Source organism: Thunnus albacares, chromosome 13 (assembly GCF_914725855.1).
Source record: "Thunnus albacares chromosome 13, fThuAlb1.1, whole genome shotgun sequence".
Taxonomy (NCBI): Eukaryota; Metazoa; Chordata; class Actinopteri; order Scombriformes; family Scombridae; genus Thunnus; species Thunnus albacares.
Genome location: NC_058118.1, coordinates 14,240,894 through 14,502,126, shown reverse-complemented (window position 1 = coordinate 14,502,126; position 261,233 = coordinate 14,240,894). Strand labels below are relative to the sequence as shown.

General features: G+C 39.4%; 14 protein-coding genes across 24 annotated transcripts; 8 read left to right on the top strand and 6 right to left on the bottom strand.

The window, feature by feature from the left end:
* The first annotated feature begins 41,112 nt into the window (after window positions 1-41,112).
* Window positions 41,113-46,241, top strand: si:ch1073-15f19.2. Its single transcript, XM_044371759.1, has 7 exons — window positions 41,113-41,288; window positions 41,522-41,872; window positions 42,315-42,424; window positions 42,580-42,736; window positions 44,422-44,772; window positions 45,479-45,581; window positions 45,789-46,241. Exons 1-7 carry the CDS (start codon window positions 41,207-41,209, stop codon window positions 45,925-45,927), a joined length of 1,293 nt encoding a protein of 430 aa, XP_044227694.1. The 5' UTR covers window positions 41,113-41,206; the 3' UTR covers window positions 45,928-46,241.
* A 1,349-nt stretch (window positions 46,242-47,590) lies between these two features.
* LOC122995423 lies at window positions 47,591-53,048 on the top strand. Its single transcript, XM_044370649.1, has 6 exons — window positions 47,591-47,681; window positions 48,648-48,755; window positions 48,893-48,929; window positions 49,092-49,216; window positions 49,958-50,022; window positions 50,748-53,048. Exons 1-6 carry the CDS (start codon window positions 47,669-47,671, stop codon window positions 51,237-51,239), a joined length of 840 nt encoding a protein of 279 aa, XP_044226584.1. The 5' UTR covers window positions 47,591-47,668; the 3' UTR covers window positions 51,240-53,048.
* Window positions 53,049-53,372: 324 nt separating this feature from the next.
* On the top strand, window positions 53,373-56,274 carry timm10b (translocase of inner mitochondrial membrane 10 homolog B (yeast)). The gene is made up of 3 exons (XM_044371638.1): window positions 53,373-53,692; window positions 53,786-53,881; window positions 55,450-56,274. The coding sequence occupies exons 1-3, from the start codon at window positions 53,666-53,668 to the stop codon at window positions 56,077-56,079; spliced, it is 753 nt and encodes a 250-aa protein (XP_044227573.1). The 5' UTR covers window positions 53,373-53,665; the 3' UTR covers window positions 56,080-56,274.
* A 2,800-nt stretch (window positions 56,275-59,074) lies between these two features.
* ilk (integrin-linked kinase) lies at window positions 59,075-65,975 on the top strand. The gene is made up of 13 exons (XM_044369825.1): window positions 59,075-59,227; window positions 59,750-59,908; window positions 62,024-62,189; window positions 62,305-62,400; window positions 62,592-62,688; window positions 62,804-62,887; window positions 62,975-63,060; window positions 63,138-63,247; window positions 64,185-64,312; window positions 64,477-64,598; window positions 64,787-64,886; window positions 65,116-65,246; window positions 65,419-65,975. The coding sequence occupies exons 2-13, from the start codon at window positions 59,820-59,822 to the stop codon at window positions 65,566-65,568; spliced, it is 1,359 nt and encodes a 452-aa protein (XP_044225760.1). The 5' UTR covers window positions 59,075-59,227; window positions 59,750-59,819; the 3' UTR covers window positions 65,569-65,975.
* Window positions 65,976-66,715: 740 nt separating this feature from the next.
* Window positions 66,716-72,947, top strand: smpd1 (sphingomyelin phosphodiesterase 1). The gene is made up of 9 exons (XM_044369819.1): window positions 66,716-66,886; window positions 67,111-67,380; window positions 68,296-68,616; window positions 68,955-69,235; window positions 69,587-69,760; window positions 70,118-70,289; window positions 70,614-70,690; window positions 71,310-71,455; window positions 71,563-72,947. Exons 2-9 carry the CDS (start codon window positions 67,162-67,164, stop codon window positions 71,979-71,981), a joined length of 1,809 nt encoding a protein of 602 aa, XP_044225754.1. The 5' UTR covers window positions 66,716-66,886; window positions 67,111-67,161; the 3' UTR covers window positions 71,982-72,947.
* Window positions 72,948-74,301: 1,354 nt separating this feature from the next.
* tpte (transmembrane phosphatase with tensin homology) lies at window positions 74,302-81,003 on the bottom strand. Of its 5 annotated transcripts, none has more exons than XM_044369823.1 (19): window positions 80,689-81,003; window positions 80,107-80,199; window positions 79,840-79,920; window positions 79,707-79,754; window positions 79,460-79,621; window positions 78,758-78,877; window positions 77,970-78,069; window positions 77,814-77,877; window positions 77,612-77,676; window positions 77,460-77,520; window positions 77,281-77,362; window positions 76,936-77,024; window positions 76,697-76,758; window positions 76,017-76,097; window positions 75,140-75,245; window positions 74,937-75,034; window positions 74,740-74,835; window positions 74,556-74,626; window positions 74,302-74,423 (listed from the first exon to the last, which is right to left on the bottom strand). In XM_044369823.1, exons 2-19 carry the CDS (start codon window positions 80,151-80,153, stop codon window positions 74,321-74,323), a joined length of 1,536 nt encoding a protein of 511 aa, XP_044225758.1. In that variant the 5' UTR covers window positions 80,154-80,199; window positions 80,689-81,003; the 3' UTR covers window positions 74,302-74,320. The 5 variants fall into 5 exon arrangements, with proteins under 5 accessions (XP_044225758.1, XP_044225756.1, XP_044225759.1 ...); XM_044369821.1 differs by having other exon boundaries at window positions 80,551-81,002; XM_044369824.1 differs by lacking the exon at window positions 80,689-81,003 and adding an exon at window positions 80,551-80,682 and having other exon boundaries at window positions 80,172-80,199.
* Window positions 81,004-81,419: 416 nt separating this feature from the next.
* On the top strand, window positions 81,420-85,285 carry fgl1b (fibrinogen like 1B). The gene is made up of 9 exons (XM_044369875.1): window positions 81,420-82,264; window positions 82,360-82,458; window positions 82,698-82,944; window positions 83,169-83,328; window positions 83,480-83,577; window positions 83,720-83,808; window positions 83,907-84,032; window positions 84,137-84,201; window positions 84,539-85,285. Exons 1-9 carry the CDS (start codon window positions 82,073-82,075, stop codon window positions 84,717-84,719), a joined length of 1,257 nt encoding a protein of 418 aa, XP_044225810.1. The 5' UTR covers window positions 81,420-82,072; the 3' UTR covers window positions 84,720-85,285.
* Window positions 85,286-85,456: 171 nt separating this feature from the next.
* LOC122994991 (thrombospondin type-1 domain-containing protein 1) lies at window positions 85,457-92,838 on the bottom strand. Its single transcript, XM_044369870.1, has 8 exons — window positions 92,470-92,838; window positions 91,459-91,577; window positions 89,927-90,321; window positions 89,183-89,843; window positions 87,613-87,774; window positions 87,019-87,439; window positions 86,407-86,917; window positions 85,457-86,287 (listed from the first exon to the last, which is right to left on the bottom strand). The coding sequence occupies exons 2-8, from the start codon at window positions 91,508-91,510 to the stop codon at window positions 85,649-85,651; spliced, it is 2,841 nt and encodes a 946-aa protein (XP_044225805.1). The 5' UTR covers window positions 91,511-91,577; window positions 92,470-92,838; the 3' UTR covers window positions 85,457-85,648.
* Window positions 92,839-95,211: 2,373 nt separating this feature from the next.
* vps36 (vacuolar protein sorting 36 homolog) lies at window positions 95,212-100,152 on the bottom strand. The gene is made up of 14 exons (XM_044369876.1): window positions 99,965-100,152; window positions 99,703-99,771; window positions 99,517-99,587; window positions 98,620-98,734; window positions 98,385-98,474; window positions 97,782-97,868; window positions 97,270-97,302; window positions 96,985-97,062; window positions 96,740-96,874; window positions 96,507-96,572; window positions 96,270-96,334; window positions 95,768-95,852; window positions 95,502-95,578; window positions 95,212-95,338 (listed from the first exon to the last, which is right to left on the bottom strand). The coding sequence occupies exons 1-14, from the start codon at window positions 100,058-100,060 to the stop codon at window positions 95,257-95,259; spliced, it is 1,149 nt and encodes a 382-aa protein (XP_044225811.1). The 5' UTR covers window positions 100,061-100,152; the 3' UTR covers window positions 95,212-95,256.
* A 164-nt stretch (window positions 100,153-100,316) lies between these two features.
* Window positions 100,317-111,640, top strand: proser1 (proline and serine rich 1). 3 transcript variants are annotated; one of them, XM_044369873.1, is made up of 13 exons: window positions 100,317-100,704; window positions 100,903-100,970; window positions 101,061-101,126; window positions 101,884-101,952; window positions 102,202-102,296; window positions 102,470-102,563; window positions 102,878-102,988; window positions 106,873-106,974; window positions 107,307-107,385; window positions 107,669-107,761; window positions 108,841-110,230; window positions 111,005-111,149; window positions 111,243-111,640. In XM_044369873.1, exons 2-13 carry the CDS (start codon window positions 100,926-100,928, stop codon window positions 111,366-111,368), a joined length of 2,415 nt encoding a protein of 804 aa, XP_044225808.1. In that variant the 5' UTR covers window positions 100,317-100,704; window positions 100,903-100,925; the 3' UTR covers window positions 111,369-111,640. The 3 variants fall into 3 exon arrangements, with proteins under 3 accessions (XP_044225808.1, XP_044225807.1, XP_044225809.1); XM_044369872.1 differs by having other exon boundaries at window positions 100,317-100,970; XM_044369874.1 differs by lacking the exon at window positions 107,669-107,761 and having other exon boundaries at window positions 100,319-100,970.
* Window positions 111,641-116,204: 4,564 nt separating this feature from the next.
* On the top strand, window positions 116,205-120,557 carry stoml3b (stomatin (EPB72)-like 3b). Its single transcript, XM_044371629.1, has 7 exons — window positions 116,205-116,329; window positions 118,143-118,246; window positions 118,362-118,434; window positions 118,617-118,699; window positions 118,842-119,045; window positions 119,724-119,858; window positions 120,016-120,557. Exons 1-7 carry the CDS (start codon window positions 116,266-116,268, stop codon window positions 120,202-120,204), a joined length of 852 nt encoding a protein of 283 aa, XP_044227564.1. The 5' UTR covers window positions 116,205-116,265; the 3' UTR covers window positions 120,205-120,557.
* Window positions 120,558-122,365: 1,808 nt separating this feature from the next.
* Window positions 122,366-160,979, bottom strand: mtus2a (microtubule associated tumor suppressor candidate 2a). Of its 3 annotated transcripts, none has more exons than XM_044371625.1 (16): window positions 160,822-160,979; window positions 148,178-150,503; window positions 146,856-147,114; window positions 143,173-143,430; window positions 133,534-133,698; window positions 130,883-130,981; window positions 128,469-128,656; window positions 128,253-128,378; window positions 127,387-127,453; window positions 126,731-126,945; window positions 126,513-126,618; window positions 126,346-126,419; window positions 125,615-125,713; window positions 125,284-125,403; window positions 125,044-125,144; window positions 122,366-124,925 (listed from the first exon to the last, which is right to left on the bottom strand). In XM_044371625.1, the coding sequence occupies exons 2-16, from the start codon at window positions 150,257-150,259 to the stop codon at window positions 124,496-124,498; spliced, it is 4,389 nt and encodes a 1,462-aa protein (XP_044227560.1). In that variant the 5' UTR covers window positions 150,260-150,503; window positions 160,822-160,979; the 3' UTR covers window positions 122,366-124,495. The 3 variants fall into 3 exon arrangements, with proteins under 3 accessions (XP_044227560.1, XP_044227563.1, XP_044227561.1); XM_044371628.1 differs by having other exon boundaries at window positions 125,044-125,141; XM_044371626.1 differs by lacking the exon at window positions 160,822-160,979 and adding an exon at window positions 155,598-155,681.
* Window positions 160,980-161,194: 215 nt separating this feature from the next.
* slc7a1a (solute carrier family 7 member 1a) lies at window positions 161,195-181,734 on the bottom strand. 3 transcript variants are annotated; one of them, XM_044370044.1, is made up of 13 exons: window positions 181,534-181,734; window positions 173,276-173,547; window positions 172,995-173,177; window positions 172,693-172,851; window positions 172,259-172,436; window positions 171,855-171,988; window positions 169,791-170,013; window positions 168,697-168,836; window positions 166,778-166,880; window positions 166,023-166,228; window positions 165,697-165,848; window positions 165,483-165,591; window positions 161,195-165,201 (listed from the first exon to the last, which is right to left on the bottom strand). In XM_044370044.1, the coding sequence occupies exons 2-13, from the start codon at window positions 173,454-173,456 to the stop codon at window positions 165,020-165,022; spliced, it is 1,950 nt and encodes a 649-aa protein (XP_044225979.1). In that variant the 5' UTR covers window positions 173,457-173,547; window positions 181,534-181,734; the 3' UTR covers window positions 161,195-165,019. The 3 variants fall into 3 exon arrangements, with proteins under 3 accessions (XP_044225979.1, XP_044225978.1, XP_044225980.1); XM_044370043.1 differs by lacking the exon at window positions 181,534-181,734 and adding an exon at window positions 177,559-177,756; XM_044370045.1 differs by lacking the exons at window positions 168,697-168,836; window positions 181,534-181,734 and adding exons at window positions 167,847-167,983; window positions 177,559-177,746.
* Window positions 181,735-182,037: 303 nt separating this feature from the next.
* paxbp1 (PAX3 and PAX7 binding protein 1) lies at window positions 182,038-192,721 on the bottom strand. Its single transcript, XM_044370263.1, has 18 exons — window positions 192,278-192,721; window positions 191,895-192,017; window positions 190,664-190,870; window positions 190,154-190,375; window positions 189,959-190,059; window positions 188,795-189,018; window positions 188,256-188,445; window positions 187,056-187,179; window positions 186,279-186,381; window positions 185,855-185,970; window positions 185,554-185,753; window positions 185,324-185,471; window positions 185,086-185,207; window positions 184,873-184,949; window positions 184,703-184,769; window positions 184,252-184,398; window positions 183,104-183,258; window positions 182,038-182,854 (listed from the first exon to the last, which is right to left on the bottom strand). The coding sequence occupies exons 1-18, from the start codon at window positions 192,591-192,593 to the stop codon at window positions 182,734-182,736; spliced, it is 2,763 nt and encodes a 920-aa protein (XP_044226198.1). The 5' UTR covers window positions 192,594-192,721; the 3' UTR covers window positions 182,038-182,733.
* Window positions 192,722-261,233: the final 68,512 nt, after the last annotated feature.

Sequence of the window (261,233 nt, the reverse complement as noted above, 5' to 3'; positions counted from 1 at the left end):
TCGCCAACAGATGCAGACCACAATGCCCAGAGGACAGTCTGAGTAACATGAACCAAAAGGAAATCTGTGGAATGTAATGGAATTTGAAATTTCAACACTCAAAAAGGCTTGGTTGTGACACTGAGTCTCATCAAAATGAACTGTGTGTAAAAAAAATAATAAAAAAATAAAAATAAAAAAAAAAGATATGCATTATGTGTACAGTTCTCCTGAAACATGATGTTATGGAAAATAAAATGAATATATCATTTATGCTTTGTGATATTTGCTCATTCATGCATCTGGGAAACCATCAGAAATACAGTCTGAGATAAGCATGTTAAAGGACAGCATGAATCAGCAGACTTTTACCAACTTTACTGCTCTCTTTTTCTACATTGTGTTTCATATTTCATACCTTAGTAAGTGGTTAAAAGGTTTCCTAAAACCACAGATTCACTAAATCCAACAAATTTCCTGTAGATGAATGAGGCACTCTCGTAAGGCTCAGAATTCAGTTGAGTTGAAGCTAGAGAGCCTTTGCAAGCTAGTGGTGCATACTTTGAACTCCCTTATGCCACTAGGCCCTGCTGCCTTGCCCTTGTAAAGCCTTCCCAACTCTTCGTTTATACGGGTGGGAGAGATGGATAGATAGTTTTCAAGGGAAGGCATACTAAAGGATAGGTTCACAATTTTTCAAGTCAGTCTTAAAACAACAGTCAGGTGCCCATATGAATGTTGAAACAGGTTGTTCTTGCTGTAATCATTCTTCCTGTTCATACTGACCATTAGAAGATCCACTCCAAATGTGCTTACAATGCGAGTGAGGGGGACAAAATCTACTGTCCTTGTTTTAAGAAAAGATGTATTCAAAAAGTTTTTTGTTTTTGTTTTTCTGAATATGAGGATTCAGTCATGTGAGTTAATCAAATCAAGTGGATATCTTCCACAGTTAATTTGTCACAGTGTTTTCCTGTTAAGCTGCAGTGGAAGGATTGTAACAAAAAGAGCGAATTTGGCACTAAAAAGACTAACTTTGAAAGATATTGACTTGATTTAATTAATTTAGGTGACTGAAGCTTCATATTATCTCCAAATACATGTTTTCATGGAATGAGGGCTGTGGATTTTGTCCCCCATCACTTACATTGAAAGTGCATTTTGAAGGGATCTCTTAATGGCCAGTACGAACAGGAGGAATGATTACAGCAAAAAAAAAAAAAAAAAAAGTGTCAGCGTACATTTAGGCATCTGACTTGAAAAATTGTGAACCTATCCTTTAAGATGAGGATGTGAATGGGGATGTGAATGAGGTGGAGTTAAAGGTTATGTAAAGGTAAGTTGGATCGACTTAGGCAATGGTGGAAATATAAATCCTTTAATTTGAAATTTTTTACAGTTTTTTATCTGTAAAACTTGAATTGAATTTACTTTGAACCACCTCTGCCAACTAGTCTGCCCTCACAAATTACAAGTCTCAGCACTTTGAATTTTAAAAATAATTGTCCAATTATCAGTGCATGACACAGACGTGTTTTTAGCCATTCCTCGCTTGCTTACAATGTTATGAATTCATTTATAGTTGTGTAGTGTTGTTGCCCGACAGTTGCCTGACAGAATAAGGCATTCGGAAAAGTAAATGCAGATTAGATTTTAGCAGACGGCAGGACACGGACAAGTGGCTGGAGGTGATCCAGCACCGGAGGCAAGGATTATGATTAAGAAAGGGGGATGTGGTTGAAAGAAATTACTGCTAGCTCAAGATGAATAATTGCAGTGGACGATATCCAGATGGTGGTCTTGACTCATCCCCATAATCAAACTCAATGCACACACTACTGCTATGATGGGATGTCAGAGGAACAACAATATTTGCTGTTGATACACAGGATAAAATATTTTTCATGTGGAGAAAATAACACTTTCTTTACTAAAAAGAATAAAATGGTAATTTCTTGGAAATTGTGCGATAAGACATTTTAAAAAAAATCTAAGTAGGGGTTTTGCAAGTGTTAACCTTCAAATCTGTGTACTTTTCATTAGAGGACAGCCTCTCCAACCACTATGAGAAAGGGGGCCGCACAGATGAAAACTCACAGCACCCAACCTGCTGCCACAGTTGAGCAAGTCAGCTGATATTAAAGTGATTAATAAGCTTCTCAAGTATGATAATTTTGTTAATTATTCATCCACTCTTCACTTACATATCAAACTGTAACTTTACCCCACTTAAAAAAAACTCCACTGCATGGAAGTTCACAAGATCAGAAATTCAACATTACTTACATGTGAGTTTACTCTCACATTTCCATTTGACATCTCTGTCTCCCAATAGCTGGGTAATTTTCATATTAAGGCTCAGCTGACTGGTTGTGTTTGCCTTTAATAATTCTGATTAACATTTAGTGTGTAAAAGAGGACTTTAATTGCATCTAATGCGTGGATTAACGAACTAAGCCATGCGTTAGATTAACTTTGTTCGTCCCTGTATTAATTTCACCGAGAAACAATATTGCACAATTTCATTTCCCTTTAAAGCAGAGATTAGAGGGCACTCTTTTATGAAATGTACTTAATGTAATAACCATAGATTTTATGAGGTAAATACTGTGTGGATCTTTATTTAGAAAGCTTTTAATTGAGGAAGCCCTCTTAGCAATTCATTAATGTCAGAGACACCAGCTGTAAGTATAGTAAGATGGAGAGAAAATGCTCCAATACTAATTTAATTTTTGATTTAGAAAACATGTGCTCTAAACTTGAGTGTCCTTTTGACACATAGTCCCTTTCACATTTAAGACAGAGAGATAACATGGCAGATACTTCACTGTATGGACTACGCAAATAAAGGAATGGGATCAAATGACTCATGGTATTTTGTCTTGAGTGTATTTTGTAATAATACATCTATGTATAAACTGATTCTGTATGTCTAAAAAATGTACTCTGTCTTGAATTTGTATTTTCTGCAATTAAGTAAAAAACACAAGTGTTTGGATTTCTGTCAACATAAATCAGTATTGTCTGTTTGATTAATTCTTAATATCCAGTTTACCCCTTTTATTACTTTAAGGTGTCTGACAGAGTCATATATATTCTATATTAGCTTCTTCCAACTCATTATTGAAGCTATATGATGTTTACACTGTGTGAAATATTAAAAAAAAAAAAAATTTATGGCTGCATCATAAAATATATGTTATCATATATTTCATCAAATGGAAATATATACACATTACCCCAAAATTCAGCCTGACATCTCTCAAAGTTGGCATTTTGGAAACTTCGGGATCTCTACTACAACTTTAAATGAGACGTTGTGGGTTTAATCAATGTTTGGCTTCACAGCAGGAGTCTGTACCCACATAGGAGGGGACATTCTGGGCACTTTGCGTAATGTTTCCTAAAAGTTCTCTGAAGGCCATGAAGGTCCCAAACCTTTACAGAACATTGGGAACGTTCCTAAAACATCCTCTTTTGGTCATGAAAGTGTTGCATTTCAAAGTTCCCTATATGACATTAGGGGAATATTAAACTCACATGGTCGCATAGCAATGTAACAAAGAGAACATTTGGGGTGTAAACAGAACGTTCCCACATGGTCCCCTGTTGCTCATATGAGAACGTTTCGTTGAGGAATGTTTGCATGTGGGTTGGTCATATAATAATGTTACCTATATGACTTTAGGGAGACATTTCATTCTGGTTATTTTATGGTCACATTGCAACATTACAAAGAGGACATTTGGGACTTTAAGAGAAAGTTCCCATATGGTTCCCTGTTAGTCACACGGTTATGTTTCATTCTGAACTGCATCCAAGTTGTCATGCAGTACGTTCCCTACACAACTTAAGATGACTGACTGCCGCCACTTGTTAAAGGTTTAATAGGTTTGAGCTGTAACAATGACAAGTGGACGGCAGTTCAAATACAGTTTAAGAGATTACCTTTTATTTACATCTGCCAAATATTATTGCAATTACTGTAAACTCTTTTTCTGTAGAGAATTGACTTGGCATAGTACTTCCCCATTGACCTTGTAAGTCTTAACAGACTTGGTTCACAAACATGGCCAACAGAAAAACACTTCAAAAACTATTTATTCTGACCTGCCTCATCCTGGTTACATTTGTTTCGCTGCCATCAAGCTCCTCGTGTGCTGCTCAAGAGCAACAATCAAACACCTTCAATTACTGTACTTTGCAGCTGGCAGAAGTGCACTGACTTACTCCTGCAGAAGTCAGCTGTCTATTCTTTGCTGATGACCAAATGAGTCTGAAGACTGTTGATAGCTGCTGAGACAACCAGTGTTGCCCCATTGGTTGTCATGACAACAGATGCTACAACCACTTGCCCTCTCTGTTATAAAAACAACAGGCCTAAACAAACCGAAACTGTAAAGCAACAAAGCCTCCATGCTCCTCGGCATCTCGCTAGTGTTCAGAGATGAAGATTAGATTTTTTTTTTTTTTTTTCATTTTCTTTTCAGTCTATTTTATCATAGCATAATACCAAAAGTCAGTGAGCTCAGCTTCCATCCCGGGCCATATTTAAATTAATGTTACTGCTGGTGCAATGCAGTGTCTGTAAAAATACTTTTTCCATTTCATCAACAACTGCACTTATTGATGTGTGCTGTCACATTTTCCATCATCGTTCAGCTTGATTTGACTGGTTTGATTAGTACTTTGTCAGTTATTATTACACTACCTCATTGATAATGTAATGACTCTTGTCTGTTTGGGACTCAAAATGAGAGGATTCATTTACAGAGAGGGTGGTACATCTGTCCAGAGAATGATCTCAGTTGTTTTTAATATTACACCCATAAACCCCATTCTAAATATATTCTCTATCAATGTTAGATTAGAGAATACAGGATCTTGTATCCATCATTAAGCTTCCTCATTCTTATGTTGCGGTTTGTATGGTGGCAGAGTGGTTAGTACTCATGGTGTTGGCACATTCTCCTCTTGTCTGTGTGGGTTTCTGCCAGGTGCACCATATCCCTCCCATTGTCCACTGACATGCAGCTCGGGTGATGTGGGAGCCCTAAATTGGAGATGTGATGCTGAGTTTGAATGTGTTTGTGTGCGATAGACTGTAAACCAGAAAACAATGAGCAAGCTGTGGGGTACAGTTGTTCAGAAAATGGATGAATGGATGAAAGGAAAACACGTGTCTTGAAATAATTAAGCGCCATAAATGTGCTCTAGTGTAAACATCTGGGTTTAAATTTTGCTTAAACTCCATATGATTAGACTCTAAAGTAATATAAGTAACTCACTCCAGCACCAGGGCTTCTACTTCACACTTTCTATCCATTGTAAGAATAAATTTAGTCTCAACAAGAATCACCTCAGACCCCCTCTCCACCTCCTGCCTTCCTCTGCTACTGTATAGTCTCCTCTACTCCCACTGCTTTTTTTCCTGAAGTAAAGACAGTCTTCCCTGCCTGTCTCCTTTGTTTTGATTTTACAATTCTTTCATTTTTGTACAGGACATGAATCTTTCTAAAGTAATAGAAATATTTTGTTATGAGCTAGAACTATGGCTCTGATACAGGCACATTTTATTATTGAATTTGGACGTAAATTAATTTAATGGGTAAAAGCCAAGACTGACTTGGTGTATGTCTAAAAAGAGTGATTGTGAAGCTGCAACACAGACATAATGGTGCTTGAATAAAATCACTATCTATGAAGGTGTAGCCTGCATATAATCATTAACATCTGAAATGGAATTATGGATTACTCAATAATTCATGTTCTCACAGATTTTAAGTGGAAATATAAGTATTATCTTAATTCATGAAGATAAGATGTTGAATGTTGAATCCCCCAACAGCAGCCTTCATTAGCAAGCTACACTTATATATTATAACAAGTATGGCAGTATAAGTGAGCTATGATGTATTTGCCTATGCGTGAAATGCATATTAATGTATCAGTCTATCTAAGAAGTTATTAGTGTGAAGTATGGAATGGTGTCTTGTTACCAGTGAAGTCAATAAGGAGAGCATGTATTTTAAGCTCAGATGATCAACTTTATCTTAAACAGAAATAGGCAGGAAGCACGTAATTGGTTGGGCAGGATTTAATGTATACCCTGCTCTACTGTCCTCTGTACCCTTTTAGATTGAACACCAAGATGAAATTATTAAAGCAGTAAGTCTGAAGGGCTGAGTGAATTTTGTCTGAGTCATTTTTACATTTATTATCATGTCAAAGTATCAATAAAGAGTCATATTACTTCATTTTACTAGTCCTTTGTTCCTGGGATGCTTTTGAAATTACCCCAGGAAAAAAAAGGTTCTGAATCTGAATTTCTTTTCCCCGCTCTCACATCTCTCACTCTCATTCTTCCCCTTTCACTCTTTCTATAACAGTATATTTTTACAAAGGGCATAAAGAAAAGGATTAATGTGTGAGATCTGATGTTCAATAAATTAACCAGCTGCAGCGTAGCCACTATACAGTGTGCATAAGCAGTAAGAGCCATAGAATGTGAAGCATATACACTAACTGGCCACTTCATTAGGCACACCTGTGCCATCTAATGCAATCCAATACATCAGCTCTGCCATAAATTCTACTTTTACGAAGCTTATACATTTTCGGTTATTGTTGACATTGTGAGAAAGGTGATAATTCTCTTTTATGTTTATTATTGAGGTCGTAGTGGGTGGTGCTGGTGGTGTACTGGAGTGCATTATATTGAATGGTGTTTCTAATATTTTGTCCACTCCATTAGCATACATGAGGGGGGCAAAATATGAGGAACACCATTCAATATAATGCACTCCAGTACACCACCACCACACAATACGACCTCACTAATAAACATAAAGTAGAATTATCACCTTTCCGACAATATCAACAAAAACTGAAAATGTATAAGCTTCATAAAAGTAGAATTTATGGCAGAGATGTTGTATTGGATTGCATTAGATTGCACAGGTGTACCTCATAAAGTGGCCAGTGAGTGTATATCATATAGGCTGTAGATAGTAAAAAAGAGACATTTATGAAGTGTCTTCCTAGACTGACAAAGTTTCATGGTGTTAAAAAAAATGCCTCAGAAATTTGCATTGCAAATTCTAGTTTATTATATTTTTATACATAACTAATAGATAAGAACTGTTATTCTTAAATATATATATATATTAAATATAAAATGTATGTTTATTTGTGAACATTATTTAGAATTAAACAGTTACATTTGGGATAACAACAGTGTCTTATTTTCAGAGTAAATTATTACATTTACTAAATCATTGCTGCTGCCTCTCACCATTTATTTGTGCCAGTTATTCAGTAAGCATGAATAAAGTGAATAGTAATTATACTATGATTACTTTTCTATTCACTGTGCAAGCATGCTGTGTGCCAGTGGGATGAATGTAGATCTATGAGACAGTCTACTGCATAGCCAGCAATGGATTTTTCTTCATTCTGTTTGAATCACAGCTGAACTGTGAGACTCTTTTTTGTGTTTCAGTTTCAAACATGACTGCGGTTCCCAAACAGTTTGCAAACGGCATACGGTCTCAGAGTAACAAAACTGCATTTTCATGGCATCTTAGTTTAGTTAATAGCCTATTTCCTGAATGCCTCTGAGTCAGTGTTCGCATGCTGAACACTCACTGTGCTGATTGGCAGGCAGTCCCAGTTCTCCTGATCTAGATCTGCTCAGCAGAGGCAGTCCAGAAGGTGTCTCAGTTGCCTGACTGGAAGGATTAAAGACGACATCAAACAGTAATCTGAGATCTGTTCATTACAGCTCCTCTGATAAAATGGAAATATGGATGTGAGTTATGCAAGTTGAACAGAAGCAGTGGCAGCTCAAAAACTGTAGAAAGTAGTTAGATGGCGTAGGCACATAATGAGAATCGGTCAGTTGCATTAAATCACCTGAATTGTAAAGTGTTCACATCATCAGGTAAATAAACAACCATCATATTTCCTCACACAGTATAATTAAATTCTTGATTACATGACAGTCCAAACAGTTTGTGATAGTATGAACATCACAACAATTACATTCCACAGTTTTTACAGTCAGTTCAGTGCATACAGTGAAAAATCAATTCTGGCACTGGTGGAAGCTGTCAATTACTCACTGCTCATTGCACTCCACAAATCATTAGTTGGCTTTCAGTCTACTTACAGAATATGTTTCATGATACTTCTAGTGCAATACATCACACTACTTAGGTATTAATCAGAAGTTTAGTTTAGTTTAATGACACATGTCTTCATATAACATATTCTCTCATTTTTTTGCATAAATTTAAGTTTTAATCATCTAAATAACTTTGCGGGTCTGGTGCATTTGTGACACTGGAAATGTTGTAAGTTTGTGCATTAGCTCTGTCAGTCATTTAGTTCTTATTGTAAATATACTGTATATATCAGTCAGTCTTTGTATTGTAAATGCATTGTAAACTGTAGCTAAAGGACACAGATTTGTTCATATAAAAGTAGTAGCATTTGCTACTCAGGGGTTTCCAGTAAGTTCTAACAGTCGTGACAACATTAAATTTCATTTTCCCATTTTCCTCTGGCTCAGTCTGCTTAATACACCTCATTAGTTTGGTTTATGTATTTGAGGAAATTACTTTGTGTGTAAATCCCAGTATGTAAGGATGTTTGTATTGAACATTTTCTTGGTTTACCTATTTATTTGACAATACACATGATAATATGAAAGGAAGCCTATATTATAGTGTATAATATGTACCACCACAGGTATAATATATTAGATTATATTGATATGCCAGAAAAATAAAGACTTGTCCTTTATATAGAAATTAATATTGATGATGGACAGGATTTATTAATGCAGTACAATACCAATATCATACTTCATGTTGTCCACCTTCTTCAGGTGGTTCATCAGCGGTGAATTCAAATTCACTGGCTGACTGTCATCCCTGTAATGTGGAATTTCTATTAGTTCTCAGTCATCCATATTCTACATTTCTCAGACTCTCTTTGATGGTTGACCTTTGGTGAGTTCACCTCCACTGGTTCATAATGTTTGCTTGTGCACAAAAAAGACGTGTGATTGACTATCTGCTTGTGAGGGGATGATAGCCAAACAGGTCCAGCATAAATGGGCTTGCTGGACAATGTTGCACCTAGTTTCTTGTCGATTATGTGGAAACTGCAGTTTCCCTGATGGTGGGCTAATTGCAATGTGCTGATTTCTAATATTTCTTGGCCATGTATTAATACCATATGTTGACTGGTTCTTGGGTAATCTGAGCCTTGCTTTCATGCTTGCCATATGAGAGGCAGTAATTTCACCAAGTAGCTGTTGGCCATGAGATGGTCTTCCAGCTCAGTAATCACATTGACTCAGTTATCTCACTGGTTAGCTCCTGCAGAAAGGAGATGGGTCCAGCTGTAAGCGGTTGGCAAGTTCAGAATGAGGTGTGCCCCATTGCCTAATTGGCTTTTCTATCAGAGAAGACTTTGAGCTTCAAGTTTGGTTGACTGGCTCAAACAGGAGGAGGGACAAGCTACTTAAATGGTTGGCCAGAAAAGAAAGTCGTCCGACTGGTTAACTGATTCAGAAAGGAGGTCAGGCGAATTGTCTGATTAGACACTCTTATAGGGCCTTCCACAGGCAGTAATGTGCCGCCTAGACAGATTACAGAGCCGGCCGCACTGAATCACAAGCAAACACTGGCCAATAACCAAAATAGATAGTCGCATAACAGACACAATCAATCTGATGAGAACACACTCTGCAGTCCAACAGCCAAACAGGTCAAAAGAATAATACAGAACATACAGATCCTTCCCTTAGTTGTTCAATCTTCTCTCCTGAAGAGGTTTTCATAAAGCTGCACATGTTCAATAGATACACAGATCACCTCTCAACTGGTGTGCAAGAAATCCCTGTTCACAAGTGTCGTCATAATTTATATGTCTGGACTGCCAGCCAGGATTGTATCATCAGTTGGCTTTTCCCTATATGGCCATGTTTACCCTGCAAACAGTCATTTTTTTATTGTTTTGGACTCTTCTGAAAGGACTCCTTGTACCTTATGTTAAGATTAGATTACCACTTCCTATAAAAGTTAATTGTTACTGCACATATGCTGTGTTTTGTACTGTATGGTACTTTATGGCAATCGGGGAAAATAACATTTATATGAGGTAAAGATCTACCAGACAAAACACAAGTGAATTCATGTAATTCTCTCAGGGTAAGCCATGGCCCACAGCCCACACACATTGTATTATATTCATTTGGAAAACACTTTTGTCCAAAGCAACTTACATCAAATTCAACCTAAAAGTAATATGCCTCTTAGTTTTACAACCATTTGTTTTGTGTATTGCAAAGGCATTTTCAGCAGGGTGATACATGACCCGCAGCTCTGACAACACAAACAGCACAAGGCTATTTCAGGGGGCTTGTTTGTAGTAATACATCATTACTTCAGGATTACCTTACTGTTAGGGACCAAGCAGCGAGGCAATGAGGAAACAGGAGTAGTTTGGTGAAAAACAAGGATTTGTTTACTCCAAAAATGCAAAAACTTTATGAACCAAGAATTTAATAATAGGCCTATAAAAGAGGTCAACAAAATATAAGTATACTCAATATAACGACAAAAAAACAGGATGTTAACTGAACAAACTGACCTAACACAATGACACATGAGGGAACATATATAGTGGAAATCTGAAAAGTGGGAAGCAGAGGCAGGAAAAAGGGAAGCATAGGCAGGCCAACACAGATAATGTCAGAAGGCCTAGGGCCGTTGTAACAGGGTAGACCTGTATCGGCCTGATTTTGAGTGCAGTGATCAGTGTGGTGTGGGGTGTATTGTATGGTGATGGGCTAATGGTATACAGGTGTGTTTGGGTGTGACTTCCAATCTGCAGTAACTTAACCAGCCACACACACACTAGAGTCAGTCAGTTTGCTTGTCTCCTCTTGTGTGTAGATACAGACTTTAATGTTTATTTGATGTAGTTTTGAAGTGTTTTGCCCTGTGCAAGTATAGAATCTGAGTGTTTATGTTAGTTGGTCTTTGTATTCTGTTGTGTGCAGAGTTTTGGTAGAAATGATGATGTTTGTAAATTACTGAGTCAGTTTGCTTGTCTCCTCTTGTGTTCAGTGTGGGGGTGTGCTGAATCTGCTGCTGGTTTCCACTACATGAATGACTGGGTTGCTGTCTGGAGACCCGCATGGTGCAGAGCAGCAGCTGGTTAGCAGAGCCACCAGCGCAACATTGATGCAGCAACCGACCAGCCACAAATCAGTGACCAGCAACAGCACGACAGTGCTTGGTGTGATAGTTTTGTCTTTGCCGCACGCAGGGAAGAGAAGTGGAGCACACCCAGCCACAGCAATCCTATTCCACCCTATCCAACTGACTCTTAGTTCCTCCAGTTTTGGCCTTGTTTTATTTATTCATTTATTTATTAGGAGCCATCCAAGTATTGATATTTTTTAAACTACACGGTCTGTTGTCTTTTGCCCATTTTTTTTCTACACTGGTTGGTCAGTTCTGAACTGGGTATTTTATACCATCACACCCCGCCCCCATAAAACGAAGCCCCCCACTACCAGAGCCTTCATGACATCAAAATGGAGCTCGAGAAAGTGCGTTGGCCATTACATTATCTCAACCTTTAATTTGACGTAGATCCAGTGTATAGGGTTGGTGAAACAGTAACCAACGCATAAGCCTCTGGTATCTATTCTGCATATTGGACAAGAAAGTCGGGTTGTGATCTGTGTAAATGATAACTGGCAATGATGGTCCAACATACACTTCAAAAAACTTCAAATTAATGCCAGTGTCTCCTTCTCAACAACTGAATAATTTAACTGGTGATGATTGAACTTATGTGAGAAGAAGCAGACAGGATGTTCAATTCTCCCTTACCCTTCCTGCAGGAGAACAGCCCCGGCACCAATTTCACTTGCATCCAACTGTATTTTAAAAGGTTTGTCAAAATCAGGAGCTGCAAGAACAGGAACAGAACAGATCTATTTTTTTTCACAAGTGAAAGCAGCTTGACAGTGGGGAGACCAGACTAAAGGAGCATTTTTACCCAAGTGGTTAGTCAACGGAGCCACCACAGTGGAAAAATTGTGGCAAAAACTGCAGTAATACCCTGCTAGCCTTAGAAACCGCATCAATTCTTTTATGGATGTTGGCACAGGATATTTATCAATGGCCTCCAACTTAGCCTGCACAGGATGAACTTCACCCTGGCCTACAACCATACCCAAATGGGTCACTGTCACTTTTGCAAACTAACACTTTGCTAGATTGACAGTTAAATTTGCTTCTGCCAACTGGTCAAACGCTGCCTGCAAACGTTGAAAATGAGAGTCCCATGTGTCACTGAATACCACAACATCGTCCAAATAAGCTGCACACTCTGACAGACCAGCTAACACCCTGTTCATAAGGCGCTGAAATGTTGCTGGAGTATTTCTCAGCCCAAAAGGTATTACAGAATAGGAAAACAATCCCCACGGTGTGATGAAAGATGGAATTTCCTTGGCTCTTGCTGTTAATGGCACCTAACAGTAACCTTCCAAAAGGTCTAGCTTAGTCACAAATTTTGCAGTTCCCACCTGATCAATGCAGTCCTCCATACGAGGTATTGGATAACAGTCAGGTTTGGTGACAGCATTAACCTTACTGAAATCTGTGCAAAATCTATCTGACCCATCAGCCTTATCTGCCAACAGACATGGAGAAGCCCAGTTAGAGCACATTGGTTCTGCTATTCCATGTTCTAACATGTACTCCAACTCCTTTTCCATCTGCTTATGCTTTCCCATGGGCAGCAGGTAGGGACGTTGTTTAACAGGTCGAGCACCCCCCACATTTATGTCATGCTCAATCAGGTTGGTATGTGATGGTGTATCTGAGAGGAGAGACAAATGAGAATTCAGCAACTTCACCAGACCCACCCGCTGAGTCTGACAGATAACCCAACTGACTGTCTCGGTGGTTCAGGTACTCAGAATTGGTGAGTATCCCTGCTCAGATGGAACATCAAAATCTTCTGAGGGCACAACTCCCAATGTGACAACCAACCTTTCAGACTCCTATGTGAGATGTCTGTAGAAAGTGAGTCACCTTTTACCTCAGAGACAGTGAACAGAATGATAGGGCTTCAATAAGTTTACATGACACCACTGCACTTTCTTCCTTCTCTCTGGTGTGTATACTAAGTAGTCTCTGTCTGACACATGGCTTTTTACTGTGTAAGGCCCACTAAACCTTGCCTGGAATGGTGAATCTGCAATAGGCAACAAAGCCAAAACATGATCCCCTGGCTCAAATAGACATGTGTCTCAGTTTTGCGATTAAAATACTCCTTCATGTCTTCTTGTGTACCACTAAGGTTTTTGTGAGCAGTGGCACAGGCAATATGCAGCCGGCAGTGAAAGTCATTTACATAGTCCAAGACATTTTCAGGCAGCTCAGCACTTTTCAGCCCATCACCCAACACAGCTAGTGGACAATGAACTGTCTGTCCAAACACCAGTTCATTAGGACTGAAACCTGTGCTCTCTTGTGACACCTCCTGTATTGCAAGCAACAACTAGGGCAGGCCTTCCTCCCAATCCTGGGAAAGTTCAGTACAATAAGAACACAACATAGACTTCAATGTCTGATGAAAATACCCAAGGGCTTCTGGAGACTCAGTGTTGCAAGTTTTACAAGACATTGCTACATACCTTTTCAGACAAGGCCAGAAGAAATGGCAGAGCACTCTGTCGCAAAATCTTAACAGGTATCTTGTCCTTTCCATCCAAAGACACAAAACCATCTGAAACAAATGGTGCATACATCTCATCAATACCTTTATACAGAGCAGTCTTCGAGGGAAGAACATCAGACTCAGGCATATCAATGGTTAGTGGAGAGGACACTAGGCCAGCTGATTTTTTTGCCAGCGTTACTAATTGGACATTCCCGTTTCCAGTGTCCCTTGTTCTTACATGAATGACATATCCTGGCTTGAATAAACCTCCCATTTGTCCCTGGAATGTGCCCCACTAAAAGATGAGCAGGCTCATGGGCGACCCCTAGAGACTTACTAGGCCTAAACCTGAAATCCTCCTTCTGCTGCCCTTCTCTGTGGACTTGACCAAATACTGAGCCACTAGTATGTATTAAAACATATTCATCAGTGAAAACTGCAGCCGCAGATGCTGTCTTTACCTTTCTCTAATTGATAAAAGTAGCAAGATGGGCAGGCACTGAACACTTAAACTGTTCTAACACAGTTAAATCACATAAATCCTCATAACTGCCTACCTCAGAGACAGAGCACCAGCGAGTGAAATGAGCCAAAACATCTTCCACATATTCCACATGGGTTTGCTTGTCTCCTTTCTTCCAGGTCCAAAATCTCTGCTTATATGCTTCAGGAACTAGTTCATATGCTTTTAGAACTGTACCTTTAACCTTAGCATAATCACCACTTTCAGCAGAACTAAGAGTAGAAAAAACTCTCTGGGATTTGCCTGTGAAAACACACTGCAACATCAAAGTTTTATGACCATCCAGCCATCTTCTAACCTCCGCCACATGCTCAAACAATGCAAAAAATGTGCCCGGGTTTTTATCATCAAATTTAGGCAGAAGACGTAAGCTTTCATCAACATCAAAACCAATAGACACACCTGTAGTTTCACTACTGCCAATAGCCATCAATGACTCATGTGCTTTCCCCTTTTTTATCAGTTCCAATTTCAATTGCTCTACTTTTACTCTCTCCCTTTCCAATCCTACCCCAACCCTCATTCTCTCATGCTCCAACTCAAAAAGTAATCTCTCCTTCTCTATTTCAGCCTTTTCCTTCTCTAGCTGCATATACTGTTCAAATGACAAGTCCCACCAATAAGCTCTGAAACGTATGGAGCCACTGGAGCCTGAGCTACCTCCAAAAGCTTGGCAGATACAGCTAGTCCCTCCACAATGCCCCATAGCTCAGCCTTTCTTGGCACCTTTTCATTTTTTGACCAGCCCGAACATGTTGCCAAATCAACTAAATCTGCCTTTGTAAATTGAGTTAAAGTACTATGAGACTATCTTTTTAAAAACTCAGAGACCAAAGAATTACTATGGTCAGTATCCATGTTTAACACTGTGAGATTGACTACACAGCCAAGAGTTAAATACAGTAAGCACATCCAAAAGAAAAAGAATAAGGCAGTCTGTGTTACACGATACACAGCCACAGGGAGATTGAGTGATTATGGAGCACCCCTTCCTAACTGCCTAGCCCAAATTGACTTACTGTGCCCTAGTCTTCATGTGCATACTGGAGGTTGGTACTTAAAGCAAACAGATTCTAAATCAAACAAACTGTGTGATGTTAATTGTTTGGGTGTGGTTGAATGCAAGTGAAATGAACCTGTGTAGATAGCAAACTAATGAGGTGGGAGACTGAATCGGGTAAATATTACCATACGTGGCTGTGGCCAACACACTTACCCTTGCTTACCATTTTTGTGTCCATCAAGTAAAGTAGTCCATCGCCTTACCTTATGAAGCACTGAATTTGTACAGTTGGTTACATTAAAATTCTTAACAAAAAAGAAAATCATACTAATATAAGCACATGTCAGCATGCTGCATGGTCCAGGGTTGAGCAGGCAAAGTTGAGCCGTTCATGGGCTCCTTCAATCCTACTATTTACAAATCAGAAATACACCAAAGTCAAACCAGTGCTCCCCCAAAACATAGTTGAACAACTTATCCACACCCTCATTTCCTCCCGCCTAGACTACTGCAGTTCATCATTTACTTGTCTAAACGATACAGAAGTTGCCCATCTACAGTTGGTGCAGAATGCAGCAGCAAGACTTCTCACAACCACTCGACGTAGGGAACACATCACTCCAGTCCTGGCAGAATTGCACTGGCTCCCCATCCGTTACAGAATTCAATTTAAAATTCTATTGATTACTTTTAAATCCCTACATGGTCTGGCTCCGCTTCACATTCTCAGAACTCTTAACCCCTTATTTTGCACCGAGACCCCTCAGATCAGACAATCAAATATTTTTAACCATTTGCCACAGTCCAGGCTGAAAACAAAGGGGGATTATGCTTTTACTGTTTTAGTTCCAACACTACGGAACAAACTCCCCCTCAGCATCAGATCATCTGAGTCAGTTCCTCAGTTTAAAAAGCTTTAAAAAGACCCACCTGTACAGATTGGCATTTGTATAATATTTCTATAATGTCTATTCAAATGTTTTAATGTTCTTTTCTTTTTTTGTTTTATCTCTATATGTTTGACCACTTCTTGAAATCCTTATTTTTATTGCATTTTCTGTGTATGAGGTTCTTTTTTGTTTAATTTCTTTATATTTGCTATCTTTGCACCTATATTGTATGGTATTGTATTTTGTGAAGCACCTTGTAACTCTGGTTTTGAAATCACTGTAGAAATAAAGTTCATTGCTATTATTATTTTTATTATTATGTGCTCAAAGATCCAGTGTTGTGATATGTAACAGCCTAAGCACAACACAGCCTCCATCTCATCAAGCAGTGGAGCCTTTTTAACACTGCTGATAAAATAAAGGTTAGACTTAATTGCCCAAAACAGTGGCAAATACTCAGAGGTGTTAGATAACAGGAGACCCAGGTTTGAAGTGTGCTTTTCTATCAATTCATATGCTTACAAAAGGTTTGTTATGGGGGGGGGGGGGGGCAAGACAGCATTTGTTAAAAGGAAATGAAATGGAAGAATAATTTGAGCTGGATGGAACCTTTCAGCAGGCCTGCTTATTCTGTAAAGTTAGCAAGAGTAACTTTTTGTCATTTCTTCTGTTTGTGTCTGGAAAATTATGTCACCTTTGATCAGGTTGTACGTGCCTTAGTGTTAGTGAGTGTGTATGTCTGTAACCAAGATGTACACTTTTCATATATTCCGTTCCCCTGGTGCAATTAAACAACTCGTCAGAAACTAAACATGCATCAACTGACATCTGACGTCAGACTTGCTGTAAGCATGCTATCGGCTGTAGACAGCTAAGGGCATTTGATAAATTATTAAGGCTTTTTTTAGCCTTGCTGGTTTTATGTGTACTTTTTTATGTAGTAATATGATTAAGCTACCTTGATCTTGGGTCTATGTTCATGTCCAATAGTAATTAACTGCAGCTTCAACTGAAAGAAATACTTAAATCTTTAAGCATTTTGTCATACACAGACACACACACACACACACACACACACACACACATATATATATGTATATATAAAACCTGTGTCACAATACAAATTAAGAATTAACTTCCAACAATTGAAGATCATCGCATATATGTAAATATCTAGCTTACCTCAGCAGTTGAACAAAGTTGACACTCTCTAGAGAGTCCAGGACTACATACAGAAACAGCAGCCCTTCCATCAGACATTCAAAAGCATTGAAGCAATATCCAAAATAAGTATAAAAATGGTAATACATTCATTTATGTCAAAGAAGGATGTGATTGTATAGGAAAGAAAAATGCCTCCAGCGTGTGATAGCAGGGGGTCCATGATGGGTGGATTCAGTGTGGAGATGGTGAAAAGCATGTCAAATAGACATTAAAAGCACCAAGACTGGAACTTGCACCAGGGGGCACAGAAACGCTGTGTATGAAAAGGAAAAAAAAAAAATTATAATTGATGCCAATGCTTTCCTGTTCAAACAAACAGGAGTTTCATTTCAGCCCACTCATCATCAAATAATAAAAAAAAAGCAATTTGATCTTTCTTCAGTAGTAGAATAGCTCTGATTACTTCTGTGCTTCTATGCTTTCAACACACTACAGGGAGTGTGAGAGTTGTCCAAAATAAAAACTGAGTGATGAAAACAGCTTATCATTTCATTAAATAGTACAAACGTGTTATCTGTATACATATTGTATTATTCACAGTACATTAGTTGCACTAAGACAGTTGACAGACTTACGATATTGACTACGATATAACACCTAATAGGCATTATAATTGATGTTGCTTATAGTACAGTCAGACTGAAAAACAACTTTCCCATGCAGGATATTTTAGGAATTCAAAACAAGCCCAGGAGATGATATGGTGCGCACTTTGTTCTGCAGTGACACTGAACGTTAGAATTGGATGTAAAATCATAACATGAGGAATCGTCCAATCTGGATGTAATTCTAAGGGATACTGGGCTGCTGTGTCTTGCCCTCCTCTCTTTCATCCTCCGCCTCCAGCAACAGGTTATCCACATGCATACTAAAGCTTTCACTCTCCAGCTGCGCTTTCTCTCTCCAGCTGCACTTTGTCCAGCAGGCATTAAACTCACCCTTTCCCTTTACCATTCAGGTGTCAAGCCCACATGTTCCAAGATAGTGTGACAACACAGCATGTGCCCAGCTGAGGTTTGAGTGTCACACTGGCCACTACTTCTAGCATTTGCGTGAATGCAATCAAAATTTGTGCAAAAACTGCTTAATGTCTGGCTATTCCAAGATTTGGCGTGCGAGTGGGTGGTGCTGCTTGCTGTTTGTTTCTATAATGATCTACCATGTCAAAAAAAGTGAAGGAAAAAAAAGTGAAGATTATTGAATCAAAGCAATGCAGATAGGTATTTTACCAAAACAAATTTTCTACTACAGGTAACTTACTAAATATAAAAAGGGCAATAAACATTCATATTTTCTTGCCCCAACCAATATAGAGATCATGCATCCTTCGTTATGACCACAAAAGAAAACAACAGCATGTTTGTGTGTTAGATTGAGGTAAATTCTTTCATCACATGTGATTGATAAGAACACACAAACAAAAAATATTAGGAACAAAATACTGTATCTAATAAAATGTCATGAACCCTGCATTGTGTACAAAATTGGCAAAAATTGACACACACACACACACAAAATACAGTTCAATTTTATCTCCGATATCTACATTAATATCATTGTCTCCCTGTTTTTCAAGCACATGTGAACTAGGTCAGTGTTGAAGCCCATTGTGCACAGTGAGCATAAAATCAGACACTGTCTGACACACTTTGGACAAAATGGTTGTCACATAATCAGACTGAACTGAAAATGGTTGGTTGGAGATGACACAACCGCCATTTGCTACAATGAGTCAACCTGATGTGATTATTATTATGAATAGTGCTGTGTTATGGACCACTTCTTTGTAGTTTTTTGTTTTGTTTTGTTTTGTTTTTAAATGTCAGCATGTCCAGATAATAGTTTCTGATGAACTGAAATGATATAATCCCAAAATATATCTAGGATCAATGCCAGGGGGTTAGGGCATTAAAAGCTCAAAAATTAATTTTAGCAAGTTAATTTTTTAACTCCATCCAATAATAATTCTTAAATAATTCTAAACTAATTCTGTGGAAGACCTGGTCTGATTAGGAGAGATGGCATACATACCACTTTGGATGGAGCTGCTCTCATATCTAGAAATATCGCTGAGTTTATTAGTAGACCAAAACCATGACAACCCAGAGTGTAGACTAGGAGGCAGAGCTGCAGTCCTACACGCTTCTCTGTGCTTCAATTAGAGCAGTTACCCACCCAAAACCACATAGAGACTGTGTCTGTCCCCCGACCACTTAAATCAATTAAATCTAAAGTAAACAAAAGAGGAGTTAGTCGTAAAAATCTAATAAAAGTTAACAATACGTCTGCAATAGTACAACAAAATAGGAGAATTAAATGTGGACTCTTAAACATTAGATCTCTGTCATCTAAAGCCGTGTTAGTAAACAATCTAATTTCAGATTATCATTGATTTATTTTGTCTTACTGAAACCTGGCTGTGTCATGAAGAATGTGTTGCGAAATTAATCCACTCCCCCCAGTCATATTTATTCTCACATTCCAAGGATGTGGAGTTGCAGCCATTTTGAACTCAAGCCTAATAGTCAACCCTAGACCTAAATTTAATTATAACTCATTCGAAAGCCTTATTCTTAGTCTTTAACAACCAACCTTGAAAACTTTACAGTCAATTCTATTTTTCATAGTGTGCTGCCCTCATGGCCCGTACTTATAGTAGGTGACTTTAATATTCATGTGGATATTGATAATGATAGTCTTAGCACTGTGTTTATCTCATTATTAGACTCAATTGGCTTCTCTCAGAGTGTAAATAAACCCACTCACTGTCTTAACCACACCTTCAACCTTGTTCTGTATTATGGCATTGAAATTGAACATTTAATAGTTTTTCCATAAAATCCTATATTATCAGGCCATTACTTAATAACATTTGAATTCCTATTACTGCACTACACACCATTAGACGCAAATGTCTTCACTCGATGTGTATCTGATAGTACTGTAGCTCAAATTAAGGAAGCAATTCCATCAGCACTGAATTCAATGCCACGTCTCAATACAACAGAGGAATCTTATGCTAATTTTAGTCCCTCCCAAATTGATCATTTTGTTGATAGTGCTGCAGGCTCACTGTGAATGACACTGGACTATATCACCCCTTTAAAAAAGAAGATAATAAAACAAAAGAGGTTAGCTCCATGGTATAACTCCCAAACCTGCAAATTAAAGCAAACATCATAAAAACTTGACAGGGTATGGTGTTCCACCACACTGGAAGAATCTTGCTTAGTCTGGCAAGATAGTCTTAAAATATATAGGAAGGTTCTCTGTAATGCCAGAGCTGCCTATTACTCATCATTAATAGAGGGAAATAAAAACAGAACTAGGTTCCTTTTTAGCTCTTTGGCCAGGCTAACAAAGAGTCATAACTCTATTGATCCATGTATACATATAGCTCTCAGTAGTAACAACTTCATGAGCTTCTTTAATGATAAAAGTTCTAACTATTAGAGACAGAATTCATCACCTCCTGCCCTCAATAAGCACTGATTTATTCCCAAACACAGGAACCTTAGAAACAGCTGTAAAACCTGATATATATTTAGACTATTTTTCTCCAATCGACCTTCCTGAACAAAGGTTACAATAACCCTAGTTCTACGACTATAGGCAGAGCATTCTACTGGACTCTATAGATGATACTCTCGTCCAATCACATGCATGCAATTCCCCACTGAAATTTGCATATACGTAGCCTGCCAATCAGAACGTGCCTACCGATTGCTTTTGTCTCACACAGTGCATAAGGTCAGTGCTTGCAGTTGCGACTCAGGACTTGTGAAAAGGTGTGAATGTCAGAGAGTCCACTAGAGGGCTCCACCTGCGCTTATAGAAGTAGAGTTAAAATATCGTAACCTTCGTTTCTGTCATACTGTATCTTGGTTAAATCTTCCACTGGTCTAGGCCTTTTTCAAGGCATACATTTTAACCACAGGTGTGATCAATAATATTAGTAAGTGCTGCACTCCATTTAGCTTTACTATCAGGCTGACACACTTATGCCTTTTTCAAGGAATACATTTGACCAAAGGTGTGATTAATAATAGTAAGTGCTGCACTCCATTTAGCTTTACTGTCAGGCTGACACACTTAAAATGGAACAGAGCCATCATTAACATTATCAATCAGTCTGTGCTTTTCCTATTCTGACAAGTCAAAATGTCTGCGGTGAAAAAGGCCCATTAGAGAAATGCATCTCAGGTTGCAAGTCTTTTTACTACCTATATGGAACCTTAACATTCAGTAGGTGTTTTGAAATAATATGTTATCACAGCCAGTTTAGCATTTAAAGTTTGATGGTACACGTCTGCAGAGCTGCCTGTCATATCTTTGACAAATGTTCTGACATAAGCCTGAATTCCAAAAAAAAAAAAAAACTTTATACCTACTGAGAATCTTGACTTTTCATAGTTACCTTACCTTCCACTTAAAATTGTTATCATGGTTACACCTCTCACAAGGGCACTTTAGACAGAAAGTACATATTTAAATTCCAAATCAAATTTAATCAAAATCTGAAATAATGGGGTCCATAAAATGTGTGTGTGTGTGTGTGTGTGTGTGTGTGTGTGTGTGTGTGTGTGTGTGTGTGTGTGTGTGTGTGTGTGTGTGTTTGTAACTGTGCATAACAATGTGATTATTATTATTACTGTGTGTGTGTGTGTGTGTGTGGTGGTGGATGGGGGGGGACAGTCCTCCAGTTTTTTTTTTTTTCATTTTCTTTTTTGAAGTAATTCAAATCCCATAAGCACCAGAACTTCCCCAGGTCATACTTTATCAACAGCTCTACCACCTCAAGCTAATATTAACATGTGGCCATGTGAGATTTTTCAAATTTCCCTCAAGCCAACTAAGTTCAATCCTAAAGAAATGCCTCACACACATTGCACAGTTTCCGTGTAGCTATTTGCAAAACGTTTCTTAAGCAATATAGAAAGGCCCTGATGAAAACCTACCGGTACTGTATATTGATATACTTTGATATAAAAGTATATGTTGGGAGAATCTACTCTGGTGGCATGAAAATGCTGTTTAACCCCCTTTTTCCTGACAAACACAATTTGCCTCTAAAATTTGCCTCCTAAGATTGTCTTTTCAATATAATAATTCACTCAGCGCTCAAACCTCAAACAACATACTGAATACACCAATATCAACATGCAACAATATCGCTTGCTGCTACATCTGTCAAAGTTTCATTGAGTCATTTTGTTTGGATTAGAGGGAACTCTCTTAAAATGATACACACCAAAATCAACAACCAATGCTGGAGCGACATGCAACATGCTTTCTCAGTAATAGCATCGCAATTCATGGTACAGCTTTAACAAATATCACCAATGGGAACAGAACGCAATCCTATTTTTACCTCAAGTTCTCAAAATGGTATCCTTAAAGCTGTTATCACATTTTTTTATCCATTGTTTAAAACACATATATATGTTTTTAGTCCTGAGATAGACTGCCTGTTCGAGATGTACCAAGCCTCTAACCAAATGCACAGTGGAATAGACTCAAGCCCCCTATAACCCTGAACAGGATAAGAGAGAATGGATAGAAAGTAGAGAGTATATATGTTGGCCAAATTGTAGTTCTTGCCAAAAATTGGATCTGCTAGACAAAGAAATGAAAAATATCCTGTTCTGTTTTTGTATTTTTTTCTGTTTCACACTAACTATACAACCGTTCACACTTTTCCATCAACCAGGTTTGTACTTTCCTGGAAGACTGAATAGGGTGACGTGAAACATGAGGCACAATGTAACATCAGAGGTGGGTTAAAAATCTATAAACATACAAGCAAAAAAAAAAACATATTTCATACAATAAACTCACATTTGTAGAACCAGTCCTGCGTGCCACATATTCTTAACACTTTTACTGTTTTACTTTGAGCTTTTATTGGTTATTTTTTACCATTTCATTTTTATATAAACAAGTTTGCATGTAGATTTCAGAAAAGAGTTTTGCCATTATTCAACCAAAGTTAAAACATCAACAGGTACATTATGGAGATTTATTCCACCCATAAATTAGAGGTGAAGGATAAGAAGAAAGGACAGCATTATTCATTTAGGTGTGAATCTGTGGCTGCCTGACTGTTTTACATTGCAAAATTCATTGCTTAGCCAGAGTGCATATATTAAAAAAAAAAAAAGATTAATCAGAGTTCTAAGTGTCTTCTAATATCCCCCATGGAGTCTTACATTGTGTTTTTGCTTTTTAATTCACTGAAGCCTCACTTCTTGCCCTTAAGAACAAACAGCAATTTGTCAGGTGCTTTCAGGACAGTAACAAGTTTATGTTAACAAACTGATTTCATTCAGCTGTAAAAAAAGCTTTGATCTGTGAAAATGTCCTTCCTTTGTGATTTTGTCCTATAATAACACACCACTATGCACGTATCTTAAAAAAACAAGAAAGTAATTGATGTTCTATTGGAGGAGATTCATTTTAAGCACTTTGTGTCTTGAAACTAAGAACATAAGTATAATAATATTGAGAACACTACATGGAGTATTGAATATAAATTTAACGCCAACCACAACCACTGTGGTGTTTTTTTCCAATTATTCTAGTGTTTTTTCTTCCATTATTCTGATTGATTAGACCTCTTCTAAGGTTGACATTGGGCAGTCACCAAACTGCATACATAGAAAATAAATAAAGTGCAAGTTGTTTTATCAGGGGGTCATCAATCAAGTGTAGTCTGTACAGACCCTCAACCCTTGAAGATATCTAAACAGCCCAAATAAAAGTGAAAACACCTGTGGGTGAAACATGGTTTTATAAGGATTTAAGGAATGTGACCTCTATATGATACTGGAATATCCATTGTTTTTCCACAATCCTAAAATATAAAATATGTTAAAGCTACATCAGACAAAGCAAGTCTATTTGTATTACTACGTTGAACCACAGAGTAATTATGTGCTTTACATAAGACAAATGCGATTAAAACGTTTAAAACAATGAGGAAAATAAATTAAATTATGTCCCTTATCCAGGATAAACTGATACTTCATTTTAAATATGCATTATAGTTATTAGGTCCACAAATTCCCCTATACAAGCTTCTATTGAGTAGTATTTCTCCTTGCAGTGGTTGTGAAATGTCTCGGGACCTCAAATTGCCTCAGAAACTCATGCATAGCAGTCACGTACTGGCAGCAGGCATCATACCTTAATCCCAGATTAAGCTTTGAAGCAAGGTTAGTCAGTGATTAATCTTAGAAGCTGTACATCATTTGGTATGTATCCATCTGTATTTAACTGTGACTTTCAGTTCTCTGACTGCAGAATGTGTCCCATGAAAAGAAAGGATGGATTACATCACACAAAAATCTGACTCATTAATGATATGTCATTATACATTCACTGCAATGTATTACTTCTTCACGTTTTGTTCTTGTCTGGATTTATATTCTTGAAACAACCATTGCACTGAATACTATACTCAGATGAAAGAGCTGGTCTACTAAATAAGCAAGTACTTAAACTGCTCATAGTTTCACTGATAGTTCACTACTTTCCTTCACTTGTAGTTGACCTTGTGCAAAAAAAAATGTTTATTCACAATAGCTGTCACTGGTCCAACTATCAAGCTTCTGTATTTATTCGAGGGATGATTTTTTTTTTACCTTGAATTTTAAGATTGAACAACCAGTCTGTTGTTTATTTGAGACCATCTGCTGCTACCACTGCTAAGGATGTAAAATGCATTACTTCCTTGAGCTCTGGAGAATATTTCTCAGAAAATATGAGACTACAGCTTTTGCAATTAGGTTATGATTTTTTAATTTTGTTTTGTACAAGTGAAAAATGTGTTTTAGCCCGTTAGCATTTGCTATTTAGTACCAAGAGAATACAGTTGAAGCTGATGGGAATGCCATCAGATTGCAGGTATTTGGTCATAAACAAAATGAAATCTTGACCTAGCGGTGCTACATGAAAAATCAGATAAGAAAGATAAGTACAATCCATCCTGAGGGGAGCATGACTGTGCGTACCAAATGTCATGGCAATTCATCCAACAGTTGCTGAGACACTTCACTAAAAAAACACAAATGTTAACCACATGGTGGCACTAGAGGAAAAGTCAGGGGTTCCCCAAAGTCACTAGGATTCATCCTCTGGGCACCAGGGATATAAGTACCAAATTCAATCCAATAGTTGTCAAGATATCTCACTAAAAGCCAAAAATGTCAACCTGCTAGTGGCACCAGAGGAAGAGTCAGATGATCAACAAAGCTAGCAGGATTCATCCTCTGGGGACCTCAAGTGTCTGTTTAACATTTCATGGCAATCAATCCAGTGATTGTTGAGATATTTCAATCTGCACTGAAAATGCTTCACTTTATAACTCATAGTTAAAGAATGAATAGGCTTTATATAATGCAGAATACATTTTACTCCAATCTGTTTCCAACTTCACCCTTTTTTATTCAAGAATAGGTTCCACTATAGTTCTATAGTCTACAGTACAATGGCTGGAAAGACAACTGTGATACATATGTATAAATAACAACAGAGATATTATAGGAATATTATGCAGAGCTTGATATGATAAGGTATGAAGTGAAGAAGTGCTTTGGATTTTTTAATCATTCAGTACTTGTTAAAATCATTTCCCATACTCCTTTCATGCATGCAATTATAAACCAGATTTACACCACTTTCATGAATCAGAAATAAGAAACAAGTAATAAATGAGTAATCAATAACCTATTAAGCCACGGAAGAAAATAAATACTCATTTAATTTGTAAGATAATGAACTGGGTCAGAGAAGAAAAAATACAGTATGAAGATGTACGGTGGAATTCTTGGATTACAACAGTACATATGGCAAAAGAAACGGGCAGACACAATAACACACATGTACATCATGTACAATCATTTTCAAGTTAAGGTGGTGATGAAAGAGCTGGCAACATTAAAAGGCGGAGTTCACACTCAGCATGAGAACTCCTGCTCACGCTGCCTGTAAACGACAGATGTTTATGACTCACACCTCCTACTTCCATTCTCTTCCCTGTGCATCATGTGTCCTACATATAATGAGTAAAATGTAAAGAACGCCTCTTCTAGCGTGAATCAGAATTAGTTCTGGAGCTGTCTATGACCGACATATAACAGCCACAGGGAGAATTCATGCATGTACCACTGCGTGACATAATCATGCTTACATAAACATACAGTCAGACAAAGAAGCATCTTGTAATGGTGTGATTCTCAATGTGGTGTTGATCAAATTCATTCTTTACCAATACCTTCAAAGAGAAAATACATTTCCCTTTTCTCAATTAAAAGATAACTATTCTCTTGGAACCCTTTCTTTTTCTTGGAGTATTCTTTTTTTTTCCAGTGTTCAACCTTTTATGTGTAAGTGAAAACTGACTGAAAATCAGAGTCAATTACCATCTGCAGATTATTGCTGACCTAAATTCTAACAAATGCAAGGACTTTTTGTACATCCAATGCCTTGCTGCAGAAAAGGACACCAACATTAGTAGCCAGATTCCAGACTGATTATGAGTACCCCAGAGATGAGTCTGAATGATATTGGCTGACACTGTGACCCTCTCTTGTCACACCATCTGGCCAAATTTTCCACATGTACAGAAGAAATATAAAAATTCAATGGGCATAAAATTTGAATGAAGGCATTTTGGAAACTCAGTATCAAATAGTCAACTTTGTACCTGTGATATTGATGCAAAGAACTTCCTTTATTGCTATACCATCATCCCAAATTGTGTGCAAGAAAGTGATTACTTACTGATATACAGTCAGATATAAAAGGTATTTTTTCTTTGTAGAATAGCATTATCTGAAATAACAAATATTTAATACTAAAATTAGATGTAACACTTGAGCAAAAATAACCTCTTATTCTTCACTCCTGGCTTCCTCTAAGCTTCTGTTTTTCACACCGTACATTAAGTTCTCAGTTTCTCTACAGATAATAATCGCTGAAGGACGGCAGATAACGTGTTCATGTCAAAATTTAAGGTGCAAACTTTGAGTAATTGAAAATAAATAAAATATTATAAGAACATTTCAATTACGGAAAAAAAGATTAGAAAATCGAAGAACATTTTATACATGCATTGCTACTACAGTAGCTACATGAACTCTATAGCATGATAAATGACGATCTGTTCTGATTTGCCCATTAACATTCAGGTGCCATACCTGATCAGGGACACACACACGCACACACATAAAAGGGTGTGAACATATATAACTTAATTAAAAGTGATAAGTCATGACAATGTCACTCTGTGTGTCTCTAAAAAAAACCCGTCTATAATTAAGAACCCTGATTAAATTCTGGCCATCTCCTAAAGACCGCACACTGCATTTAAAGCATTTGCCAGTTTAACTGCGGCATCTAATTAGAATGAATGACTTGTGGATCAAGTCCAACTCAGTCCGCCAAGCTGCATTCACAATAATGGAAATAGAGGATGAGGAGATTGGGCGGATCAAATGAAGTGGGAGAGAGAAGGGTCTTTGAGCAAGTGAAAAAGATGTGTGTGTTGGACCATATCAAAGCTCTTAGTTTATGTGTCTGTCTGGCTCGCTTGTATTTCACTCACTAGACTTTGGTATAATATGCTGTTACAATCACCTCACCTCCGACAGTCAGACAGTTATGCAAATCAGTATAATTAACTGCAAAAATCTTAGAGAATACATGTTTGGGACAAAATGCTGTTTACCTGAAAAGCAAAAGGAAAGAGAGAAAAACTGCAGACATGTTGTGTGAGTGTGAGAGAAACTGTGTCTCCACATAGAAGCAGACTGAAAGGAAAAGCCATTACAGCTCACCTTCTGATCTAAGTGAGGGTCACTGTCACTCACTGTGACACTAACCATCAACTAACGTCTGCTAATGCACTCCTGGTGGATTTACAACAACATAAACAAGGGCAACACTGAGCTGGTTGAAACTTTTAAGGGACGATTGGCCCGTCCCCAAACTGCTGATCATTCTGTGCACTGTGCAATCGATGAGGACATTCACATTTTTTACAGCCAGAATAAAGCCCCCTCCCCACTGGATTCAGAGTGTCGCTTTGTTTTCCTAAAATGTTAACTCTCTATTGTTGACATGAACCTGTAGCTGAATCTATGTTGCCTTAGTGACTCATGGCAGAAGCGTTTACCTGTTATTTAAGTACATTAGATACATGCATCTATATTAATCAGAAAGTGCAGACATTTATAACTTGTGCTTTCTATATTCAAGCCATAAATCAGTGATTGTGATGTGTTTTCACACCTTACAGTTTATGATACCATACACCACATCTTGTTATTTTATGGAGAGCAGCAAAGCAGGAAGTGGGCTAGTTTGAAGGCACACAATCAGCCTTTCTTTGATGCTGTCTCACACCTTGTTATGAGTGCAGACTAATTGTGTTTATTTTTGCAGCCTCAGTAATGTCCATAGATTGGTAGTTAAGGGCTTGCACGTGTCAGAAATGCCTAGGAAAAAGTTTACCATATCTGGAAACTGAGTCTACAGTGTCTGGCAGCTGCCATATTTTAGAAGGTTTGATGTGTCTTATTGGAGATATGACCTCTTCAAGTTACAGACAGTTTGTGTCTTTCAGTATTTATGCTCCAAATAAGGTTGTGAAGATAAATAAAAAGTAATAAAATGTGTGCGCTTTCACATAAAACTGACAGAAAAAGAGGTTTCCTGTGGAAAGCAGAAGCAGACGAGGTAAGGGTATAACCACATCTTGAATTGAAGTACACTGAGCTGAAAAGGCTTTTCTGTTCAAGAACTAACTTGAGCAGCAACAGTTACAGAGAAACTGCACAGTGAAACTAATCAACAATCATCCCAGCTGCACTGTTCATTAAGACTTATTCTGTTACACGCAATTAGTCCTGCGCTTCATTGAGAAGGACAGCTAGATCATGCCCTTGTGGAATAGCAGCACTGAGTGCATTTGGGACTGCAGTGCAACAGCAAGCTCCTGTCACACTAAGACTTGTCACATGATGCTTCCAGGGATGACAAAACCAAAACACAACTGCACATTACAGAGTCTCAGCAGAGGCTTAAAATTAGTAATGTAAAGGAAGCTTCTCCATGGATGAGGCTACACAGTCAACTGAATCAAAATGAAAGCACTTCAGTTCTCAGAAAGTCAGACTGGATATAAATATATTCAGGAATCAACACTGTCTCAGAGGAATTAAGTTTATGTGCAACTCATTTGTTTTGCCAAGTATGATACATCTATGTTCCGTAGCAATGCTTTTACAAGTAAAGGAAGTTTTTGTATAGTGCACCAAGTTTTAGGAAAGTGCTCGGAGTGATTTTTTCAATACTTAACCAAAAGACGGTGATCTTTTCTCTAATCTTAACCAAGCGCTTTGAGTGCCTAAACAGGCTCATAAAAATCATCAATCATGCTTTAGCTCTTACAAGCGGATATTATAGTGCAAGAGCGGATATTGTAGAAAAACAGCTTTATTTGCTGGTACATTCTGGAAGACCATTTTGATACTTAGATACGTTAATTAAAAATGTTTCCTCATCATGTTCACTTTCACTCAATTCAGGTGAGATCACATTTTTGCTGTTGCAACCTATCAATCATAAACTATTAATTCATAAACCTTATTTATAGGAGACAGGGTTGGTAGGATATATATTTAGGATTTGTCATTTTTTCCAATCTTGTGCTGTTGAGTCCGTTTCAGTCATTTCTCACTTTTTTTTCTGTAAAGACTTGAGACTTTGAGAGTATAAAGATTTGTTTATGACCTTGTTTGCCACTGTGAGATCCTTTCAGTGCTTATATGACAAAATTTTTAATCATAACCACAAGATGGAAAAATCAACAAGTGCTCATATGTCAAAGTCATATGCTTTGTATCCCCAAGCATCCACCCCAGCCTGGTACCTTGCAGGAGGTTTACAACATCAGTATTGTCTCGCCAAAAGAAAAGTCATTTGTCATTATATACTTAATTCTACATAAAGAAATGACCACTCTTGGGCAGTATTTTAGCTTGACTGCAAGAGGCCACTTGGAATATATACACTTAGATTGTTTTAAGTAATGAATGTGGAATTTTTCTGGTGAGGGCAGTCTCAGGAAATTGCATTGCTTACCCTCATCATCGGAAGGTTTCATGTACACCCCAAACATCCCTTTGCTTGGATCATCATCTTGTTCTGTGACTGGTAGCAGACAAGAGGGCAGGTGATCAAGGAGTGAAAGCAACCCTAAAACATTCTTTCATATCTTTTTAATCAAGTCAAGAACACAAGTATTCTTTCTTATTTTCGGTGTAAGCACACTCTCCTATTGTCAATAAGCTGTATTGGCATAGAGCCCACCGTTCAAGTGGGGCAGCCAGCCAATCAGCTGGAAGTCAGGATGCACATACCATGACCATGCTATTTCTCAGTATGTGGATACTGGAACTGCTGTTGCTGCTGTGCTTTACAAGCTAACAAACTGGCTGTTTGCCTGAGCAAGAACAGTGGAGGTTGCATAGCTTGATGTGGGAAGAGGAGTCAGACACAGATCCTGCTTTGTAATACTGCGATGTCTAATGTGTAATCGTATTTGACGGACCATTTGCTGTCTCTGGCAGCTTTTTAAAGATGAATAGAGCACTCCTATAGAACATTGGGCTTTTTGTCATATTGTTTAGGTCTGTATCCACAAGGTTATATAAGAGTCAATACATGAGATACATTCTGTTCTGTTTATGTTTTATGATGTGCATCATTCCAGATATCATAAGTGGCAAGGAAGAGAAGCAAATAATATTGATAAAGAATGTGCTTCATTACTGACTTTGTGTGGGAGGTATGTGGCAGTTTCAAACTTATCAGACACAACTGAACAAGAACCTCATAAAAAAAAGGGTCAGGGTCACATCAAAGTTACCTCACCAGTGGTTTTAGCCCATTAAAACTGTGCATGCTCCACATTACTGGAGGGTGTTTTCCAAGTTCACCTTAACATTTTTAGATTGATTTATCCTTCCCAAGGGGAAAAATCAGGCCAGTGACCCTTCCATCATGTAAACTGTCTTCTGAGAGAGCGGTTAGCAGCCTGAGAGTACACAAACTATGAAAAGAAGCTATCATCAAAGTTGAGGAAGATGATGCTGTCAAATTTCTGTTAAAGGCTTAAATCCACACTGCCTTGCCTGCGTTCTTTCTGGTTCAAGCACAGTGACGTGTAATTGTGTAATGCATAGGGAAATTTGAAGACTTCTGCCTGAAGCTCATCAATGATGTGGCAGCGTACAGTGAGAGGAATATCCTCTTTGGTAAAGAGAGCAACATGACAGGGTTCTTGGTGCAGTGCCTAACAAGGGCTCTGGGATGGAGATGAAATATAGCAACCATGCCACCAAACTTTTTTATGTCTGTTCAGCCACTAATGGAAAGACCTTTATGGATCTGTGGGCCTTTTATCAACCACCTACGAGCGAAAATGGCCACTTTCTGAGAACATTTACACAAAGGTGGCAGCAGGCAGAGCAATACCGGGACAGAAATATTGGTAGTAATCCAGGATGCTTTGACCGCAAGCTCTTGGATCATAACATAAAAGCCTTCCTCAACAAGGCTGGATAACACTGAAGATCAAGAAATGAATGCTGCAGAGTTCCACAGAGAGGACATTGAGGAAGAAGAATAAATTCTAATCTAGAAATACTATGTTTTACTATTTGACAAATTTATTTTAAAATGTATTTTTAGAGGGTGATCACTGGGTGCACATTATTCAACATTCAAGCAGTTCTGCATTTTTTATACATGCAAGTGGCATGGCTCAAAGAAATGTTGGTTGGTTTTCTAGTTTTGGTGTGACAAGGACATTTTAAAGATGTATCTGAGTTGGGTTTTTTTATACAAGTTATAAGTTTGCAGGGTTGTGATGACATGATGTTTCTCACATTTTAGGATTTAGTGGTTTTCAAGAACCATAATTTCTACTCTCAGGACACAAGGATACAAGGAATATGCAGATAGATTCAATCATGCAAAATGAATCTTAAATTATGCAATAAGAAGTGATAAAAATCTATATTTCGCCACCATCATTGCAAAGCATTTTCTCATCCTAACTCCTTTTACTATGACAAGGGTGATATTTTTTATTTTAGCATATATTCATCTGTTCCTCACATATTGGTGAGGCAGTGTAATACTGCTGCAACTTACCATTAAAATCATCTTTACTTTTTGCTTTTTATGAACAACATTAAAAGAGACATCTTGGTATTTAACATCAAACTTAATGGAATCTGTGAGCAGGAGGGGATGATAATCGTTGCACTTAAAACCGCTTATATTAAGAGTGGTTGTGAGGAATGATATTACAAGTGCAGATCTGTCGGTCAGGGAGAACTGAAGTGGAGATAATCATGACGACTAATAGGAGAGGATGGCTGAAGAAATGAAAGTGAAATTAGCCACAAGGATAATGAGTCATGTCTCAATGTGACTCTGTAATTCCATGCCAGCACAACACCACCTTATGTCACTCCAAACACTGCTGCCTAGCCGGCAACTCTCTGCTCACAGCCATAAATCTGAGTGGACCGTAGAAACCTCAGTGCTTAGTCTGCTGTTTTACATATAACAAGGAAGATAAGATTTGTCTTTGTGTTCATAATAACCGACCTTCATTACTGTCACTGAGTGAAACACTAATTCTGCTAAGCGTTATTAACTCTGAATACATTACACACCCTGCAATCTGTTTTGTATCTTTGGTGGGTATAAAAAGCAGCAAAATAAATTGAGCGGCAATGGAGTAGAGCAGAATATGCTTGATGCATAGCTACCAACCTTTGTTTCATTTATTTAAACACTTTGGTTTTGGTTAAGTGGAAAGAAGCAAATGCTACACAAATTTTGAGCAAAATAATGTAATTTTAAGCCATGAGCTCTATTCTTTTATAGGTAAACTGCATTGCAGAATGTCTCACTTTGGAAAAAATGTTGCATAGCATCTTTACAGGGGCCTTACATGGAGTCAGTATGATGGAACAAAATGATGACCAACAACACTGTTTTCTGTGTGACAAGATTGCATGCTTGTCTACGTGCTAATTTACATGTGAAACAGCACAGCGATGGCTTAAGAGGAGAATATTCCATCGGTTTGTTGTTGTTATTTTCCTGTTTTGTTCTGCCACTTCACACTGAATACCAACTGGAGCACATCAAGAGACAATCAAGTATAACTAGCGCACAGTGAGAGCCAACGCGGTCGCACAAATACTGCCTCTATGATTAGATTGGATTGGACTGGATTGGGAGGAAAAAGCTGGAGGAGAGTTGTTTACTTGTCCCCTGCCCCAAAAAACACATAGAAGCACACACACAAAAGCACACAATAATGTACACACAGATTTCCAAATTTGATGAGATATCTTCCTTTGTCGCCGCAGCAGTCAAATGATGGGCATAAATGCACCCTCCTCTGCTAATCTTGACCCACAGTACACTCTATCAGGGTCCCCCGACAAGTTGTCAAAATCTTAAACCCTCTCAAATGTCAGTATAGATAATAACAGACTAAATGCCCCAGTGAAAACTGGCAGACATGAGCAGCCTGTGTGTGTGTGTGTGTGTGTGTGCTTTTGCATCAGGAAGTGTTATTAGCTTGAGAGACAGAGCTGCAGGCTTTTTCCAAGAAGTTATCTTTAAGTTTGCAGAGGAAAAGATCTTTTTACATCAGTTCACGTGTTCCAGATTTAAGGAGACTGAGTTTCACTGACATGTTTTCTTACAGAAACCAAGAAGACATGTGCTGATGTGGGGCAAAAACATGTATTATGTGATGTTAGCTTACCCAGTATAGGGACATTTTCAAAACATTTGGAGAAGTGAAACATGAAAAGTGTTTTTAAGTGAGTAAATTTGATTGGGAATGCATACTGTCTCCCAAATACATTTACAGCATGCCACACACACACACTGGCTAATATGACAAATGGAATTCAAGTGAAAAATTGCAGCTTAAGTTGTAGCTAATGGTAGCTACAAGAAGTAAGAAACAACCCTGACAGAGAGACCTACTGTTATTTAAAGCCTTTTATTCGGATAGGTGTCTACTATGAGATCATTTTCTTAAAACAAATTCATTCTACGGTACTTGAAGTTCTTTTTGATAGCTTTTTTACACTTGACTGAATGAGAAACCGCACCAAACAGAATGAAATGCCTCACTTTAAAGCTTCATTGATTTTTATTTTTTTATTTTTTTTATTTTTTGGCCACACAAAGAACTCCACAGTAAGTTAAAGGTATTTGTGTGCGATGGGTGGAACAGAGATTTTTTTTTTGAATAGCCACCCTGTGACCCTGAAAACAAGGTTGATGAGATTGATGCAATTGAACCAAAGTAAATTTGCTAGCTGTAACAATGAGCTCAAAGAGGCTATACAACTGTGTTAGAATTGAGTAATAATTTGTGGGTTTGTCACCATGAGCAATTATTTCAGTGCTAATGCTTAAAAAATATATATATTAGCAGAGCTTTAAAGGACGGCTTTTTCAAAAGACAATTTTTTGTCTTAAAACAATAGTCCCAAATAAGTGCCCAAATTAACACTGAAATAGGTTTTTCTTGCTACAATCATTCTTCCTGTTCATACGGGCCATTAAAGAATCCTGTCATAACCCCCCATCGCTTACATTGTAAATTTACAATGTAAGCAATGGGGTCCAAAATCCACAAACCTCTGTCTGAGCAAAAATGTATTTAAAAGTTTATCTGAAGTTAATATGAAGCTTCAGTCATCCAAATTAGTCAAATCAAGTAGATATCTTTCAAAGTTACAGTCTTTTCAGTGCCAAAGTCCCTCTTTTTGTTACTATACTTCCACTGCAGCTCAACAGGGAAACACAAAGAGGAAAAGACTGTAAATGTGGCAGATATCCACTTGATATGACTAACTCATATAAGCTTCAGAAAAACTTTTAAATGCATTTTTTTGCATTTAAAAAATCACACACACACACACACATTTTTGCCCCCATCACTTACACTGAACACACATTTAAAGGGGATCTTTTAATAGCCAGTATGATCAGGAGGAATGATTATAGTGAGGAAAACCTCATATGGGCACCTGATTGTTGTTTTAAGGCAGACTTGAAAAACTGTGAACTCATCCTTTAAAGCCATTTGGTAGATATTCCCCACCTGACAGCATGACCTACCTTACTGAGAGGCAGTTGTACTCCACTGGCAGTTCCTCTTGAAGGAGCAGCTCAATCTATCAGAACACAGGCCCAGGTTTAATGATAATAAATTATGGCTACTAAGAAATTCCACATGCGGTATGATTGTCTCTAGAGAGTTGAGGCACATTCAGCCTTAATCAATGGATGACATTAAAGAGAGAGACAGCTGGTGGAGGGAAAGACATGGATAAGTACAAGTTGGAGTAAAGGGTCAAACACAGGATGGAGCAGCGTATAAGAATAAGCTAACAGTTGGAGCCTGAGGTTCTCGTCTGTTAGGTTAGTTCTTCTTCAATGCATTCAATTCCCAGGGGACTCGCATTCAAGTAAGAAGCCCCGAGACATCAGAGTAAAGATTCTATACTACAGCAAAAATTAAAAACTCCAGCACTTCGGGTTTCTTCAAGGCATTTTCACATTACACCAACAGTCTGGCTCATTACGTGCCAGAGCTCTGTGAAGATACTTTGTACTAATTAAACAAATATACAACCCAGCAAATGAGTGGAACCAATTTTTGCTGTCAGGGAGATCAGTATAAATGCATGAGACACTAAAAAGAGAAGCATGTTTCACCCACCGGATGGAGTAAATGACAGAAAGTGTACTAAATAGAGAGAATTAAGATAAACAAGAGAATTAAATGCCTTTCACATAGAGGAAATCTGACTTGAAGCTGTTGTTTTAGTGGCTTCTTAAACTCAAAGAAAAAAAAGACAATTTTAGATTTACCACAAATACACTCCTCTTCACCAATGGAGGAAAGTGGCTGGATGCCATTGCTATTGTTGTGCAGGGAAAAAAAAAACATTTCTGCATACAAATTGCCATCACATTCAATTTTATTCACCCTCCATGCTTTGTTTGATAGAGATATTTTACTCTCATCTGGGGGATAATTGGGGATTATGGGCTGTAAACTGGCATTTTGATGGCTTTTAAAGAACACTGATTTTTTTCTGAGACAACTAATAGTGCAATTCTAAATTAATTTTTTTATGAGCGTTTCTTTTGTGAGAACATGAGAGTATGTAGTGAGAAAGTTAGGGAAATAGTTTGTCATGTAAACTATTTTAGCGGTCATTGTCTTGCTAGAGATTTTGCTACATTTTGTTTCAGTCTTTGGTAGAATACTGTGATGGTTGCTGTTATTTTGTCAGTTTTTGGTTGTATATTCAAATTTTGTTGATTTTCTGGTACTTTGTAGTTTTTGATTGTACAGAATATTGTAATTTTGTTTCTGTATATTGTCATTTTAGTATTGTTACTTTTGTCTACTCTCTCTGTACAACACCTATTAGCATCATAGCTTGTAATATACAGCTTATTAGCATTTTAAAGAGGACAGATGAGTCGATATGATTGGCCATAACTGATATCAGCCTCTAACAAACCCACTGATGATGTATGATAATGTATAATAATGTATTACCTCTAATTCCATCTTGTTTTCAAGTGGGCTGCAGGTGAGCTGCACGCTGTGCGCCGCCCACCAACAAAATATCAAATATTCACTGCCACATCTTGTGCGCACTCCATACTGCACACTTGAATACTATTTGCACTCTGTTTCTTGATTAACAAAAGTAGGAAATGTCAACCAAAAAATAACCAAATATTTTAGGTGCCATTGAATAACTAGAGGCTGACTAAATTCCATGGTTCAGTTGCTAAAGTGGTATTTTATAGTTCAGTTCATTACAGTTTATGGTCTTGCTTCTGGTTGTCATTTTTTAAAGTTGGGTGAGTGAATGAGTAATGAATACATTCTTACATTTCTGTTTTTGCTATCCCACCTCACAGCCTCCATGCACTATTCACAATCTTAAACCATTCATTCTGTGGCCCATTGTGTATAATCCTGACAAGTTCTAAAACCCATTTTTACTCACCACAATAGCCCTCTCACTTTGTCTCTCCCTCGCTCTCCAAAATGTCATATTTTTAGAGAGTTCAATGTTGTTCAGAGTCTGAAGTTTCTTAGTCATTGCTGCACTTGTTATTTGTACCCGTCTGTTTTTCTTCAAAAGAAACATTTGAGGAAAGGTGAAGGAGGTGAAAACAATCATTGTAAATGTGTGATTTTCTGGTTTGGTCAATGCCTTCCCCCATAGGGCAGTGATGAAAGACCCCCAAATTTTGTGTCTTAAGGAAGCAGTTTGCCTTCAGTCACACATGGACCATCCGTGCCTTCTTTTTTTATCACTTGCAGGGCAGCATAGGGACAATGATGTTGGTCTGATGGTCATCTGGTTTTTCTTTCAGTTTCTCCTTCACATTGGTCCAAGATACTAGTTCAACATGTACTGACTCCAGGACATTATTTTTTTCATGACATCATCAAATTTTGTGTTGCATTAGTGGTTAGAAGGTAACGCTCATAGCCTGACTCTACGGTCAGTCCAACACTTTGGTCCAGACTGAAATATCTCACACAATTACCGGATGGATTGCCATGAAAATTTGAGACATTTATGGTCTCCACAGGATGAAGCATGACGACTGACTTTTCATCTGGTGTCACCAGAATTTTAATTTGTTCGATACTTTGGTTTATGACCAAATACTTGCAAAACTAATGACATCCCCAACAGCCTCAGCTGCACTTTGTGTTAACTGTGTTAATGATCAAATGTTAGCATGTTAACAGGCTAAGCTAAGATAATGAAAATGGTCAGTTTTACCCTGCCCATTAACATTGCCATTGTAAGCATGTTAGCATGCTGAGCATGTTAGCTTTTAACTCTAACAAGTCTGTTAGTCTTGTTTATTAACGAGCTATAAAATGACATGATAACAAAGTCTACCATTCCATTATCCAAGGCAAACCTAAAATTGGTAATGTCACAATGTGGGATGACCTGTCCCTTATTGCAGCCTCTAGGGTTGTAGTTGGTTGTGGTGTTAAAGAAAGTGTGCCCACTCCTCATGTTGTTCTTCAGTAAAAAATGCTTATAGGGACAAGATCAGACAAGGCAGAAGGTTGAAATGTGATTGGATTTCACCGTGCTGGGGTTTTCAGAAGTGGGGCTTTCAGCCTCGACGCCCACATGTTTACTGTTGTGAATAAGTCCAAAGGGGTTATCCACCCAGAGACCTTCTCCTAACCAGACTTTTACACAGATCTGTCACTGCTCAGCTTTGGCATGAAAAGTGAACATGGGCTCTTATAATACTACAGTGAGGATACTGTTGTCAGGTTTAGACATGAACCGTCTCTCTCAGCTATAAATTTCACACTTCCTCCTCGCAGAGATGTTTGAATATGCATGTCAGGTGACCAAATAGAAATCCTTTAAAGTTACATGAGACTATTCTCACAGTTTCAGATCCATGCATGTCCCATGACCAATACTATTATTGTGATGTTTAAAAACAGAAGTAAGGCATGGTCATTATCTTTTGTCAAAGGGATAGAATGTGGAAGTAGTGCAAGTTACAGCCTTTGTTATATTCAACAGCAGTACAATAAAATAGTCTCTCACTGGTTTGAAGTCAGACAATCTGCACAACATGCCCAGATTTTAATAATACATTGCTGAGATAACACTGTGCTCACAGCGAAACTGAGCAGTGAATGTGACTAAATGAGCAGTAGAGAACGTGTGAATGTGTGTTAACACTGGTCCCACACCCCCCTGAGGTCAGCAAACACACAAGCATACACCTCACACATACACACACACACACGTAGATACAAATATCTACACACAGAGTTGACAATTAATGTCCTGGTGCAATATGCTGCAAAATGTTCAATTTGCTGCAGGTCACAGGGGTATCTAGGAGCCCAATATACTTTCAGAGCAGGCGTGACTTCAGTGTGGAACCATTAGTGGGTGCAGGAGGGGCATGGTGCACCAGCAGGTCACAGCACAGCACTTTCTTTCCCTCTCATCACACCAAATAAAGCAAAAAGAGCCTATAAGACCAGTAATTCATTGTTTTAATTTTTATTTTGTTGGAATGAACAGTCCCTATTGAACTTTTCTGTCAGGGACATTGGGATTAAAAGCAGCCACATGCTTTACATTTTGTTCACTTCTTGGACCACTGAATGAAGCAATCAAAGTGATGATACATTTTGTCAGAAATCCTTGAGATTTCCATGTCTACCTTGGAAAGTGAGTCCTTATCAAACAAAGCAATGCAGGCAAGGTCCCCTTATACTTTGATAAAACACTGATAGAATACTGATAGAAATCTCCCACTGGATAGCAGTCACTCCACTAAACCCTAATTTGAGTTATAAAGGTCACACACAGAATATGACTGTAAAATCATCAATCATCTAAATGCGTTGCTGGGTGTACAGGGAGTATTCGTAATAAATGAAGGGAGAGCTCATAATATGGAAAGGAGAGATGAAAAGAGCGAAAGGCGGACAGGCTGTTGGGATGACAGCCTGTTGTGATATACTAATAACAGTTAATATAGCTCTCTGTCTGATTAGCTGATGAAATTAGATATTGAAAATTGCTGCCCTTACCTTTGAAAACAGTGTCACCCATTCATCAAACACCTATATCATCAGGTTTGTTCTTAAATCCCTAAAGAACATTTGTACACAAAAAAAGTGCCTAATTATCAGCATTTTCTCAGCCTGAGCTCGCTATTAGATATGCATAAAGTTGTGGCCTTTGGTTAGAAGATTCAAACAGATTTCACAGTTTATTCTTATGATCTGTACTAATTGGACATAGTTGTATGAAGCCATCTCCCGCAAAGTTGCAGACAAATGATTCAATTCTTTGAAGAATTCATTTATGTATTGGAAATCCAGTGTTGTGACCTAATGTGTTGAAAGAATAATATTGCTCATCTCTGATGAATAGGGTAAACAAATTATTGAATTATTGGAGTAATAAAATCCTGCTTCTCAAAAACAAGCCCGTTTTTTTCTGCAATATTTGATTTTATCTTTTTATCCCAGTGCAAGTTTGAAAAGCTTTTATAGTTAAGTTCAGCTCTGAGACTTTAACCACTAATAAATATAGAGGACAAAATAGACAAGTAATACTAAGCAATCAATTTATCTCATTTTCAGTAGTAGAGATTGTACTAAATCAAACATATGAAGTTTAAAGGGTTTATTACAAAATTACAGTTCACATATTTCCATAAATAAGGTAATCTAATCTCCAGTGACTTGTAATTGTTAAAACTGTGCATATCTGTAATTAGTTTAAATAACTAACAGTTTAATTAAAAAGAACTAATTAATCTTTCAATCGTGTTGGTGTCTGTGTGCTCCCTTGGTATCTTTCTTCTATTGTCATAATCTGAGCTCAAATTAGTCAAATTTCTGCATCTTGTTAGTTAGTCCTGAACAAAAGGATAAATAATGGTAAGCACTGCAAAGATTTATGCTTCTTGTAAATATCTGCTTTGCACCAGAGGTTTCACCACAAAGGTACAGCACTATGTCTATGACTCACTCTGTCTCTCTGTGTGGCTTCCTGTTGTCTGTCTCTCAGTCTTCTACCCTCTCTCCACTCTTTAACCTCAGTCGACAGTTTACTGTTTCTCTCTTTGCCGAATCCCTGGATGGATTCAGCTTGATTGATTGTAATGAGTTCGGGGAGCTCAAACATGGCTGGAGGTGCACTGGGGACGGCCTTCTCTTTCCTGCTCCTCGCCTCTATTATACAAGGTAATCCTGGACCACATGTGCTGTTGCTCATATAATATACAAAGAAAGAGGGGATATTTATGTGGGTTTGAAATCTGTATTGGGTTCTGGTGTGACAAGCTGCATCGGTATAATACTATGATTGTATCTGCCTGCATCCCAGTGGACTTGAGTCTGTAATAGCAACTTCAAAGTGCAAGTGATTTTGTCTCCTCACTTTCCTTGCCTCCAACGCTATCTGATGTGCTTGACAGGGCACCAGGATGTTGAGCTGTTCCATGATGAAACGGTGGAAGCAGTAGTGGGCCAGAACATTAGCCTACACTGTATTGTAAAAAACATCACCAATCTCCAGATTGTCAATATTGAATGGAGTAAGAGAGGAAATGAAATAGAAAAGCTGGCTCTGTACACACCACGTCATGGAGTCCATCGATTTAGGTCTGATGTTAACATCCAGATTGTGAACAATGATACAAAGAACTTCATGGGCTCCTATCTACAGCTTCATAGCTTGGAGAGTTGGAACAGTGGCATCTATATTTGTGATGTTACAACTTTTCCTTTTGGCTCCACCAGGGTTGAAACAGAGCTAAAGATCAAAGGTAAGGCAGACATGCACACACTACTGTATATGCTTCAACCAAGACTCTGCATTCCTCACAGGATTTAATATCTGGGTAGAGATGTAACTTTCTGTTTAGAACATACAGGATGACAACAACTTCTATCTTATTGTCCACTGCATGTTTTTAATGTTACTCCTGATTGCATCACAGCACTCCTTCTCCACCAGTCTCAGCAGTTATTTACCTCTGAGCAAATGTATGTAATAATTGCAAAATCACATCCAAGAGCTGTGTTTGACATGAGATGTGTATTTTCATTCCTTTATTTGGCCCATCTGAAAATAAAGTAGTCAGTATTCTTATGCTAATATCATCCGCTGCTCTGTAATCATTGATTCTTTTCATTTTACAGCAAATGTTTTACATAAGCATTCTTGTGTTGTCAGTTCAAGTTAATCTCACTTTTTCTCTCTAATAGATGTTTTCAGAATAACGTGTGATGTGAATAGCACTGTTGAAGTCCAGTCTGGAGAAAATGTGACCATTCAATGCACAGCGCTCCGTAATGTACAGTACAGGTGGACCAAGGTACGGAAAACAGGAAACATGCCATTTCTTCATTCCTCTGTATTTCAGTTCATTCACTGAATGTCAGGATTATTTAGTTACTTCAAAACCTACATTACAAAAACACCTTGATATGAAAAGGTATGTATGTGCTACATAATCTCGTTTTACTCTAGAACGAGGAGCTGGTGTCGCAGAATGAATCTTTGCAGCTCTGGTGGGTGACAGATGCTCACGCAGGGGTTTACACACTGACTGCCAGCAGAGGAAACGAAACTCTGCATTTAGAGTTTATCATCACAATCCAAGCAACAACCACAAGCTCGAAGAGAGGTGAGCCTCTCCATTTCCTTCCCACTATTTCTCTTTGTGTAGTACTTAATTTCAGCATTTCCTCATGACTTAATAAACTGCACTGGACCAGAGAGCTGATACTTGACTTTTGTTATTATACTGTTGCATTAAAAATGTTAATTAGCTGGAAGGAAAGAGACAGATTCAAAGGATTCTGAAGCTGTCAGCCATGTTACAAGAAAGTACCAATGTGAATAAATTAGGAGCTACAAAACTTGAAAAAATTCTCTCTCAATTATTTGCTGCAAATCATTTGCGCCATGGGATTAAGGTGAATGCTGAATCAAGTAGAACTAAAGCAGTTTTTTCACAGGTTTTTAAATTGTAAAACAACCAAACTACATGTCGTCTGCCCCACTGGTTCTATAGTAGCTTATAGTGCTGTGAGTGGGTTGTGCTTAAGTAGGAAAATAATCCCCGGCTGTCTGCTTCCCCATGCATGGCCTACATGTTTTTCATGAGAATCTGAATAAGTACTCGCATGAAAAAGAAAGCAAAGAAAAAAAGTACAAGCCACACAGACGTCAGAAGTCACTTCCTGCTCTTCATCTCTATGTACTTTCAAACCACAGGAAGACACACACACACACACTGAGCAGAGCTTCAACAGCATCTCTGAATCATGTCATGGGGTGAGAGCACAATCTGTTGGACAGATAAGAGTAGTACAGCCCGAATGTCGGTTTGAAAAATGATATGAGCTACTTGAAACAGACACAGCGCTGCATTAGATCACATCCTATCGTGGCGTTGGATTGCATTTAATATGCTTGTAAATGAGCAAAAGTTTGCAGAATTTCAATCTCCCAGTTGTGTCTCAAAGGGGATGCAAGCTAACATGGATCATATCCCTGAATATAAGAACAGTAGAGAAAACAATCGATGCATAACAGATTAATTATACTCATTAATTAGAAATACACATTCGCCATACCATTGAATTTGAAATTCATGCCTACAGATTTGCCTTGGATCAGCACTCTATGCCCATGGATTCACTGCACAGGTTCTTGAATGAGCTCTTTGTCTTATTTTACTAATTGATTATTCACAGGGTGCTAATAAATGCCTGCTTGTTGCATGTTTTAATGATGTATCACTGTGTAGTGGATATTTTAAAGTTTTGTGCATTACTTTCAGCTTTTCAGTGTGAAGCTCATTAAAGGAACAGCTTGACGTTTGTTGGAAAACACTTATTTGCTTCCTTCTCAAGAGTTAGTTGAGAAGATCGATACCACTCTCACATCTGGTATGGTAAATATGTAGCTAGAGCCAGAAGCCTGTTAGCTTAATCTAGCATAAAGCTGTTTACCCCTATTTCCAGTCTTTATGTTAAGCTAAGCTAAGCTAACCGGCTGCAGGCTCCAGCTACTTTTCGTACATGTGGCATCGATGTTCTCATTTAACTCCTGGCAACAAAGCGATTAAGTGTATTTCCCAAAATGTTGAACTATGCCTTTAACTGGGATGCCGCTAACACGAACAAAGAGATTTCTATTTCATATTGGCTACAGTTTGTTTTTTCATGTCATTTATGACATGGCAATGGAGAAATGGCAATGGCAAGAATATATGTTTCTGATAATGCACTGACAACATTGAAAAAGCACAGTTCATTGCTGACAGCATGTTTAGTATAGTCCCCCCTGTTTTGCTTCTTTCAGATCTTGTGACAGTGTCACCACAGTTTAATGTATCTGAAAGTTTGAACAAATCAGCAGACAGCGGCCTTACCACATCACAGAGTGCTGAGATTTCAACCACTTGGACCATGGGTGCAGGTACTGGTGTAACAGATAATAATCCCGAACCCAGCAATGTTACTATCACAGCGAATGTCACATCATCCTCTGCTACACAAACTGACCCCTATAACTTCTACAACTCGACAACGAGGAATGACATAAGGACAGAGGAGTCCAGCACCACGGGAAACAGTACAGCAAACTCTACATCATCTGGTGCAACCTCAACTCTGAGCGCTGGAAAAACAACAGACTCCATTGGGGATAATGGTAATAATTACTTGATATTTCACAATTAATTGATGCTGGAAAAATCGTGATTCTCTTCCTTTCTCCCTCACTAATGCAACATTTCTAGGATAGGATCTGTGACCATAATCTGCCATGAGACTCAAAAACAAAGGTGGAAGTTTTATATTCTGTCTGTCTGAATCTACATCTCTTAGTTTGCCTGAAATTGGCTTTTCATTAATGCTCTCATATATTGTTTGAGGGATCATATCATTTGCTCTGGGGACTGCCAACAGTGCGGGTTGCTTTGTGACGGCAAGGGGAGCCATGGTGCCGGAAAGTAAAAACAGTTTGAAAGCATCAAACAACTAAGTAACAGCATGGCTTAATTCTCAACAGACAAGACCCCTTAAAAACCACAGGTGAACATAAGCCACAGATTCTTCATCATCTGCCTCTTCATCAAATGCGGTGGCTTTATCTCAGCCTCAGGCTAAATAGGTAAAGGTAGAAAACTAATTAAAATAAGCATCAACTCCTGGAGTTGGAGCATGACCAGCTGTAGGGGAAGATTGCAATGGACACCTTGCTGCCGAAAGGCAAAAAGTTTCACATTGTAGCTTAACATTTATTATCAATATTTGTTGCAGACTGAACAAACTGATGTGCTAGTGTCCTAGAAACAGATCTCTTGCTGCTGTCCTCCAAAATTACACTTTTTCCCTTCTCTGAATTTACTCCTTAGATACTGCACGAAGTCATCTGGTGTGTGTGTTCATCATCGTTCCAGTTCTGGTATTGATCGCTGTGGCTGGCATTCACTGGAGGAGACAAATTATAAAGCAGAGGTGAAACTCTCGCCATATACTATATATCCATTTTACACTTGCTTGCACTTGTTCAGGATCACCCAGTGCATGTCTGTCCTAGCATGACCCTGAACAACAGGGAAAATATTGATATTTCTTTTATTTTACTACAATATCTGCATATTTCCTGGATACAGCTAACTCTCTAGCAATGCCACTAGTCTATACTATACTCTCTTTCTGTAGGATGGATGAACCGCCTTCATTTAAACCCCCTCCTCCGCCAGTCAAGTATACAGCTGCAAAACAACGGGACAATTACCCCATCTCAAGGTGTAACTCAGGAACAGAACTTGAAATGAAGCATCAGTTAAATGATGTATAATGTAAGCTGTGTCCTGTCTTGGTTACATGCACATGCATCTACTTTCAGTTGTGGTCGTTTTCAAACTGTGGTGACAGCATTCTCAAGCAATTCTGCAAATGCAGGCTGTGTGTTTATCTGGCTTGGGTTGGGTAGATTCTTTGCTATTGTGTATAAAATTTTTCAGGGTTTGGTTTTACTCTTACAGAAGCTAAGTATTTTGAGATGTTTTTGTTTTTGTTTTTTTGGTTTTTCTAGGGATTTCTTGTATATTGAATGTATGACAATTCACAACAAAGTTTCTAATATTTTAAAATAAAAACTGGTTTAATTTGCCTCTGATTTTTTTTTTACTATTATATTGTAGGTACTTTCTCTTTATGCTATTTTCACAATATCATATATCCAGATTGTCTTTTTTAATGCATTCATTTGCATTTTAAATCATAGCTATTGTATCTCATGCAGCAGTCAACAGGCACTTTTTTTTTTGTATAGAGACAAAACTTAACGTCAGCTGTTAACGCATCTGTGAAGTTGTAATTCTGGCTTTTATCTGTAGAATCTGTGATTTAGGACTTCCTGTCTGAAATGAAAGCCCAATGGCTTCCTCTAATCTAGCTGTTAAATGCCGATGTCGCAAGCTCTCAAAGACCACTGGTGTCCACAGGTACCACAGAGTGACACTTGAGTGTACAAAGCGGGCCTTAAACCACAAACCACAAGGGCTTAATGGCTAAAAAAAAAAAAAGAAAACATAACAACCACTGGATGCCATCTTACACACACAAAGGAAATGGATGTTTTTGAAATGTAAATGTCAATACAGCTTTTCATACTTTTAAGTATTCACTGGTTCTATTTTTTTATTCCTCTGTGGTGATAATTTATTTTGAGGCCAGATTAAGTGGACTCTGCTTTTCCGATAACATGCTCTATGTATACACACACGCACACACTTCTGCGTATTGCTGTTTTGAGAAGCCTGTCACGACTGCCTTTTTTTTCTTCTGATTTTCCGACCACAGTAGCAAAACCACAATGTATTGTGTGTATGCAATGAATAAATTCTTGTTTATATAAAGCTCTGAAGCCACATGTACAAAGATAATACATATAATATATACTGTACAGGCCTAGTGTACTGTACACAAACTAAGTATACGTGTTTGTGTGAGTGTTATTCACAACACTGTGGGAATTGACCTCTGCCATCTGGGGACTGAAAAGGCGGGTCCTACAAATTGAACTATTTATTTTAGGGTTAAGCCTTTTTTTAGGATCAGAGTCAGGTTTATTAAATTGAAAATAGGATTAGGGGTTAACTGAATTGAATTGAATTGAATTTACAAAATATCTTTTGCTGGTGAATAAACTTAATGAAACTTTTCTGGCCTTTAAGGATGGAATGTTTTTTTCTGTGCTCACATTTTTAAACTTACTTATTTTTGGATTAATAGAAAATTGTATTCATCGAAAATTGCTGCTGTTTGTTGTCATCTTAGTAATATGGTGACCTATTTGGAATTGCATTGTATCTCGCAATATTCAGACTGCACCTTAGAATGAGGTTACATAGTTTCCTGTTTGTAACTGTAGAGCAGCCAGTTTTCAAAGCACTGTGATAAGAGAGAGGTAACTAAGGCAAGGTAAAAATAGACTACAGTGTAGCACACCTCTCTGACTAAAGACGGTGATGCCCTGTAGCCTGACAGCAATCGTGTCAGACAGACAACCCATTTTGTTGTAAGTCGGCTGGATTATGGGCGAAAACGGTAAGATCAGAATAACTTCTGGAACTTCTAAACTTATATTTAGATTTACAAATTTGAATATAATATTGCTACATAGTAGATATCATTGTAAATACTGTATGTTTCCCAAAGGATCATTTTGCAAAATGTTGATTTTACCACAAAAACAGAAATCAGCAGAAAATCAAAAGCACATGTCACAGAATGGCAGAACAAAAGGTGAATGTAAAAATCGGAGGATTACAACAAACAAAACAATGAGTTAATAATCCTAACTTGTTTGAATGTGATGGTATCTTGCTCCGTTTAGGATCCACACACGTTGGTGTCACAGGACAAAAGTTAATTATACCATGTGCAGCACACTTAACCTCAGAAACACTTGTAAAACCTTTTAATCTAATAATTTATCTTGCAAACTGTGGTTACAGTAGGATGAATGAATATCCTGTGAAATTTGTCAGTATTGTGCAGTTGATATTGGTACAATATTTACTTCCGTTGAAGAAAATAATAGTTCTTTGGAGGCAACATTGTGACTTCTAGATCATTATTTGAGAAACCGTCCTTACATGTTCCATGTGTAGTAACACATGGTAGATACATGCACAGATAGATACAGGTAGATACAAAGGTATATGTATTTACAGTATACATTAATAGTTTTATAATGGCTTTAATATTCTTCAATGTCTGCAACTTGCTCTGTTTTTCTTCCAATTGGAATTCCAATTGTTCAGTATTGTTTAAGCATTTGATTGCACGTTTGTCACCAGTGCAAAGTGATGACGCATTTTAAAAATGTTTCATCTTTTCTGTGTGTTTTTGAGAAGTACATGGGGAAATTCCAAGCGATATTAGTGATAGCTGATAAAAATGTAAGTCCGTAATTCCACACTGGCTTAGGAAACTTTACATTTTTTGATTCCCACAGACAGAAATTTAACAGTTTGAGGCGTTAATAATCGGCCTGTGTTCATCTTTTAGTGTGCCACACTGAATTGGTTGGTCTGGTGGTGTTATCTCTGGCCTTGTTGATCTCTTTGTGTCTCAATGTCATCTTCTATATCAGACGGACAGCCTCTTTGTGCAGAGGTATGGATATTTTAATTGTTCTTGTCTTATTGGCATGTTGTTTTGCTTTTTTTTAAATGTGGTTACGTTGATTTGAAACCTTTTACCAGTACAGGGCATTTTATAAATTGCTAAATATTTTGTTTATACAAACACAGATGGCTGCTGGCACCCACACATTAATGACGGAGAAAGGTATGCTTTTTATTTATTTATTTCTGATGAGGCTCTCTGCATGTTAACACGTTATATAGTCCAGTACTTGTAAATGTGTATTAAGTAATCCAATATTCCTATTTCTTTCTTATCTACAAATGAAATCTTGTTGTGGAAATAAACCTCCATATCTTGTTGAAGCCCGTCACAGAATGAAGGGCATTATTTTCATGACCTCAATCATCACGAGCAGCAGGAAAATCCCAACGATCATCATGAGCAACAGGAAAATCCAATCTATGGCAACATCAACACAGATAGAAGAGGTGAGCGCAGGCCTGCATTCTGTCGCCTTTTTAGAAAAATAAGAGGAAATCACTGAATTTTCTTAGAATGCAGTGAATCAATCAGTCTGTCACAAAAGGTATAATTTTGTATAAGCCTTGTTTTATCTATCGAATTCGATTTTCTTCATAAGTATAACATGATTGTTTTCTTTTTCTGTATACAGTAGATTACTGAAAATATAACGTGGCCAAGTGTGTTTTAACAAAAACTGAAAGTATATTTGGATCATTCCCCATTCCACTTTAAATAACTACATTTACAGTATAGATTTCATTTTCATCCATTGTGATATAACTCTCAGTTCTTTTAAATCACAGCTGAAGACTTTTCTGTTTGCCTTTTATTAAACCAAATTTGAGGGTTAAGATTTTACACTGCACTGTAACTTTTATTCTCCTGTTTTATCTGTCTTATTCCTTTTTTATCTTCTTTTTATTTCCAAATTTAACACTTTTAAATTGTATTTAAATGTCTTTTTACTTGTGCTGCTTTTATATTCTGTCTTGATGCCTTTTATGCTCTACGTAAAGCACTTTGAATTGCTTTGTTGTTGAAATGTGCTATACATATAAACTTGCCTTGCCTTGCCTATAAATTGCTTTAGATTTGTCTGTAGTAATTCAGTCTATAGATTCTTTTAAAAATCTGAATTCTTCTCCTTGTTTGTACAGTGTTAGTTTAATGTTAAACAAATGAACAATTCTTGTGTTTCACTTCAGATTCAGGTCTTGTAGAGGTTTGCTATGAGATGATGACCATGAAACACACAAGAGATCATATGAAGGTAACTGCTGTCACTGCATGTTCAGACTAGCAGGTATCACTGGTACAATATATCTCTGCGAGTTCATTAATGTAGTTTGTTGTGTAGAAAAGAACAACATTATTGCACACACACACAAAAAAAAAAAACAAACTTCATCATCATTTTTCTGTTCACTGCGGCGCAAGATTAATTTTGTGCCTGTTTGACAGTGCTCATTAATTTCCCTGATTATGCCTGTTTGCACGTGTTTTTTTTTTTCTTGAATGCATGCTAGAATGAATAAATTGTTAAACCTCTCTAGTACGTAAGATGAAATGTAGTGACTGTAAGATGCACTAGGTAACAAGCAAAAAAACTGACTTGTTTACAAAATGTAATCATGTTCTAAACCAATTGCCTGAGTGTATTTTGGTAAATGCTTTTATTTTAGTATATTTGCTATTCACACTGATACTAAATATATGATGTAAAAATATCCATGCAGATCACTTTAAACCATGCTGACAAATTTGCTTTCAAAACGGAAAGCATCTGATACCAGAGACACATTGTGGTCAATGAAACTGTTACAATACAATTAAGCACAAAATGTTCTAAAAATAGACTTCTTGAAATGCATGAGAACCTGCAGCCATAACTCTTATCTCAGACAGAGGATGTGTCCTTTTAACTGCAGGATTTTTGCTTACAAATACAAAAACCATATTTTAACAACCCACTTTGTTTCCATTGTCTGATACCAGCCACCACAGTCTGACCTGAATTATGCCTCGCTGGATCTGAAGCTGGCCAAGAAACGCAAGAAGAAGTATCGCTATCAGCAGGGCCAGAACCAGGGACGAAACAAACTTCAAGATCAGCCGCCAGGCCACCTCACACACCCCGTCAACGCTTTCTCGGAGGTGGAAGCAGACATGGATGCTCACCTTCCTCCCAGAGACACCAGCACAATGGTTTCGCACAGTAGCATCTACCTGAACAGTCAACAGATAGCCCAAGAGACAGAGGATATGGAAAGAGAAAGGAGTATAAATATAGAAAAGGAGAGTATGGGTTGGGAGGGAATGAGAAGGCGGGAAGATGGGGGAAGTAGAAAATGGATAGGAGAAGAAGAGAGTGAGGAAAGACAAAATAATGGGAGTGTATGCACACAGCTTCCAGAGATAGAAGCTATTCAGAGTGACGCAAATCACTTCATCAGCAATTTTAGCCCTGATAGTGACCAACAAGATTAGGCAGACATCATGTCACGACTCTTTTCTTGTTTCAAACTAGGCCACCTGAAAAAGTCAATAAAAACTACTGTCCATTACTGTGTCTGCAAGAATGAAAACTACATCATCTTCAACATTCAATGAGCTTTGCACAGTTGAGCAATTTCCTGATGCAAAGAACCTATCTCTTGAACTCTCCACATTGAGCAACTGAGGGAAAAAGTGTACCTTTCTATGCAGAGGATGTAATAAAAAAAGGAAACTGTGTGTGACATTTAGAGGTCAAGGGCCACATGGAAATTTTAAAAATTTGTTGCGAAAGACAAGGAAAACATCAGCTCATCAGAGGATTATTCATTGTTTTGATGTCTTGTCTCACAGAAGGGTGTGAGGGGAAAAATCTTTTACATTTGTTTTCCATGCTGTAGACCAGACCTCAAGAGGCAACACTTTCTAGGGCAAATGTGCTTTCCTTCACAAGTGAATCTGTTTTTCGGTCGTGTTATGACTGGAGATAAAACGAATGTGAAGATAAAATTAAAAGGCAAGGCACTAGAGAGAGGAAAGCTATAAGTACGATATACTGTGAGTAATGCAATTTTATTTTCCCTGTGGGCATATTGTTATGTAAATGTAACCCACGGAGGATTTTCCACGTCAACATTGTGATAATGGTCATTACCCTTATAATCTATTGCACTTATGAGCTAATGTGCCATCTGCTTAAATGATTATTTCTCTCTCTGTAATCCCCACTTGGAAAGGATAATTTCCTGCCCTACTATCTGCTGAAGGAACTGAGCTCTGAAGTTAACACAGCAGTGAGAAGCCTGCAGCACACTTACTGTTTGTTGACAGCTTATCAATACGTGACCATGGCCTACTTCCCCTCTGTGGATACATTTTTGGCCTCAGGCTTTTTGAATCTGTTGCGGCCATGCAGGGAAGCCAAAACAAAAATAAACAAACAAATAAACAAGCACATAATTTGATGTCGCAATAACTTGCATGTGAATGAATTGAAATTACAAAGCAGATCAAACAGGGTACAATTAATAACTGTCAAATACTGGTATGAGAAAACCTGAAAATGTGTTTCTTATAATAGTGCTTTCATACAGACCTGCACCTCAGCTTTGTCACATTTAAGTTGTAATTAGAAGCATTTTAAGATTATTAGATTAATATCAGCCATGCACTAAAATATATATAGGTGCTATGAATGATTGCCAAGAATCCTTACAGAAAATATCAGTCTCTACATTACAATTTACACTGTATGCACTCTGCTGGACTGCTCAGGAAATTCCCTTGATTGCATTGGGTGACGTAATAAAAAGGGCACTTTTCTTCCTGTTCAAACAGAGCTAAAGCTTTTAGCTGATGAAAGACAAAGGAGAATTTTTTTTAAGCATTTTTATGGTCTTTGGTACAGTAAACAAAAAAAAAAAAACAATCTAAGGCACACTAAATGTTACCATGGTATCATGTTTAAATTGACTTGGTTGAAGAATATTTTAAGGTCCTGAACTGCAGTAGACCATCAAGAGCTCAGGCTGCAACATTATGCCTTTTATATTGTGGCAATGAAATGCTTGTTGACATAAAAGTTTTGATAAATGAATATTTTTATCTTTATTTTAATAGATGTTTCTGAAAATGATGTATTAAAAAAACTGTGTGATTTTTTATCAAATGTCTATGTGAAATGATTTGAATAGCTACACAAAACCAAATTTTGGCTGCATTTCTTTTCCCCTGAGACTGCTGTGGACTCCATACAGAAGACTTTGTTTAAAGGTGTACTCCAGCAATTTAGTATGGAACTCCCATAATGTTAGTGGACATGTGACAGACATATTAAATATTATTAGTATTATGAAAATAAGATGATGAATAAAATGAAGTACTGGCTTCTGGTTTGGCTGAAAGGAAGAGTTTGGGGAACAGGTTAAACAGGCATTTTTTTAGTGTGCAGAAGACATTCTTCTTCTTCTTCTTCTTCTTCTTCGTCTTCTTCTTCTTATTATTATTACTAATACTATCATTGATAAAATATTATCACAGGAAAAAGATATATAAAAGATATAGCATCGATGATAGTCAGCAGTCACACTAAACGCCCAGTTTTGTAAACCGGAAAAGGATTGGGAACCGAGTGAAGCATCTCACAAGCAATAGACGATCTTCGTTGGAAACATGGCAGCGCTCATGTGAATGTCATGCCACTCTAACCACACACATTACCTGGACCAGTTCATGTTTGGTTGCGATTAGAGACACATTGAAGGTGGCATGTAAATGACATCTTGCAGGAATGTGCTTTAATTAATGTCAGACAGCTTCAGACGACTCAGTAAGATCCACATTTTACTTCATTCATTAGCGGAGCAGCTCTCGGTGTTAGCATCTTAGCTAATCGGTGGGCAACTTCAGACGTGATCACGATGGATCCTGACCAACAACTGAGAAATGTGAGTCACAAATGTGTTCAGTGACAACTACAGTAGGCATAAGATAGATGCACAATTATGGTGAGTTTATGGTGATGTTTCTCTCTGTCGCAGCTGCGGGATTTCCTGATGGTTTACAACCGCATGACTGAAATCTGCTTCCAGCGATGCAGCAGCAACTTCAACTACAGAAACCTTACCATGGACGAGGTGAGACAGGAGACTGGAGCTCATAAATACCCTGACAACTACATATGTACACACATCTACATACAGCTGCACAGTGGTGAAAAGTACATTTATTCAAGTAGTGTACTTAAGTATAATTTTGAGGTACTTGTAGTTTACTTGAATATTTCCATGGTATGCTACTTTATACTTCCACTCTACTACATTTATTTGACAGCTTTAGATACTTTTCAGATGAAGATTTGACACAATGGATAATATAACAAGCTTTTAAAATACAACACATTGTTAAGGAGGAAACAAGTTGTTTCCAACCTTTTTGCTTTTTGACGTCTTATAAAAAGCAGTGTGTAGTCGGGGTCACATTTCAGATGTGTATGAGTTGTGAACAGCTCTCTCACATGGTTTCATTTCAATAAATATTCCATTGATCCAATATTTCACTAAAAATCAAAGATTACAGAAAAAGTCCAAAAACTGAAAACAGATTTGTGTATCAGAACTTTGTTTTCGTCTTTCCTTTGCCATTAATCATCTCACGACCCCTCAGATTTATATGGTGACCCTTTGGAGGAGCCAGATCCTTAGGTTGTGAACCACTGGACTAAACTAGCTAACTGTATATAAAGTAGTTCAAACTAGCTCCACCTCCAGCAGCTACATGCTGCTTACACACTATATATATATACTATAACAGTATATTGCAAGGTGATTGTTGATCATCTCATTCCAAATCTATGGTCATATGTATGCAGTGGTGGAAGAAGTATCAATACCACAATGTAAAAACACTTCATTACATGTAAAAGTCCTCCATTTAAAATCCTACTCGAGTAAAAGTATAGATGTATTACTAGCTACATTATTCATACTGATGAGTCGCTGCATTAGCAGCATTTTATTGGTGTAGTTGCTCAAGGTGGAGCTAGTTTGAACTGCTTTGTGAGGGTCACAAGATAAATCTGAGGGGTCTTTAGATGATATATTGGGTAGGAGAGAAGAAAAAAACAGTTCTGCTACATACATTTGGATTAGTTTTTCAGAACCTTTCTTTAATCTTTGCATTTTTGTGAAATGTCAGAGTTTTCACTCTTTGTGCCTCAAGCAGTTATTTATTGAAACCATGCGAGGGGACATTTAGAGAGGAAATGTGTCTTTGGTGGAATGAATAACTTACAGATATCTAAAATTTGACAAGGAGACACGCGTACACGCTGATTTCTTTGTAATGAAAAGGTCTGGGAACAAGCTTATCATGTTATTTTATGTAAAATTGTAATCTGAATAGTACCTAAAGCTGTCAAATAAATGTAATGGAGTAAAAACTGCAATATTTCTCTCTGAAAGGGAGTATGAAGTAGCACAAAATGGAAATACTCAAGTGTACAAGTACCTTAAAATTGTACTTAAGTACAGTACTTGAGTAAATGCACTTAGTTACATCCCACCACTGTATGTATGTTGCTCTAACAGCCTCCACTGCTCTGATTTTCTGTTCCGGGCCGTCCACATTCTTTTGGCCACATAGTGAATCATGAACATTACTGTAGTTTTCCACTCATCACCTCTGATTGCTGTTGTGTTTCCAGGAGCGCTGTGTGGACAGCTGTGCGGGGAAGCTGATCCGCTCTAACCACCGCTTGATGGGCACCTATGTGCAGCTGATGCCTCGGATGGTGCAGCGGCGGATGGAGGAGATGGAGAGCAAGGCAGCAGAATTAGCCGCGGCTGGGGCTGCGGGGCCCGCCGTCACAGAAGCTTCACCAGCATCTGAAACCCCCATCACCACATCTCCACCCCCACTGTTGCCTCCATCAGTGACTGATGTTAGTCCAGAAGCCCATGACTCAGTCTTAAAGCCAGCAGCAATAGATATTCCACTTGAGCTGGATGCTGCTGTACACAAATCCGCAACAGCTGCAGAAGTCAAATTATCAGCCGCCACACCGTTCACACCTGCTACTGAAACAGTAAATCTCTTAGCGCTTGAGAAAGCTGGCAGCGGACCGTCTTATACAGCAGGCTCTCCACAGCCGCCCGTAGCTGGTGCCCACATAGAGTCTGGCAGTTCAGTGCCAGTGTTAATGCCAGCGAAACCAACTTCCTTCACAGAGGACCTGCCTGTGTCAACAGTAGCTGCTCCTACAGTGTCTAAATCCACAGTGAGCCTGTCAGGCCAAGAGAGAGCCCCAGAGATTCCCCCGCAGTCGGGCCAGTAATGAGGCTCAGTCTGGATCTGTCTCGCCCACACACACACACACACACACTGCCCTAATCTAACAAATAACTCATCACTGGCAGTCCTAATTGTGATGTTAATCTCTGTATTGCTGAAAAGAAGAGTTGAATATCATCATATTATATAATTTTTGCTGGTTACAGTTTCCTGAATGGAAGGGTGCTCTGGTTTTCTGTGTGTAATGAAAAAAAAATCTTTTAGATTTTTCACTGTTTGTTTTGTTTAAGCTCTGGTAACATGAAACAGGCAAAAATATTTTTTTTGACTAAATAGTGAACTATTCAATATGAAAATAATCTCAAATTGCAACTTTAGTGCACTGTGATCTAGCAGCAAAATAAGATGACCTGCAGAGAGTTTATTATAAAGTAACTTCTGCTACAGTATTGCAAAGTATGTGAGAAATGTTAATAACAAAAAAACAAATATGCTATAAGTGCTATAAGTCCCAGGTGTAAAATGTTATATTCTTTGATATGAGGCAAAAACAAGAATGAAGATGTTATAAGTGTGTCTGTGCAATGGCTGTTGAATAGTGATTTTTAGTGATGGTGGCAGTGTTGTTGCCAGGGGTCAATCACCAGCCTGCAGCCTGGATTATCTCCACCTGCTCACATTTGGACTTTCTGATGATCCCATAAACACTGTAACTCTCTCAGTCCTCATAATTGTTTAGAAAAGTGTCACAGTACATGCCAAAAATAAGATAAATCTCATTAATAAAAATAATTTAAAAAGTATGAATTGCTTTTTTTCCCCCCTTGTTTTCTTCATTTGAAATGCTCCGTCGACAACACATTGTATGTGTTGTTTGAAAAAATAAAAGACCTTCCTGCCGCAGGATGTCCTGATGCGAACGTGTGTTTGGGCGTGAGCCACACACTCTTTACTGTCATGGGTGTGAATCCAGTTCATGACCTTGGTTACATATCATCACCACTCTCTCCTCTAATCATTTCCTGCCTTGGCACTATACATACTATGTACTCTCTAATCCAACAGCAATGACATGAATCTTTACAACGGTATTCCCACCGGCTTTATTCCTCAACCACAATATTTGGGACTAAATATGAACATGGTTAGTTCAAACCATTGACACTGTTTGGATCACATGGTTGTGCAATCGCGAGGCATGTTCAGACTGTTGCTGTAGAGTCAGCTGAGCTTTTATAGTCCCTGCTTGTAGCAGCTAGAACACAAATTAGTTCATTTTCAGGCTGTCTATAAAACATTGTTATATTATTTCATATCGCCACATTGGATAAGTACAATTTTCCAAAAACACATTTAATAATATTTCAACAAAGTGTCTCTGTTGGTGGTCAGTCTTGCTGTTTGGTAGTTTAAAGTTAAAAGTTGGCTAAAAATAAGCCAACTGTGTAAATTATGACCTCTTAGTTTACTGTAAGGACGACCAACTGTAACACAAATCTAAATCCAGCAGGTCTTTTTAACAGCAGACATTTTCCATCATCGTAATAGAAGAAGCACAGGTGTCGCTAATACCATTAACAATGTCTATTGAAGTGTCCCAGTGAGCCAGCGTGCACAATACCAGGACCCTGAAACTGCAGCAGCTAAATGGAATGCAGTTATCATTACTTTTATTATTTACACCTGTGCTTTTTCTTCATGTCAAAATGTCCTCTGTGGAAAAAGGCTTACCATGTTTTAATAAGCATTTATAACTGATAAAACAGGCCGTCCAATAAATTAGCTTAGGCCCATGTTAGCTCACTACATATCAGTATGTGTGTCAGCCAATAAGTAGCAAGAAAATACAACACAGAAATGCCAAATATATGTTTGCAATAATTTACACACAGTGTCATCATTAGTTTGACTATCAAAGAGTACTGACAAGCAGTAGGAAATGCACAGGTGTAAATAATAAAAAATGATGATGGCTGAACACTTGAACAGAACAGGGACATCCTTATTAGAAATTACTGTGCTTTTCCTGTGATTTTCTTACTTTCAAACTTAGATATCAGTATCAGCTTCAAAAATCCAATATCCAAAATGACTTTGTTACAGATCTGTAAATGTCAATAAATATCAAACAAACTAAAATAAACTGGATGAAATAAACACCTTTGGATTTTTCTTCCACTACATTATCTTCATTAGTTTTTCATCTGCATGCATTTGAAACACTGTAAATGTCATTCAGTTAGGAAAATTTGCCTTTTGACGATCATCTCACATTATGTTTGAAGCATGACATGAATGCAACCTCAGTCATGGCAGTCAAAGATGAATGAATGAGTTAATTAATCAAAAAAAAAAATACTGTTTTGTTTTTGTTTTTGCTTGTGTGCTTATTTCAACCATGTAACAAATAAGAAAACAAAACAAGAACAAATGAAATGAACAGTAAACATACAGCAAACTCTCAACAAACAAATTCTCAAAATAAACTACATAAATAAATATTACATTTGGGAAAAGGAGTAGGAGGAAGTATACACTTATATGGTCTCCATAACTCAAACAATTAACGCAATATTTATCATATATACAACTCACAAACAACCCCAATGCTAGTATGTACAACCCAAATATCCAACCACCTGTGTCAATCAGATATAACTATACATCTTAAAAAACAATTTTTTGTACATATTCTTGAATTGATTGATATTTGGACTCGAGTTCTGCATCCAAACCATCCCATACATTTACCCCGCAAATTGAAATAGGCTACACATCCTCTTCAGAGTGGTAAGAACACAATGTTTGTTTGTTTTTTTTAAACTAAACTTTCCTCTTAAATCATAACCCCCCTCTCTGTCTAAAAACATTCGGGTATGTTACCCGGTATATGCCTTTGCCCCCTCACCTGACCTCGGTATTTTCGGCGCCGTGTGTAGTTATTATGCCGCTGGATGCAGCATCGTTGCATTACATCCAGCAGGCGGCGCTGCTGCTGTGTCAGTGTCCCGGGACAGAACCGCCAGTAGCGGAGCTCCCAACTTCCCACCAGCAGTAGCCTTCATCAACCCTGAGGAGCGGGGCGTGGACAGACACAGCCCGACCATTCTCTGCTTTTAAAATTTGAGAAGACGGCCGACTTTCAGGAAAAAAAAAAAGAAACTGACAAGAAATCGATCGTTTCGCACCTGGTAAGACCTTTGAGAACCTTTATTTGTATGTTAAATAGTTCGTTCCCAACCCGATTGTGAAGTTTTGCTGTGAACGTCCTACTTCACTTTGACTTTTTTAACAATAGATTTCAAAGTGATCCAATACAGGCCAGCCCGTCCGAGTCTACGGAGGAAGACACAGCGAGGAGGAAATGTGGGAACTAGGCTATTGAAGTAGACTTCATTACTGCATTTAGCTGTCCTCGATCAGCTACAATGTTTATGTTTATTTGTACAACATATAGTGTAAATGTTGCATTTAACAATCAGATGTGTCGTCTGTATATATATGATGAAACAACACAAAACTTTTTTTTAAACCACACATTAATTTCACATGATGGATTTAAACGTAATGCAACTGAACCTATGCTCGAAGTACAGTCTGTTTACCTACTAGTCCCCTGGATGATGTACAATGACTGTATAATTTGTACAAACCTATTATATATTTATTTCATTTGTTTTAGAGGAAAAACTGTTTGCTTTTGTATTTTGCAGGCTACATGTTCCTGATCTCAAAAGGGATTGAAAGAGCAAACACTCAAGGGAGTCAACCTACAGTATAACCATGGATGACATCTTCACACAGTGTCGGGAAGGGAACTCTGTGGCTGTTCGTCTGTGGTTGGACAACACAGAGAATGACCTCAACTTGGGGTAAGCAGATACATCTGCACATCATACGTCATTCAGTCTTTGAAGATGACAGCAGTAGAACTGAAAGCTTAGCTGTGGTGGGTAAAGTCTGTGCAGCAATCGGATTCAGCAATCAGAGTAAAATGATTGGAGTTATAGCAAAATAACCACATTTGGTATGGTTGTGCCTCTGTGCGCGCGTGCGTGCGTGTGTGTGTGTGCGCGTATGTGTGTGCATACAAACTGATCCACATCAGAGTTGGTCAAATACTTTCCATATTGTGCACTCTCTGCAACTCCACATACTGCTGAACATCACCCAGCTTTGTTAATTCCAGTCCTACTTCTACTTTCTTTTTTTTTTTCCACTTTTCTTCTTGGGCTTCTCTCCTTATGATGTCATCCCCAAAAACTGTGTGTGTGTGTGTGTGTGTAGAAGCAGTGGGTGATTTAGGGAGATTGTGTGATGACGTAAATGATTTAAACAACAGAGTGTGACTTAAAACTCATCCGACGCTAGACTTATTCATGGATTGACAGAAAACAAATGAATAATGAATACAAATTTTGATAATCAGATCATCCATTTAAGTGGAATATTATGGGATTATAGACTGTTGGTCAGACAAATCAATCACTTTGAAGTTGTCATCTTGCTCTCTGGGAACAACTGACAGGCTTTTTCACAACTTGTGCCACTTTACATATTAGAAAAAAAACAAACGATTAAAATTTAATCAACAGACGAACTGATAACGGTCATTGAGAGTTGCAGCCCTATGAGATTAATCTATACCCAGCACTTCTGTCTGTTTACATAATTTCCCTGCTGGAGAGAAGCTAGAAGACCTCACTGCTAAAGACCTTGGTTATCTCATTCTTGGGCCAGGCCATATATGTGCAGTTTGTTGACGCTGACTTTGAGGGCTGCTGAGCTGCTGGCCAACCACGCAACAGCCAAGGCCATTTCCTCTGTTCAACTCCATACAGGGCCAGGCCCTCGCTGACAGAGCTTCTCCGGCAGCTCACTGCAAGTCCCACATAAACATCTGAGAGACCAGTCATTATGCTGGTGGCCTGCTATGGCTATTACTCTAAAGAGGCTCATACATGTGGACCTGCCCTTTTTTTCCTTACTGGAAATGTCCAATAATATGTCACAAACTGTTTATGGGAATATATTAGTTGGAACTTAAGTGCTTCCTCTTTTGTTTGGATGCAAAACAAAAGAGCGAGAGAGCGAGTCCACTGGGATAAACATTAAATGCCATTTCAGATCTCCTCTAGGAGCTGTGTGCGTACTTGCACGAGCGACACAGGAGGAAGCGGGGAAAAAGAGAGACAGACAGACAGACAGACAGACAGAAAGAGAATGTGTAGCTGAGGATTCCACTCTGTATTTTCCGCTCTGTCATTCCTGAGTTGCTTTTTTTCCCCTCAGTTACTTTTTATAGCACACAGGCTTGGTCAGACTATGAACTGTCTGTGCACAGCGCAGGATCAGAATTGACAGAGAATGTGACTAACTGCTACTTCACTTTGGTGTGAGCTAGTACTGCAGCTATTTCCTACAGCCTATACAAAAGCCCTCTCGAGGTTTATTGCTAAATAGAGTGTAGAGTTTGTGGCTTTGCAGGGAGTTGCGAGAAAGCCTCAGCTGCTGCCCTCGGGGTCAGCTAATGAAAGGACTCACTCGGGTGAAGGGGCCAGTCACACGCAGGTGATAGTTTGGCTCCTTGTACACCGCAACAGTGCTATGTCCGCTGTTTGTGTTTGCGTGTTTATATGTTAGCAGGCATTCCGGCTTGCACAGACATATTTATCACTAGGTCAGTTGCAGATGGGTATAGGCTGCAGGCAGGGAAGCATGTGCTTAAGTCTAAATAAAGATTGGTAGACAGCGGTTGTGAAAACCTGTGTGTACGTGTTTCGGAGAGAGAACCACACAGATAGTATTTTGTCAGCTGATATATGCTCGGAGTTGTTAAATGAGCCCACCAGCACCAAGTATGTCTTCACCTGCAAATGTTGTCATCCAAGAAGACACTCCTACGAGACTTCTAAGCTTTATAAAATAGGTTTATGAGTGCGTTAAAATCGATGAGCTTGTTGGTAAAGGTTCGTCTTGTGTTTCAGTGATGACCATGGCTTCAGCCCCCTCCACTGGGCATGCAGGGAAGGGAGGAGCGGTGTTGTTGACATGCTCATCATGAGAGGTGCTCGCATTAACGTGATGAACCGTGGAGATGATACTCCGTTACATCTTGCAGCCAGTCATGGACACAGAGACATCGTGGCTAAGGTACAGTACCCACACTCAGATGTAGTATGGTCATAACGGGACTTGGCATGAAAAATTTGGGACAGAGTCTGCTTTGTTTTTATATAATCTTAACTGTATGACCTGTGAATGCCAGCTGATTCAGTGCAAAGCAGACCCCAATACAGTCAACGAGCATGGAAACACACCACTCCACTACGCCTGCTTCTGGGGCCAAGACGCAGTGGCTGAGGTACGGTACCATACACCCACAGACAGTCCACCTCCTTAAACATGATCTTTTAGCTGAAAAAGTCCCTCTTCTGGGAATAAATGGATACTACATTGTTGTTGTTTTTTTGCCCCCAGTGTCTTAGCTTTTAATTCACAACCTATGCTTAAAATCTCATCTGTGCATAACATCGTGTGTCCCCTTTTCTTTAGGACTTGGTGGCCAGTGGTGCCCAGGTGTGTATATGTAACAGGTATGGACAGACACCTCTGGACAAGGCCAAGCCTCACCTAAGTCAGCTGCTTCAAGGTCAGAGGTCATTCATGGGCATTTTAACACACAAAAAAGTTATTTTGTCTATAAGAAAATCATGTTGTCAGAATGAAAAGTAGTACCACCTCATGTATTTTCACCATTTTTTTAGAAAAGGCAGAGAAAATGGGTCAGAGCCTGACCAAAGTGCCCTACAAGGAAACTTTCTGGAAAGGCACCATGCGAACACGACCTCGTGAGTAACCCTCACTTCATAAAAAGGAGCAAATCTTCACATCAAATCAGGATTTGTGTTTGATTATTTGTGTTTTTGCTCTTTCAGGTAACGGTACACTCAACAAGCAGGCTGGAATTGATTATAAGCAACTTTCACTCCTGGCAAAGATCAACGAAAACCAGTCAGGAGAGGTCAGTTGCGTCTCTCAGTCCTCTTCAATTTTTTTCAGCTCCGCTGTTGATAATTCAACTATGTGCTCTGTCTGCAGTTATGGCAAGGTCGGTGGCAGGGGGATGAGATCGTAGTGAAGGTGTTACAGGTGAGAGACTGGACCACCAGGAAGAGCAGAGACTTCAATGAGGAGCATCCCAAACTACGGTAATTTACACATCAGCATTCTAAACATGAAAAAAATAATACTGATGGTTTTGGTGGGAACCTAAACAGCATTTCTCATGCTGTCTGCACACAACATAGTTATATACATGATATCAGGGTTCATTTATGGGCATTATGGGCTCACATGCTGTCTGTCTGCTTGTTTGAATAAACTGAGACTAATACATTGAAGTCAGGATCCGGTGCAGAAATAAAAAAAACAAACAAAAAAATTCCACAAACCTCTTTCTATCACAGTACATCACATCAAATCCAAACTACAGAATAAAATTAACAGTATATAATACAAGCAAGCAAAACACAACAACAACAACATAAAGTAAACAGCATTAGACAGATGTAACTGTAACAAGCTTTTGAAACTTACCAATATGAAACCTCAGACCCTTATGAGTAACAAGAAAAAAATTGACAAAAACAAAACCTTAATAGGAAAATATTGAGAGAAAGCTTTTGAGCAGGCCAAGTCAAAGAATGACCCCCTACCAGGAAGCAGCTTGGCACTGTGCTTTCATGTTGGCCTTGGTTCTTGCATCCTTTTAAGAATTGAAGCCAAAGTGAAAGTTCTTAGGGTGAGTATGACGAAAAACTCTCATGCAACATAAAATCTGACGTTTTGCTTTTCACATCATGAAAGAGTAAAACTACTGCTCAGCTTTAACTTTAAAGGGCCACAGATGATACGAATGTGCTGTGTTATTCCATTGATCCTCAAAGGGGTTTTTCAGACAGAAAACGAGCTTGTAGGACATGTTTTATCTTAAATTGTGCTTTTTCATGTTTTTTATAGGTTTTCCTCCCAACCTCGGATTTTTTTAATTAATATCATCTGATAAACACATAGCTCACTTACTGATAACATTTGTAAAATTACACTTTCATGCATTTTCTATCTCTTCCTGTCATATCTTTGTAGGATCTTTTCTCATCCAAACATCCTGCCTGTTCTTGGAGCCTGTCAGTCACCTCCATCCCCTCACCCCATCATCATTACCCACTACATGCCATACGGATCCCTATTCAACATACTCCACCAGGGCACTAGTAAGTAATTAGTGTATTTGTATGAACAATATAAAATGGCTCAAATGTGCCCAATGGGCCCAAAAGCAGTATGGCTGATGATTTCCACTGTAGTTGGAAGACATCTCATCTCACATTCATATTCACCCAACCTTACTTTTTATTTTCTCTCCTGTCCTCCTCAGCTCTGGTGGTGGACCAAAGCCAAGCAGTGAAGTTTGCGTTGGACATCGCCAGTGGCATGGCTTTCCTCCACACCTTGGAACCAATGGTTTCACGACTTTACCTCAACAGCAAGCACATCATGGTAAGACGCTGTTCTGCTGTCTGTGTAATCGAAAGTGTATCAAGACCACTGGCCTGTAAGCAATAATAAAATAAAAGATTCTAGTTTATCACTGCCACTACGCTCACACACAATCAAGGAATTGCAGTGCGAGCTCATTGACCATCCTGATATTGAATGAGTAACAAGCTGATGTGATTAATTGGCAGATTGATGAGGACATGACAGCCAGAATAAGCATGGCAGATGCAAAGTTCTCCTTCCAATGTCCTGGTCGTATGTACTCTCCAGCATGGATGGCCCCTGAAGGTATTTATCCTTTTTTTTTTTTTTTTTCCGTCCCGCCTACTTCCTGCTCCCATAATGCCTCCTTAAAATTCATGACTCATTCAGTATGGAACACACTGTACTGTATAATTTAGTCCCAATCTTCAGAGGTAATTATGCTGTTCATCTGGTGTGTTTTGCCAACAGAATAAAAACAAATCCCTTGAATAATCCGGTTATTATGCTTTTACTTGTGCCTCTTGTTTTTTAGCCCTGCAGAAGAGGCCTGAGGACATCAACAGGAGATCTGCTGATATGTGGAGCTTTGCCGTGTTACTGTGGGAGCTGGTTACCAGAGAGGTCCCCTTTGCTGACCTCTCACATATGGAGATAGGCATGAAGGTAAGTGGGCGCATTATTTATCTACCCACAGGCTTGTACTGCATGTTCACACCCGCATTTACATCTACTTATCCCTCGGAAATGCTAAGCCAAATACACAAACACTTGTCTTGTCTTAAGGATATTTACATCAGCTTTGTATCCCACTTCCCACCCCCTTCCCATTCCTCAGGTGTCTCTCGAGGGTCTCCGGCCAACCATTCCCCCGGGGATTTCACCTCATATCTGTAAGCTGATGAGGCTCTGCATGAACGAAGACCCGGCCAAGAGACCCAAGTTTGACATGATTGTTCCCATCCTGGAGAAGATGCAAGACAAGTGAATGCCTCCACTGCAGCCATTTGTTCCACTCCTGTTACTATGTTTTTATCCTCAAACCACTCTTTATCTTCACTTCAGACATGTATCTGCTAAGCCACTGTAAATAATGTCAGAGACCACTTAAGCCACCCAGTTCAAACAACAAACAAGTATTATATTGCTTTTCTTGTATAATTTAAATTTGAGGTATAAATGTTCTTTAGCCTAATTGCAGTATTTTGCTCTTTTATTATTGCTAAAACGTGTTCACTGAAATATTGGCAAACTTTTTAATCCAGTGTGGATTATATTCAGTAATGAGTCAGACACAACTGCTCAGAAACAGAACCAAAGAAATGTGTATAGAGACAATGCTTTTATACACACAAACAAATGCCAATGCAATAAATGTTTTATATTTATGACAAATCCTTCATTCTTTCATTTGGACACATTGTCTTCCCTTTTGTGGGATGCTTCATGCATAAGTTTTAGTACAACGTTTACTGCGAGTTTTTCGAAGCTTTCATCTCATGGCCTTTATCAGCGGGAGTTTGCTATGGAGATGGTTCAGCTGGAAATTCAGTTGTTGTCAATTTAGCAAACTGTCATCTGATAAAGGCCACAAGGTGGGGCTGAAAGCACTGGAAATTCTCCGGTAAGTGCACTTTGTGCTAAGATTTGGGTTGGTTTTTTTTTGTTTTTTTTTGTCATACTGTTTTCACAATCAATAATGAACCTTCAAGTTCATTTCACAAATGATGTTGCAGGTTTCTATTAGGATTAATTCATATTTTGATGTTGGGTAAGACTCAGCTCTGTATTACGGCAAATTACTTTTTTGATTGAATTTTTTAAACTTATAAATACATGAATAAATATAAGACACTCTATGGGTTATCTTATATATGAGGGGCAACTTGGGGTTGTGCTGGGAATTGAATTTATGGCTTGATAAATTGTTTTTGGACTAGTTATAGTCTTTCTGGGGGGCAGTTCCCACTGAAAGTACGGATTGAAAAAAGAAATACAGAAAAGATTTTTTTTAAATACACATATACAGGTCAAAATGAGGTTAATAAGTTTAAACGTGCATTCAATAAGTGATCAATCAGGCGCAAGCTCTACTACTGGGGGGGGAGGGGGGGGGGCACGTGATAAGTCAGCTGACTTTCTGTGCCTTTCACAAGTAGGAGCAGCGAGACTCCCATCATAACAAGCAGAGCTCAGCTGACTGACGGGCACACCAGTAGAAGTGCTTGTGCCAGCTTGTTTCGCTACGCTGTGTGAAAGTGGAACCGGGACTTTGAGCCTCTTGCTGAGCTGCCTGTCCTCACCTGGTAAGAAGACGACTTGACTTCCTCTCGGCACTTTTTTTTTGGGTGGTGGTAAGGTTGCAAAAGAGTGGCGAGCTAGCTAGTTTGTTAGCAGACTTTCGCATGTACGTTTTGTGTCTGCATGTGTGAATGAGTCATGTATTCTCAAGTGTTATGTTAACCGCCGAGTCTAACCTTTCTTCCTTCCTTTACACACCTCGTTTTTCTGGTTTTGTGCATGTTCGCAGACGTAGAGGCTGCAGACAAACAGCTCTCGGAGGTCACCAGCTGTCAGAGCAATGAGGCTCCCCGCGCTGCTGCCCTCTTTCGGGCTGACAGCCTGTGCTCTGCTGTTATTGTTGCCCCTGTTTGGGTCCTGTCATCCAGCACAGACCTCAGGGAAACCCAAGCTGGTGTTCCTGGAGGAAATTAGCTCCACAAGGACCGGATTTAACTGGAAAAATGTCACCTGCCCCCTGTGCAAAACCGTCTTCACCATCCTTGATATCGCCCTTTTGGTAATTGTTTTTAAGTGTCTCTCTTAAGAGAATTACCTAAATGTGCATTATCTACATATCTAGATTGTATATTACCTTGAATCTCATGTAATTATAGAGAAAGTAAATAACATACAGCATCGAAATAGTAGTTTGACTAACCAAGAAGTGGGAAGTCTTTAACTGTTCACAAGCAGAACAAAAATATCAGAAGTGAGCAAACTAAAAGCCCAGTAACCACTACACTTACCGTCACCAAAATCATTCTGACCGTATACTTTGTTCTAGACTCATTTGCCGGTTTATTACATACACCTAGTTGAAATGAATGCTAGTTAATACAACAGCCCTGCAATAAATTCTGCATTCATGAAAGGATATATTGTTCAACTGTTGTTGCAGCTGTTCAGAGAGTTGTTGATTCAACTTTACGGTCACTCTGGAGGCTGTATTTTTGGTGCTGTTGGATTGTATTATATTATATTATATTGAGATGTGATTCTGCACACTAATGCCTAGTTCTTGTTCTGCCACTTGAAAATGTCTTTTTATATCTCCTTGTGTCACGCCATGTGTAAGGCATGTTTTTGTGCCAAATCAGCTATAAACACATCATATGGTTTCTTTGTTGACCTCAAGTGCTCCTGTTGCCCGATAGTTCAAGATGTGGCCTTAAAAAACATGCCTCATTCATTTTTATTGTTTAAATTCATAGTGCAAGTATGACACTTACAGGCTGCACCCATTTCAAGTGTGACTTGTGTATAATGCCAAGTTTCATAATGTGGTCTGGTAAATTGGAATTTTCAAATGATTCAGACCAATTTCAGCTCGACTGCATCTCAGGAAGTTAGAGGTTTTGACATCAGTCACTGAAGTGTAACTTTCAAACCTCCTCTCTGATCATGTTCTGCCTTTTTGTCACTTCTCCTCTAGAGTGACGCAAATGAAGAGCGAGTGGCACGAGCAGTAGGCGAAGCATGCATCCGTCTCCATTTGGCTGACGAGCAGGTGTGTCGTGAAATCACGGAGTTGTTCAGGGATGACTTCATCCGGGCCCTGCAGCAGTCTTTGCTGTGGCCTACTGAAGCATGTGCCATACTGGTGGGCCCTTCCTGTGGCAAATTTGATATCTACGCATCGTGGAACATCACCTTGCCTAAAGTTCCTAAGCCCCCTGTTACACCACCCTCTCCTCCCAAACCTGGTTCTCCACAGAGCAGGGTCCTATTTCTAACTGATATCCACTGGGACCAGGTGAGTGTGTGTCATTTGGGGAAATTATCTAAAGAAATGTTTTAGTGAAATAACCACTCCGTAGCTGGTGCTCGTACACAGTTTGATACTATCCCTCTTTTTATGGATGGGATACCATGCTAGAGTAGACCTCAGAGTTTCAGAAAAGTTTTCAGAAATAGGAAGTGGACTGTAAACATTTAAGTGAATTCATATCTCCTGAAAAAGCTTGAAATGACTCATTTTTCCTTCTGAAGAAATGTTGCAAATTTCCTAGGAAATTGGGGAAATGACTACCCAGAAAATGATCAGGTCATTTAGGTCAGCCAACCATTAAATATTACTCTCCCCACTGACAGGAGTATGAAACTGGCAGCTCAGCAGACTGTAAAGACCCTCTGTGTTGCCGTAAAGACTCTGGCTCTCCCAGCTGGCGGCGGAGGGAGGCTGGGTATTGGGGAACCTACAGTAAGTGTGACCTGCCGTTACGGACGGTGGAGAACCTCCTGGAAAATGTTGCCAAAGCCGGACCCTGGGATTGGGTCTACTGGACCGGAGACATACCAGCGCACAATGTTTGGTCACAGACCAGGAAACAACAGCTGTCTGAGCTTACAGTCATCTCCAGGCTCATCCACAAGTAATCCTCCTTTTTAGAATTCACTTTAAGTTTTATAGCATTAGATAAACATAATTTTACTCATAACACATAGGGTGTGTTTTCTAGCTATTACTGCAGATAACTTTACCAGTATCACCTTTACCACATGGACAGTTTTTAATAAAACAACTGAAAGATAGCATTGAAATGTCAGACCTGGAACCTGCAGCTAATATTTTCAGTGTTTTAGTGCTGGTGTTGGAATTTCAAGATAATGCAGTTGCTCGAAAGGCCTTTGAACTCAGTCAGATGTTTGTCATGTGTAACTTGGAATCGTTTCAGATGGCTGTTGACTCTTTTTTTTTTTCTCTCTTCTGATCTTCTGTCTAGACACCTGGGACCTAATGTGACAGTTTACCCTGCTGTAGGGAACCATGAGAGTACGCCAGTGAACAGCTTCCCACCGCCTTTTATTCATGGCAACAGATCCTCCGCCTGGCTCTATGACAGCATGGCAGAGGAGTGGGCACCATGGTTGCCAGAGCAGGCTTTGAAGACTCTGAGGTTGATCAAATTTACCTTTTTGTATTATATCTTTAATCTAAATTGTAAAATGTATTTTATTGTATTGCATGTTGACCTATTTTGTGCAGGTCAAGAGCCATTACAGATAGACATGTTTGCTGTTGCTATATAAAAGTGAACGTCATGAAAGTAGGAACTGTATCTCTGACGCTAGTTCATGCAGTTTCACTTTCATTGTAGTTCACATTCTACTGTTTGTAAACGGATTATTGTTCCCTGGATGGAGAGTTTGGAATTTTGGTGGGGGGCCCCCTGGAGCTGGTTCTGAGTCAGTGATCAGGAAATTTCCTTTCCAATTATTAAGTCCTTTTACTGTGTCTCTGTGTGTAATTTCAGATATGGAGGATTTTACACAGTGGAGATTCAGCCTGGTCTGAGGGTTGTCTCACTCAACATGAACTTTTGTGCTCGAGAAAACTTTTGGCTGATGGTGAACTCTACTGATCCTGCTAACCAGCTACAGTGGCTAGTCCATATTCTCCAGGCCAGTGAGGACAAGGGAGAGAAGGTGAGCAGAGCAGCACAGACAAAAGATGACATGAACAGAGCAGCATGTGAGAGGGTTCAACATCAGTAATTAAAAAGAGACCACAGTTTGGTTTCTTAAATTGAAAAGTTGATTCACACTCAGTGTGGTTTTTATGAGGGTAAGGTTCATGTTGTCCTACCTCAGTCATGTGCTTCATGCTACAGGTGGATAATGACTTAATCTTATTTGACCTCCTTTTAGTCACTGGTACTGAGTATGAGAATGCTGATTTTTTTCTTTTTTTTTTTTTTAAAAAATGTCTATTCGTGTAATAGTCTTCCTCTATGTCTCTTCCTCTTTTAGGTACATATTATTGGTCACATTCCACCCGGCCTATGTCTTGACAGCTGGAGCTGGAACTACTATCACATTGTCAACAGGTACACTGATGATTTATGTTAAGATTTAGAAAGTCAGCAGCTGTTACAGTGAAGTGAAGACAATTGCAGTAGCACTTCATCATTTGGTGTCACTTTTTTGGAAGGACATGAAGTTCTCTAAACTCTGCTGTGGTTATATTGTGGTTATTGTATGCAGTGTGAATGTTTGTGGTAATTGCAGACCATTGGAGGTAATGTGGAACATGCATTTTCCCACAGTAAATGTATAAATTTTACATATCTATTGTAGTTGTATAAATGTCACATATCTATTGTAGCTGCCATCTACTTTAAGTTAAATGCTAGTAATTGGTATCAGTTCAGATTACTGGTAGTCAGGTACTGCTGATATCTGCAGATGACCTTTGGTTGTCTTATTGGCAGCAACACTTGTTTCACTTCCACTTTATGGCTGGATCGGATGTCTCCTGTTTGCTTTTGTGCATCTGCTTTACTTAATGAATATGCAAGGTGTTTTTTTTGTTGTTTTTTTTTTTTTTTTTTTGCAACCTACCAATTAGAAGAGAGATGAGACGAGACAAGTTGTAAAGTTGTTCTTTCTTTCTTGTTTTACATTTATTTGTTTTTATTTATTTTATTTTATTTTTTTTTTTTTCAGATATGAAAGTACAATTACAGGGCAGTTTTTTGGCCATACACATCTGGATGAGTTCCAAATGTTCTATGATGAGGCAACCATGACCCGCCCATTGGGAGTAGCATTCATCGCTCCCAGTGTCACCACCTTTGTTAATCTCAACCCAGGTGAGGACAGGAGCTACCTTGGCCATCAGTCCTGATCCTAAGGGAGAAGGACAGTATTGCTTGGAGGTGAAAATTTTAAAAAACTATAACATCTATCCTTTTTCCAGGTTACCGTGTCTACTATGTTGATGGGAATTACAAAGGCAGCTCTCGGCTGGTGCTTGAACATGAAACTTACATCCTCAACCTCACAGAGGTAAACCACAGTACAGGAAGGCCAGGTAACCCTGACCCGAACCCCAAATGGACATTGCTGTACCGTGCCACTGAAGCTTATGGTCTTTCCAGTCTATTCCCTTCTGACTGGGACGGGCTGATGCGGACCTTTATCAGCGATGACCGGCTCTTCCAGAAGTTCTGGTACTTCAGACATAAAGGACATGTCTCAGAGCCCTGCAAGGAGACCTGCAAAACCACAGTGCTCTGCTTTCTGCGAAGTGGGCGATATGATGAGCTAGAGCAGTGTGACCTCCTCAATGGTTTTGGGGGAAACTTGGCCCGGGCTGCTAGAACAACCCTTTGTTGAGTTGAGGAAGTCTGGACTGAATGGTTGGTTGGGTTGGGAAAGCAGTATGACCAAATGAAATTGAGCCTAAGAGTTCTTTTTTGTTTCTTGTTGCTAGTTAGTCATGTAGGATTGTTGTATTTGTTTGATTACAAAGTAAAGTAATTTGACAGCAATTACCATGACAGTTTATGTGAATTTCATACATCTGACAGAGTTTAAATAATTCTCAGATATGCCTTGTATTGACTGATTGTATTTGGCAACAGCCTTGGGTTTGTTAACTGCTGTTTTGCAATGCCAACTGCTAGAAATGTTTCTGAAATGTGTTCTGTTTACTTGAAATGCAAATAATGGCAGGGATATTTGATAGTTTGTTCAAAGTCAGTAATCTGGGCAGCAGATAGTGCAGTCTGCAGGCAGTTCTACTGTACTGTGTGCCTTGTATTGGAAAAAATGTAAAATTGTAAACCTCTCTATCCTTACACAATTCTGCAATTATAAAAGCTGGCTACATGCTGTGCTACTACAGAGAATGGACCTCCATTAAATCCCAGTTTTCATCAAAGGTCAAAGGCTTTGATTCTGGAGTAATGGATCTCAGCTATCATTTCTCAGGTTTGAGCTTAGCTGAGTTGTTATGCAGCATGCAAGACAATTTTAAATAGCACAGTTATGGTCAGTTAGGTCAGTTTGTCAAATATCTAATTTTAATGCGGAGCTGCCTCAGTCTTTCAAACCTAAAAGAACAGCATTTCCCTTTGAGGTTTACTTCCGTCTGCACTTTAATTCTTTGTTGGGTAGTTCACTTGTAGGTTGAATCGAGAACAGTCTTGATAGACCCGAAGTGTGACAAGCATGGAAAGGTTTTCAGATCTTGGTCTATGTTATTTGTGTTGTTCAAAGAGTGTGACAAGTAATGCAGCTTGTAAAATAAGCAATAATTTGAAGAGATTGTATGAATTGTGAATAAAAGATGAAATCTGATACTTATGTCCTTGTTTTTGTGTTCACTGTGCGGGAAAAATATTTCATACAAATTTTAAAAAGTAATTTATTTTGTGGCAACATATTGGTGACATTTCTCAAAACAAAAGTAAAAGTGATGTGTACTTTTAACTGCTTTTCATATGGTTTATCCATGGTCTAGTCTTCTGCAGAGGTTTCTCTGGTAAATATCAAAATTCACATTAACAGATGACCAATGATCCCTTTTAGTGTCAATGTCAAAGTGACCCCTTTCTCAAAGAACTTACAAAAATGGTTACAACTGATGCATGGTACCTCTAAAACTCAAGCTGGAGCTCTTTGATCTCTATTTTTTTGTACTCACATGAGCACTGAGCAAATAGTTTCTTTCTCACATGGCATCCTGTGTTCTGTTAAACTGTGGTTTCTACTTTTTGCCTCACCATTGCCTCATTTTTGTTCCATTCACTAATGACACATGCAATACAGACATCGCAGTAGTTAGACATGGTACATTAAGAGTTTCAAATTGACTTGAGTACTTCAGAGGGGATGACTTCACAATAGCACTGAGGAAAAGTTAAAACACTTCAAATATGGAGTTGTGTCATTAGTGTCAGCCCAACCTTCCTGTGTAATAATTTCATCAGGTGCATTTGTTTTTCAGGTTTTTTTCATTTTATTTTAGGACACCAAAAGGACTCAACTGATTCATTGGAAGAGATTACTTGTTATGAAAATGACTTTTAACACAATGTATCCTCTTTATCAACTCAAGTTATGTTGTTCTTTGTAAACAAGGTTTACAAAGCAATCTTTTTTTTTAATTAGACTATTCACGTTATCCAAAGAGGATTAATGCCTGTCTACTTTTCTTCTTGGTTGATTTGGGATTTGTTCACATATGAAAAGCTAAATCTACACTGTTATTAAGTGCTGATAAAAAAAATCCCTTTTTACATTTTTATAAACAAAAGTTCTAGTTCTTTAAAAATACAAAACCTTGATCATCCATGGTCAAAGTAAACCATATCTGTCCTGACCAAAACTTTGTTATGCCTGAGCTGGCTCAATGGGAACTTTTAAAGTCATTACTGGCATTGTTACTACAATATACAAAAAAAGGAAAAGACTTTTTTGCCACAACTCAACAGAGCAGCACTGCAGTCTGCGTGATTTGACTCAGTGGTGGTCCCCCCTGCACCCAAGACCATAACATTTGAACAAAAGTAAATTAATGCCTCTATTAGAAATTTTAACATTGTGCTTCCATTCTTTTCTTGAGTTAGTGTTCAATCTACCAATATCTGCCCACAATCCATCATTCACTTAATGTCACATTTTTTATTTGATACGAAAAACGTCCTCCTCATCCTTCTGAAGGGCTTTTATTAAGGTTCTGAGAAGAACATAGAGACACCAAAGTCCTCCTTGTACAGGTCCCAGGTCTTGGGTTTGTGTGGGTTGTCCAGCTCCTCTCTGGGTAGAAACAGTCTGTGGAAAGTTTGGTAGGAATGCAGAGACACCAATAAGTTCATCATTAGCACTAATTGAAAAGCAGAATATGAACAATTTTGAGTCGAAAAGAGTTACAGAAATAATTGCATCAGAGCAACAGAAACATACTTGTTCTCGGATATGAAGGAGGTATTGAACCAGAAGTAGAACGGAACATCTTCATATCCTTTTGGAAGACCCTAAGGGGGATGTGTAAAAGCAAAAAGGATAAATTGAATCACAGGAGAGCTGCAATCAGGTTAAACACAAGTTTTCCTCACACATGTAGTTTAAAAGTGTTAAAAAAACTCACAGCACTTGATTCAAACATGACCTTCACATCCCCATCAACCACAGGCCCATTCTGAAGGCTGATGACTGCTGCATTACTGCCTACATCAGGAAATACCTAAAAAAAAAAAAATCCCACCAGAAATGTGTTAATCAACAAATGAATCAGTGTGACTTGATGAGTATATGTGCTAAGTGTGTGTGACTTGTGAGACTTACTGTGCAGTTCTCCTGTTTGGCGCACACACACTGAAACACCAGTTCTTTCCTCACAATTATCTTCACCTTGAGATCGCTGCCGTCACCTTTACCCACACCTGGATGAGAGCAAAAAAAAAACAACAAAAAAACAAGCAAACATTACCATGCGCACAAATTTATATGTAGAGGATGAATTTATGTATTGTTTTGCTGAGTTTTACCTGCTATAGAGTGAATGCGGATGCTCTTGATTCTGAGGCTTTGAGGTGGAGGAAGCTGTCTGTTGAATTTAGTCTTCATGACCTCATAGTAGCCCACGTACCTGCTCTATAGTTCACACAGACAACAGAGCTTAGACATCCTCACTCATTATTTCAAGTTTTATGAAGAAAACTCATTCATTTTTCTCTACTGACAATTTATTTAAATCTGAAACTGTCAAGATAACAGACAGTGAAATACTAGAGCCAAAGCTTAAGTATTTCAGTGTATTTTTAATACACATGACAATAAAGCTGAATTTGAATATTATTAAGAGTTCATAGCAAAGGATGCAGGGGGAAAAAAACCCTCTATAATCTAACTATACATAAAGTATACACAAATAAATACTATATAAAGTTTATATAGTATATTATGATACTGCTGGGTGATAAAAAATATAGTAATTGTAACTATTGACTTGAAATAATGTTATTATTCTTAAAGAGAAGGATACACAGAGATATAAAGATATTGACACACAATAACTGTAACTTATTGAACACTCCAACTTGTGTCGTTCGTATGTTAAAGCCACCATGTGTATAATCTATGTGATTTCAGCATTTTTCAAATTAGTTTTTCTTTAGAGGAAAAAGGGAAGCCATTCTGGTGGAAACTGTTCTTGTCTACACTACAGTATGTGTTGCTTTCACCCCTTTTATTTCCAGTGTCTTTTTTTTTAATACTACTGTACCACAGGGAGGCACCGGAAAGAAAATTTCAAATTCTACAGAAAGTGGTTTCAAATATAGTCCTAAAATGGCAACATTTCTAAATAAATACTTCTGTTAAAATATGGTCTTTCTAAGTGTGGCTCAAGTGGCTTGTTCTTACCTGAGAGGGAGTCTCCACTCCCTGAAATTTGGAGCTCCGACTCTTGTCTGTCCTCCTCTCACCAAAATACTCCAGACTGTCCTGGTGTTGAAAAAGAAATTAATGTAAGGAAGTCTTGTTTAAAAAACGTTTTACTGATGCTTGAAAATTAGGACTTAACCCTTACATACTGTTCAAGTCAAATTAGACCCATTTTTACATTTGAGAGCAGTAAAAACACCCTAAACACCATTCCTTTAGTCGGAAATGGAATGATTTTTTCGAAAGTGACCTGGAATATACAAAAATTTAAATATTTCAACTTTTTTTTCCCTGTTTTAAGTAACATAGGACCGTATTAGTGTGATTATGAATGTTTTTTTCTGAACAAACAAATATAAAACCCAAAGAATACACTCTTTGCTCTCTGAAAGTTTCATTAAGGATTCATCACGAATTTATTAATGACCAATAAGATATTTAAGAATAAAAATAGATTTATGGTTCACAAATTTGGTATTGAGTCTAATTATGAGGGGATACTGTGAATAAGAACAGTATTTAAAGGACCAGTGTGTAGGATTTAGTGGCATCTAGCATTGAGGTTGTGGATTGCAACAAACTGAACACCCTTTACAGTCCATTCCACTAGACGCCACTAAATTCTACATACTGCACCTTTAAGGGTTAAAGCGCCTTACCTGCGCACTCTCAAACTGGTCACTGTCAATAAGCCAGGTGCACACCATAGTACCTGTGCGTCCTGTGAGACAGAGCAGCAGCATTATCAAACTACATATGACTTTTGTTTCAACAGTGGAGGGTAAACTAAGAGTGAAAGTTACACATTCTCAACAACTGTACACAAAAAATAGTGTCTTTGTTCAACTCAAATAATTCACAAAATGATAATGAATCATGTAGAGATGTTTGGCATCACCTTTCCCTCCTTTACAGTGAATAGCAATGATGTTTTTGGGATCAGCAGACATCCACTCCCTCACATTTGCTGTGTATTTCAGCATGTCCCTGAGACAGACAGTTAAACACACCATCATAAAGACGTCGAGATGAGCTGACAAAATGCTGTGCAACCAGTGATTGTGAGTTAGTGATGACTTATTACTTTATCCTGATTCTGTATAATACCTTACAGAAATCTCTGCGGTCACATGCTGTGGTAACAACTTTTAAGGATACTGTTCACAGGTCAATAATGCCAAACTAATGCATCATTATCATAACTATACTTCAGTATAATATAGCAACAGGAAATGTTACTCACTCCAAGGAAGGAACATTGTGGTCATCGATGAACACCCGTTCAACCTTGTAGTGGAAGAACTGGGGATCGTAGCCTTTCTCACCTGGAAACCGAGAGAGGATATTGACATAGTTTGTGATATTTCTACAGAAAGGAAACAAAGTACATGAAGTACGTGATGATATGAGGTGCCAACTTACTGCACAGGTTGTAAACTTTATAGTGGCCTTCATGTTTAGTGTCTAGGAACCTTGCAACCTCCTGCACAGAAAGAGAATGTGTTATGTTGGAAGACTCATGCATACTGAGATGGATTTTAATGCGTGTAAGCCCAATTCCTGTCAAGACTTACCTTGATTGGATTCCTGTAGAAGGACTGCTTCCCAGAGGAGGGGAAAGACATGGCGATGACACGGTCTAGAGAAGCAGGTAAAGATTAAATCATACTGTAGTGTTCCACTTTAAGGGTTTAGTACTCCACTCAATCTACTTTCTAGCGTGCATGTAGTGTTTTTTTGCATTGTGCAGTGTGTTATACAGTATGTTACAGCTACCTGTGACATAGGTAAGGTCAAGGTCAAATCCATCCTTCTGATATCGCCGCTTGTTCTCAGAAACCTGTGAAAAATAACATCAGGAAGTAGTAGACATTAGTAGACAACTACATTAGGTATTCACAGTTTTCTATGCCTTAATGACAATGACCCTACCATCCTCCTGGTGACCTTCTCCAGCTCCTTCTTCTGAGCCGCAAGTCTGAAAACTCTCACCAGGATTATTATTCTCAAGAAACGCAGGAATGTCACCACCCTGGTGAAAAAAAAATATATACACATGAATCAATAAACAAATAGGAAATAATGTTTTTGAGAATTATGTACTCAATATCATTATCATATTATATGGTCGATGGCATTCTATGTGCTGCAGGATGACGCTAGAGTTTTAGGCGATATGGCTGAAAGCAATATTACATCACTGATTAGTATTTTAAATATCACTTAATTCTTAATATGTCTTAAGAACACAAAATGATATGTAATGTTTTGGATGTTCAGTGCACTGATTGTTCAGTCTGAGGTTCTGCATCATTACTAGATGAAGAAATCCACTGCAGCTGTAGCATTATTATTTTCTAGACTGTTGCAACACATTTACTATTATTAACATTATTATTTCGCCCATGTATATTATAGCTTTTAAATCTTTTTGATTTTAATACATTTTCATGATTTTTATTTCTTGCGTGCAGTAGTCTCAAATTGTTTTACTGTCTACATTTGTTCTGTCTCCTTACTGGCTTGTCATTCATCTGTGAAGCACTTTGAATTGCACTAACCTGTATGAAAGGTGCCATACAAATAAAGTTTGATTTAGGTTTGATTAATTTATGGTAAACAAAGCTCCCAAAGAAAAGAATGTTTATTCCAAAATTCAAATCCATCTCTAGACTAACATTAGGTGACCTTTAGCAGGGATTGCAGAGGAAAGCACGTACCTGGGGATGAGGCTGGCTCCTGACAGGTCAGTGAAGGCGTAGATCATGTTGATCACCAGTGTGATTACCACAACACAGGCATCTACGATGTTCAGCTTGGATCTGAAGTACACTTTGAACCTAAAGAAGAAAAGAAGTTAATCATAGCATGAAATGAGCAACATGCTGCTGAGAAAACTGGCCAGATTATGCAACTAATAGTAGTCAGCCTGAAGCTTACTGACTATGGAAAACATTTCTGCAGCAGAGAGTGAAACATAAATGACAGTATCAACTGGTTGGCGTTTATTTAGTGACCATTCACTAGTATTCTGAGTCATTACATTTCCCATGGACTAGCCTGATACATGCCATACATTTCCTGTCCAGCTTCCTCTTCATAACTTCCTGTTTAACAGCTAATCTAAATTTCACACTTTTTCTGCTGACACAAGATACTGGGAATGTTTGCATCACTCTTTTAAACTTTTCTCCTTCTCACTTTAACAAAGAAGCACAATGATAACTGGAGACATAAGTAAACCACATACAAATAGTGTCAACACAGTGTTAACCAAGAAGCTCTTTAGATTGTGTTGATACTAGTGCACCCCCCCCCCCAATGTATAAAACAACAAACACAAAAAGTGTATAAAAGACTGTTTAAGCGCATGACTTTTTAATTATGACAGGGTGTTGCCTGTGTATCGTAAAGGCACTCACCCTTCAACATAGACCCGCAGGAGAACATCAGTGAGAAAGAAGAAGGAGATGGTGAGGGACAGGGCCTCTAACACATCTCCAACGTCCCTGTTCTTGGCTGGCAGGGCAATGTCCACAATCACCAGTATGAAGTCCACGAGGATCAGTATCACTCCAAATATACTGGAGAAAAAAAAGACAGATCAGCATCATCAAACACTACTACCAGGAAAGGGCAGAACCATCATTCATCAATTGCTCCACTCACCGAAATGCAAAGGACATAACATAAGGTGTTATCTTCTTCCGGATATTGCTGCAAATGAGGAAAGAAAGTTATGCTTCTGAATGAAGTGTTGTAAGCAAATCTGAACTCTGCAGTCCAAGCTGTGTGAACTTACTGGTACATTGTGTCTGGTTCCACACTCTCTTCTTTTCCATCATCAATCTCCACTTTGGCATCCTCCATCTTTGCAATGTTTCTAACAGATAGATAGATAACATGAAGATATAAACACATCAACATCTCCGACAAAATCAGACTACAAAACAACACCAAATGCACATATAAAGCAATTACCGGTAAATCATTAAATGCTGCAGTAAACATTCACATAAAAAATACACACACACACACACACACACACACAGAAAATATATTTCCTCACCCATTTACACCTGAATCCGACCCTGGACTGAAATAGACAGAGGACATGATGTGTGTGTTTCGCACCTCTTGCTTTGTTCAGAACGTGAAGTCTCTAGATTTGAAAGCAACAGAGTGTAAAAAATGTTTAAACTCCTGTTCAGCATGCTGCTCCATGGTTACAATGTTAAAAAAAAACAGAGGCAAGAGGACAAGAACTTTGTGTCTTGTCCTGAAATAGTGGATCAGTCTCACACACACACCCTCTCGCTCTTTAAAAGAAACACACACACACACACTTCTAATCAACGGCGCTAATTAACACAGCGCAGCAATCAGTGCTCTTGGTCAGCGGTAAACCGACAAGCAAGAAATGAGCAAACTGTTCGATAAAGTGAAGTATCCAGGATTCATTATCAACTCTAGGAAAAACGAAAAACGACCAGCAAGATTTAATAACACAAACCATCCGATCTTCAGCTCCTCTGGGCCAAAACTATACAGTCCAACCGCAGTCTTCTCCTCTGCTTGTGGTATTTGTTTACTCGTTGAAACCAGATTATCCCCCCCAAAAAAACTAGTTTAACCCGCGCCGCCAGCTCACCGTTAGGACTGTCATTCGTGAAATTATACGACAGTTTGTCTTGTGACTTATTATGAAGACAAAGGAAGGCGGTTCAAAGGTTAACCGGGTGATTTTTTTTCTATCCATCCACACATCGTTTCTGCAAACGTAGCGGTTTCGGACTTCCTGGACTTGAGATAAAAAAAAAAACACGCTCTAGTTTTTCGTCGTCAGTCTTCACCCATCTTTCCTCTTCAGCCCCCTCTCTGTCTCAGTCTCTCTTTCTCACTATAACTGTGTCTGACCCTCCTGTGCAGAGACGTTCAAACCGCAGTATTCGTTGGTAAAAAGTAGGCCAACAGGCTGCTGCTGCTGCTGCTCTCTCACATCTCCCTCCTCTTTGAAACATCTGGTTTTAATTGAATGCACATTCTCAAACACCAAATGTTCCTATATGGTTTATAAAATCTATTCTGCAAAGAGGGCGACAAACACAGTGTGTTGGAGGTTTGATTTTTATTTCTCAATTTGGTACATTTAGAAATTGTATTTTTTCAGGTTTTGCCAACATTGGACTTTTTCCTATAAGGAAAGGATGAATTAAAGTTGAAAGAGTTGAGCTCAGGAGGGCAAAACACTGCAAACAACCTATGACTATAACCTATATAACATTATAAACTTCTTACAGTTTGTTTATTTGCATAAATCCAACCTGTTAGTACATGTTGTTACTTCTACTATATATTATTGTACACCTGTATGTAGGTACATGTTCACAAGTAAAGTTTATTATTTGTAGCTCTTCTAATAAACAGGTTTTCAAAGTGGCTAAAAACAGTCATATGTTGGGTAGAAATTTTAAAATACATCAATGTAAAATTGATATAAAATTTAAATATGGAAAATATAGCACAATAAAAAATAGTCAGTACACCAATAAATAATATCAACTGTTTTAGTGCACTTTTTGAATGAGTAACAGTGCAATAACCAACAGCCAACACTGGTGGGAGCCCTTCTACACTGCATATTGACTTCTAAAAGAAGCATCTGTTAAAATGAATCTGCTGTTCTTGGTGTTGATATCTCTTGTTTCATGTTTCTTGAGTTTGCTGTTATTTTAAATACTCAAAGGCAAAATACTGATATAGTTTTGTATAGTGTTCAGTGTAGTCTAACTTAATGCTGTCCCCTTAAGGATCAAAATTATCTAATTTTAATGAAGGCATTACTAACAAATTATAATGTAACACAAATCAATACTTGAAATGAAAAATGAACCTAAAATTATTTACCCAAACATGATGTACAAAAAAAAAGAAAATCCTATCAACAGCACCTCTGGTATGTAAGCAATGGAGTCCACTTCATACTTTCTGTCCATGAAGAAATTGGCAGCTCTGGGATCAGCTACTCTTTCACAATGATAGAATTCTTGATAAAGGAAAAAAATGACAAACTGGCTGGTGTTCAGCGTTTGGCAAGGGTGGTCGACTCTGGATCCTCTAATGTGGACCATGCAGAACCGGCCCCACCTATAAATAATGCTGACAAATTTTTAGAGGAACAGAACACTGAACCTGGAGAAAACAAGGGGAGGCATCGTGAAATGAAGGTAGAGGTTTTTAAACTATGAAGAATTGTACATTCTCTTGTCCAACTGCCTGTATATTCTTCTAAATACATATTTTGTGTGTTTTATCATTTCAGACTGATATTGCAACAAGGGACTTCTTCCTGAAAGGCATGCTAGCATTCATGTTATTGACTCTGGTGTTCCCAACCATGGATTCGTCTACACAGTTCTCAGTAGGTAATCCTACTCTCTAAGAACTTGAGGATATGTTTCTCTCTTTGTATATTCACATTGAAAAGAGGCACATACCTGTGCAAAAGCCATAAATTACAGGTGGTGCTGTTTTAGAACTGTTATTCCTAGAAAGGCCAATAAGTCATCATAAATAAAAATTTGTTTCATAGATGCCTGCAGAGACAACCCTTGCTCGCCGGATGCTGGTATAATATTAATTTTATTTTCCTCATTTAAGGCGACGGACTCATGTGGGCCAGAGGTTACAGCTCTCAAGCGCAGCATAAGGAAACTGGAAAACAAACTCTTGATCGGGGCTTGGCAAGTTGAGCACTTGCGGACGCACAAATACTTCCGTCCACTACAATCTACCTGGTCTAATACGGATCTTGCTCCAGACACAGATGCTGATGTAAAAAACAACAGCAGTGGGACACTGATTACCCCACTCCCACCAGCAGGCAATTTAATTGTATATGACAAAGGTAAGAAAAGCTCTCATTTTCTCTCACTCTCTCAGTGTCGGGGTGTAAAATTTAAGTTTGGGATGTGCAATCTAAAGAGCCTACAGTACATGAAAGAATTCAGAAAATTATTTAATCTTCAGATTCAGTGAGTTTATAGGTCTTTAATATGCAATGTGAAGTACGCTGTATAACAGTAAAGATGACAATTAGCAATCTTTAAAGCTTCAATGTTGTCTTCCTAGACTGTTCTGAGCTGTTTGACAGACTGAGGCCACCCAGCGGTTTCTACCGTATCAGACCCAAATCACACCAGGAACCATTTTTGGCATATTGTGACATGGGGGATGGAGGAGGATGGACAGTATTTCAGAGACGTCGGCATGGAAAAGTTGACTTCAACAGGTTTGAGAAAGTAGCCCGTGTACAGTACACTACTTGGGGAAAGTATAAGTCCTTGCAAAGTCCAGCATCAGATTACAATGTAGATGTTGATACACACCTGTTACACAGCTGTTTCATGTGAGGTAAAAGGTCTGCCCAATTCTCTTTTTAGAGACTGGGTGGACTACAGAGACGGCTTTGGTGACTTCAAACTGTGGAATGATGAGTTTTGGCTGGGAAATGAGAATATGTATTCTCTACTCTCAGAAGGTCAGCAATTAACAGAATCCCCAAATACATAAAACCAGAAATTATAGTATTTTTACATACTGTGTGTTTTGGAACAGTCTTGTTTTATCTAAATGTTCTGCCTGGTTTAATTTCTTATTGTCTGTATGTCTTTGTCCTAAAGGTCAGAACCTGGTGAAAATAGACCTAATGGACTGGGATGGACAGAGAAGCTATGCATTTTATGAAAACTTCAGGATCACCGATGAAGCCGTATGATTCATTCAGCAATTTTACAGGACTGTCTTGGTCTATGAAATAACTGTAATCCTCTCAAAACAAACAATAACTTTCTCCAATGCCCACTACAGGATAAGTACCGTCTCCAATATGAGCTGTACAGTGGGAAAGCTGGAGATGCTCTGACAGGTGGTGGAGGGATGGTGGAGCAGTGGTCTGCCTGCCTCAGCGGCATGCAGTTTAGCACCAAGGATCAGGTTAGTCATCTGTCCTTTTTTTTTTTTTTTTTTACCATTCTAAGATGGTGCTTTTATGATATTACTGATGTTATTATACTGATGATGTTGATGATCACTGACAGGACAATGACCGCTACCTTCAGGGCAACTGTGCCGAGGAGAATGAGGCAGGTTGGTGGTTCAACAGGTGAGATCTTTCAAATCAAGCCAAATGTATATTACCATTGCTCTATCTGTGATCTTCCTTTTGTTTGATTACTCCGCAAACATTTCCACTTGACTGTCTTTTCTTAATAAAGTCTGAGTTTGTGTTCTGGGTTGTTGTTTTTTTTGCCTGTTGAACCATGGAAAAAATCAGAATACTGGTCAAGCTAACAACCCAGTTTTTCCGATTTATTACACAAAAATTACAATTAGAAAATGTAAAAGCTAGATTCGGGTCACTTCAGTTGGTAAAACAAATATTTATATTTTGGAAAATGTTACACATTTCACATTGTGAACTGTAAATTTTCTATCTACAGGTGTCATGCAGCCAACCTAAATGGAAAGTTCTACCGTGGAGGGAAGTACGAGGGCCGACTTGACAATGGTGTGGTGTGGGGGACCTGGAAGGGTCTTTGGTATTCCCTTCGACACACCACCATGAAGGTGCGACCTCTGGTTTTCTTGGATACCGCGGGCAGTGGTGCAGGGGAAATTTAAAAACACCACATTGAATGTAAAGAATAATTGCAAAGACTGATGGCATGTTTATATTCTTTATATTTTAATGTCTCCCTTTGCTTCATTATTTGAAAAAGTTATAAAAATACATAGTACAGTAACTCTTGTTTTCCAGTAGGCACTTCATAGCAAAAAAGTGTATGATATTACTCAAACAATAAAACAAATTGCATCTCAGCCACAATGTCTCGCTGAAGTTCATATTTGACTGCTCTCAAACATCGCAACAAGACACAACACAAAACACATGAAAAATGTTTGACATCGCTTGGATCACATGTTCTCAAAGGAGGGACTTTTGTCTAAATGACACATTCAAACTGTCCCTTAACAGTAAACTACATCATAGTGAGACTGGTTCTCACTACAGCACAGTGCAACTTCACAGCACGGTAAGAACAGCACATTCAGCAGTGTACAATAGTAAGACTAACCTGTTTTTGTAGTGTTTTGAATACTGTCCTTGATAGGTACTGTATTTAACAATGCATACAGATGTAGGTACAAGGCCATATTAAATATGACTTATAGCATATACAGTAGTCTGTATACAGCAAAACCTGTTCCAAAAGTGAAATTCTGACAAACTAGACAAAAATATGTTCAATTATAATGCATATATTGAAATATTAAAATAATTAGAATGAAAGAATGCAAGAGAAAAACTTTTCTTTTTTTTTAAATTGAATTAACTTGAATATTGTATTTTTTTGCTCTCCTTCCCATAGATAAGCAAACTCTCTAAATCTCTAACATACATACAATCTTCACAGATATGTATGTTCAGGTTGGGGTATTGTTTAATGTCACAGATAGTGGTTAATGTTAGGAATATACTGTATGTATATGGCAAAAGCAATTCCTCCCTAGTGTAGTATTACAAACCCGTGTCATCTAATCCTCCTCTCCTATGCTGAGGGCAGATCTAGGTCCAACATCCTCTGCTCTGCCTCACTCAGCCTGTAGGGAGAGCTGTCATTGCTGATGTAGTCTCCAGACATTGGCAGAGAGTGGCAGCGACCTTTCCTCTGCTCTGAGGACGAGATACTGAAGGTGGAGCTGCGCTGGCGACCTCTGACCCCAGAGAAAGACTGAGCCTCCTTTAATTTCCGGGCCAGGATGTTCCTCTGGATAGGCGACGGGCCACGGCGGTTCCAGTTCTGCTCAGCCCGCTCCGCCCAATCCACACTCAGCTGGTTCATTCCACGAGAACTGGCAGGCACCATGGTTGGACCCCCGATCCCTGAGATTCCCTGTCCACCTCTACCTCCTGTCTCACCACTCCTTTGCCTTTCTCCAGTGCCATTGAGGTCTGCTTTGGCGTGTTTTTCAGAGGTGATGTTTGTGTTGGTTCCTATGTGTTTGAGTTCAGTGTTGTGAGAAGGAACAGCTGTCTCTATCCAGGGCTTCCTCTGGTCGATTCTCTGAGGTCTGGATTTGGCCCACTCTGAGGCCCCATGCTCTGGAATGGGGTAAGAGCAGTACGGCTGCCTCTCCCACCCTCCTTTGGTCCAACAGCTTCCTTCAGGAAGGGTCCGAGACCCCACCTGAAAAGGACAAGGTATGATCTTTGTTAATCTTGACAAAAGGCTTAAACAGACCTACACATATATATGACATTATATATATTATATAGGAAATGCATAATTATAGCTGGATAGATAACCTGAGTCATGCTCCTTTCTCTGAAGTGTCTGGAGTGTGCAGAGGATGAAATATGGGGTTTAGTGTCGTTAAAACTGGAGGTCCGGCGGAAATTTGGATTCTTATTATATGAGTTATGAGCTAATCCGCTCCTCTCTACCATCTCCACCCAGTCAGCGGTGCGGTCACGCCATTTTGAGCTGCCCCCACTTGCATGACCAGGAATGGGAGGACCTAAGACCAGCTCCACTCTTGGACTCAATCTGTCTGGCGTGATCCTAGAAGTCTGCGGTGGCAGCTCAGAAAAGGGAGCTGCAACGCGTAAATGGCTATGATTGGCATCATCCTGGAGGCCCAAGGGGAGCGTTGAATGAGCAAATCCAGTTGGTGTGGGAATGGGGGAGTTGGTGGGTGAAGCGGATGTCTCTACCAAGGTGTCATGGACTGGGCTTGAAGAGACATGGTACAGCTGTGTGGCCTCCTTTAACCCCTTCTTCTTCATTTCTTTCAACTGCTGCTGAGCTAACCGGTACCTGGGGAGACACATTTCATTTTCCATGACTGGAAACTGATAGAATAAGTTTGACAATAATGGTCTATGTTTGATTAAAGTAAAAGAATATTACATACGTACCCAAATATGGGTGGCAACATCTTCTGACCTGTGGGAGACAGCCTTTCTGGGTCCTGTGAGAGAGGTATCACCAGGGTCTGTGAGAGAGGCTGATTGCCCAGAGAAGGCCTATCAGTCTGGGCCACACCTACACTCATGCCCCCCGGTGGGCTATGGCTGTCAGACAGGCTAGGTCTCTGGAGGCTGTGCCCACAAATGGAGGCCTCATCGGAGAGTTTGCGTCCACCAGGCGAATGCATGGAGCCTCTGCGAACAGAGCTGCACTGAGGGGTCTGGCAAAGCTTTCTCCACACAGTTACCACAACAGTGGCCAGAATCACAGCCAGACAAAGTGAGATACCAACCACCACAACCATGTTACCACCTAGCGGTGCAACTCCAACAAGTACAGGAGGGAGGGATGGAGAAGGAGCAGGCAACACTGGGGAAGAAAGGGAGACAATAATGTTTATATATGTTGTGCTGCACAGTGCATCTTGGACATTTTTTTTTTATTTCTAGTCTAGAAAACGTTAGGAAATAAGAAAAAGTGACATTCTGCAAAAGAAAAAAAAATCCAGGGATAGAGAGAGTGAAAAAGAAGAAGAGACTGACCGATACAGTTCTCCAGTGAGCAGAGGGACTGTTCCTTCACCATGCCAGTGCACTGCATCCCTCCCACACCTGAGGGCAGCAAACACTCCCGCACTCGTTCCCTCACCCCCTCTCCACAGCTCACACTGCACACACTCCATGGCTGCCAGGGGCCCCATGAGTCTGCAGAGTAACAGATTACCAAAAAGCATGTTGAATAGCAAATGAATGAGTAAGCTTGCAAATATTAATTCTGTGTTGCCATTTTCTTAATTCATCCACATGTTCACATGCTAACAAGCCCTCTATGCTGTCCTCATCCATATTATCAGGAAACAGTAAGATTTACACTATGAATTTTATGCAATGTTTGGAGTATTTTAAGAAAATAAAAAGCCATTGGAAGTATAACAAATCAGACTCTTCTAGATGCAGCTGAAAAATACACTACTATCACGTTGTATGACATGAACCAGTTAATGCTTTATCCCCAAAATAGACAAAGCAAGGACAGAGCTGCAAGAATCTTTCTATAATGAGAAAGCAACAGTCGTGGCTGATTTACCCCCATGTGTGAATAATTATAACTATGTTAAATGTGTCGTGATGACCATGAAACAACTTTTTTAATGGATTTCCATTTAATTTGGTAAGTGGGCTTAATTGCAGTACATCTATTTCTAATGGTGTTGAACATTATATTTTCTTATGAATGACACAATTGTGTATCTCTATACAGAATGATTGGTTATGTGTTGAGGTTGATACTTCACAATGATGTGACACTGTGTACTGTACAATTTGCGACACTGGAATGTACAACATGAGAGTTAACTTAGCTGCAGGTTGCCTATTTTCTATAGTATGGTAATATGCTGTGTTGGCACTGGTTTCATGGTTTTGTTTCATGGTGCATTTTCATAACATACTATATATAACATTTTCAGCATAGCAGGTCTATAACTGACCACACAGATAAAGTCATGTAGTAAAGACATACTAGGTCACCCTCCACCTCACTATCTACAAAAAAAGGATGACTCCTTCAGTCTTTCACCACCTTAAATAGGGATTTGCGATGTGTTGTTTATTTTCTCTTCTTAAAGTTTGATTTTATAATGCCACCATCAAGCTGCCTATCATTTGGACATATTCCTGTGAACCTTATGAAGTTACCAATTCTTTTTTATGGTGCAATGCTCGTTCTCAACAGCATATTGTTATTTATGAATGACAACAAATCACAGTCAGTAACATACTAGGATAATAACAGTTAAATACTGTCACTAATGTGACTAAAATGTATTGGTTTAACATACTAATTTGTTGATTCTATAAGTTAAATATCTAATAAGGTAAGAAATACAATTTCAAAAACCATAAAATCAGTAATCAAAAGCCAGTAATAACTGCAGCCAAACAAATTACTGAAGGTAAAAACACTTACTAAACTTAACTGTTTTGAATATTGAACATTGCCTATGTGGTAATGACACCATTTGATTTCATCAATGTGACAATATTTGGATGAATTAAGTGAAGCAGCCCTCCTTCCCTCAAAATGGGAACGTGTCTACATATTAAATCTCACCTGCACTCCTGTGAACTACCAAACAGGTCTGTGCTGGACTAGGGGAACGACTGAAGTTGAAAACAAAACGGAAGCAGTACTTATTCCTCCCTGGGTCAAACACAGAACAATTGAATTCTGTCTCATTCTCCCCCTGAGTCAGCCAGTTAAAGGCCAATGGAGAAGATGATGGCTCCTCTGCTCCTAACCCCATCAGCGCTGTTCCTCCTGCTCCTGTCCCAGTGGAAACAGCAACCCCTCTTCCAGCACTCACATCCTTATACAGCAATACTTTCCCATTGATGTGTGCACAAGGTGGGGTTACAAGCTTCACAGTCATAGTCCCTTCACAACCACTCCTGTATGCGTTGGCATTTTCCACCAGCAGCTTATAGGAGAAGATACGGGACAGGTAGAGAGGCCCAGAGCTCTTCACTTCCTGTGCTGTATGAGGAGACCGTAAAGCCACTTGTATGAAGTCTCTTTCTGTGAAGGGGAAGGCGCATGACAGCTCGATGCTCTGGGAACGGAGGGGTTTAATTTGATGTCGTGTGCGGGCTCGGACCTTGTCGATGCTGTTTCGCCCAATCTGGTTGTACTCCATGTAGTTGACTTCAAGGAAGACAGCAGATTCGAAGCCGCTGGAACAAGCTTGAAAGTACTCATTGGTGGATATCCCGACCTGGACAGAGACAGAAGAGGAGATGTTAGGGAATCATTCTGTTCACACTTAGTTTGTGAAGTGTGAGATCTTGTTTGTCTTGCCTGAAAAGATCCTGAGTGGTTTCCAGCCCTCTCTACAGCGATGTGAAAGGTGGGCCACTGCACCTGCAGTTCTGAACTCCACCACCAGGTAGTGCTCTCCATGTTACCACCCTGTGACCCATTTCTATGAGGAACAGCAGTGATGCTGGTCTGCCTCAGCAGGAACCGGAAAGTTCCTGCATACAGGAAGCATGAACAGTTGAACTCCACCCGACCCGCAGATTGGCTGTTAGTGAGAGTCCTGGTGAGGAGGGTGGTGTTGGTTTCCGTGTTGATCAGAGAGAGGCTTGTGTTGAGGATGGCACCGCTGTTGGATTTTGTACTGAAGTCCACAAACACACTGGCGTTGCTAAGGGCAACGTGGAAGGAGGGCCAGATATTGAGCCCTGCCAAAGCTGCAGAAGAGGATGCACATAAAGTGAGAAGTCATGCACCTTGCACAACAAGTTCTGAACATGGATGAAATGTTATCTCACAGATTTTTTCCTTGATTGTTCATTCCTTTTTTTTTCTTTTGAAATATCTGCTTTTTGTATGTGATTTTTTCAATTTTCTTCTTGTGTGACTTGGCAAGCTATCTTTTACCGAGCTCACTGAGGGTTTCTGGTTCTATTTACTGCAGTGATTCCATGAGACAGACAAAGAATTTATGTATTTATATTTTCAGTGTGTTCACCTTCACTATTACATGTATTGGAAATATGGTTTTTACACTAAAAGAGGGGAAGCTTTCCAGAATTGATTCTATCCTAACAACTGTGTAGGTGTGGAAAATAGTATGTTAAGTCATTTAGTTGACGTTTATCACTTTGGACTGTGTGGGAGGAGAAAGTCAAATGGGAATTGTCATTCTCAACTGATACTCTCACATATTTTAGAAATAACTCTGAGAGAAATGTGACTTACTTGCTATATAACTTTTGACCACATAATTATGCATCATGATTCATGATACAAAAAAGTGAAATCAAGTTCAGTTTTAATGACCATGCAGCCACAAACAGTGGAATTTGCTCCCAGTGCAATTAAATGAACAACTCAGTTCTCAAGACAGACACTGTGGATCCACAAAAACAATGACTGTGTATCAGTAGTAGTAAGCTACATATTTCATGCACACAATAAGTTAAACCATTAGTAATTACCTGCTTAACAAAACCTCTGAATATTTTAGTGCAGTATCAGTGAAAAATTTAAAATGTGTCAGCACAGCAGCACATTATTTTAATAGCTATTGTGCTGTATAGTGTGTAATTCTGTTGTGCCAACCTCACATCCTCAAGGAGGGTGTGGGGAGAGGAAGAGGCTGACCCTCCATTACCCCCCCTCCCCCCACTCCTCCGTCTTTTCCTTCAGCTCAGCTTCCCTCTCCCGTTTAAATGAGAGCACACCCTAGAATACAGGATGGAATGCTACACGACAAATGAACATGTGTTTGCTTCATCAGTTGCATTAAAATCAATGGTCCTGCCAACCTTTTCAAACCCAGAGTTAGGCTATGTTATGAAGGTGATAAGTTTAGTGACACTTACTGTATCCCATGCACACCAGCAGGAAAGTCAGCAGTGAGACAGCTTGTGGCATTCCGATGTCTGTGCCTCTGTTTTCTCCTACACCACATGACCGTCTCCTTCCACCATCACTGGCCTCTCTACAAATAAGGGGCAAATTACAAAATAAACAAAAAATAAATAATCCAAAAAAAAAAAAAAGGCAGCACACAACAACCAACAGTGCTTGTATCTGTCATCAGACAAAAGGAGGCATCGAAGAAGTAGTGCACTCATCTAAGGTATGAAAGACAGGAAAGCCGGAGCATGAAGCTATGACCGTGAGTATTCTGGATTTACAGTGACGTCTTCCTCTTCCTTCCATCTTCACAATGGGTATGGAGAGCTGCCGTCATTGCACAGTATGTAGGAACAGGAGGGCTTTGTCCAGTCCATAACAAATATTTATGAGGTAGAGCAAAATCCTTCTTGTTTGATTGCCTGCATTGGTTTTCACTGATTGCTTTTCTCTATTGAGTGTTCCTATTTCCTCAGCTTCATATTGTTTCCTTACAAACACAATACTGTAGGTTACTGACTTTCTGTCCCAGAAACAAATAAAAACGAATCACACATGCATAAAACTTTGGATTTTGTGCACCAGACTGCTGATACTCACAGTTTTTAATGGATTAATCTAATAAAGTGGCCTGACATCAATGCACAGTTGTCCTTATTCTCATGAGAAAATCATATTGTACATATGAGTTTAATACAGCCAGCTTCCAACCAAATAGTTAGTGTTGCCTAAATATTTTTGTCAACTGAAGTGTATTTGTGCTTACTCATTAATTAGCACGTCATTGAAATTCGGTTATATCATTGTAAACTCCATCTCTCTTGTGCGTGAATATGAAACGTATTGAATGACTGTAAACCTTGACCTTCGCCACAATTATAGGCTACTTAAACCAAAACAACCTCTGGTTCGTAATGGTCATAACCTTCGTATTCTTTCCTGGGCTACATGTAAAATTAAGCTGTTGTACTCACATCTCAGCACATCGTTATTCTTCTCCACTGTTCCAGCAAACCGCAGCAACAGCCCCTCCATGTGCTGGTATAATTGTGCTTCTGACCGATAAACTGTTAATACATATCAGTGACTGTCACGAGCGTAACAGACCCAGTGAAGTTTACCAGGGGCGCGCGCCGGTGTTGTTTTGAGCGCGTGAGAGATCCGCTCACCTCACGGTCAACAGCATGCAGGCTCGCTGAGCCAATCAGCCGTATTTCTGTGCAACTCGCTATTTTTTCTCACATTACAGTAAAGAACGTGCGGTGAGGTGGGACTTGGCTGTTTCTTTCAGGAAAAAAGCCGGAAAGGAAAAGACTACTTAAAAATCCATTAGATGCTGTATCTGTAAAAATAATTATAATAATTGAAAACTCTCCTTTAGATATATCCTTTATTAATATCCCGTATGTAGAAAAGTTGTGGCAAACTCCCACATTTAATGAAGGGATCATTAAATTTAATGAAGGGATCATTAAATGTGGGGCCTATATAAGCAAAGCATGAACACATATCGTTTGCAAATGTAATTCACAAAGAAATGTGTATGTCATTCCATATAATGAAGTTTGCATTTTAAACTGAGTTTTGATGGGTTTACCTCCCTGTGAGGTTTAACTTTAAAATAAAGCAAATCTATTAATAGGAAGTAACCCATACAACTGTATTACAATTCTAATAAAACTGAGTTCCCATTCATATAAATGTCAAAAATATTGAATAAATACAGGAATTCCCCTTACAGAGTCTTCACAAGCAAGTTAATTTGTTTAAGATATAGCCTAATTTTATAAAGAGCATTATAGAAAGTTATAGCACAAATTTAAGATTTATTCATCTCCTCCTGGCACTTGAAGTATAGCATTATAGTGAATCACTCCACAGATTGTTATCAGTTTGACCAACAGGCACCTGAGTCATCACAAGTCTTCAGCACAGGTGCCTGGGGAAAATGACTACATGGAGAAATATGTGAGATGCAGACGGATCTATAATTCACCACTTCAAGGTCCAGTCACACATAAATCATTTTATGTAGCTGTTAAAATATTACATTTAAACAGAAAATCAGGATATATTTGTTAGAAAGACTAGAAATAATAGCATTTTGTATCCTAATTGGCCCACAAAAGGAGGCAGGGTAACAAAATAAAAAAATTCATACTATGCAGTCAGCTATTCATCCCACACATCAGATTACCTTTCCCCTACATAAGATGACTGACAACTCATTCTTCTATAATCCATTGATGAAAACAAACATTACCGTTATTTGAACAGATGACACTCAGCCATTCAGGATATGGATTAACTTAAAATGCACCCTTGCGTAAATCGATCCATCTCAGCACGCAAGAACAGGACCCATTTTGTTTAGAAAAACGTTCACCAAAAGTTCAATGTCGTGCATGAATCCCTAATTATTATGATCAGAACTGCCTTAGTTCAGTTCTCAAGGTTTCCTGAACCAATTGAGTTAATCTACTATCAATAAGTCAACCACATGGCAGGGTAATCTAATCAGCTGTACAGCTCTGCAGACCTTCATTTTTCCTCCAGAGAGAACCAGCAGAAAACAGGAAGCTTCTCTGGAGATGAAACACCGTTTACTGCTGAGCTCACTTCACAATGGGAACAAAGGATTTGCTATTCTGTGTGTGTGTGAAAGGGCCTATGGGGACGCACAGAGATTAAAAAAAGAAAAGTCCAAGGGAAAAACTCCCAGCAGCAAGTATAAAATTTAGAAAGAAAGCTGCTTAGACCAGGTGGCATTTTATTACACCCTCTGTTACTTTCTATACTGTGAGTAGACATGGTAAACTGATAGCACTTATCTGATTTAAGCATCTGTTTTAAAAGCTTCACTGTGCCAATTAATAAAGATGCTTATCTTTCAAATTGGCTTCAAAACAGTCAAAACTGGAATTTCCACAACAAAACCTCTGCACTGAGGGGATTCATTGCTTTAAGAATGACATCTGGCGATTTGCTCCATATTTTATATGCTGTGTCTTGTCTTGCATGTATCCTAGACAAGTCTAATACGTTCAAAGACAGTTGGATTGTAGGAGAAGGGAAAGTTGGACAAGATTGAGACCAAATGTAGACGACTGGTGAAGTAGGGTGTTTAGATCAATTGAAACGTGGACATCTGGAGATTTTCTCTCCCTGCTCAGAAGATAAGTATAAGCTTTATGCCTTAATCATTTATTACAAAAACTTGATAGTCATGTGATCTGGCTATGGCTCAGTGGCTATGAGATTTTCATAACAGAACACACATACTTGTAAAAAATGTATAAGCTGTGCAACACAAGAATGTGTTATCAATGAAATTCAAAATCAGAGCAGTGGAGAAAAAAAAGCTGCTGTATATCATTAAGTATTAATTATTTAAGTAAAGTTATTTAAGTAAACTTCCCCAAACCCATTTATTACTAAACACACATGACTCTACCAAGCAATAAAGTAGAGTAAATCTGGGAACATTTGCTTCATGTACAGTGTTTACAGTTTGTTGAACAGTTTCCCGGAAATTATCTGCTTGATAACATTTTAAAAACAGAGTCTTGTTTTTGACCTAAATAGAAAATAGCCGGTAGTACCTACAGTGGATTCACAGAGGTCTACCACCAATAGAACACCAACCGTTCAATAAGCATTACCATACTGAATATGATAGTGGATAAATACATTACAGCAGGCACTCTGACTGTACGTAGAGGTCAGAAGATTGCTTTAATGCATTTTTTAATGTCAACAGGTCAAAAGAGGTTTGGGTAGAATCTCAAACCCTCAACAGAGTCGTCTCTACAAAGGTGGCCCATCTTCTCAGCCAGCAACAACCTAGAGCGAGGAGAGAGGAGCGAAGAGACATGAAGGACACAAAATCAGAAACTACAAAACTACAACAACAACTGAAACATTTTTGCTGAAAGCACAGTGACGTCCTGGTGAATTCTCATCTACAGTATTGGGGTGTTTTACCGTTCCTCCTGTGAGAACTTACCGCTCTTTAGACAGAAGAACAGAGAGACCCAAGAGCTTTGCAAACTCCTCTGCTGTTAAAGAGCCTTTCTCTGACACCTGTAGAAGAGGAAGATTAGAGAGCTACAAAGTTAAGATAGGGAACATGATAAAAACGTACAACCTATGAGTTTTGATCTGTAGATATTTTTCAAACATATATATCCAGTATAGAAGAATATTCTATTTCATCAGTGTAAAGCCCGGACATGTCAGTGCCAGTATAATGTTTGTAATGGTAAAGCTTACATTGTCCAGTGCGGAGGCTATCATTTCCTCTTCGCTGTGAGACTGCAGCTGGACCACCATCACACCGCTGTCAAACACTCGCAGCCTACAAAGAGGACAAGACAAATGAAGGAAAGAGTGTGTGTGTGTATGTGTGTGTGTGAGAGTTTATTGTTAAACTAAATTTAACTCATTTATTAGGCTAAAGAGGAGGGCTAAGTAAAGGACAGTAACCAATATGGGCCTACAAGGACCAGCATGGTCAGCTAACAAGGGAAACAGGTCAGTGTTTTTTTTTAAATCCTGGGAAGTGGCAGGAAATGACAGCCGCAGAGGGCTGGACACAACTTCCAACAACAGGAAGCCAGGCAGGAAGAGCCTGGCCGATTCCTCTGTGAAGCAGGCGCCAACCCTGCCCTATATTCCTTTAATAAACACATAGCCCGGTCTGTACACAAATGAACGTATGCAAGTGTGAACGGATAAATTAAACAACACAATGACAAACACAACTCAAACTCACCTCAACGGGAGCTTCAACGACTCAAACATCCTGCATGCATTTACCAAATCTTCTGGAGATAAAAGCTGTGGAGGAAAAAGGAAAAAAAATAACGATATCTGACAGGCCACTAGAGACATTCGTGTGGAGCTTGAATGTATAGATAGCAAAGTTGCGACATACTTCAGCTAGAATGAACATGCCCGCTCAAGTACAATCTATTCAATTTTTCTGTTGTTGTTTTCTGTGTGCATTTACCTCCATCCCTCTGGCTCGGTTGACGAGACAGTACACCTCAGTGAGAGCCATCATACCCCCACGCTCCTGAGAAAGTAGCAGGTGGCAGAAAGGGAGTGTAAGATATGGAGTTGATTGAAATAATTGTGTATATCATAGACCAAATAGATGGAACATTTGTCTAGATCAACACAATAGTCATAGTACACATAGATTTGCTCTCCTACACACATTAACGCAGACAAAATGCCTACCTCTAGAGGGGCCTGTAGCATATCTCCCAGTTGTTTAGCCAGTTGCAAATGGTAATGTGTACCTGACCCGTGCGTTTCCCGGGTGACAGGGTTAGCTATACCCATGCTCAGAAGGTAGGACTTAAAGCGGATTGTCTATAAAGAGGAATAAAACTGTTAATAAACAGCAAACTACTGGAAAACCAAATTTTGGGCATTTAAGAGTATCATTGTTCTCCTGTTTCTGTGTTTGGTCAAGTTCTTACCTCATCCTCTGTTATGTCCCCTTGCTTGTCTTTGATCTTGTTAGCTATAGATCTGGACACCTCAACCATCTCTTTGGCCTGTTGAGTTAGAGTGAACAATCACTTACAGCAGCAGATTCCATGGCACAGCAGTATATGGGCTTAATATGAGTTGGTTATGATGTGTAAACAATCATATAGTCATAAATAGATCAAATATAAGAAGACCTCAAGAGAGAAAATAATTCTTACATAAAATCATCAACAACAGGAAAATGTCAAAAGACAAAGGAAAGCATTCTTTACCTTCACCATCAGCTTACTGAGGTCCTCAAAGGCCTGGGAAAAAGGGACTAAATGGGTAATAGGGCTAAAACATGTTCACAATTCAATAAACCACAAAACCTCATGGCTACAGATACAATTCAAATGTCATTCCACAACACCCTGACCCCTCTGGCTGATGTCAATTTAACTTATTTCATTTAGTATGTGCAACCGCAGTTGTATAAACAAATCATAGTTCAGTCCATAGTTATCTAATCAGTGTCACAGCAGCTGTGGTCAGCTTAAATTCATATCAGTTATTATAAATTCCGATGGTGACAAGTTTTTATGACAGAAAAAAAAAACAGACCAAACCTTTCCTAGAAACATCTCAAACCACTCTGTATTCTCAATGTGTTCATGGTCATTTTTGTCATAATACAGCTAAAAACACAAGTATAATGCAAAATTTAATAAAATATTACAGTGACAGCACCCACAATTCCCATTCTGACACATTTAAGTATTTCAGTATTTTTGCTTTATAATACCTCTGAAATGTTTTTGTCTGTTTCTTTCCTTTTCTCCTCTATCTTCCTTTCAATGCCGACAATCCCCACTGCTCGTGTCCTTCCTGCCTACATGACCACAAAGGAAAGAAAAACACACCTAGTGAAAAGTACAAGGAATTTAAAGTTGGCAACAAGCCTTGAAGGAAAAGCAAAGAAAAACTGAGGAGGGAACAAACTGCAGTTGTCACAAAACATGAACAAATTTTAGTGAGTATTATTTCAAAAAACTAGTATTAAATTATAGTAATTAGTATTCAGGGTTAGTTTTACTCTACTACTTAGCTGTGTAAAGCAGAGTCCAACTGCTGTGGGATACTATACCTAATTTGAAGTTAATGCTAATTTCTACCAATTGAGTAATACATGTTAGAACCATATATCAGTAACTGGGGAGAGAAGTGACAAATTAACAACATGCATACTGATACTGCATCTCTTTGAAAAGCCCTAAAAACAGAAAAAAAAGTTGTGTTTCAACTGGCCCAGGAATATAGTGACAACACTGCCATCTTGTGGAAGATACTTTGAATTGACAGTTCCCATGTACATGATATGAGGAGGAATGTCTGTTCAGCTTCTAACCTGAGGGCCGGTCCCTGTGGGGATAGGTTGTGAAACTGGTGTATTCTCCCATCTCTTCTGGGTCATCTCTTCTGTTAGCCTCCTGTAAAACTGCAAGCAAATGACACCATGTCGATTCCAGGTGAGAAAGCATTGAACTAAGAGTCCATCTAAAGAAATCTTAGTATAGGGTGAGCAATGAGTACAAAAAGTTAAAACAAAAAGCTCTTTCAGCTGCTTGTGTGAGTGAGATTACCTCAATCTGCCCATGTTCTTTGAAGGAGAGCTTGATGTAGGAGAACTTGCTGTGTTGGTAGGGACCTGGCTCCTTGTTGGCAGGTATTGGATGCAGGTGGATAACTATTTTTGCACTACAGAATAAGAGATACTGAAAGTGAATTTACCATTTTGTTCTTGTAAAATGAAATTATTGCTGTCATAGGTGTTATAGGAGTGAAATTTCATTCTTGACCTTGGAAACTGTGGCTTAACAAAACAAATCTTAACTCAAGGGCCACCTACTGGCTTTTTCAGGAGCTTTCGACCGCATGCCACAATCTGTCCTCCCCAAATACAACAACCGTTGTATTTATCATGTGGCCAAAGTTCCATATTTAATTCATATGATGAAAACGTATCCATGACGGTCAAGGAAAAGTCTAGAGATTAGTCAATCATCAGAAAATTAATCATCAACTATTTTGATGATTGATTAATCATTTTGGGTCATTCTTTAAGAAAAAAAATGCCAAAATTCTCGGGTTCCAGCTTTTTAAATTTAGATACATTTATAATAAATGTAGGCTTCTATGATAGTAAACTCACTATATTTGGGTTATGGACTGTTGATTGGCACAAAAGAAGACATTTGAGGACATCACCTCAGGCCTTTGGAAACCGTAATCGACATTTTTCACCATTTTTTGACATTTTGAAATGACTAATTCATGAATCCAGAAGGTAACCAACAGATTAATTGATAGTGAAAATAACTGTTAGTTGCAGCCCTAGAAAATGAAATTACATGTTTTGGTAACACAAAAACACAAAACATTGCTGCTGATGAATTTTTACTGTGCTGGTTCTCATTTGTGTTATTAATAAGTTCCTTGTCAGTGTCCACTCCACAATATCTATTTACTGACTCTCTCACCTCTTTCCTATTCCTGCAGCCTGCTCCTCAAAGAAGATGATCTGTGACAGGGGCATGGCTATGCAGCATTCCTACAGATGACGAAATATACAAAAGAAGTCATCATGAGACTCAGCACATAACATGTTGAAAGTCAGTGCAAGTCAAGCATAAACAGAAGTATATGATGACTAACTGTTCTCTTACATGATTTTTAGCATCCCTCCAGATCAACTGATGGGTGCTCAACAAGGCAACTCCAACGTCCAGCTTAGCCTGGTACAATGACAGAAAAAGATATATTACTCATATTAAGTTCATATCTCACTTTTCGTGCACAGTAATTGCACATTTCACCACATATAACGTTGCTACACAATTAAACTTATGAACACTGTTGCTTGTAAGTTTTATCTGCTGTTTTGTTGTGTCAGGCCACAAACTTAGCTATCAGCGAACAAAACTATACCTTTTCATCGCCGTCATACAATTTGACACCTCGTTGTTGGATCACTAAAGTTTCGTTTATTTCTAGCAGCCCATTAGACCACGAAAAGCGATCCATGTTCGCTGTTACGGAAACAATTTATTCTGCTATTCTACTACGCCGCAGGCAGAGGCTCATTTTATGTTTACTTCCTGTGCACTGTCTAAAATTGATGGCCTGGTGCTGCCTGTCGAGAAACACAAAGATGGAACATGTACACATATATAAGTTCAAATGAATTTAATTAATACCTACGTTGACTATGAATCGATTATTAATGCTGATGATATTACCAAAAGCAACCGTTATTTTCTTACATGTGGTCTTTTCTGACAAGCTGCCTCAGAGGGGTCCTTCCGGTTTTGACGTGACTAGCGCCAGCTGTCAATGGACGCTAGCATCACTGCTATATTTCCCAGCGCGTCATTTTTAGATTTTTCTGCTTTTTTGATGTTTTTCTGACTCTATCATAATTATCGCAAATGTTGGACTTAAACTGAGTTTGAGTGAACTGATATGCAAATATTTATTTTGCATATTTGAGTTGAACTGCGCTCGGAATTGAGGTAGCTGTAGCCGGCTAGCTTGTTGTTAGCTGCGTACAGAAATCTGGTGCAGGCAGGTTTTTGCACCGCAGACACATAATAGCTTCTCCTGTTTGGAAGTCATTGTTCACGGGCGGAAAAGTTCTGTCGTAAAGAACGACTGGAAAGACCATGCAGGTTTATCACGGAGCTAACAAATTACTGCGAATATTTATTGCTTTAAACGATGCTTTCGTTGCATTATGAATTTAATTCACTAACGTTGGAACTTCATGAATTAAAGTCATTTGAAAGCTTTTAATCCTAAATTACCTTAGGTGTTGTATTGTAAAAAGTGTATTTAACAATTGCGTGATATAGTAACTGTCTTTATAGTCACGTTTGTTTAAGTCATCAACATGGATAAGAAATCATTTGACATTGTTTTGGATGAGATAAGGAAGGTAAGGAGTGTCTAATAAATTATTTGTCAAATTTAAGATTGGAAATCCTTTCAGCTTCAGTGTTTGGTAATTCCTCATCCTGTGTTTCAGTGTGTTCTGACCGATCAGCGGATCAAAGCCATCGAGCAAGTGCATGGATATTTCTCCAGTGAGCAGGTAACTGTCCAATCAGTAACACTTAGTGTGTTTACATGCGCACTAATGTCCTGGTGATGATCGGGGTTTTTGAAGTATCCCAGTTATCCTGATTTCAGAAACCTGACTAAGGCTTTATCCAGGTTTTGAGAAATCTGGATATGCTACCAGGGGTGCTAGAAACCAGGATATTATGGCATGTAAACACCTGATCCAGGTCCCTCAACATTGTTGATACAGAACATAGTGGCTGAGACTAATCAAGACACAACAGGATAACAGGATGATCAGAAACCTGGATACTGTTACAATCATGATATGAATAACCAGGTTTCTCATGTTCCATGTAAATGCCATATCCCGAATATGATCAAAACCAAGATAAGAATCAAAACCAGAATACTAGTGTGCATGTAAACATTCTCACTGTCGTGTCATGACTGCTTGTCAGTGTCACCTTCTGCAAGCAACAACACTGGACCATCATAGCAGAACCTATCCAATCTATCACTGGATAAATTCCCATTTTCCACCGATTTGTAAAGTCCTTTAGTCCCAGAATTCACTCATATGTATCTTATTAGGACCTGATAATATTACTAGTTATTACTTACCTTATAACCAATGCAGCATATGGGTAGAATATTTTTTATTCATATATATAACTAATAAAGATGAAAGTCAAAGTTGACATGGTCTTCCATTCTACTTCCATAATACTAAAGCAGCACGGCTCTAGTGTTATGTTGAGGTGTAACACTGTCTTGAATGTCTGCAGGTGACGGAGATACTGAAATACTTCTCATGGGCAGAGCCTCAGATCAAAGCAGTAAAAGCTCTGCAGCATGTAAGTATTGTGTTTTAAGTGATCAGGTCACCACAGTTTATGATTTGTCTTGATAAATATTTACATTCATTATATACTATTCAATATAATTGTGCCTCAGATATGAAAGTGAATGTGAATATGAAACAATAAAATGTATAAAATAGAATGTATAAAAGTGCATTTGTTTGTGTGGAATTGTCACCTCTCACTGTTATATGTATATTTGAAATTGTTAGTTGAACTTGTTTCTCCTTCTTTTGCTGTTAGAAAATGGTTGCAATCCCTACAACCAAAGTTGCAAATATCCTGAATTGCTTCACCTTTTCAAAAGACAGACTGGTTGTCCTGGAACTGATAGCTTTGTGAGTGCATTTCAAAAAAATGTATTTAAATCCTGTGAACTGTTTTTTGTTTTTGTTTTTTTTTAATTTAAGTAATGTTGTATTGTAATATTTACCTGTTTGGTTCATTCAGTCATCACATTGATAAGACTAATTGGTTACATGATAAATGTTGGATCTCTCTTCTTATACAGGAACATTTCAGATGCTCAAAATTACCGTCCTGTGGAGGATCTGTTTCGCATACACTTGTCTGAGAAAAAGCGAGCTCGCAGGATACTGGAGCAGGTAAGTTCAGCTTTCCAAATTCATCTTCATGGTATGAAGTGTGTGTTCACTAATCCACTTGGTCTTGGAAGACCTTCTGGAGTCCCTGTGGGAGCCATTATGTCCCATAAGACACTATTGTTGCCAGGTGAGATGTACTGGCACAAGCGATTGTTGCAATTGAAAAATAATAATAAAACAGTCAACAAGTCTGCATGTGTAAATGCATGATCTTTGACATCCCTAATAATTATGATATTTTTTAAGCTGTAAACACACACACACACACAAACGTGCACACCATTTCTAAATTATTATTGCCTCTGTCTTCCCAGGTGTGTAAGGTTGGCTGCAAGGCTCCTGTAGCCATGATCTCCTCCTGTGGTATGATACCAGGAAATCCGTACCCTAAAGGCAGACCCAGTCTAGTCACTGGCACATTCCCGGTAAGTATGTGCAGGCCTCTACGCTGAGCTTTTCTGTAGGAATCCCAGTCCTGAGCTCAATGCAAGGGTGTCGCCTGGTCTGGGCATTCGGGGTTATGGTTAGGAGAGGAGCAGATCATGGCACGTTGGGGAAAAAAGTGAGTGCATGTGCAGCAGAAATAACGTTACCTAGAAAATTAATGAGAGGTGTGTGTGTGTGTGTGTGTGTGTGTGTGTGTGTGTGTGTGTGTGTGTGTGTGTGTGTGTGTGTGTGTGTGTGTGTGTGTTGGCACTTTAGTCTATAACTTTGCCTACTCTAGGAAAATTTAAAGGAAAGGAAACTAAGTACAATATGTAAGGAGGGATGTGATAACCTCTACAGTTTCAACAGCCATGTTTATATTCTGCCTGTATTGTTGTAAGCTCATCATACCATTAGTCCATCATACCGTTAAGTACGGTAATAGCCTTTCTATAATGAGAACAGTTGTATTAACCAGCTCTAAAATATTTATTTCACCGTAGCCACAGAATAGTCTGTATAGGCTGGTTAGGGTTTACAGCTACATTGTCATCATCTAGTGTGAAGCCTGAATTAAATTGTGTTCCTTGGTGAGCTGTGTTTAGGCAAGTGAAAGACAAATGGACAAACATTTGCAGATATTTTTGTAAACAGTCTGTTAATAGAATTTTCATATTTTCATATCCCTTACTTCTTTGTCTATTTGGCTGCATGTATGCAAATGATATACTGTTTTGCGTATGTATGCAAATTCATATATCTAGGTCACCGAGGTGTTCATTTATTTGTCATAGAGCTGGAGAATTGACCTTTATTTTTTGTGTCTACTGATACAATTATTACAGATGAGCCAGTCATGATAGAGGAGGAAGAGAGAACAGGAGATACAGAAGGAAAGGAGACAGAAGAGGGAGATAAAATAGACAGTAAAGATGAGGGAGACCAGAACAGAGGGCAGCGAATATCCCAAGAGGCAACAGGAAACATCCCAACTGAACTCAATGATTTTGGGGACTGCAGGTACAGGGCCAGGGCGAGTAAAACATTACTGCTTTCAATCCAGCATGTTTGGCCTGCAAAAAAGATCATTTCAACCAAGTTGGTTTGATAAAGTTGAGTTGCTGGAATACTCTATAACTGCCAACGCAGCATTCTGCTTCATGTGCAGATTATATGGTAAACTAAAACAGGCAAGGGATCAAAAGGATATACTCACCACTGCAGGTTACACAAACTAGAAGAGAGCATTAGATTCTTTTAATGAGCATGAAAAATCCAACATGCACAAGACCTCAGTGATATGTTGGAAGTGGACCCATGTGGCTTTAAAGCCGGGACATCACAGAGCAGCTAAAATCTGCAAACATCAGTGAGATTGTGGATCGTAGGGAGATGTATAGCAGCAGTGGCTGCGTTCCTTGGAAAGCAGGGGATTGCTTTTCGAGGTCCCAATGAAGCACCAGGCAGAGACAATAAAGGGAACTTTATGGATTTCATGTTAGAACTTCAAGGATCATCTCTGAGATTAAAGAGACAAAAATGTACTCGATAATGGTGGATGAAGCAAGGAATCATCGTTCACAGCAGCCTGCATTTGTATGCGCGATACGTTAGTCCACAGGGCTTGCTGAAAGAGATGTTCCTTGGATTTTCCCAGCTTGAGGCATTTGATGCTGGCTCCATCACTGACACCATAGAGAAGAAGCTCAAGAAACATAGAATAAGACACCTTACATGTGTTGCTCAATCCTACGATGGTGCTTCTGTTATGAGTGGAGAACTGAGAGGTGTACAAACTCGATTCAGACAAAAGCATCCAAAAGCACTATATATCCATTTCTATGCCCACAAACTCAGTCTTGTCCTTTGCTCCACTTGCAAAGCCATCCCAGAGGCATGTGACTTATTTGATCTCCTGGAGTGTCTCTACTCTTTCTTTTCCACAAGCCTTTAAGAGGCAAGTAGGGGTAGAGGACAGAGAACTTGTCCAACTGTCCAAGACTCGCTGGGCATGCCAGATTGAGTCTGTGAATGCCACTCTACAAAACCTCCCTGCTTTGATCCAGACCTTAGGGAGCATCCAGCACCTCTAGCTAAGGGACTGGAAAGATTCAGTACCATCTACATGCTTGTCATGATTCAGACGCTGCTCTCAGTAACTCAGGGCCTGTACAAATACCTAAAGAAAGAAATAATTTATTTGGTGCAGGCATTAGAATACAAAACGGAGTTCAGAGTACACTCAAAAGTTACCAGAACAATGAGAAAGCACATTAGGTGTATGAGAAGACCAAGACCCTGTGTGAAGATCTTCATGCTACTGGGACACAGAGGAAGAAGCGAAAAAAACATGGAGGACTATACCTCACCCTGCCTCAGAGCAGTTCCTGAATGAAGAGGCACTCAAACATCTTGCTGAACATTACAGCATCCACCCACAGCCTGCAGAGATTACTGTTGCAAAATATTCCCTTGACAGAAAAATTAAAGACATAGTACCCAACATCCAAAGTGTCTTTTCCCTTTTGGAAAAGACAATGCCATTTTTCAAGCTTCTTTAACCATCCCAGTCACCAGTTGCAGGTGTGAAATTGCCCTGTGCCGACTGCACACATGGCTGAGGAATACAGTGGCTCAGGACAGGCTAAGTAATTTGGCTATAATGTCAATTGATAGGGAGATGTTGGCTGATGTGGACCATGGGGAGGTCATAGACAGATTTTCAATGCTAAGACGCTTCAGCCTAGCACTTCCACTCTCAAAGCACCAAGAAGAGAAGTGCGGACAGTAAACAGATTCAGAGATTCAGTTTCATAATGTCACAACCCCTTTCTTCCCTTCTCCCTCTCTAACTCATGCCCTCACGCATACAATTAGAACAAGAACAAGACAGAAGCCAAACTACTTTTGGGATTGTTACAAGCATCAGTATTCAAAACTATTTATTTTGCTTCCGATCATTTATTTGCACACATCTGATTTATATCAGTGGTCTGCATGAGATATTATATGGCTTGGTGGGTACAAATACGACCTTTGAACTAGTCTATGTTTACATTGAGGGATAACCAACCTATGTCAGGGTGACTCAGATAATATTTTTGTAAATTGCTTTTTTTAGTGTCATGGAGAGCACTTTTATCATTCTAAAGTGTTACCTGTTAGTTTTTAATCTTGATTGAAACCAGTTTGCAAGTTTCTTGTGTTATTCATGTTATAGTCTATTGTGTAAATGTAGATTGATAATGCTAGGGAGCTTTTTGTGAGAACTGATTGTCGACATGAATGGAATGTAAAGGCAAGGACCTATAGGCTTCGTTGAACCAAAGCTTGACGGAAAAGAAATCGTTGGCAGTAACTTGGATAATGGGCATTTAAAAGGTCTTTGACTTGATTGTAAAAAAAACATTCTGTGATGATAGTGAAGACAATTCTAAAAATTTGTTTTACGGGGAAACTTACTAATATTAATCATTCATAGATTTCAAGACTGTTCTTTTCACTTTCTTGCCAGCAGTGTTTATTGGCTTCAGAGAAAACAGTTTTCTTTCTTTCTAATTGCAAATAATTTCAGTCATTGTTTGATTTAATCTTAACCTTATGTCTATTTCCCTTATTATATTATAGCCTGGACAAGTTGGGTCGTAACAATACTGAAGTAGGCAAAATTTAACCAGATAATATCATTTGTTGATCCATGTAGTTTAACCTGATCTACCTCCATGTCTCAGGACATTAGTGAACAGAACAAAGTTAAAAATGTATGTTACAGTGTGTAGATAACTAGTGATTTCTGGTGATTACTTTCTGGTAATCTCACATATGTGGCTAAAAAAAAGCAAAAAAAAACAAAGAAATAACAAAGTTTTGTTCATGATCACAGGGAATCCCTCCGGTAAAGAAAGAAGGAGAGAAGAAAGAGGACACTTCTAACAGTATGGAGGGGAAAGGAATAGCTGCTCGGATTATCGGACCATTCAAACCTGTAAGCACAAGAAATGGAATCACTGGCTTCATGATGTGTTAATGGCAGGATGCCCCAGAGAAATCTCATGACTGAATGAGGAGGTCTCACATGACTGATTACGTTACTTAGACATGATAAAACCCTCAACCTTTGTTATGGTATGTTATATAAGCGTACAATTGACTGCAGTAAAAGAGCTAAATAAAGGAAACGTATAGAAACATATACACAGTATGAGTAAGAGGAACTAACGGATTAACGGCCACCCTCGATGTTAAATATTCTAATTAGACAGAATTGGCTGATGAGTGAATGAAGTGTTTTATATCTTTTGCCATTTCCTTCTCTAGTTTCCTTCCAGCTACAACCCTCATCGGCCTGTGCCCTACCCTATACCACCGTGCCGACCCCATGCTACCATCGCACCAAGTAAGAAACAACACACTTACACACACTCATCCCTTCCTTTCCTTGCCCTGTAGAGTAACTTAACACTGTATACAACCTGTCACTCAGAGGAAAATCATATATGAAAGATGCAAAGCTCTAAGACAGTTGAGGAATTAATAATGCTGCTGCTGCTGCACAGTTAGATATGTTTCATCAGTTTGTTTTACTGCTATGTGGGATTGGTTGATGCATAACTGTAGTTAATGGTGTGGTGTGTATGACTACGTGGTGGACACTGTTAATATTTGCAACTGCTACTCAGGTGCATACAACAACGCAGGCCTTGTTTCTGTGGGAGGGGTTATAACAGCCAGCGTGCCCCCTCCCCCCTACAACTCCGCCCACAAAGTAGCAGGTATGATTCAATGGAAGCGAGTGTATGCCTGCGTGTGTGTGTGCGTGACAGCAAATAGACACTCCTCGAAGCTTGCCGCCTAACTACCTGGCATGCCGCTTACTTGCGCTTCTCCAATTTAATGCCTTTCATCAGGGGAAGAATGTGCTTCCTTATTTCTGTTGACGTGCGCTGAATGACCAGAAAAATACAACCGCCCCTGTACATTTTAATGCAGTCCATTCATGTGTCCTGGGTTCAAGGGATTTTAATATAGAGCTGTTGGAGAGATGTTGATAAGTTAATATAGTATTTGTTATCCTCTATATATGTAGATGAGATAGAAAAAATATTAGAAATACCTCTCAATAAATTGTAATTCAGTCCAATACAGCACCACCACCAAGTACAGCCTCAAAACGTACCATAGAATGGAATTCATTGCATTGCATTACACTGTGCAGGTGTTTTTTGGTCAGTCAGTGTAGATCTATGTTTTGGTGAATTGTGAGGACGGGTCTTTGGTTGGAAATAGCTTAAAACTAATGTCATTAATCTTTTTTTTCTTTCTGATTCAAGCTAAATATGCTCTGCGCAGGCATTTAACATGCATCGCTTGGAATAACTGATTTTCTTTTTTTTTTTTTTTTTGAACGCACTGTCTCATCAGTTTTCACATTTGAAATACATCTTTTAGGGCCTTTGGGGAGATATGTGGTCACAAGCACAAAACTGTCTCTAATTTTGTTGAACCAAAAACGATGAGAGATGTGATGAAAGTTAATTTGAGGTCACCAAACCAAATAAGATATTTAAACATTTCCCCAAAGGTAAGAAGAAGACATATTCCAATCTTGAAAATATTAATAAGTTGCACGCAGGGAAGCTCTCTGGCAATTCCTCCTTGCTCTGTCTCGTTTTCCTTTTTAGATGTGAGTGGATTGCTTCCTCTCATGTGTTCTGGGACGAAATTTATTTTTTTAACAATAACCAAATCCAAGTTGATGTGTTTGACTTCTTTTCCTTTTTGATTCTCACCATGTCAGATAATATTAGTCATCATTTTAGATTCATTAACTCTGATTTCTTTCTACCACTAGGTTATGCCAAACCAGGCAATCCACAGAACACCACACCCGGAGTCAACAGCGGACCCCTGCTCATTCCTCATGGGTCCACGCCCTCTACCCCTGTCCCACCCCAGGCTTCTCCCGCTCAGCCGCCTCCCACAACCCCCATCACACCAGTTTTCCCCGGCATGGTGCCCTCTCACAACCCTAATGCCCCCTCTCCTTCCCCTGCTCCATCCCCGTCTGTCATCAAAGCAGGTCCGCAGACCCCCACTGGCCATGCTACACCTACACCCTCATCTGTCATTAAAGCCCACACCCCCTCAGGAACCCCTTGTGGAACTCCTGTCCCCAACACTGGGGGCTTCTCCTCTTCCCCCTTCCATGCCATTTCCCGACCAGGCACCCCTGCCACCTCACGCAGCGGCCCAGACCCCCTATCTCAGACGAACTCCATGGGCTCAACTCAGCAGAAGATTTTTTCCCAGTCTGCAGACCACCAGTCAGGACACACCTTCCATGGCATACCCCCACAAGCAGGTAATCTTTCTGGGTCTGTGATAAGAAGTTATACCCCCTCCGGACCACCACTTCTTACTCCTGGATCTTCCACTCCGAGCTGTTCCACCCCAGGCCCCAGTCCCAAACCCTCCCCAGCCCTCTCTGCACAGGTTCAGGCTTCCATGGGGCCGGCTGGAGTCCTTCAGATTGAAGAGCATCGTGCAGTCTTGAATAGACATGCTGGGGGTAGCGGCAGTGGCAGCAACAGCCCTGTGCACTCCGCTTTCAAGGGCACCTCTCGCTCTGGCACACCCTCTGTTAGCTCTTTGGTGGTACCAGGTTCTGCACAGGCTGCTCTGGCACGTTCCTTGGGTCTGTCACACCCCTCAGTTTCTCCTCAAGTCTCTCTCCCCAGTCCTGTTGCTATCACTGGCCTCCAAGCTCTGTCCTCCAGCCCAGCACCCTCTCATTATCCTGGCCTGTCCCCATTTTCCTCCCTTTCTTCCTCTCTCCCTCCTTCCTCCATGCCTTCATCAATAACAGCAATGCCTCCCGCTACCAACATCTCCAACCACCCACCAACCTCCATCTACCCAGGCCTTGCTCCCAACGCCGCCCCCAATGCCGCCTCACCTTTTGGTCTAGGCCTCACCTCTGCCGCCTCTATATTCCCAGGCCTTCCGCCTGGCCCTAGCCCCGCTGGATTCCCAGGGTTGGGGGTTTCAGGAGGGCACAGTGCTGGGAGCCCTGTGTTGTCTTCATTCATGGGACTGCCTGGTGCCACTCCATCTTCAGTAGCATCGGCGGCACCACTGCAGGCAGTGGCGGCGGCGGCGGCAGCAGCAGCAGCTGGGGTACCATCATCATCGCCAGTTTTACCTGGCTTTGCATCCGCCTTCAGTTCCAGCTTCCAGCCTGGGTATGTCAGATAAATATGATGGACAATTACAGAGAACTTAGCACATTTTTACTGACAAATATACAGAAGCCATGTCATATGGATAATCTAAAATAGTCCTACTCATTCCATATTGATTTCCTAATATTATTTCATTTAGTCCACATGAAAACAAGCAACTGAATTTGCCAATTGTGGTAGCTATTACAGGCCCATATGTTAGAGCACAGTAGTCAGTGGTCAGAATTACATGTAGGCATGTGACTGATTTCCACATACGTGTACAATAGCATCATAAATCATGTCAGTCGATTTTCCACCTTGGGTTTTAATGTGGTAAGTGGAAACACCGCAAAGTGCAAAGTCCACTCATACTCCACCTCCTGGAGTGTCAAGTTTGGACTTTGGTTTGTGTTGTCTCAAAGAGATCTTTGAGATTATTGTCAGCCATATATTTAGCATGTTATCTTGTCAGTGAGCAAGTGTTGCAAGCACAAGCCGTACCTATTTGTTGACAAGTCATACACTCAAGAGGCAGGCAGTGCCTTTCTTTTAAGAGCTATTAAATGAGCCTGTAAGTTATACTTTTTTCATGTTTATACATGGCAAAATAGTATAGTATATACAAGAAATATAAGAAAAAATATTCATCAAGGATCCTGTAGTCATCTAAAACATGGCCCTGGTTTTTGATTTACAGGGATGTGTAGATACAGAATGATGTGGAATAGTAAAATATAAAATAATGTGTGTGTGTGTGACTGCAGTCAGCAGTAATTACTGTACATGTTCTAGGTTGACCAGCGGTCTCCAGCCTCCAGGAAGCAGCGGGTTTCCCAGCTTGCTGCCCTTCCCCGGAGTGCCAAGCTTCTCTCCTTCCGCCTCTCCTGCTGCCCTTGGGGGCCTCCACAACCCAACTATGCAGTCTGCTCTGCTGCAGGTAGACACACACACACACACACACACACTACTCTGGCAGAGGAAAAGTATTTGAATGTTAGTTTGATAAAGCCTTGTCTTTGTCTTGTTCCAGGCTCATCCCACATCTGCTTTGGAGAGCTTTCCTTCTCAGCCCAACAGTTTCACCAACTACCCTCCAGGTCCAGGGAACCCCTTCCCCCTACAACCAGGCCTGCACCCTCAGTTGGGCTGGCAGTGAAACCCACCGTACATTTTGAAACATTGAGTATATTTACATGCTGACCTCTATTGTCACACCCAGCCCTACCCTTTCGCATTCGACAAGCGTCATTTGACAGGACAACAGGCTGAAGAATTTCATAACCGTGTATGTTACAGCCAGAGTGATTCACCACTACGAGGAACACTACAATGTAAACAGTTAAGATAGAGTGCAGGGGAGATGTCTTATATTATTCATAGTGAACAGTTGTAAATATCAGTTGTCAAAGTTGTTTTGTTTTACAAGTAGACTGTGATTGGTTTTAATGTTAGCTGGATTTGGCAGTTGATCAACATTAATACGAGAATAATGAAGTGTAGAAATGTAAAATATACATGATATCATGTAATGAATTGACAGTATCCTCATGTAGTATTTCATGTCCAAACTCAGTGTGAAGGACATTCTTATGATACTGATTGATTGCCTTGAATCAAATATTGTATTATGTCATGAAATCTTTAGCTGACTGGCATATCGAGTTGTATGGTGCAGTCACACTTTGAAGGGCGCACGACATACATCTTTTGGTGTGTGAAGAGTGGGACTATTGTACACAAAAACCCACATTTGGCAGTTTCACACATTATTTGTATTATTTTCAATGAACACTCACTCGGGGCTGTCAACAGTTTACTGTGATTTACATTTTGTATGTTTACAAAATTCTTTTGCCAGATGTGACACTGCTAGTACTGCTATTACAGTATGTGACCAGACATAAGGAGCTTTCGGACCGGAGGAACTTTTTTATAGTTCTCAGAAGTATTAGAGGAACTACCCCCTTTTTATTGTGTCCGCGCTGCAGGGAATGGGAATGATCGTAGTTCTTAGAACACTGTTTTGAGGGACTTTTTTTAGGTCCTACGTCAGGGTAGTTACTCTTCCAGCACAAGAGGAACCTTGAGTGACTTAAGTGTACAGTGATTGGTCCAACTCTGTTATTATCATGAAACCCACGACACACAACAAACACATAGCTCCGATCACGACATCCTCCATCTTCTTCTTGTATCTCACACAGAAGTGACGATAAGTGATTGCTATACTTACCACCAGCCAGCTTACGTCACTTCAGCGTTCCTATTGGCAGTGTGAATGAATAGAAAAAAAGCCCTTGAAGGTTTGCAGTTCTCGAGGGGGTCCCCAGAACTGTTTGGTCCGAAAGCGCCTATACTGTATACAGATGTTTTTTTGGCAACAACTGAAAACATTTGTTGAGTTATGTGACTGTATTCTTCAGTAATGCTTTGCAACATAGTGAAAACTGTAATTTTACTTGATTTACTGTACGTACATCTCAGTAGTACTTCTTACTTACAGGGGTCACTCAAGGACAGTTACTGTATTGTTTGAAAGTAATGGACACTTTGTTTGTTACACTGTTTTCTTTTTCTTCTGTTTTGCCCTTTTTTTGTATTTGCACCTGTTTTATAATTTTAGTCAGTAAACTGCTGGTTGCTGTAGCTGTTTCTGTACTGTATCTCTATTTTATGTCATGCTATGGCTGTCAGGCAAGCCCCTTAAATAAAATTTCTGGAGGTTGACGAAATAATACAAAACACCTCATGGAAAAACTAGAAATACTGCCAAGACGTTGTACGCCTCCGCCAACCAGTCAAGTCGCAGTTTACATCCATGTCTGTCTGTCCAGACTCATATAATATTTGTAGTGAGGACTTTGAAGGAATTAAATAAAAGGTATTAAGTGTATTTTCCTTGTATGTGTTCACATGCTTGGCCAATAAAGCTGATTTTGATAGAACACAAAGTTGTAGCCAGGACAGTAGACAAAGCTTCAGATATGGATGTTGCTGCAAAGAAGCTACAAATTCTACAACGTGGATGCTTCACACACATCTTCAACCCAGCAGCACAGAAGATCTATACAATCACCACAGTTTCAAAGTGGGCATCCGAGATTAGTGTCACCAATTCAGTATCTGACCAAATGTGAAATGTGGTCACAATCTCCCCTTCTGATCCAGAGTTAGGGCGTTGAATAATGGCCACAGTGAAGTTGACCTTCGACTTTTTGGATATTTACTTCGTCATTTTATCCTATCAGACATTTGTGTGACACTTTCTCATAATTAGTGTATGAATTCTTGAGTTATGGCCAAGTCTGTGTTTTTTCAGGTCACAGTGACCTTTGACCACCAAATTCTAATCAGAGTGCAAGTAAACGTTTGTGCCAAATTTGAAGAAATTCCTTCAAGGCGTCCCTGAGATGTCATGTTCACAAAAGAATGGGACAGATGTCGGGTCACAGTGACCTTGACCTTTGACCTTCGGCTACCAAATTGTTATGAGTTCATCACTGAGTCCAAGTGGACATTTGTACCAGATTTGAAGAAATTGAAATTGCAGGATTGACTATTGTAACACTCTGCTTTCTGGTCTCCCTAAGAGGAATATATCGTAACTACAATTGCTTCAGAGTTCAGCTGCATGTGTGCTGACAAAGACCAGAAAGAGAGCCCTCTAGAACCCTAAGTGACATTTTAATTATACCAAAAGTCAGAACAAAAATCCACAGTGAGGCATTCTTTTATTACTATGGTCCTCGTCTCTAGAACAGCCTTCCTGAAGACCTGAGGGCAGCAGAACATGTTGATATTTTCAAAAGCAAACTCAAGACCTACCTTTTTAGCCTGGCTTTTCATTGAATTTAATTTATTTTATTTATATATCTGTCTTTTATCTATTTGTTTTATCCTGTTCTACCACTTGGTATATCTTTTTTATTCTTATTTTTTTGATTGTTTTCCTTTTAATACCCTACCTTACATTTCTGGTTTTATTTACTTCAATACATCTCCTCTTTTTTCAGTATTTTGTTATATTTTTCACGCTTCAATTTTGTGTTATTATTTTATTTCACTATTCTGAATTTTTACATTATACTACCTCTGGTGTTTCCTCCTTGCAAATTAATGAGAGTTATGATAGTGTTTCCTCAGTTCCTGTTTTTATTGAGTCCTTTATTTATGACATAATCACTTATTGTTTTGTGCATGAATGGGGGTGGGGAGGTGTAATTGTATTGTGTAAAGCACTTTGTATTACATTGTATTTGTATTAAAAGTGCTATACAAATAAGTCTGATTGATTGATTGATTGATTGATTGATTGATTGACTGACTGAAATTCCATTAAGGCGTTCCTGAAATATTGCATTCACAAGAATGGCACGGACAGACAACCTGAAAATATAATGCCTCGGGCCATGGCTGCCATCGGCTGCCATCGTCATGGAGGCATAAAAACTTTGTTCTCTTTCTATTACAAAGACAGCTAGACATGCAGATCCTATCACTGGAGGAAAGCTAATGTGTTTAAAGAATGTAACAACCATCATCTATCTAGATCAAAAGATCAAAAGAGGCCAAACAGTCTGATATGTTGTGTATTCAGGTTTAAAAAAAATAAAAAAAGCAAATTAAAGGGACATCCTCCTGAACAGTATGAACAAAGAAAAGGTTAAAAGTCAAGGTTCATAATTAGACTCTATTAACGGGATAGTTGTTAAATTTGATTAATTGCAGCCTCAGAAATGACAGGAATTGAATCTATTCTGTTGGCTGTGGTCATCATACACCATAATATACTGTATATGCATATATGATTCAATTCTTCCAACCCACTTACAGTCCTCTTTGCACTACATGGTGCTTATCAATGGCATCAGTGATATTGCTCAATACATGTGGTAGGTCATGAGACAATTAGTCATGAGATTACAATACCTAGTCATGAGATCTTCTTGGAAAAATTTCACTTTGCATTTTTTCCATTCATACTTTTATTACTCTATTAGCTGCTAAACCAAACCTATTAATTGAACATGTGCAGAGATGCAGAGAGCTTTTTTTTTTATTATTATACACATGAAAAACGTGTCTTAAAATGTGATACATTTCATTTCAAGGCACATCTTTGATTTTTGTTTAGCATTTTGTAACAGTTGGTCAGTTTCTTCAGCAGAAGAATTAAACATTTTGATCCCAAAGCCGGCTGACTGCTTAAACCTTTAATTTGATTGAAACTTAAATTCTATAATTACCTTTACAGTAAGTAATGTTAAGAATGATTTCTCTGTTGAATATTTCACCTTGCTAATCATTCTAAAGGAAACTATATACTACAGGTGTATATTTTGTTTATTGAAATCAACAAATTATAGAAGCCTACCAATTCAAAAAATGCTGGATACACATAACATAGTTAACATAGTTTTATTTCTTTTCTTCCTTTGGTTTTTCTCTCCTTTTGGTCTTTCTATGTTCTTTTAAAAGGTCTTGTAAAGTACTAAGTTAAACCAATTTCTGCAGACACCACGGAGCATAGTTTTAGGTTTTCTACAACAAGAAGAATTGTATTAAAATTTAAACGTTAATCCAGTTTAACAAAGTCAAGAGCTAATTTTAAAATTTCCACATCAGGCTTTTAAATAGTTCCTCATTCTCTGAAGTGAAATGAAGGGAAGTACAGCATTACATTAAACATTTCAAAATAAGGTTTCATAATATATGCATTTAACAATATCCTGTATTAATCTATGTATTACCACTATTTCAGATTACTTTTATGTGCAACTATGCAGGATATGTTTTTATTTTTATTTTTTATTGCAACAGACTGAACATGAAACATGATTTTTTTTCATATCAACACTGAGATTATCCAGTGACCTGTTGATTACATGCTGATTTTACTTTGTTGATGATCAACTTAACCACACCTACACACCTTCTCTGAGCTGCCTTTTGCTCTGGTGTTACAGCTTTAAAAGGCTGGTGACTCCCTCCTCATTAGGCACACTTCAACAAACTCTCTATATCACACTTCCCCTCTCAGTTTCAACCAGCACATGGAAATGGAGGACCAAATAGAGAGCCAGAAGAGAAGAGGAATAAGCAGAGAAGACCTAATATGTAAGCTAAACAACATTTTCTACTGAGCTTTTTAAAATGTTAGTTAACTGGCTGTGTTAAATATATAAAATATTAAAATATTGGTTAATATTTAAAATACAGCCCAGTCTGGTGTTGACACCAGACTGGCTTAAAGATCAACAAATGAGTTCTTTACTCTTCCCTGAACCATGGCTTCCATGTTGACATTGTCAACAAGCTATCAGACATGGGAGCAGGAGTGTATTATGTATGCCATATATAAAGGAGCTTCACCTGTGCAGGTGGAAAGCAGCCACAGAGGCTAGGGCATAGTTTAAGTCCATCACCATAGAGACAGAACTCACATGTCACTGAGATAAAGAGTCCCAAAAGCATGTGACTATGAGTGTTTGTGTGTGTCTCCTTTTGTGTGTCTGTGTGTGTGTGTGTGTGTGTGTGTGTGTGTGTGTGTATTCGCGCTCTGTGAAGTCAGGAGGCCAAGGAGAACTGTCATGTTACACGGTTTGGCTTGTGCGAATGTTCCTTAATTTGGTTGTAGATAAGGGCTTGTTTTCATATCAGAGTTTTTGCAGCATAATTGTTTCCCAGGTCATTGTTATCAGCAACCTGTTGGACAGGATCATGTGATATACAGCAGATAGCTGTGTACACATATCATTTACATGCATCCACTTTCAAATAGGTCTTTGTTTGCGAGGAAGTTCAAATCAACAAAACGTGAATTGGGTGAACAGATTATGAAGGAATAATTTGTTTATTGTCCCAATTAGGATTTATTCAAATGGTAGAGTGAAGTTATTCCAGCCCAATAAACAGATTGATCCTTGTGTGAATATGTTACTCACCAGTCAGCATACATTTACATACCTCGGCATTGTTATATGCCGTTATAACATATCTATGATTATATTTAAACAATCCTAATAAACTCTTAACCAACATACACATGTCCTTGCCCAATAACTGTCATAGATCATGTGAAGCGGTGGAAGTGTTATGCAAGGTTTTGTAATTTGCAATCATGCACCTTTACAGCCTTGCAAACACTGAAATTTCCTTTAGTTCAAAAACAGGAAATGGCATTTTGTGGTTTGACCTAGAAAAAGAGAACAGTGTCGCTTGTTATAATATGAGAACAAAGGAAATGATAACTTAAAAAAGAGGCCATGAGGCTTTTTGTAATTAGCTTCCTCTGACAGTGTAAGACTGGAGCTCAGGTAAATGCACCTTTGATATGTAAGAATATGTCTCATGGAAAGCTTGTCTGTCTATAAACATGAGGTTAATACTGTGACCATGAGGGATTTAATGTGAAATTGAACTGCTTTGAAATAAAGACTGAAATACATTCATCTGAGCTGGAAACTATGACACAGCAGATGACACAAAGACCCTTCCATCACTTAATGACTTCTTTTATTACCACAGCGCATGAGTAAATATTTTACTGTTTGCACTGGGTGTATGACAGTAACTCTGTATGTAAACTCTGAGTTTCCCTGTGTGTGAACTATCAGTGTTGGATCTAAGATGAAAAACTGAGGTACAATCCATTGATATATTATAGTTATAAATTATGTTTTTGAGGACAGTGCTAATTACTAAATAAAGATTTCCCGAAGGACTTGTTTGTTTGTGTTGTAGTTACAATGAGTCAGAGGAAATCGCTTCCATTTTCAGCCACATTTTCCTCACCTTCCTTCAAATGACGCAAACCTGCTCACACCTCATACTTTGTAATGACAAGGAGTGTTTGCTCTCTGTTTCATGTTTGTTTTAAGAGCTTCACAGTATTTTAAACTCTGTTGTCTCTCTGTGTCTCTCTCTGTAGCTGAACGGACAGGGTCTTTGGGATGTTGTGGCTGGTTCATATTCATACTGTCTGGCCTCTTGACAATTTGCCTCTTCCCCATCACCATCTGGTTTTGTCTGAAGGTGAGTGAACTTAACAGATGAGCTCAGTGTTTTGTGAGGCAGTAACTTATATGTCCTCTATTGAAAATTTGAATGTGAATTTTGACTGATTCACACTTGCTGTCTGGTCTTGCAGATTGTTCAGGAATATGAACGTGCAGTCATCTTCAGACTAGGCCGCATCACAGATAGGAAGGCTAAAGGACCAGGTAGAAACATGAACAATCTATATATTTAAATATTTTTGTACCCACTTAAAAAAAATGAATTACTATCAAATCCTGATTTGGGGATGTAATTTTGTAACTGTAAAAAAAAAAAGAAAAAGTAAAAAACTAAATTTTTCTTTTTCCTTCCAATAAAAAATGATCTTTCTTCTGTTCATCCAAAGGAATTTTCTTTATTTTGCCGTGCACTGATACCTTTGTGAAAGTGGATCTGCGAACAGTTTCCTTTGACATCCCACCCCAAGAGGTACGCCTGGCACAAACAACAATGCAAAGCTGTTGGGCGAAATGCTCTTTTACAGCATTATGAAATGATTTCATTTCAAATATGTGGACACACGCACACACACACACACACTTATCATATGTCACATGTATTTCTAATCTAGATCCTGACCAAGGACTCAGTTACAGTTTGTGTGGATGGAGTGGTGTACTTCCGGGTCAATGACCCCATCGCCTCAGTGGCCAACGTGTCTAATGCTGACTTTGCCACCCGTCTGCTGGCTCAAACCACCCTCAGAAACGTCCTGGGGACCAAGAACCTGGCTGAGCTCTTGTCTGACCGTGAGGGCATCGCCCATAGCATGCAGGTACAGCATATTCAACCTTAAAGTACCTAATTTTTCACTATGGTCAATTTGACATTTGATTGTGATGTGGTTGCCTTTTAGATAATTACTATTGACTGAATCGTCTGATCCATTGTATTTTGGTCATATAGGCCTCTTTTACATCACTGGGATTTCTTTTGACACTTTTTGAGACTTCACAAAGTGTAAACACACATCTACCTTGAATATAGGAGTAATTTGTTCATAGGTGTTGCTGTGCTGTTTGTGAAGAACAATAATAGCAAAAGTTGTGAAAGACATTTTGTGGTACAGTTTTTCCACATGTACAGCACTAAATAGACACTATTCAGCAGTTACTTGACTTGGGATTTATCTACAAAAAGAAAAGAAACAATTACATGTCTAATTTTTGTTAATCAGAAGTTGATTACCTACCACTAAAAGTTAGGCAGACTTCCTTATGAAATGATATATATTTGTATTCTTACAAAAATTTCCAGCCAAGATGAGCTACATGGATGTATGTCTTGGTGTCCTTGATGTTTCTAGCTTTATTTAGTGTGTGGATACCCTATGTCTTTTGTATAATGATAATGATATAATATTTGTCTCCAAATGCACCACATGGACCGATATAATGAATAATATATTGCATGGTTAGCTACAGGTGTAAACTCTTCTTCTCATCTTTTCCAGACAAACCTGGATGAAGCCACAGACGCCTGGGGTATCAAGGTTGAGCGTGTGGAAATTAAAGATGTGAAGCTGCCAGTTCAGCTGCAGAGAGCCATGGCTGCTGAAGCAGAGGCTACACGAGAGGCCAGAGCCAAGGTCAGGATACATATAGTGTTATAAGAAGATTTACTGTAAAACATAATACGCACACACAGAAAGAAAAATGCATCATTTTGGGACAAATTTCCAGGTGTTTACTTTTAGGCTGGTTATTGTGTGCTGGGCTAATCTCCCTTTATTTATCTGCCAATAGGTGATTGCAGCAGAAGGTGAGATGAACGCATCTCGTGCCCTGAAGGAGGCATCCCTCGTGATAGCAGAGTCTCCGTCAGCCCTGCAGCTTCGCTACCTGCAGACTCTCAACACCATCGCAGCAGAGAAGAACTCCACAATCATCTTCCCCCTGCCCATGGATGTCATGTCTCACTTCATGCGGAAGTGATACCTCAGTTCAGTTTGCTGGGTTTAAAGAAAATTAAAAAAAAATTTGATGTGGTTGAGGATTATCAGGATGCAAGATAATGCTATTGCTGTATGGTCGATATTTTTATAGATCGATCATAGTCTATGGTCTATATAGTCAAGCTGTGATTGGGCCAGAACTGCTAACCAATGTGATCTGGATAAAATTCACAGTAGTCAGAATAGTTTACATGTCTTTGAAAGATTTAGGAGACTGCTATCATATATATATTTTTAAATGACATAATGAATAGAGTTTTATTGTTGATATTTTATTATGTAATGTTGATCAGTTGCATGTTTTGATATATTAAATGTAAAATGTGTGAAGCTGAACTGTGTTGAAGTTTTATTCTCAGTCATATGGTTTCCATATTGTCTGCTCCCAGCTGTCTTGACTCATAATCTAATAGTGTAGCCAGTTTTATGTTTTCACCTTACAGCATTCTTAAAAACCCTCAGGGCTTCAAGTTATTTATCTATTTCATCACATTTTTGAGATGTGTGTGCCAAGTCGCAGACGAAAGATCTTTGGTCTAATGAGATTTATAAAGGTTTTAAAAATATAAGAATGAAAATGAAAGCATTTGAAAAAATAACAAAAAGTAAAAGGTTATATAAATGATATTTTATGTTTTCAGTCTTGAAGGTCAAAGTGTCCTTAGAGGAGAAAGATGGAAAGTTTGAGCATAGGATATCTGATGTCAAGAAGATCAATATCACCAAACTTGTGATCAGCTGTTAAGTAAGACAACACTGTATCTTGAATACATGTGGCTTCTATACGTGAATGTAGGGCAGGACATATCCTGAAATGAAACGTGTGCATCACATAACTTCTCTTGAATATTTTTAATAGGTACTGTGTTCTCCTCAAAAAGTACAAATGAGAGCATCAACATACTGTGTGTACATTACATGTTGAACTATCTCATTCCTCAACTTCTAGGCCTCCTATACGCTACACTTACATTTTGACCATCACAATGCAGAAGAGGAGAGAAAGAAGAGAGAGGGAGAGCGAGAAACAGCAAAGACAGAGAAAACATGCTTCTATTACTTTGTTGGTGCACTAAGACACAACTCATGTTGTAAATGTATTTACATTCAAACATACAATCAGTGCCAGAACGAACAAATTCAGTAAACATTGTCTCTGGACCAAATCCACAAGGGGTAATTGTATAGCTTACCTCCACAAATTCAAATTCTAGTGCTGAAAGCCATGGAAACATTTGCTATGACAGCGTTTTAATATCAACATGGATGTTTCAATTGCTAATGAATTAATGAATTAGTTAAATCACTCATATCTCTTGTGGGGAGGCTCAACCAAGTGCTACATATTAAATGGCTGCTACATACTGTTCAGACAAGAGGTCCGTCTATATTTAACAAAATCACATGATTGACTTGTATAAAATCATTACATTTTTGACATTCAGCGCATAGTGAGACACAGATGTCCACAGGACACATTGAAGGGTCATTGCAATACCAGTTTGTAGTTTAGAAATCATAGTCCATTCAAAGGTGAAATATTAATTTAGCTGTCATTTGTAAACAATAGTTTTTGTTGCATTCTTGTAGACTTTTTTTTTTTTTTGCACCTGAAGTGACCTTTAGAAGGAACCTGCAGAATCATTCAATGACATATAGGTGAACTGTCATCCTAAACACTTGTGAAAACACAGTAACTTTCTGACTGGTATGTTCTTACAATTGATCGTTACCCACAGACATTCTCAAAATCATCAGTGTGGTATAAAATTGTTGAGAACTGAGATACATTTCTCAAATCATATGCTGTACTTGACATTCTTTTGTTTAAGCGCATTTAACCCTGTGTTCGCATCATACAAAAAAATCTTGAGGATCCGTGAAAAGATTCTTTTTTTTCTTCTTTTTTTTTTTTTTTTTTTAAACTTTTCACAACCATCAAAAGTGCTGGTATAGCAATTTTAACATCTACTTAAAAGTTTATTACTGGAAAAACTGGCAACCCGGAAATGTCATCCTTTACATGCTGGTAAAAGTTTACATTTACTCAACCTGCAACTTAACAGAACAAGTGACCTGGGCACCTGCGAGGAACTGACACTCCCAACCCCCCCACCCCCCCACCCCCACCCCCATGCATCTACTTAACAATATTACATTAGTCACTAATCCTATCTCATGCCTCCAACAGCAATGTTGCTGTAACCGACAACAGCCAACACAGCCTTCATTACCCTCCTCCGTTCTCTCTATTTATTTACAGCGTCTCGTTTTCATGTGTACACTGAACAACTTTAACTTTGTTTTTGTAAAGGACGCCACACGTGTGCGAGTAAATCACTGACTGTATAGTAGTCGACTTGGTCAAAGCAGCTCCAGATGAACGATTAGGACCCTGAGGGTAAGTTTGTCAGTAGAGTACAGTACAGGAGGCAGCTATGACACACTGTTATAAAATAATTCTTCTTTTTATATACCAAAAGTTGGTTTCTCTATAGTGGAAAAATTATCTTGGGAAATATCTTGAAAGTGTATTATGTCCTGTAGAGAACCTATACAAAAGAAAATTCTAATCTAAATTTAAAAAATAATTCCCTGAATGATTCATTTTTACACACCGAGAATTCAGTGTAATTTGCAAAAGTTTAGAACATAAAAATCAATAAAAAGTGTTGTTCAGATAAACAAACCAGAAGCATCAGAAGGAAGCCTCTGTGTATGCTATATTTTTGTTCTATGAAGAGGTTAATATGGGTTCAGAAAGGGCTACACTAATCTAGTACATCACAAAGAGGTAAACAAAGGGTTAACCTGTGTTTTTTTTAACCTACATAGCTTATAGACCCAAATCATGTGATAAGACAGTCACGCTGAACACCACCTATGTATCAGGACAAGTCAAAAACATCCACAGTCCTTTCTCCTGGGGTACATCACATATTCCACTTGTGTCCCATAGGTGATATTTTCAAAGTTCATCATTCATTTCCTTCATACCTCAAGCATAATAAAGAGACAAATCACAGCAATAATAACTTTCACATTAAGACTGGAAGACTTTCACGGCACATGCTTGCTTACGTAGCAAAATACATGTAATAAATAAATTAAATAACATCACATTTAAAAGAATCCACAACAACGTTTAAAAAACAGCAAGTCCTGTGCTAGGTTTCCCCCTTAAGCTTTGAGCTCCCTGGTAGCTGTGTTTTGTTGTTGTTGTTGTTGTTGTTGTTGTTGTTGCTGCTGTTGAGCCACAGACACAATAGACTGCACATTCCCGCTGAGGTAAAAATACAAAATGGCAGACGTTGTTTTTGCAAGTTGACCTGAGGGATCCCGCAAGTGAAGAGTAGCTTGTGTGGCGAGACGCTGTACTGTAGGAAGACCTGGCAAGGTTTTCAAAAGACTTTCAACATGAAGTCCTCTGTGTTTTGCAGATAAAATGGCTGGGGTTCCCGGTAGGCTTGTCCCACACAAGAAAAAACTTTCAGCATTGAACTGATTACAAAATGTTAAATATACCTTGAAGATGCTAAGAAACATGAATCCCTCTGATTTACAAACCAATTATTAATGCAAAGTCTAATATGAAAAAAAAAGTTGGTCGTTCTCTGCTGGTGAGACGGTGGGACTAAGTATAAGGCGCTTTGTTTGGGATTTTTTTTTTTTGTCCAAATGAAAAACAAAACCATTGAAAGACGATTCAGGTCACGACTCAGAATTATAACTCATCTTTTAAAAGAAACTACTCCCAGTGGGAGAGAAAGTATAGCTTATTTTATCGAGGACATGACCGTGTTTTTAACTCACCAGAGAATTGTGTTCTGGTGACGAGCGAGTGCTGCCGTACTTTCTGTGTGTTTGTTTCTATCTGTGCGGGACTCATGGCTGTCCATGCAGGGGAGGTTTAACTACAATTTGACACTATCTGTGCCATTATCATACAATATATACATTTCAAGACTGTATTAATACAAAAAACTGAGCTGCAGTCATCTACCTTCATTTTCCCATCATGTATCTGTGTGTACAACGTTGTGTTTCACATGATGAACACCACCTGCTGTAGAGGCTTGAGAAATAAGTTCAAGCGTCTTTGATGCTTTGACTTCACTGTCTGTCAGTTTGTCCTGCAATGACTGGAGACCACAGTCCTTCTCCAACATGTACAATAATGCCATTTACATTCAAAAAGGGAAGAGGGAATGAAGGAAATTAGAGAGAATGAACCAGAAAATGAAAAGAAAAAGAAAGAAAGAGATGTGAGTTTATCTCTGTAAAGAGCTGAAACAAGCGGGTGAGTTACAGCGATTGGGGGACGCTCTGTGTGTGGGTGTGGCTGGGCCGGGGGAGTAATTGTGATTGCTTGCTGCCCTGTGAGTGGGCGTGGCTGGCCCCGGGGAGAGATTTTGATTGGTGGCGGCTCTGTGGGAGGGGGAGGAGTATTGCGCCTGCTGGGGACAGCCGTAGCAGTGAGTGGGGGAGTCGCAGCCTGCCACAGGTGAGGAGGAGAAGAGTGGGGATGAGGGGACGGGGGAGGCAGAGAAGGAGCGGTGCAGTGGGGAGGAGGAGGGAGACATGAGGGGGCTGGTCTGGAGGCGCCACAGCAGCTCCTCGTTGTTGCGACTCAGCCGCTTCTTCTCAGTGCTCTCCTTCTCGACAGACTCCTGGAGGTTGGCGTTCTCCTCTGACAGTTGCCTGCAGGGGACACCAGTGCAGAGACAGCTAATGTTAGCATAAAGCAGGGAATAAAATGATCAAGATAACAGCATTAATGATAATGATGATGCCTTATAATGATGACAACATGTCTCACCTAGATAGGACTAGGTTCATATCAATACGAGCCTTCAGATCTTCATTCTGCTGCTGCAGAACCTGGACCTTCTCTTCGAGGAACACATTCTTTTGGGCCTGCTCAAAAGTAGAACATGACCACAGCGCAATCTTTCATTCACCAGACATACTGACAGTGTGTATCTAGACCAGTGTGCGTGTGTGTGTGTGTGTGCTTGTGTAATAGTGGTGGTGCTGGAGACGGACTATTTGAGCCTACCACTTTCTCCAGGTCAGAGATCTTCTTCTCTTGCTGGTGTATCTGCTGGTTCTTCATTTCCACGACCTCCTTCAAGCTCTTCAGATCCTGCTCAATGTGCTGGTATGGCGCTAAAGCGTCCTATTACAGACGTGTGTGAACAAGACAAAAGAAAGGTAGACAGAAATAGATGGGGTGTAGCACTTTAGATAGGACAATTCCCATTTGGAACATATATTATAAATACTGTATATTCAGATATCTACATTATTTACAGTGCTACTTGGGAGATACATGCATTTATGTAGGTCTACTGTGCGGTTTCTTTGTATTAGGTTATAGGTAAACTCACAACTATCTGTTCGTCCGTGCTCCTCCTCAAAGCCTCTTCAAAGCGTTTGGCTTTATCCCTCAGACTCTGGTTTTGAAATGTGAGAGTATCCACTTGATCCTGAACAAGTATCCACACACAGAAACACAATATCATACATCACCTCAGTACAGATTAGTGTGTGTGGACTAAAAAACTAAAAAATGTTAAATTCCTTCTCCCCTCAAAAATGTGTTTTTCTTCTTGCTACTTGAATTGGCTGTTAGAGCTTCACTGGGCAGAATGATGTATGTGCAGAGTTTGACACTTAAATGCTCTTTTCACATTCATCTGATGAAAGGGGAAAGCTTATTTGTGCTCACTCAAAATCTAAGTTAAAGGGGTATAACCTACAAGCATGATTTGTGACATCACAACTAGTTTGGAGCCAATTCTGGTCCAGTATGCAACTTACACAAGTGTGATGTGGAAACTTGAAGCCTCCAGTGCACAAACACTGACAATGAACTTTACAGTGAAGAAAGAGAGATTATGTGTTCAGCAGTTAAACTGTTGAAATTGAAAATATTTGCATATTCAAAGATTCTGGATTTTTAATGAAGGAGAAAGAGTAGATGCAATTTTAAGAATTTCAAACCAGGTGATTGAACTTGTTTGTGGAAAAACCATATCAGACACAACTTATTATTTATTTTTATGTCTTAAAATATGTCTGGATGAGATCTTTAAGTATTTTCTTAATGGAATCATACCTGTAGAGAAAGCCTGAGTTTCTCAAAATCCTCCTCTAGAAGCATCTTCTGTTGCTCATGAGCTTTCCTTAAGTCTACAGACAGATTCAGACACACAATAAGAAAGAGAGTCGATGTTGTGTCTAGCAGTGCTGGGTGTCATATTGTGTTGAGATATACAATCATACCTCTCATGGTACGGGCGTGCTCCTCATGCAGTGTTGCCATGGTGATGTTATGCATGTCTCTGAGCTCCTGAATGGCTGCCTGGTGGTGGACTGTCATCTCCTCCACCTAACACACCAACACACACACACAAACACACACAGAGAGCAAGGTTATCTAATGACTGATCAGATTCAATGTGAAAGATTAAATCTCATCGAAGCTAACATGAAACAGTCACCTGTTCCTGTTGCTGAGTCCTCAGCTCCTCCATCTCTGACCGATGCTCCGCCTTCAGGTGTTCCGCTTCTGCTGAGTGACACTTCCTAAGCCCCTCCTCCACAGCGGCCAGCTCCGCCTCCTGCTGAAGCTGCAGTTCTTGCAGCTCTCGCTCAAATGCCACCTCCAGCGCCGTCTTTTCGCGATGGAGTCTCTCCCATCGCATTGAGTTGGAAGCTATAAGTTTGCGAGTGCAGAATATTTGAAGTTTTACTGTATATTCATGACTATCCATACTGGGGTCAGGTTTAATTCACTTTCATTCTAGCTAGATAAAAAAAAATCTAAAAACAAAACTTCCATTTGGGAGGCAATGACATGTCATTCATCACTTTTTCATTCAGAGTATGATGTATTAATCTCTTAAAAATAAAGCTGAATGATCAGTCTTGTGGACCTTTTCAAAACAAATCAGTGTTTTTCACAGAGGACGTTTTGACTTGTCATAGACAAGCATACCATATATAATAAATGAATGATGGCTGAACAAACAACAATTGAACAAAATGATTTGGGTTTCAATTTATTTTTACTTACTTTCTTTTTTCTGTCTGATTCTTGAAAGATTTTGTTCAATTATTGTCACACAAATAGAATCCTATAAAATCTCTCACTCACCCGTTTCCTCTCTGATCTTTTGCAATTCCAAGGACAATTTCCTTTCATTCTCTTCTGTAGTTTTATTCTGTAAATTGGGAACAAACAACATTTTGATGTAGCTAGCACAGGTTCAAAGTAACACTTTTACAATTAATACTAAGGGTATGGATGGTCAAACAGCAACTGGACTGCTGGATTATGTAAGGAGTCAACAGTCATACCAGTAGCTCTCCAGAGGATTATGATATCTGGAGACATACTGTACAGACAGATGCTGATATGCTGGTTAAACTGAATTAACCTGCATGAGCTACTTAAGCAAAACACTAGATGTTACTTACTGATAAAAATAAATGTGGACAACTCAAAGCACATACTTGCATGCTGTGGTACACTGGTTATATTGTTGCTGTTGCGTCTGACTGATGACAGCAGAGGGAGCTCAAACCTACTCAAATAAGCCTGCACTCAGACAGTGACCATAAAATAGTCAGACAGTCCCTTGGCGGTCTGGCAGTTACAGTTATAGCACCTCAGAGGCTCATTCCATCAACGTGCATGAAACCAGCTCACTGACACACTGAACTCAAAAGGACACTTCCCACAGTCGCGACCGCTCTTGCTCAACATGCTGCTCATTGACCATGCTGTGAATCTCACCTCACGGCGTTAAATACTGTATGTGCTCCTGGGTTCATGTGTGTGTGTGAAATTCAGTAAATGGAAATGTTGAGGCACTGTTGTCTATCTAGAAAATCCTCAGTTAATTAATGAAAAGATAGACTTTGCACAAAATAACACTTCACCTCTGCAGAGCAGGTGCATTATTATTTTAGTGTAAGACAATTTTATTGAGTATGCACTGCTTTATTCCAGCTGGCTACCTTGAGGCAGTAATGCTGTGTGGTGATTATGAAGGCTTCCAGACCCAAGGATGTCTTCCTCAGCTCTTCTCTTAGAGCTCTCAGCTGCCTTTCCTGCTGCTCACAGCGTCCCTGCAGCCTCTCAACCTAAGTGACAAAGAGCAGAGCAGAATAGCATAAAATCGAAAACAGCGGCACAGACTCCAAGCAGTGCCACGGATTTTCTTAACAGCTCACCTCTTCCCTTTGCTCCTCTTTTTTTCTCTCCTCCGCTTGCCTCTCTCTCTCTTTCTGTTGAGCCTCCTCTTTCTCTCTCTGCAGGCTCTCCTGCTGTTCCTGCTGCAGCCTCTGGGGGGCCGCACGATGAGGGGACCCCGGGGGAGCTGACCCTCGCACGGCTGCTGCAGGCCGCTGCCCAGACTGGACTGTGGGGAGAGGAAAAACAAACATAGGATATTAAATTAACAGATAGAAATGAGTCTGCATGAGGATGTGTTTGCTCTAAGAAAAACATTAAATTGCAAATGTAAATACGTATAATAAGTTAAAAATATCATACAATACATCATACAATATAGTGCAATATATCTTCAGTATATCATTAATTAGTCATATACTAATTCTTAAATCTAACTGGGACACATATATCCATAATAATGAAATTGATGAGTATTAAATCAGAGGAGATTTGACCTGACCTATTGCTAATGACTGTGTTCACATGATAAATGATAGTAAGTTAATTGAATCTTTTCTACAGAGGAAGCCTTGGGGTAATACCCAGTCTGGTGTTCCTTATGTTTGACCATCTAATCTCATAATGAATGTGACCAGTACCAAGAAATGATTGAGCTGCAGCATGCAATAATATGTGGACACTGTTATAATATATTGTGTTTGTGTAAAAACATTAGGGCACATTTAAGTAAAGGATCGATCCATTAATGATGGAGCTAATTTAAAGGCCAGACAAACACAAACATGTGAAAGCATTTTTTTCCCTTGGCAGGAGCAACCATTAAAGCTGCAGTTGACATACAAGCAGGGCGATTAACCTCTGTGTGAGTCACCTTCACGCAGTGTGAACACATACTAACCTGTGGAGATACACAGGATCTCTCAAATAGACGGAATTCTTTTAAGATTTACCGTCTGTACATTCACACAGCTTGAAAAACCAGCCTGAATGTCTACATACACATAGTAAATCACCGCAGCTCCACATCACCTGCCTAAACCATATCATTCAGGCCTACTGAAGCATGGGGAGTGGTCTCCATGACAACACGAGGCCGGGCTTGGGGTGCAGGGTCCCAGGTAATGAGTGAAAGATGGGTTAGAGGGAGGTGGTGTGAGTGGAGTTCTCTCCTCATTTTCAGAAAGGAGGAGGGGGAAGGTACCTGAAGGCGCTGAATGATTGTAATGGTGATAGACATGTATGACCAATTTAGAGAAAAGAGAGGCGCTAAAGGTCTAAATTGAAATTTGCACACATACACTTGCAAGTGCATGTGTGCAAATAAAACCTGAAATGGGGGAATTCCTCTCTGCACAGAGAGAAAGAGAACAGAAAAAATGTAAGAACTTAACATAAAAAGGCAGAAATGTTTTTTTCATGGCATTTAATAACCCATGCTGTGCTGCTTCTACAAAATGTTTCAATATTACCCGTATATCTTCATCAGTGTCTTTGCCTTAAAGGCACATTAGAATTCACTGTCTTTGAAAACGACTTCTAGAAGTATTAGTATGTAAATTACGTCTTTTTCGGGCACACACACACACACACACAGACACACACTGAGACAACTCTAGGTTCTACCTGAAAGGTTAGAGAGAAAATAGTGAATACCAAATGAGTTTATATGGCTGAGTGTGATGGCAGCATGCAGATGGTGGTAGAGGGGGTGATGGTGGTAGAATAATGATGCAAGAAACAATGAGAAAAGGTGATGGCAGACCTTGTGGGGTGCAAAGACTAGAGTGTTATTAAAGGTGGTGAAGTCCGGGTGCTTGTGAGGTAAAAATTACAGCTCCATTTCAACACGCTGATATTTTGCCAGCACACTGACCAGAGCAACTTCGAGTAGGAGCAACACTAGATACTGTCAATATCTGTAAATCCCAGTAAAGAAGGAGAAAATGCTTGAGTGCTGACTAGAAACTAGAAAGAGGAAAAAATGTTCGTGTTTTGCGACCGTGTGGGAGGAAACAAGGTCCAGAAAAGAGCAAGCAAGATACAGTAAAGAGAAGGGTGATCAGTAACAGCAACACTCGAAATAGTGAGCAAAGACACAGGTGTAGCCTGAGGAGACGTGTGTCAACTCAGTGTGGAAAGATGGGGAGGCCCTCTGCTATCTTGTATGAGCTGAGAAGATTGTTTCACCACTGCATGGTACTGTATGTGGAATAAAACTCCAAACTGTATGCATCAAAGCACAACATGGAAGAGAGTACTACAGTAAGCATTATGAATTTAAAGGGTACAAGGCTACAGTAGGTCATAAATTACCACACAGCCAGCACCAGAGAATGGATGCAAGCTACTACTTGTGTTATAAGTAACACCTGTGCCATCACAAGTCAAAATGTCTGATGTGAAAAAGCCCTTTTGTTGTGACCACTACTAAGTAACGAGGGAAAAGACTCACCTGGGGACTGAGGTTTGGGAGGAACCACCGCCAGCCTCTTTGGGGAGGATGGGAGGGAACGTGTGACCTCTGAACTCCTCTGAAACTCCTTCCTGCCAACTGTCAATTGACAAGGATACAACCAATCAATTGTAAAGTAAATGTTGCAGTAATGTGTTAAAATCCATCTGAGCCCTTTATTATATATCATTATGTCAATCCTCACACACACAAGCATCAATCCAACCATCCCTCCGTGTTGACGCCACAGTCTCTCCCCTTTTTTCTCTTTTCCGTTTCTTTGTTGATTTTTCTCCTCTCCTGTGTTTTTTTTCAGTTTCTCTGTTACCCTCCTCCTCTGCTTTCATCTCCAGCTGTCTCCCTCCTGCTGTGTACTGTAGTATAACTACGTCTCATGGGACTCTGGGTCAAAGAGAAGCAGAGAATACTTTGAGAGATCACCTCCCTGCTCTCTGTGACATTACACACTTTGCAGCCAAACTCAGAACTCCCGAATCATTTTTTAATGTTTCTGTGCTCACGCGTCTTCTCGTGTGTCACATGAAATCTGTCGCAGAGCTAGTGAGGTGTGTGGGTGTAAGAAATGTAGCTGGATTTGAAACAATCAATGCGAGATGTGTTACCCAGGAGCTCCGAATAGTGAAAAAAAGGTGGAGAAAAAAAAAAAAACAGATGCTAGTGAATATAGAAGTAGGTTTCAGGAGGTTAGCGGGGAGTCTGTTGTGGAGCAGAAAGGAGAAAAGGAGAGAGGCCTTGGAAAGAAACTAATTAGACCTGTAATGTGAGAGAAGCCTCTGATCCTGAACAAATCCCCATATAACCCTGGAGAGATACTTCAGGCCTGCAGAGGCACTGTGTGTGTGTGTGTGTGTGTTCACTGTGGATATGTTGGTGTGGTCATGCAAATGTGGCTCTCAGAGTGACTCATTATTGCTGAGTGAACCCCTGAGTGACACACACATACAAACGCACACTGCCACACTGTGCTGTTACAAACAAACAAACAAACAAACAAACAAAAAAATAGCAGCAAGACGGTCTTGAACTTGTACCTGAAGTTAGGGTGTAAAGTCTGCTTTTAAAGAAACGCTGTCACAACTATATGTTGGAAAATACTCTTACCAGGAATTAGTTGAGAACACCAATATCAATGAAAGTTTAAAGTGTGATACTACAGGGCTTATGGTGTTCATTTTGAGGTGTGAAAAAGAACTGTGTGTGAAAAGCATCCTTGCCAGGGTGCTTCTTCTTCTCTTCTGAATAGAGTGTATTGGCACCGTAAACCAGGACAGGTGACAAATATATGTTAACAATATAATACTTTTTTTTTTAAATTGAGAAGCTCTTTCATCCTGGTATTTTAATGTGCAAGCATAATGTGCATAATGGTTTCTAGGACATGAGAAAATGCTGTCATCACGAACAAGAGTACACTACATGGGTGAAATGCACACTTAAAGGGTAATTCCACCCTTGGATATCTCCAACACATTTCAGTCTGTGAGTGATTTTGTAAATGTGAAGTGTTGTTAAGCTGATGGTTTCCAACATTTTGAACAACATTCTGACTCTGAACAACAGCAGAGAGAAGGAGCTTCTGTGTAATTTGGTGCTACACTGCTGAGGAATTTATGACTGCACTGCATTTTTTCCAGAGATATACTGTACTGTATGCCGTTTCTAACATGCTGTAATACTCAATATTTGTGCAAAATTGTATGTCTATACAGATGCTCTTTGATTCTATGGTACTGACAACAAAAGCTGCTGTTTACTATTGATATTTTAGAAAGCTGAATATTCTTCTGCTAGACCACAGAATACATCATGCAGGACATCATGTAGGATTTGCCAGTTAACGAAGTGTTAACCACATACAGTATGTGACAATAGAACACAATCTGTTGCTGGTGGAAAAATGCATCTCTTTCTCACATGCACACAGCTCACATTTGCATGAAGGTGCAGTATGTAGAATTTAGTTGCATCTAGCGGAACGGACCTGGCAGAAATGGAATATAATATTTATAAGTATGTTTTAATTACTGTATAATCCCATGAAAATAAGAATCATCGTCTTTTTGTTACTTTAGAATGAGCCCTTCGTATCAACATAGAGAGGGCGCCATTTTTTTTTCCCACCCGCATTGTGCAAAGACCTGCTGCTACTCTGCCTCTGATTGGCTCTGACCCTGATATTTTTACCCTAATCATCTCAATCCTCATGCCTAAACATAACCAACCTAACCAACGAAGGCAATGAGCACTAGCCAATCAGAGGCAGAGTAGGGTGGGTCTTTGAGGGTGGGAAAAAAAAAAAGGCGGGAGCGGGTCCTCTTCCATGGAGCCTGCTATGTTGCACCACCGTGTTTCTACAGTAGCCCAGAACGGACAAACCAAACACTGGCTCTAGAGAGGGCCTTTCGTGTTTTTCATGGGTATTTGTGGGTTCTCCTACACACTTGGAAGGGGCGTGGGGGGTATTCAGTTGGTTGCAACCTGCAACCTCACCACTAGATGCCACTAAATCCTACACAGTGGTCCTTTAAAACCTTATATTTTGAAAAATCATTTCTATAGTCAAACCAAGAAAAAAAAAAACTTCATATCAACAAATCATGCTCTGTTCTTCTACACAAGCGTCTGCTGACCTCCAGGGGAGCTTCTTGGCTGGGGAGGCAGGTAGCGTCGGGGCAGGGCAGGGGTGGAGGGCGGCTGGAGGCTGTTGCTGCGACATGGCACCCCTCTCTGGTGATCTGTCGACGGAGGGTTTGTGGTCACTCTGTAAAGAGGAGGCTCCTCGCTCACACTCAGACCTGAAAACACAGAATTAGATGAATCATCAAAAATAAATGTACTTAATTTTAAGTATAATTATCAGAAAATCATAATTCCAGAATTTGCTATATCTCAATTGCTGTCTCTTTCTCTGTCTTATAATCACATATCTGTGTTTCTGCAGTCGGCTAGGGCTTTGTTATGTCTGAATCACAAAGTTCACTGGGCTGCAAAATGGTCTGTAACCTCCGGGTCTCGCTGCTGCTGCTCTCAATCTTCCTTCTGTTAACCTGGAGCAGTGCACTTATCCTGCACACGCATTCACAGTCTGACACACATGTTGACACAGAGACACTTGAGCACAAACAGAGGAAAATACCATGCACCCTCACACATAAGCGCACCAATCATTGCAGCTGTAATCCATCAAATGACTAGTGGATACACACTTTCACACACTGCATACACGTATATCCTGCTTATCTCACAATCTCCAATCAATACTGCACTTCTCCACCTTCTGTTTGTGATGGTGATAAACTATCTAATGTAAAGCTGCATGTAAGCAGCCACGAGATAGTGATTAAGCCATGCAGTGTTAACTAAAGCGCAACTTGTGATGGCTAGCTGTCGTGAAAATTTAGATATCAAGAGCTCCTTTTGGTCTGCATTGTCTTATATCGGTGCCAAGTCCCTCAGGCGCTCAGGATAAGAATAGTACACTGCAGGGAGCCTCGTCTGTTCAAGGGAAGCAGCTTTGCCATTGGTGAGGATTGTTATGGTGACCAAAGGATTCTACCCCACCATGCATATACAAACATGCAGGGACACACAGAGCTCCTGTTTTCATGGGCTCCTGACAGCTGTTTGCTGCATTGTACCAATATTGCTGTGAATACATTATATGTAGTGAGAATCGACTTTTGTATATTTTTTTTTCTTTCCATTGTCTTTAATTTCATGAAAAGCCACATCAGTGCTTTGTCACTTGAGGCTTGACAGACTGTCAAGTGACAATCAAGAAAATGGAAAGTGAATGTATAGATATATTTTAGGCAGGTAAGAAGTGCTGGTGTACTATATGTACTATAGAAAAATCCAAAATTTCTAGTTAATCTAGTTTTGAAAATACAGACTAGATTTATTCCTTACTAACTTAAAAAATGTTTAAATACAGGGCTTAGCAAAACAGATCAAAATTACTCAAGGCGTAAACATACTATATACAGTATGTACATAATTGGGTCAATTAACTGGCCAATTTAGGCTTACATCCTGTTTATTTCAGTCATTTCATTTTATTAAGCCCTGAAGTCCCTTTGATCGCTTAAACTATTTGTTTTTAACAATTGCCTGGTGTCAGAATGAAACAAAAACGGTTAAGTCATTGCTTTTCTCTAAAGTATGTAATAATGTCTGTTTTTTGAGGTGCTGTATGCAGGTAGCAGGTAACGGCAGATCATGTTGTGTTTTCTTGTTTGACCTCATTTCGTGTCATTGATACTATGAATTAACACAGACACAAGGTCTAAGAAGTTTCTTTGTTTGCTTATTATTACAGTAACATGCAGCGCCGAAGTGTAAGGTCTCAGCAATTTCTTTGTTATTGAAGGGTTTTCATGACAGTAACAACTAATGTACATCACCTAGTGCTTGAGACAGTGAAGGTGCAGTTCACCTAAAGAGTGATTTTTCTTACTTTGAATAGTTTTTTAGCCCTGAAAAGGTCAAATTATACTGTAATTTACAAGAAAAAAACAAATATTGGAGGAAAATCATAAAAAAAGAAAACGGTTTTTCTGCCTTCCTGCCCTGTTGATTATCTTGCAACCCCCTCGTGAAGGCCCTGACCCCCAGGTTAGTAATCATCTATGATCTCTCACTGCTGTGTGTACATGTGTCGCTACATCACCATTCTAGTGACAACCTGCAATCTACATTCCCAAAGCTTCATTAGTCCTCCCAGAGCTCCTCCAGGAGTTGATTAGCAAGGCTGTTTACAGTATTTCCTCCTCATTAACCAGTCAAGGGCAGTCATGGGCAGTGTTTCCAGGCCAGGTATACATGCTTCAATTATTGCCGTCAACATCTTATATGTGAGGACTTCCAGATGTTGACGTGTTAAAGATGAGAATTGCACATGTGAATAATAAATTAAATGATATATTTCTTTAAATCAAAGAAAATAAAATCTTTGACATTGAATGCTTTCACTGGTGCTCCATTACCTGAGTTGACACAGATCAACTGGCTGGTTGATATGAACATAAACATGCTCATTAGTCATAGGTCAAGTATGTATGAAGAAATTCCCAAAGCAGAGCGCCAAGAGAGGAAGAGTAAATGATGACATTACAAAACATACACAACTGAGGAGTGCTGTTAAAAAAAGGAGGCTTTTATTCAGCGGCATAGAGAAAGAGAAAAAGCGATGTATTTCATTAACGGTAAAAGCTAGCTGATATGCATCACTGATTGGCAAAACGCCAGCTGATGACGGATAACGCGAGGAGGATGGGGAGACGGAAGGAAGAGACTGGCTGTATGGGATCAGGAGGAAGCAAACAAAAGGATATAAAAAAAGAGCCATGAAGAGGAATGAAAGGACGATGCTGATTTGGAGCCAGTGGCAAGCATTGCATATTATGAAGACGGATGAAAAATACCAAAGATATTAAAAAAAAGACCATGAGCAAGAGGAGCAAGGGGAGAACAAAAGACAGCATTTTTTTCCGGCTCAGCGGGGGGCCATTTTATTGCAGTAGCTTGCACTTCATTGCTCAACTAATGCCTGTAGAATAATGCTGACTTTTGTATCTCAGTCCTCATTCACTGACTGAACAGAAAACTGAGCCATGTGCGCTTTCAGTGTGTATTCTCAAAGGTTCCCCTTTGTCTATATGTAAAATGAAGCCATGTCACTTGCAGGAGAACCATGCAATTTGATAGTAAAATAACAAAATTCACACCTTGGAGGTGTTCATTTGACTGAAGCATAAACCGCTCTGCGCTTGACAGCTAAATCAGCACATTCACATTCTGCAGAAGAAACTCTGCTATCCTAAAGGAATTGATCATGCTGTAGTCTGCCCAGGTTGCAAACAGCAGCAGCAATAGCAGCACACAACCAGGTGCACATACACATACACTGCTGAACTGGACCCATTGCACAGCTTGCAGTGCTGACACACCAAAGAAATAGCTTTTATTCGACAAAAATGTACAACCCCTGGGAAATAAGTGAATACTTTAAATTATATGTATTCTTAAAAATAAAAACAGCAGCGTCTGGTACAAATGGACTCATTGCCACATGAATAGCTGATGAGATAGGTGGTGGATTTAAGGCGGGAGGGACGGGGAAATTTTATATATATATACAATGGGTTATTGTAAGCATGTTTTATGAGCATTTCTATGTTTAACATCTGCATTTGTGCATGCTCTGGTACATAAAAATAGATCATAATGCAAATAGTATACCATATTATATGGAATATAAGTGAAACTGAGGTGTGAAACTGAGACATAAACAATTCAAATTATTTAGTTCCACATGGAGAATTCCTTATTTTTGTTTATTTTGAGATCCCTACCCTTAATCTTCACTGTTTAATTAGACTGCATGCTCTCACAGACAGATGTCAGCTTCATTCTTCACTGTGCACCGCAGAAGACAATGTGTGTAATTAAGCTGGAAGATTGTATTCATCAGAGCCCGTAATTTGTTCTGCTTATTAATCGTTGCTTCCTGTCGTTCGTTTGAAGCTGGTTTAAGATGTCTGTCAGTCTTCATCCACCAGTCATAACGTACAAGGTAGAGTATTACTTATTTATCACTTTCCCTGTGATCTTTTATGCATTAGTGACTGCTTTTGCTATGTTCACAGTATATGCACACATCATTTTGTCTGCATTACATTTCACCCTGTCAGAAGAGAGATTTGGAGATAATATATATGATAGTAATAAGTTATTATTTTTTTAAGTATTTGGCATTTCATATTTGGCAGTACAGATAGTATGTGTGTATATTCTATATGTTGTGGATGAAACAAGCTGTGTCATCCATCCCAATTTACTCAAAGTCAGACTTGATATCGGGGGTTAAAATATTGACTTTTGTGTGGATTCTTTTAGAAAAGGTAACTGGTGCTAAGAACTCTGAAAACTTTATAACAGCCATCAAACTATGCATAACTCCTCCTAGCAACAAAAAAGGTCTGCAGGTGCAAGGTACACAAATGTGCATCTGCAGCGATGTGTGTGAAAGCCAAGGTTAAAGCTGCATACATAAAGCACAACATAATGACCCTGAAGAGACAGACCCGGGCTGTGGACTGAGAGATAGATTAGATGATAACACTGGAGCTGACAGCAGCAGCCACAGCCTCCTGTCCTCTGTCAGGTCCCAGATGTCAGGAGATTCAAGTTCAGTCCAATCAGGAGGACATATAAAAGACTTCTGCTCTTATGGTCAACAATGCTTCTATCAGATTTACTGACACTGGTCAAAAGGCATTGTGAGTGTACGACAGAAGTTAAATATGAATAAATCACAGACATTTTCCTCTCAAAGTGTTATTTTGAGACTTTTCTCTATTAAGTAGTGCTGCCAAGAATCTGCTGGACACAGTAAGTGAAGTTTCCCTTAAAAATGAACGGCAAAAGACAAGAATGAAACTTACCAAATGAAAGAATGAGGAGCATACAATTAGTGATTCAATGAGAGAGCAGTAGATGGACTTTGGCCTTTGTCTGCTGTCGCTGATTATATTCTGTAGAATACAGGTAAAAGTTCTTTTCCATCACGATCTTTCCTCCTGTCCAAATCTGCACCTGCTTTTTTTGACCCCAGCAAACTGAACGAAGGTTAATGTAGTAAACTCAGCAGAGTGCACAATCACCCGGGCTTACGCTGTAACATTAAGCAGCCAGGCAATGTTCTGGAAGAACAAAACATAGCCAATGGATGTTTAGAAAAGTAAGAACACTCATTTAGAAAATCTTCAAAAGCTTGCATTTGGTGTTTTACATCCACAGGCTGAACTGCATTTCCAGTTGACTACTTGAAATCCATATAAGGTTACTGTGACACTATTACAGCTACATTATAGTGTGTTATAAACTATTTATTAATTGTTTGTATACTGCTTATAAATGCTAAATAGGCGACTTAAAGTAAAGTGTTACTGGTTTTTCATTTGTTTTCACATTCCTGATGTTTTTGTCAGTCTAAACAATCACTTCAAGTCATGATTAACATGGAGCTGGATGAAACACGCAGGGAGTTTATCAGTTAATGAACAGACCCATTGAGCCCATCCATACTGTCACAGCTCCACAGCTTTAGTAAGCCTCTGCCATGTTAGTTTTTCTTTCCTCAGCCACAGAATGGCAGCCATATCTAATTGGCCCATCTAATTTGCTGCTCTACTAGTGTGTGTGTGTGTGTGTGTGTGCATGTGTGTGTGTGTTTGTGCGTGTACGTTTGTGTATATCTGCATGTGCACATGCGCCATAGAAACCATCTGTTCACAGTGAGCTAGCGTGAGTCACAGACCAGATCTGAGCCATGGCATCTGGGGTATCACATCCACTCTCCACCCATGCCTCTCTCTTTCCTCTCTTTCCTCTCTTTTTTCCCTTTCACATGCTCCCTTCCTGTCTTCCCCTGTGCTCATTTTCACTCACTGCATCTCCCCTCACTTCTTCTCTTCTCAGCTCAGCCCTTTAGTTCATTTGATTTCCACCATTATGTCATTAAAGAGAAGACCGATAGAGGCAATAATACTCTGTATACTACTGTTTGTTTTAGCGATTGAGTTTCCATCATGGAATCAGCGCGGCTCAAAGGCACAGACTTCATCAGCCTCCTTCTGTTGGATTCACCTCCCAGCTATGTAATAGAGTCTGTCAATCACAGTGGAATTACAACATATCCCCCTATGTGTCTTACATGCACGGATGCTCTCTCTCTTTTTTCACGCACACACCAATAAACACACATTCCCAAAACACCTTAGGGGATGTCAGCGACTGGGTAAAGGCAGGATTGGGTTAATGGCTAATCAATGTTATATAGAGTGACCTATAGTCCCCAGGATGCTAGACAACCCCACCTGCATGCAAACTTATATGCAAACAGAGGATAAAAATCAATTAACGCCATATCAGTTTGGCTAAATGTCACCTTGCTACCTGTGTACCCTGTGGAGTCAACTATCTCAGAGATGAATTTCTCAAAAACTCATACTATAGCTGCATGGCTTACTGTGTAATTTGGGTGAACCAGCCCTTTAACGTCATGAATATATGAACTAACAGCTGTGCAAATGAGTGCAAAAAGTATTCCTTTTCCTCTCCGTCTCTGCTCTCTTCTTCACACTCACACAGTTGCACATCCGCACATCACCCATTGATCAGAGCAGGTTGAAGAGCTATAACAGCATGGAGTTTAAACTCCGGGGATCTTCCTCTAACCCACTTTACCGAGGCCCGGCAATCCCCATTGCTCTATTCCTTAATGATTTCTTGTATCTGTATCATCCAGAGCCCTAATGGAGTCCGTTTTGCTTGCTGATCAATGGGGAGATGAGCAACTGAGCCCAGCCTTTCTTCTCTCCGTTACAGAAGGTTGCTGAGGCTCCCGACATCCGTGATGGAAGGATGTGTGAGAACTCATCTGTCAGTCTGTCTGATATGGAGCGCGGCGAGTGGTAGAGGAAAATAAGGTATAACAAACACTCCTGCATGCACACTTCCCTTCTTGCGCATGCACGCACAAATAAACGCAGACGCAACAGAGACGGAGCCCTTGGAATTTCGAAACTGAAGATTGTTTACCACTCTCATGACTGCTACTTCACTTTTCTGTTACCGTCTTGCTGCAAATCACAGCATCAGTCTATGAATTGATTCGTGCAGTCACTGAGAAACATGCCCCACTATTACACATGGTGCCTAGGGCTATGTCAGAATTTCAAAATCTAATTATTTTAATTGACAATATCTAAAATTCAAATCAGGGAAAGGCTTTGAAAGAAATGTCACCCCTATGTTGTCAGCTTTTCTAAATTGCCTCTAGGACAAAATTTTAAAAAATCCTCAACATTTCATATCATACAACTCCAAATTTTGTAGTTGGCTCTGATTAATGCTTTTCAGAATCCTTCCAGTTGGCCAATTGATATCTACCCAGTTACGGTTTTGCAGGAAACAACTGCAAGTAAATTCGGAGTTGTATGACTTCAAAAGTTTCCTCAGTTTCCCAAGGAAAGGTTAGCCACGAAGACGCCAGACAGCCTTTTGGTTAAAGCTCAACAAGCACTCGCACAGTGGGAGAGATAGAGAGGGATGTACGGTCGAGCCCAGTTTAATCCGGAAGGTCAAATGGGAGCAGGGAGTTCAAATGCTTCACAGCTGAAAGGTCACAAGCACCACACAGAGTCAAAAGTGGAAGTAAATATTCCTGCTCTCTCCTCCTGCCTCTCTCACTGCCTGACACAGACACACACACATACACACACACACACACAGAAATGTACATCAAAGGCCCTTAATCTTTTCCCTCTCATGTCTATCATCCTTGATTCCACTTTCGTCCCACTGTGCTCCGAGCAGCAGCAGTTCAACAGCAGCGAGAGGAACATTCTGCTGCAGGCATTACTTTTAAAACTTCTAGTCAATCGCCTTCTACTGTGCAGGTGTTTCTGTGCTTTGTGAGAAGTATTTGTGCATCTACAGGAGTAATATTTATAAATGGTCACAATGGAGTTTTGAAGTACAGGTGATAGATGCAGTGAATCTGCACACTGACATTGCCAGCTGCTTAAATAAATTAGGATTTAGCTGATGCACTTGTTACAATAGCATACAGAGTTATATAAAGTCTGATGGATGTTGCTGGGAATTAATTTATGATCTTTTGGTTACAGAGCAGTCACTATTTTGGCCAGAGACTGCGGCAGAGACTTAAACAAATTTTCTAATATTTGCATAAGATGCCAGAAGTAAGTATCAGTTTGGGTTTGACCAATTAATCGCTATAATGCCCCGACATTTAAGGTTTACTGACATTTTTTAGGATGGGGGAGTTTAAAGTCAAAGAGGAGATTGAAAAATTGTTTTTTTTCAGGAAATTCAAGTTGGTGGAAAATCCAGTGTGGTGGAAATTTGTGTCACTATGTGCAACTGGAAAAAAATCAAACTGAAAAAAAGGAAGAAGAGAATGACGAAGGGGAGCGGAATAGGAGTTTTGCACTTTGCACTAATTGATTAATTGACACTGGTATATGTGTGCGCACTGTGTGCCAACACACTTGGTCAATATTCACAATGCAATTAGCGCACTACTCATTGATTAAGGACTTTCTTCTATAATGTTTATGCCCAAACACAGAGAAACTATTGACAAAAAGAATGATAAAATCAATGTCTATAGCTATATGACAGACATGACAATAACAGTGATTCTGCAGTCAAAAGTGACATCCTCTCTATTTATGCCACTTAAACACATTCTGCTCTGGAGATCCAGAGTTCTCTTTTTCCTATTTCACAGCTGCAGAATAAGTGCCTCCTCCACATTGCCACACAGTTTGTATTCATTTTCAACAAATGGGGGAGAGAGAAAAGAGAGATGAAAAAAGTATGAGTGCAAAAAAAAAAAGGGGGGGGGGGGGGGGGTGATGACATAACAAGGAGCTTGATGTGCGTGAGAGTGGAGGTGCTTACGTCAACTGTAACTGGGAGAGGGAGAGCAAGTGTTCCCTATGTAGGTCACATTAAAAACACATGCAGGGATCACAAATTCAGCCAACTAACCGACCAGCCTGCCAAGCATCATTGAAATCACAACTGTAAATACACTTCCAGCTCTCTATGACTGTGAAAATTAAAACTATCCACGTAGTTCAGTCGGCAGCATTACAAAGTAAAGTATACTGTAATCTGTGCTAATGCTGACTGAATCAGGCCAGTTTATGACTCCTGGTAAATTACTGATACGTCTGGGGAATTCTTTCGTCAATCTTACAGACATTTAAGACAAAAAGATGGTTATAAGCTGAGCTGTCAAATGGGGAACCACTGAATTTCATGATAAACTGTGCATTGGTCAGAATATAAACCAATTAATTACTGTATCACTGCTGCAGTAAATTGTGAAAATGTTTGTGAAATCAAAGTCTTGTGCCCTCATGTGTTTTATAAAATGTGCTTCGCTACACTGCAGTTTTATAGCAGTTAATGACCTGGAGCTTGAAAATACAGAGAAGAATACATCTGAAGTGGGGAGGAGCTCAGGAAGAGAAAGCAAACTGTAACATAATGAATGTGGGAGGGGGCTGTTTATGCAAACTATATTCATGAGGGGAATACATAGAAGAAGGTAATAAAAACAGTATGATGATGGTGCACTCATGATGTAGCGGTAAAGTAGGCGTTTGTGAAAGCACCACTGAAATGAACAGACAGATACCAGCACATAGATTTGTAACGATGAGACTCACGGTGAGCTGTCCTGCAGGGGTCACTCTGTGTGCTGTCAGCAGAGTGGGCCGAGGACACGGAGGAAACGCTGGAACTCCTGACGAAGCCGAAGGCTGCCAGGCGGCCTGCGGGGTGACGGCTGCTGGAGCTGGAGCCCGGGGGACGAAGGCCTGACTGGCTCGCTTTGGGAAGCAGAGACCTGGACGCCGTGGCCTGAGGCTGGGCTGAAGCTGCAGCTGGAGTAGGAGGTGGAGCGTGATGAGTGAAAACCTCGTCTTCTGTTGGGAAAGCAGAGAATGAAGAATCACGTTTTTCTTAGTAATAAAGCATCTATAGAGTTAAATTTACATGGGATGCCCTTAGCTGAACTGATATTATCCAGACAGAGAATAAAGGCAGCAGCCAGACAGTATAGACAGTGGTACACAAAGCAACTCATTCTCAATGCATATCATCATATCTGGTAATTAGCTGCATAATGATCCGTGTGTTTGAGCTGTTGTACTGCAGCACAGTGTAGGAAGGAAGATCGCGTGTGTGCTTACGTGACTATTGTAAACAAAATGCAGGAGGTTCTGCACAGCCATGATGTTTATTTCCCCCTGTGAATCATTCATCATCTGGTGTTGACTAAGCTTTCAGTGGGCAACCAGGAAGTTCTCTGTGTTATGAGTCTAACTGCTACTGCAATCAAATATAATAAGTATATACACAACAACCTGCTAACAGCAGTGTGTGGTCTTCCTCACAGACTGGGCTGGCGGCCAGCAGTTTCTCTAATGCCAACACATTTGATATGCCACACTCAATTTAGGACACAAATGATACATGCACCATGTTTCTGGTTTGCCTGTGTTTGAAGTGCATTATGTTATCAGTAATGTCTCACTATTTCAGATATTACAGTGATTCTGCAGTCGAGCAAACCACCTAAAAGCTGTGGTTCTACCTTCCTAGTTTCCAGACCTGTAATGAAAGGTGGATTAAAAAAAGAGAGAAGAAAATAAAGAAGAGATCTTTATAGAGGAAGAGAAAGAAAAGACAGGGAATCAAACAGTGAAAGGACGGATAAAAAAGTAATCATAGCTTCACAGTGGCAGCTATTGTCAGCAAGAAATCCTCCCTCTCAGTAATCTGTGGTTTCCAACAACAAAACAGATGAAATGTGCAGGCATGAACAACCACGGTTGCACTCACACACACACACACACACACACACATACACACAGTGGGCAGTGGGCAAATCCTCAGGCCTTGGATAGAAGCCCCATATTGGCTACCCCAGCCTTCAACACAGGGTCTACATCCTGGGCCGAAGAAGAGCATTATCCCCTGCTGGCTGCAGAGATAAGGTAGGAAGCCCTCCTTTCCTCTCCATTTGGCACAGCTGTGTGCTTCAGTGGATGCTACAGAGTAACCACCACATCAGTACAAGAGAGGAAAAAAAAACTCTAAGAAGGAAAATACAAGCTCTGCTGGTAGAGAGAGACAAAGTGGGACAGAAAAAGTCTCCAGTGTAACTCCCCTCCAGCATCATCAGTGCCACCACTCACACTTATCACCTCTTTCCTCCTTCCTTAATATCTGCCTGTGCGCCATGCAGTCTGTTTATTAGATTCGAGCTTGCTCCTCTTGAGTGAGAAGGTCAGGATCATTAAAGATAAATGTCCTAATTTTCCTCCTGCTCACTCCGTTCATCCCCTCTGAGAGACGAGGGAGAGAAGTGAGTCTGACAAACATCCACTTAAGCCTTAGATATCACAGATCTCTGTTCCTGCTAAATAGAAAAACACATTATTTATAAGATCAAACTTATGACTTTGACTGTCCTTCTCTCTTTCTGTACTTCTCTGCAATCTATTCATTTAGCCCTGCAATATGTATATATCATTTTTTCTCTCTGTTTTTTCAGCATTTTTCTTACATTTGTCACTTTCTTATTCCACACGATGCACCTGCATACTACACTCTGCCTGATGAGATGGCTCTCTAAAAGTACAAAAACTAGGACTAAAATTCATGCAAGCGTGAATGTGAAAATGCTCCATAAATGATAAAAGTGTGGGTGTTTTCCTGGGCTTGCACTTTTTTTCTCTTTTGACCGGTCCAAAGAATAGAATAGAATCACTTTACTTCGCCTGTAGGTCTGAAATGCCACCTACAGTTTCTCAACAACCTCCGAGAAACGAAAACATCTTCATCCATTGGCTTTCAGCGAACAAGAGAGCGTCCTAACTTGAGATGAATTATGCAAAATGGTCCCAATAAAGTCAATTGGACAGCAGGAATATGCACTATATAATGACCAACTGATTTTAATTATAGCCCAAGGTGACTTGCGACAAACCTGCATGGATTTCCTCAGCAAAGCGTTAAATTGCATGTTATTAAATGTGATAGTTGAGTGTGTTGCAATCTCTGCAGAGCTACTGGAGCAAAGCACAGGTTTTACTGCTGCGAGGAAGGCAGAATGAGAGCCTCAATATGCAGAAATTACAGCAGCTTCAACACAAATGTCCTGTCCTGTAAGTGGATGATCCTCATTACGATAACAATGCAGAGTTAAAAACCTACACGGCAATTATGTGAGTAGTTACAGCACTTTGAAAACTATGCAATTGCTATATAATTACTATAGCATATGTCAAATGAAGAGATTTCCTTTGACAAAAGCCTGGATGAAGAAAGCAAAAGAAATACAACACACTTATTAACACATTTTTAAGAGTTACGGTGCAGATTTCTCCACAAAATGAATGAGAAAAAAACAGGAAATCCCTCAATTCCACTGACGCAGACACACTCGATGCTGACCAATGCTACATAATATATTTTAGCTGGTGTTTATCCGTGCGCGTAGGGCTGGGTACAGCCGGGATGAGAGATGATTCCGGTAGGAAGATACTGACGTTACTTAAGCATTAATTGCTTTGCACTTCAAAGCCTGCAGTTCCCAGAGGGACGAGCAGCACCAAGACACCATACATATGTATTAATAGGGATTATGATAAGGAGGCCTGGCACATTATAACACTACGCTGATCAATTCTGTATGTGCAGTTTTGGTTTATGGGTGCAGACATATGTGAGTGTACATGTGTGTCTTTTTTAACTGTATGCCCGGGTTATCACACCCGGGGAGAGAGCAGATCAAATATGCATGGTGGTGATAAATAATGTTGCCTTCAAGCAGTGTGCAGAGTGATGAGCAAATTTCATACTTCAATATTCCAGGCAGTGACAGTCGAGCTGTAACATAAATCTGACTCGAGCAGTCAGAGGTGGCATCTGAATCATCTGAATTAGATATTTGCAGCGTGTGAATGCCATGTGTGTGTGGAGAGACAGTGCAAGCAAGCATTTATTTATTTATTTTGTTTTGTAGATGCAGCCTTCTGGAGCAGATAAAAGTCCCCGCAGAGTATATTCTTAAAGCTCTCCAATCAGATCAGCCAAAATTAATCTCAGAGAATGCATTTTAATGAGCTGCCTTCATCTCAGGCCAATTTGAGGGGGAAACAGCCCCACAACTGCTCGTTGCTGCACAGGAGAAGAAATATAAGGTAGCTCTCAACTGTGTTAAATTTTTGGTTGTTGAAATGAAATCTGGCAAGTTCTGTAGCTCAAAAGAGGCCATCTCCATCTGGCATTCTAGTTGTTTTCTGAGAGTAAATGTGCCAAAAATATTTGATTGATTTTTTACCTGCGTTATCTTGACTTTTCTGACTGGTCGCTGGGCTGACAGGTTGGACTGGCTGGCTGAAGACCAGCGTCGACCTCTGACCTTGTCCAGTTCCTCTGCCCTTGGCCGTGCCTGTAGTCGTCCTGGTTACAGCTCCCAGGCCCAGACGCAGACCTCTGCCAGAGCGCAGGAGACTGCCGCTCCCTCCAGCTTGAGCAGTTGTCCGGGGCTGCAGCCCGTCTTCAGCAGAACTCCCTTTAAAACTGGCCGATCTTCCTACCTAACAATCAAAATAATGAAATGAATTAAAAACTACTTTTAGGTAATTGTCTTCTACCATTTTTGGAGCTCTGATACGTACAAAATTTCATACAATTAAATCAAAGAGACCCTTTCACATCAAACATTCAATATGAACAAAACAGATAATTAGAATATGATACGTCTGATCATGTGCGATAGATGTTGACTATTTTGGTTGCATGACTGCTCTGTGTCTAGCTGAAATCACAGATCTGCGGCATGTTTCATAGGTTGTGAGGATAAGTAATAAACAGCCTGAAAAAAATGTGGAACACTGCAAATCCAACATTATTAGCTCTAAAAGGAAATTTAACATCAACCTGCCTGGAGGGAAACTGAGATCAAGAATTTTTACCTGTTTGACATCACCAGTACAAGAGTTTTTTCTCAAGGACATTTTCATGTGTGGTGGACAAATCATCTAACATACACGCAGTGACATGTACAGTAAAGCGATGAGAACTGTCTTGTCCCTGTGGGCTTTATACTTCAGCATGCATTAACTATTTATTTTCACATGCTGGTGTTTGACGCCGTAAGAATATGAATGCCAAATGAAGCTATTTAATCAGAATCAATAAGGAATGATTTCAAAGCGATAATGAGCAGCTCTTGTGAAAGCGGGAATAAAAATGCAGAAGATATGTGATCAATTATACATGGTTTTACTGCAGGATAGAAGTTATGGACATCTGCTGAGGAAATTAATATGCAGAGTCAACAAATGTAACAGAAGAGGTTTGTCTTTGTACTGAATGTATATGACAAACTCTATATCATAAAGTAATTATCTGAAGACACTGCTAATTGATGCAGTAGCTATCATAATTAAATCTTATGTCTGTCCTTTTTCAATGTTTGTGTGAATGTGCCGTGATAGTGGATTGTGCTGACAGAGAATCCTTTGTTGAACGAGAATGATCATGATACTGAACTACAATAGAAATGAGAAACTTTATTCTTGTAAGGAAGAACTAAAGATGCATAAAACTTTGAAGTCAGATACTTCTAATAAAGACAATACAGTACAAAAAACTCACCTCTGATGGTGCCCCGTAGAAGTCGCCTGCTTTGCCGCCCAGTTTTGGGGGTGCTGTGTGGCTGTGTGTGTGTGCATGTGGAGCGGCATGTGTGTGTGCAGGGGGGACAGTGTTTGTGTGTCCAGGGGGCCTGATACTCCGGCTCAGTATTCCTGATGGGAAGATATTTGTCTGCATTTCTTGGCGGTACTTTTCATAAAGCAGGTTGGAGGCACTGAGTACTGGGGCTCCCCTGGTTTCTTTGTTAGGCTTAGAGGGGTCTTTAGGTGTGTCTTTGAAGGAACTGGCTGCTTGGCTGTGTGTGTATGCTGAGAGCCTGGATGGTAAAGAAGATACCTGATAAGGTCCATCGGCAGCCTGGGGCTTAAACTGAGGATTTTTTCTGACGTAGGTGATGATTTTGGGGCGAACTCCTTTAGGTTTAAGTTTAGGTGAAGGAGAGCTCTCTTTGGGGCTTGAGTTGTTAGAATTGGGGGAACTCTGCTGGTTGCTAAGAGGTGCTTTGGGGATTCCAGTTGTGCTTATATTTGTTCTGACTGGTGCTCTCAAGCAAGGGTTGCCGTAGCCCTGAGCTGATGTCGGTACGGCAGGGTTGCATCCTGATGGGATGTGTCTAACCACTCCAGAGACATTCCTAGAAACGAGGTACATGGAGGGCTGCCTTCGTGGTGAGCCCTGGGGTGTCCTGAGAGGGGAGTGGGGAGGGGTAGATGCCCTGGAATCAACCCCGGTCCTATTGGGACTGGAGCAATTCCTTCTGTATGTGAGCTGAGTCTGGGGTCTCTTCTCTAAGGTGGAGGGGTTGGAGGGACTTGAATTATGCTGTGCAGTTGCAGTCGGCTGATTTTCCACAGGCAAAGCCTCACACTGGGCTGCCTGGTTGGGCTGTCTGGCCTGGGAGAATCCAGCTGCGTTGTACAGGTGGGAGAAATCCGATGGTTCACGTAAAGACGATCTTGTAAACTTTCTGTTTGACCCATTACTGTGTGAATCTACAGAGGGGTTGGGGTAAGGAGGTGGCCCTGTCTTGGCTTGATGAGCATTGGGCTCTACTAAGCTCCTTGCTCTTCCCATCTCTGTCTGACAGAGGGGTCTAACAAGCTGTTGCCTTCGTGGTGGAAGCACCCTCTCCTCAAATCCAGCCTTTCTCCTTTGGCCCAGCCCCCCATCAGAGGACAATCCATTTCTCTGATGACATTCCTCCTCCTCTCTGCATTGAAGACGGTCATGTTTCTCCTGAGGATGCAATGGTGAGGTGTTCTGGTTGGCATCTACAGGGGCTGCCCTTCTTCTAGACTGGGCTGAGGTAGTGTTGTTGGCATTGGGATAAGGGTTGGTCTTGGAGTTGGGCAGAGAGATAAGAGACTGTGCTTCTCCACTACAATCCAGAGCACTGGATAGGCTCCCGCTGAGGGAAACGGCTGACAGACTGGAGACAAACACATTTGTCTCAGATTTCGACTCCTTGAGACCTCCCTTCCGTCTCTCCCTTTCTCTTGATCTGCCTGACCTTGTGTCCCTTCTCTCTATTGAGCCTGTCACACATGTGTCTAGCTCTTCAGTACTATGACAGCCAATCCTTTTCTGCGCCTCTTTGGCCCTCTGTATTCTGCTCTCCACTTTGTTGCTGTCATTGTCATTTCTCCTCGCACCAATCGAAGCAGAGCTGGCAGTTGAACTGGAGGATATGGACATTGGACCCTCATCTTTACCATCTCTCAAACTTCCTCCGTCATCTTCCTCCTCATTCTCCTCCTCCTGATCCCTGTTTCCCAAGAATGTATGAATCTCCGGACACTCGACAAGCTCAAACTCTCCGAGCTCAGGCTCCATGCATTGCTGCTCGGAGTCCCAGATCACTAACTTGTCATGGGATTCACTCTGAGAGACCAAAGGAGGAAGGGAGCTTGTGCTGTACTTTGTGTCCTCTATCAGTCCTCTTCCACCTTGATCACCAATTGAAGACAATTGATTGGCATTGTTATCTTCAGGTTGGGGAAACTGGATCTGGGTTTTGTTTGCAATCTTTTCTCCTCTGTCAACGTTGACCCTCATTCCCTGTAAACCAGTTGGGATGCTCATGTCGGACTGATGGTAAAGGGCACGCTCAAAGACACCTGCAGGGTCCTGAGGCCATTTATGGAGTTACAAATGTTTTTTCCCTCCCCGTCTCTCCTCTTCAGGGTCTGTATGATGTTGGCCCTTCAGTTGATTCTTCCAAGGACAAAAAGTCATGTCATGAATTCTTCTCTTCAATCCACCACTTATCTTGGATTTACTGTGAATTAATAAAGCTGTCTTTCGAGGAGATGTACGTCTTTTCAATCTGAAATAAAAGACAACAAAGGAAACTGTAAGACCGCAACCGCAGAACAAGTATGCCAGTCACTTTTGTAGAACCAATTTAGTTTTCTCCCCCTCAGAGCCACTTAACATGTTTCATATTTAACCTGGTCTGAGTGGCAGCGTTTTCTATTATCAGCTCTGAGTAGCCCACACTCTCACGCACTTTACTTGTGTGACTCATATCAATGAGGGTCATTTGAAAGAAAATATGATGGCTCGCTATGGGACAAATATACACTGGTGGCATTATAGGAAGTGACAGTCCCTGAACTACCTTAAACACATGTTTTTGTACCTTCTACTTGCTGAATCATATCATTTTGCACTAAATTATGTTAATTTAAGTGTAAAATGTGATGTGACGGGTAGCTAAATAAACTCAAGGTGTAAAATGTTCATTTTGTAACCAGCAGGAGTGGTACAGCGGTGATAATAGGAATGCAATTATCAAATGATGATGGATGTTCACTGTAGCACAGAGAGAAAGGAGATAAGAGAAGAGAGAGGTGGAGGATAGCTCAAGCTATAGAGCTGTTTGCTTGTGAGTGAAGAATCACCCTGGGGAGGGCTGATGAAGACAGGCGTAGGGGAAGAAAGGGAAGGGTGCGAAATGTGTTGTAATGAGCTTTTTTTCTCAAGAGACATTGAAATATAGATGGCAGAATCAGGATTGTGTGAAAACATCTGCAATGAAAAACGGTTCCAAAGATTTAGTTTTTTATAGAAGATACAGCATCATACTTTAAATATATATGTGTGCAAGAAACAGTGTCTCTCATAAAGTGCATGCATGTTCCTAACATGTAAAACGCGCAGGTGTTGCCTTGGGGAGGAGTTGAAATACCAGATCAGGAAAGATTACTCCATACTGTAGATCTGATCACAACAGGAGGGTTAACACTCTTCTCTCAATGTGTCTCCTCTAACATGCCATATGGCTGATTGAGCCAATGCCATGATTCTATCATACACAACAACGGCACATCCTGCTTCATTTAAAAGAAAAGCAAAATTCTGCAGGATGTACACAAAACAGATTAAAATATTCATGTCATTCACAGCAGATAATGCCATTTCAAAGTAACTGACTGTATGTGGTGCCACTGAAAGAGTCAATAGATGAGCAGATGGCAGAGGGGGAAATATCTGAGAGGTTTTGTCACACCATGTCAATACAGGACAGTTTAATGACAGTGGTATAAAACACCACAAACCAAATAAACAACCACACATCCACATGAGAACATTAGTGACTCTGACAACATGAACAGAAACATTAAAATCACAGAATATTAATGCATTTGCCCAGCAGGGAGAGCATCTTTTGTTTACTTGTTTGTAAGTCATATCCTGTTTTCTACCTCATATACAGTACATGTTGATGTAAACTTACATTGCAATCATATCTTATCATAACAGTCATGTAAATGTTGTATTCAGCCACCTGTCTGTGCAGATCATATATTTAGACCAAGATGGTCATTATGTAGTCAAATATGCGTCTCCAAATCATCACACTGAATATTTGAGTGGATTCCAAAGTTCAAATAGAGCTCCCACCCTCTAATTAAATGCGCAGTGGGGGTGTCATTTCTTATTAGCAGGTGCCTTCTTCATGTGTCCTGTGGCAGTGATATCTGTTAACTGTGAAAACTGCTAAGATGGCAGCTCCCACCACCTGTGGCACATTTGATGCTGCATGAATCAGTGCAGAGCTAAATTTTGTCCAAATGCACTGGGAGGGGAAACATTCAAGGATATGATTTGTATTCCTGAAGGTTATCTTAAAAGTCATTTTGAGATATTATCATATTTTCCTGAAGAGACTGTTAAAAGAACATAAGCTTTTGGGAACTCTATGAACTGAATATAGTTAAAAAAGGTTGTATTACTCAAGGATATGATTAAAATATCAAAACCTTAAGCAAAAAAAAAACACCTGCAACTCTATTTGATTGTACAAAATGATAATATTCTGCTTGGGATCACATTGCTTAGAAACAGAGGGGAAATTAATTGTGGTAGACAAATAGACAAACAAAATCAAGGATAATCCATGCTGTCTAGTCTACTCTGCCTCTGTGCGCAATGCTAATATTTACCCTTAACTGGTGCACACAATCAAATAATTAGCCATTATAAAATGCACACAAACACATTTCAAAGAGGTGGGGAAGCAGAGGGATGGCAGGAAGAGAAAGAGACAGAGATTGCGTTAAAGAGTGAGAGAATTCTCTGAGAGGACATGGTGGCAGATCAATTACAGCACTGATGTAGCACTGGAGGTTGTGCTGATGACAGCAGTCTTGGGAGGCTGAGCACTAAGCCTGGTCACAGCGGCTGAACCAGAATAAGCTACATCATCTCCTTACAGCGAGGCAGACAAAACCAATCTGGCAAAAGCTAAACAAAATAAGACGGAGAACGAAAGAACCTGTCTGACTATTTGAATAAACAGGTCTGTTGAGGTGATAAAATGCACACACAAAAAAATTAATTCCTTTGGGGATGCTACAAGAGAATTGCACTTGAGAAAAACATTTGATAGGTTCTCCCTCCTGTCGCACTGCCTTATGGTGTTGACATAACTACTTACTGTAGATGCTAAAAGTAAAGGAGGACACATGGGAGTGAGCGGATGAAGAAGTGTTGGTGAGTTTCCTTTAACTGGAATATGAATTATGCAATTACAAGTGTAACAAATGTGGATAAACTTCTTTGATCATGAAGCCCCTTCTCTTGAGGAAACACTGAAAATATGAGTAAGTAAACACAAGCACCGTGTTTGGCCTTATGAGATGAGTATGCACTGTAGCCAGTAGTGCTCCAAAGCAAATAATTGTTGTTCATTTACATTAATGCTCTACCAGTTATTCTCAATGAATAAAAAAAGATATATTTTCATGATGATGATATGGTAAAATGTATAAAACTGGTAATGATTTTCCATATTTTTTTTGGTATGATTTGGTCAGTAGATGCTAAATACACAGATTTTTTAAATGGAATTAAGTGAATCCCAGAGAGGGCAAGACTGATATTATTCCTGCATATATGCATGTTGAGGTGATCTTGGCTTGAATAAGTGATGAGGGTAAGCGTTGTTTCACCTGATGGTGGGTTGTGACTCACTCTGAACACCTCTGGGAAAACAGCAGGGGGCAAAAACTAAGAAAAAATTGAACAGTCCTGCTTCTGTTGTCATGGCAATGCCATATCCCTGGGAATTGGAGAATACATTTCCTGACCCTTGCGTCTCCCATCAGTGAGAAAGGTCAGCGTCAGAGAGATGGGCTGCTCTGAAGGTCAGCTTTATGCTTTTACACTCACAGCTCATGCATACATTCGGTTGTGTGTCACTTTCACACCCATGCTCAACCATGACACAAAATACACACATCTCACAGTAGCAGAAATAGCTGAGTGAAAGACAGAGTATGTTTTCCCCCACTAGGTACATCTAAGAGCAATCATATCCCTGCAAATGGGTAGAAAGATGCCAATTGCTGAAGTGATGAGAGCATGGGGCAGGATAAGACGATATCTTAGCAGTGATCAAATTCAGTGAAGGGCTGAGATTTGTGGTTTCACGTCCCGAGCTCATAACCTATCAAGTGCTGCATTTAACCACTGAAAGCTCTTCTCTTAGGGCGGAAAATGGCGAGCTGAGAACATGACACGATGAGGAACTCACTGAAAATGGAGGGAAAAATAAAATCCTTAGTGGAGTAGAACTGGAAAAGGGAGAGCCTTCCTCATCATCATCATCTATTTTTTTTTTTTTCTCTGAATACGAGCAAGAATCAGTCTGTGTGGGTGAAGGAATAAGACAGACACATGAGGTGGGAGAGATGAGACATGCAGATGGATGCAGAAAGGAAGAGAGTTATCGCAGGAGAGCCACAGCTTATAATTAGGCTGATGGGGGGGGGGGGGATACATCATCTGAACCTCTATAGTAAGAGCTATAGAACCCCATTTCTGAAGTGGCATATTGAAGAGCCCAAGAGAGCAGAGTGAAGTAATTACTGACAATCCTTTAGCATATACAGTATAACGCTATTGAATACTAAATGCTCCCATTGATGAAACTGGAAGCATATTTCCATATTTTACATTTCTGTTCCGCAGGGAGATATAAGTACATCTAATGACAGCAGTTAAGTACAAATTTTACTCAGAAAAGCAAATTTCTAATTGAAAAGAACTTGCCCCAAAAAAAATATCTCATTGTCATGCTGGTGAGATGGATTGCGTTATCAGAAAATTCTGTACACATGTGAGAACACAAAAACTGTGTGTACGCATATGAGCGCATAGTGACACACAAGCCAACACGCTCACCTGCACACACACACACACACACATATCAACACATGCCCTCTCTCAGTGTCTTTGTTGTCGGTCCAGCAGCACATGTGGCTATTACAGAAGCCATTTGTCTTTGGCTCTTTGCTTTATTCCACTCCTCCCCCACTGGAGAGCAGACAGGTTTTATAGCTCTGTAGTCCCAGGGGAATCCCAACGACACACACACACACACACACACACACACACACATATACATCCCCCCTGTCCCATCTCCCTTTATCCATACCTACACACATACTTCTGTAGAGATGTGAATTGTAGCACACTGAAATAGAAAAAGCAAAAGAGGCAAGTGCAAATGGACAGAGTGTTGACATGTTCGTAACCATAATTTATGACTCTTGAGTGTTACCACATGACATAATTAGATTTAGTTCAGGATTTACATTTAAATGCAGTGTAGCAGTTATCTTTAAAAGATGAAACTCCATCCCTCTAATACAGTACATGCTGTGTCTTTGCATGCATGTAATTAATCTCTAATGAATTCATCCTTGCATGTCCTTGTACACTTTCCCAAGGCTGGATTGTTTTTTGAAATATGTGTGTGAGAGTGTGAACTTATGTACATCTACCCTCTACAGACATGTGGATACTTAAAGCTTTTGCTGGACAGACAAAAAACATGCCTCCTTGTTCTCATCCTCTTGTCCAATTTGGGGGAAAAAAAATTCCTCTCTCTTTATACTATATATTCACTTACTTGCAATCAACCAGCAGGATAAAGCTTAGTGAGGAAGTCTATTCAGAAAGAGGCTAAGCTTTAGTCATCCATTTCTTCTCCTCCCATCTCTGTCAACGACACAACAGAGACAGAAATAGCAGTGAAATAAGCTAAACGCTCCATTTTCACAGAAGACACAATAGACACCCTGTAGACAGAATTTTCGCAAGTGATGATTCACTAAACTGTGCCTGTGTGTTTGTACGCGCAAACCTCGCAACAACTCACTATGCACAGCAAAGGGATTATCATCACACAGAGCAGAGAAGCAGAGCTGGGAAATATCTAGAAATAGTATCCTCCAGTTGCATGATTGTTGTTCTGCACTTTCTGCAGAGATGTGCATCAGAAAACAACAACAGACCTGCACCTCATATCAACAATCTTTACTTCTCTGACAATACAGCTCATAATTGTATTAAATTAACCTTTTAGGGATTCTCATCTGTTTCATCTCTCTCTCAAAAAAAAACCTTTTGATGTTTGTCTCTTTTTCTTCCTCCTCTTATGTCTCTCCATCCGTTCCCCCTTTCACCCTAATAATACAGAGTTAATGAGGGCAGGGTGAGGTGATCAATCCCATTTTCATCCTTATAGATGGCACATCAGCAGACTACATCTGCCCAAATAATCCCTTCTATCTCCCCTCTCTCTCCCACTCCACTCCCACACACAGTCAGGCGCCTTTTTGTACCCCAGGGGGAGTTATTTTATATTGCAGGGGGGGGGGGACTGTAACAGGATTTCTGCAGGATTTCGGGTCAGAGTGGGTGGTCATACTTAACTGAATAAGGAGAACAAGAAAATCAGATCATCTGCAATAAAAGCTGATTTATTTCCTTATTGTGCGAAGGCAGGCAGTGTTTGCTACCTGCTATGAAATCGTCAGGAAAATATAACAATAATAGGATTTATTAGCTGACGCGAAATGAAAAATGACTCAGGACAAGCACACGTTCACACACAAGGTTTGTCTCTTAATTATTCACACCTCTTGTAAGACAACAAATTGAACTAAAAAAAGCAAACAAATGATCGCAAACAACATTCAAAACCACTAAAAATGTCACTTTAATGTATGAATGCAATGTGAGCAAGCATGTTACAAAGTTACACATGTAGAAATATGAGTGCCACCTACACAGACACACACACACACAAAACACGCAGACTCTCAGTCAATGACCATCACTGCAGCAGGAGCAGAGACAAAGAGACAGCTTCTCACTGGGAGAACGGCTTCCAGGTAGAGGTCTGTCAAACACAAACACCTTACCCTCTCCTTAATTGTTGTTTTTGTTGGGTTTTTTTTCAGTGTCGCTTACTGGGAATGAATCTCCTCTAAATCAGACATAGTTCTGCCTCCCTGTCTGGTTTTGCAGCGCTATGCAGCCTATAGTTGATAAATGGAAGACAAATGTGCGGGGCAGAAAAGGAGAAATGGCAAGAGAAGGAGATGAATTGGAACAAAAAACAGAAAGGAACTGGTAGGGAGATTTGGGTGATTAAAAAATAAACTGTCTGCTACGGTGTGTAGGAGAGAACAGGAGGAGGAAGATGCGAGGTTTGTGTTCATTGGCTCATTGAGCCCTGCGGTTACAACACAGACTAGCATAGATCCAGACAGGGGTGGCATGGAGGAGGAGAGGAGAAAAAAGGGTGTCTGTCCACGCTGGTTGCTGATAGCACCGCATTGTTATTAGCAAAGCCCCTCCACCCACTACCCTCACTCCTGTCGCAGAGAAAAATGTTAACTCTTGCATGGCTGTATGAAGCGACAAAGAGGAGAGAAGAGGAGTTCACTTCAAATGCAAAAGCTGTTGCAGACAAATAACGCATTAACAGTAGAATTCTCGGTGGGACTGTGAGGAAGTTACCACATGCTCACACAAACACACACACACACACACCCACACACACATACGGTAAGGTGAGACAGCCCAGACAAAGAAAAGCTGAGCGCAACTTAACCGGGCTGAGTCACTTCTGTTATTTTTAGGAAAATATGATAATAGAAACAAATGATGCTGCAGAGAGTGAGGAGAAGGAGGAGAGAATGGGGATGCAGGAGGTTCTAGTTAGTATTGTAACGTGTGAGTGTGTGTATGCATGCGTAATGTGCAAGTGGCAAACCCCAGGGGTGTGGGGGAAGGGGGGAGGGAGAACTGGCAAAGGATCAGTGAGTGGGGAGCAAAGAATAGAGCGAACGGAGGGTTTTGGGGTGGTGATGATGTGCAAAAAAAAAGAAAAAAAAAGTTAAGGGTTTGAACTGGCTGTGTCTGTGTGAAAAAAAAGACTAAGGGAGGTGAGAGTGCACAGGATGGGGCAAAGAACTCCTTTGGGGAATTAAAGAGCAACGCTGCTCAGTTTAAGGATTCACATATGCTGTTGTTTTCACATATGAGTTTATTTTTGGGAACATAAACAAGGCTCAAGATATATAGTGTTGAGTCAAGTCTTATTAAAAATGAATGGTGTGGGCTCACTGAATGTTTCTGTGGCTTTTTACAGTTAAGAATAGCACAATTCTGTCTTTATAATAACACTGTTGCTCTCGCTTGCATTGTTTCAGTTCATTCATTGATTAGCTTAATAAGGGACTGTAGCTTGCTGACTAATACAACTGCGCTGAAAAAAACCAAAACATGCATCAGAAAAGAAGCGAGATCTGCCTGCGCAAATCCAGCAAATGCACACATGCAAATGTCTGCACATACATCCGCACGAGTGAAAAAGGTCTTTCATGTTGACTCCCAATGAGACAGGCAAGTGTAAGTATGTGTGTGTGTGTGTGTGTGTGTGTGTGTGTGTGTGTCATCGGTGGAGGCGTGCCTCTCTCTTCCCCCCTCTGATGTCCTGCCAGTGACTGCAGGGAAGGAGCTACTGTACGACAAGCTCATTGCCACCTTTCAGACAAAGGCGGCGTGAATTTGAGAGTGTGCGTTTGCACGTGTGTTGACACCACATTCGCACACAATTCACACACACACACACATGCAGTCACATGAGCGAACGCATCCTCATACTGAGCAAAAAAGAAGCCTCCAAATTGTTTAATTATGAGCGATCACAACACGGGTTAGAATAATAACCGCAGCCTCCTCCTCTTCCTGCCCTCTCTTTACACACACAAATTGAACTCCTTTTACATACAATGCTCACACACACATTATACTCTGGAACGTAAAAAACACTGCAGTATCCATTAGCACAATACAATGAAAAAAAAAGAAAAAATACATGTTTAATAAATAAATAAAACCTTGCAAAAACAACATGTAATTGAGAGGCATACTGACATACTTTTCCTTCGCTCTCTCCTTCACTTCACTTATCTCTATTTTCTCCCTCCCTCCCTTTTCTCCTCCTCCTCTGTTCTGTCCTATAAAATGACCTTGAAGGTCGCACCGGGGCGCTACACTCATGGGCTTTGTGACAAACTGTTTTATACCTGCAGAAACACACACACACACACACACATACATAAACACCTGAGCCAAAGAACTTCAAACACGCACACACACACACTGCTGCGAGTGGTTTTCCTGGCAGAGATCTGCTGAATTGATCGCTGCTCAGACATTGCAGAGGTCAGATGTAATGAATCAATCACACATGCATCAGCATCTAGAACAGCAGCAACAGCAGACAGCGTACAGCACAAGCCAAGGCCACAGGCTCCGCTGCCCTGCTTTGATGCAGTGTCAACCTCCACATTAACATGACTGGGAGGGATTGGCAAAGATTCAACAAAATGGACTGAGAAGATCCATAAATGTGGGAAGTCTCTGATATAGGGATCAATAACTGCAGCAGACAATTCCAATAAACGCAAAAACCACACTTCCCACAGGTATTCTATACGTAACATCTCAGGGTAGAAACATATATATCACATATTTGGGTAACACAGAAAAATGTTAAACACTGTGCAACTTTGAAGAGAATATTGAAACAAGTACAACAATTTATTGTCAGGTGTTAGGCATGTGCACACTAACAAAGACAGGAAAACTGCTAACCCCCCCAACACGCCCCCAAACTGCCTCAAGGACAACCTGATCAACAGACACCAATCAATCAGGACAAGAGACAGCTGAGTGTGAAATACATGCCCTCAATCTGCTCGCCTTTATTTGATCCATCCCTTCCTGTCTTCCCTCTCCTCTCAGCCCTCTAAAGTAGCCGAAAGGTGAAGCTGAGGACATGGGAATTGTTGCAAGAGTAACTAAAGCGCATACTACCACTGTGCCTTTGACTAAGGCTCCTCAGGCTTTGCGCAGTAGTTAGAAAATAAAGAGGAAAAAAGAAGTGAGGTGTTTATGTGTGCAGCTGCAAGAGCGGGGCAGCCTCATTCATGCCTTTGTAGACAAAAAAGGGACAAAAATAGAATGAATGTATTTCACAGAAGAGACTTTGTGTTATTCATGTGAGGCTTACACTACTTCAAAACCTACTTCATTGGTAAATAGCTAAAGTCTGAGTCATGCATAACAGCACTGTAATCCAAGAAATGAACACTTCTAACACACACATCCATAAAACAATTGGCATCTCAGCCCTTTTGTTTCTCATATAAAGGAAAAACTATAAAGGATGGGGCTTTGATATTGTTTTGAAATTTTATATATCTTTAGATTGATGCCAGAGATGATCATATAAAGTCTGGTATCCCAGAAATCTGACAACACAATGCATAAAAATAAAAACAATTAAGAAATATATTTTTTTTAAAGAATCCTTCCAAATATATTCCCTCAAACTGTCCTTGTTGTCACCTGTCAGTGCAGTGGATCATAGCTGGAGTCAGGTCTAAAGCTTAGATAATCTATGTCTGATCATTAGCATCACCCTGCTCCATCCATCACCAACCTGCTCTTCCCCGTCTGACCTCACTGTCCAACCAGCCTACTGCTCCACTTACAGTCTGTGGGTCAAGTTCCACATTACAGTCATACAAATATATTTTTTGAGGGAATAAACTGTGCATTTTTATAAATTACCTCACAGCATCGGGCCTGCGAAAACTAAACAATCAGATACGTGTTTATTTCAAAATGCTGAGCGAACCGACTACGCAACAAGACCCGAATCCTACATGGAAAAAAATACGTGCGACACTTCTTCAAGAAACTGATGACGCCTGTTCAACCGAAGCACCGCTGCAAATTACCCGCAGGATGTTTTCAGGTGCGCGACTTACCTTCAGGTTTCTCTGCTGTTGATACATTGAAGAATGTCGGTCAAATGCAGGAGTTGCAAAACGACACATACACACACGCGCGTGTCTTTCCACTCCCTCTGTTTCTCGCTTTGAGTGGAAACAGTGCAGAGAGAGAGGGAGAGAGAGGGAGATGCTGCGGACAGGAGGAGGAGGAGGAGGAGCGGTGCTGATGCTGCAGCCGACACCTGGCAGTGAATCCTGCTTAGGCACCCGGGCTTTTTTTTTTCTCTGTCTCTCTGTCTCTCAACACGATCGCGCTCTCTGCTGGATCATAAGAGAACTATAATGAAAAGTCTGCTCATGCTATATAAGATTTTCACCATAAACATCCGCCCAGAAGAAGGAGTCTGGCTTTTTTTGGAAATCTAGTTTTATTTACAGAAGTGATGCATGAAACATTTTGACAAGAAGGACAACAGCGGACAAAAGACACAAGCCAAAACAAATTACAGGCATCCTTAACTTCTACAGTATATACATGCACACACTAGTTTTGTATTTGTCACCAAGTCAGACAATGTATAGTGTTTCAACAGTGACCTGGAAGCTGTTTTATGATTGTCGATAGCATTTGGAGGGGTATGACTGAAAATATATCTGACACCATAAGGCAAGGTTCACTTTCTAGCTTTATCCAGAGCTTTCACCACATGTCACTGTCTTCCTCAGCAAACGGAGTTTAACATCACTTGACCCACAGTAAGTTTGAATGCTTTCCTTGATCTTTCTTCAGTCTTTCTTCTGAGGGGTCAGTGATTTTGACCCTTTGCCAGTCCATGTTGGCGTTAATACATTGACAACTGAGCCACTTCTGTCTGCTGAAGAAGACCGGTAGGAGATGTAGGTCTATTAAGCGGACCGTGAGTTTTTGCAAGGCCAAGAATATTCAGAACATCCACACTCCCCAGGATACACATTTGGTTTTTAAAAAGCTGCAGCTTGTGCGTAAATCCAGCATCTCAACAAAAAGAAAAGATTACACCTCTTATATAAGGCAACATCAAGTGAATGAATGAACCACAGTGCTGATTAACAAAATGAGAAGCCATGAATAATGAGTGACCCACTAATGTGACCATAATAGACATATCTTTTTTGTTTTTTCAACAAAATTTACACATAATTTCACACACCAAAAAAAAAAAAGTCCTGGGAAAAGGCAACCATAAAGCAGCAATAAAAAACATAAAAGTAGCCAGAGGATGTTATCTAATCACAGCAAAATGACATCAACATGAAGTAACCAGTCGTCAACACTGGCTGCTTCTGGATTTGAAACATCAAAAGCCTCATGATGTGACACACATGATATGTAAAGGGGAAAGCTAAGGTCAGTAAGGTCTTAAAGCAGCATCAAAGCACAAAGAAAGAAGAACCTTCTCAGAACATGTGTTATTAGAGGATAGAGTATTTATATATGAGTGTATGTGTATTTATTGCAGAAGTAAACACTGAGATTTGGCATCACATGTAGCAATAGACAGCAATAGATTTTCAATTATACATGAATCCCTTCATATTAATTCAACAGAAAATCTAATGTACAGTAAATGTCACAGAGAGAAAAACAAACCACGATGTATGATTGGAGTGTAAATTAGAATGTTAGACTGTGAATTGATAAAATTAGTTGAAACAAATAGACTGATGGTAAATGTGATTTTTATGTACTTTGATTATTTGTGAAACAGCAAGTTTATTTCTGCAAGTACCAAAAAAGGTAGATATTGCTAAATTTCAGTCCATTAAGCTGTTCAGTTCACAAATAACAAAAACGGCTAGAAAAGTCAGTCATGTATGGTTGATGAAGGTGTCAGATTATTACACTTCTGTGAAAGGCTACATAACAAGCAGCTCACAATGACCTCAATGAACTTGTTTCTGCTGTTGTCATGCCAACGTCTCATGTTTCTAGTTTTATAACTGCACTTTTTTTGTTAATAAAGTAAAAGTCATGACAAAAGAAGGTGAAGGCAGTGACTTTGCCAACCCTGAGGATACAAAGTTTCAGTTGCACTGATACTGTAAACACAATATAAAGAACGCAATGTTTGACACTTGCAGGGCAACGTAATATCTGCCATAACTGAAGCACCTACAGACAGATGCTTCTAGTTATGCACAAAAGTCATTAGGCATTCAAAATAACAAAAAGCCTTTTCTCCAATTTACAAATAATTTACTGCAAGAAATATAAACAATATCTTATATACACAATCTTAATTATACATGTTGCTACTTATAGACAGCTACTTTGTTGTAAGAGACTCCCAAAACCACAGTGAATGCACTAGAGGGTTACAGCTAATGGGAATATTGGTGATCTAAATGTTAACCAATTAATAGTTACTTTTAAGGCTATGAAAAGAGAAACTTATCTTAAAGTATTATATATTTTAATGAATACAAGCTAAAAATAGAAAGGTGTACCTGATCAAATTCTTTGATGGCTTTTGCTTCATTGTAAAAATGAATCAATCAGATTCAGAATCTGAAAAACACACTGGAAATGACCACGTTTTAAGAAGTGGGTAATAAAAAGGCACATGAGAAAGACGTGAAATAAACAGGGAACAAACACAAACCCAAATTAAACATTTGAAGAAAAAAAAAAAAAAGTTGGCCTGTATTATTTATAAGGGAAACTAAATGTTACAAGCTATGGATTCAAAAAGACACAGCAGCCAGCACTGTGAAAATCTCCTGTTACATGACATTAACTGACTTACAGCTGAAATACACCAGGCACGGATGGCACGTCACGTAGGCGGGGCGGAGCTGGGTTTTCCACCTGCTACACAGAGTCCATCTCTGACAATGCATGCATATTGCGTTTTGCCAAATGATAATGCAGTTGGTTATGTAGGGTTTGGAAGGGTAGGCTATATTAACTGCTACTGAATTAATTAACTAGAGGATCATGGATACACATTGATTATTCCTGCTGCATTGCATTGCCTCTGGTACAATGAGGTATTTATTTCAATCATTTTTCAACAGTTTGTACTTGTTTTTTTAAATAGAGACGAGTTGCGCGGCTTCTGCGGTCATTGTAGCAGCTTCAGTTGGTTGTAATGGACGCACTCTGCTGCAGCCATGCTGTGACAGACGTGTCGAGCGGTGTCCGTGCCTTGTGTATTCTGGTTGTTACACTGTCAGTGTCTTCACCTGATGTTTTACATGTATCAGTAACATCTGTCATTATTATTATGAAGAGGATGCAGACATCTGTTAACAAACTACTCAATTTAAAATGTTCCTTAGGCTTTAGACCTCATCTCCTCCTCTGAATCTTATATGTATGGAATTTTTAACCTAGATTAAAACAACTATTTCTGCATCATACTTAGACTTGAAATTGGACACGCAGAAACTGTAGGCTACAGCTCCCTGCTGGTCCACTTATAGGTGCAACCAGTGGCCCGACCACCTTGTTCTGCTAGTGAACAAGGGTAATTATATAATTGACAAGCAGTGTATTGTGCAAGCTCCCACCTGTCACGAAGGATTGTTAGAGCAGCATTTCAGCATCAGTTACATAAGAGTTGGCAGGTATTCACATTTGCAATAAGAGAATGTAGCTATTGGCATCTGTATTTAATACTGACTGTGATCTAATGTTCAGGAAAATGTAGCTATATAGTATTTATGTTTTAACAGAAAGAAAGAGAAAAATAGAGATTACTGTTGAACTTTATGGCATCCGGAAAAGCTGATTGCACATGTGCACATAGTTCTACTGCCAGCACTGTAATCCAGACACTCTTCAGACGACCCGAAGCAAATATTATGGTCTTCCAGTATCCCTGACCCTATAGGAAACATTGACATGTTTCATGTCTCCAACATGTCCCCTCCCCCCTGAGATAGCCAAATGACAACGGCAGTTTAAACCCAAGGCCAAGCAAAAGGGGCAACAAACAAAATACTGAAATGATAGAACATGAGGCTTCAAAAGTCCTGTTTTTGCACGTGAATTACCACCAGTTGTCTGTGTTCTACCCAGCAGCCGAAGGGGAAAGTCACAGGTTTTAGTTATTTAGTTATTTATCGTTACTTTCAACTGCCAAAATGGGGAGTACTGCCAATGAGGGGACTGGGACTTGTCCTGTCAAAAATACGCGCAGACCGACTGGCGTCAGGGCAGGATGAAATGTACAGTATGTTCTGATCCTTCCTACAAATCTCCTTCATCATCTTCTCTGACCTCGATGCCGTTGTGGAGGAAGGCCTCCTTTTCTGGTGACATGGCTGAATCATGGTCAAGCTTGAAGCCGTTCATCTCTGTGTCTGGAGACGAGTGGACCATAGTGGCCTCGGCGCTGTGATGAATACCGTAGCAGAAGTAGATCAGGAAACCTGAAAAACAGAACAAGAGATACCGTTATCATCTCTAAAATCAGATTACATTTTTAGATTGATGACATAATAAAGTGGACTGTATGGTAACCATGTTGAACTGCCTTAGTTCAAGCTATTAAAGAAAGCAAACTGATCATCAACAGAGCATCAGCAGTGAAGTGCATGGTTTATGAGGCAAAAGACTATTTCCCTTTTAGGGATCAATATCATTTTTACAATTAAGTCAGTCTAAACCCTGGAAAAACAAGAAATGAAGGATAGAGATGGAGTCTATCTACCTATAGCCATCCAGACTGAAAATCGTATCCAAGTGCCTCTGTCCAGCTGCATCATCAGGTAGACATTGACAAACATGCTGATCACTGGAATGAAGGGTAGCAGTGGAACCTAAAGAGTCAAATATCATAGCAAAAGAGGAAAAGCAAACATTACGTGTAAGGACCAGAGGAAGTGAAAGACATAAACTTTAAAGATTGAGTTTGCAGCTCAAACCTTGAAGGAGAGTTTCGTCTTGCTCTCAGGCTGTCTCCAGATGATAAAGGTGAGGAGGAGACACGCCATGAAGATGACACTGAGGGCTACAATATTCCACATAGCGAGGCCCCCCTGCACTGCCAGTACACTGAATGCCAGGATCAACAGTCCTGCAAGAAGGACACAATAGGATCAAAAGGACCCAGATTTTAGATTATTTCAAGCGTAACTCTAGACTCAGTAAATATATTTTAATTCTACTATAATCTACTATCAATCTACTGTACACCTGGATTCAAGACAAATAAAGACCCAATGCTCATGGGTCTTGTATGTTCACATACCCAAGAGAGAGGCACAGATGTTGACAGTGAAGCCTGACAGTATGGACGGCTCAGGGTTGTCCGGGAACATCAGGGTGTTAAAGCTGAGCCTCTCCTCCACACCAGGCAGGATGCCCATACTGGGGGCACTGATGCCATCGCTCATCTCCGCCTCCTCCTGGGTATTGGCCATTTCATACACCAGACTGGGCTGCGTGGGCTGGTACCTGACACAATCAAACACACACACACACACATAGAGCTGTTTTACCATTGCAACATTACTCTGAATTCACACCACTTGAAATTAGTCCCAGTGGTAATGCAGTAATAATATTGCAACACTAGTGCACAATGAACCTGCTTATGAGTAATGTCAATCCTACTGTCAGCTGCAGCAAAATTTTCAGCAACAACAGTTTAAGTCAGTCATAATTTGTCTCGCGGTATAAAATCAATGGAGTATGAGATTGCTTTCAATATGAATGCAGGGACACAAACTCCAGGCAGCAGGAAGGTGGTGATATTATTGCAAAGTGTGCAAGATTGGTCACTGCAGTAACTACAATAAAATGTAGTCTGGTTACACATGACATTGACAAGCATAACCTTACAGCCTCAAGCTGAACCAACTTCAAATTACTTCTCCAGCTGCTTGCCACTGTGAATTCCACACATTCACGCATGAACATTTGATAACTCAGGAAAAAATATGCACCAGTTCAACCCCGGTGTCCCCAGTTAAACTCTACATATACTGTCTCTCTTCCACTGACCTGAGCACCAGGACACAAGCAGCCACTAATGTGTAGGCCAGCAGCGTCCCTATTGACATCAGGTCCACCAGGTCCTTAAGGTCGAACAGAAATGCCATGATAGCTTCAAAGAGCAAAAAAGAGAAAAGAGAGAGAGAGATGGAACGTTGAGAATACATGTTTAAGCCTAAGAAACCTTGTTATAAAAAAAAAGGGACTGTAATGTGTTTTGAAGTTACTCCTCTGACCTTCCATAAACATTTGAGGTTAAGGTCTTGTGTGGAATTTTTATTAGTCATTCCAACTCCCTAACATGCTAAACTGGGAGTGTGTCTAATGTTTATGAGGTAATGTTTTTGCCCCTGTCTGTTTGTTTGTTTGTCTGTCTGTCTGTCTGTCTGTCTGACCCTAACCCTAACCCTAACCCTCTAACCCTAACCCAAACCCCCACCATTCAGGGGACCCCAACAGCACATTGTGTGCATTATTTAAAGGCTGGCACTGATGCTGAGGGAACATGGGGCTCAGTGAACATAGGACCTAATTTGAGTGGGGAAAAAAACATTCATGAGGGAACATAAGGCTGACCCTGCTAAACTAAAGTGGTTAACATATCTGATAAACATCAGCATGCTAAAGCACCACCTCACAAAGCTGCTAGGATGGCTGTAGACTCTGTGAAGGTCCTAAACAGGTTTGTTGTAGGTAGGACACAATTCTAAGCATATATACAGTACCAGTCAAAAGTTTTTACACACCCTCTCATTCCCTTGAATGAGAAAATGTGTCCAATCTTTTGACTGGTATTATATATCACAAGTGGCGTAACAAACACGATTGGTAGCTACATTTACTACCACACAACTCCTTTCAGATGAAAGTAAATAGTGAGTTAACTCCAGAATTTAAAAAAAACATGTTTAAATGGTCACAAGTTATGGACAAGCCACTCTCTCTATTTGCTATTTGTGCTAATTCCCATACTGACAAAGAGGTCTTATTTCAACTTTCACATCACATCACATCACATCTATTTCTTCTTCCTCACTCTTTGTCATGCCTCCTATTTGACATTCCCTATTCATCTTACCAGACATAACCCCGGCGGTCATAGTTGACGTTATGGGGGATTTCCTCTCGCTGACACGGGCCAGGAAGGAGAAGAGCAGGCCATCCCGAGCCATGGCAAAGATGATACGGGGTAGAGGGAACATGGAACCCAACAGACTGGGGATGGCGTGGGGAGGAAAACATCAGATTGGGGTGACAGGTGTAGAGTAGATGTACAAGGGGAAGGGAAGAATTGAATGAGGTCAGTATGGAAGAGGGGGGAGAATTAGCGAAAGGAGACGAATATCACTGGCAAGATAGGAGTTGTGGATTTAGGGCTGACGAACGTGCAATGAACGACCGGCTACACTGAAGAGCTGCAGGGGCATGATGTTGGACTGATACCAGTAAAGATGTTCTGATACCAGCATGCACAATTTCTTCCTCTTGAATAACAAATATGTTGTTCCACATGCATTTACTTTCCGTTCCAAGGCAGCGGATCATCTATTGTTACTACAGCATGCATTTCATTATGGCATTTATATTCCTTCTTACTCCCAAGATGCAATGTGCTAATATCCCTTAAGTCTCTTAAAGTTCATTCACTAACCCATGTTACAAGAACAAAAAAGAAGAAATACTATGACCTGGACTGCCTCAACCAACTAAAAAGAGAAACCTGGCCATGTAAGACAGGGTTAGAAACACTTAGTAATTCCCTTTTCATGCTTGAGTGCTGATTTCTGGCAGGTTTCTTCAAAACACAGCCAAAATAGAATCTGCAAGTGGCAGATCATTTGCAACCCAGCACAGCTCAGCCCAGCAGCATGAAAAGAAGCTTCAGTGAACATGGGTGCCGTTTTAAAACATGCGTGTTAGTGTCTCACCTGCCCCTACGCCAGAGGTGAGGGTTGCAGTTAGCGGGGTTTTGGTGCGGGGGCTGATCTCAGCCATGAACTTGAAAAGCAGCCCATCATCAGCCATAGCCCAGATCACACGGGGCATAGGGAACATAGAACCCAGCAGGCTACCAGGGGGGAAAACCAGGATATATAGTATCCACACTTATACCCATGAGAATGCCGTGAAACATACATGAACAGAGACACCAGCTCAAATATACAACGAACATCATACAGTATACATACATTCATTTATACAACATGATACACATATAGTTATATAGTGGCATGCAGGAACATATTTAATATCAAAGCATACTTCTGTTCACACGCATCAACCAATATTTTTCATCTGCTGTGCTTTTAAGATCATATGAGCGCCAGAGATGATGCAAATGGTCACCTCAAGTAAACTATGCACACATTTTTAAATGATATAATTCATGTATAATTCATAATTAATTTATCATAATTATCTATAAAAGTAATATTAATTCAAATGATGTGCAATATAAAGTATATACAGTATAAGACAAAAATTTGGACACACTTTCTCGTTCAAGGGAATGGGAAGGTGTGTCCAAACTTCTGACTGGTACTATATGTACATGAATACCACAATTAAAAACTGATTATTGGTAAAGATGCAGCTTGTGATGGCCTTTGGTGACATGAGCAAGTGTTACATAACCACATACATAGACTGATGGTACGATATTCTTAGCAATAGTCTTATTTTAGTTAAGGGATCAAATGCCCACTGAAGTTAAATATACACTCACACAGTTACACACACACAAACAGTGTGTGTGTGTATATATCATATATATATATATAATAGTGTGGGTGTATATATTATTATTATTAGTGTGTGTGTGTATATATTATATAATAATATAATAATATGTATATATATATATATATATATATATATATATATATAAATAATACACACACACACACACACACACACACACACATATATACACATATGCATATATGTCTGCATGTGTAAGAGAGTACATAAGCGTGTATTTTAAACTTAGACCAGACAAATGCAGGCGTGTGTAAGGGCTTACCTAGTAGACAGAGCACAAAGAGAGCCTACAGCCACAGCATATTTGGCTCCTCCCCAGTCTACATATTTAAAAGCTACAGGAAGAGGGCTGTTGCTGTCCAGCAGATAGTATGGCATCATTAGGGTGAGGGCAGCAGAAACACCGAAGTACGCTACAAAGCAGATGAGCAGAGAGGATACGATGCCGATAGGAATGGCTCTCTGGGGGTTCTTCACCTCTTCACCTAGGGCACAGACAGTGAAAAAACACAGTTAAAGGGGTTGTAAATTTTGTCAGACACAAAAGACACAAAACAATTTACTGCGACCGATTGTCCTATTAAAGATGCAGTGGGTAGAATTTAGTGGCATCTAGCGGAAAGGGCTTGGCAGAAATGGGATATAATATTCATTAATATGTTTTAATCACCTGAAAATATTTTGTTACCTTAGAGTGAGCCCTTTATGAAAACAGACTGTACACTTAGGAGGGTGAGTGGAGGGGTATTCAGTTGGTTGCAATCTGCAACCTCACCACTAGATGCCACTAAATCCTACACACTGCACCTTTAAGCAAAGTAGAAAGTGCACTTTTATTTGGCTGAAGAGGTTTGGCTCTTGAGACATTCAACGATGAGTGCAACTCATCAAGGTTTCAGAAGAGTTCACCACTTTTGATTGAGAAGTTATCATGATCAACTAGGCCAACATAATAAATTGCTGCAGGATCACAGATCACTAAAACTGCTTTGGTTGCATTGAAAGTAACATTTTCATAAAAGTAACAGAACTGTCCACTAAGTTGTCACTTGTCTCCGTAAATAGTTTAAATGGAACATGCTTTTTCATTCTGGAGGGAAATTTTTACTTTCTTAAATTATCGTTTGTGCAACTGTCATTGCAACAGCCTGACATCCCTACATTAGCAGCCACACTACTGTTGGTGGTAACAAACTACACACATTTTAATGCAGGACTTTAGCAGATTTTGTATGCATCATTTAATCTTTTATAGCAGTATTGGCAGAATTCCACTAAACGTGGCAAACTGACAGATTTAAGAAGCCTTTTGCATGGTATTTTGCAGCAAATCGAACAAGGAACTTATTTTCTCCATTCACCCCACAAGACTGAAACACCTAACTATTCAGCTGCAGGCGCTTATGCAACAGTGGTCCACAGGTGAACACTCAGGTCTTGTTCTGCGATGAAATCATGTTGCAATGATGGAGTGTGTGTCTAACGCTGTGTCTGGATCCTCTCATGCACTGCTGTCCATGACAGGTGACAGCCACTGATTGACCCAAGGTCAGGCGTCATAAGCATAACAGTGGTAACAGTTGTGTGACTATGTTTGTGTGTATGTGTGTGTGTGTGTGTGTTGAGGGGGAAGGGGATGATGGCTTCATGCCAACTTAACTTTAGGTAGCAAGAATACACACACACACACACACACACACACACACACACACACACACACACACACACACACACACACACAGATGATATAATGGCTTAGGCCTGCCTGTGTTTGTGTGAGTGTGACAGACATGCCCCCACAAGCCATACTCAAGCAAACTCGTTCAGGGTTAACTTCACGCTAGCCAATCAGAATTCAGGAAACAGAGGGGTGGGAACGGCTGGGGGACCACAGAGCAGGCAAGCTGGAAGAAATTTGTTAACTCTCCCTTTATTACAAGCCAGCGTCCTTGAACAGACTGAGCAGATTAGAAACTACATGCATGAACAGTACACAGCGTAGAAAAACATGAGGAACACCCCCCCCCCCCCCCCCCCACAAACCTCACATCAACATTTTCCCCCCTAACCTGCGTCACAGTGCTTGGAACTTTGCCAAGAGCAGAATTAGGCCAAATGCATTAAACAGCATCTTTTCTCTCTGCCCTGCCCCTCTTATGTAATACTACTGAATGTTTAGACAAGCTTAGGATAGAAATGCCCCCCCACCCCCACCACCACCACCAAAACTGAAGCATGCCCATTAGGCAGTAGAAGGGATATGAGAAGTAAAACAAAAGGGGCCAGAAAACAGAGGAAGTTTTTTCTGGTATCCTCCTGCACTGACCTGTGGTGGCGATGCAGTCAAATCCTACAAAGGCATAGAAGCAGGTAGCAGCTCCGGAAAGGACGCCTGTGAAACCGAATGGCATGAAGCCACCCTCTCCTAACCTTTCTTTGGAAGGTGGGTTGTCCGTGATACTGGAAATGTGAAGAAACGAACGATTAAAACTGTCAAAAAAACAAACTGTATTGGACGAATTAGTTGTTTAAAAATTATCCAGAGTATATGAGACATTGTTTCTGGGATGGAGGTAGAAATGATGCATGATTGCAGATGCATGCTGCAAAACTTCTTGGGTGAACTGACCCTTTCAGCTGAAAAAAATACAGTATCAAAAATAACAAAGTATGCCTCATGAAACAACATGGACATGTCAAAAAGCTGAGTGTGTATGAGCATGTCCTTACTTGAGGCTGGAGTTACTGGTATTGTAGGTATGTAGGATCTCTTCAGGGTCTAGCTGCCAGTTCTTCAAAGTGCCTTTGACCAGTCCGGACACCACCATGAACAGCAAGACTAGGATGTTGATGCACGTAAAAACCTTGTTCACCATCGCTGACTCTTTGACCCCAAATGCCAGCAAACCTTAAATATGGAAAAGACAGAGAAAGGAAACAAAAAGAAGAAAGAAATTAACACTTGTTGGAGAAAGAGACGTGGAAGGACTGTTGAATAAATTACACCTGTTTCGTACTCAAATTTGTCAACAAAGTATCTGTCATAGATATCTGCAATGTCAACTGTACCAAGTGTTAAAAGTCCAAGGGTGAGACAAAGCATACAAGCAATGTGAAGCAAAAGTGAAAACATGAGAGAGACAGAAAGGTAGAAGTGTCTTTACCTGTAAGGGTTATAATGATGACTACAGCAAACATGTCTGGATATTCTGCCAGTATGCCTGGTGCATTCATGGACATGTACTTTCTGCAGAACTGCTCTATGCACTTCCCTACCAACTCGTCGAAGGTTGCGCTCCATGCACGGGCCACACTGGAGGTACCTGAAATGGAGAGAGGACTTCTCTTGGTGACTGTTTCCTGTTTTGTTCATCTTTTTTCCACTATAAATGAACACAAACTGCTTTCTGCACCTCAACAAAAAGGGAACAGCATAATAGGAAATGCGGTATTGCTTCATGTTTACCGATGATATAGGAGAGGATGAGGTTCCATCCAGTGATGAAGGCCCAGATTTCCCCTACAGTCACATAGGAGTACAGATAAGCCGAGCCTGTCTTTGGAACACGGGCTCCAAATTCAGCATAGCACAAGCCAGCCAACACCGAGGCTAATGCTGCTATCAGGAAAGACAGCACAATAGCAGGACCTGGGGGGGGGGGGGGGCAATGCAAATCACATGATTATAGAGGTTTTAAAATTTGCAACACACTGCATTTTTAATAATTTAAAATAATACAAATGTACCTGAATTCTCACGTGCAACAGCACCAGCTAGCACATAGACACCAGCCCCCAGCGTGCTGCCCACGCCCAGGGCTACCAGGTCAAAAGTATTGAGGCATCGGGAAAGACGGGAATCCTCTGTGTTACAGTCCACCACCTTCACCCTCAACAACTGCTTTGCGAAACTAAGAAGCAGCGCCATGGATCACAGTCTGGCCTCAGGGAGGGTAGGGGAGGCAAGGGGGAAAAGGTTGACCAGGGCTCAGAGGTCACAAGGGAGAGGTCACATACACCTTAAAAGGGAGGCAAAGGAGGGACATAACGAAGGGTTAGGGGTTCTTAAATGAACAGGTCACCACAGAAGTATAATTTTATTAAAGACTTAAGTTTGAACACAAAATATACACCAAAAATAGCCTGTTGGATGTCTGTGTGAAAAGTATATAGAGGCCACGTTTGCAATCACATTGCAGTAGGTAAGAGTTACTGAGCTCAAGGGGTTCACTGGTGCTCGACAAACTTATTTTAAGTAGAACACGGTTTCTTGGGGTGTTACATAACACAACCTAAATCCACAATGTGTGACTGCTAGCCAAAAAACCAGGGGCCTATAGGGATAATCCATCTTATTGCTGGATACAATGCTGACATATGTTACATAACACAACACAACTCACAGGAGAGGAGGCAAAGCCTTTGAACAGACTGTTCAACACAAAGAGAATCATAACTCATGACACAGAAACACTGTTTTGAAACATGCAACGGGGACTCATCGCATTGTGTTACTCCTACACATACCTGAAGTAATAAAACTTCTACTTGGGGTAGTACAAATAAGGACAGTCCACCATGAAGTTGAGTGCTCAAAGTAAACAGACTTAATAGAAAGCAAATAAAATAACAAATGGGCCAAAGTAGACGGAAATGGACAGTCACAAGCAACTTGCTCTTATTTTAAAGGCACCTAAACACCTATCATTCACATTTCCAGGTCTATATTTATATTCTGGGGCTCTACTTATATTCTGTGGCCCTTTATGCAGCACCTCAGTTCAGTCTCTGTCTGAAACAGGCCATTTTAGCTCCTGGCTCTGTTCTGAAAGGTCAGCTTCTGGAAGTCTGCTGAGACACAGCCAGCAATGTAAACAAATAGTAGTAGTAGGATTTCACTTCTTTTCCTCATTTTTTTATTCAAAATGTCAACCTCTAAAATACATACAAATTTGAGCCAAAAAATGATCCAAAATATGAGAAGACAACACAAACAACCCTTGGAACAACTTTAGCAACAAAGACTAAAGAACGGACAGATGTTTGTGGGCATGTGCAAACACTCTGACATCATTTTGACATTTTGGTAAGTAGAGGTAACTTTAGAAACGGAGCGTTCAGAGCAGCCTGAAGCCTGGGCTTTTGACTCTCAGTTTTGACCATGAATAACATAGACATCCAACATTATAACAGTGTATATATGACAGAAAATCAGCTTGAAAATAGAAGATCTGAATTTATAAACTTGCAAGGAAACTTCTGTATTTTTCAACCTGGACCCTATTTTCCCATCATTTTGGGTCTAAGTGACTAATGGGAACAGAAATTTAAAAATTAGTCACTACTACATGCAGCTAGTTCCTGTGTTCTTGTGTTTACTTTCGTTGTCAGATGCTTATAATAACAATCTGAGCCTGTCAGTGCCAAAATTAAGCACTTTTAGTGGACGTACTTTGACGTGTGATTACACTGCAGCCTGTTTCGCAGCCACTGGCTGAACCACTCTTGCTCAATACTGGACCAATTTCAAAAACTTTTGTCTTCATTAGTCACTTAGACCCAAAATGATAGGAAAGCAGGGTCTACGTTGAAAAATACTGAAGTTTCCCTTGAACGCTAAAATCTAAGGGATACTCCAGTAATTTAATAATGCACTTCTGTGCTCACAAGACACATTAAAAATAGATAGTCAATGCTGAAGCAGCAAGGGCTGTGATATCATAATTTGTGGTCTCTCTTTTAGACCTTTCACTTCCAGTTTATAATGCCGGCTTTCTATTCAAAAGTTTTAAGCCAAAATAAACCCTGATGATGTCATCAGAAACCTCCTCCAGAGCCACGGAAGACATTATACACCTGTTTTCACAGGCAGCCATGCATAACATTATCTGTATCTAAACTGAAGACTTGGAGCTGGAACAGATTTATCTTTGGCAGCATGCTACTTTCTGACAGACTCATATCTAAATGCAAGAGTTTGTGCTCATGAAAAAAGTTGAGAATATGGGAAGGAATGAGCAGCCAACACAGTTTGACACTGTGTCTTCCCTCTGGAGGCCAATTGCAGCTGTATGACCCCGCTCCATAGTGGTCAGTAGTCTGTCCAACATCTCATGCACATTCCCCAGTGCTGAGCTCACATACGGAGAAGTAATACTTGATATTTGGAGGGAGAAAAAATGTGGAGGGCAGATCGAGGAATAGAAAGGGGGGAAAAAAAGGAGGGGTTGGGGGGCAGGGGTATAAACAATGTCCTAGTGCAAAATTAGTTCAGTTGTGGTAGTCTGGCTGAAGCGCAGTGTCATGTCCTGTGGAAGAGAGAAGTCGGGAATTGAGTGAGTGACATGCAGTAGCATAACACTGTGACCCATTTCTAGACAATGGCACCTCTCCAGAACCAACTGACATGAGGACACAAAACCAGAAAGGTCATGTGGACAGTGCAACACGTCACATGTCATGGAAACTTCCACTTAAGGTTGACTTAAGGTGATGACCTTGCAGCCTTTTTTTCTTTCCAGAACACTTTCCAAACTTTCCAACCTGGGCTATTAGATCACATATAAAATATTTTGGAGTCATATAAACTGTAAAATGTCTTATACACTTGTACACAAAGATCATGTTTGCAGATGGAGAAATTCATGTTAGTGTTCTGAGAAACCCGTCAACACATTTACTGCAATTGTCTTCTTCTTAGCAGTGATCACACAGAGATGAGCTACTAAAAACACAACACTGACAAAACTATGGTTTTCCTAAGGTATGTATGACTGGCATTCAACCAGCCACATTAAAACAGCTTATAGATTTTACAAAAATAGACGTCACAGGTTTTACAATGTGGTTGATCTCCACAGATCTAACAAAAACAAAATAAAAGCTTCAAAAAAGGATTTTTCCATATATATTAAAAACACTTTTCTTTATTAATTAACTGGCTTGTGGCTGGTAGTTGTGTTTCCTGTTGTACTAATTCTTCACCATAATCAAGCTTAAATTACAACACAAGTCAGAAGAATCCCATCTCTCCTACTTGCAGTTGCTAGTTAGTGTTGTAGAGGTCACTATTGTTTGCAATGTGTCATTAATCAAATGGTGTTGCATGTCAGCAGTGGTTCTCTTTAGAAATGGTGTGGAAAGAATCACTCAGGTGTACATTCAGACATCATATAACACTGTACTACTGCCAACTATTAGGAACCCGCAATATTATGATGTAGCTTTTAATACTAATTTGATACAAAATTATACTTCACAAATGTGTTAGTGTAGGGTATTTTGTTGTGTCTCGTTAAATACAATATATGGTATACTGTACTGACATGGAATTCATGGATATGCAGATGTCTCATAGAGATTAAATCATAACCGCATACTTTTTTTTCCTGAATGAAAACTAAAAGAGACCATAATCATGAAAGAAAGAATCTACATCCATGTATTTGCATTTACACATTATGTAAACTAAAAAAAATGAAATACATATTTCAAAAACAAGCACTGCAACATTCCAGTAAACGTAACAGCATGGTTGGGAAGTTCAAATAGCAAAACCATTGTATTGTTGCTTATATTATTATTCTGCCCAGATAAATAAATAGCTGATTACTATAACGGCACCTGTGGTACATTATTGTAAAACCTGGGAATTTCATTTAAAAAAACTTAGAGAAAATACCATTCATATAGCCACGGGTAATCTTAAAGTGCTTATAGGAATGCATACAAACACAGTGGAAAGTGAAGTAGCCTATATGAACCACATGACCCCTCCCTGACCTGGGTACACAGGTTATGCAACTGCTGAGTCAATACAGTCTTCTGTCAATACAGTTAAGCAGACCAAATAATGACACCTTAAACAAAAGGAAATCTGACGATTCACAACAACCTTACATGCTTGAAACAGGGAGCATAATGAAATACACATACACATGCACATGTCAATGCCACACATCAATGTCAAAATTGCAATAATCTGTTTCTATACAGAGGAATGAGAAAATACAAAGAAATCGAATACTTACAGCACTCAAAACCACCTAAAGATACGCTTCACCTGTTGATCGGAGCAGAAAGTTCGAAGGAACGATGGCAACTAAAGGGATTAAACAACGTATTTGCTAACTATTCTTCGAGCTGCTGTGAAGAGTGCAGAGTGTTTGACGGACGCCGTTCTGAAATAGAATCTGGAGGAATCACATGGCTTGGCTATTCCAAGCAGCTACTGGGTGTTCAAACACACACGCACGCACGGTCATAATGTAGAAGTAGTTGGCTGACAGTGGAAACCTTGATAAATTTAATTTTACAGTAGTAATTCCAGATGCATATTAACTCTTATGCAATCACAAAGTTGCACTCGAAAAACATGCAAATAGTCACAGTAACCCAATTTATCTACAAAAATGCGTCTGTAACTTGCGGCTGCATCCAGATAAGCCTTTGGATTGCTGTCACTCATGCACGCAAGTGCACACATTTATGTATGGATGCTTTATTTGATTTTCTGTAACGGAATGATTATTTAGTAGAGAATACCACAGGCTTTAGAAAGCATAGTACTCAACCCACTGTGGAGAAAGTAGAGGCAGTGTCTGTCAGTGGGAAGGAGTGAGTGAACAGGGAAGGGGGGTGTGAGTCTCTGGAACCAATGAAAGTAGACCATTAATATGACACTGCTTGACATTTAGGGAAGGGCTGACGGCTGAAATAGGGCCTTTTTCAGTACTACAACCAAATAATTGGGTTTATATGGCAGTAATTAATGAAGTGCATCTTCTAAAAACTGAATAAATAGTAGATAAAACATATTTCAGATGGTCAATAGAGATTTGGCTTAACAGAGTTATCCTGGTAAGTCACCTTTAAGAAATTTCCCTTGAGTATGGTTTCACCTTACCTCATGTGGCTTTAGGGCTGATAGTCAATGAAAAACCATACACTCAGCAGAATGTGCTTATGGTATGATCTACAGAGGGCAGATCATACCATGCTGGCAAGCTAAGATGTAGAAGACTCGACAGTATCTTTGTGTGCACATATACATAAACTGGAGTGCACTCAAGCAACAGCAACTCATTTTCACTTTGTGTCTTTGGCTTTTCATCTGTCTTTTGTCGCTTAACTATCCCGCATAACATATAATGCATGTTAGATCTTGCTCACTGTTGCTTAGCTAAGCTCTAAGTAACTGCCTGCATGCATAGAGGAGAAAGGACGGCATGCAACAGTGGCACGATGACTGCTGCCTGTTGCCAGCTTTTATCCGTTCCCATCCCATGCAGCTTGGTGTACACATGATGCCTCTCGACTCTGCCAGATAGACATCACTGTGCTAATAGTATAAATACCCTGTGAATAGTCTATTCACATCACTAATCTGGTTACTTATTATGTTTGCAATGATTTCCTGGTGTCATCTAAATTACCCAGGTAACTAAGTTGCAAAGACTTTATCGTTTGGGCTTCAGTAGCGCATATAAACAAAGCATGTGTTGCTATTTAACAGACTGTGATGGTGGCCGTTTCATACGTGCCCCGCTGGGTCACCTTGAACTTTTCATGCGTGTGGATTTCAACAATGTGTGTCAGTCAGTCAGTCGGTCAGGAACAAGCAAAGTCATGGTGTGCACCACCTCCCAGAGCAGAAAGAAATGATATGAGTAATGCATTGGCAGGTCATAATGTTTCCTAAATAAGGAGTATCTGCAATCAACTTCAAGAGTAATTTAGAACTTGTTTAAATTATGGGCACCTAGTACCTAGGAGAGCACCTTCTTCTTTTGGTATGTTTAGCCAAATTTATAGCAAAACTAACAACTTATGAAAAAGGACAAATGACAGGCAGCATGCCCTCTGCCTTTCTAGACAAACAACCACCCTGCCTGCTCTCATCCTTCTCCCTGAGTCTGGGACAGTAAAATAATCACATATTTTAGGAAACAAAAGACTGGCCCCTCTCCTCCACTTATTTCAGCTTTTTAAGGTCAGGACACTGGAGGACCTTTCATTTTTTTCAGTTTCAGACTTCAAGTGTATCAAAGAAAGCAAAACACACTGGTATCTCTGTTGAACACTGCAGCCTCTTTGCTGATTAGTGCCGAGTTGTCTTCAGAGGAGTTAAGATAATGTGGGTGGACTATAACTGCACTGGCCAAAGATGAGAGACAGCCAACATCTCCAGAAGAACATGAATATTTTAGTTAACCGGTTTTCAAGTTTAAGCATAAATATGTATTGTGTATGTGTGTGTGTGCGCATTACTATTGCCCAACTTCGTAATACGTCCTGATTCATGTTATGTACACACTGTAATCTATTTACTGCAGCTACAGTCACTCACATTTGGCACACTGCAAGTCAAAGTCAAAAACCACCAACTGCAACTTGTTTCATCTTTTTTTTTTCATTATGAGTCCGAACAAAAGCCACACACAGTTCAGAGCAAATAGAAGTTCATGCTGGTATAACTGCGCATACAGGCAATCAAACAGTTAGCCTGAGAGGTGCAGCGAACAGGAAATATGAAGCCCCTTTGCATGCTAAAGCCCTCTCCAGAATCTGAGTGAACCTGGAAAGCTTCCACACACACACACACACACACCCTTTAGTGACTCTAATAGTGGGGTCAGACGACACCCAAGGGTCATTGAGGGACTACCATGGGGGTCCCCAGATAAATGGGGAATATTTTAATTTCACTATTATTTCATTGACTTGAAGTTAGCCCAATGAGAGAATGTATAATAATGACTATTTCTGTTCACAGGTTTCACACTCTTCAGCGTTATCTGCCCCTATGATCTGCCCACCTACAGTGTACAGATTACATACAGGACATGTTCCAACCCTGCAGTCAGCAACTCGCCTGCTAGTGACCCACTTTCAGACCAGCTAAAGTTAGACTGACTGGAGATATATGAGATATGGTCTGAGCTGATGCCATCGAGATCTAAAAGGCTTGCTACTGGCAGTATCATTTGTAAAATACTGTTAAATTGGAACATAAAAAAATTAGCTATTTATTAATTGAGCATCTGGGGTCAGACATTTAAATGCTCATCTTTCACTAAACAAGACTGATGATTATTTAGTATTCAAGCTGTTTTTCCAAATGCCAAATTCATGTGCAAATCCATTAGGTTGAGCCAACTCATGCCTCTATCATAAGCACCCATCACTATATACGCTCACATCCTGTCAACATCCTGTGTTCTTGTGATTGTAGGTTGTATTTCAATTGATGAATGAGTAAGTAAGTAAGTAATGTCCTCTCCACACTACTATTTTTCATAATTTTTCAAACACTACATCTATCTAATGTCTGGTATTATTACATTGTTATAAAAAGGTTTAAGACAGATCAATGATTTGATACTGAAAGAATTTATTTTAGCAATTGGTTTCCCACCCTGCTATTTTAACTTTTCTACAGTATGTGAGTACTTTTCCAACCTCTTCTTTATTTGCTGCTTGCTTGCATGTCAGTTTCTGCTGTGTGTGGGGCCACTTGCTGCTTTCACTCCAGTCCAGACTACATTTACCATCCCCCCCCCCCCCCCCCCCCCCCCCCCCCTCACAAAGAGTATATGCAAACCTTTCAGTCCCGGTTCCAGACCAGTTTTGAATCCGGTACAAACATTAATAGTGAGGTGCAAGTTGTGTGAAAAGTAAATAAAGGAACAGTTGGGATACTTTCCTCGGGCTTGGCCCCCCCTGTCACAAACACAGGCATGCTGTAGGGAGCAGCAGCGCTGTAAAGTAGTTAAAATGGGGTCCGAAGGAAGCGAGCATGTGGTTTGCAGCGTGTGAGATACACACTCATTTTTTACGCAAGGGAAGCGTGTTTCTATGGGGGCCTCTGACTGACATGTTAACCACCAAGTCAAAACCGGGATACACATACTAGAAAGTTAGTAATCGCGCATTCAAAAAAAACCAAACATTTTCATGCATGTGGCTATGAAGCAAAATGCAACGTTTACATAGTTGTTCTTTACCTTGCAAAAGAAGCGCATAAGAGGGGATTCCAGGATATTGACAATTTCCTTGAGAGGTCTTTAAAAAAAAAAAAAAACTTGGAAACGATGGTACCCAAAACTGCGTCCACACACGACGGTCGGCAAAGATGTTTGTCCTCCTTTACAGGTGGTAAAGAGGAACTTATAGAGCTCGTTCGATGGGGAGCAGAGAGGCAAATATAAGCAGCCCCGCCCTCGTTACTACTAGTTCTGCAGTAGTCATTGGCTTGAGACTACTGCATTTGTGCCTCAAGAGGCTGAAATCAGTAACGAATTCGTAGGTATAATTTCACATGAACGGCTTTGATCATGAAACAGGCAGTAAGCAAATTTGGAGAGCTTTAACTAAAAAAAAAAAAAAAAATCAGTGTTAGCTCAATTGGAGGTGGTCTAAAAAAAAAAGATCGGACAGATTGGAGTCTTTAAAAACTTTAACTCGAAATTGATTGTAGATTGTTATTTCATGGCAATAAAACAAGCATCTTTCAAATTTCTATTTTATTCACAGGCAAATAAAATACTAAAACAAAAGTCTTACAAATAGGAATACAAAGCACTCAGCTCTGGTATGGTCATCAGGGCAGTCCACAGGTGACATTTGTAAAATGAAGTGGGGATTGAAACACAACAACCATATCAAGTGCCTCACAGACTGCGTTGGGCGACAAGTTAGTCGTCTGTCTTTACCAGTGTGCAATTTCTACCTTTTGGCCAGCAAGAAAGTTCTTTTGGCACATATGGAAAAGAGGAGGATGTGAGAGAAATGAGGTGGTTAAGAAGTTTTTACAGACAGGTGTCAATTTAGAGATGAGATGTTTTCCAAACAGCTATCAGTAATCCATGTCAGCAAATGTTAATTCCTTATAAATTATGCATTTAAAATATTGCCAGCATGTAGTATAACTGAATAGTCTGTTTGAGCTGACAATACAAGGCTAATTTCAGGATCAGTCTTGTGTTGATAGGTGTATGAGAACACCATTCTATACATTATTCACAATATTTACACCAAAGTTGTTTTTTTTTTACCTTCTCTTTTGACTCAATGTAACAATTGCTGACTTTTATTTTTAATCTGTTATGCACACTTTTTTTTCCAGGAATCCAATTTCCCATCAGCTTCAAATGTGCTGAACACAACAAAAGATGAATGAAAAATTGTTGATGTCATGTCTTCTTCTACGACTTGGCTTCCAGAAGAGGCTTCATGTCTTTAATGCCATGCTCTGCTGCCACACTGATGATGTGGTCCAGGGCATTCATGTGGCCCAACATCTTCACAACCTCTTTGATTTGCTCCCTGTTGGCAGAAATGAGTTACATTAGAAGCAGAATGGACACACCACCATATTATCACAACACAGTTTAAAAAGGAGTCACCCAGGAACACTATTGAGTAAACTGCTATTATGTAATGAGATAAAACAGGCCTAACTGTGCAGTGTCTCTTCTATTCCAGCAGATGGAGCTACAAATACATTTAAGTTCCCCAATGTAGACAGATAAACCCTCTAAAGCTATACATTCAGAGCGTAGTAGGGCCTCTTACTTGGCCGTGCGCCGCTCGATATCAGACACGCCCATGCTGCTACGGTGCAATGAGCTGGCCAGGTGGGTCAGGTAGCGACAGAGTGGCTCCAACTGAGGCAACGTCTGCTGGCCCTTCAGCCCAGAGAACCACTGCACTGGCAAACACTCCACCACCTGAAAAAGGTACACAAGACAGGACAAGGAGGACTTAAATACTAGCTCTTCATCACCCTGTTTAGTGAGTCACAAATGGCCGACGTTGATCAACTGAGCGGGCTTGTTTGTCAAGTTAAAGCTGCCAGCTGTAATAAAGACACAGAGAAATGGCAAGCAGCTAGGTCACACTGACCTGACCTGAGAGGCTTCTTGATAAATTACAAGCACCTCTCATCAAATTGGCAGATCCGGGAGAAGAGCCAGTTTCCATGGCTAAGTTGGGCAAAAAATCAGATCTATTTTTACACGTAAGACGCAAATCATATACTATTAACTAAATTAAGTTTTATATAAATACTGTGGGGGCTGGTGGTGTGACTATGACTACCTCAATGTAACCTTACTTATTACATTCAGGCTTAATAAAAGCTTAAGTTTTTATAAAGTATGTTTTTCCCTAAAGACTAAACCTGTGAACTTATTGGGAAGAGACTTGACCACATTCAATTGCACTATTCATTCACTTAACTGATAAATCAGGTGTCATATACTTTAAAATGTGACAACAGTGTGTCATCTAATCATATTTGCCCTAATGCAATCTGTGCCACCTTTTCAAATTGTAATTAACCATGAAAATCCCTTAATATCAATAAATCAAAACTATGTTTATGTAAGGTGGAGATATGACAATAGGCGTGGCTCCCTCTTTTCCCAGGACTTGCTCACATGTCACGCTGCTTGTCGCATGTGAGCAAAAGAGGGGTGTGTCGAGTGTTATGCTGAGAATGGTATTTGCCAGGATGTACATTTGCCATTAGGTTTGGTTCACAATGCTTGTTTGCAACACAAAAAAGGAAAAAAAACACACCAACTGAAGTCAAACCATCCACTTCTACATGAAATATGGCAAATTGTCTTCATTCATATGCCAAGAAGTGAAGTTTATGAATCAATACTTGTGAAATAGCAAAAAAAAAAAAAAAAAGAAAAAAGAAGTGTGTCTCCTACCTTCTGGCACTTATGAACATTGTCCTCATTAGTATCTGTGGTCTGCAGTGCAGAGAGGATGTATCTATTGAGAGTGCTGTCTAAAGCCAGGTCCCTTAGGCAGGAACTGGATAGGATACCTTCCCACTGCAGGATGTTGCCCAGCAGCTATGCACAGAGACGACAACAGTTAGACCCATAGAGACCAGGAGAATCACACAGCAGCATAAACTGTCAATATCCGAGTAGTTCTATTAGCTGCTACTGGTGTAAATGTTGCCCTCAGAGATTACTGTACAAACTATATCACAAACAGACCATCATAACCCCTTCATTGCCTACTTTATATATGTCGTGACCTACAATGATCACTTGCGACTTTCATGTTAAGATGACTGTTAGTATAATCGGTGTCTAGATGGCTGAATTAATCTAAAAACCAACGCCGCCTTTGCTCCACTTTTGTACATACCTTCACACAGGACCAGAATTGCCTCTGGTAGAATAAGTAGGGCCCGGAATTTTTGTTCTCCAACACACTGAACAAAAGCAAAAACACACTTTTAATAAGCTATCAAGTGTCTATCATACAGATTGAAGAAATCAAAACTGGACTACTCCCAAAACAATTGTGTAACACACTTTTTGGGGTAGAGTGGTAGGAAGACGTCTTCATCCAGAGTCCGCCTGGTCCGTAAGACGACTGTTTTCAAAAGCGCCTGATAGAGGAAAACAATAAAAGGGAAATCTTGACAATAATTCTAAAATAATAAACACAAGAACAAAAGTAACCTATTATTTTGCAAAGGAGGTACATTGTGTGCATGGAGGCATGTAGAGAGAGAGGATTGGTACCTGTGTGTATTGGTTGTCTCCGTGCAGCACTGTGGGGTAACCTTTCATTAGTGTGAGAATGAAGCCCACCAGCCTGGTTGTCTGACTGCTTGACAGCGGATCCCACACTTGCTCTGCCAATACTGACAAAATCAACACATAAATACAGATGACATACTTTGTTTTGAGGCCTGCATCATTATGCCAAGCAAACATTTCTTAGTATTGTAGGTGCAGCTGTGTGTGTGTGTTTCTATACCTGTCAGTTTGGAGATGATGACCTTCTCCACAATAGCGGGCAGCAAACCGATATCCCCATCTCCTCTCTGCAACGTGCTGTGCTCCTCGAAGCCGTAAAATAGCAGTGACTCAAACCAGAGCATGTACTCAAAGTTTGCACACTGTGCCTGGACAGGCGTGAAAGACAAACAGATTTCAGATTTTTTTTCTCCATCCCATTTCTAAAAAGGCAAATGTAACATGCCTTACCTCGAGGGGGTTCCATGTAATCAGCTGCAGACGGACCAAGGGGTTAAAGAGTTTGGGCAGACAGAGGCCTATGTAAGCATCTCTGTAGCAGTCTGCGTAATCTCTCCTCCACACTTCGAAATGGGATTTGATGCAGTCAAGAGAGTGAAAGTCCTCCACCACGTCCTCAAATACTTTCTTACATTCCCTGATGATACGGTCTGGATGGGACGAAAGGCTTCAGTTAGACATGAGCGAAACAATGTCTTATTAGTGTTAATAGTGGTTCATACTGTAGTTCTGAAGGAATTAAATGATGTACCTCTCTCCATGTTGAAGCTGGTGATGTCGGTAGAGGTCTCCTCATCATCAGATGATAAGCCTTCTTTATGCTCAGCCCTCTTTCCGTTCTGCTCCCTAGCTTGACGCCGTCGAGTTCTGCACTCAGCCGCAAACACAAAGGCAAGACAGTTAAAAACAAAGACAGAAAGAATATGTCTAACTGTAACCAGCTTGGCACTTTATCGACTACCTAAAAGACAGAGCTTTAGGAGCTCTTGCAGGGCAAACCTATGCTTTACAAACCTGTATTTTTGTGAGTAAAAGAAGACAGAGCAAAGCACAGATAGAGCTTTTGGCATTTTCGTAGTCTGAGGTGTTTACCAAAAGAGCCTGTAACCTAGAAACATCACATAAATTTGTTTACTGGGAACTATTCTAAAAATGTGTTTCAGTGTGCATCATACCGTCGTGCCTCTCTTTCTGCTATCCTCCTCTGACGACTGTGCTCTTGGTACGCTGCACGGTCTCGACCAAATGAGTCTAGATTAGGAGCCATGACAGCTTTATCTGCAAGAGACAGGAGCCATGTTAGAGCCAGTCATGAAAAGCTGAGACAACCCATAACCTCATACTTGTTCTGGGCACTTAACATCTCACACAACACAAAGAGTACTAAAAATGTAATAATCTAAAGTGCTTAAAATAAATAAGATGTGACAGGCAAAATAGTAGACAAAAATGAAACTTTGAAACTTACAAAATATATTAAAACGTTGACCTGCACCTCCTAATTTATTAGATACTCCCAGCAATAAGACATCATATTTGTTACAAATAATTTTGAGGCATCATTCATTTTCTAGTCACTTACCTGGCTGCAACTCCCTACATGTTACAGTGAAAGTGACAGATGACAAGTCACTAAGAGATCATTCTTTTGTCATCTTTTTTTTTTTTAGTGACTCATTGTCACCTGAACTGCGTTACAACCACCCATGGCTGCGAGACTCAGCCATTAAAGAGTAGCCGAAACAGCTCCTCCAATAAAACATTTTCCGTGTACGTACATGCTCACTCACTCGAGATCAAACCTCAATCAACCTTTAGTCACGCTCATGAGGGAAACGTAAGAGGGTGTAGTGGGGGAAACACAAATGCCAACAGCACACACCAACACTCACACCACAGAGAACTAACGAGGCCGTTCAAATAAATCATAAAAACCTTCAAGATGGACTGACTTGAAAGGCTTGCAAACTCCGACGATTCATCTTTAATATCATCCTGTCTTCTCTGGACAAGTCGTGAGGCCCGTTGCCTTAGTAACTGGTGCATGGCAGCCTCCAGCTCCAGGACAGCAGGCACCTGAAAGATATGATGCCTTCTGTGACCTCTGACCCAAACAAAAGCAGGGTTCCGAGTCACAGGGATGTCTTGCTGGAGGGAGAAGATGAGCATGATGGACAATAAAATACTGGAACCAAGATATCACCAGTGTTAAGTGAAAACTTGGTATCTCTGAAACATCATATTTCCTTGAAGGAAAGTTTGGACGCTATGGACTTAAAGTCAGCCAATGCTGTAAGCTGAAAATATTGATGAAGTCAAAAGGCATAGTTAACTGCCTTATGGAGATATTACATTAAAAATCACAAATGTAAGAGAGTTAAAGAGTTTTACCCAACACTGACAATATACAGTTCCAGTCTTGATGTTTACTTTATACTAAGTCATGCTGATAATGGTTGATTAGTGTCCCGTTCCATCACTATGTTTTGTGCACTGAGAGTCTCCTAATAGGGTTAAAAAAGACATTAATGTAGTTCAGAAAACACATGTTGGCAGTTGGCAGGCCAGTTCTCTCCCCTCGCCTCCATGTAGTTGCTGCTCTGCTGCTGCAGGACCAAGACTAAATTCTTTTGTTTAAGACATGCATTTCATAAACAGCTATGGGTTTACAAAAAATATATTGAGTGTCAGAGACATTTTTTAATAATGTATTACCAAGTTGGACTCATCCTCTTTGTTAAGACGAGACTCGTTGCACAGGCACTAGGCTATGTCACTATGTAGGTTTTTACTGCTCAAACTCATCTTATAAAGAGTGTATGAGTAAAGACCATTAGCAAAAATGTGACGCTAAGATAATAGATGTTAAGTTATTTTTCTGACAAAAAAGAAAGCAGCTGTGAAATAGATGTGCTCCAAGTGACTTTTGCAGTCACACTGGCTTGTCAGCACTATCAATTAAGATTAACAATAGTATCTTATGAAACGAACTAAATGAAAACACTGGAAATTTTCATTTTCGACTCTCAGTTAATGCTTCATTAGATGTTTATTAGATTCTATCCCTTCAAAAACCTCATTATGTGGTCAGAGATCACAAAGACACAAAACAGAAAAACAGCTAATCAGACAGCAGATAAATTCTCCCTTACCTTTTCACTGAAACACTCAAGCAAGTCTCCAACATACCCTCGCATCTCTTGCAAGAATTTATATTGATCTGCATTGTCATTGGACGAGCCCTCCAGCTGCTGTATGGTGCTCTCGGAGGCAGCTAGGTCTTCGTCGATCCGTTTGTAGCGTTTGGCGTTTGCGTTGTGGCCTGCGTGCATTTGGCTGAGCCTACAGACACATGGCATACAGGGAAAGACAATAAGGATGACTTTGGATGGGGTCGTGCACTAACAAGGCATTTAGTCTAATCTTAATTGCTGATATACAATAAGCAACTGCTTTAGAGTGCACTCATCAAATTAATACAGACACAAGGGGCTGAAATACTGCACTCATGGTTATACAGAAGTTATAATTAGGAGGACTAATGTAAACCCCCGTTCCTGACCCAGGAATTCCCTCTCTGGCCCATTAGATCTGTAGGTAGCTTTGCTGGATCTTCAAGACCACAGCACACAGAGAAGGCAGCAGCTGAACTGGAGACTGACATTAGAGTGCAGTCTTCCACTTTACCTACCTATCCTGCAGGCGTTTCTTTACCAGATCAATGGATATTGGGGTTAGGTCACTAATAGAAGCCCCGTAGTGAACAGAGCCATTGTCTGTTCGGCCAGTTGGCTTGCCAGTCTGTGGGGCTACAGTACTGTAGGTGAAGGGCATGCTGTAGGACGAGCCATAGGGCTGGCTCTCATAGCTGTTCTGATAGTAGGCTGTGTTGTCCTCTGGCTGGTTGCTTTGGACCTGGTCATTAGAGATAAGAACACATATTGCTTTACTACTGTGACTAATAGCACTGCTGCTTCCTACTACCAATTCATTAGGAATGCAACTAATGGTTATTTGCATTATCAATTAACCTGTCAGTCATTTTTTTTGGATCAATTGTCTCTAAATTAGTGGACAAAATACACAGACATAGTGAGAAATGCCCATCACAACTTTCCAGAGCTGTAGGTGAGGTATTCAGATTGATTGTGGTGTGTGAGCAAAAGTCCCAAACCAAAAGCTATTCAATATACAGTGATATAAAAAAAAAGAACAGCAGCAAATCTTTACGTATGCAAAACTAGAACCAGCAAATATGTGGCTTTCCCCCCCCAATAAATCAAAGTTAGAGTTGCAACTAAAGATTATTTTAATTATCAATTAATCTGTTGATTATTTGCTTGATTAATTGATTAGTTGTTTGGTCTATAAAATGTCTCCTCAAATGTCTTGTTTAATCCACAACAGTCCAAAACCCAAAAAGATATTTTGTTGACTGTCACAGAAACCAGTAAATATTCACATTTGAGAAGCTGGAATCACAGAATTTGGCCTTTTTTCTTAAAAAAAAAAAAAAAGGATCAGGAAAAAAACAATCAATTGATTATCAAAATATCTGGCAATTACTTTAATAATGGGCAACTAATCAATTAATCAACTAATTGTTATAGCTCTCATGAAGATGAATCGATTATCAAAATTGTTGGCAACTCTGTTGATCAACTCATCGTTTAATCAATACATTTCACAATAATGATAATAAGCTTTCGCATATAAGTAAATCCCAGCTTTTTATAAAATAAAAGAACAGCAGCACTGCAGGATAAACAATCAGAAAATTAGAGAAAATATACATTATTCAAGTTCAGGAGTCATTCAGGAAGGTAAAATATTTTACATCTTTGTTACAGCTTACCTGTGGTATGCTGATTCCTTTCCGAATCTGCTCCTGCTCCCAGCGGCTAACCTCTTCATCCTGACCTGCATCCAGTGCCTCATCGTCACTACCCTCGATACCTGTACATGTGATAGGGATATTCATGTCTTCATGAGAACTCATTGAGAACAGTAGTAAATGAACTTTTTTTTTCTTTTTCTTTTAAAAAGGTACCTATCTCCTCGGCTATCTTTTGCCTCTGGCTTTTGTTTCTGACTCCACTGAAGCGGATCCTCTTCTCTTCCTCGTCTTCATCGTCGCTGGCGTCTTGGTCTTCTCGTACCAGTCGTTTCTTTGGGGTTTCTGTCTCTACCAGAGGGGCTTCACCCCCCTGTTCTCGAGCCAGTTGTCTCCGCTTTCTAGCAGCATGGATGAATGCTGCATCAGGAATCTCCCCTAGAGTGAGACAGAAAGAGGTCTTGATCTCATACTTGTGTGTACACATACCAAAAAAGAAAACCAAACACACTGATATTTCCTGTTATATAACACTGTGGAAAAGTACAGCTCTATCAGCAAGAGCATTCATGAGTGTCAGACTGGTTGTGTCAGTGATGTTAGTCCACATATAGTACCAGTCAAAAGTCTGGACACACTTACTCATTGCCTTGAATGAAAAAGTGTGTCCAAACTTTTGACTGGTACTGTGCTGAACAATCATTTAATTTAAAGAGTGCTCAATACCTGGTCTCAGGGTGCTGAGGGAGGAAAGTGTGTTGAATGTTGCTCCAGTGTTGTTGCTCCTGGAGACTTGTGCCTGGCCACCTTGACTCCTCGCCTCTTCCTCCTGCTCATCAGCACTGTCCACCTCCATTTCTTCTTCTCCCTGTTCACTACCCGCTCTGCTGGTAACTTCCTCTTTGATGGAAACCAGAGGTTGAGGTGGAGCATCTACGAGAACAAGATGCAGAAAAAGATAAGTCGAGAGGATAAGAAAATTACACATTTACAATATATCCCTTCAGATGATACCAAAAGATGGGTATAGGGTGAGTGATCTTGTGCTCCATGATACAGGTTTCTGGAACAACTACTCCATTCAGATGCCCCAATAGCATTGGTATATATGGAATCTTGTGGGTGTATTTCATTTCATGTAGGTCAAATTTCAGGCTTCTGGAGGAAGTACCGACAGGTAAAACACGTGGGTCTCATGTAGTGTCTACCTGTTGAACAAAAATGCTGACTGATAATTCTAATATATCATATCATATTCCCTATAGATCATAGTTAAATATTGTTTTTGATGAAAGCCCACACAACTATAATTTATTACTTTAATGTAGGGCTGGGCAATATATCGATTTTATATTAATATTGTGATATGAGACTAGATATTGTCTTAGATTTTGGATATCGTAATGTAACATAAGTGTTGTCTTTTCCTGGTTTTAAAGGCTGCATTACAGTATAGTGATGTAATTTTCTGAACATACCAGACTGTTCTATTACTTGCCTTTACCCACTTAGTCATTATATCCACGTTACTGATGATTATCAAAAATCTCATTGTATAAATATTTTGTGACAGCACCAATAGTCATCCCTACAATATTGTCACAATATCGATATCAAGGTATTTGGTCAAAAATATTCTGATGTTTGATTTTGTCCATAAGGCTCTGCCCTACTTTAATGATGATCCTCAGAGATTTACCCCCATCTTGTGGTATAAATACATAATAACATTTTACCTTCAAGGTGCTACGAAGTATTTGCTATATAAATATGGCACAATGTCACAGTTTAAGTACATTTTTTGCAAAACTAAAATTATTTCCCTCAATTCAACCTTGTGTTGTCTCATATTGGGTTACAAAAGTTGAACATGTCTGCTCGATAGATTGTCTCATATCGCCAACATGACAGCAGAGATGACAGGTAATGTACTGCAGTGGACAGTGGGACACCTCACCTGATCTGATTTCCTGTTTGACGATGCCAGACTTCTCCAAATCCTCCTTGTACTCTTTCTTCAATTGTTTGACAATCTTCTTGCTGTGATTGGATTTCTTCACTCTGAACACCTCGGATCCTTCTGTTTACGAACAGGTCATGCGAGAAAGTGAGCGGTAAGTAATAAGCTGGAGGGCATGGGAGTCACTCCCCGTCAAGGAAACTACTTATCTAGCTTATAATGGCCCATGAAATAATAAATGAGTTCCTTATCCTTTAACAATAACAAAAAGACTAGCGTCAATAATCGAACCTGTCATGACAACACGTTTTCTTCAGCTAACGTTAACCAGCTAGTGAATTTAACTTTTCGTTTATCAAGTTAACGTTAATTTGACGTACCTTCTTCATCGTCGAAACTCAGCAAACTGACTTTCGTGGGTCCTGGCACCACAGCCGTATCTTTGCCTTTCTTTTCTTTCTTGACAGCTTTCACACTGTTGACGTTAGCCTGAAAGCCGTTGCTTTGGTGGTTATCCGTGATGCTAGGTGCTGCGCTAACGCTGTGGCTGGACGTCTCCATAAACGGGATTTCCTCCACGACAGGCCCGAACGATGTCGGCGCCAGCGGCGGCTGCAGACCCTCCTCCTGCGACTGCTCTTCCTCGTCGGACTCATTCCTCCGTCGGAAATTGGCTCGTTTCGCCTTTTTAAACATTATGCTTCTCTGCTATATGCACCAGTGCATGCTCAATCGTAGGAAACTGTGCTTAGAGCGCTGAGAAATGATCCCCGATTTTCCAGGCAGCCATTTTCTGTCAGTCAGGCAGCGCGTTTGTTCTTCGTTTCGCAAAATTGAAGAAGGGCACATGCATCGCTGGCATTTTACTGCCCCCAACTGATAAAAACTGGTACTATCAGTCTTGTGCACTCTGACTAGTTACGTGCAAATAAAATAAATAAATAAATGAAAATAACAATAATGAATGTAAAACACATGCATTACATTAATTGACCCTATTGTGATATAATTTGCGCTGAAAATGTATATAAAATATAATTTAGGCTACAGAAAAAATTATTAGTGAAATTCTTCATGTCTACATGCCAAATCTGCTGTGGGTTGTTTGGCTGATTATCTGTTGATGCCAAACATAAGCCTGGTCAATGAAATTCCCTTTGACCTATCTGCTACTTCTGCATTTGGCTCAGAGCTATGTCAGTCATTGTGCCAACTCATGACACTGTCATAAGACAATGTAATAACATTTAACTATATTTTTAGGAACCTTCAGAACGTTACAACTGTACTGTTGTTTAAGGGAATTATTGATGACACTGTCATACCGTGATGTGGCTGACTTTGACAGCCGTGGCCAAATCAATCCCACATGACAGTTTACAGGAATGCAATCTCACTGTAACACATTCAACCACAGAAGTTATATTTGATGATGAAGTCTGCTATGACAGGCTACACAACATGTCCCCTTGTTCCATGACATTTCTCCAAGGCAGTGACTTTGCAATGAAAGTGATATTATCAACAGAATGACCTGACATCTGTCAAAAACATCCATCCAAGTTTAAGTCATGACCTAAGTATTTGTAGGACTGTGGAACCATTGAAATCATACATTGCAGTTGTTGTAACATTTCTGGCTCTGACTTTGATTGTATTTTTTATACCAGTGTAAGCATAAGAGATATGGACATAATTCAGTTAAAATCAAAATTTGCATCTACATTAGACATTTATACTGTTAAAGGCTATCTTTGTCAATTTTTTATCTATTACTTGTAACCAGCAAGATCTGTGCTGATCTCGCAGAGGTATAAAATAAATTTAGGTTATAATAATAATAATAATAATAATAATAATAATAATAATAATAATAATAATAATAACAACAACAACAACAACAACAACAACAACAACAATAATAATAATAATAATAATAATAATAATAATAATAATAATAATAATAATAATAATGATAATAATAATAATAATAATAATAATAATAATAATAATAATAATAATAATAATCTTATTTATAGAGTACTTTTCAAGCAATAAGCACAAAGTTCTTTCCAAAGGTGAAAAAATTCAAGGCATTAGCAACATCAGGGCCAATTGCAAGAGGTAAATAATGAAACATATGCATATACATACAAACACACATACATATATACATACACCCACCGGCCACTTCATTAGGTAAGCTTTTCTGAAGCTTTATACATTTTCAGTTTTTGTTGACATTGTCAGAAAGGTGATAATTCATAAATATTTTATGTTCATTATTGAGTTCGTAGACGGTGGTGGTGGTGTATTGGGGTGCATTATATTGAATGGTGTTCCTAATATTTTGTCCATTCCATTAACATACATGACGGGGAACACTTTAAATATAATGCACTCCAGTACACCACCACCACCCACTACGACCTCAATAATAAACTTAAAGTAGAATTATCACCTTTCTGACAATGGCAACAAAAACTGAAAATGTATAAGCTTCGTAAACGTAGAATTTATGGCAGAGCTGTTGTATTGGATTGCATTAGATTGTACAGGTGTTCCTAATAAAGTGGCCATATGCATATACATACACAGATAAAAGATAAAAACTCTCAATGAAAGAAATAAAATCCAACAGCTCATGAACACAGAAGCATAGTCTATCAGCTGTTAGGAAAAGCCATTCTGTAAAAGTACGTTTTAAGACGAGATTTAAAAGCAGCGACAGAGTCAGCTGACCTGATGCTCAGTGGAAGGCTGTTCCAGAGCCGAGGAGCCAGCACTGCAAAGGCTTGATCACCCTTTGTTTTTAACCTGGACTCTAGGATAGTTAGAAGACCCACACTCGCAGACCTGAAGGCCCTGTGCGGACACTAACGTGTAAGGTGCTCAGATATATACTCCAGTGCCAGATCATTCATAGCCTTGTGATAAAAAAGCACTAAAATGAATTCTAAAAGAGACTGGAAGCCATTACAGCGAAGCCAGGATTGGTGTGATGTGTGAGAATCACTTTGTTTTGGTCAGTAGTCTAGCTGCTGAAATGAACAGTTTGGAGCTGCTCCATAGCTCAATTGTTCAGGCAAGTAAACATGGCAATACAGTAATCGAGGCAGGAGGATAAAAGAGCAGGTATAATTTTCTCTGTGTTACTGAAGGACAAAACTGATCTAATTTTGGAAATATTCCTCAGTTGATAAAAACATGACTGCACTACTTTCTTTACATGATGCTCCAGGCTCAAGTTATAGCCCAGGATAACATCCAGATTTTTTGTAGCTGACTTTATGTTGAGAGCGAGGGGGCCAAGGCATGGTTGTATTTGTTTTGAGAGGTGTTCAGGGCCAATGATGAGAACGTCTGTCTTGCCAGAGTTAAATTTTAATAAGTTTTGGGGCATCCGGCTTTTAATGTCATATAGCCATCTATGTAGCAAAGCTAATTTACTGGTGTCAGAAGGTTTAAGGTTTGGTGTGTCATCCACATAGCTATAGAGGGAGATGTTCTGATGACAGATTATCTGTCCCAATGGTAATATGTACAGGGTAAACAGAACAGGTCCCGAGATTGATCCTTGTGGTATTCCATGTTTAGTCTGAGCACTTTGTGAGGTAAATTTACCAACAGAAACAAAACATTTTCTGTTGGCTGAATATGAGGAGAACCAGTCCAGAGCAGTTCCAGCAATACCTGCCTACTGTTATAGTCTGTCTATAAGAACGGAATAGTCGATGGTATCAAATGCTGCACTGCGGTCAAGCAACAGTAACACAATCAGTACATCGTTTGTGACTCTAAGGAGGGCAGAACCCAGATTGAAGCTTCTCGAAAATATTGTTGTTATTAAGTGCCTGTAATAGTTGGTTCAGCACTACCTTTTCTAGGATTTTTGATGTGAAGGTCAGTTTAGAAATTGGCCCAAAGTTTTTTTAGGTCTGTGGGATCTGGTACAACTCCAGCTATTGATGATGGTCAGCAATGTAGGGCCGATTGTTGCTATTGCTTCTTTGAGCAGTTTTGTCAGGATAATATCAAGGGAATTTGATGAGGGTCTCATAAGTAACACAATTTTCCTAAGATCCTGCAGTGATATTGGTCTAAAACAATCCAACACATTCAAAGAGGGGCTAGGGAGGTTGACTGCAGAGATGGGAGGAGTGATATTTACCCTAATATGATCATTCCTTTCCATGAAGAAGGAAAGGATTTTGTTGCAGTCAGCTGGAGAAGAAGTGCCTGCAGTAGGATCAGGAGAGTTTACAAGCTGATTGATGGTATTAAACAGGATTCTGGGGTTGTGCTGGTTGGCAGAGATTAGCTATGAGAAATACTGGTCCCTGGCTTCCTTTACCTTACAATTGTGAGATGTTTGTAGTTATTTGAGCAGCAAGTAATGAAACTGCAATTTACTGGACTTCCACCTGTGTTCAACTTTTCTACAGGTTCTTTCGAGGCTACACATTTCCTCATTCATCCATAGGGCTATGTTGACAGTGGACTTAAGTTTAGTTTTTAAAGGAGCAATCATGTCCAGGGTAGATAAGCATACCTGATTAAAGGCTAATAACTGGTCATTTGTATTAGAAAGAATGGACAAATGGTCATTGTCAGTGTTAAAAAGTGAGGAGAAAGACTCGGCTGTGTGTTCATTGAGAGCACAGAAGTGTACCTTTTGCTTTTGGGTTTTTATAGTAGCCTGGAGAACCATATGAAGCAGGATACACATATGGTCAGAGACAGCAAGATCTCTAAAAAAGAGACTGTCTAGATTTAAACCAAGTGTAAACATTAGGTCTAGGTCGATTTGAGGGCCTGTCGACATGAAACTTAAAATCCCTAGCGATCATAATTTTATAATTTAGAGACTAAGAATTCTGAAAAGTCAGTAAGAAACACAACATTAAAGGTTTTGGGTCAATAAATAACAATACAGAGAACTCGAGTGTCAGAGTTAATTTTGAATATCATTACCTCAAAACTTGCTAAATTATTAACAGAAATAAGGCTGCACTTAAAGTGATTTTTGAATATTACAGCAAGGCCTCCTCCATGGCCACTTGCCCTAGGGGAGCTGAAGAATTCATAATTTGGAGGACAGAGTTCATTTAACTGGCTGTGATTACCTGCTGTTAACCATCTGTTAAAAAAGGAATATAAGGTATCAAGGTCCAACATGCAATATAGTAGGTTCTGATGGTTAATGCTGCACCACCAAACTTTAAATTTAGGGTCCTTAGTCTTGTAACAGTGGGGATCCTTTGAGGATATCTTGGACTTGAGACATAACTTAAATCTGATGGCTTGAGGTTTTTAATAGTCAATCTGGGAGTAATCCTAACAGGAATGCTAGAGGCTGTGAATGAAGGTAAATAACTACTAACTGCTAAAACACCCCACACCCCGATGGAGAGAGGGGATTGGCCCAGAGATAAAACCTGATTTTTTGCAGTCCTTGTAATTTAATAAGACTGTTAAAATTGCGCTTTAATACTTCAGACTGTTGATAGGCGGTATTGTTTAAACCTACATAGATAATATTGTTTATAGTGGGAACATTCACCCATTTGAGTGAGTCGAATACACCATCAATCACTATTTTTAAGCGTATGTTTCACATGTCATATTGCTGAAATAATTTTCTCCTCTTCCTCTGAGCATATTACAAAGAAAAAGCAAAATATGTTTTTTGTTTGACAAAACAAGTTCACATTGTTGTCTTGAGTGTCACTGCACGCACTGCTATCCAATTACCTCTGTGCCTCACATTCAGTGTGATTTGTTAAAACTTTCTGGAAGTGGTATTGTGAGCTATATATAATGGCATCTTTCTAATTTGAGGCAATTATTGACAATGATGACTTCATACCAAGATACAGGGCTTTTTGACTTGAATAGAATTGAATTGTCCTTAATGTTATTAGTAACACCTGTGCTTGTTCTATTATGAGAAGTGAAAATGTAAATGATAGATAGACCATATGAGCAAAATGATACCTGCTGAAACTGTTGAAAGGTTTTCAACTGTATGACCTTCCCACACCTCTTTTCTCACAAACTCCTTTTCCTCAAAAATGGTTTCCTTTCATTTTTGCTCTCTTTCATTCACCCCTCATTATCTCTGGGCCATTTCTTTCACTTACCTACTTACCTGACAACAGCTTTCTGAAAAATACTCTGGAGAAGATGAAAGATCCAAATGCATATCTGTGAAATAACACCTGATTACAGCATACAGTATATATGCCAGCATGTTAAAGAAATTATGGGCAATAGAAGAGTTGAGAGGAGCATGTGTCTCTCCTGATGGAATCAGATAATATATATTCAGGACTTCCACAATGCTCAGTTCCTTTAATAAATGCCAGACATGTGAGCTGCAGTTAGTCAGGGTCATTACAGAGCCGTTACTTGACACAGTGTAGTCTACACTGTGGTAGTGATAATAACCGCTGCAAATTAAAGTGTCACCAGAGATGAAGCTGGAGTGATATGTTGTGATTAATTAACATCAAGATGACCCTTTGCCATTAAAATGATAATTGGAGATAAATATCTCCCCATTAATGGTATTTCAGTTTTATCATCCCTGAGCCCCCACCCCTCCCCCATAACACAAACACATATCCATCATTGATGAGTAGCAGAGCAGAAATCTTTGTAATCCCAAGAATACTAAATCAATTTCCACTGACTAGATGATGGAGTTGATAATTTCCTGTTTACATCATCAAGTAAATATCAGGGGAAGCCAAGTAATGTGTCATTTGGATGTGTAATGGAACATCTTTGTAACTATATTAAATGTATATTTACAAAGATATGAATTTCATTTTGTATAAAATCTGGAGAGGGCTTGTTTTTTGGTATACATTGATATAAAATAAGTAGACAATTTTTCCATAATAAAAAACAATTGTGGTGTTTATAACAATTGAATATGAGGTCAGGATGTTGCCTACTTACTTTTAATAACTGAGATATATTAAAGTAAATTGCACCTTCACTACAATTTTAAATAGCAACTTTGCATGTTTATAGTGCAGCCTGCCTCATCCATGGTTGTAACACTGACATAGAAGTTAACATGTAGCTGCAGTTTCCAAAGTTTAACCGGTCACCATTTCACAATTCTGACATTCAGAATCCATATATACTCTTTTGACTTGATATTGTTTAAAGTGCTGGATGGTCAGTAACAGTTATGGTAATCAAATCTGTTGAAACCAGATAGGAGAGACAAAAGTGTTCCAGTCTTGGTCCCAAAGGGAATTTCTCAAGAAATGAGACACACGAACTTGGACTGATTGTTGTCAAGTGCTTTTAACTGCAGCAGGAGCATGAAATGCAACTAAAAGCCACTTGAGGGCACTATAGCCCTTTGTAAGCGAAAAGCTGTGTCTTATTTGTGGCCAAGGTAAGCTCCTAGTTCACTCATGTATAAATGCTAATGAAATACAATGACATTTCCTGATCCAGTGAATGTATCTGAAACAAGCCAGCATGAATATAGATGACATCGATACTGCAATTCAAAAGTTCATGAGGCTCATCAAATTACCCCTCTCATCGCTAAGAGGACGCTTCCACTATGTGACCATTTCAGGTGATTATTTGTATAAGAAAAGCAAGGCAATTTGCGTGAGACATATATCATTATTGGTTTAATTGTTGTGCGTGCAGGGGACCGTGGTAAAACGGAGCACAGTATGTCTTTCTCCTTTAAGTAGTGCAGCAGGAGTGATGCCACTTTAGATTGCCCCCACAGGATACAGTAACTGTAAAAGCAAAGTTATAGAAGCCAAGGTTTCATTTGCACTGATGGAACAAACATCAGGGTTGAATAACTCAGCTTATTAAATACACAGTGTGCGTGTCAAGAAGTAATGAAGATGGAATGAGAATAAAAAAAGAGGTGCTGTAATGGAGGGGCAAGAGGATCTACACCTTCCACCTCTTACTAAGCACTCCCATTAACGCAAGCTTATGTATATTAGTTTAGAGAAATTTAAGATGTCAAAATTCATCCGTCAGTTTATAAAACAAACATTCCATCCTTTAAAGCATGTCCACAGTATATACGAATCATAAAACCATGTGCTTTTGCTTTCATAAATGCAATCATGTTTCCATAATAGAGGGAATCAATTTTCTCTAAAGACAGATATCTAATTTTGGAATTAGCTCATCACATGTCCCAGTGCTCTCAGGTAATAGCATCCTTTGAAGACAGAAGATTAACGCTGTAATACAAGCACACATGTACAAAGCTGAAAAAAAGGACTGCTGTGGATAACTAATTATACTTATCTCTAACAGGGGATCAGGAATCACTGAGGTAACTTCTGTTAGACTGTCTGTATGCTTAGATAGATAGATAGATAGATAGATAGATAGATAGATAGATAGATAGATAGATAGATAGATAGATAGATAGACCAAGGTCAGTGGAATTTGTTTCCAGTACAATATGTACAAATACAGCACAAATATATAAATGCACAACAGCAGAACATCCACATATTATCATGACTCAACAGAGATACAGTCAACATATTGTCACAGAAACATAGTACACACAACCATATACAGTAAGTGCATGGTAATGCATGTCAATAGTATGTGAGGAGGGGGCTAGAGGGAGGAGTTCAGAGTCCTGATATTCTGTGCTAGCAGAGTACATTTTACTCCCCCAGCAGAGGAGGAAGAACAAGCACACGTGCCAGGGTATATTGACCATTCTTACCATCAATCACCAAGATGAAATCAACTAACTGTCTCTGTTACCAGGGACACAAGCTATTTGAGCACAAATGGACCTAAAAGCACGGGCAAACGCACAAGGACACCCATTAAACACACATATGTGGACTGTCTGATTCCACAGTTTTCTGTAGAGAGAAGAAATAAAAAGATATGTTTTGATCAATGAATAATACAGCCCGTTTTCTTATGCTAGTTTATGTGTTTTGTATGCATGTATCACATAGCAGAGCTTAGTTGGTGATGATCTGAGTTGTGTTGTCTTTGGGGTTAATCCATGGCTGTGAATACTGCAGTGACCTCCAACTGCCTCCTTCATGCATTAGAATAAAATCTGACATTACCGTTTCATGCTTCTCCTCAACTCCCTTTCCCTTCCCTTCGGTTTCCACACAGCCGCCACCCCCCCAATTTCAAGTGTACACTCTTCCTATCTCCTAAGTGAAGCAGTTGTTTTTTTGTGAGTTTTAGGAGTGCAGATATAAAAGTGGCAAAGACTTTTTTAAAGTATGGGGGGGGAGCGATAGAAAGTTTGCTTAAACTACTGTGTCAGCAACATCACCTTTCCTCTCCTTCAACCCTCATCCTGACTCTCTCTTATCTATCACTCAAAGTAACATCAAAGCCTAATCACTGGGAGACGTAGCCATAGTTACTGTACACATCCTGCCCAGCCAAGGAAACTCTGTCAGGTCACTTGCAAACTTACGCACACACACACACACACACACCTCCTACCTCTTTGCATACATGTATCTCAAAGACTGTTCCTCCTGTGACAACCTCTCCTCTCCTGCCTGTGTTTGTGGAAAGGAGGAAGAATTGGATTTGTTTTGAGGATTTAAGAAAACTATCATGCCCTGATTTGTAACCCTTGAAGAGAGAGAAACAGAAACATGCTTGCAGAGACTCTGCAGTGAATGAGAACCTCCATACAACACCTGTGAGCAAAGCAGATGTAGACTAAAAGTTGAGGAAGGGGGTGGAGGAGATGATGTGCCTGATTAAAGAGAACACAGAGAGAAAATGATGATGTTTAAACCCACTTTGAAGCCTCAAACTGGTAAATAAATGATGTGCTCAAGAAGACTAGAGAAATGGCTGTGGCTCCTACACCTGCGGCTCAATGCTTAAATATTCATTTCCTGTCATAGTCACACACTTGAGTGCGTGTACATCTTATATGAGTGTGAGTGTGTGTTTGTGTGTAAAGGATGCACATGGAATGAGAAAGATGTGTGTAAGAAGAGATGCTGCTCACAAACTGCTGGCTTCAAGTGCATACATGCATATGTTAGGGGGGAAGAGAAGAGAATTCAGGATTTATTTTCTTTCAGTTTAATGATCAACTCAAACATCCTCAAAACCCCACTCATCAACGGACAGCACAGTGGAGAAGAAGCAAAAGCCCTCCCTGCTTTTCATCCGCTCCCTTCTTTCATCTCTGCAATGCTCATAATGTTCCTGAGATTAGTGCTGGATGTGTTAACTAAACTTCTCATTTGGCGGAAAGGGAGGGTGCAAAGACACTTGTTTGAGAGAATTACTGCAGGAAAAAATGAAAAAAGAGAATTTTCAATGTGGATGTTTAGAAGATGAAAGGGGAGCTAATTCAGAGAGGAATTTCAACAACATTTTAGTATAAACTAAAGTAATAAGTATGTCATTGTACACAATTGCACCCATTCAGAAACGTACACACTTTCAGCAGCAGATGTTCCCACTTGACACTGGCCAAATAGTTCATTAAATAAAATGCTGTATGGATGTTTGGATGAATACAGACAATAAATTCAAACTCTATTTAGTTCATTGTACTTAATTGACAATCTTCTGTACCTGGAAGAACACATCCTCATGATGCAGAAAATCAGACTCATTTACATGCAGTTTAAAACAAATATTTGACTACAATTTAGTACACACACATACATACAGATGTTTATGAGAACCAGTTGGTGTGCTCCACCCCCCACCTCCCACTCCTGCAGCAATTGGTGTTGAAGCACCACCACTGCCATATCTGGCGTGTCCCCCACAGCGACTAACTGAAAAAGGAGATGCCGTAAGGAAAACAGTACCCTCTGATGCCACAAAAACAGAAAACATCTCTTCAAAATATGCAAAATAGGGACAAGGTTTTTAAAAGATCAGAAAAACTGGCTGCATCCAAGATTTCAGATTTCATGACCTATGGCCCAACTGCAGCAAAGTGCATAAAGTAAACTAAACATGATCCAGTCGATTTGTTCCTGTTGATGTACCCTCCTACTCTGGGGAAACTCACTGTTGCGATGTCAAACACCTATTCAATGCAAACTAAAGGGAAGATACTTGATCTGAACATGGATGAGTTGCTGACTTTCTATGGGGTTCTCCTCACGTCTGGCTACAGTTCTGTGCTGCGGCAGCACATGTTTTGGTCACATGACCCTACTGTCTACAATGAAGCCATCTCAAATGCAATGAGAAGGAATTGCTTTGATGAGGTAATGGCCTCAATCCATCTGGTGGATAATTCAAAGTCCACAAACGACCCTTCTACAAAGTACAGCCCATCATCTTACAAAATGAGTCTTACAAAATGATGCCATACCTAAAATCGCTATCAGTTGACAAAAGCAAGATTCCTTATTATGGCAGGCATGGTTGCAAGCAATTCATCAGGGGTAAACCAATCTGGTGTGGGTATAAAGTGGTGCCTTGCATCACCTACAAGGTAGATGTATCATATGGAGCCCTGTTGTGGAGTGCATACACATCTCCCTGAAACTGGCCTAGGACAGGGCCCAAGTATAGTCCTTGGCCTAACCGAATAAGCAGAAGTTCCTCCAGGGTGTAAATTTGTACACAACAACCTTTTCACCTCACTTAGCCTCCTTGATGAAATGACAAAATGAGGTTATGGATGTCTTGGCACTCTGAGACAGTGCCGTCTGCATGATGTTCCTTTCACAGAATTTCCAAAAAATGCCTCACGGAAGCTCTGAGGTCCTTACACAGGGGGAAAAGGTACTGGTACAGTGGAAGGATAACAATGTTGTAACCATGGCAACCAGTGCTGCTGAGATGAGATATATATTTATTTATTTATTGGGACCATGTACAGTGTTAAACATAAATGTTACCATTTGTTGTACTGTACCAGAGTTAACTTATAGCTAATTTTCATTTGCAGTCCCTTTCGGCAGGTCACGATTAAAACAGATAACAGCACAATAACAAACAGTACAAAGCAAAAAACACACAGGACACATAATACAAAATGCAAAGCTACGCACAATAGCACATCACATACACCCACAATGTCAACTAGAAATGACTAATGTATGCTTGTCATATTAAAGGCAAGATTATTTGTGTTTATGAGATGACCATGAGATAAAATGAAGAGTCAGTGGTTACAGAGCTGAATAGCTTTAAGCAGAATTTTTAATTTGGTTTCAAATGTACTGACGGAATTGCAGCTCTTTGTGTCGTCAGGTAGGGCATTCCACTGAGTTGTGGCTTTCACAGAGAATGCTTACTGCCCAACTGCAGTGCGACAAAATGGTATGGTACAATCCTGTATAGGGGATATTCTGGAGAATCTAATAGAATTTACTGAGCGAGTGTACATATAGTCACATTGTGGAGGAGGGGACAAATCATTTAAATTTTATAAATCAGGCACAAATTTGAAAATAACCTAAAATTCTCAAAACTCAAAAAATTGTATTTCTTGATGGAAATGCATTGGCTTTTTGTCCAGAGTTTTTAGAGTTTGTTTGTATAAGGACTCAAGAGGTCTCATGGCTGTTTCTCCAGCATGCTCCCAACATGTAATGCAATAAGACATATGGGAAAGAATCATAGCATGCATAAATATCTTGGCTGCGTCCAAAGAGAGACAGTTTCTAATTTGTCAAAAATTATCTAAGTTATACTTCATGGTTTTAACCATTTTTTAAAAATGTTTCTTAAAGTTCAAATTTGGATCCAGTGTCACACCAAGATATTTAAAATCAATAATTATGTAAATCCCTTCATCTTTGATGAGAATATCAGCGTTAAGAGGTTGTACCATGGTTTTAGAGAAAAACATACCTTTTGTCTTGTTTACATTTAGACTCAGACATGATTGATCAAGCCAATGTGTGATCCTTTCCAATGCAATTGTTAGCTTAGCAGCTGCTAACTCAGCTATTTTTGCATGCGTGTATACAACTGTGTCATTTGCATACATTTGCAGTTCTACATCATGACATTGTTGAGGGAGATCATTAATATATAAGCTAAATAATAGGGGACCTAACACTGACCCTTGTGGAACACCCATTGTGCACTTCATGTTACTGGACAGTGCTTCACAAACTTTAACACGTTGTATCATAAATATATAATAGATAAATATGAAGACATCCATGCCAGTGCTCCAAATGAGAAGTTTAATTTAGAGAGTTTTGACATTAAAACATCATGATTGACTGTGTTGAATAGTTTATGCAGATCTAAAAATACAGCACCTCCTTTATCGAGCTTTGACTTAATTTACTCTATTAAGTGCAAGGTTGCAGTTTCAGTGGAATGATTTGTTCTAAAGCCAAATTGCATACCATGTAGACCAAAATTGCTTGTATTAAGAAATGTTGTCAGTTGTTCAATGACAACTTTCTCAGCAACCTTTGAGAGTACTGGCAGTATACGTATTGGTCTGTAGTGACTAGCTTCAAGGCGGTCTCAAGATTTAAAAATAAGAAAGGAACTGTGTTTAAAAGACAAGTTAATTAAATGAGCAATGGGAGGAGTTAAAATATCTTTGTGTGATTTAACAAAGATGATGTCAAATTGGAAAGCTTCTCTACTTTTAGAGCTTTTTAATGAGCTGATGATTTTGTTTACTTGTAACTTATTAGTTTCAACTAGCTCGAAAACCTGGCCTGTAGCATCTATAGGAACAATATCCTTTTTGTAAATTTTTCCTTGCTCATATACAGACTCATGGGAAAAATGATTGAAGTCAGAAGCAACAGCAAGATGCTCAATCTTTAATTAACTTTCTTTGTGCTTTGAGTTTAAAATCTTCTAAAAATTTTGGGTCCCTCCTTATGAGATTATCAATGTTTTTTCCAGATCAATTTACTGTTGCCTTTTGCCTCATTCAATATATTGGGATAAAAACTAGATTTAGCTTCTCTTAGCTCTTGGATAACTTTGTTCCTTAAACCTTTATAAATCAGCATATCAGTGTCTCTTCTAGTTTTATTTGCCTTTTCTAGTGCAACATTTCTAGATTTTATTAGTTTCAATTGTTTTTATTTTTAGATTTTATCTGTAGCTTCACATTAAATCTTTCCCTCACAGAATTGATTCTGTGAGCAAAGGAATCACAGCCATAGTCCAGATCATCAGAGGACAGTACATCATCTCAGTTCTATTAATTCTTCTTGCTTAGCTCTGGGTATGCACTGAAGGATCATTGTCTCAGTTGCTGTGATCCTAAATCTATTTCTAGTCAGTTTTCTTGCACATAGGGTTAGGTTATGATCTGATAAGCCAGTGATGACATTATAACTGTTAGTTATTCTTTCTGGTTTGTTAGTAAATGTCAGATCAATTTCTGTACTGGAGCATTTTGCAATACTAGTTGGGTAGGTATTTTCAGGTGCCTGTAAACAGGTGGAACAAAGAAAGAAGCCAATGACAAAATTCCACTATCTGCGTGTATCTCTACATACAACCAAATCATTGGGGACATGGTCAAAGTCAAAAAAGTGGTGGTGGCCAATCTTTTCTCGGTCCCTTCACAGTGTAGTGGTGAATAGCTGATTGTTCTTCAGAGATGTTGGTAGTGAATATGACCTCCTGGCCTTTCAGTGATCTGTGTCCCTGGGTCTCCTAAAGAGATGGTGTCAAGAACTGAACAATGGCTTGGACTCAAAATGCAGATTAACACAGTATGCAAGTTAAAAAAAAAATCAGTCCTTTAATTGCAGCAGGGTCGGTACACAGGTGGTCAGTCAGTACAACAAGATAATCCAAATCCGAAGGCAAAAGGCGAGGTCAAAGACAAAACAGGTCAGGAACTATAAGGCTTATTAGGGAAAAAGGCTGGAACGCTGACATTAAGAAACAAGGCAAACTGGCACAGAAGGAAAGGAACACTGAGACTATATACACTGGGGGAGGGAAGACAACGAGACACAGGTGCAACACATTAGGGCAGGACAGGTAATCACACGGGAGGGAGACACACGAGGGCAGGAAATGAAGGACCTGGAACGAGACAAGAGGTGAGTATCAAAATAAAACAGGAAGTACAAGACAAGGAACACTGAGAGAAACAAAAAGATAAGCTTTCCAGCCGGGGCATGACACAGGGAACCATTTCCACAGATGCAGATGGTGTGACAAGCGCACAGTATGCGTGCGAGAAGTGTGATGCACCTCTCCACTTTGAGTACTTTAAGCATTTTCAGGGAGAACAAAGTCTAACTGATGAGTTGTGATCTACTGTTAGTCAAATGTGTTGAAACAGTTTTATGAGACTGTGAAATAAGTACATTGTAGTCACTGATAGTACACTACAGTATACACTGCCCTAGTATGTTTTGTACTATGTTTTAAGGCAAAGTTTATGTCTGTCTACTCTGACATGCTGTATGTTTTGGAAATGAGCTATGACTTATCCACTAGATGCATTCAAAGAAAACATGGTTCACTTTCATACTGTTAAAATGTAACATTATTGATAATAGAAAATGGATGTCCTCCTGTTATAAAATGTTCAGAGATGATATTATATTTATATTTTACTTAATGTTATTTTTAAATATTGGATTCTACATGGTGTATAGTTTCCATGTCCTGGTTTCTGTTTGTCATAAATGAATGAGTTTACCTCAGATGAGTTTGCCAACAACAGTGTTTGTATTATTGTAAGTTCAAACATTGTGTTACATGAACAATGATAATAAAGTTATGAGGTAAATTCTAACCATATCTCATTATTATATATTGCACGTTACTGTTATTTTAAGATTTTAAATGTGTAAATAGGTCTAATTGAAGAATTTGAATGAATTCTGACTATGCTGTTTCCAACCAGTCACTATTGTGACCTAGAATAAAATATTTTACTAACTTAACCAACATTAAAATAAAAATGGCATAAAGTTTGCGTGTTAGGGACGTTCAAGGAATACAATGCATGTACTCAAATTGCAATCAAAAATTTGGGATTAAACAGGTTAATCATTGTATCTGACTGCTCATTAGACCATCTCTCTTAAAACCGCTTGACCTTGTATCGACTCCCCCCCCCCCATTTCACGTTTCTTTTTCCCATTTGCCTCTCTTTTCCATCTCTTCATTTCCCAGGTAGTGTAGGTTTCAGACAGTCCTTCGGGGGCTTTTCTCTTCCGTCAGTCTGAGTACAGATATTTCAGCACCTTGATTTCAGAGTAATTACATAAGGATAAATGATGACTCTCCCTGAATGCATTTCTCCCCTCTTTCTGTCAACCCATCAGGAACAGGACCTGGGGCATAGCAATCACTCAGTACTACTCTGCGGGAGTGAGTTAGAATCTCCCTGAAAGTTTACAAGTAAAGACAAAAAGACTTTTTTTCTTGATTTCAGAGTAATTACATAAGAATAACTCTCCCTGAATGCATTCCACTTTCTTTCTGTCAATCCGACAAGAACAGGACCTGGAGTGCAGCAATCACTCTCTAGTGCTCTGCAGGAGGGAGGTACATTCTTTCAAAAGTTTACATGTTTTTTTTTTCTCTTAATGTTTAACTTTTTGAATCTTCACTTATACATGGCTTTGGCTGAGCATGCATGCTATTTTTCAGCACCATACTGTGTCACATTCATAGATTCCCAGCAGGGAGTTGCCAAGGGCAACCACAGTTTTGCTATATGCCAGCATCCACTGGAGCAACTGGGGATTGCTCATAGGTACTTCAATAATAGCTAGAGAGGGACAGCTCATTTACACCTGACCCAGATTTCCTCACCAGCATCTCAGTTTCAATTCTGATGTCTTGAGGTACTTTTCTAAGCTTTAGGATACTCCTGGTCATCAGTTTAAAGTTCTGTGGCCTCTATAAAAATGAGGTTAAAACTGTGAAACTTAGATCTGGCCTGTGCATGTACAACCAAAGAATATAATAAAACAATTCACACCAGTACTTTGACTCGAGATTACCTTTTTGTGATTCCTGTCACTTTACAGAGTGCCTTTTGTTCTTGAAGGCCAACGGCTCTATGAAGTATATCTGTGAAGAGCCTCAGAATCCACCCTGATCTTATGTTTGATATAAAGTGGTTTAACAATAACAACTTGAAATTCTGGGCAGGTATGGGACATTGTTGAGCAATGTACTGTATTTGGCCCATGGTAGGAAAAAAAGAAAGTCCTTTGAGGGAGCTTGGGATGAATAAAAATCAGGCATTATGTAACTTCTCCTCACAGGAGCAAATCCAAGCTCAACAGGAGTAGAAACACACTGTTACCCCACCAGAAGGCCTCACACCAGGGCCTTGATTTAATCACTGCCCAGCACAGGGAGAGGCCAAGCAGGCAACAAAGCTGCCCTCCAGCCTTCCATCCTCCTGCCATCAATGCTCCCTGTAGGTTGACCCAGGAGAGGCCATCCCTCACCCTCCACCCAGGTCGTTTGAAGATGAGAGGAGCTGAGTGTGAGGGGAGGGACGGCCAAGAGGAGGAGAGGTAGATGAAACCCCGGTTGTTCTCTTTGAACTGCTAATCACTGTGTTTAAAGCTGACCTCGCTTCCTTTCTCTTTCTGTGTTTGGCTCATTAAAATATGTACCCTGATAAAGGGTCCAGATGGTAGTTCACCATGAACCACAATTTCTACCTCAGTTCCAGCAAAACACATACTCCTCATTTTCTGCCCTCAATATAAAATTATAAGTAACAAGTGAGAAATGCGCATGAGTCATGGGAGATACACTACACTGATTTGCTATTCGTAATATTCTATAAATAAAGATGGAGTTCCATATGTGGTAGTATCCACTCTACACTGCCAAAATGTTTGTACAAAAAGCATTTTCACGTTGCTTTCATAAAGATCTCTGTTCACAATGAAATGGCAAAACAATAGGACAACAGCCAAATCTCCTACTTCTTGCAGATTGTGCATCATAATCAAATGTCTGATAAGGTGTGGGACACACACTGCTGTTTTACTTACCTCAGCTGTCTCATCTGGTTAAAGGATAGGTTCATAATTTTTCAAGTCTGTCTGAAAACAATAGTCAGATGCCCCTATGAACATTAAAAGAGGTTTTTCTTGCTGTAATCATTCCATCTGTTCATGCTGACCATTAGAGGATCCATTCCAAATGCGCTTACAATGTAAGTGATGAGGAACAAAATCCACAGTCCTCATTTTGAGCAAAAATATATTTAAAGGTTTACCTGAAGATGAGGTTTCAGCAGTCTGAGTTAGTGAAATAAAGTGGATATCTTCCAGACTCACAGTCTTTTAGTAAAAAAATCCTACTTTGTATCTTCCCAGTGTTTTCCTGCTCAGCTGTAGGGGAAGGATGGTAACAATAAGAGAGACTTTGGTTCAAAAAAGACAGTAACTTTTAAAGATATTAACTTGATTAACTTCAAATGAACCTTTAAATACATTTTTGCACAGAAGGAGGACTGTGGATTTTGTCCCTCATCACTTACATTGAAGGTACATTATGAAGGGATCTGTTAATAGCCAGTATGAACAGGAGGAATGATTACAACAAGAAAAACATGTGTCAGTGTTCTTTTGGGCACTTAACTGTTGTTTTATGACAGACAGAAAAATTTCGAACCTGTCCTTTAAAGTTCTGTTCTGTTCTATTCTGCCCTCCATGATCACTAATAGCCAAACTCACAATTTTCTCATTCTCATTTACTGTTGCCAGACTGTGCTGCTGCACTGACACATTGAAAATATAAACACAGGCTACTGAAAAAAAACCTGCATTGTGTGATTGGCGACACTAATGGCAATGGATGAACAAAGAGTAAGTTACTGATAGCAGATTGTTGTTTACATCATTTCCAAAAGTTTTCCCTGTCCCAGTTTATCAAGTCTTGAGAGAATGTTTTTGGGTGTGAAAAACACTGGCTTAGTGTGGATAAAAGGCTAAAAGCATTTTCAGATTTGGCCAGCTTAGTGTGGACGTGGTCTGAAATAATGCCAGGTGTGAATGGCAATCCATGTCAACTGGAGCTTGATCCAATTTGGATACATGTGCACTGAAGATACTAGGTCTGAACAAGCCCACAGAGACTGCAGAGAGAGGATAGGTGGGGCATGGAAGGAGGGCATGATGAGGCAGAGGAGAGAAGGAGAGTAGGGTAGCAGGGGATCAATCAATCATCGCTCCTGTTGGTTTATATTGACTCTGCAGTCCCGCTGGGCTACCACGGTCAATGTGCTCTCAGGCATTTTGCGTGGGTCGATGAAGGAGCGTGCCTGGCTTAACACTCACCTTTTATAGGGATACATGCGTGTGTGTTTGTGTAACATATTAGATGGTTTTATGCAGCATGTATTGACAGGTTTTCATAAATGTATGTCATGTGGAAATTGTGGCCATTAATGTATAATAAGTGAATATGTGTTTTAGAAGTTATGACACATCAATCTAAAAGATCAACATGACAGCCATGTGAAGCCACTGGGCATCAGTCTTTGCCATGTGCTGAGGATTGAGCTCTTTTAAAATGAGTTGACCTTGCCGCCAAGCAGCATTGTGCCCCATGGCAGCCTCCCAAGAACTACCAGCATCAAGGCTGGCTTTGGCCCATTGACGGTGCTTGGCATTCATTCTGTGTGATAAGTGGATGATGAAAAACTGTCTACACCACATAATACAAATATCTGTATAACCTATTAGCCTACGCTGATGTCAATCTAAAACAACGGTTTAATCAGTTTGTACTACAATAATTGCAATGATTAAAATTGCAGATTCATTGTTTCTAATGATTTGTTCAGTTAATTGGATGTCAGCGGACTCAACAGACAGGACCTTTTACTGAAAGGATGGAAGACATTTTCTTAAATGGTTCAGTGATGGATTTTGTTTTCTTGATGTTCACAGTTGTTGCTTTGTGTCTTATTTGTTGAAATATTTTGACATGGGGTACGAATAAAAAACATTTATCATATTAATGTTGTGATGCAGTACATTTTCTGGAAATTCGATTGGGAATTGATAAATCTATTTCCTAATAAGAGCCAATATTTTTTTTTTTTTCAACCTTTGTTTATTTACTTATCTTTACTTCACCTTATTTACTTTCATGTTTTCTTCCCATTGAATGAAAGTCATCCACTTAAGTCAAGTCTATGTAATTTTATATCCAGAGAGAAAGAGTTGGCAGTACACAATTGCTATATACATTTGGAGCTGCAAACAAATCTATCTAAATTTTACACTGGCTTGTTTGAGTAGTCATTACAGTGTAGCCTACACTGTGGTTACTGGTAATAGTTAAACACATAAGATCCATAAGTGAAGCCTGTATGGTGAGTCACCAATACTGATGATGGTGTAGATACTCTTCTCATTCATTACTCATTCTCAGTTGATGAGATAATGAAACCGGGCACAAATGTTAAGACTGTGTGTATGTACATGTGTGCACAAAATCTGCGGAATAAGATCACTAGCTTAATGTCTATCATATTTAACCATGTGGATCAAAGCAGACACAAGGGTTCTGTAAATAATTAAAATGAAAAAATCAATAAATGATAAGAAAATCTCTTGTACATGCCTTACAATGTGCCTCTGATATGTTCACATGAGAAAATAGTCAAATGGAAATCATGAGCATGAAAGTAAATAGATGGGTAGACACACACATAGGACAACAGATGCAATGCATTCTTACTGACAGTGCAGGTTTTGCTGTAATATGTGAACTTACTGTATGTTATGAGTCATTACCCCCAAGTCAAGCAATGAAGTGAGCATGCTGTATAATAACTACTGTGCTTTCCGGTCTGATGTGCAGAACAAGTGTACACAGACACAACTTAACAGACAAGCTTATTTGGTTTGGAATGGCACGTTTGCTGTCTCTGACACTGTATTGTGTTGTTTTGAGTGATCTCACATGCAATGCAATGTGTCAGTTACTTCTGTTTTTTCTCTTTTAATTTCTATCATAGGGTGCACAGTAAAAGTCATACACAGAGAGGTAAAGCAAAAAGAAATGGAAGCAGAGAAATGAACAGATACTCTAAATCAAGGGAAGGAAGCTTTAGTTTAGGAGAGTAATGTGAAGAGACGGAGGTGCCCTTACACACAGAGCTCTTCTGATGAAATGAACAGAGGGTGGGGCTCAAGGAGAGCGTCTTTGTTGACCATCTCTCTGCTTGGGAGAACATTATCTTCTGTTGGCTGATTACAGACAAAATCAGTAGCTCATTCTCCCCTGAACATTATCTTTGTTCCCATCCTTCCATCTCTTAAAGTACATGATAAGCAGACTGTTTATACACAGGTTTCATTAACTGTTAATGTGTCAGTGGTTGTGTAGGAAACCTATTTAAAAACAGTTTATCTTCATACTGAGTTTATGTACATGTGTGCACTAAGGCACAATGTGGAAATCTGCAGTATTTGTCAGAAATAGATTGTGAGACCACAATTTTTTTTTTTTTATCCCAACTGGTCATCAATCATCTAAATGATGTGATGCCATAAGCATGCACTGACAGGCTATGAGTGATGGATGATTGACAACTGATGATTACCTGAGCCGAGGGGTGTTTCTGGTCCCGAGGGCAAACCTCTCTGGGGCTTTTAGCTTGTTGGTTCAGATTGCAAGATGACTTGAGATGGACTGAGAGGGAAATAAATTTACACTAAATAAATCAAAATCAGCAGTCAAGAAGGATCAACTGTGTCTGTGACCCTTGACTAGAGACATTAGCAAACAACAACACTGTGCGTGCCTTTTATTAGATTGCATTCTTAAATGTTAATGAGCATGTAATGGTTTATAAGTCAGGAAGCCATTCTGAACCAACTGCATAATTTTACAATTACCACTTTTGAAAAGTCAAATCCATCATAACAGGATATTAGCAGGGTGCTGTCAAATGCACAGAAAGGGTGAAAAAAAGGGTGAACAGCAACGCATGAGGTGGAACTTACTATTCACACCTCAAGTTTTATGTTTTTATGCTTCCATGAGTTGGTCAAATTGACAGCCATTGCACAATGTTCACAGTGGATTCTTTATATTTTAAATATTTAATTAAATCCAATGGAGCCTGTTTAAGATCAATGTCTTACCCAACAAAATGGGAATTATTACAGCTTAAAAAACACATAATGTGCCTAAACCAGCATGCATGAATATTATTATACAAGCTGAATTTAGAGCAATCAAAGTAGAACTTATTTGAACATAGAGGTGCATTTTCATAGATTTTTGTTCTACTTATGCAGTATATAATTTTTGTTTTACTTATAAACTGAACATTGTCATCAAAACCACAATTTGGTTTTGACATTTACTGAGGTGTTATAGGTAAAAATTTTAGGAGCATAAATCAAGATTAACTTCCGATATTACCTCAGTTTTCCCCCAAAAGGGACCTTTAGAGTCCCAATTTACTGCGGAAACTGTCAGTCCTGTTAGAGCTCAGACAATCAATTTTAAAGTGACAAAATGTCTTCAGTCCACAAAATCAAAAGCCAACAGTGCGGCAAATGTCAGTAGGAAGTGGCACACTTGAAAGAGTCAGAGTAGAGGTTTGGTTTTACAGGAGTAACTTCATACTCTGTAATGTATGGTTTTTCCACTACCCAATTTGCTGAGCATCTCTGACACTGTGACCCTTCTTTTATTAAGAGTCTGAGCAGCGAAAGAGGGGACAATGTTTCTTTGAGCTGGCAGGCCCACTCAATAGAGTCAAGGTAATAAAACGAGTTTGAGAGAAAGGCTGAAAACAAGGAGAGAGCTGGATTGAGTTGAGTCGAGCATCAGCAGGTGGACTGCCCAAGAAGTGAAAAGGCTTTCTATCTGACAGGTTATTGATTGGCTCAAACTTCCCAAAAGGATCCTGGAAGACGTTTAAAAGGGAGAAACAGATGCTACTTGCTCAAGCAACCCATCCTCCTCGATATGGTCTCTTTCCTTTTTCCTCTCAACATTTGACATTGTTTGAAATTGTGATGGCATTTGAGACACACATTCTGTAGACAGAGATTAATGCTGACCAGTAACTGTAAACTAAAATAATTTCATGAAAATTGCATTTCTCTTCTTATTTTGTCTGCCAACTCAATGAAACTCAATCACAGATCTATGGTAAATTATCCCTTTTTTGCTATTTCTGCCTTTCGTCTAGTTCTGTATAGATCTATCCTTATTTTGAGTAACATGTACACAGTCATTTGATAGGAAAGGCTCATATAATTTCAAAGCTGTGTCATGATGTGAAAGGTCTTAAGGGGGTTGCGGAGTGCAGCCTCTGAAAAGATTAATGAGAATGACCGTTGTTGACCTTTAGGATTTTGACAGAATCATGAAACTTTATTTTCATGATTCTGAGAAGAAAAATAGAGAAAAATAGAGAGGATTCTAAGCTGTGACAAGCTATGGGCTGTCTTGGTGGAGATGACTTCATGTAGCTGAAGCCATTTGTAGGGACAAGAGTCAAATCAAAAGCTGGGAACCTGCATTAGGTCACATAAAATACAGTAGAACATTATAATAAAGTCTAAAAACTGTGTCCTGCCTGCTTCTTTTGTGTACAGAGTGTACAGTGCTAAAATGAAGCAGCATTTTTTAAATCATTATTTTCTGCAATAGCTCACTATGACTTTAACAACCTTCTACATAGAGGTTTGGACTGATTGAGTAGAGTTTGCAATATGCAGTATATACCAACATATTGGTAATACTGTTTGTTGTGCATTCCTAATAAAATGCATTGATACATGCATGTACACGGACAAAAATACACACATACTGTATATGCTGTGAGTCCATTAAAATTCTATCATTACCTTTCCCAGAGTTTCCACAAATCCATTTTCCTCATGACATCTTTCAATTAATCTGCACACAGTATGATTTTGGATGTGTGTGTGTGTGTGTGTGTGTGAGTGTGTGTTTGTAAGCACACGCAAATGTATGTGTGTGTGTTCTGAAATTAGAAATAGGATAGAAATTAAGTTGTGAAATTGAAAAAAAAAAAAAAAGACATTTCCACTTTTCTAGTCTCTGAAGGATGAATAAGAAAATGCAGCTATGACAAGCCTGCATTTGAGAAGCCTATATGCTTGTTCATGAAATGGTGCCCCTCTGAAGGCCCTGCCCTCTTTTAACCTCAAGTTTCAACCTCTATCTGAAAATCTTGCACCTTGTCTTATAGTGCAGTTTGAGGGTTTAACATTACTGTATGTCCTTTGCATATCTCAAGAACTGCTCATCCAATTGACTCCACAAATGGCAGGTGTATGGCTGGGGACCCAAGGGAGAGCAGTGTCAAATTTGGTGCAATTTGGACACACAATACATTCAATATTAATAAGCTTTGAATAGACCAGCAATCAGCAAACAGCTCCACTCTGTGCAGGGGCAGGGCGGAGCTTCAGGGTTCTGCCGACTGAGTCCAGCATATCAAGGAAAGACCAGAGATGAGGCGATTCAGAGTCAGAGAAAAGTGCTCTAAAAAGAGAAAAGTAGACAGTGAAAACAGAGCTTTTAATCCAGAATGGATTTTCTTACCCCATGTCTAGACAGAGAGTGTAGTGTTAGTGGCATGTTCAGCAGATCAGCAACAGCAGCGAGTGACTACACACGAGGGTACATGGTTGAGTGTAGGTCACCTGCATTTGGAAGCGTTCAGAGCCCAGTACACGATGACTGTAGTTATGTGCATAAAACGAAGGAAAGACTTTCCACGGGCAGTTCAAAACCAGTTTGTCTCATATGCTCTGAGACTGTGGCGATTGTGAAGCACCACTACAGACAAAGCACAAATCTTTTGAGCAAACATACCCACTCAAATCCGAAACCAAAGGCACAGAAAACAGAAACGATCTAAGAGCCCAATATGATCCACTTAATTTTAGGATGCACATACTTTTATTTTTAGATGCAGCCTTTATTCTAGGCTACTTGAAATGAGAAAAGAACATTTATTTACAATTAAAATACTTATTATTTATAACATCTGTGTATAACAGAATGTTTGTTTCTTTCATGTTGTTGGTGTATTAACTCATTCACACCTCACATCAACTGTATTAATTTTTCTATGTGTTGAAGTAGTGGCCAAGCAATTCGCCTGTTCTGAGCAGGCATGTTTTGAATGGGCATTACACTAGTTTTATTTTATGCAAAAAAGATCAAAGTAATTATTTTTCATAGATGTAAGTTTAAATTAAGTTGTGTTTACTGCTTTCTATATATGATAGTTCATAATGTACAAGCAAAACAATGGAAAAGGCAGTAGGAACATAAAAAGGGAAACAATGCAATGAAAAAATTGTACTTTTGCTTGATTTTTTGCAAATAATAAAAACATAAATAACAAAAATGAGATTTGTAATAGCAGCTACACATGTTGTAATGCATTTTAAACTTGGTGCTCTTCCTAAAATGGTGTCAGCATCAAGAGGTTTGTAGTATCTCAAGAAATAAGTATGAAGTGCCACCACTGTTACATCATAGCCAGACAGACGCAAATGCAAGTATTTACGTCTGTCTGACAAAAAACAGCATTTTTTCCCCTTTCTCTTCATAACTTAAAGTACTCACTGTGTTGATCCCTGACAAACCCTCAGGTGGAGTCCCGGTGGGATTCATGAGAAAAAAAGCACAGCAGAAGAGGCTTGAGTATAGTGTAAAATATGAACAGCTTATCACTGAATGAGAAATATGAAGACCAGAAGCTTCTTTTTGAGATTGAGCAGCCTATTGGCACAAGTCCCAGGCTACCAGAGTACTTTATTCTTGAGACCTCAGACATACATTCCCAGCTCTTGCTTATTACTGTGCTACAGTATATGATTAAATGTATAATTTCTGAAAAACTTTGAACTGCAGAGTGGGCTGTTTTAAGTCATAAAAGGTCAGTCTCCTTTAGCCTATGATTAATGGTGCAGTTTGTTTTCTGAACAGCTAACAGGACCAACAAGAAAGTTGATTGAAGTATTGGATGAAATTATGTGAAGTAGGTAGTAGCAAAGTGCTGAGGGCCCAGTATTTGTATTTGTATTTGTATTTGTTGAGGCAACAAAATTATTTGTATTTGTATTCAATTAAAAGTGGAAAGAAGCTTAGAATTCCTGTTTTTGTTTTTATTCCGCTTTTAATTTTAGAAAATTAAAGTGTTACAATCATAACTACCTTACGAAGGAGGTCCCCATATCGGGTCTCGAACTGGAATCTCCCAGATCATACATGACTGTGCTGACTACTGAGCTAAAACTTTACTCATCACTTCATTGCAGACAAACCTCTACCTATTTATACACCCATAACACAGCACAGTGTGTAACGTGTAGGGAGGAACTTCAAAGGCAATTATTGCTTTGCACTCTTCATTTATTGCCTATTTTTTACAACCAAACTTTGTGGAAAGGAGAAAGGGAACAACAGGTTATGGAGAGTCCCTTGGGAGCACTTTGTGTGTGTCAGTAGCTCAGCTTTATCTCTGGGGAACAACCCCAACTCCTGGAGTGATATGTGTGTCATGTAGCAGGTGGATATGACTCCCCCTTGTTGAGCCCAGCTGATGTGAGACATAACATTGGAGCAGAGGAGAGAGACTGAGATAGCGATGCAACCGACATGTGTGCTGGTATTTGACATGTTTTTTATTCCTCCCGAAAAAATATTTGTATGACACAAATATTCATAAAAAAGCCCCTATTTGTGCTTTGCCAAATAATGTATTTGTATTCAAGCACACCCCTAGTAGGTAGAATCCTATACAGATAGTTGGTAGTGGTATAATGCACTTCTTACTGATGCTGAGAGTGGGCGTGTAGTGGGTTGATTCTGAGGATCCTACAGGTGTCAACAGCATGAATCAATAAAGCATTTGTAGTCCACTATGAAAACCCTAATGAAACATCCAAGGCTGTTTTTACATTGGGATTTACATTATTAGTATGAAGGATAGTTGTGTAAATTAGATGATTGAAGTGGTAGATGTGGCTGTGTTAGCATACTTTATGAGTATACACCCTTTGATTGCTCATAAATTTTTTTGCTAAAACATCATCCATCTTCTCTGATCATACATTTGTGTGGTGGATGTGCATGCATGTGTGTATGCAAACACACATATGAGAGGGCCCTTGAGAGATAATTCTTGGTTTCATACATAACATCATAATCTCACATATACACCACTATACTCTTACACAAACACTACTATCCTCTTACATGCACAATCATACTTTCTTTTATTTACTATAATACTCTTATAAACACACAACACTGTTCTATTTTGCACAGAGAACTATACTTATACACACATTATATGCTTGTTTAACAGGCAAAGGCAAATACAAATTTATTTGTACAACACATTTCAAGATTCAAGATTAATTTATTATCATTTTACAACACAGGATTGTATAACAAAATGTAGTTTGTAGTCTATTTATGCAACACACAAAAACAGAAATTATATAAATGGATAAATAAATCATAGGTCATAAAAATAAAGCTATTTATATTGAAGTGCAGAGGATTTGTGACTTGAGGAGTCTCACAGCCTGAGAAAGTCTGGTGGTACAACAACGGATACTTCTGTATCTCTTGCCAGACAGCAGCAGGGTGAAGAGGCTGTGGTTGAGGTGGGTATTGTCATTTAGTATCGTTTGGGCTCTATGCAGAGTTTTCTCCATGGTTGCAGTCATGGGAGTACAGCATGAATAGGAGGGGGCTGAGCACACAACCCTGGGGGGCTCTGGTACTGAGCACAAGAGTGGAGGAGGTGTGACCACCAATCCGAACTGTCTGCGGTCTGTTTGTGAGGAAGTCCAATATCCAGTTGCAGATTGTGGTACTCAAGCCCAGAGTGCTAATATTTCCAATCAGTTTCATGAGGGAGATTGTATTAAATACTGAGCTGAAATTAACAAACAGCATTCTGATGTAGGTGTTCTTATTTTCAAGGTGAGCGAAAACTGAGTGGAGGACAGTGGAGATGACATCCTCTGTGGATCTGTTGGTTCTGTATGCAAACGGGTGAGGTCCAGGCTGTCTGGGATGTTGTCTTTGATATACTTGAGAAGCAGTTTTTCAAAGCACTTCATCAGAATGGGAGTGAGTGCCACAGGGTGGTAGTTGTTTGACTAGACACAGACGCAGACTTTTTAGGTACACTGATGATGGTGGCTGTCCTGAAGCAGGTGGGAACACTCTCCTGTGACAGTGATATGTTAAAAATGTCAGTAATAACATCAACTAGCTGGTTGGCACATGTTTTTAGTACACGGCCAGGGATGTTATCAGGCACCGCAGCTTTATTCATATTCACTCTTAGCAGGATTCTTCTCACATCCGCTGTGGATACTGACAGTGGCAGGTCCTCTGGAGGCGGAGTGGACTTTACAGTCTCACTCTTTGTTGAGGATATCAAAGCGAGCATAGAATGAGTTAAGCTCATCTGGCAACATGGCCTCACACATTATCGGGATGCTCCTGCTTTTGTAGCCTGTGATGTTCTGGATCGCCTGCCACATATCTTTGGTGTTGAAGTCTCTCTCCAGTCTCTGCTGATGTCTCCACTTTGCCTCCTTGATGCCAGCTTTCAGTCTTGCTCTGGGGGTGTTGTATGCTTCCTTGTCACCTAACTGAAAGGCAGCTTTTTGGCTGTGGATAGAGCTCTCGCCTCTCCATTCATCCAAGCTCTCTGGTTGGGGAATGATTTTATTGTCTTTGTGATCACCACATCATCAACACATTTGCTGATATATGATGCCACTGCTGATGTATGATGTAGCTCTCCAAACATGTGCCAGTCTGTGCACTCAAAACAGTTCTATAGAGCTGCTATAGCTTCATCTGTCCAGACTTTAACAGTTTTTACTGATAGTTTGACCCTTTCATCAGCTGAGAGTAAGTAGGCAGGAGAATCAGGGAAATATGGTCTGATAGACCAAAATGGGAAAGAGGGAGGCAACTCAAGATGCTTTACACAAGACATCAAAGGACATTTAAAGGCATAAAAATACACATTAAAATAAATAGAGAAAAAAAATACTGCATATATATAAAACAATATATATACATACATACATACATACACACACAGACGGGTAACAAATTAAAGGAAAAACTGGTACAGGCCTGAATGTTTGACCCCTACAGTGAGGGGATCTGGTGGCTCTGTTATGCTTTGGGAGGCATTTTGCTGACACGCTTTGGGTCCACTTGTCCCCTTAGAGGGAAGGGTCACTACAAATTAATACAAAGTTGTTCTGAGTGATCACCTTTATCCTATGATGAAAAATTTCTATCCTGATGGTCGTGGTCTCTTCCAGGATGACAATGCCCCAATTCACAGGGCACAAGGAGTCACTGAATGCTTTGATGAGTATGAAAATAATGTGAATCATATGCTATGGCCTTCATAGTCACCAGATCTCAACCCAATTGAACACCTATGGGAGATTTTGAACTGATATGTTAGACAGCACTCCCCACCACCATCATCAAAACACCAAATGAGGGAACATCTTTTTGAAGAAAGGTGTTCATCCCTCCAGAAGAGTTCCAGAGACTTGTAGCATTAATACCACAGCGGAGGATCGCCAGCCTGGGTTTAAAAGTAGGTATAGGGTTGGGACGTTTCTCAGATTCTCAGGGAGTTTGTTCCAACAATGAGCAGTGTAATAACTAAATGCGCCACCATGTTTTGTTTTGACCCTGGGAACAGTTAGTAGACCAGTTACGGAAGACCTAAGACCTCTCAAGGGTTCATAGTGTGAAAGCAAATCAGAGATGTATTTGGGCCCCGACCCATTCAGTGACTTAAAAACTAGGAGCAATATTTTGAAATTGATTCTGTGGCTCACTGGGAACCAATGTAGGGATCTGAGAATAGGTGTGATATGTTCAGCTTTTTTGTTTTAGTCAGAACTCTGGCAATTGCATTCTGAATGAGCTGAAGCTGTCTCATGTCTTTTTTGACTTTTGTAAAGAGACTGTTATAGCAGTCTAACCTGCTGAAGATAAAGGCATGGATGAGTTTTTCTTGGCCTTGTTTGGACATGAATCCTCTGATTCTGCCTATGTTTTTTCAGGTGGTAGAAAACTGACTTTGTTATACACTTGATGTGACTATTAAAGTTGAGGTCTGATCCATAATAACACCAAGATTTCTGACTTTACTTTTAGCCTTCAATGACAGGGAGTCGAGATGAGCACTAATTTTCAGCCTTTCTTACTTTGCACAAAAGACAATTATCTCTGTTTTGTCTTTATTTAGTTGTAGGTTTTGACCCATCCAATCATTGATATGGGTGCACTGTCAGTGAATCTAGTGGACTCAAGTCGCTTGGTGAGAGAGCTTAATTTGGGTGTCATCTCCATTACTATGGTAAGAGATTTTATGTTTTTGAATTATTTGGCCTAAGGGGAGCATTTACAGGTTAAATAGGAGAGGCCCAAGGATTGAACCTTGGGGAACTCCACAAGTCAGTTGCACATGGATGTGTACTTGCCAGTTGAGAAAAAGTAGTTGAAGAGTTTGTTCAAGATAAGATTTGAACCAATTTAGGACTGTGCCAGAGAGTCCAACCCTGTTTTTGGAAATAATGAAAGCAATCATTGTGGTCAGGAAGTTGCTAAGTTGTTGCAAGACAACTTTTTCAATGATTTTGCTTATGAGGGTAAATTTGATACAGGTCTGTAATTGGAAATTACAGAGGGATCTAGGTTAGTGTTTTTTAATAGAAGCTTAATGACTGTGGTTTTCAAAGCCTTAGGGAAAATTCCTGATAGGAGAGAACTATTAACTATTTGCAGTATTTCTGTTGCCAAGGAGTTAAAAAACAGTTTTTAGGAAGCTGATGGGAAGAGAATTGAGGCAGCAGGTGGATGTCTTAAGATGTTGCACTGTTTCTTCAAGTGTTTTGTGGTCAACGGCCTTAAACTATCGTGTTTAACAGGGTACTTTTATATAGTTGTAATGTTGATGTAGCTTTTTGTGTGAGGTAAGATGTGGCATACTGGATCCCGTTCACACAGAGTGGAGGTTAGCTGTTAGCTTTGCTAGCTGAGTTGTGGCATCCACACAGCAGCAGTCAGTGGCCCAAACTGCTGGAAAACAGGTCCAGCTATACTGAAAGTAATGCCGAACTGTATGGCAGTCAAAAAGGCCTAATAGTCATTGAAACCAGCGTTTGTCTCCAATATTCAGCGAGGAAACCTCCAGAGAACAGACAGTAACAGAGGATACTAGTATATGTATGTAAGTATGGTAGTATATGTAAATTAAGTTAACAGTGTATGTGAAACAAAGGTATAATATATGTATGATAGAATAATATTACATTTGAGACAGAATAATAGCATATGTAAGATAAATAAATAGTACATGTGAATGCAAATAATCATATGTAAGGAACAAAATAACAAATGGTTTCCCGGTTGAGCTACAGTGGAAGGATCATAACAAAAAGAGAGAATTTGGCACCATAAAAAAGAATTTAACATTGAAAGATATCTGCTTGAGGTTGTTAAATACCTGCAGCTTCACCCCCCACTCCGCAGCAGAAACGATAAGTGCGTTTCTCTATTATGAGAGACGGTGTGCACATTTACGCATGAGGCAGAGCAGTGTAACTTCATTGATTATCTATCTATCTATCTATCTATCTATCTATCTATCTATCTATCTATCTATCTATCTATCTATGTAGGCTATGAGCATAGCCAATGACACTACTTTGAGATGCAGTCGGGGCAGATAATATAGATATAACAATAAAAGTGAAAAATAAGTTGTTTTCTGGTTTTAGTATAACTTCTATTCCAATTGTCGATTTGAAGGTGAAAACGGGAAAAGCATGTGAATTTCTGTTTCTTTTAATTCACATGAAAAATGGAAAAACAAATGAATGCATTGTATATTTGTTTGTCCTGTTAAAAAGTTGAACAGAGTTGGACAGAGGGTACAGGGACAGAGGGTACACAGGCCGCTGTGGATGTATAATGTGGATTTAATCGTTTCAGTTTGTGAATGATGCATCGTTTGGTTGCTTTAAATAAATAATTGTGGGGTGGAATTATCTCCTTTCCTTCCTTAAAGGATGGTCAAGTGTACCCTATGCTAAAGGAGATTAGAAAGGAAGCATTAAAGCACCTTTCCTTAGCATTTGGAGAATTTGACCAGCTCTTATCATGGCTGCTGCTTAGATACTTCTGGGTCATTTCACTCAGTTAGGAACCTTCCTAAGCAAAAAGACTATTTGACCGCAGCTACCCGCTTGGCCCCTGCCCAGCCACTTTTACCTGGCTGGTCACGGCCACATTATATCAATTCCTCCATTCCGCTTAACTGTCACTTTCCATATAAGGCAAACGCAGACACCGCAACAACACAGTCCATTCAATTGTCATCTGGGCACACTTTAAATACCCTGCAGAACATACACCGAGAAAGCTGTCCTCAGCAGTGTGCATGTGTAGCTCACTGAAGGTGCTGCAGAGTCTCCACAATGGTGTTCAACTGGCAGATAGGGAGTTTTAACCCTAACATTGAGCATCCAGAGTTGTGGAAGACGAGGTAGATCCCACCTGCAGAGGTAGATGCTGTTAGCTCCTTTATTGCCTGTTATTTATCAAAAATGACAAGTTTCTATATGATATAGGTGTCTAGTGGGGGGGGGGAACATGACATACAGTCATGTTTTTTCTCTTGAAACTTGCACTCCTCTGATCTGACCTCCTCAAATAAAATCGATGCAAAAGCCAGTGTCTGCAACTGCTGGTTGACTGCTGCATCTGCACGGCAGCCTTTCTAATCAGGAATTGAGGTGCTTGTGGACAAATTAACTAGGATAGCTTTTGTTCTGTGTTCTTGTTTATTTTTGCTTTCAGGCTGTCATATATGCAAAGCTCATTGGGTCCACAGAAAAGGTTAGTTGCTGTGATCCAGTCATTGTCATTTATGTCTAATATTTGCACAAATGGCTTCTGTGGTGTCCCAACTTTGATGAGTGATTTCTCCAAAGTGGTCCATGGGTCTTTTGCCTTTGTCCTCTATGCCGTTTCTTCCTTGACACAAACACACGCTTAGTTTACTGTAAATTTTTGGCCTGAAATGGGCTTTCCAGTTCCCCTCCCCCACTGACTTTTCTTTCATCAGTCCTCCCTCACAACACTGTTTTGTCAGTGTGTGTTACCAATTCATCCCATGTGGATGAGATAAATTCAGTGAATACTTGGAGAATTCTGTGTTTAAACAGGTTGAATTGAGACAGCATCAAGTCCAAAATGTCTTTGTGCTTATTAACTTGGTAGTAGTAAGTAAATAAATAAGGACATCAAAACATTTATTTTCACTTGTTTATTACTACGTTTATACTAATTAAATTTAAGAAGGCATAACTGAGAACTACTTTTGGTTGTCAAATTATGGCCATTGGTTGTCTCAGCTGTTGTTTTGTTGTCGGGTGAACATTTGCTTGTTTTCACTGGGGCTGTAGTTACCTAATTCATTTCAAGAAAACCATTAGAAACTTGATGTGCTTGCAAACAGTATTTGCTAAGTAATTTATCCAGAATGTTTGGCAAATCAAATTATTTCATTAAGTCCTCAACTGCAAGATACGTTTTTGCAATGAAAATGTACCCGCACATTAAAAAAATGTAATTAAATAAAGAGGACCTTCAAAGCATGTGTCTCTTGGCTAGCTGGTTTTTGCTCTAGAAGTTTGCTTGTTGTCACTGGGGCTGTTGTCACCTCCATTAATTTCAGGAAAAACATCATACAACATCATATTACCGCTGCTTTTTTCTGTTTGAAGAGGAATAGCTTGTTGATGGAGGTAACATAGGCTCCTCTCCTGCTTCACTTTTGCTGCCTCCACTTCTTCTTCAGAATACAGTGATCCTTTAAAATGAAATATATATAGTTGCATGACTCATTTTGTGGTGAAAATGACATGTTTCTACATTTTTTTAACCTATGGTTTTGATAAATACATTAGAAAAAAGATATTCCCTGTCTTTAAATCTCCATTCAATACTTTGACTACAAGACATCACAAATTCTCTGTGTTTGAGTGTTGCTCTCCATACTGATTTTTCCAACTGTACAGGATCATGTGACTCACTCATTTAAATTAATTAAGTTATTTATTTTGACTGTAATGTACTGATGCACCACTATAGCTGGTCAGCTGTTGAAGTTCATTTTGCATAAGGGATTAAGTACAAGGTTACAAAAAGCCTAGGTCTTCTGGCACTGTTGCCTTGCTGTCTTTGAGTTAAAGGTCAGTTAAAGGTAAGCAGTAAGAAAATGAAGTTTGTACATTATGATCTAAAGGTGTTGCTAGGGGAAAGGTCACAAGATAACACAAATTGATAGATTTCATCATATGGGGAACATGAATGTGCTTTCCACATTTCATTGACAGTCCGCTGAATACATTTTGAAGGCTAAAATTTTACTTTTTGGTGTAAGAGTGGTGCTATAGGAAATGCAATGGCGAGGAATCTTGGGCGGTGCAGTGCAGTGGTGCAGTGGCTGGCACTGTCACCCCACAGCAAAAGGCTTCTAGGTTTGAACTCGCCGGCCAGCTGGGCCCTTCTGTGTAGAGTTCACATGTTCCCCCTTTGCCTATGTGGGATCTTTCCGTGTATTCTGGCTTCCCACAGACCAAAAACATGCAGGTTAGATTAATTGGTGTCTCTAAATTGCCTGTAGGTGTGAATGTTATCTGTCTCTATACTATATGTTACTCCTGTGGTTGATTGGCGATCTGTCCAGGGTGTACCCCGCCCAGTGTCAGCTGAGATTGGCTCCAGCTCCCCCGCGACCCTTTTGAGGATAAGTGGTAAAGAAAATGGATGGATGCAATCTTTCTTTGGGGAGTATGGATGCACTCATCAAATATCATGGCAATCAGCTAATTATCTTTTGTGATATCTTGTGTGCAAGTAAGTGGTACTGCCTTGCAGCAAGGTGGTGGACAGACAGACAGAGTTTCATTTCTATATTTCTTCTCCTTTCTCTGTCTCCAGGAAAAGGATTTTAGAACACCTGGTGATGGTGCTTCATCTCTGCAGCCAGACTCAACTACTGATTCCATAAGTTTTTCCATGCTTTGAAGATAGAGTGCCCTTGGAAGTGTGGTTTGAAGTTGCGGTGTATTTTTTTTTTGATTATCTGCTCTGACAGGTCGCCTTTGCAGCTCTGTTTTACTATGCACTATCATGTCGCCTCTGAAGTGAGTGTTCTCACTGTGCACAATAAAATCAACTTCTACTGGGCAGTCACTGAACAAGCAATAGCCCGAGCATTTGAAAAGAGATGCATTCCTTGTTGACCCTTGAACTTTGACCCTATGTCCTATAAATGCAAAACTGCACTGTGGATGCATTGCGCGAATCCCGTGCAGTCCATTGAAGTGATCCTTTTTTTGTTTTTTTCTTAGTTTTGTCCAGGCAGTGCAAGGATGAAAATAAGAAGGTGGTGCAGGAAGACTCTGTATAATGAATTCCTCTTCCTTGTCATGAGTGACATCATCTTCATTATCACTCCCACTGTCACTATCTTTTACCTTTTGTATCTTTTTTTGGATCTGCAAGACAATAAATAGTAATAATTAGAAAACTATATATATATTTGTTTCTTAAGTAGGTAGCCACATTATATTTTAATAGTAATTTGTGTTTCAACATTTGGGATAGTTTTTGAAAACAGCCTACAGATGGTATACATAGTAGTGAATGTATACCATATGTATTTAATGTACATAATAACATAATCTCATCCCTTTTATCTTCCTCTGGCTGGGCATTTTTCATCTCCTGGGCATTTTTCATCTCCTGTGCAACTTCCTCTTTTAAATATTCCTCCTCTTGTATTAAGTCCTTCTCCTTTCCATGTTGCTTTCGATCTTCTTCCTTTTGAAAATCTTTGATCTCTTGTGTGTCTTCTTCCCCTTGTGCAGCTTCCATCTCTGGTGCATCTTCCTTTGCATCTTCCCTTTTTTTTGCACCGTTTTCACCTCCTTTGATTCTTTTTTATTTACATTCTCTAGTCCAAATTCTTTCTCTTTTACAGCTTCCTCCTTTCCATCTTCCTCTTTTTTGATGTCCTCATCCTGAACATTTCTCACGTCCTGTGCACCTTCACCCTCTTGTACTAAGTCTTTGTCCTGTGCATACTCTCCTGTTACATCATCATTATTCTGGACATTGAGCATTTCCTGTCCATCTTCCTCCTCTGATACAAGTTCTAGTACATCATTGTTCTCCACAACAGTGTCAGACTGTGCTGTACCTCCACTTGAAGCCTGATATTTGGAACATGATTGCACTGGTTTGCATTGTACTTATATAAGTGCAACAACAAAACAACATACAGTAGGGTCTAAAAGTCTGAGGTCTTAGACTTTTGGACCCTACTGTATTACAGGGACTATATATCATGACCCAACTGTTGGACATTGGTGTGGCAGAATGTTATCAACAGTATAATAATATACCAGTAGAAATACTAATAGATAGATATATTTGACATACCATAATGTTTAATATTTATGTATGCCCTTTTCAGCTGATATCTATTTGTGGATATGTTTGGTAGACATGTTTTACATACATATATTACACAGCAGAAAATAATTTGCAAGCTTAAACTGTAATGTTACTGTAAAAAGACAAAATTATTTTCCTCTCTTACTGCAAATTAAAATGTGGAAATGCATCAGACTATAGTTCTTACCTTTCCAAATGTTTTGAAGACAATTCTAGATGGAAATTAGTTAAAAAACAAACAAACAAACAAACAAAAAACACAATTAAGTTCATTTTCCACATCAGTACGTTGTATGTGTTTTTTTTTATTTCACAACGTTTAAAAATATTAGCCTATTAAGTAGGCTGCTTAGGCTATTTTGAGGTTGACTTCATGATCATATAGGCCTAGACACTATTAAGTGAATAAATATAGTCATATTCCTCATGAAATGAACAATCCCACTCTTATTAAGAAACAAAGAAGGCAATCAAAGACAAGCACAAAAAATCATGTCAGTATTAGGCAAATACAAACTCGCCCATTTTTTCCCTTTGGCTCTGTCATTCCCAGCTTTTGATCTTGTCGGTTAAATAGTAGCTAACCTCAAGTAACATGTAGGCCTAAACAGGGTTTGAATGTAAAGTTGAAAAGAAAGTTGTGAAAATGAAAGGCGTTTGTAGCTCAAAAGAAATTTCAAGTGAGAAAGAATGAGGAGCTGTCATTTAAATATAACGTCTTGAGGGTTTGTCAATTAAGCTGAGCTATATCATACAATAAGTGCTGTAAATTACTGTCACTTGTCAATTGCTTGCCCCCCGGTCATGGTATCCCTGGCGAATATGTGATATACTGGACATGCTATTGGACATGCGGGATATTGACCAGTGGGTGATCATTGTGTGTTTCTCAAAGACAGTCCCTTAATCCCCCTATTTGAATTTCACAATTGTCTAATAAAGTTCTCCAGAAATTACTACTGTAAAAAATGTATTACTCTTAAAATTACTTAATTACTCTTTGAAGAATGTGATCAAATGTTGCCTATATGAAATAAATAAATAAATAAATAAATAAATAAAACCTCTAATCAAAGTGGCCAAGTGGTCCATTTTGGGGGATTGTAGCATGAATGTTTATAAGAACCCTGTCACAGCAACCGCTTGCACGGAACATGAAGTTGACAATTTTCATAAAAATGCACCCAGATTCCCAAAGAAACTGAAATGTGATTGAGCAATACAATCTTTCAAAAATCACTTATATTTATAAATGTATGTTATGATATTAAAGAGCTATGTATGGACGAAAGTACAGCATCCTTGGCACAGCAGCTCAGCTAGTAATGACATCAAGTTTAATGAGGACATTACAGTCATGACTTTAGTGAGACAATTCTCATTCCTAGGGTGTTCTATATTACTTGAAAAGTCAGCTGACTCCCCAATACTTACTTGACCTTAACTATAACAATTTTATAACAATCCAGATATCTCATTATAGGTAATTGTTGCTATAAAGCAACATTAAACCCATGTCAGAAGTACCTGAGAACTTTGTTATGCAACACAATAGATAGATATTGCTGATAAAAACTTGATCTGAAAATTTCATATAATGATGAAACACAGACTTTTTGTAGCTACATGGACATTCGTTTTGACTTTTCCATCACAATATTTAGGAAAATGCAGCAGTAAACAAACATAAAAGTCATGACAGGAGTATCTGGGGACCTGTTGTAGCAAACATGTTGTGTTAATACAGTATATAGTTGTCACATCCACTGCTGCTCTGAGCTCTGGATCTGCCACTGTCCGTGGTGCTGAAGCTCAGCAGCTTCACATCATTTTAAGTCAAGTCAAGCCTGGAGCCTCCTTGCTGGAGAGTTTTGAGTTAGATTCCTTTTTTTGTTTGTTTTTAGCCTTCTCACTGTCTGGTGATCATTTTCAGTTAAGTTCAGTCTCTTCCCTGTTTGGCGTAGTGTTTATTATTTTCTCTGTGCTTTTGTGCAACCAAGTTCAAGTCTGATAAAGAGACTAAAAAACATATCTTCTCTCTGTCCTCTTATTCTGTTTTTGGGTCTACATCTTCATTGTTACAATAGTAAAGACACAAGAGCAGAAGACAAAAGGCAGAGGCAGGACTAGAATTAAAGAAGTCTTTACTAAGCCAAAATCAAAACCACGTTCTCCCAAAGCCAGCCAAAAGTACAAAATCAGAGTTTAAAAAACACAACAACAAAATAGGACAGGCAAGTGTGCGAAACAGGTACAGACTAACAGATAATCACACATAAACCACTCAGACGAACTGGTAAATGCTGACTGATAACATACAGGTACAGTATGTAAAATATAAAACTAGTTGGAGGTGAGCCTGGCGGGCAGGTAGATTATACAGTGATGAGAGGTTCAGAGAAGTTGGAGATGAGGTGGAGCAAGTGAGTAGCTGGAAATAGAGAAATCAGGTGAATTGGATTGGTGCAGGGAGGGCTGGATGTACTATATGGGATCTGGACACAAACACACACACACACACACACACACACACACACACACACACACACAGAACAGAGGAAAACAAAAGGACAGCAAGCAAGTGAAAAGCAAAAATCAATCAAACTCACAAACTCACATCATTCTGTCTTACATTCACTGTCATTTTGTTCCTTACACATAATTGTTTGCGTTCACATGTACTATTTATTTCTCTTACTTCTGTTTTGAATATAATATTGTTCTCTCATACATATATTAGAATTTTGTTTCACATACCCTAAACTTAATTTACATATACTACCATACTTACATACATAATATGCTATCCTCTGTTACACAGGCTATTATGCAAGCATATGTGTGTATAAGTTTAGTTCTCTGCACAAGTGAGAACAGTGCTGTGTGTGTATGAGAGTATGATAGTGATATGATAGTAAATAAAAGAAAATATGATTGTGCATGTAAGAGGGTATAGTAGTGTTTGTGTAAGAGTATAGTGGTGTATGTGTGAGATTATGATGTTACGTGTTAAACCAAATATGAATTATCTCTTAAGGGATCTCTCCTACACACTCACACTCTCACGCTCACAAACATACACACACACACACACACACACACACACACACACACACACACACACACACACACACACACACACACACACACACACACACACAATTCTTTCCACCTCACAAAAACATGTCCTTATTCAACTTATCTCACAACTCATCCATAATCAAAACTGACACTCCCTGCCTCCGCCCCCTCCTCACCTTCCTCTCACTTCCCACCTACCCCCTGCTTCTGCTCTCACATCCCAAAATACCAGGCTGCTGAACACTAGACTCTCCCTGTAAGCCCCAGGCCAATTAGTGTGGTGTTGCAGCATTGTTATCTGCCTGTCATGGTGGGTTTCTCCTGCCTGCTCTCTGTTTGTGGCAACACAAACTGCTGCTGCTGCTGGGCCACAGGCAGCATGAGAGCCAGAGAGGAGATGGATGAGGAGGAGAAGAGGAAAACAGAGCGTGTTTGAAGGGTGGGGGAAAATCCTCCTATTTATGAAGGGGTGACTTTTGATGACTCAAGTTTTTGACTAATATTGTATGCAATGTTGCATCCAGTCACTCTTACTTTCTCTGTCACCATTCATATGATGAGAAAGAAAACCAAGCACAGAGGTAATAAAAAAGTTTACTTCCCAGATGAAGGTCAGGAAACAAACACCATGCCTTTAAAATGTTATCTGTCTTTCTCTCTAATCATCACATTACACAGGATGGGTAAAAATCCAGCTCTGGGGTGGAAAAAAGAGGAACAGGGAGGTTATCAAGAGCTTCATATACAGAGTCTGACCTGCACAGATGTGGTAATGTGTTCATTGGTGTGTGGCCAGGGCTTAGTGGTTAAAAAAAAAGTCTGGGTAAACTTTACTGTACCTATTACAGTGACTCTATTGTGGGCCAGTGAGAGTGATGGATGAAAAAATGAACCTATCAGTTCCAATGTTTGGAGTATAAGAAGAAAATTGGAATGGAGTTTACATACAGTAGCTTATAACCATATTATTCTGTTCGGCTATCACAAGCTGACTTGAACTATCAAGCTACATCACAAAGCAGCAACTCGCTCTATAAACTGGACACCGATGTTAGTGGGACTGTGTAATGGAATTACAGATCTTGAGAGGTGGATAAACAGTGTTTATGTGCTTTTACCCTCCACTACTGCCCTGTGTTTGCCTGAAACAATTATATATTTGACACCTTTGATTTATTACCTTAATCAAATGTACCTCAGTGTACCCCAGCATGCAACGTCATGTCTGAGACAGCTTCAAAAGTTAGCTTCAATTTCAAAAAAGCATGAAAGTACAAACTGTTTAACTGTAGCAGTTGTTACAAAATATGCCCTGGCTTGACCAAAAAAAAGGTTGTTAAACAGCAAGTAGAGAGAAGAAGTGGCTGTAATGGCAAAAGCTGAGTCCCTATCACCCCATCTCTTCTGCTTCAGCTCAGAAAGTCTATTAGTCAGGCAGGAGGTAGAGCTGTAGTTACAGATGAAGCCACCACCTGTGCTGACAATCGTCTATCAATGGCTTCAGTGATCAGCAGGAATAATGGTGTGTGTGCACCATTGTTATAACTATTTCACCTTCTACTCTGAAGACAGCCACAAGAACATTGAACAGGAGGCATCAAAATGTGGTGTCATGTGTTCTTAAGGTAAAGACACTGACAACATAACACAATAGGAAGTTTGAGAAAGAGATTTTTTTTCATTTATACTAAAATGCATGTGCTACTGATTGTTGTCCAGTAAATTATCATAAAATCTGGCATGCATGTAATTCTCACGGTTTGTGAGCAATATCTTGTCATACAGAATGACACAAAGAGCAAAAGAGTGATCCAACCATGGTAGAATAATATAAAATTGGTTTATGGCTCCCTGGCGAAGCACATGTTTGAGAGAACACAAGACCTTATCTATGCAGCATATTACACAATGTCTTACTGTATAATTGTGGTGTAACAAAAGGTAGTCTTCTAATAAAGTAATGACAAATGGCATGCTGCTGTCAATTAACTGCCTTAGGTTGAAGAAAAATGATGTTGACAAGCTATTATCTAATGGTCACATATAGGAAATGGCATTTAGGGGATATACAAAAATTAGTTTGACTTAATCTACAGATAATACATGTTTACATACTGCATATATCATGGATTCTCCATGATATATGCTTCATGTATGATTAATTTTGCTGTATGTTTTATCAATCATAGGGTTCGAGAGTAACAAAAGACATAGGGCAGGAGAGGGCAAGTGTCAATACTTTTTTACTCACTTTTATTTCATAGTTAGTACTTTAGTATTCCCCACGTGTGAGTTTCAGGGGAATTCTTTCATTTAGATAAAGGAGTTTACAACTTCAAAAAAATAAAAAAAAGCCCAACAACGCTCTGGAACATAATTCTGAAAAAAGAGAACTTTCTGTCCCACAGCTCTCACTTGAACTTTGCTTTGCCGAGAGATATTTATGCTGCTTAAATTTCACATCCAGGCATTTTTGCAACATTCACAGAGGTAGAGAAGAAGAATACAGAATACAGATGACCGTTTGCCATTGCACAGGATTTGATGTAACCGTATCTGTTATGGTATTTAGGATGAGTGACTACAGGAAACTTTCTTTCATGTTTGGAGATGGGATTAGGGTTGGTAAATGACACGGGTACTTTCTGTTGTCCTTGGTGTTACCAACCAGACACCTCCCATTTCAGATACTTTCATTTTCTGTGTTTTTGTTTTTCTTTTTAAATATAGCCCACACAAACTCCAAGAGACTTTGTTAAACTGAGCCCCACTTCTCAACATCGACTGTCAACGCTGATCAGACTTGTTATCATCCACAATAGAGGCTGACATTAAATCTGAATCCTGAAGTTACCCATGGAGTTGCCATGGGGCAGGAGTGTTACTGCGTTGAGTCTGGGGAGTGGATGAAAGTTAGAAGAATGTATTTATATTTAGTCAGTTATTTCACTGACAGTTGTGTTACACCATAGATGTTGCAGCACAGGGGGAAAAAATTGTTCAGGAATAAAAGTTGAAGGGTCAGGAAAGGAAAATTTGGACAGGGAAAAGACAGAAGAAAAAATGACCTCTGAATTTAAGTTATAATCTCCAAGATTTTCATTTAAATAAATGCCTGTTCAGTCACCATCTATTGCCAAATGAGATAACACAATGGTGATTGAGCCTATGACCCACTCTTGCTTTTGCAGTGTTATGATTATTATGAACCGGGTGTCAGTGGCGACTTTCCCACTATGCATTTAAATCACAAGCAGCGCAGTTAGTGACGTATTGTCCATCACCCAGTGGTTGATCCACCAGAGATTCGCTTGTGCTAGCGTGACATCACATAGCGACTAGGGGTGGAGCCAAATCCAGGATTCATAAAAGCACAAAGAGTGTGTTTTTCATGAATATTTTTTAAAATAGTTTGTGTTCGAGAAAAAAAAGAAACATGTCAAATAACAATGCACAAGTCGGGACTCGTAGTGTAGTGAGGTGACATCGCTCTCTCTGTCTCTCCTCTGCTTAGTTGTGCTGTCTGTCTCAGTGTCATGGATGTATAAATAGCTGCAGGTCTATGTGTCTCACAGGGCTGTGCTTTGGCTGAGTGGTTAGTGTAGTGGTCTGAGAGAATGGGGTTTGAGACCCAGTGTGGGCAAAATAGTTTATTGAACAACACTTTTAAGTGAAATAAAAACAAAAACAGGATGGTTATGCCTATTTCCACTTTTATTCAAACACAAATACAAATAATTTTGCTGCCTAAACAAATACAGATACAAATACAAATACTGGAATCTCTGCACATCCCTAACAGTGACACTGTTTGGAGTGAGGTCCAAAATCACACCTGCAGTTACTGCTTAACATCATATGGTGCCGCCAAAGAGAACAAAACAGAGATCTTTAAAATTGCCACTTTAATTACCAATGACACACATAATCTAACAGATACACCCATAGACTGTAAAAATATGGACATTGCCACTGTGACATCACCCACTGGTTTCTAAAGAGTGGTTTTGAAGCTCAAAGTGGGTGGTTCTGGCCGTCGCCATATTGGCAGTGCCTGACTCCAGCTAATCCAAAATGGGCAAAGAGGAGGAGCTGAGGCCAAATGAAGCCCAGTTGCTGAAAAAAGCCACCTAGCAGTGAGCGACTTGTCACTCAAATCGGCCACGTCCTTAATTATGCATAACTTTATGGCTTAATAACATTTAAACAGATGAGTTATAAAAAAATCACCCCCTGTTCAGTTGTCATGAAATGGGAAATTAGCTATAAAGACCAAAATCATTTTTCATACCAGGCTGTAAACATGTTTATTTCTGCTGTAAAGTTGGGCATTTTAACATGGGGGTCTATGGGGATGGACTTGCTTTTGGAGCCAGCCTCAAGTGGCCATTCAAGGAACTGCAGTTTTTGGCACTTCTGCATTGGCTTCATTTTTCAGCCCCGGAGGTTGCCGCTTGGAAACTCCTGGCTAACAGGATAACTGGATCAGCAAACACTGAGCTTAACTTTATTTAACAGTTGTACCAGAAGCTGAGAGCACTATGGCAAACCAGCCTGTAACCATAATTTTGCCATCACCAGACTAAATCATAACTTACTGTATGTTCTAGTGGTGGAATGGATGTTAATATTTCTGAATTTTGCTATTTTTCTCTCTGACCTCATATACATTTGGCTTAAAAATCCACAAAGCGTCCTCTGCCCTCATCTGTCATTCCTCTCATAGCATGTAGTGAGCTCCACCAAGTAAACAGACGGCTGAGTGTTGGACTGTAATTCAGATTCAGACCTCAGACTGCTGCTGACAATCTCTGGAGGGACTGCAAGTTGCTTCCATTTGTCTGTTTGAATCCTCCTCTCCTTTTTCTCCCACAGCTGTCTCAAAATGCACTTACTTGATAATAATTTTTCTTCCTGACTTCAGCGTAAGTTTAAACTCCTACCACTGGTTCCTGTTTTCAGACTGTCCACTATTATGACTAATGGCTATAGAAAGTCATTTGTGATGATGCCTATTGGTCTCCTGAACATGAGGAGCAGGATGTAGGTTGAGGTCTTAGTTGTTATTGAGGATTTGTATGCATTTTTTAGTGTTGTATTTCTTCTTTTATATGTAGGCTATGTGTCCTCATGTTTGATGTTCTCCAGTTCCTATGGATTGTGTTTTTACATCCCACATGTGCACTAATTTTCTGTGTTTTTGTCATTTTTTCCACAGCTCAAATTGCCCTCTCTGACAAAAATGAACTTGAACTCAACTTTTTCAAATTGTTCACTGAGATTAAAACGAAAAAAAAAAGCTTTCATCCGAAGTTCAAGCAGGAAGACAATTATCATTCTAATTTCCTCATCACGCCTGGTCTCCCCTTCTTAATTATCATCCAGTTGACTCCGTGGGTTATGTGCACAAGCTTTTCTGTCAACGAATAATCTTGCTAGCTGAGGGGTACTTACGCTAGTTTAAATGTCAGTGTCTCTTTGCTGTCACCGCAGTGTACATGCTTTGACCCTCTACTTTGCCACCTCCACTTATGTCAAGGGCCCATCAATAGTTGCACTGGAGGAAGGCTCTCTAGAATGGATTCATTGTTCATTGGCTCATTGTTATCAGTCCTAGTACTTAAAGAATATATTTCTTTTTCTTTTTCTTCTATTATTTGTTTACTGTCAGTTACTGCTGCCATGGATGTGCATCCTGGCAGGATATTATGTCAGAGAAGGAATTGTTTTTGGACACAACAGGTGAAATCTTAGCAACCAGGCATGAAGGTAAACCACAAGGAATCTAAACTTAGACTCCTCCATCTTACTGCATTCTTTTTGTTAACACTCATCTTAATTATCTCTGCAGTTTCTCTGCTTATTGGGTGTATACAACTGTTGAACTTCTTTAACACACCTTGTTGCCTCCCTCAAGTAATGTGTTTGTTCTACTACCTTGTTTCTATAGAAGCTCTTTTGACCAAGACTGCTTTTGTTGCTCTTGCTCCACAACAACTGTTCCTTTAGAGCTAATTGTGCCTTAGAAGAACGTCGGTTGACTTTGATTTTGTGCTACAGTAATTCTGTGGCTAAGGTTGAGCCAAAGTCAATAAAAAACTTTCCTTGTGTGTGGGAGAAAATGGAGGAGCATTCAGCTTTTTTAAAGCGGAGGAGTAAGAGACCCATGAATAGTAGTAAGCCTCATTACTTTGGTAAATGGGTAAATGCCCCATGGCCTGTACCACCTACAGTATGCCAGCTGCAGGAGCAAATTGGTCTCTAGGGATTCATAGACAGCTGTGTGTGTGTGTGTGTGTGTCTGTCAGAGAGAGCGAGTGTGAGAGTGAGAGAAATAACAATTGGCAGAGAAGCAACAACAAAAGACTTAAGTCACATAAACAATCACATCTATAAACTTTGTTAGTGCTCTTTTGCTGGCGGCTTGTGTGACTTCTTTCTGTCTCTATTTAAAACAAACACCAGCTTTCCAAAAAAAAAAAAAAGTGATCTCTTTCTTTACCTTCAAATGTCTTTGAAAGCCAGAAAACTTTCTGCAGCACTTTTCAGGAAGAGTTTTGGGAGAAGAGAAGTGTAACCCCACTGCCATTAAATTGCGTGCAACTTTTTAGCATTAATGTAGCGATGTTGAGTATATTAGCTTTTGTCCCTAAAGCATACACATCATAACTATTAAATATCCTGGACTTTGCTGAGTCATTACATAGTTTACTATAGCAATCGACAACTACTACGGCTTGAGACTGAAGCTAATGTGGAAGTACCTGCAAAGTAAAGTGCTAAGTCAGTCATTTTTTTCCACAAGTCATTATGGTCTCAATGGCTAAATTCGGGTGTGCTGGTGGTCTGTCTTTATTTACAGTCTATGGGATATAGGCTTTAACTGTTTTTTTCTTCTTGGGAGCATCAATGTGAACAGCAAATTTCTCTGTGGGAGAAAAGGTCAAGATCATTTGAAAGTCATTTGAAAAATTGAACATTGGGCTTGTAGGTGGTGCTAGAGGTAAAATAAGTTGTTTTTTTTTTTCTGTTGGGAAATAATGTTCACAACTTTCTGGAAAATCACATAACTAGTCTTTAAAATATGCTGGTCAGAGACAAACAGGCATACACAAATTTTGCCCAGCGTTATGCCCATTTGGAATACATCTCAGTTGACATGTAAACAAGCTTTGCAATTAGTGTATGTCAAAAAACAAAACACCCCCCCCCTTCCTTCTCTGATCAAGGAGAGTTGGAAAAGTGCTAAATGGCACCAGAGTAAAGCTTTCATCATTGTACTAGCTGCTGTATCTATGGCAACATCTCACCAGTCATTCTGATGAGACCCCGTGTCTATAGGCTAAAACCTCATTACATGTTGCGACAGCATCACTTGCAAGGAAAGTTAATCTGCACCTTCATATTAGCCGTAGTGTGTTGGAACACTGTTCATTTGTCCATCAACAAACCAACACAATGCAATACTGTAGCGCTGTTGGTGTCATGATGCTTCTGTTTTCATCCTCAGTGCAACACAGATGACAAGTATGGAATTGGCATGCTTGTCATTTACAAGTTTTATCTTTCACAAACAGTGAGCGCTGGCATTGTTGAGTAGAGCCCTGGCTTAGATCATAGCAGTCTTCAAAGTGTCTGTTCCTGCCTCCAAGGAAATCTTTTTTTCATATATATGGTTTATTTGTGCTTTGTGTTCTGTATTAAGTGCTTGTTGGGTTATTGCAGAGAAAGTGCCTGGAAAAAAAGGGATTCTTCACTTGTCCAGGTTAAATGTGTGCAGCTCAGTATTCAGCTGCTATTTGCTTCCTTTTTTTCCACAGCCACCTCTAATTCTCAGACAGCGCTGGAGAGTTCACAATCAAGGTCAGGAAGTACAGTCAGACTGAACAGATATTTACAGAGACCAACAAAAGGGATGTGATAGAGAGCAGGGCAGAGAGAAAGAGAGAGAAAGAGAGCGATTTTTTTTTTTTGCTATTGTGTGTTTAAGGAGACCTTGGTACAGACAACATTCCTGAAAAAAAAAAAAAACCTTTTCACTCCTGTTAGCCAGACAGATCAGACACACAAATATGAAGAAGAACCACGCAAACAGACACACTAAGTCTGCACTTTTGTAAGCGATGAAAGGTGTAACTAGTTGCACAAAAAAAGCACAAAGAAATATTTACCCACTGGGTCTCAGACATAACCAGACACACACACACACACACACACACACACACACACACACACACACACACACACACACAAACTCTGACTCACCCATGAAGCTGAGGTAGCCTTGCCCTCCTGAAGAGTGTGTGATGAGTCGAATCATCTTGTGAAGCTGAAGGCCCCAGTCAATGGCAGGAGGCAGTGAGATCAGACAGCACAGGTTTATGTACAATTCTTTATCCGTTGACCAAAACTTTTGGGCGTACACATTATTTGGCGTCATTTCCAAGTTTTATTGGCAAGCATTTGTCAGCCTTTAAAAAAAATACTATTTGCTTCTTCTTTGAATAGCTGAAATGTCCTTCATGACTTGTCTTTGCATACTATAAAACCATCTATCATGAATAAGAATTGAGGTATGGCATTTATATGCAGTAATTCTATGGTTAATTAGAAGCTAACATCTTATTAAGTGAAACTGATGTTTCTCTTGATGATTTTTGATAATTTTGTGCGTTGATTATGATGATTATGCTTCCAAAATGCTCATAATCTTCCTGTAATATACCACAGTTCATTACAAGTACTGCCAATCTATGTAATGAGGAACTTTATTATCAGGGTTATTATTTCCTTCAGTGGTGATTACGTCTGTCAGCAGTCGAGCATGACAAATAAATTATGTTTTTATGAACTGAGAACTTATAGCAACTGCTGTCAAAAATGTGTACTTTATTCAATATACAGTATGTCAAATGTGTCAAAACAGCTTTTTGACATAACACTTCAACTGTATGTTGAGTCATTACATATAAAGATAGTCTTAGAGCTACATAAACAGTGTTTTTGTGTTTTTGTGTGTGTTCAATGATACTGGGGGGTGCCTACCTGATGGGTCTTGGTGCAGCAGGGAATGTTCTCTCTTTGTCTCCTGCTGGTCAAAGTATAGACAGCATTACCTATGTCCCATAGCTCTTTTATACACAGTGTCCTTTTACAATCTATGCACAGGCCAGGGGCTGTTATCATGGATGGGAAATGAATCACTGGTAATTCTACAGCATTGACAAAATAGAGCAGCCAGAATTTTAAATGAAGATGTATACTCCAACAGTGAGTTGCCTTGGGTTAAAGCTGGTCACTTTGCCTCTATTTCTGCAATATTTCATTGGTTTACTATGACTTTATAATACTACTATTGTCTGAAAACTGTATATGGATTATAATATTGCATTCATGCAAACCATAAAAAAATGGTCGTCTAAGGTGCCTTGGCAGCCTTAAACTGCCACGTGTTCGGCCATGGACTTTTCCTGCATGTCATTCTTCATTCTCTCTCCCCTCATTACCTGTCTACAGCCAATTACAAAAGCTTGGATTTAATCTGTAACAGTGAAATGCTTTGGATCCTACCTACAAGGACGGAGTCAGTATGCAAACTTTCAGAATGCCCTATCCAACCCTCCCCCATACAGTTATAGTGTGCCACAGGGAAGTGTACTTGGATATTCATTGTCCCTCTTTATCTGACAGAGCCCCTAATGGTTGGACAAGGTCATGTTTTGGAGCAGTGGGATCCATCACTCATTGAAATAGCTGCAGCCAAAAATGCTGCATTCAAGAACAGCCTGCAGTATTATGGTGCCACTATATGAAATTAGTTGAATAGATCTACAAGAAAACAAACTTGTCTACAGGCTTTCAAATGTAAACTGACATCTTGACAGCACACCGGTTCCACAGGCTGTACTGACTTTTTGATATGTTTTATTTGTCTTATTGTTTGAATTTCATGTATGCAACCCATGATTCCCTGGAAAGCCATATTGATACTGAGTAGATTATCCTGGTGAAATAAACTAAACCATCTCTCCAGTGTCAGTTATTTCATTAAAGGCCTAAAATGCCACAAAAAATACTTATTTTGAAAAAACAGTTGTCTAAATTTTCTAGGAAACGCTAACTTAACATTGTCACTTAACCTACCATATGTTTAGAAACAAGTGAAAGTATATAACAGGACAAATTGTTGCATGTTCTTTCCTCCAGTTTTCACTGTATTTATAGTGAAGTATTTCATTAAATTTTATATAACATTTAGCATTTTGGAAATGTTTAATCTAGATGTGGTATTTCATCTCAAAATTACATACACCCTTCTTGAACAGGATTGATTAAACATATTATGACGATGACAGGAAAGTGTTGCGGCGATAACTCTAGAATCATTAATCACTTTTTCTACAGATTAATCTTCTCTTCCCTCTGGTTGTGTTTGTTCATCATCAGGACGAAGTATGCCACTCCTGAAGTCACACAAGGATGGGGAAATGTGGAATTGAATCCCTGAGGAGTCAAGAGGAGTCTAACACACACAAGGAGGAGCGTAAGAGGAGTCCAATACACATGGAATGTGTGGGACTTGAATGATGGAATCATGGGAGACATGTTATTAGATCATGAGGAATGCATTGAAGTCCTGCAGTCAAAAATGATCTTGCACGCTCACAGAGTGAAAGCCTTTATATGAGTGAAAAAAAGACTAGTAGAACACAGGTGGATTAAGAACAAAAATGTCTGGTAATAAACAACAACTCAAAAAGAGTGTTGTCAGAAAAACCATCTGTCTCAACCACTGTCCAGGGTGCTGATTGTGGATCTGTCTCAGGTGAGGTACCTAACCATATTCAGAGAACCGCCACAAGTGATCTGCTGATATATTGCAAGATCTGAAAGGTTCATGTAACTGTAGAATGTTTTATGTAGACCTGTAATGAAATAATAGATAGAGTGATATGCAGCTGTCTCAGTGAGTGTGTCAGGGTGTGTCTGGGAGGTTTGTGGTGTCCATTGTAAATATGACTTGAGGTGAATGGTGACATTTGATTGGGTGACAGCAAGGCAAAACAAAAAAACAACAAAAATCGTCCACTGTCTGAGTGCAAAGTTTGCATCGGTCCATACTAGTTTGATATGATCACAGCAAGCAGGGAGCATTTCTGTAATGGGAATAATTAAGAAGCAAGATTTCCCCGAGCAGTAAATTCAACCCAAATCAATAGCTAATGCCCAAAGTACAGCTGCCCCATTTCTTTAATCCTAGCAGACAATTAGGTTTTGCTTTTTGTTGGCCTTTCTGTTTTTTAATGTCATACTGGAGGGACCTCTTTGAAAAGTTTAACATGTCAGATTGTAAGCCCATCACAAACAATCCTTGAACTTATATTGCTAGCTTTTTGAAAGTAGAGTTGATTATATCAGTGTGATTATAACTGATAATTTGTATTTGTATTACTTTGGACTGCTGACATCAGACGGTTTGTTGCTGTGTCTTGCCAGCCGACGGGCTTTTTGCAATTTGTGATGCCAAGCGGGAGATATCGGAGCCAACAAAAATTCCCACACATCCTGCTTGTAATTAGCACTAGGAGGCTGACATGCCCATTTTTTTCCCAGTTGGCTGCTTATATTCATGGTAAATTCGATATGACGTGAACGTGGTATTAACATCAGAGTGAAGATGTCAGCAGAGAGGCTAGTCTTATGCCAGGTCCCTTCAATTCTATTCAATTCAGTTTTTAATGGGATTTTTAGGGCTGTAATCTGCCTTAGAATTTGCGAGCACTGACATATCTCTGTCAATTATGGATGCCATTTTAGTCTGCTTCTTCGGTTTAAAAAAATCTTTCTCTTTGCATCATAATATGCAAAGTATAATTTTTAGATCATGTCTCTATCTAATTCAAATGAATGTAATACTACGATGGCAAAATAATACACACTGTAAAGTAATTTATTGCAATATAACATGACTAAGCACAACCAATAGTCCAGTGAAGCTATTTAGAGGACAAATATTTGAAAAATCTACTCAAGTAGGTGGAACGGCGTAATGGCGGCATGTCTCTACCTACCTCTGCAAATGATGCATTTCAGTGTTTATGAGTATTCAGCTGGGTGATTTAACAGGAGCAGCCTGTTACAGGGCAATAGATGGTGGCCTCTCTCTCTCTCTCTCTTTCTCTCTCTCTCACACAATCGCTCCCTCACAAGCACACACATATTCACAAACAGACTTTACTAGCTAGTTGTCCTTGATGTGTCTCATAAAGACAGGCTGAGGAGGCCAGGATAGTTTCAGGCAGTAAAAGCAGCCTGTGAAATCACATCGCATGTGAAGTCACAACAGATGGCTACAACTGCTACATCCTCACTGAATATGACACAGAGAAGGACACTATGAACATGAACACACAGTCAGCGGCTATACGCTTCCCTGAATGAGGACACAAAGTCTTGTTAAAGACAAGGTTGCATATTGAAAGCTATACTCAACAGCTGCTTATTGTGCTGTAAAGTGAAGAAATTAAAATAACATTAAATAAATGAAACATTTAAAAAAAAATGACTAGACCCAGTAGGGGGCAGAATTAATCCAGAAAAAAAAGATGAGGAGAGAGAAAGGGATGGGTGGAAAAAAAAAGTACCTGGCTACATAACAAGGTATTCTTAAGCAAGGAAGGAATGTCACATTGTGCATGCTATTACACTCTCATGATTAGAGGACATATAGATGGTATAGATGCAGTTTGTGGCAGCTTTTATCTCTATGGTAACATAATAGGTTTTCTTCAGACATTTAAAAAGAAACGAAAACATACAATTCTTCTGATGAAGAGTTGAGGAGGGGGTGAATGCTCTCCTAATTGTTACTCTGGAGGGTTACGCCAGAAAAAAAAAAAAGGAAAAAGAGGATAAAGCACAGGATGAAGAGGACCAGAGATGGCTGAAATGAAACAACAAACCCACTTCACTTAATTATCTTAAGTGAATTAGCCCAGTCATCGGGATTCTGCAGCTGAATATGCATTGGGCAAATAATGGTTGTGGGGACGATGAAAGCACCTTAATGGCCCTGTCTGTTTTCAAGTACCAGTGCCTTCCGACACCCTCCACATGGCCACAGCAGGAGAGCAGCACTTAAACCCCCTGACTAAATAGGGATGCTAGTGGTGATTTTAAGGAAGAATGAAGAAACCACAATTCTCTACCTCCCCTACATCCCTGTATATGCTAATCTTACTAGATAACATCTGAAGATTTGATTAAAATTCAAATGAAATTTGGGAAATTAACTTAATTATATAGAATTAATAAAAAGAAGTTAATACCATTTTCTGATACTTGAACACTGTTAATTATTGTTTGCTAAAGGAGGCATTTACCCTCTGATTTGCTCACACAAATGCACACATATTGGTATTCAAAATCCATTCCCCTACTCTTGATGAGCTTACACTGTCTTTGCATGTCAATCAAAAAAAAAAAAAAAAAAAAAAACCCTCAGAGAAAAAAAACAATCTAAAACAAAACAGGGACAGAGACAAAGTCACTGGAATAATTTCTGTATTGTTATATCTTTCCAAAAAAGCAAGCAGTTTCCCTCCACCTAAGGACTGAGCGAACTCTAAATAATAGAAAGGTGAAAGAGGTGATGTCAAAATTGGTGACAGTGTTAGAGAGAGGTTCAGAAGTGAGATGAGAAATGATGCTGGACCTTGACACAGAAAGAAAAAAATAGCTGTAATGGATGAGATTAGGTCTTCCTCCTGAAAGGTTGAAGAAAAAAAAAAAAACATCCTAAAAAACAGGGGGACTTTGCGGACATCCCATGTCTGATTCAAGACCTCAGTTATCCATTATTACCTGCATTTGATTACCACCCCTCTCATGTTTCTTCTCTCCACCTCCTCTGAGCTCAGTAACTCTCAGGGAGCTTAGAGCAACAAAGAGCAAGAGGAACACAGAGAAACAGAGACAGAGAAAAAAGCATAAAGTTAAGAAATTGAACAGTAATTCTACTGTGGACACTGGAGTCACTATTTCCTGTGAAATAACTACATACAGACTTTGCTTGTGTAAATATTTGAATGTAATGAAAAGTCTAAAGGAGATAGAGGCTATTAAAATATGTGATTCTGATTTTCATTTATTAAGCAGCCATGAGCCATTTGGTGAGTGCATTTATGGCTCAAGAGTGACAGCAGGGAGATTGAGATAAAAGAAACAAGTAATAGGAAGACCTGGAATAGTAATAGACTTCCTTTAATGAAATGTTTGTACTCCCAATTCAAATTTTCTGTTTCATTACTGCTCTCAAGGTCTCTTACACAATGCCATCACCATCACTCTTGTTTGCTTTCCCTCCTCTGTCTTTATGTGTCTCATAGTTCTGCAGCCCACACGTGTTAATTGATTAGTTAATTATAGTTAAATACTCTACTGTAGCTTTTTACCCATGCAATCACGACAATATGAAGGTGACTCTTTCAAATATGAATTCATCAAATCAATATGCTTCCAAACACCAGTGCAGGTTTGACAGGAGGCAGCGCTGCATCTCCCAGCATAAAAAAGAGACTTTGTTGGGAAGCATCCACCCTGCAGAAGTGTCCTTGAACTAAACACTAAATCCCCAACACCCCCAAGGGATTGCTTTATTGTAGTTGATTCAGTGGTAACTATCCTGCAGAGGGGCAAATAATTAACCAATAAACTATGCAATTAGAGAACGATGACAGAGAATATTTTACTCACAAAGTGACTGGCCTGCCTTGCTATCTTCACCTAGTGGAAATGTTGGCCCTTGTAACCATTTTATGGAGATGTATCATTAGATGTTGAGATGAAAAGCAACCAAAATAAATGTATAGAGCCATTTAGAATATTAAAGTCCACATTTCCTTTTTTTTTTTTGTACAAACCCAGAGTTTGAGGGTTGAGGGTTTTTTGTTTGTTTTTATTTTAAGATGATAAGCCTGGGACACATTTTGGCAATTGTGCCATCTCACTTGCTGTCAGCTTCAAAAACATTCTGACATAATGTGTCAACAAACAGATTAGCTTGATTTAATGGAGGTCAAGGCGACTCCTTGAGAGGCTGTCTAAGCAAACAGGAGCAGTAGTATTTCATTTATTTTTCCCGTTCTTTACTCAAAATAGAAACTTCTCAAATACATCCCTACATGTTCTAACCCGAATCCGATCCGAAATATGTGACTTGACATCATGAACAACCCATGGAACAACCTTAGCAACAACCTTAGCAACAAAGGCTACGAAACAGACATGGTTTGCGGGCATGCACTCACAATCTGATGTCATCACGAGGAGGAAGTAGAGGTAACTTTGCAAATAGAGCATTCAGAGCAGGCTGAAGCCCTGGTTATGGGGCTTTTTTGACTTTCAGGGGACATTTTAACATATGTTCACCTCAAGTTTTGGACCTTTGACCTTGTTTAACGTAGACATTAAGCATCATAACAGTATAAAAATAACAAAAAAATCACAAATAACATGATATGTCCCTTTTCATCTTTGGCATTGCTCATTACCAAGCATCTAGGAGGTACCAAAAATCAAGGCGTTCCGGAGCACTATTCATTGCTTCATCTCGTCTTTAATCCATGCATGGTCTAATTACAATTAACTGTTACACCACTTGGTTCTATGTAGATAAAGTCAGTAGTAGTCATTTTAATGTGACAATATAAGAAGGTAATTTAACAAGAATGTTAACTTTAATCAAACACCTCTCTATACATGTAGGGTTGTTCACACTACACTCTACTGTTCCATCTCTGTTACTGTTGAAGCTGTGAACCCCTTTAAACCCCAAAAGACGAGTGTGTGCGTAAGTGAGGGAGATGATAGTCTTGTTGCCCCGGGGCAAAGTGTCTTCAAGTTCCTCTTGTTTACAAAGCTTTTTTGTGAGAGAAATATCTTTCAAGCAGAGACGGATATTACAAAGCTAAAAGACAAACATGCATGCCCACAGACACATGCATGCTCTCACTCCACACACACACACGCACACACACAGACCAAAGGCTGACTTCATAGACTTGTTTCTGCCTGTTGGGATTCAATTAAAGAAACTTAAATGATACCAGGATGACTGCTTCATAGCCTAATGGGCTGAGCTTTACACATCTCCTCCTTTTCCCTATTATATTTCATTAATAACACATCGCCTTAAGTGGGGGGATGGGGTGGCACACGGGGAGAGACAGATGGAAGCAGAAAGGGAGGAAAGGACAAACGTGCTGAAAATAAATGCTGGAGAGGATGTTTAAATAGTTCATAAACAAAAACACTTGAAAAAAGCACTTGATTGTTGGTTGCATCATGAGCGACTCAAGCTTCCTTGAGGCTGCCGTCACTACAAAAATATATTTAAAAAAAAAACGTGAAATGTAAAATTCGCACATGCACATTCACAACTTTCTTTTTTCTTTTTTCTTTTTCTCCCTCTTACTTATAGACATATTTTAAATACACACTCACAAAATAGTTCCCAGTGTGAAACTGTAAAGAAGACCAGTTATCATCATATTTGTGATAGTGTTAGGGACACTCTCCACAGCAGTAGTATCCCTTCCTATCTGAATACACATCTAATAAGATACTGGCCAACAAGGATCACATCATTATAACACTGTCTCTCATATTATTGAAAGTTCCATAATTTGAAAGCAGTGAACTGAGATTTCTATTATTGTGTTACCCTGGAGAAGGTAAGCGTGTCTTCATTTAATACCAGACTATCTCTCTATTAGTGAAGGACAAAAGCAGAGAGATGAGATGAAAATATAAAAGGAAGACATCTTTATAACAACGCTGCTACTTATCTCTCCCATCTCTCTTTACCCCCTCTTTCCTCTCTTTCAAACTCTTTCGATTCCCTCGGTTGCTTTGTAATGAAGTTATCCCACTGTAGAGTTCTCAGCCCGAGCCGTCTTAAGACAGAGGAGGGATGGAGGGAGCAACAGATTCACAGAGAAGGAGGAGTATCAAAGACGATGACAAAAAAAAAGTCTGGGAAGAAGTGAGGGGGGTGGGGAATAAGGGAGAAGACAGCGATGGAAGTAGAGATGTGACAATATGGAAGAATTTAAAAGACACATTTGAGCTGCCTGACTGTAATCACTGTAATATATTCAACAATCCCCAGTTATATTATTAACTCGTGCTAATCAGTGCATTACCTAGAAAATATATCTTTTTGAAGAAATGGCAATTACAATCCATTGCTGGTCTGTCTACTATTTGTCATACTAGTGAACATTTAAGAAGTACTACCAGATACAGTAATGGCTTGGGAGATACAGTCCACATTTATCAACCCCAGTCATGAAAGACAATCAATGGAACATTAACATGCTGTGAGATGCTGCACTGAGACCTTACGGTAATGAGTACATTTTGGTCACAATGTCAATCTGCCATCACAGAAAGGGATACAGGTTAATCAGATGTGCTCTCTCTTAGGAAAAATGAAGAACTTTGCTTCATCTACAACCACATGGTGGAACTCAGTTCAGTTCAGGCAGGTGACATGAGCAACAGAGAGCCATTAATTCTGCACTCAGCGATGAGTCAATCAAAAAACCATGAAGGACCTAGGCACTTTGTCAGATCCCGTTGTGACAGCAGTTGAAGAGGTAATCATGAAGTCTGTCAGTCACTGTGAAACAGATACACAAATACAGTAGTAAAGGAAGTGAAGACTGCCATAAGTAAGAACATGAAAGACAGGTACTCAGAACCTGGCCTTCAACATATCCTCCATATACTGTACAGTTACTCAAAATCAAAAAATCAAGATTGTGTCATTTTTGAATGTTAGAAAAAAGAGATATCCAGTAATATTTACAGGATAGTCTGGAAAAAAATTGTAGAGATACTGTAGGCCCACCTAATACATTAACTTGACTTTGGGTAGTTCAGTTTCCTGACAAGTCACCAAATGGATGCAGATGAGGATTATACCACAACAAAGCAAAGCCTCGGCCAAGTGCCGTATGAAAATAATTCCTCTAATGTCTACTACAATGTTTTTTTTTAACTCGACAAACCTTTTACCATTTGTCAGTGGTAATTAAGAGTAATAGTAATTAAGATATGCTTTACCTCCAACACATGCCATAATGTCCAGTACACTGACCAAGATCAAAGCTCGATTGGCTATAGTGAACTGAATTATAAATATTTAACACCCCCACCTGGGGACTAGGAAACTCTGGGCATGCAGATTTGGCTTGAGAAGCAAATGTGTATTTGTGAGTAGAAAGTAGGGAGGGTCCTTGCAAGACAACCACACCTTTTGGGACAGGAGCTCTAACTGAATATGATAGTTGGATCTATGTGACAACAGACAATAAGTCCTCCAAATTAAATGGCAAAAGTTATCATGCGTAACTGCCCTTAAAATGACACATAGACGCATTTTCTGTTCTAAAAATGCTGTCTTCCTGCCCATATTGACAGCCTTTAATACATGAATATAAACATATGTCATTTGAGGGCATTTGCTGAAACAACTAATGCTGTCGTTTTTCTTGGGAGGATAGCCGCCAACAGATGCTCTGCTCCACCCACTACTGGAGCTGGGAGTAGTAAGGTTTGTTCCTTTTGGCAGCTGAGACCTTTTGGTGGCCGGGGGCGGACCTTTGCTCCAAGCCAACTGGCATGGTGACTCACTGGTTGGGTGGTGGCTAACAGGCAGGGAGCCCAAACTCACAGATGGATGTTAGTGGGATGACAGGCTTACAGGCACCCATGGGTTTTTGGACTTCACATATTTCCGAATGATGCTATACTATGTAGGGATTGATGTTCCTACTGCCTCTGCTCAAATTTTTCCTTGGTGGCTTCAAGTGACTGCCCAAATAGACCCACAGGAGAGACTGACTCAGACAAGTAAGTGACTTGTAGTGACTTGTAAGTATTGTGCCACCACTGTGCATTCCCCTGCTGAGGGAGAATGCTGCACAGTGGGGCTTGTTGAGAATGTAATCAGACGCTATCTTGACCTCGGTGAGCAGGGCAGTCAACAGACTCTCTGGGGTAGCTGCGCCCAAGGTCTGTCATAGCTTGATATATCTGCAAGAACTTTTCTTGTGTTGAGAAAACTTCTTTACCACTCTTCTACGGTTCACTCCTGTTTTTCTCCCACCTGCTACACCTCATGGGCAATGCTTTGGGTGATCACTAGATGCAGCACTGGAGAAGCTCAAGGAAAGTTCCAGAGAGAAAGGAGCCACAATGAGGCATCATGTTGCTTGAATTATGAAGATTCTTTTTCCTCATCATTGCTTTCATTTATTGTATTGTTAGCTTTGCTTGAAAAAAGATTCAAGCTCCATTTATCGAGAGCAGTAGGGGAGAATGGGGTAAATCGAGCCAGTGGGTAAAATGAGCCACCCCCTGTATCTATGTAACCATAAACAAAACTAATCATGTGACCACAAATTAAGGAAGTATAGTTCACATTACTCAATCCATCTTGGACTCAAGCACATAGAGAAAGTGGTCAGCAAAACAGAGCCAAAAAGAAGATTTTTGTCATGCCAAGTGAATTCATCATGTTAATCAAGTTATCCATCTTGTATCTTAAGTAAAACAGATTGTTTTGGACATTATAACATGTTAATTTAAGTCAGTGTAAGCTACAAAACAAGATCATAAACTTGGCATAATTGTGGATCTGAGCCACTGTGTCAAACAGGAGACTGTGGGGTAAAACATGCCAGTGATGTTGCGCCAAGTTGAGTCAATGGCTCAATTTACCCCCAAAAGTTTAAATAGGCTACAGTACATATGTACAGAATAACTTATGCATTTAAGTATTATTTTCTGATATTCTAGAGACTTGAGACACTGTTCATGTTAATGTTTGATCACTTTGTTAAGTGTTAGTGTTGATGAATAAATACCTAATTGTTGATTAATGTTAAGTTTAAGCCACACACAAACATGCTGTACACACAGAAAGGTGACAAATCAAAAGAAAAACCAACATAAAGAGTCTTAGTAAGGTGTTGGGCCATCACGTGCCGACGAACAGCTTCAATGTGCCTTGGCATTCATTCTACAAGTCTCTGGAACTCCTCTGGAGGGATGAACATCATTCTTCCAAAAGATATTCCCTCATTTGGTGTTTTGATGATGGTGGGGGAGAGTGCTGTCTAACACATCAGTCCAAATCTCCCATCAGGTGTTCAATTGGGTTGAGATCTGGTGACTGTGAAGGTCATAGCATATGAGTCACATCATTTTCATACTCATCAAAGCGTTCAGTGACTCCTTGTGCCCTGTGAATTAGGGCATTGTCATCCTGGAAGAGACCACTCCCATCAGGATAGAAATGTTTCATCATAGTATAATAATATAATGGTATAAACAACTTTGTACTGATTTGTAGTGACCCTTCCCTCTAAGGGGACAAGTGGACCCAACCCATGCCAGCAAAATGCCCCCCACAGCATAATGGAGCTGTCGGATCCCCTCACTGTAGGGGTCAAACATTCAGACCTGTATCAGTTTTTCCTTTAATTTGTCACCCGACTGTATACACAAAAGCACATTTACACACACATTCTTTCTGTAGCTAACACACAAAGATCACAGTTTAATCTTTACTGAAAATGTTTAGGTAACAACAACAGGACACAAAAATATAAAATAATTTTACTTAAAAGTATGTTAAGTAAAAGTATGTTTTTGCCTTTGTTAAATTGATGGCTTTAATGAAGTTCAAAATTATCTCAGAATTGTTTGATTTTGTGTCATCTTTAACACAATTTAAATAGAGCACTCAATTTACCCCATCTCGATGCTCATTTTACCCTTACCTTGGGGCAAGTTGTGCCAAGTTGTGCTGGACTAACATTTTTGATGTGTCATTGTTCTAAAACCATAATAACTAGAAAACTTGTTTTAATTTCCATGGGTACACAACAACCTGAGATATATATATATATATAGTAACTATTAATTGAAGCAAATACACTTTTATTCTGCAGTAAAATCATCAAATGTAAAAAAGTGGCTCATGTTACCCCGTTCTCCCCTACCATCACCAAATACTTTGGTTCTTGAACCTCCCTCCCTCTTGTCTTGCTTTCCCCCTCTTTTCTCCTAAAAGATGTAGTTAACATACAATCACCTCAATTAAAATCCAAGCCATGCACCCAGCTAAATACAAGAACATATGACAAACATAAACAGTGTGTGTTTGATGAACATACATGCATGTTCAGATGCAGATGCCAAAACAAGATGAACAAGAGAAAGGGCAGGATACAAGCTGTCTGCTGCTTTTCATGAGGAGAATAACACACACACACACACACACACAAATACACACGGTGTGAGCAGTCAGAAGTGATTAAAGTCTCCCTAATTGCAGTCTAAAAATGGTGCTTTGATTTGCCACAAAGCCTTTTTTACTGTTATTGCTGAAGACGCAAGTTCTGCCCTAAGGTGTTTGATTCCCTCTCTCTTTATGCTTGCCTTTAAACACAATGAAACAAAACAGTTGTTTTTAAGGCAACTTTGTGAAACAATGCAATTACTGCTAATGTAGCTTTGTGTCCGACAACAACAACAACGCCTTATCTCAACATGAAACTTTATAAGATAAAAACCAGCTCCTTTGCAACTTACAACGTCTTGACAAAGCAAGGACAAATTCTAAGTGAATTGGAAAGTCAGAAAAGTTGAAGTTAAAACAAAAGGAAAAGTGCCAAGAAGGTACGCAAAAGCAAACATCCAAGTCATTATGTTGGTTTGCTTTGTCTGGTTGTCACAAAATAGGATTTACCATTGATTGGTAAAGGAATGAACCTGTGTTAGCTGTACACAAAGATGTCAAGACTTTGCATAAAAGCAGTCACACACACACACATACACACTGCATATCAGATGTTATAAGTACACCTATGGTATCAGCACACACAGATACAAATAATTACTGCTCAATCCCTCTTTGTCTAAGGAACAAAACTAACCACATGCAGGGGCAGACAGACCGAAGTGAGAGTGCAGAGGGGAAATGTTTGACAGACAAAATCATTGTGGTTCTATTCTCTCTCTAAGACAGTTATTTAGAAAGCCCCGAAAGCCTCAAGATTGCTACAGTAATGCCACAATGGGTTGTGATTGATCGAAATGGATGCTCTAAATTGTATAATGAGTGTGAGGTGATGGCATCATGATCATGGTAAAGAGACCAGACAGCACTTGATTTTCCACTCTGAGAGCTTATCACTTCAAGTCATATCATCTATTGTAGGAGCAAAATCCATCCCCTCACATCTGAACTGCTCACACTGATAAAGACAAAGAAGAAAGGGAGAGACAGACAGGCAGTATCATATCATATGTGTGTCTTGTTTAACGCTAGCATAAAACATTCAGATTTTCCAGGACTATCTGTGTGCATGAAACAATGTATTGAAACCATGTATGATTGTGGTGTTTGTTGTCAGCCGATGACATTAAAGTACATTTTGGACTTACTTGATGTGTGTGTAAAGGTGGAATCACTATCTATTGGTAAAAAGAGGTTAAGAAAACGCTTATGATTAGTTGCATCATTACGATGAAGAAGAATATTGCTTTGTAATCTTCAAATTTCCTGTCAATCAGTGGCTGGATGATTACAAATAACACAGTAAGTGAATATTGCATTTTGGGTAAAATAGAGGTAAAATAAGACTGGTGACACTGAAAATTCATCCAAATCTTTTCATATAAGCTCATACAAATGAATTTATTTCTCTCTACAGGAACTCCTCTTGTTTTGCAGCAGACCTTTGTTGTAATGAATCAACAAAGCTGTGATGAGGTTTGTATGAGCTTTGAAGCTAATTCACATTTCCACTGGAGCTGCTCTGTTGTTGTTTGAAAGATTCAAACACCTACTTATTAGACATGGCAATGATAGTCAGAAAAATGAAAAACTGACTTGTGTTGAATTTGAAGTTAAAATGCAACAAAATTATAAAATATATGTGTATATATCATTTGCCTTATATGTTTTGCTATTCTAGCAAGTGTGATTCTGAATTTCTCTGACAGACAGTGAAATAAACAAGAAGAGAAGGAAATGGAGCCAAAGTAAGTACACAGAGAAAGACTGAGTGAATAAGAGATTAAAAGAGATTCTGAATGAATGATAGTGAAATAAAAATAGACAGAATAATAGAAAACAGCCACAGATAGAAATTGAGAGCGAATGGGTGGACAGCAAAAGATCGACTGACTGACAGAGGGTTGTAATGCAAAGATAGGAGGCAAAGGAAGATACAGGGAGAGTATGAGACGAGTGAGACAGAGAACGATAACGACACAGTGCTATGAGCATATGTGAGAAAACACAGAGAGAGGAAGACAGAAGATGGAAATATAGAGGCAGCAAACACATGAGCAAGACGTCCTCCCTCCCCTGTCGGGTGAGGAGACCGGTGTAAATGAGATCGACTCATTTCCAACACATAGACACAACCATCCACCCCCATCAGTTTCGGACAAACACGCCCCCTTACACACTCAAGCGCATGAGCACACACAAGCAATCACACACCAGCCACAGCAACCAGAGATGAAAGGAATCAATAGATTATAAGCAGACATCTGAAGAGTCCAGTCTACTCCCGGGAGGATCAACCATAATTGGTCCAGACAAACAGCCAAAGGACAACAACAATAACAAAGCTTCTGTGCACACCGAATGCAGCAATTAATAAATCTGAACAGGAGCAGCAAATTAAATCCATGAACAAATATCGACAGGGCTTTGAACACATCTCCATTATTCGCAGCCTATTGTTGTGGTCTGCCGGTTTCAGAGACGATGTCTGCGCCAATATTTGCATATCTAAATGAGTGACCGTCACATCTGCATGTATGCCAGGCTAGGTATTTGGTGTTCATTTGCTTTTTGCTGGTTTGTAGCTCATTAGATGTTGGTTGATAAACAAATCCAGGGTCTAGCTTTCATATCAGGCTGGAGGGTGGTGATGAAATGAAAAACTGTGGGACCAAGAATGCTTAAACATGGGATTTAACTCTCTAGAGCTTTTGTTATTCACATGAGATATATCTAGGTGTATATGTCTTCATGTGTGTGTGTGTGTGTGTGTGTGTCATCTGTAATAGATGAAGAGATGGAAGCCTTGTTGCACCCCTCTGGTTCCAGGTTCGAAGAAACAAGTATTTGGTCCATTTAATTGATTTAGTCCATCAGCAGTATTACTGGAGGCCTGACTGAGGACCACATCCAACAGCACAGTGATCCCTTAAGGTTGGGTTACTCTAATCAAGTTTATCAGATGTTCATGTGTGCCAAAACGACCAAATTAGAAAACAGGACAGAAAATCAAAGGGTGCTGGTGTGTGTCAAGGTGTGTTTGTTTATGAGTTGTTTTCTTTCAGTTTTTCACATTAAAACAGTGAGGCGCTGCAGTACAAGGGCCAATGAGCCTGTCTACTAAGCAGGCTTGTTAAACAGAGGCCAATTATAGGAAAACCTCACACTGAATTTCCATACATTTCCCAAGATTCCTTTCTCTGTCACTTTAATGATGTCATAATCAGGCGAGCTGACTGAAAAGCAAGTGGAATGGAATTATCAAAAGAAAGGAATATGTGGCGAGTTGGCTTTGCTGCCATTGTGTTCCAGTGGCCAACCGTGGTTCTTATGGTGGCCTAAAAAGTTAGCAAAGCAACTTGACACTAATCAATAGGCCCCAAAATTCAGAAGCAGTCCAGGGAGGGAAAAAAAAGGGTTTTGGAATGTACACTGGGTGAGTGTATTTCACTGAAAGAATAAGTGCTATCTTGGAGTCTATAAACCTGTTCTCATAATGCATCCATGGACAAAATCAGGTAAGAAACATGTGTATTACAATATGTAGTCTTGGATTTAAAAGCACCTTGGTATTTAACAAAAGTCAACTAACATAAACTTTATATTGAATTAAATATTAATTCATGTTATTGCTTTCATTTGTATGAAGACAAATTCTTCATTCAAAAGTTACATAAAGTACAGTAGACTTGCCTTAATCAATTATAAACTAAAACATTTAGTGTTATTTGGGGCAGGTGGGGAGTGAAAGAGAAATAGAAAAGAGAACTAAGAGAACTAATAAAGAAACAGGAAGGTATAGAGCAAGTTTTAGACAAAAACACTGCATGTCCACAAAGTCAGTGCTTCATTCATTTTCTATGGCGCTGTTCAAGGCTGTGCTTTGATATGACATTAAAGATTAGACTCCTCTGTTTCTGTCCCCTCTCTGCCTTTGTGAGAAAGCTGTTCACAGTCACAGATAACTTACTGCAATGTCTTAAATTGAGGGAAAGAGTGACTCACAATAAACCTTTGAGTTATTTGGATGCTGACAGTGATTATCTTGAATTTCTTCCATCTGTGGCATGCTGCCTCCAAATCAAACATGCTCAAATGAAGACCCATTAAAATACCCTGACACATAAAAATGTTTTGTTAAATTTTGATAACAATCACAAATTGGGAATGATGACTAGTTTTAAAGATAGCTGGCAGTTTGAAACATGCCTACGCAAATTGCAGTAGGTGACCATGAACAGTCGGTACCTGTCTGAGACAACTGTGTCAAAGGTTACATACAGTATATTGCCAAAATATTTATATGGTTTTATATGACAGAGTAGGCTCTGCATTCCAATGTCCCCAAACAGCAGTGTAGGATTTAGCAGAACAGAATCACATAATATTGAGATATAGGATACACAAAATGCACAAGCTAAGAGATGCCACTGACAAGTGTGATAGTACAAAAAAGGAAAAGACAGAAGCTCAGTGGCAGAAGGAGAAATAAATCGACACAGACTGTACTGCAGCATGTATCAGGTAGGAACAAGACATGAAAAAATGTAAAATTGACATAAAACATGTACATTTGAACATCTACAATTCCACAGTCCTCTGATAAAGATTATGTGATATGATAGAGAGCTCCATAATAAAATGGACCTTGTGGTGAAATTATTTCCTCAACTAAACATGTTTGATTTTACGGCTGGAAAGTGGACAAAATCCTGAATGTGAACCTGCAGTCTGTTAATGATATACAAAATATGAACACAGTTTGCATCCCACGACTGTAATCTGCAAATTATTTATTAAATGTGTGATGAAGTCTTTCACAGTTCATTAGAATTTCCTCTAGAGTGTTCGCCACCGTCAGTCGGCTTATCTGTTACCATGCGCCACGATGAATTAATTGAACGAGAGAAAGACAAAAGGGCAAACTGGTAGGTGTGTAAATTCCATGTCACTTATGTAAAGGAAAGTGCTAAAGCATCATAAAACAGAGCTTTATTTATGTGATCTATTAATTAAATTTCCTGCTTTAAGCTTCTGATCTACAAGAACTGCTGTTTTTTTTTAAAATGTATCTTGCCCACTCTCATATTTGAGTGACACTACTTGAGAGTTAAGAAATGATGAACAACAAAACAAAGAGATTTTGTACCTTTGCGATCTAATTTGCTGTGAGAGTGATGTCTCATCTCCACAAATAAACACGAAACTTATAACCTATTATTATCAACATTGTGCAAATATTATGATAGTCTTCATGAAATTTCAGAGCGACAATGTCCCCTTGAGGGAATGCAGAGGACTGATGAAACTGGTGGGTAGCGCTGAGGAATAAAACACTTGAACACAATGAATTAACAAATTAATGACTTGAAAAAAAATCAATCATTTCACATCACCTATTAAAAATGTGAAAAAAAGATTTTGACAGCCATAATAAACAAGTAAATAAATAAATAATGGAGGTAACAAAGCCAAAAAGTATACATAACTGCAGGCAACAGAAAGATAATAGGCTCAATCTGTCTTTCTTTCTAGAGCCTTACACCACAAGGCTACGTGATAATCTAACATAACTTTAATAAGAGGAAATTATGAATACATTGTGATTAGAAGTATCCTTTCATTGTAATATCCCCAAAAAACAAGTGTGTTGCGTCTTGAGGCTTCTTTGAACATGATGCTGAACCTCTTCCTCTAACTCACACACTGAACCCTCACATGAAATGCCGATACACACTCTCATTTCTTAATTGTTTTCACTTGCTAGATAATACACATGACCATAATTTATTTGATGATATTGTGCCAAGAGACTGTAAATATAATCTTCAAGATTTAACTGTTACAAACAACACAAAACATTCAACTGCATTTTAATGTCCTTACGTTTAATTGCTCAGTGTGTGTTTTTGTTAAACGTGAGTTGGGTAAGCAACATGTTAACTTCTTCTAAGATCTTAAAATTACACCACAGTTGTCTTTTTTTTTTTTTTTTGATCTGATGTCATGGCTGAACAGTTCAGTGTTTTCTGACAGAGAAATTTCCTCTTGTGTGCATGGTTAAACAAATGTTCAAACATAACATGTGACCTTTGTTTTGATTTGCTCCAGACTTGATCTGAAGGTCAGGGAGGCTAATCACAGAGACTAACTGGTACCATTCCAGTGATGCAGAAATATTACTTTGACACTGTGTGAATATAGCGTTTATAAACCTTGTCATTACAGCTTTGATATTTGCTCTGATTTGTCCGGTCAGGATAATAGTAAATGCAGCCTATGTAATGGAAAGGAGAGGTGGGCCATAAAACCACTGATCCTTTTAACCTTTCCCATCTTTGGCAAATGACATTGATCAAAGGAAAAGACCATGCGCTTATGCATTTAAAGAGGAACAGGTTGAGAGAAATTAATATAGACAGAGCTATTTACTCATTACCCCTCAGTGCTAAGACCCTGCAAGCTATTTCATGATATAACTGCCCTTAATACCTCCTTTTTCCTGTCGGCTTCAATCCTCCACCTTCCCTGGTTTACTCGCTCATTCGCCCACCTCCCCACCCCTCCCACCATTCTGCCGCCTCTATTCAGTCTTTTCTCTGGGAGACGTTTAAAGAACTCCACTGAAATACTAAGCAGCCTACTTAAAAGGAAAAATACTTCGCCAGGTTTACCATTATGTTCCTTATTAGGCCTAGTCCTCAAGACGTTTTCTAGTCGCCCATGATGGCTTGGACAGGACTCATTATTGTTCCTTTCCTCCTCTTGAAGAATAGTGTGAAAAAACCACACACATACATAAGCATGTGCATGTTCATGCTTGTGCCTGCAGAAAAAAACACATGGAAACATAATAACATCTCGCCCATGCTGTAGTAACCCACATCAAATTCAAAATATTTATTTAACCATTAGCTGACAATGTTTTGATCCAGAATAAATATTCCTCCTTTTTTTTTTTTTTTGCTTGAGGAAGATCAATTTTGAATTGAAACTTTACCTGCTTATGGTTAAATAAAAATGGATTGGGGTTGTTGTATCAATGTAACTATTGACCTTGATTTTTAACACCCTTGCACCCACTGTACTGTCATGTGTGCGCACTTTTCTAACAACTCCATTTCTGCTCAAACAACTGGATAACAGATAAGGGTGCAGACGGCTACATTAAGCACGCAGCTTTGTGTGTTTGTGTTTGTGTCTGTTTGGGATTCTAAATGAGAGTTTGGGTTATTTTGAATTTAACTGAACATCCATCCTCTCACCTCAAGCTCCCCGTCTCTCTAGAGATGAATTTGTTTTTTTTTCTTCCCATTACTATTATGTATTTTCTAAGGGCTTTTTTTCTGTTTCAGGATTAACTGCAAATGTGTTTACAGTTAGATTAGCTATCCTGTCACATTTGCTCTCTGTGATTTAGTGGCTTACTCTCTCTATGTGTGTGTGTGTGTGTGTGTCTGTAATGAGCTGTTGTGTGTGTTTGTTCTTGGGAGAGGGTTAAGGTGATTTAGTGGCAGTCGAGCAGAATGCAGACCGACCTGGGCAGGCAGAGGCTCAGACAAAACTGTAGTGCTGACACAAAACGATAACCATTTAGTTATTGTCATGTCTCTCGCTATTGCACAGTTTTTCAAAAGAACTACAACAAATTAAACACTGCCTCGGTTTGGGGTTTGCACACATGAGGGGAATGAGCAAGGAGCGGAGTAAAGAGCTCCCTCTTTTCCTGGAGGAAGAGTAGGGGGCACAGCAGAGAGGCTGGCGTGATTGAGAGATAACAGCAGTGACCCTGAGTTAATTGGCAATTAGAGAGCTGCCAACATTATTGTTAAAGGGTGTAATTAGGATTCTCTCACATAAATGTGTGTTTGTGCTTGTGCCAGGTCTGTGTCCATGACATGTACATATATAGAAGGCGCAGTTTTCAGTTTCTCACATGACCCTGTTTTTTTTTTTTCCTCCCCCAATCATCTGTGTACCCAACTGGCTCTCTCTTGTGCTTTTTTCATTTTTTCACTTGTACCATCTTTCTCTGTCATGGCAACAGCACACAAATGTAGATAAACAGCATTCATTTTTCTAGGGTGCTTACACCATGGGAAACTGTAAAAACATGTTGTGCTAAAGGGATACACTGCATTTCCTCACATTTCTCATGTGTTTTACCTGGATGATGTGATTGCAGAAACTGGTGTAGCAGTTATTCTTGATAACAGCCATTAGCTGGCTACAGTTGTGCCCTGGATTGAGAAGTTACCAAAAAAGAACATGAGTGTCCACTTCTTGCATGTAGCGCATGTGTGTGTATGTGTGACCTTTTTTTCCTGATTGTAGCAGGTCA

Coding starts and splice junctions, on each gene's coding strand:
- si:ch1073-15f19.2 (XM_044371759.1), top strand. CDS start 41,207: ATGAGTTCGGGGAGCTCAAACATGGCTGGAGGTGCACTGGGGACGGCC. Junction 42,425..42,579: donor TACAGTACAGGTGGACCAAG/GTACGGAAAACA, acceptor GTTTTACTCTAG/AACGAGGAGCTGGTGTCGCA. Junction 45,582..45,788: donor AGACAAATTATAAAGCAGAG/GTGAAACTCTCG, acceptor CTCTTTCTGTAG/GATGGATGAACCGCCTTCAT.
- LOC122995423 (XM_044370649.1), top strand. Junction 48,930..49,091: donor CACATTAATGACGGAGAAAG/GTATGCTTTTTA, acceptor ATCTTGTTGAAG/CCCGTCACAGAATGAAGGGC. Junction 50,023..50,747: donor ACACAAGAGATCATATGAAG/GTAACTGCTGTC, acceptor GTCTGATACCAG/CCACCACAGTCTGACCTGAA.
- timm10b (XM_044371638.1), top strand. CDS start 53,666: ATGGATCCTGACCAACAACTGAGAAAT. Junction 53,693..53,785: donor CTGACCAACAACTGAGAAAT/GTGAGTCACAAA, acceptor TCTCTGTCGCAG/CTGCGGGATTTCCTGATGGT. Junction 53,882..55,449: donor GAAACCTTACCATGGACGAG/GTGAGACAGGAG, acceptor TTGTGTTTCCAG/GAGCGCTGTGTGGACAGCTG.
- ilk (XM_044369825.1), top strand. CDS start 59,820: ATGGATGACATCTTCACACAGTGTCGGGAAGGGAACTCTGTGGCTGTT. Junction 62,888..62,974: donor CACCATGCGAACACGACCTC/GTGAGTAACCCT, acceptor TTGCTCTTTCAG/GTAACGGTACACTCAACAAG. Junction 65,247..65,418: donor ATATGGAGATAGGCATGAAG/GTAAGTGGGCGC, acceptor CCCATTCCTCAG/GTGTCTCTCGAGGGTCTCCG.
- smpd1 (XM_044369819.1), top strand. CDS start 67,162: ATGAGGCTCCCCGCGCTGCTGCCCTCTTTCGGGCTGACAGCCTGTGCT. Junction 69,236..69,586: donor ATCTCCAGGCTCATCCACAA/GTAATCCTCCTT, acceptor TCTTCTGTCTAG/ACACCTGGGACCTAATGTGA. Junction 70,691..71,309: donor TACTATCACATTGTCAACAG/GTACACTGATGA, acceptor TTTTTTTTTCAG/ATATGAAAGTACAATTACAG.
- tpte (XM_044369820.1), bottom strand. CDS start 80,251: ATGCTGAACAGGAGTTTAAACATTTTTTACACTCTGTTGCTTTCAAAT. Junction 79,622..79,706: donor GTTATGTCCTTTGCATTTCG/GTGAGTGGAGCA, acceptor TTTTTTCTCCAG/TATATTTGGAGTGATACTGA. Junction 74,424..74,555: donor TCCTTCATATCCGAGAACAA/GTATGTTTCTGT, acceptor AACTTTCCACAG/ACTGTTTCTACCCAGAGAGG.
- fgl1b (XM_044369875.1), top strand. CDS start 82,073: ATGATAGAATTCTTGATAAAGGAAAAAAATGACAAACTGGCTGGTGTT. Junction 83,329..83,479: donor GGAAAAGTTGACTTCAACAG/GTTTGAGAAAGT, acceptor TTCTCTTTTTAG/AGACTGGGTGGACTACAGAG. Junction 83,578..83,719: donor GTATTCTCTACTCTCAGAAG/GTCAGCAATTAA, acceptor TTTGTCCTAAAG/GTCAGAACCTGGTGAAAATA.
- LOC122994991 (XM_044369870.1), bottom strand. CDS start 91,510: ATGCCACAAGCTGTCTCACTGCTGACTTTCCTGCTGGTGTGCATGGGA. Junction 89,844..89,926: donor ACCACTCAGGATCTTTTCAG/GCAAGACAAACA, acceptor GTCTCTGTCCAG/GTCGGGATATCCACCAATGA. Junction 87,775..89,182: donor GGTAGTTCACAGGAGTGCAG/GTGAGATTTAAT, acceptor GTTACTCTGCAG/ACTCATGGGGCCCCTGGCAG.
- vps36 (XM_044369876.1), bottom strand. CDS start 100,060: ATGGATCGCTTTTCGTGGTCTAATGGGCTGCTAGAAATAAACGAAACT. Junction 99,772..99,964: donor TGTATGACGGCGATGAAAAG/GTATAGTTTTGT, acceptor TCATTGTACCAG/GCTAAGCTGGACGTTGGAGT. Junction 96,335..96,506: donor ACCGAGCCAGAGGGATGGAG/GTAAATGCACAC, acceptor TTTCCTCCACAG/CTTTTATCTCCAGAAGATTT.
- proser1 (XM_044369873.1), top strand. CDS start 100,926: ATGGATAAGAAATCATTTGACATTGTTTTGGATGAGATAAGGAAG. Junction 101,953..102,201: donor CAGTAAAAGCTCTGCAGCAT/GTAAGTATTGTG, acceptor TTTTGCTGTTAG/AAAATGGTTGCAATCCCTAC. Junction 110,231..111,004: donor AGTTCCAGCTTCCAGCCTGG/GTATGTCAGATA, acceptor TACATGTTCTAG/GTTGACCAGCGGTCTCCAGC.
- stoml3b (XM_044371629.1), top strand. CDS start 116,266: ATGGAAATGGAGGACCAAATAGAGAGCCAGAAGAGAAGAGGAATAAGC. Junction 119,046..119,723: donor GCATCGCCCATAGCATGCAG/GTACAGCATATT, acceptor CATCTTTTCCAG/ACAAACCTGGATGAAGCCAC. Junction 119,859..120,015: donor CACGAGAGGCCAGAGCCAAG/GTCAGGATACAT, acceptor ATCTGCCAATAG/GTGATTGCAGCAGAAGGTGA.
- mtus2a (XM_044371625.1), bottom strand. CDS start 150,259: ATGAGCATCCCAACTGGTTTACAGGGAATGAGGGTCAACGTTGACAGA. Junction 128,379..128,468: donor AAGAGGAGCAAAGGGAAGAG/GTGAGCTGTTAA, acceptor TTTGTCACTTAG/GTTGAGAGGCTGCAGGGACG. Junction 125,404..125,614: donor GCACGGACGAACAGATAGTT/GTGAGTTTACCT, acceptor CGTCTGTAATAG/GACGCTTTAGCGCCATACCA.
- slc7a1a (XM_044370044.1), bottom strand. CDS start 173,456: ATGGCGCTGCTTCTTAGTTTCGCAAAGCAGTTGTTGAGGGTGAAGGTG. Junction 168,837..169,790: donor CTTTGTGCTCTGTCTACTAG/GTAAGCCCTTAC, acceptor CCCCCCTGGTAG/CCTGCTGGGTTCTATGTTCC. Junction 165,202..165,482: donor TTCAGTCTGGATGGCTATAG/GTAGATAGACTC, acceptor TCTGTTTTTCAG/GTTTCCTGATCTACTTCTGC.
- paxbp1 (XM_044370263.1), bottom strand. CDS start 192,593: ATGTTTAAAAAGGCGAAACGAGCCAATTTCCGACGGAGGAATGAGTCC. Junction 187,180..188,255: donor TTGAGTGTTTCAGTGAAAAG/GTAAGGGAGAAT, acceptor CATATCTTTCAG/GTGCCTGCTGTCCTGGAGCT. Junction 185,208..185,323: donor CATCATCTCCAAACTGACAG/GTATAGAAACAC, acceptor TGATTTTGTCAG/TATTGGCAGAGCAAGTGTGG.